This window comes from Cydia amplana, chromosome 16, assembly GCF_948474715.1.
Source record: "Cydia amplana chromosome 16, ilCydAmpl1.1, whole genome shotgun sequence".
Lineage (NCBI taxonomy): Eukaryota > Metazoa > Arthropoda > Insecta > Lepidoptera > Tortricidae > Cydia > Cydia amplana.
Window position 1 is genome coordinate 13,383,643 of NC_086084.1, and position 285,540 is coordinate 13,669,182.

General features: G+C 39.4%; 10 protein-coding genes and 2 long non-coding RNA genes across 12 annotated transcripts in view; 6 read left to right on the forward strand and 6 right to left on the reverse strand.

Annotated features, from left to right (window-relative positions):
- The window catches only part of LOC134655090 (uncharacterized), a 6,818-nt gene extending 6,666 nt beyond the window's left edge, over positions 1-152 (reverse strand). The window contains exon 1 of the mRNA XM_063510553.1: positions 1-152. This exon is cut by the window's left edge and continues 108 nt beyond it. The gene's annotated coding sequence lies outside the window, so the exon portion shown is untranslated.
- Positions 153-1,488: 1,336 nt separating this feature from the next.
- Positions 1,489-22,674, forward strand: LOC134655116 (uncharacterized). The gene is made up of 17 exons (XM_063510577.1): positions 1,489-1,773; positions 2,246-2,422; positions 2,820-2,997; positions 3,509-3,688; positions 4,057-4,242; positions 4,961-5,079; positions 5,464-5,605; positions 5,950-6,020; positions 16,597-16,825; positions 17,314-17,514; positions 18,093-18,190; positions 18,532-18,651; positions 18,996-19,154; positions 20,389-20,466; positions 20,661-20,732; positions 21,636-21,812; positions 22,538-22,674. The coding sequence occupies exons 1-17, from the start codon at positions 1,558-1,560 to the stop codon at positions 22,604-22,606; spliced, it is 2,472 nt and encodes an 823-aa protein (XP_063366647.1). The 5' UTR covers positions 1,489-1,557; the 3' UTR covers positions 22,607-22,674.
- An 11,448-nt stretch (positions 22,675-34,122) lies between these two features.
- On the forward strand, positions 34,123-129,534 carry LOC134655052 (zinc finger SWIM domain-containing protein 4-like). The gene is made up of 23 exons (XM_063510510.1): positions 34,123-34,464; positions 106,250-106,343; positions 109,569-109,696; positions 110,284-110,495; positions 111,249-111,329; positions 112,755-113,042; positions 113,410-113,537; positions 113,667-113,744; positions 114,552-114,644; positions 115,433-115,590; positions 116,068-116,177; positions 118,005-118,218; positions 119,586-119,736; positions 120,233-120,374; positions 120,716-120,939; positions 121,205-121,338; positions 121,617-121,795; positions 123,047-123,162; positions 123,856-124,006; positions 125,199-125,420; positions 126,145-126,267; positions 127,396-127,582; positions 129,359-129,534. Exons 1-23 carry the CDS (start codon positions 34,167-34,169, stop codon positions 129,487-129,489), a joined length of 3,642 nt encoding a protein of 1,213 aa, XP_063366580.1. The 5' UTR covers positions 34,123-34,166; the 3' UTR covers positions 129,490-129,534.
- On the reverse strand, positions 80,821-235,399 carry LOC134655134 (uncharacterized). The gene is made up of 3 exons (XR_010097411.1): positions 235,369-235,399; positions 81,318-81,539; positions 80,821-80,835 (listed from the first exon to the last, which is right to left on the reverse strand). It is a non-coding gene; the product is annotated as an uncharacterized LOC134655134 (long non-coding RNA).
- Positions 136,334-147,940, reverse strand: LOC134655130 (Bardet-Biedl syndrome 4 protein homolog). The gene is made up of 10 exons (XM_063510589.1): positions 147,875-147,940; positions 147,192-147,325; positions 146,418-146,530; positions 145,713-145,807; positions 145,260-145,422; positions 142,962-143,123; positions 141,895-142,009; positions 140,548-140,703; positions 137,490-137,699; positions 136,334-136,475 (listed from the first exon to the last, which is right to left on the reverse strand). The coding sequence occupies exons 1-10, from the start codon at positions 147,915-147,917 to the stop codon at positions 136,341-136,343; spliced, it is 1,326 nt and encodes a 441-aa protein (XP_063366659.1). The 5' UTR covers positions 147,918-147,940; the 3' UTR covers positions 136,334-136,340.
- On the forward strand, positions 148,090-148,352 carry LOC134655489 (uncharacterized). The gene is made up of 2 exons (XR_010097433.1): positions 148,090-148,214; positions 148,246-148,352. It is a non-coding gene; the product is annotated as an uncharacterized LOC134655489 (long non-coding RNA).
- LOC134655124 (BOS complex subunit ncln) lies at positions 154,605-172,948 on the forward strand. Its single transcript, XM_063510584.1, has 10 exons — positions 154,605-154,903; positions 156,757-156,944; positions 157,476-157,662; positions 158,619-158,749; positions 160,170-160,382; positions 167,208-167,429; positions 168,181-168,333; positions 169,980-170,073; positions 171,083-171,212; positions 172,807-172,948. Exons 1-10 carry the CDS (start codon positions 154,729-154,731, stop codon positions 172,946-172,948), a joined length of 1,635 nt encoding a protein of 544 aa, XP_063366654.1. The 5' UTR covers positions 154,605-154,728.
- LOC134655119 (hemocyte protein-glutamine gamma-glutamyltransferase-like) lies at positions 183,448-193,045 on the reverse strand. Its single transcript, XM_063510580.1, has 14 exons — positions 192,963-193,045; positions 192,336-192,466; positions 191,965-192,083; positions 191,721-191,853; positions 190,709-190,892; positions 189,748-189,968; positions 189,309-189,494; positions 188,524-188,743; positions 187,948-188,106; positions 187,323-187,443; positions 186,450-186,558; positions 184,598-184,758; positions 183,808-183,999; positions 183,448-183,540 (listed from the first exon to the last, which is right to left on the reverse strand). Exons 1-14 carry the CDS (start codon positions 193,031-193,033, stop codon positions 183,448-183,450), a joined length of 2,100 nt encoding a protein of 699 aa, XP_063366650.1. The 5' UTR covers positions 193,034-193,045.
- LOC134655057 (hemocyte protein-glutamine gamma-glutamyltransferase-like) lies at positions 208,314-227,218 on the reverse strand. The gene is made up of 14 exons (XM_063510516.1): positions 227,146-227,218; positions 226,049-226,179; positions 225,164-225,282; positions 221,987-222,119; positions 216,833-217,016; positions 216,144-216,364; positions 215,331-215,537; positions 214,342-214,561; positions 213,953-214,111; positions 213,455-213,575; positions 212,536-212,644; positions 209,214-209,374; positions 208,850-209,041; positions 208,314-208,481 (listed from the first exon to the last, which is right to left on the reverse strand). The coding sequence occupies exons 1-14, from the start codon at positions 227,214-227,216 to the stop codon at positions 208,389-208,391; spliced, it is 2,121 nt and encodes a 706-aa protein (XP_063366586.1). The 5' UTR covers positions 227,217-227,218; the 3' UTR covers positions 208,314-208,388.
- Positions 217,491-218,850, forward strand: LOC134655088 (uncharacterized). Its single transcript, XM_063510550.1, has 2 exons — positions 217,491-218,289; positions 218,568-218,850. The coding sequence occupies exons 1-2, from the start codon at positions 217,532-217,534 to the stop codon at positions 218,749-218,751; spliced, it is 942 nt and encodes a 313-aa protein (XP_063366620.1). The 5' UTR covers positions 217,491-217,531; the 3' UTR covers positions 218,752-218,850.
- A 9,350-nt stretch (positions 235,400-244,749) lies between the features above and the next one.
- On the forward strand, positions 244,750-256,491 carry LOC134655033 (ionotropic receptor 75a-like). The gene is made up of 12 exons (XM_063510492.1): positions 244,750-244,927; positions 245,575-245,723; positions 246,229-246,382; positions 247,776-248,037; positions 249,659-249,831; positions 250,449-250,675; positions 250,943-251,042; positions 251,409-251,587; positions 252,043-252,150; positions 252,526-252,692; positions 253,326-253,523; positions 256,437-256,491. Exons 1-12 carry the CDS (start codon positions 244,780-244,782, stop codon positions 256,489-256,491), a joined length of 1,920 nt encoding a protein of 639 aa, XP_063366562.1. The 5' UTR covers positions 244,750-244,779.
- Positions 256,492-257,683: 1,192 nt separating this feature from the next.
- On the reverse strand, positions 257,684-276,568 carry LOC134655304 (glutamate receptor ionotropic, kainate 2-like). Its single transcript, XM_063510755.1, has 11 exons — positions 276,421-276,568; positions 270,957-271,102; positions 270,053-270,206; positions 269,201-269,393; positions 268,696-268,865; positions 267,923-268,234; positions 267,017-267,195; positions 266,607-266,711; positions 258,298-258,464; positions 257,891-257,966; positions 257,684-257,809 (listed from the first exon to the last, which is right to left on the reverse strand). The coding sequence occupies exons 1-11, from the start codon at positions 276,566-276,568 to the stop codon at positions 257,684-257,686; spliced, it is 1,776 nt and encodes a 591-aa protein (XP_063366825.1).
- Positions 276,569-285,540: the final 8,972 nt, after the last annotated feature.

Genomic DNA, 285,540 nt, shown 5'->3' on the forward strand with positions numbered 1-285,540 from the left:
AGTCGGGTTGCTGTAGAAACAGCGGTGACCTTGAGTTTCGACACGACCCTGACACATATTAGTGCGCATGCGTGGTGGTTTGAGGGAAATTCAAAGATGTCTGTGCTGAAGCGCGTTGAAAGGCAATTGTGTTATCTTCCTGTACCTACCTATCCTCCTAAGGCTCATACACGAAAAGAAAATAGGTAGAGTCTGTGCGGAAAGAGAAGAGTCGTGGCATGTAAGGAAGCCCATACATTTCACGACTCATCTCTTTCCGCACAGATTCTAGGTAGGTAATACCTATTATGAAATCGAAAGAAATGCAATTCTGTTTCAATTGAAAATGGTTTATATTACATTGGTACTATGGGTAGGATTAGGGCCTTAGTAGGGTACCTATAATAGAAGTCCCTACAGTAAGTACCTTAAATATGTTGCAGCCCGGATTTGTGACATTTGCGGTAGCATATTACAGCGCAGCAGTAATTCTGGTGTAGTTTGAATTCGAACAGTACCTTTAAGGCTGCGTTTTGACCAGAGCTGTGCAAGGATGCCTTACGGGGGATGTGTTTGTTAATAAACAATAGAATCACTTCATTTGTTTTCCTCGCTCAGCGTGCTGTGATTCTATTATTGGTTCTTAAAAACATTCAAGTATATGTGGTTCAAGTGTATGGGTCTACCGTTATAGCAGGTCTATCGTTTAACTCAGGCGGTTGGCAAAAACAAAAAGATATCGTGGTCAGCTACGGAGTTTGGTCGAAATCTTGACTGCCATGAAGCTGATTTGAATGTACTTATGTTAAGTAAGTAAAAATGTAATAGGTATATCTAGGTAGGTGAAAAGTGGAAAGAAGGAGCCAGGTTTTGAAATACCTGTTTGCATTATTTTGGTAGTTTTGGGGCAAATTTTGTAAAATGTTTGGTGGTGTCGGAATACTAATGTAGTGTTCTCATAAAAAAATAAAAGCTAGGACGAAATTCGTTCCCAAATTACCAAAGTAACGCAAATTACTCTTTCAAAACCTCGTTCATGCCACTCTTCCCCTAAACTATGTAATTTCATTCCCAAATCTCAGCTATCTTCTACTAGTAAATTACCGCGCTTCTTCACCAACAGCCTGAGATAAGTGGGAGACCTATAGTATAGTAGGTACCTACTATTTGTAGCCCTATTCCGACTGTCGATGCTCTGATTGAATCAGCTTTAATAACGTACAATTGCGTTATCGTACCCGTTGTGCAACGCCGGAAGGAGCATATTGGGTCGGATTATATTCAGATATCACTGTCCCATGCCGCTGGGCAGTATTTTTGCGACAACCAAAAGATAAAATTCATATTCGGTGCTCAAAATTGCTAAAAAACTTACGGACGAAGTTACGAATGGAACACTTTAGTTACGAGTAAAGAACCAAGACTTTGATGTTGTATTCTAACAATTTAAATCGGATATAATCATACAGAAATTTTTCAACAGCTATCTCCAGGGTAAAAGCGAATGCTTGGGAATTTCGTGTGTTTGATGTTGATGTGTTTTGTGTAGTGACATGTGAGTGAAATGTGAAATGTGCAATGTCTAGTAAACGTAAAGACATTGAGCCCTGTTGTCGAAGACTTTCGATCTTCGCTTGCACTTGTGCTGTTCTCTCGCTTTTCGTACATACGTATAATGTAGGAAAATCTGATTTTGATAGGGATAGTCTTGTGAGTGTCCTAGAAGATGGGTTGGAAAAGAAGATTGAAGCGTATTTGGAGGGCGTACACCGCATGAAGAGGGATGCCATGCTGGTAAGAGTATGTATTATATATTTGTTTCTAAAAGGTAAATAGAAACATTTATGTATTTTAATCGGTTGTACAGTGTACACCACAACCACACTGCCTCTAACATAATAATGTTGGAGGCAATGTTAGAAAGAAAGAAACTGATGATGATAATAAAGTAGACGTTTTAAGATTTTTCTAGAAACAAATTCTAATTAGAATTGCAGTGCGATATTTATAATCATTAAAAGTCATAAATGGTCGCAGAGAATGTATGCTAACAAAATCATAATTTTTCAAACAAAACTTTTAAATACTGAAAATTTCAGTCTCGAGTGTGACACGAACAAGCGGTTTGGGACACCGCTCTATCTACTGAACCATCGAGACATATTGCGAGGGAGGCAACTAGCGACATCTACCATAAAATTGTCATAACCTGCAGAAAAAAACTTATCCCAAATTGAAGTCGACAGTGCCTTTTAATATGTTCTAGAAACCATCGCAAAGCCAAGAAGATAACACAGTGGCGCCCCACGTGGAGTTCTTCAACCCCAAGATGCGAGGGGAGTTGGAAGAAAAAGATGCGGAGCAGATGAGGAGAACGGGAGCCAAGGGTCCAGCACCAGGAGGGGACACGTGGGTGTGGCTCACCAGCTACTCCCGGGTGCCAGTATGTTTTAAAATATCTATTGAGAATGATTCCTAGACATTTTTTTAAAGGCTGTACTTAGCTGTACTGCATTCCAGCAAAAACTTTAGAAGTGCAGTTGCCGTTCGATAGTACTCAATTCAATATAATAAAATATTTAATACAGGACATCGATAAAGACAAACGACCGGATTGTCGCTAAAGGCCGATCCACCTTACAGAAAACCGCATGAAAAATTGACCCTAATTTAAGACTCTAGACTACAGTACAGTGCAGTTAGGCAAATTCATATAATTTGAGAGTATTTACCATTTCCCTTGCCTAATATGTTACCCCTCTCTTCTGCAGTCTTCTGTAACTGTATAAAATAATTTTAAAAGAGACCTCTTTTAAAAACAAAATTTTTCACGTCACCAGTACAAAGTCGTCCAAGGTTTCTGCAAAGCGACACAAGACTACTGCCCTCCTGGAGTCCAGGGCCCCAAAGGCCCCATGGGTCTGCCGGGGCCTAAAGGGGAGAGGGGCGATCCGGGAGCCCCGGGTACAGCGGGGCACGCGGGAAGCAGAGGTCCAGTGGGACCACCGGGGCCTAAAGGCAAGTATAGTATTGAGACAACATTTTTATAACCGTGTTTGTGATGAATTCAAAGCATGAATAAGCGTAAGTAAACACTTTATTAAGTACGGGTAGGATATAATAGGTAGGTACTTTTATTTTAACAATTGAATGAAATTCATTCCAAAATATGCAGCTTCAGTTAGCGGCAAACTTAAGGAAAATCTATCATATCAATGAAAAGTCACAGCGAAAAGCTCTGGGTTTTACCTAAATTACGATGTTGCTGCCACGTCCTTAACTAAAGTGTCATTCAATAGAAATTGCTAACAATGTAAACAAAAGTTACGAGTAAATTGGCATTCAGTGTAAATTTTAGTATGGCGGTTTGTTTACATAGTTAGCAAGTTCTATTGAATGACACTTTACGCGTATTAGGAACCATAAAGAAATATATATACCTACACAAGAATTTACATAAAGTAGAAAATAATCTAATGCTCTATGTACAATAAACTAGAACTCTATTTATAATATCTTTGGTTTTCAGGGGAAAGAGGAATGCCAGGCAGCCCAGGTTTAGATGGTCGGGACGGAGTGCCAGGTGAACCGGGGCTCGATGGTATGTCGGGGAGAAACGGCGCTGATGGAGCGCCGGGGAGGGATGGCAGGGACGGCATACCGGGCAAGGATGGGAGTCCAGGGAAAAACGGGAAGGACGGGAAAGACGGTAAGTATACATTTATACATTAAAGCACTGTAAAGGACTTAAGAATGTTATATGTATAGGGGTCGTGACGTATACCCCATTTTGTTAGTTATTTTATTGACAAATAATAAATAATAGCCATACAAGAAAGATGAGGACAGGAGACACAGGAAACATGAGTCGGCTAAAGTCGCATACCTTTTACTCGTAACTTCACTTAAATGAGAGAAAGGATTTGCAACTTTAGGTGAAGATACCTCAAGTTGTAAATCTTTTAACTCCGTTGGAAGGATTAATGGTAATAAGGAATCAAATTTTGCTAAAGGGAGGAGAGATTTTAATTAAAGAGAGGTCCCAAATGTCTATTAAATGATTGCCTCAAATTACAGGCAAACCTGGCGCTATCGGTCCCCAAGGTCTCCGCGGCTTCAAGGGCGACCGCGGGCCCATTGGGCCCAAGGGTCAGCGCGGGGACAACGGCCGCGACGGCGCCCCGGGGAGGCCGGGCATCTCCATGTACAAGCAGGGGGACCAGAACCCGGAGAAGGAGTTGTTGATACCGCCTACTTTTGCCCGTAGGTGAATTGCATAATGACAATGCTGAATCATTTATTTTTTATCTTGGCCACAGATCATTCTCGGCGTTTATCCAGTGAACAGCGGTAGTATAGATGGATGGTAGTATGGTTGTTCTTAGTCTACTTACTTTGTCCTTGCCAAAGAGGTCTTCTTCTTTATAATCAACTGTGTAAATTTTACTGTGTTAAGTGTGTTAACACTTTAATAAGTAGCTAATAATTAAGGATGATCAAAAACAATGAGCATCAAAAATCTAGGTAATATCAATATTCAGAATGACAACAAAAGAAAGTCGAACTAACAAGTCTAGAAGTTTTAGCAGTGGCGTAGCTAGGCGTGGGCGAATGGGGCCCTCGCCCCCGGCCTTGCACTGGGGACCTCGCAAATCCAACCTTTATATTTCGTTGGGAATACACTTTGAAAAGGGTTTCGGAGATGTGGTTTCGCCTATGGCTGAGTTTTAGCAGGCATGGCTCACTCCGCGATTTCATCGCGTCGCTACAAGTACCTATAAGTAGATGCGGCCCACACCAATTTTGGTGTCTAGCCATAGTAGTTGCCGCGCACCGCTACGGAACGGACGCCTGCTCGCACTTCCGCCTCCTGGCGGTCATATCTGTCGTAATAGACGCGTTTTGTTAGGGAGTGAATCTTATGTACTTAGTAATTATTTATTTTATTCTGCGGTTTTATAAGTTTTCTCTTGTTCAACAGAGGGCCATACACGTGTAATCGTTCGGGAAGGTGAAACCCTCCGCATCAGCTGCAACCCGTCCGGCAAGCCAGAGCCTGGCGTCGAGTGGCGTAAAGCTGATGGATCTGCTATTATACAGGTCACAATACTTAAGACGTGTAGCGATACAAAAAATAGTACCTAGTCGTATAACCTGTAGAAGAATTGGAGTTGGGAGTGGAGACCAGCAGCACAGGTAGACGAATATATGTGAGACGGCATAGGGACAAGTGGGGCTGTCTGGCTGACCGCTGGCTTAAGGATGACTCACGTTAGACCGGGCCGTGTCCGGGCCGGAGCTTCCGGAGCATAATTTTCTATGGAAAGCATCACGTAATCATGGTCATCTGTCATAGAAAAGTATTAGGTTCCCGTATTGGCTTACTGACTAACTTTTGATTGCAACATAGCTATTCCTAATACGTGGAAATCACAGCACTGCCAGCATTTATTACTAGTTATTTTACAATGCATATCTCTGCAGGGTTCTTGGCGCGACGCGTCCGTGAGCGGCCCGCAGTTGAGCATACCGCACGTGTCCCGGTGGCACACGGGTCGCTACGTCTGCCTCGCCAACAACGGCTTACTACCATCTGCTAACCAGACTACTGACGTGGAAGTCTATTGTAAGTCTGTCAGTCAGGGACCCTGTGGGAGCCCGTAGTTGAATATCCTACGTGCCCCGCTAATGAGCCTTGCAAAAATGGGCTGCTGCCAAAGTTTACCGTCGTGGAAGCCTATTGAGAGTACTTATACTCAAATGTGCAGTCTGTCTGGCAAAGACCCTAGAGTGGCCTAGAGTGAAGGGGTAGTAAGTCTGAGGAAGAGGTTCTCCGCCGGTATATTATGATGATTTATGATTTCGAAGAGCGAATAATATCACTTGAATGATGCTTTAACAGTATTAAGTTAATAGGATGATAAGGTAAACATGATAATTTTGGTACAATCCTGTTATTTTTATTTCCAGTCAGTCCTTTCATCCGTGTCCATAACAACATTGCCTACGTGTTCAATAAAACGGCAAAGATTCAGTGTGAGGTGAGTAGTGCACATAAGAATAGTTTTCCAGAAATGTACAGAACAGTCAGTACAAATATACTAGTTTTAATTTCAATATTTATCCTAAATAAAACATTTTGCTGAAGAATATCTGCTTAGCTCGGGTAAAGCTCTTAATCAATTAGGCTACAGTCCAGATTCCAATCATCCGTAGTTCCGTTGCGTCCGCTGCACCGTTCCTAGCAACGAGGAAAATTGATTTCCTGTACGGATATGATGGTCGTTCTTGTCTACGTGACAGCGTGATAAAACGGTGTCCGTCACTTTCTTTCCCACGGTGTTAAACAGTGACAGTTATTTTATCACGTGGATAAAGATGGATAAAGCTATCCATAATAGGCTGGCTGGAGTCAACAGTAAAGGGCCCTCGAGGAAGAGAAATTACCAGTGAAATTTTTATATCGTTGGTTCCTAATTTCGTTCGTATTTAGCATCTTTAATTTAGTTAGGGGAGTTATTTCGCTGCACTTCTACATCTTTCTATTAAGAAGCGAAGAGTTGTTGCAAAAACTCAAAAACAGATAATGTTAAAAATATTTTTTATTAAAAGTTAACCACACACTAAAGGGTAGAAGTGAAAGTGACTATGTATAATTTTCTGGTGTAATTAATGTTTATATTACCTACATTATTCTAAAATAACTGGGAGACCGAGCTTTGCTCGGTAAACATATAAAAACTCAAAAATTAGCGTTTTCCCAGAAATAAGACCTAGCTAGATCGATTTTTTGCCTCCGAAAACCCCCATATACCAAATTTCATCGAAATCGTTACTATCGTTAGAGCCGTTTCCGAGATCGCCGAAATATATGTACATATATACATATAAATAAATAAATATATAAATAAATAATTATATAAATAAATAAATATGCAAGAATTGCTCGTTTAAAGGTATTAGATACACTGAAACAAAAAAAACCATGCCGATTGGCACCTTTTTAACACTAATCTGACTCTGACAGACAAAAAAAGCATTAGTTCATCATCATCAGGGCCCCTATTCGACATGTGCAACTGTCAGATTTCGCGTCATTTGAAATTCAACTGCTGAAGTTCATTTGAAGTTCATCAAGTGCTGAAGTTCATTTGGTACAAACAATAATTTAACAAAAAACAACTTTGTTTTATTATTACTTTAAGGTTTATAATGGTTTGGTTTGGTTGTCACCTAACTGTGGATTGCTAATGTCAAATTTTGACAAGTAATGATTCCAAAGGTAGACTTGGTTCTCTATGACCTTCGGCACCATCTTGGAGTTTTTGACGTGCGAAAGGGTAATTTATAGCAAAGAGTAAAACTTTTTTTTTTCAGTACGTAAGTTTACATGAATTAATGACATCTTGTGAGCGATAGACCAACGAATGCGCTGTAGGCGATGCGGCGGCGAGTAGTGGAACTTACGTGACAATTTCCATCAATCAAAAAGGGACTACATTGCTGATGGTCGATAAAGGCTATTAATAATTGAATTTTAACAGCAAGAATGCCTTATTGACAAGCGATCTTTTTGTTGAACCCACACCTACACGTCAAATAATGCTTGCTCCACACATTCTCCTATAAACGCTCAAAATTGTAAAAAAATGAAACAATTTACTCATCACCTCTCTCAACTCAAGCTGCCTATTTCTAAACCACGTTAATAAACCACAAGTTGTACCTTAAGAGCCTCCTGTTGGAGCTGAGATTTAAATATTTTAGGTAAATATACCCGTCTCGCTAACGGAAGCGGCACCTAAAACTAATGCGATAAGGACAAGGTGAAAAATCCTGCGTAAAAATCTCAAATATCGAGGTCGAGTACGAAACCTCCTGTTTCCTGTTTACTTTTAACTGTTTCCTCCTCCAAAACTTAACCAATCGTAACCAAATTTGGAAATCTAAATGATTATGAAATTATCTGTGTCGGACCGTTTTGCTTTTTTGGCTAATTGATATCAGTTTTGAATACCACGCCTCTCATTGCGGCATAGTCAATTAGGCCATTTTGGCCATTTTTGAAGGGCTCTAGCGCCTTAAAAAACAAAAATATCAAAAAAAGCAAAACGGTCCGACACCGTTATTGACAATATTAATCTGTGTTAAAAAAATCATTGCTCTAGCTTCAAAACCCACGGAGGAAACAGTCGAGTACGTTTGTCCGTATTTTATTACTAAGTGGAACATGAATAGCTTGTATTACTTTTTTGGCATAAAAGTAATCTAAATTAGTCAAAATATTTTGACTAAATATTGCGCTACTGCTACCTACTATATAGGTACCTACTACCTTAGTAACTTGGTAACTTTGTCAGTCACCAACTATTTTGATGCTACCTACAAAGAGCATCAAAATAGTTGGTGACTGACAGGTCAGGCTTCGGTCTTGGTAAGTAATATAGTCAAATACAGTAGGTCATAAGACCTAACATTACTACCAAGACCTAAAAGTACCTATTGTTTAATATGTATCTACTCAGAGATGATTTTTAATTAAAGGAGATTAAATACATATATGTTATTCAACTACAAATAAAAAAATTAGATCTATTTCAGTTTACACATTTTTTTTCGTTTAATTTTAATAAAACATTAAAGTTTTTAAGCATTCAACTTTATTTAATTTTCTTCACTTTATTATTTTCTGATATTTAAGTAGGTATGGTGTTTCAGGTTGGTAACAGGAAATAAGAAAACCACACCTCTCCAAAAACTCTGCTGGTGATTGACATCTGTAAGTTTAAATATGAAACATGATAAAAACACTTAAATTAAAAACTTAATGTCTGGGAGACCGAGTTTTGCTCGGGAAACATATAATAACCCAAAAATGCGCGTTTTCCCAGAGATAAAACCTAGCTAGATCGATTTTGCGCCCCCGTAAACCTCCATATAGCAAATTTCATCTAAATCCGTTTAGAGCCGTTCCCGAGATCCCCGAAATATATATACATATAAATAATTAAATAAATTTACAAGAATTGCTCGTTTAAAGGTATTAAAAACTTATAAATAAATTATTAGCCCTAAATCCTGGTAGTGAGTGTAGTGACCTACCAAGTGCGGTAGGGTGCCCTTCTGCAGGCTGCCCGCTTGCCCCGCTGGATAAGAATGCTGATCCGCATCATCAAAAGCATACAGATATAAAGCGCTTTGACAGCTCCTCATAGAGGCAACGCGCGCTAGGCCGCACGCCATAAATCTAAGCTAAAGTCTTAAATTCGAGATCATGAACATGAAATATTGTTCGCTATAATATTAAAATCATAGGTATTAGACCTATGATTTTACTATTATAGCGAAAAGTTAGCAGGAGACGGCCGTGCCGTGGTCGTGATAGGTACAGCATGCGTGGACCAGACAAGCAAACCCTGAATTATGTCCCTACCTATTTGACTATACCTTTGTTCACCATTATGTTCACCTATGTATATTTACTCTTCTTTCCAAGATAATCATCTTTTTCAAGATGTAACCCGTATAATCGGGCTGTATAATTGCCTCAATTTTTTTTACACAAAGTTGTATGTAATCTTAATTCGATAATTAATGATGTTTTACATATTTATCATATACTATTTTGCAAATTTTTCTTGGATATTTGTACGTTGTTTATTTCGATTGACGATTACTATGACAGCGTTTTTTTTTTCTTTTTTGGCATTTACTACAGTAGCCAGTGTCATGTCGATATAAAAACACTTTAAAAATGGAAAGGTTGAGTCCTCAATACAGTGACATTATAACTCAAACAAGAACCATCCAAAGGGGGGTGGGGGGAAATTTCGTTATCTGCCTCTCTATCACTCTTGCATATACGAGCGAAATTTAATGGTGGCAGATAACGAAATTGGTATCGCGGCAGGCCCTCTTTAAACAAACCGCCTTGATTCATCAATGTTATATTTATTAGGAACAAACGTTGACTGCCGACTGTTCTATATATTATACTACTCTTTGCTGCCCACTTCTAGCGCTGGCGGTACACCGCGAAAATCAGTAAAATGCTGCAAATGGTGTTAAAGGTCTGAAAATCGGTACGATTGATCTTTAGGACATTTGAAACAATTTGACCCGAAGCGCCAACAAATAAAAAAAACGAGAGGAGTTATGACGTCATGTTTTTTTGTATGAAATAAAAAAAAATGTTTAGAAACCTATCGTGTATGGTATTAAACGAAAGGGCTTTCTGAGCCAATGCTAAAAATATATCACATAGTTACATTTCAGTCATTTTGTTTAAATTATAATAAAAATAGTTTTCAAAACATACCAAGTTTGGGCTTCTCCAGATACAATACCATAATTTTTTTTTTGTAAAATATACCTCAAATTATCCCTAATATCCTCATATCTAACCCTAATAAAGCAATTTTGAAATTATTTACATTTAGGTTTTTTTTTTTAATTTTTCAATTTTACAAAGTGTAATAATAGCCCTGCCGAATTACTCAATACGAGTAATAATGTCATTCGGGTAAAATAAGAGTATTGAAACTTGCTTTTTCTACTCCCGTACTTTTATTTGTCATTTAAAGGGTCGTGCACACACCTTTAAACCCCTAACTTATAGTTATCAACACAAGTCTTTAGTCTATTCCCCAAAAAAAATATTTGTGCATACACGCAGTATCTTTTTGGCACTTTTACGATACTTCGTGTAATCACCACTTAAAAAATATTGTATGGAATACATTGTTTCCAATCTAATTTTAATTGTCATTTCTGACAGATGAGTAAACCATATACATGTTTTGGTTAATGGTACGATTATTTTCATCTTTATAGGGCTGTATCTCCTAAACCGTGCGTCGTAGCACAAAAATAATCAAATTTTCGTTCCCCTTTGAAACTCCTAAGTAATATTTAGAAAACACAAAAAACAAAAAAATAAAGATTTTTTTTTTATAGGGTTGTATCTTCTAAACCGTGCGTCGTAGCGCAAAAATATTAAAATGTTCCTTCCTCTGTAAGAAACCCTAATTAATATTTAAAAAAAACACAAAAAAGAGATTAAAAAACACAAAAAAAAAACTTTATAATGCTGTATCTCCTAAACCGTGCGTCGTAGCGCAAAAATAATCAAATTTTCGTTCCCCTTTAAGAAACCCCTAAGTAAGATTTAAAAAACACAAAAAAAGAAAAAAAAAGAAAAAAAAGAAAAAGAGGAAGAAAAATATTTATAGGGCTGTATCTCCTAAACCGTGCGTCGTAGCGCAAAAATAATAAAATTTTCGTTCCCCTTAAGAATCCCACGCACTGAACAACCTATCACATTAGGACATGAAACAATCATCATCATCCATTTTTATTATTATTTCATTGCATTTCAAAGTAAGTGCTTGGTCGTAGAAAAAGTATTGTATGCAACGTTGTTTAACTGAGTCAAAAAATACTAGTGGCGTCTTTATTAACAATTTTCGGTTGTTGTTTGTTGTTTTGTTACTCACGCCACTCGCCTTTTTTGACCTCTCTTAAACAACAGTTGCATAAAATACTATTACATGTTCCTTTGGTAATATCTAAGCTTTAAGTAAGAAAAAGTTCTGATGAGTGGGGGGCGGAGAACTCGGGAAAGGGGGGACGTTAAAGGTGAGTTTTTTCGGTTAATTCTTTCTTAATTATTACATAGACAATTTTTACTACGACTTATAGATTCCGAGATATAAGCGACTTTCTGAAAAAAACCGTTATATATTAATTTTATGCTTTCTTTTTAAATATTTAATTGAGAGATTCATAGATCACACTATGTAAAATTGAAAAATAAAAATAAAACCTAAATGTATATAATTTCAAAATTGCTTTATTAGGGTTAGATATGAGGATATTAGGTATAAGATTAGAGGTATATTTTACAAAAAAAAATTTGCCGTATTGTATCTGGAGAAACCCAAACTTAATTGGTATGTTTTGAAAATTATTTATATTATAATAAAAAAAAAATACTGAAATGTAATGATGTGATATATGTTTGGAATCGGCTCAGAAAGCCCTTTCGTTTAATACCAAACACGATAGGTTTTTAAACAATATTTTTTTTATTCCTTACAAAAAAAGATGACGTCATAACTCCTCTCGTTTTCTTTTTATTTGTTGGTGCTTCGGGTCAAATTGTTTCAAATGTTCTACAGATCAATCGTACCGATTTTCATACCTTTAACATCATTTGCAGCATTTTACTGAATTTCTCGGTGTACCGCCAGCGCTATATAGGTATACTTGGTCAACCAGATCTTGACAGTAGACAAAGGCGGCAATTTTGAAAAATGTAGGCGCGAAGGGATATCGTCCCATGGAAGATTTGAATTTCGTGCCTTTTTTTACTGACAAGATTTGGTTGACCAGCTATATACATATTATACTACTCTTTGCCTACGCCTTTGTTTTAAACTTTTTTTTAACAAGTTTTCACAGACAATTAAAAATTTGACATAGACACATCAAGGCGGTTTGTTTACAAAGGGGCCTATCGGGAAGTGCGAAAATCGAAACTCAGCTATTTGCCTCTTTATCGCTCGAATATGCAAGAGTGATAGAGAGGTTAGATAACAAAATTTCTAATTTCTGACTGTATTTTTCTTTAAATATTTTCAAATATAATTAAGTTGCGTTGTTTTATCACAAAGTTAAAAAGACTTAAAAGACCACTGTCTGTATCATCACCATCAGATCAGCTCGATGGTAACCATAAAAATATTGTATTGTCACCCATATTACATATTATGTACTTATGTAAATTTTCAGCTTCATTGAACACCCGAGAAGTGGGTCAAATCTAGACACGCGGTAGCGTGTCCAGCCAAGTTCAAAGAAAAAGGAACTGGCGACGCAGCAACCGTGTGTAATATTACACGAACCATTTCGAGCTACTTTTGACCCCTTCACAACTTGAAACCTACTTAACCTACACACATGAAATTTGGCACATGTATTCAAGTCCCTTAGCTTGTTCAAAATACACTATTTCATAAACATAGCTCAAACAGTTATTGATAAATTAACCTTTAAAAACCGGCATTTTTGTGACTGACTGACATATAGATCAAAAACCTAACCCACTTCCAGGTGACCTAGAAACTTGAAATTTGGCATCAAGGTAGACTATTAGGTGTATATAGAAGGAAAAATGTGAAAATTGGAAATGATTGATATTTTGATGGAAAAAATAATAATTAATACTTATAGACCAAAAACCTAACCCACTTCTAGATCACTTAGAAACTTGATATTTGGCATCAAAGTCGACTATTAGGTGCATATAGAAGGAAAAATGTGAAAACTGGAAATTATTGATATTTCGATGGAAAAAAAATAATTAATACTTATAGACCAAAAACCTAACCCACTTCTAGATGACTTAGAAACTTGATATTTGGCATCAAGGTAGACTATTAGGTGCATATAGAGGGAAAAATCTGAAAACTGGAAATTATTGATATATCGATGGAAAAAAAAATACTTATAGACCAAAAACCTAGCCCACTTCTAGATTACTTAGAAACTTGATATTTGGAATGAAAGTAGACTATAAGGCGTATACAAAAGAAAAAATGTGAAACTGAAACTTTTTGACAATTAACCGCGCGTTAGCGAGGGTCTCCTTTTCAGCTTAGGCAAACTGCTTTCATGATGAATACTATAGTAATTTCTGTACAAAAAGTAATGATATCCCAACAAAAACATAAATGTGAAATGAGAGCCAAGTTCAATATTGAGAATATGTGTCGTTGTTAACTCGCCGACAAAAGAATTGAGATCTATATGGGTGCCAAGTTCTGTGCTGTGTAGAAAATCCTGAGATTATAAAGGATTTGTCTTGGCTAGTTTTTACGTATAGGCATATAGGTAATATATATTTTTCTGTTAGTTTTTCAAAAACTTGGTTTGTTGTTAAAAACTAGCCAAGACAAATCCTTTATATTTTCAGGATTTTCTACACAGCACAGAACTTGGCACCCATATAGATCTCAATTCTTTTGTCGGCGAGTCAACAACGACACGTATTCTCAATATTGAACTTGGCTCTCATTTCACATTTATGTTTTTGTTGGGATTTAATTTGCATGATTTGATTGGAACCACATTGGAACAGACAGACAACCAACGGGACAGATGAAACTAAGTAAAAGCTTGAAAAAATGTGGCTTTTTCAATTTCTATTGCAACTTCAGATGAAAACGGGGTTTCTATTGTTTCCCAGATAGTTTTAAGCCATAATGTATTGTTTGCTCGAATTTTCGTTAGTCATAATTCATTTGGTTCAGAAACGCGTCACTTTTCAGGATTGCCATAAAACAAATCTAACCTAACCTAACCTATCTATAGGATAACCTAACTAAAATCTTGAAATGTTAACGGTTTCAGTTTTATGAGTTATGATAATATGACAAACAATACATTATGACTTAAAACTTTCGTCCAGGAACATAAAGTTGAATTCCTAAAATGTTGAAATCCTGAAATGTTGAATTTGACTTGAACTTAACTAGGGAGCCCCGCTTCGCGTGGCTCCTATTTCTAGGCGATTTGCCCTTCGGGCATCTGAAGCTACCTAACGAATCTAACCTACCTACCTATTGATTTAGTCTGATATCAGTGATATCCGTGAAAATATTATTCAACATTTTGAGAATCCAACATTTCGATAATTCAACATTATGAGAATTCAACTTTCTGTTCCTGGAGGAAAACTTTATGGGAAACAACGGGACCCCATGAAAACGTCCTTATTGAAGCATAAGGACCCTTAATTTATGGAAAGCCACATATAACAACCAATTCGAGGCTACTAGGTGGCAAAATACGACTCAATACGAGTAGGTAGGTCAAATACACGAGAGTAAGGATTTATATTTGGCCAAATATTCTTGTGACAAAGTTATTCTTCCTCGCGTTATCTCGATTTTGCCACGGATCATGAGAACCTATTGTTCGCTTGACAATTAATCTCAAGGATTGGCGTAGGCACTAGTTTTTCCGAAAGCAACTGCCATCTGACCTTCCAACCCAGAGGGTAAACTAGGCCTTATTGGGATCTGTTAGGCTGTTAAAGTTTAAAGTTACCTACTCGTAAGTCTCGTAACACAACATATAAGTTTCACATAACAAAATTACTTACATATATATATATATATGTATATATATATATATATTATGTACCTAAACATATTACTTTTCTAAAAAAAGGACTGAAATCTAGTGCTGCGAAGAAACGGTATTTTTGTTCGGCTTTTTTGTTGCTATTTTGGCATATGGATACATGGTAGAAGAAGTAAGTATGGAATCCTCCTCCGTTTTGCGTGGTCCGACGCACCTGGCCGGGTTTTCGCGATTTTCCGTCAATGTCTGTCAATACCTTATTTCTTACGAACACCTAAAATAATAAGTTTAAAATTAATCTCAATGTCTCCAGTTTGCTGTTCATTCAAACTGACAAAATCCAAATTTTTGAGGCAATATACAACCGCTGTCTTATATAAGCCATTAAAATTCATCATGAATAACCCCACGTTGCGTTGTTATAAATTTAATTAAAAAAATAATTATTGTATTTAATTTATAACAACTAATTAGGCATAGCGTCCAATTTAGAATATGACACAGGCACTAGTTCTTACGAATTTTACCTTAATTTATTAATCAAAGGACCTGAGGTAAAAGTGAGAAGAGGTTAATAAGCAGATGCACCAGCTAGTCGCCGACGCTCCGCTTCCCCCGGGATTAGCCCTTAAGCCTGCACCTAACAGACTGGCTCATAGGGGGCTATGAGCTTGCTGTTGCGTCAATTTTCATTTTTAGAAAAAAAAACTAGTCTACTAACTACTAACAACACAATAAATGCTTATTTTGCCGCATTCTTCACTATCTCTCCCTATTTCACTGCCATCTAACCCAGAGGACAAAAATATAGCTTATTGTGGCTACTGGCTACTCCGTCTTCCTCATGACTCATGATATTTTACTTCACCATAAAGTAATTGGTGTAATATCAAATGATATTTTTCACACAAGTTACAAGATGTTCATTGCTAAGAGCCGGGGTTAGGACCCACGACGATTGGTTTAAAATTTAAACTTTATATATAATTTGTTACCTAGTAATTATACTAAATCTGTTTTCTTTTTGACATTTAGTGGTATATGTATTGCTGTATGTTTATTGTCAAGTTTTTTTTATTTCTGGACAATTGTCATATATTCGTTTTCATGATAGATCTACACCAACGCAACTGCATGTCATGTTCTTGCGGTTTATTTTTATAACGCCAAGATCGAAATTTGACTGTTAACTCCATCTTGCGTCGAGTAGGGGAATCAAAAAACTATAGAAAATAGAAATGCAGTTTACTCTATGCCATAGAATCCCCTTTTAAATGTCATAAATCCAAACATGGCGGCCATACCAATAGACAACCAAGTCTAGCGATGAAATGATTTGTTTACATGAGATTCACTGACAGGTGACACACTTTACCTATTCGACAACCCATGATTGTTCAGATTCAAATGAACTTCAACATGCGACGTCAAAAGTGGCATGTCGAATAAGGCCCCAGCGCTCTTTCCCAGGTCCAAGCCTGGCCTGAACCCGTCCTTGCCTGGGAGACAGACACAGGCACCATCGAAGGCGCCCGCTACCGCACCGAAGTGGTCCCCACACGTGAACCCTGGCGATGGATCATGAAACTCGAGATACATGGAGTCAAGGAGTACGACCTGAAGCAGTACAGTTGCGTGGCCAAGAACGAAGTGAAGAATCAGACTGCTGATGGAATTAGAGGCAATATACAGCTGCTGTGTGAGTGTTCTTTTTCTCATTCCTCCGCTGTTGGCAAAGTGAGGCCGCGGTTATTGCAGTGATTACAAGGGTCGTCTTCTTCTTCTCTTCCCACAAACTCACAATGGTTAACGTTAAACCGCTTTTAGACAACCTAATGCTTTTTCTCAGGCCTTATCTCCCTCGCTGCTGTACTCCCTAAGTGCCGTAACTGCTTTCACATCGCCCTTTCCGGAAAATAGCGTACTCTACAGCGGGTTTTAGACAGACATATTAAATATATTAGAAACGGGTCACTCACGTATTTTAAGTCAAAAAACGCTCTTAAAATACGTGAGTGACCCGTTTCTAATATATTTAATATGTCTTTGTCTCACGGAAGTTTTGTTTTAGACAGACATTTTAACTTCATCCCCTCCCCGTTGTCTACGAAGTTTGGTACAGGCCGATTTTACCAGTAACCGAATAAGCAATATCACTGTCGACAATGAGCAATCTCCCTGTTCCAGACCCGAACCGCAACATGACGATGCCGCCACAGGAGCACCCCTTGGAGTTCGGGGACCCCCCGCCCCCGCCCACGTCCCTGGACGACCTCTGCCCCGTCAACCAGGGCCACGACTGTCCCACGTGTCCGAGATGTGATCGCAGCAAGATCTTCATCTCGCCTCTTAATTCTACTATGACGAATAGGCCTAGGAGGAATACGAGTAAGCCATTACAAGTCTTAGTGTAAGGCCTGAGTGGACGCTCGAGTTCGGCGTGCAGTGGGGCGGGGCGTGCGGCGTGCATGTTAAACAAATGCAAGCGTATAGGAGCGGCCTTAGTGCACGCTGCTCACATCACTTGTGAGCCTGACGCCACGCTGCACGCCCCCCCGAACGCTCCGCTTCGAGCGTCCACTCAGGCCTTACATTTAAGTACCTACACACATAGCTTAGTTGTAGTAGTAGCTAGTAATCATTTTATTGTTCACATAAAATTATGTACGCATACGCAGATTTGAGATCTCAGACAGGGAAGGATTTACCCGCCAATTTTAAAACAGAATCAGAATACTCCTGGAGAGCTATTTATTAATGTCTATATTTTTGGAAGCTACGTAGGAAAGCAGCGTTTTAATCCACTAAACATTCTCTACCCAAGAAATCCCATAACATTTCTAGTTCATTTACAGTGTAAACATTTTTACGTCAATTAGGTTCAGGTTTAGGTATTAGAGGTTAGAGATTACTTAGGAGTAGGTACCTATTAAGTACTCTCCTATTTACTTACCTCTTATTTGCAGATTGCCAACTCTATGCCATTGGGAAACCAGTCTACCACCGATTTAAAGACGAAATGTTTGGAGCCTGGCTTCGAGACTCAAATTCATCAGAAGCTCAGGTAGGAACTTGCCCCTAGCTATAACCGGACTTTTAAATTGTAAACAGGCGTATAAGTAAGACAAACTTTTCCATTGTGAATTTTCATTAATTGGTACCCTAGCTGGCAGGGTCGCCATGTACGGATGGATGTTTTAAAAAATAAAATAGAATATTGATTACATGTGTTTATTAATCAAACACAACTTACAAACTAACTCGATTACATGATTGATACATAGCTTGTATAATAAGTGCATAAGTAAGTATCTCTACACATACACCATAACTCAATGCCAGTCCATGTAGGTATTTAACATTTATTATTATTTTATTTCTCTTCTAACTTTCGTCCTTTTCCAGAAGGAGAAGCTATGGACGACGCAAGAGAACGACGTAGAACGTTTGAGAGAATACTGGAGTAAGGCGAGATTCAAGAACGACCAAGTTGACCTGCCACATAAACTTCAGAGACCTTTCTTCGTAAGATATTTATTTAAACTTCACTATACAACATTAGGAAATGAAGCGAGATCGTTGAATATTGTTTACCTGTTTTTAAATATTTCGGAATCCCATAACGATTTCTCTGCCACTCTCTTTGTCTCTTGTCTGATAAAATGTGATGCTGAGATGCATTAAAAATAACACACCTACTCGTTTTGACTCTAACTTTTGATTAATTGCCCATATCCACATTATAATGATTTAATCGTCTGGTTAGATTATGTTAGCATACTTTTGTCTTTGGCAGACACGTTATCCTAATATTTGTGTGCATATTTCTTCACGATATTTTGTAACCTTATTAAAACTTGTGTTCCCAGGGAAACGGTCACATCGTGTACAGCGGATCCTTCTTCTACCAAGCCAACGACTCTGGCAAGCCAGGTGACATCATGCGCTACGATCTGACGCAGAGCCGCATCAAGTTCGTGCAGCTGCCGCAGCGTGGTGGCCGTCTGTATACCTCGCAGCACAACCAGGTCAGTCAGATTGTTTTCATTGTAAGAGTCATCATAATCTACAGCTGCCACATCGTGGTGGCCGTCTTTATACATCATAACCAGGTCAGAGTCATTATCATTGTGAAGGCCATCATCAACATCATTGCCATTGCCATATTGGTGAGTTGGTGCAGCGACCGCATCGTGGTGGCCTTCTTTATACCTTGCAACATAACCAGATCAGAGTCATTCATTGTGAGAGTAATCTGTCGTTGTGAGAGTAATCTGTTATTAATGTTATTATGTCTATGTATGTTTCATTGTTATCATTATTGCCAATAATGCCAATATCATTGTCACCAAGATGAACATCATTATCGTCTTCATAATTATTGTTGTCAACACAAACCAACATTGTAAGTATAGATTTTCGGATACATAGCAGAATGTCCAAGTCGCAAAATGTGCAGGCTACGTAAAATGAGCAAATCGCAAAATGTGCAAATCTCATAATGAGAAGATCGCAAAATGTGCAAATCTCATAATGAGAAGATCGCAAAATGTACAGATCTCATAATGAGCAGATCGCAAAATGTGCAGATCTCATAATGAGCAGATCGCAAAATGTGCAGATCTCATAATGAGCAGATCGCAAAATGTGCAAGCAGATCGCATAATGAGCAAGTCGCAAAATGTGTAGATTTTGAAATAGAGCTCAGATTCTACAGGTCCAAAAAGCGTAATCGTTGCCAATAAGGCTTCTGTTGATTACCGAATGTTAAAATATTTTGAAACAAACCTGCTATCTTTTTTATTATTTTGATACCTTATCGTGACCTTGTTTTATGAGCAAATAATTTATGAGGCAGTGCTTTGAAATATGCTCGTTGGACTTTGTACCATGCAGTTTAACTAGGGACGACACACAAAGCAAACGACATTACTATATGCACCTTTCGCGACCTGCACTTTTTACGATTTGCACATTTGGCGACCTGCGCTTTTTATGATTTGCACATTATGCGGCCTGCACTTTTTACGATTTGCACATTTCGCGACCTGCACTTTGTACGATTTGCACATTTTGCGACCTGCTCGTTTTACGATCTGCACGTTTTACTACCTGCACCTTCTGCGATTTGCACTAGTGCTCATTTTGCGACTTGCACATTTTGCTATGTATCCCTTAATTCCCTTGTAACGACACAGTTTTCAGGGACCCTTGTTGTTCTTTTAACTGGTGTTTTGCTTTAACTGATGTATTTTGTTACAGGTTGATTTCAGTGCAGATGATAATGGACTCTGGGCAATTTACTCTTTAGAAGGTTCTAACAATACTGCCGTTGCTAAGGTGAGAGTACTATACCTTCTCTTTTCTGTATTTTGCGACGTCATAACGTTTTATTTTGTTCGTGGGTTCTAAAAACTTAAGCGATTGAAATATTATGTAATAAGTATAATAAGTACTTACGTGTACATACATACGTAGGTACACATTTATCGTATAGTATATGCACTATTATCGATATTTTTTTATGTTTCCAGTTAAGTTTTGATCCCAGCAAGGACGATTTGAACATAGATTATATCTGGAACATCTCTTTGAATCATAAACAAGTAAGTTAATTAAGCTATATTTTCAATTAGCATCTACCAGACCGGGCGCGTAGCCAACGTTCCAATCGTTAACGCCCCGTAGCGTATCGTAATCATCTCTCTGTATCACTCTTCCCCACTAGTATCACAGTGACAGTTGCGTTTCGTTCACTAATGGAGCTTTAACGATTGCACGTTGGCTAGGCGCCCAGATTTACGAACTCCCCAGTCAGTAGGTATAGCATGACTAATTTTAAATTATTTTGAATTGTTGGTCAGCTTGTGTCGTTAGAACCAGTCATCATCAGTGAAACGTAAGATTTCCAAATTCCAGTCCAAAGGAGCAAAGTTTGTTTTTGTTCTGAGTCCTATATAATTTTGAGTCGTATCGAGGGACTCAAAAGCACGAGACTTAAATAGCTTTGATCCCCAATCAGTATTTACTACTACTACTTACTTGGCTGGCGCGATGACCCAAAATGAGTCTTGGACTCCAACACACGAGCACGCCACTTTGCTCGGTCCAGAGCGGTATCACGCCAGCTTTCGCCGATGCCGAGCTCACGGAGATCTGCCTCCACTCTAACGTAATTTAGGATGACCAACAGGACAATCAATCAATCAGTATATATGCAATGTTTTCGTTTTTTGGTTCGAACCCGGTTGGTATGTACGAAATATCATTTGATATTTACCAGTCGCTTTTAGGTGAAGGAAAACATCGTGAGGAAACCGGACTACTTCCAATACGGGCCCAGTTTACCCTCTGGGTTGGAAGGTCAGATGGCAGTCGCTTTCGTAAAAACTAGTGCCCACGCCAATTACCGGGATTAGTTGCCAAGCGGACCCCAAGCTCCCATGAGCCGTGGCAAAAATGCCGGGACAACGCGAGGAAGATGATGAGTATCTATGTAATGTTTTTAGGTAGGCGAAATGTTCATAGTGTGCGGCGTGCTGTATGCCCTCGACTCTGCCACGGAACGCGAGAGCAAAGTCAGTGTAGCCATAGACCTCTACCAAAACAAGCAGTTAGAAGTGTCTCTGCCGTTCACCAACCCATTCCGGAAGACCACACAACTGGGATATGATCATACACACAAGGTAAATCTTCCCTTCTAGAGTCTGTGCGGAAAGAGAAAAGTCGTGGAAGCTTTTACTCACTCGTAACTTGCATTGTATGTACCTATGTATGTTTGTACGGGTCAAATCAAGTTAAATTTGACCCACTTCCCGGTTTCCTGAAAATTTGCATACGTGTGTAAGTCGGGTGACAATGCAATATTATGGTATAGTTTGTAGCTTTCTAATAGACCCCGAAGGCTAATCCTATTGTCTATTGTTCAGTAAAACCGCACGTGCTACTTACCTGCAAAAAAGGGTCCTAATTATTCTATTTGGCACCTGAGCGCGGGCTAGTCCAACGCTCAAAAAACCAGTGTAGGTGCGCTCTCCGATAACGCATCTCGATGACACATTTTAGACTGGTTCTGTAGCGTTCGACTCGCCGGCACTCAGTAACCGAAGTACCGATTTTTTATGCAGGTGGTTGTGGCACGTGGCACGAGCGGTTTTTCTTAACAATAGACAATAGGATTAGCCTTCGGGGTCTATTAGAAAGCTACAAACTATACCGTCGAGCTGATCTGATGATAGGAGGTGGCCATTAGGACTCTGTAATTAAACAACGCAACCTAATTGTGTTTGGGGTTTTTAGAATGGTCTCGATGAGTATTAGAACTGTCGGTGGATAGAAAAGTACAGTCAGCGCTAAAAGCTTGTACCAAAAATGTAATTTTTGCCAAAAACTTTATTTTCCATTGTTACAGGAACTGTATTCTTGGGACCGCGGCAACCAGCTCACGTACCCAGTCAGAGAAAGAGATATAGGACAGTGAAGACTTTAGGAGAATATAAACTTTCAGACAGTTTTGTTTCTGTATTATGGTTTTATACTTTGACATATAAGAATACTGATTGTAATATAAATAATGTTTATTTTATTTAATAATCTCCTCATGCAATTCATTTACAAATAATAGGGAAAGTAGATACACCTCAAACTGATCATCAACATTTGTTCAGCATCTTTTAAAAATAACTTATGTTTTGATTTTTATTACACTTTAAAGTTTATTCTAAGACTCAAACTCAATGTAAGTATAAGTATTGCAAATTTTGTTTAAAACGTAACAAGTAACGTCAAACACACTGATGTCAGCGTACATTAAGGGCAATATTTATTTTGTATGCTGAAAAAGAGGAAGTCTAAAGGATTCATATTTTTTTAAAGTTGTATCAAATGTTGGTCAGTTTGAGGAGTTAGGGCCACCCCACATTTGGCGTCTTTCGGGCGTCGGCGTCTGGTCAGCGCTATGGAAAATGACGTCGCTGCGCAGTTTCGTCGACGTCGCGTCGAGCAAACCCTTAATTTATGTTTTATTTAATTATTTGCTCGTGTTACAGGCAACACCCTGTACCTATAGTAAAATGCCATCTAGCGCTGTATTATGGTACTAACAACACGCGCCACCACACTCACAACAACAGAATCTTGCTTAATGAACAAATTCATTCTCCTCACTAATCTAGATGGCGCTGGTTGTTCCAAAATTCAATGTAAATAAACAATACAACAGCTGATCTAAAATAAAAATATCACTAGTGATTTCTTATAATGTGATTATAAGCACATAATTATATTAATAATGCATTGTTTATCTGTTTATAATATCAAGAATTACTGGGACTTCGATTAGGTAACATGCATCGTCTGGGGTGGGGTAGTATTATTTATGTATTCAATTTAAATAACCATAAGGGATGTAGAAATAATCCTTAACGGAATGAGGCCTTAATGATCCAGGTTAAGTATATGTATCATAAACTACAAGTACTACAACCAAAATCTATTCGGGCACTTAGTCGTGATGTCGTGATTAAGAAAGAAGCAACAAGCCTTTTCAAGTAGAAACAAAAAGGCATAACCGAAAGGGTGAAGAGGGGAGGGGGTGGGCTAATAGTCGTGATCTACAGCTGAAGGGGAAAGGGGAATCCTCAACATAAAACTTTTACAATAGCCTGCAAACCCCTGCCCAATGTACGTTGACCCTTACAACAATCTTGCATTACACTTTCGACCAACAACAAAACTTGTCAACATAACAACAAAGTCTAACATTTATTTGCACGCTGCATTAGTCAGTTAAGGAAGATGGAACCTGAAAATGTATATTAGGTATACAGAAACAACTCGTATATGTATAACCTTTTTTAACGCAAATAAATGAATGATTGTCAACAACAAACACGTGGAATAGAAGCAAAGAGGAAAAGGCATAAGCGACGTAACATATTAAATGACGGCAGATAAAAGGGGTGAAACGGGGGGCTAATAGTCGTGATCTATGAGTATAGCTGTGGAGGGGAAATGTGTAGGTATACTCAACTCAACACAAAAACTTTTCAGTGGTCTGCAAGACCCTGCCCAGTGCACTTTGACCCCCTACAACATTCTTACCCCTACACCAACAACAGTGGCGGATTTCCCATAAGGCACAGTAGGCACGTGCCTAGGGCGGCGAGATATTAGGGGCGGCAAATTGTGACAAAAAAATCGCTGATGATAACAAGAAATAACTTAAAATTAGGCCAGGCAACGAATTCTCAAAAAAAGGTATAGAGGGAAAGGCTTGGAACACAATTTTTGACTTCTTAACTTTGTTTGAACTAGTTAGGATGTGAACATATCAAAAGTCCCCGGCCGTAGCACTTGAGCCGGGGGAAGAAGGAGGTTTGAAGGTCCTATTTTTCGGTTTTTAGCTTATATCTCGGAAACTATGCGTTCTAACGACTGATCATTGTACAATATGAAAGCTGATTAAATTTGCTATAAGTTTTATACAGTCGAGTTTTTCGATAGGTATCTTGTTTAGTTTTTGAGATAGCTGCTCTTGAATGTCTATAATTTTGCATAAAATTTCCAAAACCGAAAAATGAAACCTTCAAATCAAACCCCCTTACCCCCGCTCAAGGGCTACGGCCGGGGACTTTTGATATTTTCACCTCCTAACGAGTCCAAACAAAGTTACTAAGTTAAAAATGTGTCCCAAGCATTTCCCTCTATACCTTTTCGTTGCCTGACCTAAATGTAGTCAATATGATGGGTGCTGATGCTGAAGGGGCGGCTACAGGGTCTGGGCCTAGGGCGGCAAAGACTGCAAATCCGCCACTGACCAACAACAACACATTGAGTAGAAGCAAAGAGGAAGAATCATAATCAACGACGATATTGGACGACGGCAGATAAAAGGGGTGAAGCGAGGGGCCAATAGTCGTGATCTATGGCTGGAGGGGAAACGCCTATACTCTTCACAAAACCTTGTATAAGTCCATGTCCAGTAGAGTCTGAGCGGAAAGAGAAGAGTGTATTGAATCCCATACATTTCACGACTCCTCTCATTCCGCAGAGACTCTATAGTCTAAATGATGAGTTGATGACCCCCTACAACATCTTGTGTTATAATTTTGACAAACAACAAAACTTGTCAATAACAACACATTAGAAACAAGAGGAAGAGGCTCGACGTAAGATATAAGCCGGTAGATAAAAAGGGGTGTAGCGGGGGGCTAATAGTCGTGATCTATGGCTGGAGGGGAAACGCCTATACTCTGCACAAAACATTTATTTTCGTCTGTGAGTCTGTGTCCAGTGTAAATTGGCCTTTTCTAGAGCTTCGCGACATTTTATATAGCAAAGCCCAAGATACACTAGTAAGTTTTACTTACGTAAGTACAGACACAGTTATACCACAGAATGAGAGATGAATATCGTTATCTCTTTCTAAAAATTAGCTTTGTCCCTATACTTAGGAACGTAGGTAAGTAAAACTTACAAATGTATGCCTGCCTACTTCAGCTGCTTCGGCCTAAGGTATGGTATGGTAATCATGTACCTATCAAAAACAAGACGCATTATGTATCTTAAAAGTATTCTCCTTCAGCGTCTGTTAAACTTATGAACAATACTTATGCCACAGTATAAAATTGTCTACGTGTTATAAACGTTTTGTAAATTGCTCTTTTTGCACTTGTGACCGTCGCGTCGAAGCACGTCGAAGCACGGATGGTATTGTTTTGGTTCCCCTGATCAAAATAAAGAACTGATTAAATTCCCTGAAATTCAGTTAAACGGAGAATTTGGGAGACTGATCATACTTAGTATGTTGTATTATTATTTACAGAAAGTATTTAGGTCACCATATGAGCTAGGTACTAAATATAAAATAAAACACAATATGTTTATTTAAAAATTGACCTGTTTTTTAATACGCTAATATTTTAAGCGCTATAACTGTCATTAAGATTATTATTTAGGCTTTTAAAAACTAAATTGCTCAACTTCTTAGCTCTTCAGATGGTTCTTTTACACGACTTGTCTCAAAAAAGAGAGAACCTTAGTCCAATTAAGTAGATTAGAAGATGATTTAAATCAACTACTTAATTTAAATTCCCCCATACACGACGATGTTCTTTTACACGACTTGTCTCAAAAAAGAGAGGTCCTTAGTCCAATTAGATTAGAAGATGATTTAAATCAACTACCTTATTTAAATTTCCCCATAACCGTTACCCCACAAACTCAAACCCTAACTTTAGCATAACTTCAATCTTCGCGAACTCCATACCACCACCACACGTCAAAATGCACCCAAACGCCCAATTTCGGCCAATACGTCCCGTGACTTGGCACTACTCAGCGTTTACCCGATCAATACGTGCGCGTACCGCCATCTAGCCCCATCGCGCAGCCAAATTGCACTTTAATAGTTCATTAGATCGCAAAAATGGCGGGGGCAGTTTAAATTCGGCACGTATCGATTCGCGGGAATATGAAGGCGGAGTTGATATAATTATGGATTTAGCGTTGCTACAGACAGTTACAATATGATTTGGAAAATAGGTGATACTATTATAGCTAGGAATGTAGCTCGAAGCTGGAGGTCCCGGGTTCGAATCCTGGTAAGGGAATTTAAATGTGTGTTTAAGTCATTAACTTGGATATGTGTCACGTTTTATGGTGGATGTTTTCTATGTGTTTAAGTATTTATCTAAAAACGTATATGTATTGGGCATTTTATTGAAAGTTGTAGGTTCACTTTTTTATATTTGGATTTTTTTATTTTGTTTCAACTCAGAACAACGAGTTCTTTTGATCCTAATAGGAGAATTCCGTTACCGTCGTACAAAGTGTATCCATGGAAAATGGTAAGTAGGTAACGTAATGGAAAAGCAATCTTGGAACATTTTTACCCGATAGGTAGATCTGGTGATTTTGAGTGTCAAGTGTAAAAATATGGGTGCACTCATCATACTAAAAAATATGTCCTATAGCTTGTCAGCGAATTGAGAACTATGGGACATATTTTTGAGTAAGTTGTATAAATGCATTTGTATTTGTATTTGTATTATGCACCCATATTTTTACACTTGACTGTAGAAAGACATAAAAAATTTCCAAATTAAAAAAAAATGTGTAAAGAACAACTTTATCTAAAATGGCCCATAATATTTACAAACAAAAGCCTCATTGAGCTTACCATGGGTCTATATAGGTATTAGTTTTGGGAAGGATTGTCCCATAATACTTATTTATTTAACTACTAAGGTAAAAGTATCAGAAGGATTAAACTATCAGTGAAATTACCCCGTAGGCGCCAAGGTGAGTCCCACCCCCACCCCCCACCCCCGGATGAATGAATCATCCCCCCCTCATTTGTCACCCATCTGTCATAGTTATTTTGTAGGCGCGCCGTTCAACGAGGAAACTGCGGTAGGTACATACAGTTATGTTTGTATATGTATGTTTTATGTTTGTAGGTATTTTAGAATGGGTAATCTATCTATCTAATACCTTTAAATGAGCAATTCTTGTTTATTTATTTATTATATAAATATTTTGGGGATCTCCGAAACGGCTCTAACGATTTCGATGAAATTTGCTATATGGGGGTTTTCGAGGTCGAAAAATCGATCTAACTAGGTCTTATCTCTGGAAAAATGCGTTTTTTAAAGTTTTTATATGTTTTCCGAGCAAAGCTCGGTCTCCCAGATATTATTATTTAATCGGTTCAAGTTCAATATTTTTTTTAATGTAGGTACAATTTTATGTGCGCGGTGTAATGTCGTTAAAAGCTTAAAAGGACATTAGTAACCAACTACAATCACAATTATTCATAAATTGTGATTTTTTGGGAAGCAGTGATAAAAATGTTTATTTAACGTAAAAAATACAAACTTAATACTTAACCTAAGTACCTTATAAAATAAAATTACTAAAACTAAACCTAATAAAAAAAATAAAAATCCCTAAAACCTACCTTCTAAACCTAGGCCCCTCGGCAAGGTGCCCATCACGCAGGCAGCATTCCCGCGCTGTATAGCGATGGCAATCCTTTGCGCGAGAAAGCTGCCTGCGCGAGAGTCCCCTGTTGCCTCCCTTAACCGCTTACCAAGCTCCTTAAGGAGCCCACGCGCTCCTCTACCCCACGTTCCGAGTGTCTCGACGCCAAAAGCTACGAACTCGTAGTTGGCGCCGAGACAGCTGTATTTATAAGCCTTTGCTCGCTCTCGGGCGTCCGCCGCTGCCCCGGCATTTCTGCTGGTTGCTTGAATGTAGGACGCTGCCAACGTGTCGGCGCAGGTAGCGACCCACATCCCGTCCGGGCGCTTGCCATCGTCCCGCGCGATCCGGGGCTCCAGAGCTGCGGGGACGCCGGCACTGACAAGAGCCCTTCTAAGGATGTCGTTGAGGGCAGCGTGGCGAGACAGGCGGCCGGCGCCCGGCCCGTGGAGCAGGAAAGGCCGTGGTGGCCAAGCCGGTCCACTTGGGCCCCACAAGAAGCACAAGTGTGATCTGTGCATATCTCGATTCCGAGCCGGAGACCAACGGCTATGCGTAAGGTACCAGGGTCAATTAGAGTACCCGCGTTGGGCGAGGGATAGGCGTGAAGCCAGTGACCCGATTCCGGTTTGGACACGGCTAAGAGCCTCGCGAGGTCTTTACCTGAAGATGTTGCCACGAGAGAGTTCAGGGTGGCATTTAAGAGCATCTCTATTTATCGCAATATTCAACTTGTCGACTAGAATAATTTCATATTTGTGATATGCACCCATTCTTCTTAGATAAAAGATTGTTTTAACTAATTAAATTTATTTTATTTTATTCTACACTAGCGACCCGCCCCGGCTTCGCACGGGTTAACAAATTATACATAAACCTTCATCTTGAATCACTCTATCTATTAAAAAAAGTCGACTACAAGAAGTTCATATTTGTGATATGCACCCCTTCTTCTCAGAATAAAAGATTTGTTTTAAATAATTCAATTTATTTTAATTTATTCTACGTACAGTCACATGTTTTAATTTATGACCCATTTTCGTACCTTGTCACAGTGATAATCAATATGAAAGTCGCTAGAGACCTCATGCTATTGTCACTGTGACAAGGTACAAAAATGGGTCATAAATTAAAACATGTGACTATACATTTCATCGAACATATAACTTCGTTTTTTTAGGTCGGTTGAAACGTAGTGCCTAATAATCTGAGTCACGGCTAAAATGGAACTAATTCTAAACACGCATCTTTTCGTGTCTGAACCTATTTCTACTAATAGAATTCTTGGAAATCATCTGCAAATTCCTAGTATCGTTGTTAGGAGTAAAATGTAGCCATTTCTGGAATTTTATCGGGGAATCCTAGAATCACGATCGCGATACAGAAAAATGTAGAGCCACTTTGTGGATGGATGTGTCTAAAATGTATGTAATCTTTTTTTATGTTTCAGCACAAATATCTTTATGGTTTGCGTAAAATAATATTAGACTTTAGCGACATTCTAAATAAAATAAAAATATTTATGATTTAATTTCAGTTACTCTTATGCGGCACGGTAGCCAATTTATATTAAGCGCGCGCGATACACAGGGTGGCCCATTTAGATAGGTCAGTATGGGAAAGTCTGAAACTATAAGACATACGAAGATCTGTTCTTAGGAACCATGTCATCGATTTTAATAACAAGAAAAACTGCAATCATACATTTAAAAAAAAACCTGTACTCAAAATAATAAAAAGGCGGTGGTCATTTCGAACACTTACTAAAATAAATTAAAGAATATTAAAACAATGCATTTTATTCATTTTAGACATCATGTTTCATAGTAAAATTTACTGCTTAAGACCTACACAATCGATATCTAAATAGAAATAGTTTTAGTTTTATTTTTCAAAACGTCCGGGTTCGATTCCCGAGCTGAGTATAGGTTTTTTTTTAATGAAATGAAAAACTTTATTTGCAGGCCCATAGATAAATACCTTAAAACTAGCATACTATTATTATAAAATATATCTTAAAACTAAACACACAAAATTATGGCTGCGATGCAGTTTGTAACGCCGCAGTGTCAGGGAGCCGGCCTCAGAACCGCCGGAACTTGACACTCTTCGGCCAAAACTCCTTGGTTAAATGAATAAATGTTGTTCTTCTTGTTATTAAAATCGATGACATGGTTCCTAAGAACAGATCTTCGTAGGTATGTCTTATAGTTTCAGACTTTCCCACACTGGCCATCTAAATGGGCCACCCTGTATACCGCGATTACCGCGTGTACAGTCGCCATCAGATATATCGGAGCGGCTAAGGCGCTCACAAATATCTGAACACGACTCTATTGTGAAGGCGTTCTTAGAGTGCTTAAGTTCAGATGTTGTCAACACCGTGGCCGCTCCGATATATGGCCGTGGTGTCGGTTTTTCGCCGGCACAGCCAGCGATGGCGCGTACGCATCTACACGTGGCCCATTCCATAGTGCGTGCTCTCAACCATCGCATGGCCATCGCGCTGGTCAAGCGCTGGGCCATCGTGTAGAGGAGCCATAACAGGTTCCAGTGGTTCTGGAGGCGCCCCTGTCATATTCTGCAATGGTGTTGAGTAGAGTATGGTGTTTGGGCTGCCCCCCAACCTCTTCACTAAGGATGCCACTCTTTTGCGCAAAATAGCGGCAAAGCTGTCCGCGTGTGCATCAGTAAACATCTGTGATGCACTACAAAAAAAGCATGTAATCTTCAATTTATTTTTTATCTCAGATTCCATGAATAAATGTATAAATATAACTCCTCAATGGACCAGCTGATAAAATTAGCTGTACATAATATTATGTTTATTACGTAGCGTTATATATAGGTATATATAGCGACAGACGGGATTTCCTCGCTCGTCCGAGACACAGTTATTCGTGCAACTCAGCGCTTCAAGCGCTGAATATGTAAATTAATTCATCTCGTGGGCATAATTTTGTTTTAATATTGGGTTGTTTTGTAAGCATATTTTAATAAATTTGAGAGTTAAGTAGGAGAGCAGGAAGGAGAGACAGTTCAGTTCAGAAATATATAAACTAATTGCTATCGGTACAGACTACAGTCATGGACGTTTTTAACTGTCGAACCATTTAGGGTTGACTTTACATTGAACATTCCACAGAGTACCGTAAAATGGGGTGAGTAGGGGCAAAACTGACATTCAAACCTCGATAACATTTTATTTTTACATATGCAAACTGAATGGTGTACCTATATAATAAGTGTTACGGACGTTTGTATTTTAGTTTTTATTTTATTTTGGGTAGTTCCATTTCATAACTTTGACGATAAACAGGAAATCCCACCTCACCCCGTAGTCCCCCGTAATTGGGGTGATATGGCATTTCATACAAAGGTGATTTTGGAAGATTGTTGGATCGTTTTTTTTTTATTATGAGTATTTGCTATAGCTCCATTTTAAATTGGAATACATTATTTTTGTAGCAGTAGCCTTAAAATCCCATCTCACCCATTCATCCCTTTTCTCCCCATTCATAACCCAACTCTCCCCGCGAACCCTACTTACTCACCCCATTTTACGGTAACGTTCATTTATATTTGATTTAGTTTCATTTTGTTTGATGTTTTACAATTAGTGTTTTCCTCGCGTTGGTGAAAATTTTTGTTTTTACTCGGCTTATAACCCTCGTGCCTTGAATTGAAACCTTCGCAACGCTCAAGATTCCACTTTTTGAATCGTTTCGCTTCCTCGGGTTTCAATATTAGTTAACTTTGCCGAAACGTAATTTAAAAAACATTCTAAAAATGGATGATAAAGACGTTAGAGACAATAGAGACCGTCTAAGCTCTAATTTTGCGCCGACTTGAACAGAACAAAGTGTGGGAACGTTATAAACGTTATATTTTGATATAAATATACAATGATTAATGATGATTTGCCTCACTTTGTCAAGGAAAAATACATGCAGAGTTATCTTGGTCAGACTCTCGCTAAGGATGGTATTCCACTTGTCCAATTTCTTTGTCCAATATTGCGTCTCATTTTTTCATTAAGCAAACTGGAGACAAAATACACATGGACCAAGATATTGGACAGACGGAATAACTATAGAAGTAAAGAAGAGACATTCTAAGTTAAGTAAGGTCCAAGCGAGAAAAACGAGTGAGAGAGTGAGGGCCCGATTCGGATTTTGAAATAGACATCTATTAGATATCTTTTAGATCTCACCAAGATACGATAACGATATGTTTAAGATCTAACCTGTCAAATTTGACATTTGCGCGATTCTGGAGATACTCTTGAACGATTTCCACAGGATATGACTTAGAGATCCAATTCACATATAATAGATATCTAACTCTATCTAACGTAAAAATGACATTGGTTGCCCGAATTGCGCTGCAAAAGAGAACTAGTAGATATCTAAACTATAACGTATCTAGAATGGATCTATAGTACGTGTCGTCTCTTGTGAATATCTTGAAGTTCGAATACGGCAGTGAGAGTTATACTGTTCCCTCTTGAAGAGATTTCTGGTTCTCACTAAGTGTTAAAATAACGAGACCTGAGTCTCACTCTCGCTTATACAGGTTTCTCGCTTATCCAGGTTTGGGCAGTGATATGAATTTCATGATGTGAAGACACAATAGGTATCGTTAAAGTCTATATGAAAGAATTTCTCTACTAAATCGGAAAACTTTGTTAAGATATTTATTGAACAACAACGTAAGTATAAAATAAACTAACAATAAAAAGTACCTAACCTAAAATTAAAACTACCTATAAAAAGTATAAAACTAAAACGGATACTTAAAAAACTAAAAATCTATATCAGAAGAGGGCCCCTGGGGCATAGCATAGTGCTAAAGATACTGGCAGCATTTCCTCGCTGAATTGCAACGCTTACCTACTTATTCGTTGACCGAGGAATCTGATGCCAGCTCTTTTCTTTCTGTTATAATCAGGTACTTACTAGACTAAGTCGGTAGCTACAGCGTAGCGCTACGAGCGTAGCGTAGCAATTAATGAGTACCTAAAGACTTTTTCAACACGTGTATTTAAGTTAGGTACATAACAAGCTGCCTACGAAGGTGAAAACATAGTTTCCATAGCCACACGTTTCTTTACTCTTCGCATGGCTGATATGATATCCCATACCCCATCCTAACATAACGGAACAGGTAGATCCAAAAATCCAGATCCATAACCGTTCCATATTCAAAAATATAATCCGTAAAAAAAACAATAAACAATAAAGGTCAACGCTCCCTCATCCAGCGGCTCGAGCGCTTTGCGCCGGCAATCTCAGCTGAGCTCCGAGCTTACACCAAACACCAAGCGGCGTAAATGCCTCAGCACAACACAGCACTTACGACCTTCTCGAAACGCGCGCCGCAACATGGCAGCGACACCTGACGTCGTCACTGCTCCCCCTCCGCCCTCCCCGCGCCGACCACCCCGCACCCCCGCCGCCGTCAGCTGTTAATGCAAGCCCCCCCGCGCCCCGCCCGCTTTCCCCTTCGTTTGTGTAATGCGAGGAGACCGGGCTTAAATGGATAAGGAAATGTTTAATTTAATAAGATGGATTGTAATTTGTCGAGTTTTGTTGTGCTGAAATGTAAAAGTTGAGTGTTTCGGTGTGATGGAGTTTCAGAAGTAAATGTAGGTATAAGGCGGGTTTAATCATGAATAATGTAGCCTTCAGCCTTCATATCATTGAGAATATACGACTATGCTGTACAAGCGGTATTTAAATGAGGAGAAGAGTACTTACGAAACGAGTAGTAATAAGATATTTTTTCGCTGTAAATACAATGTAACCGCAATCAAGCCCGCTGAATAAATGATGACCGCCGTTTCCACAAAGCTATCGATTTTATTCGTAGCCTCGGAGAACAACACAAAAATGCCAACTTTTAATAATATATCGCACATTATGCCTGCCAAATGAATAATTTATCGCAGTGTGTCGATTCGGGGCGCGCGTCCCCGGGGGCCGCGGCGCGGGCGGGGCGGCGGGGGTCCGCGCTCGGGCGCGCGTCAGTCCGGCGCGAGCGGCCGAGCGAGCGCCATGTCTGCGTGCGCGCCGCGCGCCTGTTGCAGGCCGCGCGCCCCGGCGACGCTCCTCGACATCACCGCTAAAATAGTGGCCGCGGCGATCCCGTTCCAACGCATCGAGGAACGCTACGAGCGCATCCCGGAGCCCGTGCAACGTCGTGTAGTGTATTGGTCGTTTCCTAGGGACGAGCGGGACATTTGTATGTACTCGTCCCTGGCGCGAGCGCCCCCGGACGACCACCGCAACATCGCCTTCTGCCGCGGGCTGAAGCTGCTGGAAGCCGGTTGTGTGGAGAGTGTGCTACAAGTCGGTGAGTGCCGCTGCCGCGCCTGCGCCTGTTTACTAATATGCGCCTCGCCCACCCGCGCCGTATAAATAAAAACCTCGACGTGTGCGATCGATACCTCCTCCTCTCGGGAATTATTCATGCGTCGGCTCGTAAAAGTTTCAGGAGATTAGGGCTGCGGGTGTTGGCCGATGAAGATCTAGAGGCCCTGGCGATAATTCCGAGCATATTACTCCACTATCAACCCAAGTGAAACCAGAAGTAGCATAAACAGGACGCGGTAGCTTCGAAGAAGTCATTAGCGCCTGCTAACCTCGATGCATCTGAGAGCCTCGGTTTGTTTGCAGCCACGTTCTAATGGTTCTGTGTACATGTCCACAATTCGATACTCGGTAGCATGTATAATCAATTCGCAAGAACACATCAATCACTACGTGCTGAATAGAACTACCGATAATGCGTTCCTGCATAAACCATGAGGAAACCGCGCTGGCAATAAATTCGTACTAAACTCGAAATGTCTATTCATAATGCATGCAAGCGATCAAAATCCAGCGTTTTCTTAGGCCTAATTAAAATCTACTTTCAAAAACGTGAAATTCGGATATTAACATAACTGGACGCTCCGTTACTTGTTACGCAAGCTGAATCTTGGAGTTTGCAGTTCAGGGCTCGTTTGTTACTGTCGCGGCGTAACGGGCGCGTATAAACAATATTAATTGCTGTTTTTATTTTTATTGGTCCGGTCTGACCGTGGGAGGAGCATTACATATTCATTTGGGCTTATCTGCCATCGCCGCGGCGATTACTGCTCGTTTCGGGCGGCATAAGCCACGAGCGTGACGTGCTCCGTTTTGGTTAGTTACAACATTCATGTCCATGGAACTGATGAGACACCGGTTCTGCTTAATACTTGTATCTAATCAGGCCTCTGGTATCTAGCCAGGGAACAGTAAAGCAACAGGGACAATGGGTGACACTACACCAACAAATTCACAAATTGTACAAGTTTTGAGTCGTTTAAAGCCTTAAGGCTATCTGTGCCCGAATGCGGCAAAACCACACGAATAACTCCGCCGGCTGAATCACGCCCGCAGTCCGATTTTAGGCACTGGCGGACATCCAACTTCAGGGTAGAGGAACCTCGGCAAGATGGCCGTGCCGATATGAATCATGTATTTAACGGCGAGATAAACGCTAGGTTCATAAAGTTCCCGGTTCCCACACTCGGCTGAGTCACAATCACGCCCACTTTTACTAAAACACGCTGAAATATTTTCCAAGATTCCTGCTGTAGGCCATCCGTACGCTGGGGATTAATAGGCCAAGCGCCGTCAGCAGATTGGATGCCTTTCAAATATAAATATTGCTCTGGATACATTAATGAAGCCGTATTTAGTGCCGACATTATGCAAATGTATACAAAAGTGGAATCGGATAAATCTCGACAAACGAATACTGGTTCAATGCTGCTTTAAATACCTTTATATCGGAGAGCAGCTTTGGCGGATCGTTAGCCAAACGGCGCATATGCAAAGAGATTCAGATGCAATTGTGTCGTTTTGGATTAACATTAGACTGGTTACCGAAACGAGAAAAGCGAGAAACATGAATAAAAGCACTGCAGTCTGAAGAATAAATCGAACCCTACATTCTTCCAGGCATACATATTTAATTGTCATGCAAAAATAAACGAATGCAACCGGCGCCGCTCTTGTAAATATTTTAATTCAATGTTAATAACTTTATATCGGTTCAAGCGGACCGGTTCGAAACGGAGATCTGATAGGGATGCGATCGAATATCCGATATCGGGCCTTTGTGGGCCATTAGGGACTGAGATTGGGTACCCCGTCGATATCCTGTTATAAAAGAAGTTAATTACAGTGGAGTAAGCTGAAAGAAATCATTGTTGAACCCTTGGTTGGGGTCAGCAGGCGACAAATTCCGTTCTCTCTCTAGAATACAATTCAAAGGAGTGTTTTGCACACTAGGCAACAGAAGCATTTTGAAGACATGTTTACATTTCGACCCACTGTATATTTTGTGAAGAAAATTGACCGCAAGGAGGACATACATACAATCACTGATCCTTTATTTCAAGAACAAAGCTTCGTAAATCCAGCTCGCCTTCAAACGTGTCGGATAATCTCCTACATTGTGGCTAAACCTGACCAAAAAAAATTGAACATGATATTGTCGTTCAGATCACGTTTGCCATAGATGCAGTTCTGGGAAGGTTTGGGGCTTTATAGCCCGTGATTCACTCGTTATGATCTCTGATATGATATCCTTTCATGTTCATAACAAGTTTCTTGAGAACAATACTTATAACTCTTATAAGTGATGCTGATGGCTGTGTGTTCTAAGAATGTTTCGGGTATACATGTTGCAATGTAACAAGTTTGGAGAAAAGAACTTTGAAGAATTTAAGATGCATGTTTGGGAACTTGAAAACGTTTAATCCGGATGTTGAAAAGAGCAAAAATCTATTGAACATGTGTTTTTGTGTAGAAGATTTCTAGCTCAAATGCCAGATCAGAAACAATTCCAAGGCAATAGATATTTTTGAAATGATGATACACGCGATAACACCTTTATTAATGAAAACAAGCCACATTTGACCTCATTTCTCGGTTCTGCCTTGTCTTAGGTTTACATCGACCTTAGTTTACAGTTTTGAGCACGAGCATTGACGTCATGTCAAATCTAAATTGCCTCATTCAATCCTAATAACTCTTTATTCATTGATTGCTTGTCATTCTCAATTTGGAAAGGTCAAATAGCGAGCGAGCAATAGATTGGATGTACCCCCGTCATCAGATATCAATTTCTCACTTTCAAGACTAGGTTATTCTCACGGTTTTACTTGTTGAATGTGAACCATTTCAGGATCATTTTAGCGAAAACTCCTTGCTGTCCAACAAAACTCTGCCACGTTTTTATTTTCACGTATCGTATGCATTTGCAACGCAGTATGTGATTTTTTCAATATTAACATTACTGGGATATACCTGATCGATATTATAGATAACCAAAATTTGCTGACAAAAAAGAGAGAATATATCGTGGCGTCCAAAAACCTTATTAGATCTATAATCCTATATCAAGCTCGATAAAATTACATTTCAGATTAAGTTGTGTAAAAACTTTCTATCTCAAAATTAATATCAGCCGAGCCCCGCCTGGTCATAACATTTTCTGGATCCGTTTCCAAAGCCTGGGTCAAGGGAGCTATAAAGTCGGTGCTACCTGCCCTAACTCTAACAAAAAAGGGTCGCGTGGTCATTTCAGTTTTTTCTGAACAATTATCTGCTTCAGTATTGGATTCTTGGTCAATGGAAGCAAATTAAAAACGGTTGTGTCTTGTTATTGAGGAAGCGGAGAATAATTTATGGAAGATTTGGTAATGCATCGCGAATGTATTTATTTCTTCAAGTTTGAACAAAATTGTTCCGATCAGACTATTCATTATAAAACGAACAACGAATGAAACTATTCTCACCGTACAGAATCACGGTCACTGGTAAAACCAGTAGGTTATATTGTTTTCCTAAACACGGACGTGGCAATAGGACATGACTTAACTGAAAAAGTAGTTCAAAAAACTAACAATAATATCCAGGATCCTAACCAGCCTGTAAAACAATTATTCTCAAGAACCAGATCCAAATCTATGCACGATTATATTCCTTATTACAAGAGACTTACATGAATGAATGGTGTAGGTATTTGTGTGGACTTTAATCGCACTGGATTGGTTAATTTCTCAAACAATGGCACTAATATGCCTAAAGGATATGACCAGCCAGATGTGACCGCAAGCAATTACAGTCACGACACCGATGCTATAATTAGCGACAGGAAGACAGAATTGAGACATTATTGCATTAGTTATTACGACTACATTGTTAACGATACGTTAAGTGTCTCTTAGATGTTGAGGCATTATGCCGCGTTGGGTATCGTCAATATTCAAGTTTAGGAGAACACATGAATCCAATTCTATAATTTCTATAGAATAATCTCATATCTGACTATGCCTATTGCCTATTGTTAGTGACACGTTAAATATCTGTTAGATATGTTGAGGCATGCCGCGTTATGTAGTTGTGTGCGTCACATGATGTTCAATTTTAGACATGCATCTAATTTTGTAATTTCTAAAGATGACTATATTGTCAACAATTCGATAAAAGTATGTAGTTATAAATGTTCATACGTGGTTGAGGCACCTCTCATATCTTTGTAAATTTATCATAATATGATGTTTCCTTTTATTAGAATACATCAATACATACATCTTATTAGGTAAGCTCTACAGAGCTTGTATGATGTTGCAAGAGTTATGGGTACATAAATTATTTGACGTATATGCTGGAATCGCTTTGTGAATGCTTTATTTATTGCAACTACATTGTTAACGAATATTTATTATAGTTCTCATTATATTAGTTATAGTTCTCAAACCCTGTAGACTGTAGTTATATGTACATGTTATATTATATAATTTATATTCTTTGATATTATATTATCCTTATTACACCTGTAAAATTAAATAAGGTTGTTTCCTATACATAAATAACATTGTTTCACCGCAGTCATGAAATAAAATTTATGGAAATACACGGAATAAACAGGACAAACATGTCAGTTTAAAGTTTAACCAACTCAATTATTTTCATGTCAACGAAAATTCATTGAAATCAGGTGAATTTATTCCGACATCACGGAATACTGATTTCATAGTAACAAATCATTTCGACGTTTCAATTTCATAAGGAGTATACATACACTACTCTATAGCAGTGTGAATAGAACAAAATTAATTAATAAATATTGTGATTGAATATTGGTACATGGTTCATTTCACCCGCGCTTCCCCTCAAAATTTATTTCTTAAATTTTATTTTTTGTTTACTATTTTTTTTAAAGAATACTACTGGCTATTTAAATACACGGGACGATTAAATATAAATCTATGAAACTGCTTAATTTATGTCGACAATTTAGCGATGGCCGCGACTGGGATGGTTCCAAAGACTAGTTCCTGAACAAAACTACATTGTGTACCATAATAAATAGTGCTCATTCACTCTAAATTATCACTACTATTTGTACATCTACCTACGCCCACATCTGTCAATACGCACAATCGCAATTCATAGCAACAAAGACTGACAAACATACTGACTGAGACTCTCTGTCCCATAACAGGGTTTCGTAGTGCTGGTACAAGAGTGTTCTGTCCGACCTCACCAATAACCAATATAAATAAACCTTCTGAAACCCTTCTAATCACTTCTGGAACGACTGGTTTAATAAGAAATTCGGGAGGCACGGAAGCTCAGCCAAAACTGGTGTTTTTACAAAGAAGCTTGTGGGCTTGGCAAAGTTTTCCATGCGTTTCAGCAGGACTGTATTAATGAGTCGTAAAGACTATTTTGCGTCGAGGTTGGTGATGGTTATTGCATACAGTGAATCGTTGAAGGCGAGCGAGATTGTGAAGAGCTGAATGCTTGATTTGATGGCGTTAAAGATGGCTGCTTTCAAAGGATGGTCGCGAATAAAAACCGATTGTTAAAGGGGTTTTTGTAAGTTAACTCTTGTTTTGCTGAAAAATGTTATGTTCACACAAATTTTTAATATTTTTATTAAGTATTACATTCTTTAATTCACATAGATTTTTTTTTTAATAGATGTTACGTAAACATACTCCAATAGTATTTTATGCAACCGTTGTTTAAGAGAGGTCAAAAAAGGCGAGTGGCGTGAGTAACAATTTGAGGCGAAGCCGAAAATTGTTAATAAAGACGCCACAAGTATTTTTTGACTCAGTTAAACAACGTTGCATACAATACTTTTTCTACGACCAAACACTTACTTTGAAATAAAATTGTAAATTTAACAAATATTTTTAATTCAAGAAGTAGCAAAAATGGAGGGTACTGGCGGGAAAAGATTTAATGAATTAATGAAATTTAAATAAAAACATGTCTATGGTTCACTTATTTGTCAGAGATGACATTAAAAAAGGTTGGCAACACTGTATTTCATTCAATATTTTTTTATTGGTCATTACACGAAGTATCGTAAAATCGCCAAAAAGATACTGCGTGTATGCACAAATTCTTTTTTGGAGAATAGACTAAAGACTTGTCTTGACAACTATAAAGTAGGGTTTTAAAGGTGTGTGCGCGACCCTTTAAATGACAAATAAAAGTACGGGAGTAGAAAAAATAAATTATATTCTCGACTCTCGAGCATATCTCTGATGTTATGCGTCTGTCGATCGTTATAGACCAATAAGTAATAGTTGTGACACTTTAAAAAAAGAGAAGAGTATTTTTCCCTTGATACAATTTTATCACTGACCAGTTTGATAATGAGACGACTGTTTTGTCCACAGCGATAAACGATATAAATGTAACCATAATAGGCTGCCTAAACTCCTAGCTTCAAAATTAGCAACACAGGTTTTTTTTATATACTTTTATCATCATGCTCACGTATGTATAATTACCAAGTTGCTTTGGAGATCTCATAATCACATACACGGATATGCACTCATGCATGTTTTAACCGGGTCAACTGTTAATGTCACATGTGATTAACTCACCCATGGGAACGTCCATTTTACCACACTCTGCTATTTACACACCAGTTTAAATCTGAGCTCTGATCACGTATATTCATTACAAATGTCTAGCTAGGTCAAGTTAGACAAGTTACCTAGAAAAGTAACGAAATGTATAGGAAGTTCTCGGTCAGGCATCGAATGTGTAACCTACTTGCGAATGACACCTCAGCAATGCTGATACATATTTGACAGGCAATTGTGATTTCATAATGTATTGATGATTAATTGATATAAGTAAGTGATATGCTGATATGTATATTATAAACGGCTGTATAGGTGAGCGGTTTAGGCGTGTGATTGTCAAACTTAGCTTAGGTCGTTGGCTATAATCAGTCTAGTCGAGTCGGTTTTCTTGGATATCGACTAGGTAGTACAATGATATAGACAAGATATTTAGTCACTTCTTGACACCGCTCTCTATAGTGAGCAACAACATACAACAACAACAATAACCTAGGTACCTAGGTGACAGACAACATAGGCATGTATGAATATATAGCCATCTCCAATTTGATTTTGTCCTTGATAACTTACAGTGTAAGTAACTAGGCTTAGCACCACTTGCAGCATCCCACTAACCCGGGGTTAACCTGTTAAACCTGGAGTTACCATGGGTACCAGTGCAATTTGACACTGGGGTAACGGTTTAACGAGTTAACCTCGGGTTAGTGGGATAATGCAAATGGCGCTTAATGTAATACCTATACTTGTTTCAAATACAGGTTACCGAAGCAAGTTCCATTTCCATTGAACCGGTCCCGTGAACGGAAAACAAATGGAACTCTCACATACAATACTATATTTGTAAATAGCTCCCGATACAAACTGCTGGAACTGTTCAAAGGCCTCCCTCTTATTCTTCCACGTATCCCTATCCTCGGAAGTCTCCTACCAGTCTCCGTCAAATGAGTCAAGCTCGTCCCGCCATCTCCGACGAGGTCTACCGTGACGCCTTAATAAAATACTTGATTCTAATTCTGATTCCTTACAATTTGAGGGACCCAACGGGTGGCTCTTTTGGCCCACAGGTCATCCGGCATACGGCAGACGTGTCCTGCCCGTCTTTAGAGCCCGCGCAGACAGAGAGCGGTCTGGAGTTCCGAGTTCAGAGTTCGGCGTTCTTTCAAATGTACGTGAGTCTTTACGATAACGCACACATCAGGCGGTCAGAACTCCGCTTTGACCACTGCGTTCTGTTCTGACCGCCTGCTGTGTGCGTTATGAACGCGGAACTTGGAAGTCCAGACCGCTGTCTGACTGCGCGGGCTCTTAAACCCACGCGAGATACCTATATGTGTTTAACTTTGAATTACTCCACTACACGCCTTCCGAGAACCACTATGTCGATAAAAAACCGATTCCAACGTGTGTTACAAGTATCCATCAAAGCTCCAAATAAAACTGACTGCCAATCTGAAATAGATTTTATTACTATAGATTTAAGGTGCATCGATTGCGCAGGCGTATCGGAACCATTTGTTATTGTCAATTATAATGATAGACCAGACGTATTGTGAGCGGGATGTCTCCAGTGACATGACATGTATAATCATTGTAGTTTGAAAGGTTTTGTAACCATTACATCATTAGAAACTTAATATCAGTTATAACTTATATGCATTATCAAGTTTGACTTAAAAAGAACGGCCGTATGTTACCAGTAAAATCCAGGTCCAGGTTCGAAGTTTTTGGTTGAAGAAATATCACTTTTGACACTGACAGATCAGTATCATATTGGAAACAGATCGAATAAATAAAACATGAATATGCCTGATAAAAGTGATAAAGTATCTAATGACAGTTCTACGACGAAGAACAGTCGCCATCAGATATATCGGAGCGGCTAGGCGCTCACAGAAAAAGATGTAATTATTTTTGAAAAGATGTGTCCCGCCGAGTTTGTTGCCGGTCCCATAATGGGATACCCTCCTCCAATTGAGGGGGGATTTAAATCTTCTCGGGGCAGAGGTGTAGGGTTGGAGCCGGTCTACCTAGCTTATTTGACGTTCATAAGCGCATTGTAATTATGCCTACTTGAATAAACTATCTTTTATCTTATCTTTATCTTTACAAATATCTAAACACGCCTCTATTGTCAGGGCGTTAGAGTGCATGTTCAGACATTTTGAACACCTTGGCCGGCCCGATATATCTGATGGCGACTGTACAAAAGCCGAGTCTGAAGCTGTACTAATAATTGCATTAAGCACGGAGGGGCGAAAGGTGGCCGGCAATTACCCCCAATCAGCGGAATTAAGGTGGCACTGACCCTGCGCAATGCGTGCCATCCGTGCGCCACAGTTCCTGTGGCATTTTTTTTGTTCTATTTTGTACTTGGACTAATAATAATCTAGATAGATCCGGTGGCAACATGGTTCCATTTTTATCGCCTGTCACTTTAGCACTTACATACTTGTTACAGCGTGACAGACTGGCGATAAAAATGCGTCCGTCAACCGTGCTACCGCCGAGACTGTCGCTAGGTGATAGATCATGGTCAGATGCAGAAGGCTGGAATATTGGACACGGCGGTTCCTCTTTCTCTTCGGCCCTGAGACTGCCGAGCTTGGGCATAGACATAAAAAAACAACGGGTTGCACTCAGGGAGTGCCGGCAGAAGTGAAAACTCAATCACTATTGCAAAATGTCTGCAGCACTATGTATAATTCAGGTTAACGCCATCTAGCGTTATTTAGTCGCATTACTTGAAACCCCTAAGCACATCACTGTTAGTACTCGAGTTATATTAATACCAGTTAGAGGGAAACTCACTAGATGGCATTTAAATCAATAAAGAAAAACTCAATGACGGACACGTGACCTGATCGAAAAACTGTTACAAAGTTTTTCGATCAGGTCACGTGTCCGTCTTACGTCTTACTACCTCTCGCGAGTTTAACATTTTTTCCCCATCACAAAAAGTGCACAGCGCCGCTAAAGAAGTTTTCACTACAAGAATATTTACAAATCCACTGGGACGATGCGAGTTGTGGATCTAGAAATTGTTGTTGATTTGGGTTTGATCCTCGAAAAAAAACACCAACATTTAAATTTTGTCGTCAAATGAACGAGTAGTAGAGTAAGTAGTTGAGGTTAAAGCAGGACATAAATAATGCCTATTTATTAGTAATGTTTATTACCGGAATGATCTAATTAATATTTGTGACTATTGCTCCAACAAGGTAAATAAATGAATATTAAGTTTTGGGGAATTCACCGAACAAACTAAACCTATTCGGTAGGTAATGGGTATACCTAGATACCTACTCATCTGAAGCACAGAATATGAAGAATCACAAAACGAATACTTAGTGACCAGGGGCCTCGAAAATACGTTAGGTACCAAAATAATGGATTTTTTCCTTACTTACAAGCCTTTTACATAATCATCTCTTAAGTTGATGATATGGAGGGAAACACTTTGTACTAAAAATTTTTTTAGATTTTCGAGTTTGTATTTGTTGTTATGTTATTTCTTCTCAGAAACACGAGCTCTCTCGATTTTTATTCCTATTAGGCAGTGTCCCAAATTTTTCATATGTCGTTCCTTCCATTCCGTTACCGTCATGTCCGTCATACATACAACGTCTCTTAAAAATGGTAGGTACCGAAATCGACATAAAAACATTGAGGTATATAACAAGAGACGACATCTCGAACAAAATGTTTCCGCACCTCAGAGAAGTGCATGCATGCATGCGAAGCCGAAAATTGTTAATAAGACGCCACGAGTATTTTTTGACTCAGTTAAACAACGTTGCATACTTACAATACTTTTTCTACGACCAAACATTTACTTTGAAAACTAAATAATAGTAAATCAACAGTTATTCCATTGCTTACCGGTGAAATGTTATTCCATCCCTTTTATTATATTTTCTTGTGCTATTGTTGCAACTTTTTAACACGCACGAAGGCATATTTTAATTTTTTTTTTTTAATTTTCTGTACATGTGTGGCATCTCGTCAGTGGTCGGTGACGTACTAAAAGCAAAGAAGCGCATGCACTTCTCTGAGGTGCGGAAACATTTTGTTCGAGATGTCGTCTCTTGTTATATACCTCAATGCATAAAAACGGAATACTTTTTTTCTTCCATTAGAATCGAAAGAACTCGTGGTTCTGAGTAGAAATATCTGAAAAAAAGAGTGTAGTGTTCAACTTTAACACGTTCACTGCGGTAGGGGGTCTGAAGACCTCTTACGAAGTATGGTTAATTTAGCGAAGGTGTTAAATAATATGAATGAAGTTGCAGATGATGTGTAGTATAAAGATAGAACACACAAAACACAAAGGAAAACCCAATTAAACAGAGAACCCGTATAAAACACGTATAATTTGAACGAGCTGTCGCTATTGCATTGCATTTGGCTTCCCTGACCTCCCCTTTCTATTGCTTCTAATGCCTTGTTGTATACTGAGCATTGTTGGTACTGAGCATTGATTATTTTTTTGTGGTTCCATCAAAGAACGTGCAATAAGGACCTTTCTAACAGAATTTGTGTTGGAATTTTTGATAAAAAGAACCTTATTGCACTTGAAGCATAAAAGGATTTCTCTGATGGAAAGCCACATTTATCCAACTTCAGATGAATTTTATACAGAATTGAGGTTTACGTAGAAAATATTATAAACAATGTTTATTTATTATTAAGGGTTATTCCCGCAATGATCTAATATACCTAGCAGCAATATTTTAGTTCATGTCTCTCTTGTGGACAAAGTAAAGTTTGATATTGCCTGCAGCTTTGAATACCCAATACACCATTTCTAGCTATTAAAAAAAGCTGGCGCGGCATTTCTACATTTGTCGTTGTCAAGCTGTGCGTAGTATAATAGTCACGACACGGGATTGTTACACCATTTAGGTTCCTAGCTAAATTGGTTGTTTCATACTTACGGTATGGAATGTCCAATTTAGCTAGAACCCTAAATGGCGTAACAACGGGGCGTGACTATACAGTGGTACAGTTGAGTCGCTTCAGTCGCTTGGGCATTATACTTGGGGTCATTTTTGAGCTCTTCTGGTCAGTCAGATAGTTATTCTAGTTCGTTGAATACCTAACATAAAGCCTGACCAGCGGGCTCAGCACGGTTCCATTTTTATCGACTATCACTATGCCCGTCACTTTCGCACTTACATACTTGTTAGAACGTGACAGGCATGGTGATAAACGATAAAAATGCTACCGTGCTACTAGGGCAGGAATATATGATCACGCGCCATGTTGCGGAATTTCACTAGAACAAATTTTTTCATACTATACTTTACTGTCACCCTATACATGAGAATAACAGCGCCCCAGAGCGCCCTCTTAATAATCATATATTACCGGTCAGGCCATATAAGTTTTCAGTGGTATGTCTAGCGATTCTCATCAGTCTCATGGGCCACTAGATATTTAGCTTATCATTATTGGGTCAACTGTCGGACTAGTTCAGTATCTCTCCGATACGGTTGGATTTGAAGGGCCGATACGATAAGGTTGCGTAAGGCTTGCCCAACCTTTAATTCCCAGTTTGGGGTAGGCTACATAGATACCCTACTACCCATCATACATAGTTAGGTATACAAGCCTAGTCTGTAGTGACGCTGGAGATGGATTAGCAATGTGCCAAAGAGATTTCCAAAAATTACAAAGTTCCCATGCAATGTTTTCGGTATTATTCTTTGCGCGTTTAATGCCACCTTTTTTACAGTTTGGGTCACCATTTCTATGATGAAATAGACGCCTGAGGGGCTACCGCGAAAACCGAAATCTTTCACTTTTACTCCAATGAAGCCGTAATTAGGGTGACAGTGAAAAACGTCCGCTATTTGCGAACTTCGATTTTCGCGGTTATACTCCTGAAATTGCGGAAATCTTGACAATGTTCTGCAACTTGCACATTGCTAGGAGGTCTCGGGTCGAATACCTACCCGAAAAGGCATTGATTGGTGTGTGTAATAAGATATTTCTTTCCGAGTTATGGATGTTTTCTATGAAGGTATTTATGTATTCCACAAAAAAAAAATGTATTCCACATCATTTGCCTTATTGGGCACAGATGCTGTGGGGCTAGGTCGATTTGTGTAGGTACTATTGTCGTATAATACTTATTTATACAATAGTGCTACATACCTAGTAGTTAATATAAAGCTAACAACAAACAAACACAAACTATACCTCTACGTCAAAAGTTTCACCACAACCCATAGACAACGCCAAATAAGACACTATGACCCTAACTGTCGTTCTTTAGTTTAGACCTCCACGTTAGGGGGCGTGAATAGCTTGTGGTTTACGATGCAAGGCTATTCTCCCATTCAAAACAGACTATCTTTAATACAAATACTATGGCGGTTAAGGCTATTTGCATTTGGGTAGGTTACGGACTTAATGGGTGCATACTTTGTCGTTTATTGGCGAGTTTACGATCTCGCCATCTTGTTTTGCTGAAGTTACAATACTTGTCTATATTGTAAGATGTTATAGGCTTCGTAGATTATAGCGAGGAATGCAACTTTGTGAATAAAGGGATGTAATACAGGGTGGTTGTAGGTATAGCTCTAATTTTGTGAGATAGATGCGTCGTTCTCTGGTCAGCGGCGAAGAGGAACAAAAAGTGTTTTTTAATTGTTTGGGGAACTTTTGATCAACATTTAACATTAATAAGGAAATAAAATTTAATACTATACTCTGAGTTATGAAATTTAGACATAATCCTGTCGTAGATATAGTTTTGTACATATAGGTTAGAAAAAATGTATATAGTCAAATTACCCAAGCGGCCGAGCGGGTAAGGTGTTGAAACTTGAAATTGATCTACAGGCGCTCTTATTCTCTTAGCAATAAAGTCGTGTGCCATTCATGTTGAACAATTAGAACACCTTACCCGCTTAGCAACTTTTGATGCTAATTTAACCTAAGTATTCTCATTTCACTTAAAAGGGCTATAAGAAAAGGAATGCATTTTAGCAGCAACTTGCATGAAAATGTGCAGCTTGTAGTTTCTTACCATACTACTTAGTTTTAACGGGGAGTACTAGGTAGTGACCTACTTGTGACGCCTACGAAGCAGGCAGTCCCGGCTTCGAGTCCCGGTAAAAGCATTTATTTGTGAGTTTATCAGTCACTAATGTTCGTTCCTGAGTTATAAATGCTAAGTATTTGTAAGTACATATGAAGTTATCTATATATAAGTATGTATGACGTCACCTAGTGTCCATCGTACAGTCGCCATCAGATATATCGGAGCGGCCAAGGTGTTCAATATCTGAACAGCACGCCCTGACAATAGAGGCGTGTTCAGATATTTGTAAGTGCCTTAGCCGCTTCGATATATATGATGCCGACTGTAGGTACAAGTTTTGCTTAGTTTTTTCTATGTAAGACTGTCCCCAAATATTAAAAAAATTTAAAAAAAAGTTACGGCTACGATACAGGCTATAAGATCGTTCCCGAGTGAATGTTCTGAACAACTTTTCTATTTTTTCAATAACTGTTTCTAAACGCAGCAATTTGTCAGATTATTGATGGACATATTGGTCCAAATTACACATGATTGGGCGTTATTTAAGGCTCGAAGAATATAGGCTTTGTTTTCGGGCCATTATATTTGATTACTGTTGTTCGAAGCACCGCGAATGCGGACAAACATTGGCCGAATACAAATAACCAAAGCGGGCTTTTGATTTGATTGACTTCAAAAAATCATCATCATAACAGCGGAAGGATTAGGTACTGGACTCAAAGGATCTTGACAATGACCAGACCTTTGGTATTTGATAGCCTGGGGGCCTAGCTAAGATGAGAATCGTTGCTGGGCCCCATCGAAACTTTTAAGTATGGAAATAGTCAAGTGACTTTTCGTGGCATACCCACCGATACACTTTTTTTTTCGTTTGGCGTTTGTCAATATACGATTGTTATCTCGAGTACCTAGGCCCTCTGAGCAGATCGACGCGCATCTTGTTGGGGGACTTTATTGCGGTCTCCGAAGAAAATATGTCCCTGTTCTTCCGTCAACCAGTAATCGTGGGTAAATATAACACACACACACACACACACACATTACATGGGTAACATTTTTAATGCCCGTCTAACTCAAATATTTGACCGAATAACTAAGATAGTTGTCACTGTACGCATGCACACATACGCGTTCAACAATCTCCCATCTTGATTATCTTGAAAAACAAAACAGCATCGTCAGCGCCTGCGATATCGCGTGTGGGTCAAAAACAAACCCGTTTTTCTGAAATCGGCCAAAGAACTAGCGGGTGGCCCGACAAAAACGGACGAGAAAATGGCGCCCAAACAATGACTAGAACCTGTTCCATTGGTCTCTGGGATCAGCCCACAGAGAAATAGACCTTAGGCACACGTGATAAAGAGTTATTTTACCGTGCGGTGCATGCGCATATTAACGTGGTAGGAAAAGAGCAGACTCAATTTGTATTGTATAAGGATAGACTAATAAAAATGGATACTTTTAGGACGGGGTACTCAATTTCGTATCTTGAAAACAGCATTTTGGTTTTTGCAAAGCCACCGGTAATTTAGTGTCTCGTACTTGTACATTGAAAACAATCGCTCATATTATGATCCTGACAGAATAGTGTCTTTAAACTTTACTCAAAAATACCAGCACATTTTCACGACGAAGCTGATCCGAAATTACTTCCAAGTTTAGTTTAGAAAAACTCCCCAACACTAGCCACACTTTTTTAACAATGATCGCTTGGATGCGAGCCCTTTAAGCCAAACTACTCTTCATCAGGCGTTTTTCATTCGTCAACCGCCGCGTTTGAAAGCAATGACAAAAGCCCCCCAAACTTGCGTAAGACTCCACAGCACGAGAATGCAAGTGCATCTGGGCGCATTAATACGAAGTTTTTATCCAGACCGCAGGTACGAGACGAACAAAAAAAACAAAAAAAAAACACTACAAAAGCTTTCTCCCGGGGGGTAGGGCAAGTTTAAACGAAGTACTCTGTCAAAGGAAAATATTCTTTAGTCACTGCTATTAAGGATTGTGAAGAGTGCTCGTTTTAAAGTGGTTTTAGGATCTGGCAACGCAGGGGTCTAATGACACGCGAAGCTTTTTGTACATGTTTTTTAGGTTTCAGTTAATTAGAGTTATTGGTTTTTTCTCTAATTCTGATTTAATGTGCGGGGGTAACTTAGTGGCGCCTAAAACTATTAACTTTGTTCTATGAGGGATTTAGAAATTTGAAGAATGTTTTTAACTCAAATAGTTGCGACTATTTTTAGTGAACATTATTCCCGCGGTTTTTAATCTTTAGGATTCGGGATTGAGATGTATTTATGTACTTGAAAATGTGCCATGTGCAAAGAGTAAAGTAAGTACCTATCTATGCCATGTGCCATCCCCACCCTAATCTATACTTCGTTTTTTTTTAGCATTAGAAATTTGGTAAACAATCTTGATGTGTCTTTTAATTGAAAAACACATTTTAAAAATAAGTTACGGTAAATATGTAACAATTATGAATCTAATACGATCTTTTATAGTCTTCTGCTTTCATAAGTAATAGTTATTGATATTAAAAAAGTGTTTTTCAACAAAAGACATGTCAAAATCGCTTATCTTCTTTCAAGTTCTTTCTAATGCTAAAAAACGAACTATAGCAATGCCAGTCATTTCAATTAGGTGCGTTTATATTATTAGTTTAGCTGCAAAACTTACTGACCAATGAATGATTTTATACGTCAAATTAGTCAAAAATCCAAAATCTTCGTTGTGCCTAGATATATGAACACTACCCTCTCAAATATATCTTGGACAATCGCCTCAGGTCATTCTTGGGCCAATCTTCAGCCGGTCGATGGCACTTGGCAACAGCTTCCACGGCAGCTGCCAACTGCCATGCCCTGCCGGATTTGGCAGGACCACCTTGGCTGAGAAATGTGCTTGCTGGGGTTATGGAGCTGCCAAGGATAATAAACCTAAGTACAGTCGGCTACTAATAGATTGTGATGGCAAACGGGCCATATAATATGAGTTAGACACGTTGGCCATCGCTGTCTATTTGAAGCAGACTGTACTCGTATATAAGAGAATTGATTGGTACTACAGTACTACGATCAGAAATATTACTAGATTATGTATATGTGAGGCAGCTGAAAGTAAGAATCTTGCTGTTCCCCTCTCTAGGATTGTCAAATGGCCGGGTTTGGCAAATACATATCAAAGGTTTTTTATAGATGGCGACAGCATTGATTTCCCCTGTTGCTAGTGTTGTTTAATGGGACTTGGCTTAAAGGGGGTAGCATCCGGGTCATAGAATTCCAACTAAGAATAAGAATTTGACACTATTGGTAGAGTTGACAGGGAGACCTTTACTAGTCTAGGACTCTAGACCTACATCTGTAAAAATCTTAGACCTGCCAAAGCCATTTCCGCGTCATATTATTATGCATATGCACTTATAACCCTAATTCACCGCCACCTCCAGAGAGTAGATATAGTGACCCCTAGCATTTAAACCTTCTTATGTCTTATCTCATGTCCCGATGTTTCGACAATCAATCAATTATCAATAAAATTTCAAGCAAGCAAAAGAAGAAGAAGAAAAAGAAATACATTTATTCCATAAAGCACACATACACAGGACAATAAGATGAAAGAAATAAGATAAACAGAAAATAATTAGAACAGCAGAACAAAGACAAAGACAAAGAAATTATGTACACATTAAAAAACCAAACAGAGAAAAAATACACATTTGGGTCCAGCAATGTGTACCGCAGACAAAAGGATTTTTTTGAAAGCGTAAACTACACCGAGCACCTACCCTTTAAGCATTTGCATTCCAATTCCATCTCCGCAAAATTAGTAACATTTATATTAGAGCACATCAAAAATGTACCGTAAAATGGGGTGAGTAGGGTTCGCGGGGAGAGTTGGGTTATGAATTGGGAGAGAAGGGATGAAAGGGGGGTGAGATGGATTTTTAAGGCTACTACACAAAAATAATGTATTCCAATTAAAAATGGAGCTATAGTAATTCTCATAATAAAAAAAATCGATCCAACAACCTTCCAAAATCACCTTTGTATGAAAACCCAACTCACCCCAAATACCAGGGACTACGGGGTGAGGAGGGATTTCCTGTTTATCATCAAAGTTATAAAATGGAACTACACAAAATAAAATAAAAACCAAAATACAAACGTCCGGAATATTTATTATATACACCATTCAGTTTGCATATGTAAAAATAAAATGTTATCGAGGTTTGAATGTCAGTTTTGCCCCTACTCACCCCATTTTACGGTAATTAATATTCAAATACTAATACGATATTTTTTTTACAGGTAAGTTGCTGATCTATCACGATGGTGAATTTAACATGATACTGTAAGTAAAAAGTAACTTATACTACTACTAGTATGAAAATTGCCATAAGTGACATTAAGTAAGTAGGTACCTATGTATTTACCTAGAATATCTAGACATCATAGACATGTGTGATGTTGTAGCATTTTATGTGTAACTTTGACAAAGTACAGTCAGCAGCAGGAGTTGCTAAGCGGGCGAGGTGTTCAAAATTACCTTGACACGCTCTTACTCTCTTAATAATAAAGTCGCGTCACAGAATAAATAATAGTACTAAGTACAGAAGACTCACTCTCTAACAAAACGCATCTGTTACGATCAGCACAGATATGGCCGCTAGGTGGCGACAGCGCCACGCGCGGCTTATGGCTTTCCCCAAAATTGGGGCCGAACGGATGTACTTTTAGCTACCTGTAGCAAAGCGACGAAATCGCGGAGTGAGACACGCCTGGTCGCGTCAAGATCATTTTAAACACCTCGCGCGCTAAGCAACTTCTGCTGCTGACTGTACTCACTCAAGTTTATAAATGTCAAATTTAGCGATCATTGTCATCTGTCGAAAGCTAAGAATAATAAGAATACATTACAAAAACTACAATATCTCGAAAAGGCGTTCAAACTCCGTACAAAAAGAGTAATTCGAGACTAAATACTTTACACAATATAAAATAACCCTTAAAAATAATCATTCAAACAACCACCTTTATGTTCTAAGAGAGAAGGTTCCAAATTGAAAGTAGCTTTGCTCTTTGGTTCGTTTTGGTGAGACCAATTGCTTGGCCGTTTTTGAAACAATGGATCTCAGGTCAGCCATTAAGTCCTGCGGAAGTGGGTTGTTAAATCGTTTCTTATGATTCTGGTATTGTTTGAGGCTAAAGATCTACAGGTTCTATAGTGGTTACAGAGCGTATCGTTGAGAGGAAGCCAATATAAGTTCAAGGAGGTAGGTTCAGATAATTCATAGTGATATTGAATAACGTGGGACCTAGCACGCTGCCTTGGGGTATTCCTACTTCTGTATTGAAACTCTTTGAGTACCAATTAGGCTCCTATCGCAAGTTTCAAAGTTTTTGTACATGTCCCACTGTCCATTATGAGTCTCACGTAGCATTCGGGGACATTTAGCTTCTAAGGGCTTGCCTTAAAAATAATTTCGGTACGCGATCAAACGCTTGTGTAGTATTTTTTTTAATTAAAACTCTTTCTTTCTTTAAAGAAAACTCTTTCAATATTAGTAGTATAATAATTTCATTTCAACCGAGTCCCATCGAACTAGCGCTCTATAATTCCAAACGGAATGACGCCAACAAATTTTTACGATCCGCGGCCCTATCTCACCAAACAAGTCGTGTGGGGATGCTTATCTGCCAAGCACATGTGAGCCCCAGGGCCTTCGCTAATGCCACTATAAACTGCCCCCTCCACCCCCCTTCGAGCCTCATAAACCGCAACAACCAGGGAAGAGGGTGTATAAAACGATGGGTCAGCGTAAACTGGTCTGTTAAAAGCTTTTGCCCGATTACTCGCTCGCCCGCTCTTCTATTCGTTCTATTTTCAAACGTGATAACCGTTCGATGTTTGAAGTTTACTTTGTGTGGAGTTTTTGTGGTATGCGACAGTTGGACAAACTGTTTGGCGGTTTGTTTTAGTTGTCTGTGGTAGTTGTAGATATTTTAAAGTCGGACAAGATTTATTTATTTAGAGTTTATTGCACAAAGAAAAATGTGCAAATGACGAACTTAATGCCAAAATGGGACTACCAAGTACCAGTCAACCATTGGGTCAAATCAATAATGTGCAATTGTCATGTATATTCAAATAAATATTGTATGTACCGGTTATGTCAATTAAAGTCTGTGCGGAAAGAGAAGAGTCGTGAAATGTATTGGGCCCAACCCAATACATTCCACGACTCTTCTCTTTCCGAACAGAATCTACTAATTTTAAAACATTGTTTATTGGATGCAATTTTTTTTTGCACGAGGACGAAACTGTACTGTACAGAAACTGTTTTGCAGAAAATTTTATGTAAATCTTAAGTGTAAAAACAGTTTTTGCTATGGGCCACCATTTACAAGTAAAATTTAACCCTATTATGGCAATATATCGATTTAAAAATAATGTTGGCAATATAATCTTTAATAGAAAAAAACCGACTTTTCTAACTACTAGCCTGGACCCACTTAACGGCGCTTATACTTTATTTGGTAATATGTATACATTTTATGGTAATCATAGTGGTATATTTAGTTTAGGTACCATAGTGATTTTCCGGGTCAAGGTCCGGGTCCGTGTCCGGATCCGAGTCCGAGTCCGAGTACTGGTCCGAGTCCGGAGTCCGGGGCCCAGTCCAAGTCAAAATCGAAGTTCAAAATCACAAAACGTGTACTATGCGTCGTTGAAGAGTTCTGTGATCATCATCAGCAGTTCCACTTCATCAAATGCCACAGTTTGTAATGTAAATGCTTGATGTTCTGATGAAAATATATAAAATTCTATACGTATGCCTTTAAGATTTTAGAAGTTCCCTCTATTCCTCATGGATCCCATGTTCAGGACTTGAGATTGACATAAATGTGCCTAAAAACCTAACTTGCTTACCAAACATAACGAAAAGGACAAATCGCCAAATGCGAGCTATGCGTCGTTGAAGAGTTCCTTTATGATCATCATCAGCAGTTCCACTTCATCAAATGCGACAGTTTTTAATGAAAATGCTCGATTTTCTGATGAAAATACAAAAATCTCTAAATGCATGCCTTTAAGATTTGAGGAGTTCCCTCGATTCCTCATGGATTCCATCATCAGAACTCGAGCTTGACAAAAATGTGGCTTAAAAACTTAACTTGCTTAACAAACATAACGAAGAGGACAAATCGTCAAACGTGTACTATGCGTCGTTGAAGAGTTCCGTTCTGATCATCATCAGTAGTTCCACTTCATCAAATGTCACTTTTTTGAATGTATGTGCTTGATTTGTTGATAAAAATACAAAAATCACTATATGTATATGCCTTTAAGATTTGAGGAGTTCCCTCGATTCCTCATGGATCCCATCATCAGAACTGGGCTTTGACAAAAACGGGACCAATCTGTAAGCATATACATGCAATCAAAAAAAAAATTTCAAAATCGGTCCAGCAATGACGGAGATATGGAGTAACAAACATAAAAAAAAAAAAAAAAAAAAAAAAAAAAAAAAAACATACAACCGAATTGATAACCTCCTCCTTTTAGATTTGGAAGTCGGTTAAAAATTGTTCTTATTAGAGCAAATTAAGACACACTACAGTAGTACAACAGCTTCATGTGAGATAAATCAGAGCCTACGCTTACATTACGCTAGTTTATGGCGAGCCTCCACATCTCCCATTATGCCTGAAACATTCGTTGGCTTACCACCAAACTTGAACCTTGCATTTATACGTATACCTACTTTAATACATGTAATACACGTGTTAGTATACGTACTGTGAGTTAGTATGATAGTATATTAGTGGCTCTGTAAGCTGTCGACCTGACTATACCCATGACTCCACGACTTTTAATAAATAGGGTATTTTCCTACTAGTCAAATCAGTTTCTTTTTTAGAACTGTCAAAACGATTTTTTTATATGGAATTTACTTATATGAAACATTACATCGTGACGTCACGGCCAGGGATCGGAACCGGTTTTTTGCAAAAACTTAGAAATAATCATATTTTTCGAATTATTTTATACTCGAAATGTAGGACTCGGTTGTGTTTTTAGGTTACGACTTCGTATTATTAGATTGCTCAATTAGAAATGAAGTAATTAGCAAAGAACGAAAAAATACCGTTTCCGTTCCCATACAAAAATACCGGTATCCGATCCCTGGTCACGGCCAACTCACCTACTTTTTATATTTCTATCCGATTTATTAAATAACTGCTATCTAAGTTTTTCTAATAATTATCTGGTGCTTTATTTCATGCATGGTGTGAAATAATTTATTTAAAAAAAGTCCTGTATTTGTTAAATACAGGAAAATACCCTATTCCAAAATCGACAAAAAAAATCTAGCCTACTATTTATCGAATCTGCCGAATATTTTTTTTCGCAAATACATTTAACATTGATCTTAATTTTACAGTTCATATGGTAAATGGTGCTGCTTTCCCGAGCTAGTGCGGAAAAGAGGACTTTCCGTGCGTATGTCGAAAGTTCAATGTGCCATATGTACTGGAATACGAGATACTCTGGGATTTAGGAGGTTCAGAAAGCATAACAAAATCTAGCCAAAGTGGCCCGATACTAATGCTCTTGAGTGTAGTACAAAAATCACATCTTAATACATGTCTTATCACTCGGATACATGTCATACATGCAAGCTGAACAATGAACCCATTAGGCAACTTACATTTTAAAATCAACTGAACCCCAAAGCAATACAGTTCAAAATCAATCAACAACAAACCTCCATATATCCAAGCCCTAATTCAGGCGATACGTTCCAAGACACAAGACTAGGACTAAACCAAAGATCGATATCTTTAATGTGACCACTGACCACAGCCATTGTAAGGCGGTCTACATATTGGATGCACTACGGCGCTCCGGTATCCGAGCGGGACATCGCTATACCGGGTGTCTCTCTCTACCTACCTATCAGCCACGGAAGGCGGATACGGCCTCTTATAGCTCCCTTCAGGGATGTATCGAATAATATCCATTTGCTAAAACAAGAGTTCGAATAATATCCATCATTATGCATTTTATAAATATGTGGTAGTTTATATATATTTTATTTATTTTTGTAGTTTATAAGTATAGTTTGCTTTTTTTGAATTCACTCAATATATTTCTCTCTCTGCACCAATTGTAATTGTATCTCTGTTAGGCTCTATGGTTGACTGGTAGAGAATGCCATTTGGCATTAAGTCCGCCATTTGTACATTGTTGTATATATTTTGTGCAATAAAGTTTAAATAAATAATCCAGTCAGTCGCCACCGGGAGCGATCTCTAGCACACTGCAGCGACGCATACGATCACAGACTTTAATTGTTGATCTATCTAAGGTTCAAGCTAATTTTGCTGTCAATACTAACGGTACGAAATGTCCAATGTAAAATAAACCCTATACGGCTCAACTATTAGAGTCATCAATCATCCGTCGATCTAGTTTGTTGACACTGCGCTTACCCATCCGTCCGTCTCCAGCAGCGCGAGCAAATAATTAAAACCTAGATTGAAATCATAAACTGAAATAGATGTCATATATTAAAGAAAAAGTGCTGGTGGCCTAGCGGTAAGAGCGTGCGACTTGCAATCGGAGGTCGCGGGTTCGAACCCCGGCTCGTACCAATGAGTTTTTCGGAACTTATGTACGAAATATCATTTGATATTTACCAGTCGCTTTTCGGTGAAGGAAAACAACGTGAAGAAACCGGACTAATCCCAATACGGGCCTAGTTTACCCTCTGGGTTGGAAGGTCAGATAGCAGTCGCTTTCGTAAAAACTAGTGCCCACGCCAATTACTGGGATTAGTTGCCAAGCGGACCCCAGTCTCCCATGAGCCGTGGCAAAAATGCCGGGACAACGCGGGGAAGATGAAGATGATGATATTAAAGAAAAAGTGACGAAGCCCTCCAGTGGTCGAACCGGCATCTTTAGCAATCCGGGCTGACGCCTTGAACCCCTTGGCTTAAAACACACAAATCAAAATATTTAATAAAATAATTTGATTTGTTCCCAAGGTTGTGTCTAGATTGAAATCCTCAAACGGAAGTTACCAAGAGTATAGAAGTTTTTAAGCCTTTGGATCAAGTAAGTAAGGGGTCAAGTAAGACTGCTTTTTCACTGGGAGATATTAAGTGGTGCAGAACATGCGGGAACGGAAGTCAACCAACCAAAGATAATTTCAGCGATATCAGCTGTCGGACCGACATTATCGGATAGGATCCTTACATCTGCGGAAAGCCCCGATATCGGATTGGACCATGTGAAACGCCCTAACCCGTGGTTAAAGTTTAAAAGCCTTTGGAGGGTTGAGGTCAAGTAAGGGTGGTTAACAGCAGGGTACCTTTTAGGAGTCGTGAGGCGAGATCGTGACGAGGCTGTTCGACTATTAAATTATGGTTTTTAATTAAAAATGTTGGGCGTTACTGGAAAATAGATCATAGAGAAGCATAATATACACATGCATATATATAGTGTATTTTAATATTATGTACATTTATTATGTGTTATAGATATGTATGTGGTTATGTAACTATGTCTACTAGGAATTCTACACCTACACCTGGCAGATATGTTTAAAAAGGAGGATGAAAGGGTTTGGTCATACGTCATACTTAACCTCCTAAGGTCCAAGGTCCTACCTATAGTACTTCTTCAGTTCGATAAAATTTAAACCATATTCAATTGGAACAGAGTTGCACTTCTTTTGTTTCGTTAAATTTTTTAAACAAATATAATTCAACTCTATTCCCAGCACTATAGGTTCAAATTTCAGTGGCAAATTTTAGAGTTTAGCATTTCGGTGTAAAGAGCAAATAATTGCTGCAATGCAAAATACTGGTCGACAGTGCCTAATGCCTAATTGCCTATGTATGGGAGCGCCATAATTAAATAACTTAGCCTGAAAAAATATATGGTTGCCTGTAAAGTCAATTTACGGACAATAATTTTTAAACGTCATGTGACAAGAAAACATTGATGAAAAATTGCATACTTTTTATACGTTACCATGAAGATCTGTACATAACGTTACCATGGAGACCTGTCCAGAACGTGACACTTTTTCGTGCATGCTACCGGTGTTCATCGATTTATAAGACTTTATCACGTCAAAAAAGACAGAAAAAGAAGAAAAATATCGATGTCGATAAAACTTTCTAGTCGCCGGACAACCCTTTCTAGTCAAGTGCCAGACTCTTGAACGGAAGCACACCACTTAAGACCCGTTCGATTATTTACGGATGTCTATGGATCGGGGCTTACTCTGAATATTGCATCCTCTGGGGCACGTCACTATTCGTTGGGTTGTGGCTGTTTGCATTATAAATACTACTTAACTATGATTTAGCATTTAGAAATTTAATATTCTATTGTCTAGGTGCCACTCATCTATCGCGTACCTAATATCTATCTAGACAATTCACCGACAATCTTTAGAAGAAGAGCCAGACGAAGAATAAATTACCAGTTTTTGGAATCTCAATGAGCCGCAAATAATGTTTTTGAATGTGTAAGGAAATCTGGTAACAAAAAAGGAATGTTTCTTAGAAACTTATTGGGACATTCTGGGAAATGTGGTGGAAGTTGTTCAGCTTCATGTACTTTACCAGCATACCAATTTTTATAGAAATCTAAGATGTGATCGAAATGTACAAACTTTTTGAGAATTGCTCTTTTCATGATCTAAGAACAACTAAGGGTGTGAGTTTTATTCTTTTTTTAAGGTTCCGTACCTCAAAAGGAAACAACGGAACCCTTATAAGATCACTCGTGCGTCTTTCTGTATGTCTGTCCGACCAACCCCCCCCCCCCCCCACTCTTCTTTATCTCCGAAACTACTAGGTCTAATTTTTTTATAACAGCTCTTTACCTATTATTATAGATGACAGGAAAACCTATTAAAATTCATTACACAATGGTACCGAGGCATGCGGCTTGGTCGCCGAGGTTTCCCGACCCCTGCTGTAGGTCTTCAGTAGTCGTAAGCCTTTTCAATAAATATATTAAAACGGGTTACTCACGTATTTTAAGATTATTAAGTCGAAAACGCAGTCTGCGCCGGTCCGTTACCGGTGACGCTCCTTGGTAACGGAGTAAAACATGTCGAGCGTTTTCGACATAAAATACGTTAGTGACCCGTTTTTAATATATTTAATATGTCTGTGTCTCACGGAAGTTTTGCTTTTAAATAAAGTACAATTTTTAAATTGATTCAGAAATGACGAAGTCTGCGAAGTCAGACTTAAGTAACAAACGGTAACAGCATCCGACAATCTTCCTTCCGATTCTCATCTGCCTTCCCATCACGCATAAGGCTTCACCGTCCTAAATGTCAAGACTCAAGCCTTAATAATTCAATCTGTAGATCGGGGCCCAAATCTCCCCTGAGGCCGTAATGCTGGGCTTACAGTGATGTTTGCGACTTGCGACGGTTTTGAGTTCCAGGGGTAAGATTAGTTTAAGTTAGGATCGATTTAGGAAGAACTTGTCTTCCTAGCACTAATCATTACAACTCAACGAGTTTTTTCACAACTACAATCATTTAACACGTCGTTTTGCCTCTACTAAGCATTTTCGCTACATACCGGGAAACCCATGTTATCGGCTACGACGTAGCGCTACGACCGTAGCTCAGCGGTAAATGTGTTAAAACAAAACGTACCTATTATCTTCAAAATATACTCTTTTAGCTATGATACACAAACGCAAACGTGTGCAAAAATATCAATACATTTTTGGGTGGCCTGTAATATTAAATTACAGGACTATTGCACTAGCTAAGATTGATTGTTGTTATTAGATATAATGATTTTGATATAAAGCTTGGTTGGTTAGTATAGGTATACGGGGCATTATCTATGAAAAGGGGCCTTATTGTCGATGGCGCTTACGTCGCACAACGTCGCGCGGCATTGTATTTATATCGGAGCATCGTTCATAATGGCGTAAGCGCCATCGACAATAAGGTCCCTTTTCATAGATAAGTTGCTAAGTTGCTCAGCTTTGCTGACGACATGAAAATTTTTGCTAAAATTGCCTCACCGGCTGATGCATACGCGCTACAATCTGATCTAAGAAGACTGGATACCTATTGTATCACAAATAAATTAGATTTAAACCCCTCTAAATGTTTTACAGTAACCTTCTCTCGTAAATCAAATAATATTTGTACCCCATATTCACTAAAAAGTAACATTCTTCAGCGAGTAGCAAGCATGAGAGATTTAGGTATTATTCATGACTCCAAACTTATGTTTAGTGAGCATATTGATAGTATAGTAGGTAAAGCTTCCAGGTCACTTGGTTTTTTAATGCGTAATTCAGTTTGTTTTACCCGTCCCAAAACTCTCAAAATTTTATATTGCGCTTACGTGAGAAGCAAACTAGAATACGCATCTCAGATATGGAATCCCCAATATCAAATTTATGTTGATAGGGTTGAGAGATTGCAGTTAAAATTCGTCAAATTTCTTTGTTACAAAATGCGAATTAATTATAGTTCTACCAACTACTTCAAGCTGTGTAAGAAACATCATTTGATCCCACTTGTTAAGCGCCGTGAAATTGCAGATATAGTGTACTTAGTAAATATTATAAAAGGTAATGTAGATTGTCCAAATTTGCTTAATAAGATATTTTTTAATGTTCCGTCAAGGAGGCTTAGGCATTTTCGTCCCATTAGTAGTAATTACCAAGCTGCTACTAGATATAGAAAAAACAGTTTCATATGCAGGGCAGGCATGAGTTTAAATAAAGTTCTTATAAATTGTGATATTGACATATATAGTGATAGCATACCAGTAATAAAAAATAAATTAACTAGATACTTCATGGGTGACAATAATTCTGGCGCAGGTCAGGGCTCGGTGCATTATTGAATGTGTATTACTCGCAAAAGGTTTTTTTCTTTTTTCTTCTCTTTACTTATTTTTGTAAACATAGATCATATACATATAGATAATCTGTTCTTATGCTTTGTGAACTTGTATGTGTAACTAAGTTGGGCAAAAACTTTTTATAATTTATTGTATTTCTATAAGTGAGAACCTATAATTGGCTCTGTGATTCTATTGTAATTTCTGGATATATGTAGCGCTGTTGGTTTTCCATGTACTAAAATAAAATAAAATAAAATAAAATAAAATAACGTCACATATTACCTACCTACTAATACAAGCACATCTCTGCTTCTCTATCTAAAAATTCTGTAGCAAGAATGTTGTTGGCAAGAATTGGACACTAACCTGACACTGACATATTCGCTAGAGTGTGCGTTACTTATACTTTCTATGCATCTCGCTCGTACTCGCATATTAGTAAGTTACGCAGACGTAAGCGAATAATTATATCAGTGTCAAACTCGTGGTAAGGCTACAGTTCGAATCTTTAGCGTCTCTACTCTAACCTAATCCTACATCACGTAAACATAACATACACAGTTACATACACGTAGCTTAATTAAAGCACATCGCTATGGAGCCCTAAGTCCGCACGTCCCGTAATCTCCTAATCTGACCTCCAAGGGCTGGGGTCTAATTTCATTTGGGGGCTGTGATTGGTATGTTCCTTATACGATTATAAGCTTCGTGTAAACTATGTTTTGTATGATACAATCGATATTTTGAATCTTCAAATTGTTTTATTAATCCAATACTTCGATACATTTTCAATATTTCACTTTAGGTACGCTATGATACATAGGTTATTAGGTATTTACCTTATAAATACTTAATATTAAAACCGTTTGGGATCTCATAAATCTCATAATCGTATTATTGTCACTGTGGCAAGGTAGGAAATAGCTTAGAAATTAAATTCCTTCATCATATCTTCACCTATATACCTACCTTATATTTTTGTTACCAGATTTCCTTACACATTTGGTAACAAAAAACGAATGTTTCTTAGATATTTTCTGGGACATTTTGGGAAATGTGGTGGAAGTGAACACAGCTTCATGTACTTTACCAGCATAAGTACCAATTTTTATAGAAATCTAAGATGTGATCGAAATGTACAAACTTTTTGAGAATTGCTGAGATAAAGGATGATTTTTCAACTTGACATACCCACCTCTTTCCTCACCTAACTGCAGTGTCTATATAGGATTATTTTTTAATATTTAAAAGGTGAATATGTAAAGAAAACCTCAACGGTTTCAATATCAGGCGGAATACAAGAAAAAGTGACGTGGACATTAACCCAGCGTGATAGGGACAGATTGAACGCTTTTGAAATGTGGACATGGAGAAGAATGGAAGGTATAAGCTGGAAAGAGAGGAAAACAAATACGGAAGTATTGGATTTGGTAGGGGAAAAGAGATCCTTGCTGAAAACGATTGAGAACAGAAGGGGAAGCATGTTGGGGCACCTGATACGGCACGATACTTACATAAAGACTATAATTTAAGGAAGAATAGAAAAAAAGAGAGGCAGAGGAAGGCCGCGACGTGCGTTTTTGGACCAAGCCAAAGAGAAGATCAACGTAGTGACGTATCAGGAGCTCAAAACAGTGGCAGAGAGAAGAACAGAATGGCGATTACTCCACCGACAAGAGCCAGGCTCTTAAAATTGTGATGATGATGATGACAAGAAAAAGGCAATTTTTATTCACGGCTGGGCCCATTAACCAGTGTGACCTATATTTTCAAGCCTAGCCTAGTTTCTTTGCCCTGCATAGTATAAAACAAAGTCGCTTCCCGCTGTCTGTCTGTCCCTATGTATGCGTAGATCTTTAAAACTAGGCAACGGATATAGATGCGGTTTTTTTAAATAGTTAGAGTCATTCAAGAGGAAGGTTTATGTATAATTTGTTAACCCGTGCGAAGCCGGGGCGAGTCGCTAGTAATTCTTATAAAAGAATCGCAGTACAAATCCAAAGCTTTTAACTCTGTCTGAACCACTGAGCCTCGCAGACGTGATCAGACATACAACTCGAGCCCTAACCCATTCCGACGATCTTTGCATTTGAAAGCCGACGCCGGGTTTCGATTCCCACCCAAATAAATAAACCACCCAAAACCAAGAACGCTATAAATCACATTTCCCTCCAATGCAATTTCAACCCAAACAGAGCACGTTAAAGTCTAAATTAGCGTATCCAAATCTGCATGAACGTCGTGTTCGAATTAGGTTAGTACGAATTATCGCCGCTCAAGCATGGCGAGTCATCTGAATCGAATCTGCCCTTCCCTTTCTTGTAGTAGGTGTTGGGAAGGGACGGAAAGTGTGTTATAGGGTTTAAGTGGCTGCGCTAGTCCACCCTCGTGATTTGGTTCTGACGTTTGTTGATATAATGCGTTCTGTTGGTACCTTTTTAATTTTGTTGTGTCATGGCAATTCGTGTGGATGCTGCGCGATGGCGGGTCTGTCAACCCAATTTTGAGTTCATTTTACACAATTTAATAAGTCGGAGATTCGTAGTCTGATTCTGATTCCTGTGTTATGTGATTTATAATGAGAAGAAACGCTACCTAATGATGTAGGTAGTGCATTAATTATTTTCCATCGTATTTTCACGGAAACGTACGAACGTGTCTACGAACGAACTATTTCAACCAGTTTTGGTACAAATACGAACGTTTCCGTGAAAATACTTCTTCTTCTTCTTCTTCCTCGCGTTATCCCGGCATTTTTGCCACGGCTCATGGGAGCCTGGGGTCCGCTTGACAACTAATCCCATGATTTGACGTAGGCACTAGTTTTTACGGAAGCGACTGCCATCTGACCTTCCAACCCAGAGGGGAAACTAGGCCTTATTGGGATTAGTCCGGTTTCCTCACGATGTTTTCCTTCACCGAAAAGCGACTGGTAATAAATATCAAATATTTTGTACGTACATAAGTTCCGAAAAACTCACCGTTTCCGTGAAAATACGATGGAAAACCATTACATATGCACTAAAGCTGGTCAACCAAACCTTGTCAGTAAAAAAAGGCGTGAAATTCAAATTTTCTATGGAACGATATCCCTTCGCGCTTACATTATTCAAATTTGCAGCCTTTTTCTACTGTCAAGATCTGGTTGACCAAGTATACATCTGTACATAAGTCCTTTAAAATCCAATAGTTCGATTGGCTGGTCAACTTCGTTAAGTAACTAGCGTTGATTAAAATGTAATTTTCAATTCACATTAACAACCCATAAAGTTTATCGTGACATTTAATGTCCTACGCAACAGATAGAATAATAAACCGATTATAATTGTCGTATTCTGTAGCCGATGGCATAAATAATCGGTAATCGTGCGTGCAATCACGTCCTAATTGTGCTTATTCCAGTATTTACTTACAATCGGTTAAGTAAACTATACTCTAAGGGCCACCCACACTAGCGTCTTCCGAGCGTTGGCGTGTTGTCAACTCTATGGCCGCTGCTCGACGCAACGTTGTCTGGGGTGGCCCTAAAGAAATAGGCTCAGTGTCCATAGATAAAATGATTTTACAACTTTTACAGTTATTATGAAATGGGAGAAATAGAGAAGAGGAGTGACTTGTGAAAAAATGATTCTTTTGCCAAAAACTTATTTCAGTTATAAAAATATGTTCGACCAAAAGCTGTAAAAATGTGTATGTATACTGTAAGACCGCTGCCCTGCCTTGATTTGCATAAAACGCGACTCATTGTGTAGATTATTTATACAAATGTTGCTAAATGTATTTACTACTTACATAATTCTTTTGTTTAATGTTCTGTTTTATTTTCCAGGTAAGTTCAAGGCGCGGCGAATTATCTAGAATTATCTAGACAAACAGTGAGCCTTATTATTTATCACAAACTTGAACCTCAAGTGGTAAACAAAATTAAAATACTTGGAACGTAGGTACGTAATTAGCAGAGATCGGCGGGGGTGAGCTATTTACCTTATAATTTGACATGTCTTACGTCATATTATAAATAACATTTTTGGATTCAGGAAATTTTCACGTATGAATGGGGGTTTAAGAAGCAAGCTCGGCCAAATTTCACCTTCCCATACAAACGGAGATTCGTTCTCATTTTAAAACTACGTGTTGGATTGTAATGAAACTTTGCACATACAAATGAGGTATATCTATGCATGTATGTAATTAACACTGATTTAAACTTTCACGATTTTTACACATTATTAAATTGTACACCGGGACTTAATCGCGTATCTAAGTTTTAAGATTTACCTCCGACGTTTCGAGGACGGCGTTGTCCCCGTGGTCTCGCAGAAGACCAAGCGATTACAAGCGATACAATTTAATAATATTTATGTAATTCGTTTATATAACTGCAGTTTATGAAACAAACGAATGGAGCAAAAACAAGTTTTGTATGAAACACTTCAATTGGCTGTATTTTTTTAACTATGGTATCTAAAGCTACCTATATACATGAACTAATTACAGGACTAGATATACTACCTTATCCTATTGTAGGTACAAAGTTTCAGAGCAATCTGGCTAGTCGTTTTAAAATGATAGCGTATGGAGAACCGAGCTTGCTGGGGACTTTTAACCATGAAATCATATACAAAGTGCGTACATTCACAATCTCCGATCCGTAATTCGTAGACCTTATTGCAATAAAATGAGGTTCATATTAGCAATTCTCAGTAAATATTACTGTAAGTTTATCATCAGGTACCCCACTAACCACTGTATATTGTCACTACGCTTCAACGCCGAAATGTTATCACAGAATCGCCCTCGCCAATAAAAACAATTTTAAAAATACAAAACGGTTGTAACCTCAACTAACACGACCACCGCAACCCTCGTTTGTCGGAGTGGGGTGACCACGAACCTATATAGAACACGGACTGAGTATTCGACAAAGAAGTGAGACATACCGCTACCACGAGCTTATCATTGACCTGACACTGACATTCACTAACGTCTTCGTAACTTACTTTCTGATACATATATCTCGCTCGCACTAATATACAAGTACGACCGAGATGTATAGAAAGTAAGTTACGCACACTCTTGCGAATATGTCAATGTCATGTCAGCGACGTGGTAAAGCTTATCAAAGATAAGTCAAACTAGATTACACTGCAGCTGCATTGCTGTTGCGAATGTTGCGACGTCGTTTTTGCTGCCGCCGTTTTCTGTTTGACCAGCTGTTGCTATCTCTATTGCACGCACATAATTATATTGCTGTTCCGCCCAGGGATGTTGCGAACATCCGCATCCGCAACCGCGGAACTTCCGCATTATTTTCAACATCCGCATCTGCATCCGCATCCGCATAAAATCGATGCGGAGCTTATGCGGATGCGGATGTCGAACAAGTCGGTACAGGAACGTCTTAGCGGCGGCGTAAGTGCTAGGTAATTTCGTCATTACCTATAACGAAATCGTCTAGATCCAGAAAAGTCTGCCAAGTTACTGTTTATTAAGTATAACGCACCTATATTCTTGCTCAAATATTAAACCTTTCGTTTTTTTATAACAAAATACTAAAAATGTAATATTTGACGTTTTCTAAGTACCTAATCTTGACATCCGCATCCGCATCCGCGGATGTGAGCCTTTAAATATCCGCATCCGCGTCCGCGGATGTCAAAAAATCTGCATCCGCAACATCCCTGGTTCCGCCCATGATGCCGGTTGTCAATAGATAGCAACATGCGGGTCAGTGTATAAAAATCTATATGGAAAAGCGTCTCTTCTTTATGATGACCTTATCTCTCGGTAATAATGGTCAATTTTATTTAGCAAATAAATAACAGTACCATCCAGGTTCTATATAAATCCGTGGTTGGACGAGGGTGACCACGCTCAAAGGATTGCCGAGGTAATCCCTCAATTTCGCGCCTTTTATGTCGTCAAGGCGGGTTTAATTTGATTTCCGACTTTTCCGAGTCTTTGTTTCGTATTCTTTTCCTGAAAAATGCTGCCTGGCCGCCTGAAATTGTTTTTTTTTAATTGCAAGCAAATCTAATATTTCTACTTTGGACTTAATGTACGGAACCCTTGGAACGCGAGTCCGACTCGCACTTGGCCGGTTTTTATTTATTTTATGTTAAGGACAATAATCTGAAAACCTCGTATAAAACTTTTCCAATGTTATAACAAACAACTTGGATTTAAAAGCCATTGTTAAGGCGGACGGACACACACTCTCAGTAATTAACTTTAACCACGTCAAAGCGTTTAAACACCTTAAGGCCCTGGAGACCCGTTAGGTTATTAAGTTTCTTTTTAATTGATGGAGACAAAAGGCCTTTTGTACTACGTTGTAAGAAAAATGTGTGTCCAATTAAAGTACGTTTACAAGTTCAACTTATTGAGAAAATAAAAATATATGCGCTAAAAGAGTCCAAGAGAAGTCTGCAACGATTATGATAGCACACGCAGTGCCCCCCTAACCTAAAATCATCCAAAAATCATGCTTCGAATCAGGGATGTTGCGAATATCCGCATCCGCAACCGCGGAACTTCCGCATTATTTTCAACATCCGCATCCGCATAAAATCGATGCGGATTTAATGCGGATGCGGATGTGGAACAGGTCGGTACAGGAACGTCTTAGCATCGGCGTAAGTGCTAGACTGCTAGGTTATTTAGTCATTAGCAAAAAAAACCTATTAGAAATTAGCAGTCAAGCGTGAGTGGGACTTAATGTACGGAACCCTTGGAACGCGAGTTCGACTCGCACTTGGCCGGTTTTTTGAAATAAAAATTACTAAAATATACTATTTCACGTTTTTATGTACCTATCTTGACATCCGCATTCGCGGATGTGAGCCTTTAAAAATCCGCATCCGCATCCGCGGATGTCAAAAAATCGGCATCCGCAACATCCCTGCTTCAAATGACCCCGTTTCCTCCTACGTCATGCTACTATACCATCATCCGCTGTCCAGACCCCCCCCCCCCCCCTTTTGTAATGACATAATTTATGAATAGGCCCTTTGCGATTATGCAAGTTTGACACTGATAAGTCTACTATTATCCCCAATTATAGATGATCAACCAAATCTTGTCAGTAGAAAAAGGCGGCAAATTTGAAAAATGTAGGCGCGAAGGGATATCGTCCTATAGAAGATTTGAATTTCGCGCCTTTTTTTACTGACAAGGTTTGGTTGACCAAGTATAAATAGTTTTGGCGGTCCAAACTCAGCAAAGCTGGTAGAGTCTGTGCGGAAAGAGAAGAGTCGTGGATTGTATGGGGCAATACACAGGGCTTTTAATGAGTACTAGTTGTTTCGAAACATTCTGCTTATGGCAAGATTGCCAAGCAAAGTCAGTAATATGCGCTAATAAAACACCAAAACGGTTATCAATAAATCTCCTGTTTATCTTGGTTTAATATCGCGTGGGATCCTCGAGAAACGTTTAGGAAATCAATAGTTCTGTACACAATCTGTTTTGGGGCAGAGCATTACCTAATACTGTATTGCAGGTAGCAGGGTCACTACAGGGTGCGTAGCCAACATGCTCCGTAGCGAACGAAACGTCACTGTCGCACTAAGGGCCCTTACGCACTAGCGGCTGGCCGCTTAGGCGGTTCGTTTGAGCGGCCAGCCGCCTGACGCGGTTGATATAGCGGCTGGCCGCCATAGGCGCCAGAGGCGATGAAACCGCGATGCAACCGCGTTAAGCGGCTGGACCGCTCGGCATCTTGGGTCCATTAACAAAAATATATACTATTTCTTCCCATTGTTTTCCTTTTAAAACTCTATCCTTATATACTGCTCCTTCACAATTCGAAATAGCTTCTCGTTGTTGAATTTCAAAAATGAATTTCTCTGTTTCGAAGTTCATGGCTGTGCAACTCAAAAGTACAAACTTTTTGGTAATGGTTTGTCGGGGTATCCTTTTTGGCGGACATGGACATCCCCACTGTCTCCCGCTAACGGTACGATGAGTTTCTCACGCAACTAAAACTACGCTAAAGTACACAACAATTAAATAAACAATAATCCTTTTACGCTAGACAGAGATGAACACTAATAAAGTAATACAAAGGTTACAGGAACTTTAAAACAATAGTCGACCGTAGCGGTCGCAGCTTGTGCATTAAACATAGTGCAACTTTATGGCTAGGCAATCGGGTCCGAGTTACTAGGCAATAACTATTATTTTCTTGCTTTACTATAAAAAATAATCTACGTAATATATTTTGAATTATTAATAAATTATTCTATATCTACATGCTAAATAATATTGTAATTTGTAGTGGACGGATACGTCGGCTACAAACTCATCGGCGGATCGCCGCACCCTGAACCGCCAGTGTGTATAGACAAGTTGGCGGCCAGCCGCGAAGCGGGCCGCAGCTCTTCATTCAACCGCCGCGGTTGAAATTTTGTGGCGGTTAAGTGCGTACGATCACAAGCGGTTGCATATTAAATTGGAAAAGCGGCTGGCCGCGCGGCCAGCCGCCCCCGCGGTTAACCGCTAGTGCGTAAGGGGCCTAATATGCTGGAACAGTGATAGAGTTACGTAGACCAAGATATTAATTAAGTTTGCGACGATTTTGATAGCACACGCAGTGCAATTGTTATTTTAAACGGCAAACTTCTATGAAATTTTTGTTTCTCTTTTTATCTGTTTATTTATGTTTCTATCTGCCTCTATCACTTGCATATCGGAGCAATAGAGAGGCAAATAGGCGAACGAAGGAAAGATGGTTCGCGGTAATATTCCCTCAGTTCCTTAAGCACAAGCAAATAACATCTGATCATCCATGGACCTTATACCTTTGCAATAAAGTTAATTTTAAGTTAACATTGTTGTATTGTTGACAATGGCACTCCAATAAGTTGCTGGCCCATCACTTCGCCCACGACATGGTGCAATGTAAATCAGTTGGACCATATTGGACCTTAAGTTTAATGGTGTAAGGTGAAATTTCTAATGGTATGTGTTATGTTAGCTTTGCTATTTGCACACCTGTAGCTGTATTTGTTTTCACTTATAAAAAGTCACACTGTAGTAAGAAAGAGTACTTATACTTTATTCGAATTACTGTATAATTTCTCTATCTGATATTCGTACCAACACTAATAAAGAAAGAATAAATTAATTAAAAATTAAAAAACACGACTGCAGTTTAAAAGCGAACTGATAAGCTAGAAATATTTTTTAGTTAAGTTAGGTACTCAACTTAATGAATGTAAAATAGTAGTTTATGCAACAGTGATATAATAAGGGTTCTTAAAATTCAAGGGTCGAAGTTACAAAACGAGACGTAGTCGAGTTTTGTAAAAAAAGACCCGAGAATTTTAAGAACCAATTATCAGTTCGCTTTTAAACTGCAGTCGTGTTTTTTAATTTTTAATTAATTTATTTTATTTTATACATTTTAGTGACCATACAAAGCAACCACATTTTTAATATGATTTAAGGCACTTAAGTTGCTTCAAGGAGCTTTCATCATGTTGATGTTTGATATGCTAGCATAAAACGTGCTTAAAAACCTAAATAGGTCGGACCCAAAAACCAGGCGTATTGAAAAGTGCTATGGCTTTAATATCTCTGCAACTACATAATTATTTACCATTAGTTGGCTTTCGGCCTTCGCAATTAAGATACTTGAGGAAGCTGCAGAAAGCGTGCACCTTTCTTACGCTCTGGGCCTTCGGTCCTACACGAAGCTCGGCCTTCGGCCTTTGCAATTAAGAATTTTGGGGAAGCTACAGAAAGCGTGCACCTTTCTTACGCTCTGGGCCTTCGGCCGTACGCGAAGGTCGGCCTTCGCAATTAAGAAACTTGGAAAAGCTGCATAAAGCGTGCACCTTTCTTACGCATCGGGCCTTCGGCCCTACGCGAAGCTCGGCCTCGGCCTGAGTAATTAAGGTACTTCGAGCTGCAAGAAACCGTGCACCTTTCTTACGCTCCGGGCCTTCGGCCCTACGCGAAGCTCGGCCTTCGGCCTTCGCAATTAAGATTCTTGGGGAAGCTGCAGAAAGCATGCATCTCTCTTACGCTCCGGGCCTTCGGCCCTACGCGGAGCTCGGCCTTCGGCCTTCGCAATTATTGAGATACTTGGGGAATTTACAGGAAGCGTGTAGGCTCATCTGAGTCAGCCTTGTAGAACGCGCAGACAAGGATTCCTCTTGTCGTCTTTGTGACATTTGTGAGCGATTTGTAGCTAAACTTGCTTCTTTTTGGTTGTCTGTTTCACGCCTTACTAGGGAATACCTATTTTGGGCAGATTTTTTGGAAATACTCTGCTTTGGTTCGTTAGACAGTTGAGAATAATGTTTAGACATGCTTTCTTTCACACTGTCTAGCCTATTTTTGCGAGAACGCGGCGATTCCTTCATACGCTTATCGAAAGCTTTACGTGCCCTACTTGTTTTTTTCGAAAGAGCCATTTTCCATAGAAAACTGTTACATTCTATTCAAAGTCTCAAGTTAAATCTTATAATAAACAGCACAATATGTTTATTCAGAGTATGTACCTAGTCAATCGTTCAAACCGTTCCTTTCGTATTTGACACTTTCACAATTGAAAATAACGTAAGCGCCACGTATGACGTTGTCGTATATAGCTGCAAAGAGAAATGTCATTAGCGCGATGTAGAACATTTCGTATTTTCTCTCCAACGATACAATTAAATATATAACTTATATATATTCGTATGATCGCCTTAAAAAATCCTTTCTTTTAATATCCCATTCAATAGATTTAGACAATTCATTTATCTCTGCGTTATACTTATATTTTGTAAAACCTTGTTCTACCAAATGAATAGTTTAAACCATATTTTGTGTTCAGTTTTAGAATCGTCTTTCAAAATCCTTTATTTTAATACCCAACTCGATAGGTTTATAAGTTTTATTTTTGTTTCGGCTGCACAATTTGCAGTGCATAATCCGCCATATTGGTTTTGTGATGACGTCACATAGCCTATGTTACTCGGGATGACGTAAGGATTCCAATGATATCTCAAACACCTAAATCGGTTCAGGCACTTAGTTGTTACGGTGTAACAAAGAAACTTACATACCCACATACAAACATGAACCCTGAAAACAATACACTCTTTTTTTGGGGCAGTCGTGTAAAAAGCGGCCAAGTGCGTCGGACTCGCCCATGAAGGGTTCCGTATTTAGGCGATTTATGACGTATAAAAAAAACTACTTACTAGATCTCGTTCAAACCAATTTTCGGTGGAAGTTTACATGGTAATGTACATCATATATTTTTTTTAGTTTTATCATTCTCTTATTTTAGAAGTTACAGGGGGGGGGACACACATTTTACCACTTTGGAAGTGTCTCTCGCGCAAACTATTCAGTTTAGAAAAAAAATGATATTAGAAACCTCAATATCATTTTTGAAGACCTATCCGAAGACCACACGTATGGGTTTGATGAAAAAAAAATTTTTGAGTTTCAGTTCGAAGTATGGGGAACCCCAAAAATGTATTGTTTTTTTTTCTATTTTTGTGTGAAAATCTTAATGCGGTTCACAGAACATCTACATCTACTTACCAAGTTTCAACAGTATAGTTCTTATAGTTTCGGAGAAAAGTGGCTGTGACATACGGACGGACAGACAGACGGACAGACAGACCGACATGACGAATCTATAAGGGTTCCGTTTTTTGCCATTTGGCTACGGAACCCTAAAAAGGTGGGATAAATAAAGAAAACTAGAGTAGAACATGAGTACCTACTGTAAATAATGGAAGTAATTAAAGATAAAACGATTACCTATACAGCCTGTACTAGAGAGGCTACCGTCAAAATCTAAATACGAAGAAACTCGATTTCAGTTCCTATCACATAGACAATTCTCCAATTTCGATGTGCGCGTGTCCTCCAAATTATAGGTAAAAGTAAAACGAATACATGTAGGATAATTTCCATTTTCCAAACTTTACTTTCATCACGTGCGGTGCCTTACACTCATTTTATTTCGACATTAAATCGAGTTATATTATAATAGTACCACCATGCAGGTACAGCAGGTAGAATCCTAAATAAATATTTTTAGACCGTTGCAAAAAGCTTTTATTTCCTAGGGTGAAAACAGACGGACTGCATTAATTGCGACTGCATATTAACTGCGTTCGTCTGTTTGAATCCTTATTGCTATGACAACTTACAATATTTATTCAAGATATCATGACCTCCAAACGCCTAGTGTAAATTTGCATTCGATAGCATGACAAGCGTTGCGTTATGTCTAGTTTTGTATCATACAATCCCATACAAATTGTATGGGATTTTGAACAGCGCGCCAAGCGGGACGTTTTGGAAACTCAAAATCCCATACAAAATGACACTTAACGCGTACGTCACGTCTCGCTATCGAATGACACTAGGGGTATAGAGGTCATGATATGTTGGTTTAAGAACTAGCACTGAATAGAATTACATGGCGGTCGTGCCGCGGCATAAACGCCGAGCGGGCTAATCCTGGTTCGGTTCCCGGTTGAGGCACGTACGGTCGTTATAATGTTTACTGTTTTAGAAGAATGGAGATTTGTGTTTACTAGTTGAGGCCGTCTAAGCTTACTTGACAAGTTGACACTGACTTGAACAGAACAAAGTGTGGGATGTCATTATAATAAATGTCATATTTTCTTAGAATTAATGATGACGTAGCCGCTCTTTATAATTATCATTGCAAATGTCAGGCAGGTTGGTTCGACTCTATCGATCCTGTGGTGGCAGCATGGTTCCATTTTTATCGCCTGTCACTATGCCTGCCACTTTCGCACTTACATACTTGTTAGAACGTGACAGGTATGGTGACAGACAGGTGATAAAAATGCGACCGTGCTAACGGCCGCTGAGTGAAGAATTTAGGTTTTTAATTTTTATTTGGACAAATAATATAATTTGGTTCCCGCCATTCCCGGTTGACAACACGGTCGTTATGAGGTTCACTTTTGGGTGAAGAGTGGGGATTGTTGGTTAGTTATCGATCGGAGATGAGTGATGAGACTGATGAGCTTAATTATGAGTTTAATTTGTTATTTAATCATGATGAATCATTAATTCAAACTCAATACTTACTCTAACATTTAGTCAACAAGTTTCTTTACAAGGAATAAAAATTAAATCATAAAATTCCATACTTAAAGTAATTCCTAAAGTTTGCTAGTGGCTATTAACATTGACATAACAACATTTTGTTCTACACGCCATCGCCATTCGGCATCAGAGATCGTCAACCTTTCTTCCACTTCCCATACTCCCAACCCTATCGGGCATCAAACTATGACAGTTGCAAATTTCCAGCGCATCCCCTCCAGCCCATTGTTATCCAATTACCGACTCCCGCGCGATTCAAATTAGGAAGGTCGGCGACCCCTGATCAATCGGGGGGCGCCATTTTGAATTTTTGCTTGAAAGTGGAATAGTTCGGGAGGATTTTTGTAGCATATGTAGGTAGCTTATGGATTTTGTGATAGTTTTCTGATAAATATTATTTTTATTTGTTTGTTTGATTTGCGATAACTATAAGACACAAGTAAGGAAATCTATATTGAATTGATCGAAAAATCGTAAAAAAACGGTATTTTCATTTCATTTCATTTATTCATGCTAAACAACATAAGTATACACAAATACACGTCATATTATGAAACCGTGATTTTTACAAATTGTATATGACTTAATTTTAGCTCGATACTCAAAATAATAGAACTACATACCTATATAAGTATATCGATTCGGGCAAGGTTTTATCAAGGCGAATGGTGGAGGTTTTACGACCAAATTCTAAAAAACTAGTTAATCCTGTATAATCATTTACCTACTTATGCCTTACCTTAATTTCTGCAAAACCTACGAAACCTAAAACGTAAGTAGCCTAATCTTTTAAAACCTGTACACTCCTTGAAAAACTCCATATTAAGTCTGTCTAAGAAATCTGCAACAACGGAACATAAAATGTCATTGTCACGCATCCAGCGCGCGTGCGCGCTGCTAACATCGTTAGTTCGGCCGTAAAGAGGGGGAGACACTGAAATTCTATTACGCTTTATACCAGGGCGCGCCGTAATACCAGCGTTATGTTGTAAACCATCACCAGCTTACACAGACCCGCTATTTTCAAGAAACATTACCATAACGCGGGGCAGCTTATACTGGCTATTATAATGTGTTGTAAAACACTCCCATCATAATTCGACCTGTCGACCCTTGAAGCCATTACACCCTCACGGGTCAAGTATATCTGGCTATCACGACCAGCCTAACGTACTCGACAGGCCAAAGCGCTATAAAAGATACGCGGCTCTTCTTAAATGGGCATAACAGTGTATATGACCAGCTATCTTGACCTGTCACGGCAATGGAGTTTAATAACTAGAGAGGCCGGGTTATATTGGTAATAATCGCCAAATATAACCTGAGCTGTTATTTCAAAGCGCTGTAATAAAAACGTGAATCTGTTTATGTTGGGTGTGTATTCAGGATAGGGAGAGCTCTCAGTTTTTACTGGCAATAAACATTTGGGGGTCTTATTAAAGTGGTGGGGTAGAATAAGGGTAAGTTCGTTGGCGATTCGATCCGCGCAGTTTATTTTAAATTATCACAGTTATTGGAGGGGTGGTTTTTAATCTGGTGGGGATATGTTAATCTCGCTTTATATCTGGAGCTATTTTATTCCCTGCCGTAACGAAAAGTCGTAATATTACAATGTTGCAAGTTTACTGCGAAATATTATGGTAATATCAGGAGATGTAGATCCTGATTGAATGCTATTAGGCCAAATCTTAGAGGATATAACCAAACGGAGTATAGCCATTAACAGGCGTTTTCCGCGTTCGCCTCTATCGAAAATAGGCGGCCAATGGTCATACACAATGTATGGACTGACGTTTATCTGACATGGCTATTTTTACTTTACGTATACATTTGACGTGCCCCTCCCCCGCAAAAATCAGCAGACTGTTTTGTACAGAAAATTACAGACAAGGCGTCTCCGTTTGGTTATATCCTCCAAGGGCCAATACGGGTTTTAGTTATTCGATGTGTTTCCGATATTATTACTGATCTGTCAGTGTCAAAAGTGACGTTTTTGTTTGAATAAATGTCACTTTTGACACTAACAGATCAGTATCATATACCTAAACATAGATATCATCACTACATAGTATAAAACAAAGTCGCTTCCCGCTGTCTGTCCCTATGTATGCTTAGATCTTTAAAAGTACGCAACGAATTTTGATGCGGTTTTTTAAATAGAGTGATTCAAGAGGAAGGTTTATGTATAATTTGTTAACCCGTGCGAAGCCGGAGCGGGTCGCTAGTTTTAAATAAATCAGTTTACTTAATGTCAAGTGTCAAAACTGAACCAGGCAGTCCCGTTTGGTCGTTTTGTTGATCATGGCTGTCAGTTTCGTACTACCCCTAGAATGCGCTAAGCAATTTCACAAAATCCACCCCTTGGGACATTGGCTTGGTGATGCTGCCCTGATAAGTTTCAAATCTGACAGACGCACGTTTCTAGCCACCAGTTCGATCGAGGGGTACAGAAATCGCCGTTTAAGTACGAGGCAATTTTGACTCTTCTATATAGTTTCTCAAAAAAGATCTACTTAGGACATGTTAATAATTATATGCGTCTTTTGGACATACATACAGGGTGCTTCCTGTAACAGGAGCAATAAATTAAACTGTAGGCTGTACTCCTCAAACTGACCAAGATTTGTTCAGCAACTTTTGAAAATAACTCATGTTTTGATTTTTATTACACTTTAAAGTTTATTCTAAGACGCAATGTATTGCAAATTTTGTTATGTTTAAAGCGTGACAAGCAACGTCAAACTCACTAATGTCAGCGTACATTGAAGGCAATATTTATTTTGTAAGAAAAAGAGGAAGTCTAAAGGATTCATAATTTTTAAAAGTTGCTGAACAAATGTTGGTCTGTTTGAGGAGTACAGCCTTTAGTTTAATTTAATGCTCCTGTTACAGGAAGCACCCTGTATATACTACAAATTTCAAATTCTTATACAGATTTTTATTGATACTAGCTTATACCTAAATAGGTTGCCGACCCCTGCCCTAATTGCCTTACGACACCCGCGGGAAGGGGTAGCCGTTCAGTTAAAAATCGACCTTATTGTCTTAAGCTAGCAGCAATGAATTATATTCAGAAGCGTTCGGTGACTTAAGGCACATTTTTGATTAAACGGATGTGGCATACAAGTGCGCCACATGGCGAAATTTTAGTTTTAAGTGCTAAAATGTGCAGTGAAGAGTGAGAGCCGAGACACTTGAGATGTACCACTAGGTAGTGCACTTCAAAAATCTTGTTGATCACTTCCGGTCCTTCCGGGCTTAGGTATTAGCTGCTACGCGGATTATTTTTACAGTCGCCATCAGATATATCGGAACGGCCAAGGTGCTCACAAATATCTGAACACGCCTCTATTATCAAGGCGCAAGAGTGCGTGTTCAGATATTTTGAGCACCTTGGCCGCTCCGATATATCTGAATGGCGTCTGTACTTCTCTAGAAAAAAAGGAACACGTTTTCTTTGAACTGAAGTAGATACTATTATATACCGACTTTACATATGTAATCCTCTGAGCCCGCTTGACTGATCGGTGTAATCCATAAACTGTCAGACGACGCCAAATATATCGATATCTAGCTGGTATTTTGGAAGATACGTATCAGATATCAAATATTTGTATGGTAGACAGTATTATCACGTTTGGTGATAACATAGGTGATTGCCGACTGGTCTGGCCTAGTGGGTAGTGACCCTGCCTGTGAGGCCGCGGTCCTGGGTTCGAATCCCGGTAACGGCATTTATCTGTGTGATGAGCACAGATATTTGCACATAATCAGAACGGCCAAGAAACAAAAATATCTGAACATGCACTTACACGTCATAATAGAGGCTTTCTTCAGATATTTGTGAACACTGGCCGCTCCGATACATCTGATGATGACCCGATATCGTCTTCAATCGAACCTCATTACAGCATACAACTTGACCGCAAGAATTAAACATGACCGAAATAAGACCTAAACGTTTACGTAAGAAGGTTGACAATGGCATAGCAAACTTGACCGCATATAACGGCACCGCAGATTCCCACACTAGCAGGATGTGACATAATATTACTAGTTTTTTTACCGGTTGACCGACGCGTATTGCAGCTTGTTCTCGTTGCGAGGCGAGGCGAGGCGAACGATGCGACCACAAGTCACCTGGGAGAGGCAAAGAGGGTCTCTATTGTTTCCCAAATAGTTTTAAGCCATAATGCATTGTTTGCCCGAATTTTCGTTAGTCATAATTGATTTGGTTCAGAAACGCGTCACTTTTCAGGATTGCCATAAAACAAACCTAACCTAACCTAACCTATCTATAGGATAACCTAACGAAAATCCTGAAATGTTAACGGTTTCAGTTTTATGACTAATGATAATATGAAAAACAATACATTATGACTTAAAACTATATGGGAAACAACGGGACCCCGAGGCGAAGATGATCAATCGTACATCAACAAACGAAAAGAAAAAATATATCGGGATGACAGATGCTATGAAAGTCACGAGACTAATTCCATTAGTAGGTACATTACGATACAAGTGCGAAAAGTAGGAACGCCCTTCGATCGTGTTTTAATTTATCGCCACTCGTTGGGAATTACCTTTTATTGTACAATGTTTTACTGGTCCTTAAAATTTTCCACATACGCATGTGTATAGTGCTAGTTACCGCACTATGTAAACCCCATCTAAATCGGTTTATTCGTTTAAGAGCTACGGTGCCGCAGACCTACCCACATATAGTAGTCGAACTTATAACCCCCTCTTTTTCGTCGGGGGTAAAAAAATGTACATTTAATTTATAAATACGTTACGTTACGGCCAAGATCCTCTTTGGGTCGCTGAGCCGTAATAGTTGACAGTTACGTTACGTTACGTATACGGTAGGTGTTTGCGGTCGACGGTCTCCAGAAAATTCGGACGTTACTTATCCTTTTGAACTCTCAATTATTTTTCGCAAGAGAATCGCAGCTACACTCTGCACGCAAGTGGAACACCAGAAGCCTATATAAACATGCTAGGCTCGCTCTGTCTGTCCCCTGTGGGCACGAATACTACTTAAGTAGGCTTACGCTACGGCTTACGTAGGCGGACAACGCGCGAACGCGGCGCGGCGCGGCGCGGCGCGGCGGGGCGGCGGCGCGGCGGAGGAGCGGCGCGACGCGGCGGCGGCGCGGCGCGGCGCGGCGCGGCGAGGATGAAACAAACCATTGATACGTATAGGTATGTCCTACTCGTACATGAGCGATTTAGACGCGAAGCGGCGCGGCGGCCGCGCGGCGTTCGCGCGTGTTGTTCGCCTACGTAAGACGTAGCGTTAGTAATTTCTTCATGTTCACATGTGAACTGACAATGTAAGAGGTGTGGGCACTGTCATTTGGGTATAGGCTGGGCATTTACCATAAAATATAATAAAACGGAAAGACTGCATGCTGCTGGTCCGGTATATAGGTAGTATCCTACAATAAGCTGCCAGTCTCCATCACAGAAGCGGCAACCCTTAGTTCCTTCAAAACAAAGCTAGTCAGGCAAAGTTTTTATAGTTTTAAAGAGTTTTTAGATTATAAAGAATTAGTGTAAATAATAGATTTAAGATGTATAGAATAGGTTGTAAAATTGTGACCTGTAAATCCTGTAATACCTAATTACGAATAAATTATGTCTATGTCTGTGAATGTCATCTCGCTTTTGTGTGGTATTAGGGCACAGCACAGCGGATGTCATTCCAGATCTAGAGCAGAGCCCAACTAGAGAAGTATTAACTCCTACTTACAAAAGCGGCCAAGTACGAGTCGGACTCGCCCATGAAGGGTTCCGTATTTAGGGGATTTATGACGTATTCAAAAAAAAACTACTTACTAGATCTCGTTCAAACCAATTTTCGGTGGAAGTTTGCATGGTAATGTACATCATATATTTTTTTTAGTTTTATCATTCTCTTATTTTAGAAGTTACAGGACACACATTTTACCACTTTGGAAATGTCTCTCATGCAAACTATTCAGTTTAGAAAAAAATGATATTAGAAACTCCAATATAATTTTTGAAGACCTAGCCATAGATACCCCACACGATTTGTTAGCTGTACGTCCAATACGCAGTTCGTCCAAAGTTTCAACAGTATAGTTCTTATAATTTCGGAAAAAAGTGGCTGTGACATACGGACGGACAGACAGACAGACATGACGAATCCATAAGGGTTCCGTTTTTTGCCATTTGGCTACGGAACCCTAAAAAACCGCAGCCAATAACACAAGACCCTACTCATAGTGTTGTGTTCCTGCCGGTGAGTAAGGTTGCAAGAGCTCAACGAGGGTGCGGTGTGTTAGGGTCGACAACGCGCATGTAACACCTCTGGAGTTGCAAGCGTCCATAGGCTATGGAGACTGCTTGCCATCAGGCGGGCCGTATGCTTTTTTGCCATCGACGTAGTATAAAACAAAAGAATCAACTTTGTAGGTATATGTATCTGCATATAGGTATGCATTTATTTATTTTATTTTATTTTATTTATTCAATTACAATTATAAGCTTACAGTAGTACCAAAGCGCCTATAATGCTAACAACAGTATTTGGCAATACAATAATGTAACAGTACATCGATCGCATATTTACATTTTAAATGAATTCATTACATAATGAGCGTATTTTATGAATCAAAGTGTGCCAGTCATCGGCGAACACGTCGGCATCCTGGCTTAAAACGAGTTGGTTGAGCATGAGCAGCGCTGGCGCACGAGCGCCGGGCGCGTTGCCGTCGGCGCCACGAACAGCGGCCGGCGGCGGCGTCCCGCTCGTCCGTATTGCTCGGGCACAAAGAGACGGATACCTTCCAACGCCACAGGGTTGTCTATTTTCCCTCTTATCAGAAGGCTGTAGTGAACGGCAAGATGCAGCTTGCGTCTAAAACTGAGGGTCTCGTGTCCGACCATACCTCCTACAAAAAGTGACCGGAAGCATTGCTTTTTATATCCGACCGAGGTTTCGGTACTTAAATATATTTCGGTCGATGTTTCGGTGTCGGCCAAAACAACGAACCTTTCGGCCTACCAAGGTGTCGGCATAAAAAAACATGTTTAACTGGACTACTAGAGCAAGTCCGAACCAGCAAGTTTGGTTTCAGAAATAAAACCGGTTTCGGTCGGATATTGGTGTTTGTAATTTGTATGCTGCTACGTCGTAGCAGCTACGGGTAACATGCTGAAAAACTTCCTTGACAAGGTCCAAGCCGTCCAAGGTAATACTAATAACAGACTTGACAGACTATTAATCACTGATTAATCCTCTTATTTCCTTCTCAACACGTATAAAAATTCCAACAACAAAAAAAGAGCATTCCATTTTCAAATGATCCTCCCTTGAACCCTGATTGGCCGTTGGCCCGCAGTGGCATTGCGAATTTGTACATAATTGTTGTTATTTTCACGGTTTGTTTCACACGGATCCGTTTGCTTTGTTCCAGGTACGTAAATTGCTGGCCAGTTACGATCGGTGAAAAAAGTTGATAGATATAATAATGTGTATATTATGGTAAGCTTATTCAACGTGGTATGTATGTATAATAAATATAGCTGGTCAAGCAAATCTTGTCAGTAAAAAAAGGCGCGAAATTCAAATTTTCTATGGGATGATATCCCTTCGCGCCTACATTTTTCAAATTTGCCTTCTTTCTCTACTGACAAGATCTGCTTGACCAAGTTTATGTATTAGGTAGGTAGTGATTATTTGTAAGTTTAATTTAAGTAACTACATATGAAATTTTTCGTTGTTCGCAATAGACCCTCTGGTTTTCCGATTTTGTATTTTAGAACGTAGTCTCTAAACATTTATGGGACAAATTACAATCTTTCTGTCCAGTGTCTACGAAATAGGAACTGAAATATGTATTATTCATCACATTTTCTTATTAGCGTGAAATGTTAAAAAGTGGATCAAATAAGTAAGGTGCAGGGGGGGCATTTAGACTGCGGGTTAATTTAAACTAATCGAAATATCTTCCATGTTTTACATAAGTGCCATAATCATAAATTTAGACTGGGGGCATTTAGACTGCGGGTTAATTTAAACTAATCGAAATATCTTCCATGTTTTACATAAGTGCCATAATCATTTATTTGCACATAAAAAGGGTTTGCACATATATGTCCAGATAGCAAAAAAGATGTGTTGTGTGTGACTCTAGTTAATAATGTAAAACATGGAAGATATTTCTATTAGTTTAAATTACCCCGCACTCTAAATTCCCCCCCTGCACCTTACTTGCGTTTCAAATTACCTCACATGATTAGACAGTTAAAGCGTAAAAACTTTCAATAACATACTTTTACATAACTATTACATATGTATATGAATACTTTTTCATTATGAATGCGCTATTTACGCAGAAAGGCAATGAACCCGCGCGTAAATACGGCGTAGGTTGTACCTACCTGTACTCTGTACCAGGGATGTTACGGAGCTCCGTTTCCGTTTCCGTTAAGTCGGAACTTCCGTTTGGTATTACACATCCGTTTCTGTTCCGGTTCCGTTACTTTTGAAACGGAAGTTATATCGGATGTCAATGCTTAGCGCGGCTGCGGGACATGAGCGGTGTACATCAAAAACAAACAGGTTTATACCAGTCATTCGCTCATAGCCCCGCTTGCCACGTGCTGCAGTAATTAGATGTTCTGGTATATCCGTGTTTTTGAATTTAAAGTACCTATTCGTATGTGTTGTGTAATGTATACCTACTGATAGTACTGACTCAGGCTCCGGTTCTGGTTCCGGTTCCGTTTTCGGTTCCGATTCCGTTTCTGGTTCCGATAAACTAAATTTAAAAACATCTGGTTCCGCTTTCGGTTCCGATAAAACCACATCCGTTACATCCCTGCTCTGTACTATGTTTACTTTATATTTCAATGGCTAACATACTGAGTAAACGTACGATTTGCTGTAGCCTCTTGTTTGGAACAGTAAACAGTAAGGTCAATAACATGCTTTAATCGTTAATTTATTAGTAAGAAGAAATTAACATCTTGTCTGTGTGTGATAAGTATCGTAATTCGTAAGCGAATATTTTTGAATATTTATCACGAACGATTCTGTTCTTGATAAATATTAAAAAAAAAATCTCTATACCGGCCGAGATTTGAACCCACGATTTTTGAATACCACATACATAAAGCGTAAAGTTTTTACTTTTAATAGAATTACTGCTATAGATTACATAGAAGGTATTAAAAATAATAAAAAGCTACAAGGAAAATCAACTTCTTTTTTCTAACTGGCAAAACGATTAGCCGCTTTATAGTAATCAGACGTCACAGTCTAGTTGCCTGCTCTTTAAAATAGTTAATTTTGAATGATTATTTTTAATTTGTGTCATAAAATAACTGGGATCTTATCAAATATTTTTCTAGTGCTTTACTTTATGCGTGATGTGAAATATTTTTTTTAATACAGTCGACGTCACGACACTCGACGTCCTTATTCAATTCCTTTTACAAACACCAAAGGCAAAGAAGGAGGCTTATAAATTTATCTTTGTACCAACAATATCAATAATACGACATCATAAGAAATAGGACCAACAGATAGCAGTTAAATTAGCAAAAAACTTTAAGTTTAAAACATGTCACCGCGACATTTCACACCATCATGGCGACATTCTCTCACAACCAGCGCAAGTCCTGATTAACCTCAAAACGCATTATTTATGTGTCATTAAATAAGTAATATTGAGACTGAGCGTTGATTTAACACACCGTTGTGACATTTAAAAATCGTGCCGCCTTAAAATATCAAGAACAAGTCCGTTTGCACCGCCATCTTGGATTGACATTTCACTTACGATGATCGATTTACGTATCCGTTTTGCGTATGATTAAACAGCTTTTTTGGCAGGTTTTCCTATAGGCAAAGCCTTAACATACTTTTGTAAGTACTTATTATTTATACTCGTTAATAGGTAATATTACTGATTAATAACTGATAGGTATTATAGTTGGTCAAACCAAATTGTCAGTAAATAAGAACAAAAAAAATATACTCATCCTTTTCTTTTGGGTGCTAGTACTAGTGTAAGACAAAGATAGTATGATTCTCTCTGTCTACTTATGTTTGAAATGAGACAGACCTTTACCAAACTATATCAAACTTATTCGTTTTCCAAACTCATTAGTCATTACCATTTTTTAATTACATTAGGCAATCAAGGCGCCTTATTTTCAGAGTCTTGTAAAAAAATCTTTGTCAACAAAAGTGGCCCTTCCGATTACATTACAATTATTATTGTTAGCTATTATAGCTAAGCCTAAGCTACAAAAAATTGAAGGCCCATATTATACATCATTACATAAACTGGCGCCCACTTGCCATAATTACTCTTATCTCTCACTTCCTTATCTGCCAACTGCCACGACATTCATTCCAAAACGATGTATGCCCCATTTAAATTACAATGCTATACGACGTTTTAAAATTTCCGTTCAGCCAACGGACGTTGTCCGTTCCGAAACCAAACATCTGGCCCGCATACAGTTTTTCCTGGACTTGAACTCATAAATTTGTCCACATGTAACATGCTAATGCGTTTTACATTTGTTTTTGCGGACGTAATATTCGTAATAACGACTTACAGTGACAGCTGTCAGGCGGGACCTTCTACTTTGAAGTGCCTTGATTACTGGCTTTGTTTTATGGAAATGCTAGTTAAAGTATTCAAAGAAGTCGTTAATTTGAAAAGGCGTTTTAACTTATATTTGTAACTTTAAACTGTTTTTTTTTACAATATTTTTGGCAAACAAGCGTATAAATTATAGAAATAGGTTGAGAATTTATAACGCAAGTAATCAACGAGGTCACAAAAGGAAAATTCCAAAATCATCTCGTCAAAAATTTAAATTTGGAATCCAGTTCCGTTACAAATTTGGCAACTTTTGGTAACAGGACCGAGGCGATTGCGATAAAGCTATGTCCACATAAAACGGAAGATTGGGGCCATATTATATTTGTAAGTATACCTTATCTGTATTGTAAAAGTAAATTCCAATATATTCTGGTATAAAAATACAATAGGTAAATGAGTAATTTAAATAAGAAACCATAAAAACACATACCTACACAATAATGGCAACCTATTGAGTTGTTTCTAGTACGTCATAAAATTACAAAATCATAAATGTAGTGAACACTGTAGCACTTTGTATAGACTTGTAGAGGCATAATTAAGTAACAAAGTAGAGCAAAGAGTGATAAAAATGAAACGGGTTCGGATAATTAGGTGAAATACAGTTTAGGTAAGATTATGTCTGCCTATGCACCACTGACAAGCGACTCTTGCAACTATAGATAAAGTAAGGACCCTAGGCATGAAAAAAATCGTAAATTGACTTGCCGTTTCTTATATCTGTCGCACGCACTGATTATATTATTGTTCCAGGACTGCAACATAATTACGCGTGCGATAGAGATAGGAGATAGGAAATAGGGTCAGTGTAGAAAATACAAGCTCGGCCGAATTTCACTTTCCCATACAAACGGAGTTTCGTTCTCATTTTAAAACTACGTGTTGGATTGTAATATTTGTAATTAAACTTTGCACATACAATGACTTGAGGTATATCTATGACTGTAATTGGTTTACAAACGAAATGGAGCAAAAACAAGTTTTGTATGAAAAACTTAAATTCGCCGTATTTTTTTAACTATGGTATCTGAAGCTACATAAACTAATTACAGGGCTATATACCTTATCTTATTGTAGGTACAAAGTTTCAGAGCATCTAGCTAGTCGTTTTAAAATGATAGCGTAACTACAGTCAACAGCAATAGTTGCTAAGCGGGCGAGGTGTTCAAAATTACCTTGACGCGCTCTTATTCTCTGAACAATAAAGTCGTGTTAAGATCATTTTGAACACCTCGCCCGCTTAGCAACTATTGCTGCTGACTGTATATACGTTTGTATGGAGAACCGAGCTTTCTGGGGACTTTTAACACGTCGGTGTAGATGCAGCTTAAGAAAGGGCCGAGGCCGAACAAAGGGTGCATTAATAGATATCCGGCACCGGCACCTGTGCGGCAGGTGCGCCATATTGGTTTTCTTCCAGATTGTCTCTGGCTATTGAACTTTTTTATTGTTATTGTTTTAATTGGAGTCAAATTACATTTGTCGCTTGGTTCTTTGGGGCCTAGGTATTAGTTTTTATAATATTTTTACAGTTGCAATACATTGCACTGCATAATTAGACGACTGACACTACAGTCGTCTAATTATGCAGTGCAATGTATTTGGAAATACATACATACATACCAACATAAACTTCGTATTTTTGTAGATAATTGGTTGAAAATTCTACTATGTAAATTTTCGTAATTCGCCGTAGGTCCTCAGACATAAAAAAAAAAATCCTTTCCAATATATGTTTAACCAAAGATTATTTTATAACAGTTTTTCTCTCATTACCCAGCACTTACTTAATATATAAAGTATATAAACAAATAGAGTCAGACCAAGACAAGTCTGCAAAGATTTTGATAGCACACGCAGTGCAAGTGTTATTTAAACGTCAAATTTCTATGAAATTACCATCATAAAATACTGGCAATGGCATTTAGAAACTCGTTCGATAAAATATTCCAAATTCAAATTTGTAAAAACATAAGGTTTGCTCCACTTTCGCCCGTGAGCGTTCGCCCTAACTACATTGCGGAGTAATAATTCCGTGTTGATTACACACTGTGACAAGAAACCGCCAACAGATGTCGGGGCCCATTAACGGTGTGGAGTAGATCAATCTATAATTTACACGGTTTGGGATCATTTTCTTGAATTACGTGTTTTTTGTTCAAAGTATTATTGATGGGTATTAGGTATATACCTAATGGTCGTTGCCTTGTTGGTCTTCGATAAAGTGCATTGGGGTACCTAAGTGCGAATTGTACTTCTAATGTACTTTGAAAATATGTATTAATTAAATGAAACAAATGAAGGTAGGTAGATAATCTTACAAAAAAATACCCTATATATAGATGGTCAACCAAATCTTGTCAGTAGAAAAAGGCGCGAGATTCAAATTTTCTATGGGACGATATCCCTTCGCGCCTACATTTTTCTAATTTGCCGCCTTTTTCTACTGACAAGATCTGCTTGACCATCTATAGTTTTGTAGCACTTAACCTTAAATTTATTATTTAAGTTACTGATTAATGTTTAATAACAATAAGCTCAACAAGGACTAAGTATTGTCGTACCAATAGGTAAAAAAATCTGAATGATAGTTTAAGCATGTAAAAATGTTATAGGTACTATAAGTACATACATTTTTCCATTTTTAGTTACCTTAACCTGTTTGCGAATTCCGCGACCTCCGTTCGAGGCGAGACAGTAAAAAGTAATAAAAACCAAGTTTTTGTAACCATTTTTAAGAACACAAAAACATCCAACTTGCGCCCAAAAGCCGGGGTGGATGCCTAATAAATAAAACACACACACAAACGAAACTGCAATCTGCAACACATTTCTCTTATTGCGTTTCAAATCCAACACACAATAGCCTCATCTTTACACCCAAAGAAGACCTATATAACCCTTAAACCAAACGCTCAAAGTCTAAAATCGTGCTGAATTTAAATAACCAACTGCAAACATATTTTGGTTTCAGTAATCCTTATTTGCCGTCAAAAAACTTCCCTTTGCATCTTATTTATAACGTCACAAGGTCTAAAATCGATTTGTGAAAGTGTAGTTGTAAGTTGTTATAGCAAATGCTTCCCCCAGGAGCCGTGATCGCAGATGTTCACCGACACTTGTTACTCGCCTAAAATAACATGCAACTTGCATAAATCTTGCGCGACATGTAAAGGTTTATATTATTAACCAAACTGACGACCAGGGCATGTTATCTCTTTCACTCTTGCTGCAATGATGCAAGTTAGAATGAGAAGTTTCACGACTCGCAGTTATTTGGTTTACGGTTTAGTGCAAGTTTATGCAACTTTTTATGAGTGAAGTTATTGCGTAAGCTATCGAGTTATTACGAAAAGCAATAAGATACATATCCTAGTGTTGGATGGCTTAATTCCTATGGTATGGTTGACTGTCTGGGTTGCGTATCATAAAGGTATTTAATCTATTTGCCTTGCGACTGCCGAATGCCTAATGCGAAAATCGAAATATCGTTATCTGCCTCTCTATCGCTCAAATATGCAAGAATGACAGAGAGGCAGATAACGAAATTTCATTACCCGCCTGTCTGTCATGCGAAAATGCAAAAAAAACAAGGAATATAGAGTCGGATGACGCTAACCTGCGCAGAGTGTAGAGTTAATTAACGATACAGATCGTTTAATACAACATAAACACACACACACACACACACACACACACACACACACACACACACACACCCGCACACTCACGAACCCTTATATAGCATTTTATATAGTTACCAACTTATTCTTTATTCGTGACAGTTACGGTCTTAACTCTTTATAGGTGCACCTTTTTCTACATTTCTTATTAGTCAAATGTCAAGTGATTTTTACAACATGATTTTCCATCCTGAGGGGCTACCGCGAAAACTGAATTTCGCAAATTGCGGGCATTTTTCTCTGTCACTCTAATTACGCCTTTATTGGAGAAGAATAAGAGTAAAAGAGAAAGATCCCCGCAGACTAATTAGCTTGATCTTAATGTACTTGGATCCAAATCCATACAATTCACTTCACAATTTACTTCTACAATAAAACACTAAGCTTAGGTGCGAATATAAATTGTCTAATATGAATGTAATATGAATATTCATAAAAGCCTGGTGCAGTAGCGGTTGCGACTGCAATCTAATTGCACCTGGCTACCTGCATAATACTTATCAGACAAAGTTATCAGATTGTGAACTAGCAAATAGCAATAGAAGCGATATCAATTCCGTATTAACTAAGTCAGCGGTTCTCAATCTTTTTTTTGACGGAACCCTTTTGGAAAGCGAAATACTTGATTGAACCCTACAATACGGTGGCGGCAAATTTTTCGAGGCGACTAAAGCATAGTGTTATTTCTTAGAATTTTGATTCTTGCGGAACCCCTGCAGGGGTGTCTCGGAACCCCAGGGTTCCGCGGAACACACTTAGAGTATGGCTGAACTGAGTAATCAATGTTTTTAGTTTTTTAGCTCATAGTTTATCTAAGATGTATTAATACATTTATTACAGTATGTTTCCGATTTATACCTACTTATCCAACCTATGAGGCAAAAATATTCTCATTTGCCACTATCGGGAATAATAACATAATAGTTTGATCTCCACGTATAATAGGGATGATGACACATGTTGAATTTTATAACAAAATCTAGTAAAATAAATAGCAAACGAGCAATTTATCACAATAATGTGGATATTAAAATAAAATATTGAAAAATTACAAAGATACAGGACCTGAAAGTTTCAAAATTTAAGTTTTTTTTTAACTTCCAAAAACGATAAAAGTAAGGGTACCATTCGATTCCTTACATTTCATCCAAAAAAATATTATATAGCAACTATATACATAAACGCAATATTTCACCGACAAAAACGCAATTTTCTTGTTTTGTCCATACTACAAGATGGGCTCCCAGAGACCTTGACGTCACGTTCCCTTGCCGTTTTGTATAGAGCGTTTCGCGAGTGAAGTGCGACTGTCGGCCTTTGACTACAATTTCTTACTTTTGTGTTACTTTAATGCAATGGGTCCCATATAGACATTTGATCCTAAAAACAAACCCGATCGATTGATATCATAAATTGGCATAAATGAAGATTAGTCATGTAGCCTATTGCCTGGAATTGGTTTCATAGATTGTTTAACTTATTGATATGATATAAGTTAAACAATCTATGAAACCAATTCCAGGCAATTATATGTGGAGCTCAAACAATTATGTATGTTATTATTCCCGATAGTGGCAAATGAGAATATTTTTGCCTCATAGGTTGGATAGGTAGGTATAAATCGGAAACATACTGTAATAAATGTAATAGATTTTCTAAATGCTGGCAGCTGGAATTATCCCGAAGCCCCAGAAATTGTCGATAACATTGCGAAGAGAAGAAATATAAAGTGGTACAGTACAGACGCTTTATATCATGCCATAAGTAGATAACATAATCTTAAATCGACATCTTAAGAAGGCAAAGCAGGATAAGACATAATTACGTAAACCTAAGTACGAGTTACGCCGGTTAAGGTCACAAAAATGTAACATTGACTCACTACACGCACACTGGCGCGGCCGTGACGAGCCGTGACGTCACGACACGCGAACACACCCACACGCGCGTGACGACACCCACTACACAGGCGCAGATGTAAACAATGTGACGTAAAGTATTCGTTGCTACTTACGGAAACTCCTATCTTAAACGACTATTCAAACTGAATTGAACTTTACTTTGTACTGCATAAAGTTTATATTTCTATGCTATGGGGTTAGTGTTTAAACAGTTTTTGAAGTAGCTATGCCTACTTTCAAAAGCTCATATCAAACTAAATTGTTTTACTTCAAAATATACCTTATCGCATACGAAATAAAGCTCAATTTTAATGTAACATTAATGAAAGATGAGGCATCTGTGATGATAATGACGTAGTCAATAGAATACAATGAATGTTCCACGCACACGTGCAAAGCTCGTAATGTAAACAAACCGGTCGGACGATCGCCTCACGCACACTAGCGCAATTGCACGATTCCGTTTGCGACCGGTGTTTTCGTGATTTGACATTAGCGTTTGTAGGTTATTCGTTTATTTACGTTCTAAATTTAGATTCCGACAGTTGATTGAGCTGGAATTCATTGATTAGAAATGTAGACATTTTGTTTTTAGTTGTTACCGTGTTTAAAATATCTAAATAGGTAAATATGGTGATTAAATGATCAATTGGGAATACACTGGACTTTTATTCTTGTCATTAAGTACAAAAGACCTAGATGATAAAATATTTCTAAATCAGAACATACAATATTTATTTTATAGGGTCGAAAGTAGAACGGACCTAGAATGGCCCAAAATGGCGGCAAATGAATCAAAATCATAATAATTTTATGGTTTTTATAAGAGTGGCGTGGAGTGGCGCTCCTTTATGTTTCCGCGTTGGAGAAATTTGGGTTGCGGCCTAATGTTATTATAATTCTAACTATATAATAGTGGCTCGCGGCTTCGGAGGCTTTTGTTAAGTATACACAGAAATATTTTCATGCCCCGGTATTGAAGTTTACCTTTGTGAGTTAATATTGCAGTAAATTCAGACAATAATTTAGTTTTAAATAAAAACATACACCCGACTTGAGAATCTTCGTCTTTTGAAATATTGAAGTCGGTTAAAAAGGTGGAAGTTCTCAGTGTGATAGATTTTTGTGTAAGTTACCCAAAATTAATACATATAAAGTCTATTTTTTTATTCGGTAGACTAAAATGACTTTTCATAGTATGAACATAAAATGTCATTTCATACTATGAAATGTCATTTTAGTGTACCGAATAAAAAAATGACTTTAAGAAGTTTGAATACCTAATTACCTATAGAGCAGTGGTTCCTAACCTTTTCAGTCCGGTCACCCCTATGACTAACTAGGGAACCTGATTTTACCCCTCCTTCCAATGGTAATAAAAAAAATAAAACGTGTACGTTTGTTGTATTGTTATATTAGGTTAGCTTATTACCCCCGTAAAATACCAGTTTTACCCCCACGGGGGTAATTAGTTTACCCCCAGGTTAGCAACCACTGCTATAGAGTCAACTAGTATACAGATTAATCAAGACAATTCTTTACAAATATACGGATTGCTAATACGAACATTACCAACCCTACCCAGATTTTAAGTATTTCTTACATTTTTAAAATTTCTTAAATTAGGTACCTACCTATTTCAAGGGACCTCTTATTAGATTCATTATTTAGAAATAGTCAATGTGGTAGATTTCATCAATTTTATTTAACAATAGATAAATGTAAAGTTCTCTACATAAAAATATTCATGTAAATCGACCGTTATTATTAACAAAAGGCAGTAAAACTGTGATAAAAAAATAAAATACAGTCACCCGCAAAAGTTACAGCCGTCTGAATGTGAAACAAGTACAGTCGTAAATAAAAGCGAATAGCGCTCCGCTGTTATTACTTGAATTTATGGCGTTTACCCAAAAAATTACTGGTTGTATAAGCGGGCTGGGGGCCGATTCGAGTTTTACAATTTGATTTACGGTTTTAATTTTGTTTTGATACGACCTTGCGTCGTCTGGACATTACTAAGGTTGGTATTCCATCTGTCCAATATTTTGGTCCCATTTATAGAGTCTGTGCGGAAAGAAAATAGTCGTGGAATATACGGCTTCCTTGCAGTCCACGACTCTTTTCCCACAGACTCTATATTTGCGTCTTACATTTTGCTTAATGAGAGAGTGAAACGCAATGGCGCAATGCACATTGGACACATGAAATATACATCGACAAACGCTCAACGAAAAGCAAAAATGTATCGGGATGACAGATGCTACGAAAAGGCATGTGTGGTGTGACAATTTTCATGCATTACGACCGGTCTGGCCTAGTGGGTAGTGACCCTGCCTGTGAAGCCGATGGTCCCGGGTTCGAATCCTGGTAAGGGCATTTATTTGTATGATGATACAGATATTTGTTCCTGAGTCATGGTTGTTTTCTATGTATATAAGTATTTATATATATTATATATATCGTTGTCTGAGTACCCACAATACAAGCCTTCTTGAGCTTACCGTGGGGCTTAGTCAATTTGTGTAAGAATGTCCTTATAATATTTATTTATTTATTTATTATTACATGGACCAATTTTTTATTTTTTTATTTTATTTTTTGTCCAATTTTCGGCCCGAAATCGGCCCATTTAAGTTTCGATTGGCGTTTTCTTTCTTGTTCCCTTATTGATGGACACGACTTAAAGTCGTGTCAAAACAAAATGAAAACCTTATCAAATCATTATAGCAGAATCGGCCCCTGGATCCGGATCGCGGGTGGATAGTTATTTTGAATGTATAAAATTAACTATGTTTTTTTAAATAACTGTTTTTCCGGGCTTCAATCTATCAAATTGAGAAAGCGACTTTTTTAATGGCTTATCTTTAAAAAAAAATGTTGTATGTAGGTAGGTATATATGTAATTGGTTTTTGTGGTTTAATGATCAGACATAATAATATTTCAATCTAATTTGAGGTATTTGCGTAGTCCGAAACGTGACATAACTAAATGAAAGTCTGATAATAGTGAATAAATAAATAAATTAAATTAAATACATAAATTAATATTATAGGGCCTTTTTATGGCTTGTGTTGTATGTTGTTGGTACTAGACAGCGATATAATTATAAAATGTATAGTTATCCAAATACTTACACAAAACATTCATAACTCAGGGACAAATATTTGTGATAAACGCACAAATAAATGCCCTTACCAGGATTCGAACCCGGGACCTCCTGGCCGTTAAAACCTTTAAATATAAGATGGAGCTCTGAATAGGTAGGTACCTATATCTAGGAAAACCTTGTAATATGTAAATAATAATGTTTTATATTTTAAGTATGTAATAATTTGGACTAACTCATATTTCCAGTTCTGCTGGTAATGGGCAACCAACTTTCTAGGCAATAAAATACAATTTATTTACCAGTCCATAATGTTCATAATATGTCATTTTAAATGCCTACTTAAAACAACACAGGTATCATTAAATATTTATTTAATCAATACCTATAGAACTAGGTATATATAGAATAAGGATTATCTAATACCTTTAAACTATCGCGTTTTATGAGATACAGACGGACAGACGGACAGCCTGGTGACAGACGGACGGACGGACGGACAGCGAAGTCTTAAGGGGTCCACAGATTAACAGTCCGCCGGACGATATCGGCCTGTCAGTTAGAACAAAAAGTTGACAGTTCCGAACAAGTGACAGGCCGATATCGTCCGGCGGACTGTTAATCTGTGGGCTCCTTTAGTAATAGGGTCCCGTTTTTTACCCTTTGGGTACGGAACCCAAAACCAAAACTAAGTTTTACCTTCACAGTCTTCTCTTCTCACGAATGCCAGTTCTTATTTCCTTTTAATAATAAATAAATATTTTAAAATATGCTAATGTTCCAAATAAGGATAGCTTTCACTTGACATAAAATACCTATAAATAACTAAACGAAACGAAGCACTAAACAAGTTCATAGTTTACTGATTATAGTTGGCGAACGGGTTTCGACAATAAATAACTATAAAACTATAAGGTTCTTATGATTCAACTCATTTTAAGTTTTTACCTAGTATTTATTAACATTTAATTCAACGAAGGAAAAAGAGACAAATGTTTACAGATAAAAAAAAGTAGTTGATCACTTTACCCCAACTTACCCAAAATTGATAGTTAGAAACTAGAGTTTTTTTAAGGAAAATTAAACATAGGACCATTTCAGAAATAGCGAACTTTGCTCATTATTTCATTTCTAATTGGGCAATCTAATAATACGAAGTCGTTACCTAAAAACACAACTGAGTCCTACATTTCGAGTACAAAATAATTTGTTTTTGCAAAAACAAGTTTTTGCAACTACATACCTATCTAAATGTTTAATTTATTATTATTTAAAACTTATAGGATGCTTTTAAATAAGTACCTACATAAGTTCTTAGTTACAAGGCACAGACAGTGAACATATTGTTGTACGCCTATAAAACAATGTGAATAATTTTACTGAATTAACCTTCCATTTAAAAAGTCTCCTTAAACTAAGATAATGTATGGTATATGCGCCATTTTGCTTTAACATAGCAACACTGAGAACTAACAGATCATTGTGAGTATACATAATAGAAATATAATAATGGCGGTTTAATGGCTATTGTCGAAGCTTCCCAATGTTAATCGGTCATTTGTCGCGTTTAATTTAGAATAGAATATAATAGAAATGCATTAAAACCTACTACATAGTCCAACGTAGGCTCTACCTTTGATTTTACAAGTTTTTTTTTAACTTGCAGTGTCCGTCTATGCCAATAATTGCGTTTAGTTTAATAATAGCTCAATCCGAATCCAGGAATTGAGTCAAATTTCGCAAGTCAAATTTGACTCAATTCCTGGATTCGGATTGAGCTATTATTAAACTAAATGTTCTAACAAAGTAGGTACTCCATACCTACTACTAGCATACCGTCTACTGATGTGACAATGGTACTCGTATTGTACGGTACAAACCTAAACTGATAGTGGAAACTGAAGATGGCCAAATATACTCTGTCATAAGTTTAAATTTGTACGCGTTTGCCTGCAGTGATATTGAGCTCATATCAAGGAACTTTTTTCACACCTCCAGCGAAGCCGAAATGTTCACCTGATAATGCAGTTCTACTATATGAAACTTATTACATTGTACCACTTAATAATCAAATTGTTAAATTGTAGAGATTAATCATATGTAACTATCATAACCGGGCATCATTGCTCAGCGACGAAGGCCTTTTTTTTCCTAAAGTTTGACTTAAAAAAAATTATTCGTACGATCAGTATCTACAAGTACCTATATGCTATAGGGACTTCACAAATGCGTGTATGAATAGCTTTACATACGAGTTGCGTGCCCATCGAATCTTTCCGTGCGTGCTCCCAATTTGGTAAAGAGTAATCATGGGAATTAAAAAAGTTTTAACCTCTCCTCCTCACGAACGCCTATGGCTTTGTACGAGCTGTTGGTTGCTATGAATTATATTACTACATGGAGTTAGGTAGGTATGTAATGCGATTAATTGATTTTTAAACCATATACAAGTGTTCAAAGGCTACCACACGGATGACACGACTTCGAAATCAAAATTTGCGTATCTTTATTTCTGTCACTCTAATAGACCCCATTTCCTGTGAATATGAATATCAATAACTTGTTTTAATAGTGATTACTTTTTACGTTGACCAAGATAGTTTTCCTGCAATACAATAGGTATAGATTTTACAAATACAAAATCAATAGTGAAACCTATTGGCTGATAGGTAGGTATCAAAAATGTGTGAAGACTGAAGATGGAAAAGGTTATGAACCACTGATTTTTCCGAGGGATATAAATTATACGTTACGAAGTTTGTACTTTATCGCCTATACTCTGGCACCATTATATGTAAACCTATTTCACACAACCGAGTGCAAATATAAGATTACACGCGATATTTCATAGTGTACCTTGTATTTCACATCACATCCGATAACAAATCGCGCAAAAAGCAAAGCAGCTGTTCAGACGACGCCATTTTTTCTTTTTTTCTTTTCTAACCTCTTTTCTCGAGTGCCAGTTTCCATGCCCCCAACCTAAGAAAAACATTCATTCTAAATAAAACCTTGTTCACAAGACGGTTTGGTTCGAATTCGCAAGTCACCCGCGGTCCCTTTTGAGTTTTTTTATTCAATGAGGTTTGCAATTTCACCGTTTGATCGGTTCAGTGCAATCGAATTCATTGATTTATTTCACACAAAATAAGACGAGGCCGTTTTTATGACTTTAAACGATAATTGGTTTCGTTTTTGTTGTATTTAATGAGTTTCTTCGAAAGGTTTTTTGGAGTGAAAGTCAATTAAATTTCGTTTTGAAAAATTTAGTTCATACAGCGATTCTTATTTACCTTGCATTGTTGAGATGCAAAATATAGTTTTACTAAGAGTTGTTCTTTTATTTACCCACCGTAAAATATCGAATTTTATACCCACTAGGGAACTACTAAAAGTACCTAAGTTAAAGCTTGTAATCCTGCAAGGTAAACGTACTGGAGCTCGACGCGGTAAACGTAAACTTAGTAATTATCAATAGAGGTGACAGCAGGGTGTCATCAATTGGCCATTGCATTAGCATTAGCCGCACTAGTAGAGTCTGTGCGGAAAGAGTCGTGTAATGTATTGGGCCCCATACATTCCACGACTCTTCTCTTTCCGCACAGACTCTACGGTAGTACGTATACCTTACCTATTTATATATTAGAATAGAATAGAATAGAAATCATTTATTCAGACAACACACATTATTTATTTATTTAAACTTTATTGCACAAAATACAAATAAAATGTACAAATGGCGGACTTCATACCTAAAGGCTCATAAAGAATGGAATAAACAGAGTTATTACGTAACAATTAGGTAATATTTTATTCTATATGGCAAACTTTTCGCAGTGGGTGGCAACGCAATAAAAAATGAACAATTCGCTATGGTTTTCTTTAAAGCCGGCATTGTTTCAAACACGGGACCCTAAAGCCGTTGCGTCACCGTTCGAATTTCAAACCCTGACGAATCGCAGTAGATTGCCTCTGTACGCTCGAGTTCAGTTTCTGAACGTGCCCATAATCGTTTAGTAATTGATTCTCGTTTGGGAACTGTGTTGTTTTCATTTTCTCGCGTGTACTGAGATTGAGATGCAACTGGCCGCATGCTACCTTAAGAATAAAATTCATTTTAAAATATTTAATTACCTATTAAGACTATTAGAGTTAGACCAAGAAAAGTCTGACACGATTTTCATAGTATACGCAGTGCAAGTGTTAATTACGTCATAATTTCATAGAAGTTTGACTGTGTGCTATCAAAATCGTTGTAGACTTTTCTTTGTCTAACTCTAACCCATTAGCGCCCATTGTTCAGATATTGTGAACACCTTGGCCGCTCCGATATATCTGATGGCGACTGTATACCTGGGTTACGGTGTTACGATTTTCTACTGTACCCTAACCTAACAGTTAAGTAATTGGGTACTTTCTACTAGTCAAATCAGCTTCTTTTTTATTTAGAATTGTCAAAACGATTTGCCAATATGGAATTTATATGAAACGAGTATAGTGACGCCACGATCAACTCGCCTACTTTTATACGTATCTACATACGTACATACCTACATATATACTGAAAGTTTCTGGATGAGACGACTTATATCTTATTTTTTCTAAGTGGCCAGTCCAAGAATTTTCAGTATGCCCTAAGTATTTCTATCCGATTTATTAAATAGAAATTGTGTTTAAAAACGGCTATCTATGTTTTTCTAATAATTATCTGGTGCCTAATTTCGTGCACGGGATGATATAATTTATTTTTTGTAGAGGAAAGTACCCGATTAAAAAAATGGTGGGTTTCAAAAAAGTCGGTGTGGGCTTCCATTCATATCAAATTAATATGGTGACGGTTCACTGTTCAGTAGTGTAAAAAAAATTGTTCCAATGAAATTCCGCAACATGGCGCGTGATTATATATTACATGGATAGGCTTTATAATAGCATTTGGTCCGCACTCCGAATATGTCCTTTGATCAACTGTGTCCAATAATAGCAAGCCGTAAGCAACAGGATATTGTTGCGGCTCGTCACAGCCCATAAACCGCGTGCTAATATTTTCAAACGCGCCTGCGACCAATCGGTTATTTGGTAAATATTGACTTACAGTCGTTAAATGGACCGGAATAGTGCTTCGGTAATGTTTTTCGTTTTGGGCATTGGCAGTTTCGTAAAGTTAGAAATACGTCTACCTACTTACTTTTTACTGGATCCCTTTGATTCCCATATTTCCCATAAACATGTTTATTCGAATTTAAAAAGTCGAATTGTTTCCCATATCGCTTGATAAATCTACCTTTTTTGGAGTAGATATAATTTCATAATACACAAAAATTGCTCGTTTAAAGGTATAAGATATATTACAGTAGGTAGGTATAATTAAATCATAATATCTGGGTGACCGAGCTTCGCTCGGAAAACATAAAATAACTCGAAAATGCGCGTTTTCCCAGAGATAAGACCTAGCTAGTTCGATTTTTCGCCCCCAAAAACCCCCATGTAGCAAATTTCATCGAAATCGTTAGAGCCGTTTCCGAGATCCCCGAAATATATATATATATATATATAAACAAGAATTGCTCGTTTAAAGGTATTAGATAGATTAGATAGATACGTAGGTATTGGCTCGCCTTTCCTCTAAAAAAGCAAGACAATGAAGCCGAGAGGGTTTTGCAGGTGCTGGGCATCCCTGAGTGTCCTTAATTCCGTCCCAGGCGGTGTAATGTCTTACACCACAAATCGTCTGCAATAGACGCTAAGGCCAATGATATGATGATAAATCATTAAGAAAAAACATAACATCTATAAAAGAATATCTACAATTTTGAAGAACTACTAATAGTAGGTCCTAAGACCTAAAGTCTATTTTTTTATTTGGTAGACTAAAATGACATTTCATAGTATGAACATAAAATGTCATTTCATACTATGAAATGTCATTTTAGTCTACCGAATAAAAAAATAGACTTTAGCTAAGATTACAATCGTTGACAGAATATAGTCTTACTGGTTATGAAGCTTTTTTGCCCGAAAGCTGCATTTTGAGAGGAAAGCAAGCCGCTTTGCACGATGATAGTGGAGGCTCAATAAAACGATTTTTTTCGAAGAACCGGTAATTTCGTCCCTTAGGAGCCGAGGTGAAGCGAGGTCTGTTATAAACAGAAAAAAAAACCTACAAATTTTACAGATCATCCGATTTCGTTAAATTTGGTATCAATTGTAAGAAAATGACTTTCTTTATCGTAAAAAAAATTAAAACAAAATATGTCAATACAAAAATAATGTATAAAAAATTGAAAACTTATTTTTTCCTTTTACACTTTATTTTTGCAAATAGTGTGTTTCGTATAGAAAAAAGTCTACAAAAAGCACTAAATGATAAAATCAAACATATTCCTTATCGTATATTGAAAACCGCATCAAAATCTGTTAAGCCGTTTATGAGATTCAAGTTTTAAAATTTGGCTAAGTTTTATTTACATGGCGATTTTTAGTACTGTCATATTCTTGAGTTGGAACTATTATTGCGCTTCTGTTAATGACCAAGTTTATGCGCTGTAGGTTGTTAGGATAAGCAAGGATACACATGTTGAAGTGTTTGTGTTTTGATGCCAGTGGAAGATGGCCCTTCGTGGACCAGAAGGTCTTCCAGGCGTTTTCGATGCGTCGATCGATTTCCTTGGACTGCATATTATCGAATGATTCTATCTGGCCCATGCAGGTGTATTCGTCAACAAAATTGTATATCCTGCCCATCTACCGTGACCCTACGTTTCACTCCATTGACCATTAACTGGGTTTTTGTCCTGTTCATTTCGAATCCGACTTCAAGACTTGCTGGTCTAAGGTCTAACATTTTCTCTAAATGAGGTGCAGTGTGGGAAAACAAAACTATGCCGTCGGAAGAACGCAGGTTTTTCAACCTTATTTCGCCGACGTCAATGCCCATTGTTTCCCATTTAGCCACCAGCTTCTGGACGATTTCCTGTAGGCAAGAGGTAAACAGCTTTGGAGATAGCGGGTCGATCATCCTGTTCGACTCCTTTTTGGATGCAGAATTAGGGCCGGGAACTTGCAGTACTTTTGCGGTAGATGGTTCCGATGAGCTTGTGCCTATAACGCTGCTCGCGTTGCTTCGCTGTGTGGCTAACGACGTGTCTTACACTAAATATGCGCCGGACCTGGGGTCGCCCCTTTTTCACGTAGGCATCATTGTCCTAACTTATTGATAGTTTTTTTTCCTCAGCACACTAAGAGCCGCTTGTCTCTACGGCTACTGGTACCTATGTACAAATTCGTAGGCAGGCTCCAAATTAGAATTATTAGAATATTTCGCTCGTTTAAGTTTTGCTGTATTTTCGGCGGCTGCTCCGACGCGCCCTGTGGTAGGTGTGAAGGGGCAAGTGTGCTTACACACGTCGCATCCCAAACGGGGCTGCGTTTTCAGCAGTGTCAAACAATCTGGCCTTTTTCCGTCAGCCCTATTTAGGCCCTGAGACTCCAACACGTCCAGCGTCCAGTAGCATTCTGAAGTACCGCCTGCCTTTATACCTAAGTAAGCTTATTTGGTTCCCTAGAAACCATTTTATTAAATTGTATTATGCACATGCAGAGCACAGAACGGTTTTTTACAGTACTTAAAGAACAAACTTGTAACTAAACTTCCCTCAACTCAAGCTGCACTTCACAAACATACGTTTCGTGCAGCGTACCATGTGAGCTAAGTACGAATGAAGGCGAATAGACCTTTTCAGGGTTCCGTACTCAAAGGGTAAAAACGGGACCCTATTACTAAGACTCCGCTGTCCGTCTGTCCAAACGGAACATAACTGGTAAACATCCGACTGTATCTCATGAACCGTGATGGCAGTTGAAATTTTCACAGATGATGTATTTCTGTTGCCGCTATAACAACAACTACTAAAAATAGAATAAAATAAATATTTAAGTGGGGGCTCCCATACAACAAACGTACATTTTTTGCCGTTTTTTGCGTAATGGTACGGAACCTATCGTGCGCGAGTCCGACTCGCACTTGTCCAGTTTTTTGTGAATATATACACATATTTTTAAAATAGATAAAGTAAATACCCACAAAATACTTAAAATTTGCTATGATTTACATGCTTTTTGGTCTATAAAATAAATAAATAAAACTAAGCCAACTTCTGAAACATGGATCTCATAAACTGCTTAACCGATTTTGATGCGGTTTTCAGTATATGATGAAAAATGTGTTTAATTTTATGGTACAGTACTTTTTTCTAAACATTATTCAATGTGGAAGACACTGTTTGCACAAATAAACCGTAAAAGTAAAAAATAGGTTTTCAATCTTTTCACACTATTTTTCTTTAATAATATTTTGTTATTATTTTTTGTATAATTAAGAACGTAATTTTATTTCAATTGGCACCAAAGGGTATAGCCGGGTAAGCATGGCCAAACTGCCCTTAGCGAAAAAAACAATTTCCTTTTAATGGATTATTAACCTATGTATATGTAGTGCTTTCACCAAATATTAAGCCTGAAATGCTTCAGATTTAAAAAAAAAATGCAAAAAAAGAAAAATCATTTTTATTTTATTACAGCCAAAGTACTAATCCGATTTCTTTGTAATTTGGGTATGTTGTATATACAATTAAGGTCGCTTTCTGAAAAAAATAATATTGAATTATCTCTTAAAATAATAGTAAAAAATTGAGATGAAAATTTTCAGAAATATAAAAAAATACGTGCGAGATAGCGACAGTTACTAAATTTACATATTTTATGTAGAATTTAATAATGTTTAACATATATTTTTTTCAAAAATTAAAATCGGGATTAACAGTGTGAAAAACTCGAATTTGTAACATCCCATAATACTCTCTCTTCATACAAGCAAAGCTAAGTAGTCATAAACGAATGAAGTATATTGTGAACGCAGTCTTTACGAATTTGAATTTAGAATGTGACGTATTTTATTCATCAAAGGAACAGACATTTTTCAATCGTTAACGCTCTGTATAAAATTCGTGCCTATTTTCCTGTTCCCGCGCTTTTTTTAGGGTTCCGTAGCCAAATGACAAAAAACGGAACCCTTATAGATTCGTCATGTCTGTCTGTCTGTCCGTCTGTCCGTCTGTCTCTCCGTCCATATGTCACAGCCACTTTTCTCCGAAACTATAAGAACTATACTGTTGAAACTTGGTAAGTAGATGTATTCTGTGAAACGCATTAAGATTTTCACACAAAAAAAAAAAAAAAAACAATAAATTTTTGGGGTTCCCCATACTTCGAACTGAAACTCAAAAATTTTTTTTTCATCAAACCGTATGGGTTTTGTGTGGGGTATCTATGGATAGGTCTTCAAAAATGATATTGAGGTTTCTAATATCATTTTTTTCTAAACTGAATAGTTTGCGCGAGAGACACTTCCAAAGTGGTAAAATGTGTGTGTCCCCCCCCTGTAACTTCTAAAATAAGAGAATGATAAAACTAAAAAAAATATATGATGTACATTACCATGTAAACTTCCACCGAAAATTGGTTTGAACGAGATCTAGTAAGTAGTTTTTTTTTATACGTCATAAATCGCCTAAATACGGAACCCTTCATGGGCGAGTCCGACTCGCACTTGGCCGCTTTTTAAATCTCTGAATGCCGTTCGCCCTAGCCGCATACAGCCACGGAGTTTAAGGTCCGCGCTCAGCGAAATAAGTCGCGTTCTAAATTCAAATTGCGTTGGGAATATAACTTTCTAGTATAACGTACAGGTTATTTTGTATGAAGAGAAGGTATTATGGGATGTTACAAATTCGAGTTTTTAACACTGTTAATCCCGATTTTAATTTTTGAAAAAAATATATGCTAAACATTATTAAATTCTACATGAAATATGTAAATTTGATAACTGTCGCTATCTCGCATGTATTTTTTTTATTTTTCTGAAAATTTTCATCTAAATTTTTTACTATTATTTTAAGAGATAATTCAATATTATTTTTTTCAGAAAGCGACCTTAATTGTATATAGTACATACCCAAATTACAAAGAAATCGGATTAGTACTTTGGCTGTAATAAAATAAAAATGATTTTTCTTTTTTTGCATTTTTTTTTTAAATCTGAAGCATTTGAGGCTTAATATTTGGTGAAAGCACTACATATACATAGGTTAATAATCCAGTAAAAGGAAATTGTTTTTTTCGCTAAGGGCAGTTTGGCCATGCTTACCCGGCTATACCCTTTAACGAAATTGGATGATCCGTGAAACTTGTAGGATTTTTTTTCTGTTTTTAACAGACCTCGCTTCACCTTGGCCTCTAAGGGACGAAATTACGGGTTCCTCGAAAAAAAAATGTTTTAATGGGCCTACACTATCATCGTGCAAAGCGGCTTGCTTTCCTCCAAAAGTGCAGCTTTTTTTTCATAACAAGCATACGCCAAGGTATGGAAATAGTCACGTGTCTTTTCGTAGCATCTGTCATCTCGATACATTTTTTTTTCCGTTTGAATGGTTTGACGTTTGTCGATGTACGATTGTCATATTGGCTTGGCCCCATTGACATAGATATCTAGGGACTGGCTTTACGGGAAATAATAATGAGGCATGACAGGGGCCAGTACAGCGGTGTGAAATCGCTACAACGCGATTGGTTGATGAGTTCGCATCACGCGCGCGATTGGTTGACGAGTTCGCATTACGCGCGCTATTGGTCGCAACTAGTCGCGTTAGACTGCACGATTGGCTGGAATTCGTGGGTAGCACCGCTGAACTAGTACGATGTTTAGTGCCCCATTAGCCCGTCCTTAGATATTATACGTCAATCCTTGGCCCCCTGTATGTACCTGTATCACTTGAGATCGAGTAAATAGTAAACACAGAGTAGAGTAATAGTAATAACAGAAAATTTATAGTATACAATAGTGGATATTTGAAGCGTGAAGCGCTGTTGAAGCGTATCGTTGCGACAGAACAGTCGGTGCGGTTGCGCTGCGATTTACTGCACGACTTGCTAAATTGGGCTAGGTCAATAGGTTTCTAATTCTAAGGGTGACCTAGTTTTAATGGTCCTTTTATGGTAATACTAGCGACCCGCCCCGGCTTCGCACGGGTAAACCTTAGCATATCATACCTACACCTATAAACCTTCCTCAAGAATCACTCTATTCATAGAGTGATTGTACAAAGTTGTATCCTCCTAACGCCCAGCCATATACAAATAAAAGATCTAAAATTTGCCACTGAATTTATTATTATTATTATTATTATTATTTCGTTTTAGACAGGCAGCTGATGCTGGTGCGTCTAAATCATAGTTCACTTAGCACGATTTCACTGTTTTGATAGTTTGTGGAGTCTATTTTTAAATTGATTCACACTTGTAGAGTTCACAACTTCAGAGGGTAATTTGTTCCAAGCATTTACTATACGATTTGCAATAAAGTTTTTCCCGATATTTGTTTTATGCTTTGTTGTTACTAGTTTAAGGTAGTGTCCTCTTGTAGGTACCTAAAATGTAGGAAATAGAGTTGATTTTGCGTTTTTTGAAAATTGAACGAAACAAAGCAAAAGCGACTCTGTTCCAATTGAAAAATATTTAAATTTCACCGAACTGAAGAAGTAGGTACTATAGGTAGGACCTTGGGCCTTATGACTCTTATGAGGGTATCTGACGTGTACTTGTATTGTACCAATAAAGATTATATTATCTTATCTTAGGTGAAAATCGCATGAAAATCCGTTCAGTCGTTTTTGAGTTGCAGTATAATTTTAATTGATGTGTGCTATTAATAACATATATACTTATTGGTGGTATTTGTTACCAGGTTTCCACTTGAGCGGCGTGGTGCGAGCCCCGGCGGCGGTCCCGCCATGTTCGGAGCCCGAACGACTATACAGGGTCACTGTCTCCTTCGACCGGTAAGCTTATTTCTGACTTTTATGGACATCATATTTAGATTTACTCTAAAAACAAGCAAGCGTAGGGATGGACGTGTGGCCACGCGTTGGGTGGACAGAATAACATCAGACTAATCACTAATGCCTCATTACAGAGGGCCTACCGTGAACCAAGTTCGACGTGTTGCCTCCCTGTCACACTTACGTACGAATTTACAAGTGCGACAGAGAGGCAACACAGCCGGCAGAGGTTTGAAGCCGTTTAGGGTTTCGTTTCACCAATTATCGTAACATATATAAATCAGTGTTGTTCATATTTAGACAGGTATCTTAAGGATTTCAAAAGCCTTGAAAGTTTTAAATAAGATATCAGTACACAATTCACAACTACTATAAAAGTAGGACCAAAAAGACCCCAATTACTTTCCTAAAACCAAAAATCCTCTCAAGCGTAAAGTGCTAAACGTAAAACAAAGAATACAAAATAAGGGGGTCAGAAGCGCCGAGCCATTGTTGAATAAAGGCTTTTTTACTAAAGGCAGTCGTCAATGCCTTTACAATACGAAACTTTGGCTACATAATAGATGTTCTTTGTTAGCGTTTATGGCGGACGCGAGATTTGAAAAATTTTGATGCATTTATGAAATTATTATTGCTTTTTGTTTTTGCGTGTCTAAAGTTAGTACGCGGGTAAGGGAGTAGTCTTTGAAGCATGTTACGATAGTACACAGAAGGATAGGGCACAGAAGTATATACGCTGGTCAAAAACGTTCAAGAAAACCGGCGTCTTTTGTCGACATTATAAAATTTAACGAAAATAGTTATTTGTACAACAAGAGATCAAAGTTTGATATTTCTTGGAGTGCTTATTTTGAGTCCCGTGCAAGCGAAAGATCCTATACTAGATTCACGAGCGTAGCGAGTGAATCTAATTTAGAATCTTGAGCGTAGTAAGGGACTCAAAAGCGCACGAGATGTAAATAACTTTGATCTCGTGTAGTTCACAAAACTTTTCACCTCAGCAGTGAGAACATATTAGAGAACCCGAAACATGTAGGGTGCATTGGGGTAATTCCGAAGACGGGGTAATTTTGAAAATGGCAAATATCTACTAAACTAGAAACACTTCATACTTTAGCAACACTTCTACCACTGCAACGCTTACATGGCATCTTGCGTACTGTTGCTACACAGTAGAAAGCTTTTCTAGTTTAGTAGATATTTGCCATTTTCAACATTACCCCGTCTTCGGATTTACCCCAATGCACCCTATTCCTTCTTCATCACTTACCTATTCACTCATGTTTTCTTAAGACATACCAACAATTAAGCTTTCACCTCAGCAGCTCGAACAAGGGTACTTTGCTACTAAAAAGTTTTTGGCCCAAGCATGTTGTTCTAAATCAGGCACTTTGCGGTAAATTTAATACATAGGTAGGTACAGAACGTGCACGTGCAAGTAACATAAGAAAATAAAGTTGTTACTTCCACAAAAAATATTATTTGGGAAGTTTCATCGTTAATTCCTGAGTTACCTACGTTAGGCGTGATTCGTGAAGGGAGTGCTCAGATAATGCCTTTTGCAATCAGGTTGAAAGTGATGGTAATATCAATTTGGTTTAATATGCATGGTGTCACTCCGAAGGTGAGAAACGTGACGCGAAAGATCGAGACAAAAATACGATGTATCTATCTAATACCTTTAAACGAGCAATTCTTGTTTATTTATTTATTTATATACAGGGTGTCCCAAGAAGTAGTGATATACTGAAGCTGGGAGGTAGAGGACCTAGAGGGCTATCTGAATCACCCCCATGTATGTTCCGCGATTTTTCGTATTTTCGGAGTTATGATTTTTTTTAATTTTTCACCTATCGCCGAGTACGATGAGATTTTTATTTATGGTGACGTGAATTATTGCGGTAGATGCTTGATTTTTTTTGTGTGCTAAGCTGATAGATAGGCCAATTCAGTATGGTAACATTTACTATCGTTAGATCTCTGAATGGAATTAAAAAAAATTTAATGCCAAGAAAGATAAAATTACCCAGTATGTTTTATTTTTCTAAGCGCCTTGAAGTTGTGAACATACTGGGTAATTTTATCTTTTTTGGCATAAATTTTTTTTTAATTCCATTCAAAGATCTAACGATAGTAAATGTTACCATACTGAATTGGCCTATCTATCAGCTTAGCACACAAAAAAAATCAAGCATCTACCGCAATAATTCACGTCACCATAAATAAAAATCTCATCGTACTCGGCGATAGGTGAAAAATTAAAAAAAATCATAACTCCGAAAATACGAAAAATCGCGGAACATACATGGGGGTGATTCAGATAGCCCTCTAGGTCCTCTACCTCCCAGCTTCAGTATATCACTACTTCTTGGGACACCCTGTATATATTTCGGCGATCTCGGAAACGGCTCTAACGATTTCGATGAAATTTGGTATATGGGGGTTTTCGGGGGCGAAAAATCGATTTAGCTAGGTCTTATCTCTGGGAAAACGTTGGTTTTTGAGTTTTTATATGTTTTCCGAGCAAAGCTCGGTCTCCCAGATATTCTATTATAAACATAGAGTCCTTTACTATGGTATGGTGTACCGTTATCTTTCAACTTACCTACTGTGTGCGCGTTACTGGGCCCACCTGATGCCTACGAGTTTCTTAGAATTTTTAGTTGTTTGCTGACAGTAGACAAATATCAGACAAATAGGAATAAAAATTAAAAACTACGAAAGGTCATCCACCACCACCAAGGTCACCACGTCTAATCGCGATCATTACCTACTTTTAAGGTACCGTTCGGATTCGAATTGCAGCAGACATTATTGCCGACTGCATTGCTGCCGCAAATGTAAAACTCAGCAGATTTGGTACCTTTCGAAAATTGTCTCATCAATGCAGTTTAATTTTTTCTCTCAACTGAACTGCTGAATGGTTGACTGGAAATGATCCCTAAATAGGGAAAAGATAATCTTTGTATATTGTGTCTTAACTTGCCTTTTGTACAACTAGCGACCCGCTCCGGCTTCACACGGGTTAACAAATTATACACAAACCTTCCTCAAGGATCACTCTATCGATAGGTGAAAACCGCATGAAAATCCGTTCAGTAGTTTTTGAGTTTACCACGAACATACAACCACACAAACAGACAGACGCGGCGGGGGACTTTGTTTTATAAAGTGTAGTGATGAAGTGTTTACAGCAGCAGCTAATTTCTGTGCATATTTCCTCAGGTGCAAGATCACCGGCGTGACATGCAGCTGCGAGGCGCGGGACATCTTCTGGTGCCAACATGTTGTGGCGCTGGCGCTGTACCGCATCAGGAACGCAGACTCCGTCCGACTGCGAGTGCCCATATCAGGTAACATACAAGATACAAACAAACTAGAAGACATCTTCTGCTACCAGTATGGTGCTGGTGTACCGTATCAGGAACGCAGCAACAGACGAGTGCCCCCATCAGGTATCATACAAGACCACCGGTATGACATTCTAAATAGGAGACATCTTCTGCTAGCAGTATGGTGTACCGCATCAGGAACATAACATGCCACTAGATCACCGGCGTAACAAAGGAAACCTCTTCTGTTATTGCATCAGGAACGCAGACTTCGTCCGACTGCGAGTTCCCTTATCAGGTTAACACCGTGATATCCAATCAAAAGGGTCTACGTATTGCCTAAGTTTTAAGGACGACGAAAGCATTGAATGTCAAGGAGTTGAATGACGATCACTAAATTTTCCTGCTCATCTTAATGAATATACTTTTTACAATCTGATATTCATCTGACATGGATTAGAATCCACTACACCGTCCTACTCGTATGTATTCTTCGTCATGCTCAAGTCATTAGCAAAAATATGCATTCCATACATATTTAACCCTGTTTTATCCTGTAAACATCATTTGAACATTAAAATATATTTTCCATTTTCCCTTCTTTTCAGAAACCCTCCTCCAAATGGACAGGCAGCAGCTTCAAAAGTTCGTCCAGTACCTAATCGCCGAGCACCACACGGAGGTGCTGCCGACGGCACAGCGGTTAGCTGACGAGGTCCTTCAGGCCCGGTCGGCTATTAACAGGATCTGTGGTGCTCCAGACCCTACGGCTGGACCGCCGCCGGATGCCCATCATGCCTGGCATTTGGATGAGCAACAGGTACTTAACCATGTAATAAACTCTCTCTTTCTCTCTCTCTCTGTGGTCGTTCCCTCATGTCTGAGGATCGTGGTCATCGGTGGATGTGGATGCTCCACACCTGGTTTTTATGATCTGCCTGTTCTGTGCGGTGTATACTATAAACTATGTAGTACTATAATGAATCAATTGGGTGGACGATATCCGGAAGATTGCGGGTCACTTCTGGATGAGATTAGCTCAGGACAGGGACAAGTGGCATACTAGAAGAGAGGTCTATGCTCAGCAGTGGGCGATACAGGAGTGAGATGATGATGATAATTAACAAAGCTATAGGCCCAATACGCCACCAGACGCCCATCTAGCTTGGCATTTGGATGGGAAACATGTACTTATTTAGCCGTGTAGTACCCACCATTGTAGATGAGTCCCTACGGTTTATTACGTACTCCTAGTATTATATGATCTGTGCCTACTCTTTCTTTTACTTGTATTGCAGCAACTTCAATTATTTTTCTTGTGAACACTACTAAGAAAGGAATTAATAAACTTTTTCCTTGTTCTCGCGACATTTTAACTATTAAAAATAATCCGTCATCATCATCTTCCTCGTGTTGTCCTGGCATTTTGCCACGGCTCATGGGAGCTTGCGGTCCGCTTGGTAACTAATCCCAAGAATTGGCGTAGGCACTAGTTTTTACGAAAGCGACTGCCATCTCACCGTCCAACCCAGAGGGTAATCCGTCCGTTATAATTCGTATTTGTGTTTTACAGGTGTGCGAGCAAGTAAGGGCGTACTTACTACAAGGGACGTATTACAATGCAAATAAGCAACTGAATTCATTATTTTCTAAGGTAACTATCAACTAAGAACTTCCTTCTTGACTAAGTGGTTGTGATAATGACACAATACTATTACGGTCACTGCTTTTCTGACCCTACCCTGTAAGGGTGTTGTTTACGTTCTTTTGTACGTTTTCACTTTCAATCACGTGATGGCAAAAAGTGACGATTACCAATTGGGTCTCTATTGTTTCCCAAATAGTTCCAAGCCATAATGTATTGTTTGCCCGCATTTTCGTTAGTCATATTTTAATTCATTTGGCTCAGAAACGCGTCACTTTTCAGGATTTCCATAATAAAAACCTAACCTAACCTATCTATAGTATAGGATAACCTAACGAAAATCCTGAAATGTTAACGGTTTCAGTTTTATGACTAATGATAATATCACAAACAATACGTTATGACTTAAAACTTTATGGGAAACAACGGGACCCCTTACCAATTCTATCGCATGGGTGGCTGCAGAATAACAAATTCTCTCCTCACTGATCGTATTGGCCGAGGAATATTACTAAGGGATTGATGTCATATGGGATGACACTTTTGACAATATAACGATAAACTGTACCTATAAACACAAAGAACTGCCTAACGCCATCACTATGACACATAAGACAGGTATTTTATCTAGGGACAATTGACACAGATGTGATGGGAAAAACTATTAAGAACCACAAGGAATTTAGTAAAGTTATTTCGTACAAGTGTCTCTCGTGCGGCATCTGATAAGGCTTACTACATAATTATATGAATGTAATAGCTGTCACGAGGTAATGGCAACATTAACTTTAACCATCGATGAACCTTACGTGTTTGTAATAAGGTTGAGGATTGGTTGTTGTGTTAACGGGGCATTACAGTTGGATTTAGTACTTTTAGTCATTTACTTACACGTTCTAGCTTTATTATTAACATTTAATGGATTAGTCACAAACTTGAAAGTCTTGAAACTAAAGAGTTACTTATAGTAGATATGTAAACTTTTAGAATAAAATAGTTTAACAGCTGAAGTAGTTGGCGTTGTACAGTAAAGTGTAAAATATGGGAGCACTCATCATACTCAAAAAAATGTCCCATAGCTCTTATGTCAGCGAATAAGAATTATGGGACATATTTTTGAGTAAGTTGTATGCACCCATATTTTTACACTTGACTATACGGTGACATGTTTTGTGGCACAGTGTCATGTACAGTCATTACAGCCATTAAGCTTGGAACACCTGCATACATACATATTTGTGTAAGCTAATAACTTTGTTGACTGTATACGTTAGCTGTCACATTCCAAGCACAAATCTGTCTAAGACTTTAATATGTTAACAATCAAGCAATCTTTGTTTGAAACTAAAAGGAAACTAACCCGTCTATAAGGCATGGTCATATTTTCACCAAATGGACTTTCTTTTCACCAGAATTATTCCTCATCACTTTCAGGTACGAGAAATGCTCCGAGCCCAAGACTCCAACGGCCCTCGGATGCTAATGCTCATGACTGAGCAGTTCCTCTCCGACCCTCGCCTCCTCCTCTGGAGGAACCAGAACACCCCCATGACAGAAAAGTGCCGACAACTTTGGGAGCAGCTAGGAGCGCTCTGGGTCAGCATAGTACTGGACCCGGGCAGCAACAAGCACCACAGGATACAGTGGAGGCATCTGTTGGAGAAATGGAGCGCGGTGGAGGTGTGCCCTACTGAGGATCCGGATTACAGATCGTTTCCACTGGTGAGTTATTTTCAATAACGTAGGGCCGAAAACACTACCTTGCGGGACGCCAAAGTACACATGTGACCTGTCTCTTATAATGAATGATTTTTTTACAATGTGGTGTCTGTTAGTGAGCTAATTAGAAAAAAATATCGTGAGCCGGACCTTGAACTTCTACACCATCGTATTTAATAAGAAGATTTTAAATTGAGACGGTATCAAAGGCTTAACTAGGTCCGTGAATACATCTACACCGCGCATCAAAATAGTTAGAGATCTTATTTACGAAAGCAAGCTCATAAAAGCAATATTCATAAGTAAGCTTATTTTGTGAAACGATTGAATAGAGGAATCACTGAACCAATGAGTTAATTTACCATTTCAGTACGCGAGAGAAAGGGAAAGAAACGAGAGAGATCGTGACAGAGACCACAGAGACAGGGACAGAGAAAGACATCGCGACAGGGAAGAAAGGGACAGGGAGAGGTTACGAGAGCGCGAGGAGAGGGACAGGTAATTGAATTTATTTATCTCATTCATCTAAACTCTTAATTTTATACGAATGACCGAGTGGAGGATTTGATTCTTTAAATTAAATTAAACAGGTAACAGGATGAACTAAACATGTTATATTTGTTGCAGAGAAAGACATAGAGAGAGACAAAGGAGAGAAATGCATTCCCATTCGGAGAGTTCCGATGAAGAACCTAGACCTAATAAGTAAGTACCTACATTTTACTTATTAGGGTTCCGTACCCAAAGCGTAAAAACGGGACCCTATTACTAAGACTTCGCTGTCCGTCCGTCCGTCCGTCCGTCCGTCTGTCACCAGGCTGTATCTCACGAACCGTGATAGCTAGACAGTTGAAATTTTCACAGATGATGTATTTCTGTTGCCGCTATAACAACAAATACTAAAAACAGAATAAAATAAAGATTTAAGTGGGGCTCCCATACAACAAACGTGATTTTTGACCGAAGTTAAGCAACGTCGGGCGGGGTCAGTACTTGGATGGGTGACCGTTGTTTGCTTGTTTTGCTCTATTTTTTGTTGATGGTGCGGAACTCTCTGTGCGCGAGTCCGACTCGTACTTGGCCGGTTTTTTTTTATCATAGTTTCAAGTTAGTGTCATTCACAGAATGTAAAAAAGATGAGAGATAAGATAATACTTATTCATTTAAAACTTATGCTAATTTGATTGATACAATGGTAATTATTCATTTTATGCTTAAATACTAGTACATTCATAGATTCAACTTAAAATGAGTAAAGTTTAGGTCATGTTAAGAATGCGTATTTTCTGTCGCTAATGGAAATTTGATAACATTACCTAAAGTCCTAAACTAAGTAAACATTTACTTGTATCTTAGGTATGCACTTTTTGTAGGTCAATGTGTAAGTGGGGAAGTACTTACCAACAAAATCACTCTCAATATTTCACATCCTGAGACATCAAGCTTATTTTCGAGGTCCTAATTTACGTATCTACTCCATATTGTACGATAACAATAATGCATTTGTTTCAGTTATGAACGAGAATACAGGAGAGCAAGCAAGAGATTAAGACTTAACAACCAAAGGCCGGCGCCATCGCTCACGCCTCGAACAGTTTTCCACAAGTAAATATTATCAGATACCATTTGTATAACTCCAGCGAATAATACGTCTGAAATAGGTTAGTAATTAATAACCTAATAGCATACTACTACAGAGGCCGGGAAACAAGGCATTGCCAACCGAATGTTGCGAGGTCGTTTAGTAAAACAAGACTGGCAATACCTGTTTCGGCCGAGTGTGTGGGTACTTATGGTGTGTTTTTCATAAAAAATGTTCAATGCTTGGCAATATCAGTTTGGCAAAGTACCTAATTTGAGAATTTCATTTCGTTCCCGTAACGTGGTGTTTGGGCTGCCAAGATAAATCTACAAAAAGATAGAGTCGGACCGAGAAAAGTCTGCAGCGATTTTGATAGCCCACGCAGTGCAAGTGTCATTTTAAACGTCAAACTTCTATGAATTTATGACGTGTAAAAAACACTTGCACTGCGTGGGCTATCAAAATCGCTGCAGACTTTTCTTAGTCTAACTCTAAAAGATATACTTAAAAGACTAAATGCGCCAAATACAAGATAAATAAGAGCATAAAATAGCCCATTGTATTTGAGGCAATTTACCGGTTTGTAACAAAATTTCTTTAAGATATACCCCTGATATAGAGGTAACGAGGGAATTCGCGAACATGTATGTACCTTGAATAATTTTACGGTTTAGTCTCACTTGTTTTAAGTCACTCGCGCGACATGTTTCGGAGAGCCTAGGTGTAATTATTCAATGTTAGCATGTCTCACAACAGTTTAAATTCGATTATGTATGTACCTATATCTAAGCTAACGATTTTGTTTCCACAGAGCGCTGGACGCAGTAGACATATCCTGGGAGAATGAGCATCTAAAGAACATCCTCGGTAGCGATGAGTACGCGGATTGCGAGAAGGGCAAGCCGGGAGGATCCACCACCAAGCAGCCTTACCCTAAGTTCAACGACCTCGGACAACCTTTGTGGCACGGTGAGAAAACTTTTCTTTACAAGTGAAATTATAGAAAACGCCAGTCAATACTTAAATAATTGATGACGCTTCCCGATATATTTCTACTTTTGGACTGATGTTTGTCGATAAACGATTGTCACTTGGCTACGGTTTCTGGCCCCATAGACAATGTTGTCTATGCAACGAAACGCAACTGGCACTGTCACACTAATATGGAAGAGTGATATAGAGACAAAGCGATTCGATGCCGAAGCGCAAGCAATTGTCACCTTCGCTAGGCCGCCTGTACCATCGTAGAATAAGCAGTAGTCCAGAAGATTCGAAATAAGATTGTACGATGACGTGGGGTGTCCTGACAAGTCTCTAAAAATGATATTGAAAGACGAGAAGTAGATTAGATAAAATTGTGATAAAGTAAGTGGTAATGTAAGAATTTTAAGGAGATCGGGACACTTTCAGGCGTAATTTGAAGTAAAACGATGTATTTGTCCACAGAGCACTTACCCGTGGTGGGAGCGCGGATAGAAGCGCTTCGGGCACACGGGCGTGCGCCGGCGGCGCTGCGGTTAGCTGTCAGCGCTGCGAGAGCCATGCGGCATCGACAGGTCAGTTACAACCGCTTCTTAGGGTATTCCACCTGTTCAATGTGTGTTTTGTCTCACATTTTGCTTGAAAGAGAGTGAGACGCCATGAGATTGGACAAAAATTCGACAGATGGAATACCACCCTTAGTACATTCTTATGGCTAATTGCATAACCCACAATTCATGCATTGATCAACGACAATCAGTAGTACCCACTGACAATCCAACCTCTTAGGCCAATTCTTTCATGAAACCGATGCTGCCAAAAACACGGGGGTGCGGGGGGACGAGGTGAGCGAATCCCGTGCCGTGATTGGTCCGTTCAAAGACACGGACCAATCACGGCACGGGATTGACTCGAAAATGGAGTATCGCTACCGTATGTGTGGCAGAGGGGGTAGCGCGACTATGCTATGTCTAGAGGTTTGATTGTCTGTGGTAGTACCTAAACTATGAAATTTCCCACATAACACAATTCTGAAACTTTTAACAGTGAAGGATGACTCACGTTAGACCGGTCCGGGTCCGGGCCGGAGCTTCTTTTTCTATGGGTGACCGGTATGTATCATAGAAAAGTAAGCGCCGGAAGCTCCAGCCCGGGCGCGGCCCGGTCTAACGTGAGTTATCCTTTATAGACGGTTTGTTGCAACCGACCCTTTGTGTGTACGGTTACCATCAGTTTGTCACTGACATAAACGCCGTCGAGAACGTAATTTACTTTCTATACATCTCGCTCGCACTCGCATATATATTGGTGTAAACGGGATGTATAGAAAGTAAATTACGTTCTCGACGGCGTTTATGTCAGTGACAAACTGATGGTAACCGTACTGTGGGGCTTTCCACAACCAAAACCTGGGCCAAAACCTTATGAAAATCGTGTGACCACACAGATACATAGTGTTACAGTATACTGGATGTCCAGAAATTAATGGATAACCTTCAAACCACCGATACTGTTACTGGACACCCAGTATAAGGGTCATTATATCATTTGACACACAATATATCCGACATCATAGCAAGCAGTTGTTTGTCTTAATTTCGACGTCACATGGCGACCCTACCGTCATAGCGTCATATAAAGGCTGATGATAATATGAGAATGCTAATGGCACCATGCCAAAGGGGTCCAATTTCTTAGATTTATTTTAATTTTATTTAGTATTCGTTTTTAGTTTTAATTTGTGACGTTATATATGGACCTTATTGTCGATGGCGCTTACGCCATTATTAATGATGCTCCAATATAAACCATGCCGCGCGAGACTGTGGCGTAAGCGCCATCGACAATAAGGTCCCTTTTCATAGATAATGCCCCATTTAGTTTTATTTTATAGATAAGTAAGTTAGTTTATTTTTTTTAATGTACATTTAATTCTAACCTATGTATTCGCAAATATTTCAATAATAGTTATTTGTACAACAAGAGATCAAAGTTTGATATTTCTTCGAGTGCTTATTTTGAGTCCCGTGCAAGCGAAAGATTCTATACTAGATTCACGAGCGTAGCGAGTGAATCTAATTTAGAATCTTGAGCGTAGTAAGGAACTCGAAAGCGCACGAGATGTAAATAACTTTGATCTCGTGTAGTTCACAAAACTTTTCACCTCAGCAGTGAGAACCCGAAAAATGTATTCCTTCTTCATCACTTACCTCTATTCACTCATGTTTTCTTAAGATATACCAACAATTAAGTTTTCACCTCAGCGGCTCGAACAAGGGTACTTTGCTACTTAAAAACAGTGAGCAAAATCGCATTTTGCTCACTGTTTTTAAGTAGCAAAGTACCCTTGTTCGAGCTGCTGACGTGAAAATGACATTTTAACTGACAAACCTCGTCGGCAGGAGGTCGCCCAGCAGCGATGGCAGGAGGTGGGCGCCGGCGAGGCGTCCTCTAGCGGCGGCGCCACGCCCTCGTGCCCCGGGCCGGACGCGTGCCCCGGCACGTGCGGGGAGCGCGTCAAGCTGTCGCAGGTGTGCGCGCACATGGACCCCGGCGCGTGTCTGCCGGGCGGCCCGACGTGCGCGCTGTCGCACAACCACCGGTGTATAGGGAGAGGTGAGCGAACGTGACAGTGCCTTCAGTAACTGATACGGACAAGAACGGGTCCAGCTATACCAAATCTATGGACCCGGGCGCGTGTCTGCCGGGCGGCCCGACGTGCGCGCTGTCGCACTCGCACCGGTGTATAAGAAGAGGTGAGCGAACGTGACAGTGCCTTCAGTAACTGATACGGACAAGAACGGGTCCAGCTATACCAAATCTATGGACCCGGGCGCGAGTCTGCCGGGCGGCCCGACGTGCGCGCTGTCGCACTCGCACCGGTGTATAGGGAGAGATGAGTGAACGTGACAGTGCCTTCAGTAACTGATACGGACAAGAACGGGTCCAGCTATACCAAATCTATGGACCCGGGCGCGAGTCTGCCGGGCGGCCCGACGTGCGCGCTGTCGCACTCGCACCGGTGTATAAGAAGAGGTGAGCGAACGTGACAGTGCCTTCAGTAACTGATACGGACAAGAACGGGTCCAGCTATACCAAATCTATGGACCCGGGCGCGAGTCTGCCGGGCGGCCCGACGTGCGCGCTGTCGCACTCGCACCGGTGTATAGGAAGAGGTGAGCGACCGAGACAGTACCTTCAGTAACTGATGTGGAGAAGAACGGGTCAAGCTATAACAAGTCTATGGACCTGGGCGCGTGTCTGCCGGGCGGCCCGACGTGCGCGCTGTCGCACTCGCACCGGTGTATAGGGAGAGATGAGTGAACGTGACAGTGCCTTCAGTAACTGATGTGGAGAAGAACGGGTCAAGCTATACCAAGTGTATGGACCCAGGCGGCCCCACGTGCGCGCTGTCGCACTCGCACCGGTGTATAAGAAGAGGTGAGCGAACGTGACAGTGCCTTCAGTACCTGATGTGGTGAAGAACGGGAAAGCTATGGACCCAGGCGGCCCCACGTGCGCGCTGTCGCACTCGCACCGGTGTATAGGGAGAGATGAGTGAACGTGACAGTCGCGGGGAATGGGTCAAACTGTACTATGTAATTTTTGGTTGATGCATAGTTAGGACTCATTTTGGGACATCGCGCCAGCCAAGTAAGTAAGTAAATATAGTTAGGAGCTGTACCAAAAGGGTTGACATTTCTTTCACAACTGAATAATCTAAAGTACCCTAAAGAGCCACTACGTATTTGAAAAAGCCACTCGCATTATTTCAGTAGTTTCGATAGTTTCAGAGCAAGTATTGTATAAATCAAACATTATTAGACTCATGAAAAACTTGATCTGAAACTTCCGAATACAAATAGCTCTTTCAAAACCAAACCACCCCCTACCCCAACCCGTTTTAGAATTGTTGATTCTCATAATGCCTTTGAAATATTGAACTTTATTCCACCCCCATTAAATTCCAATTTCCCTTGCAGACAGCTTATGCTGGACGGGCTGGACGCTGGAGGCGATCTGGTGCGTGTACGAGTGCCTCGCGGACGCGTGCCTCGCGCCCGACGACCAGCGCGCCTCGCCTCGCCTCCACACGTACTTGGACGAGGAGCCGAATACCGGTCTGCCTCCTAGGTAATTGATGATGAATGAGTGAAATGATTATTTGATACACACTAGAAAATTTGACAGTGAAATTTGAATTAATGGTGGAAGCTTCGCGTCAGTAACTGCTTGGAAGTTGCGCAGGATTGGGACAAGTAGCACGCTCTTGTTTCGGAGGCCAAGATTCAAAGAGTAGTATAATATGCCAAGATTTTCTTTGGATCGCTGAGCCAAAAAATAGTTAGATTGGTATTGGAAAATAGAATTGTATTTGTTACGTTTTAAAATCAAATAAAACAAAACAAAAGCAACTCTGTTCCATTTAATAATGATGGAGTATATAAGAAAACCTTTCCAATGGTATGTCGCTTATTATTATTGGTTCATAGGCCAGTGTCTATACAAATCTGCCCATCCTCCTTTAATTGGAGGTAATGTGTATTACTACATTAGGACTTTTAATCCCAAGAGGTTAAAACAGGGTTAAAAATATTCATCTCTCTGACGGTTACCTTTATTTTAACAGATACCAGCACGTACCGGTAGCAGGCAGTAAGAATCCCGAGGAAACGTACTTGGCACTCGCTCTAGAAGCAGCCCTTCTAGGGCTGGGCTTACAGCGGATGTTACCGAGCGGTCTCTACGCGCAGGAACGGTACTGCAAACAGGTATAATATGAATAACGCTTTAGAACTATTACTAGTAGCGTGGATACCAGACAAAAAAGTTTGCATTTACTATCGATTTTTTTTTTAAATTATATGAACCTAAAATGCCTTTTGAATGTCTATAAACTATTCGGAGTGGCGTTGTTAAAGATCTAAACTCGATAAAATACCTATATATATCTGATTTTGTAACTAGGAGTATCTAACAAGGTCACGCCAATGCCACGCCGATAGCGCAGCGTAGGCGGCGGCGGCGCGAAAATTTTGTCGGCGGCGGCGGCGCGCCGACGCCGCGCTCATATCTAACCCGAACTTTACAAAGTGAACTCTTTCTTTCCCAGGAGGAGCGACTAATAGGGCAGCTGCAGCGCGTGGAAGGCGAGGCGGCGGCGGCGGTGGGCGCGCGCGTGGCGGGGGCGCTGCTGGCGGGCGGCCCGTCCTCGTGCCTCGGCGCGCGCGTGCACCCGCGCTCCGCGCCCGCGCACACCTTCGCGCGCTTCCTGTTCCTGGCGCTGCTGCCCGCCGAGCCGGAGCTGGCGTATAGAGTGGGCCTGAGGGCCATGAGGTTAGTCCTTATTACATTACGCGCGGCGTTGGCGGCTAAGGCGACAACCATAGGTTGGAGCGAGACACAGCGATTGGACCTTTCGTTCCCACCTATGGTTGTCGCCTTAGCCGAAACCAGTCGCGGAATGTCGTGCCAAGGCCGTATTGGGTGTACTCGCGACGGCTTTGCTCGACGGCGGCCCGTATTGGCGCGCGCGATCATCCCCGTTCATTTGTTTTCTCTATATAAGTTCTATAATTGATGTTTATTTGTTTATTCACAGATTACCAATGGTAGAAGAGGCGTACGCGTTGGACAGCGCCGGCGGGACCGGCGCGGCGGGCGGCGGTGCTGGTGCGTGGCACACGTTACAGCACGCCGAACAGCAGCAAGCGGCTCTCGCCAGCGCGCTCTTAGGTTTGTTTGCCGATCACGCCGACTTTTTAACAAACACGCCGATTGTATAAAATGAAGTTTTTTTACTGGAAACGTTTTGTTATAAGATCGAATTCCTGTAAGAGCATTTATTTGTGTGTAGTGTAGTGTAGGTAGTTCCGGATTAGCTGATATGTAGCTTAGTAGCGTAGTACCTATAGTACATACCTTACCTTGCTAAAGTTGGGGCTAAGTAAGATTGTCCTCAATATTTTTTTAATTAAGTATCTCATTAATTATAATATATTTATTAATACCAGGCGCAGCAAGAGGCAACCCAGGCCGTCTCCGGGCCGCGCTCGCCGCCGCACAACGCCACGTGCGCTCAGCCGCACAACTGTTCCGACTAGCGCAGGACGCGCTGCGACACGCCGCGCCGCCCGACGCGCCGCACCACCACCGCGACCTGCTGCACGCCGCCTTCGAGCTGGGACTGCAGGTACATCACTATTAACTACATGGTTTACATTAGGGTGGTATTCCACATGTCCAATGTCTTGCGTCTCAGTCTCTCCTTGAGCAAAATGTCAGACAAAATACACATTGGACAGATCATAGAGAAAAAAATACATAGAGTGCTCACTCTATACATCAGTTTTAGTACCAAAAAGACTATTAGCATCTAGCATCGAGTAGCGGAACTACCAGTACTGCTACTTGACAATAGATGTAGCACCGATAGGAAAGTCTTATGCTGTTGAGATAAGACTTTCCGGTCGGTGCTACATCTATTGTCAAGTAGCAGTACTGATAGTTCCGCTACTCGATGCTAGATGTAGACACTGAAATTAATAGTCAGAACTGATGTATGGAGTGAGCACTCTTGTCTTATTATATTTCTCTATGGACAGATGGAATACCACCTTTACTGAGCTTCGTCGAGCGAGTCTCAAAGAGAAATGATTCGGTGCGGAAAGATAACAATGGATGTCGATTTGCGGAGAAACGCCCAGAATAACGAATTACCTGAAAGCTCTTTAGCGTTTGATCTATATTGCAGATTCCAAAACTTTACACACTACTTACAGGCTTATCACTAAGCGCCACTTGCACCATCCCACTAACCCGGGGTTAATCTGTTAAACCGTTAACCCAGTGTCAAATTGTACTGGTAACCATGGTAACTTCAGATGTAACCGGATAACCCAGGGTTAGTGGAATAGTGCAAGTGGCCCTAAGACACAACTTCATCATCCTACCGACTGCGCCAATAATACGATTCATTAATGACCTCTCTCCACATTTTCGTAATTATTATTATTTCACGGTGTATAATTCGTTCTCACAACACAAGCCATATGCTTACTGTGGGACTAGTATGGCTACCACCAGTTTGGCACTGACATAAACGCCATCGAGGACGTAATTTAATTTCTATGCATATCGCTCGTACTCGCATATTAGCGCGAGCGAGATGTAGGTATAAGTAAATTATAGCTGGTCAAGCAGATCTTGACAGTAGAAAAAGGCGGCAAATTTGAAAAATGTAGGCGCGAAGGGATATCGTCCCATAGAAAATTTGAATTTCGCGCCTTTTTCTACTGTCAAGATCTGGTTGACCAAGTATACGTTCTCGATAGCGTACGAGTATAATATATCAGTTTTGACACTGTCAGTTACTCATGGTACGGGCTCGTCGATTAGTGTAAGATTATGCCATAATATTTAATATTTATTTATTTATATCCAGGTGCTACGTATGACATTATCGTCGGTGAACTGGCGGAGACGAGAGATGGTCCGCTGGCTGGTCACGTGCGCCACGGAACTCGGGCTCGACGCGCTACTCTCTATCATGCAGAACTGGTACTTACTCGCATTCTATAGGGTATTCCACCTGTCCAATGTCATTGCGTCTCGTTCCCGCATTAAGCAGAATATGAGACGCAAATACACATTGGATAAAGAAATTGGATAGGTGGAATAACCCTTAGTCATTGAAGTTCTCGAACTTTTATTGACGTTCACTGCAAAGCAAGTGTCTTATCTCTTCCCACGGATGTAAGGTTCGTTGATGAGGTAATGAGGTAAGATCGAAAGGGTTTTTGATGAAGGCTAAGGGCGACTTGTCATCTTACCCCTCATGAAAAACCCTTTAATTCAATCTTACCCCATCGCACCTTATATCTAAAACAGACTGAAGACTCTTTAAGAATAACTTTTTTTGCTTACAAAATTTAACCTCCTGAGGTTCACAGTCTTCTAATACTAGTGCAAGTTACCAACAATGAAATTTGAATCATTATTATACTTGGTCAAGCAGATCTTGTTAGTTGAAAAAGGCGACAAATTTGAAAAATGTAGGCGCGAAGGGATATCGTCCCATAGAAAATTTGACTTTAGCGCCTTTTTTAACTGACAAGATTTGCTTGACCAAGTATAATTTCCAGTCGCTTTTTATGTTACGCGTGTAGGTAAACAATTTAGAGACTAATTATACGATAATGGTTGCTTCCATGGATGGCAACCATTGTAAATAGCATGTTTTTTTTCCTGTAGGTACGAGCTATTCACGCCAACGGAGGCGACGGGGCCGGTGGCGGCAGCTGCCATGTCCCACGCCACGGCGCTCCGTTTAGGGCTCAGCTTCGAGCAGCAGGAAAAGCTTAGCGCCTGCGCAAGGACGCTAGCCTTACAGTGCGCCGCCAAGGTGGGTAGAGGGTGGTCGAATACTGTCACGAGCATTGACATATATCTCAGGACTTACGGGCAATAAGAATGGGGCATGAATGTGGCCAGTACAGCGATGTGACACCGCGATTGGTTGAGTTCGCATTACGCGCGCCATTGGTCGCAACTAGTTAGACTGCACGATTGGCTCGAATTCGTGAGTGACACCGCCTAACTGGTACCATTTTTAGTGGCCCGTAAGGCCCGTCCTGAGACATACGTCAATGGTGAAGAGTAGTTAAGTTCGCCTGTTCCACCTATCCCTACCGTTTCCGTTTCCGTAGAGTTTCACTATCCACCCTCTAGCTATCATCAGGTAGATGAAAACGGCAGCTCACAATCATCCCGCAACACATACGACTCGGATCCGTTTCGAAGGATAACTGGTTTCCTATCAAGATGATAGGAATCGCCTCTATTTGAATGTTTATTTAACACATTCATTGCCACCCAGCCAAACGAGACATCCGCGCCGGGCCACAAAAATTTCGTCATATAAAGCTGTAGTACCACGATCCCGACTATCGGGTCGTCCGGCCTGGGAACGAAATCATAAAATACTTCTACGATACGAGAGAAGAGTCGTGAAATGTATGGGATCCAATACATTCTACGACCCCTCTCTTTCCGCACAGACTCTAGTCGGGTTTTCGGCACTGAATGTGTTAAGAGCCAACAGGAGTGGTCATTTCTCCATACAAACGTACTCGACTGTTTCCTCCGTGGGTTTTGAAGCTAGAGCAATGATTTTTTCAACACAGATTAATATTGTTAATATCTGTGTCGGACCGTTTTGATTTTTTTTATATTTTTGTTTTTTAAGGCGCTAGAACTCTTCAAAAATTGCCAAAATGGCCTAATTGACTATGCCGCAATGAGAGGCGTGCTATTCAAAACTGACATCAATTAGTCAAAAAAGCAAAACGGTCCGACACAGATAATGTCATAATCATTTAGATTTCCAAATTTGGTTACGATTGGTTAAGTTTTGGAGGAGGAAACAGTCGAGTACGAAACCTAGATTTTTGATATTTTTACGCAGGATTTTTCGCCTTGTCCTTATCGCACTAGTTTTAGGAGCCGATTCCGTTAGGGAGACGGGTATATTTACCTAAAATATTTAAATCTTAGCTCCTGTTGGCTCTTAATGTTTCCCGGGTTTTTCTCCCTAGGACCCCCCGGGCTGCGCGCTGAGCGCGCTCTCCGTGTGCGAGGGCTCGGCGGGCGCGTTCGAGGCGGCGTGCGCGGCCGTGGGCGGCGCGGCGGCGCGCGGCGCACTCGCCTCCAGCCAGCTATTTGCCGTGGCTAGGTACATGGAGCAGCGCGGCCAGCCCGCCCGGGCCATGCGGCTGGCCACGCTGGCCATGAGGAATCTTCACCTCCATTATAATCAGGTAAGAAACAACCGTGTTCTTTACCAGTAAAATATCTCGGCACTCCCAGACTGTGATGGTCTAGAGGATAGTTTTAAGCGGTGGGCTCGCTTCAATCTGCACCACCATTACGGCCAGGCCCCGTAGACGACATGCCGAACGCTAACGCTCCGTAGACGCGACTGTCACTATCACACTAATTTGGAAGAGTGATAGAGACACGAAGCGATTCGATGGCGAAGCGATAGCGATTGTCACCTCGGCTAGGCCGCCAGGTAAAGGATTTTTCTACCCGCGAAATCTTTATTCTAGCATATACAGCCGGCGAGTACTGAGAGGTTTGCACGTTCATTATAATCAAATTACAAAGAAACCGTTATCTTAAAAGGCTAACCAGAAGGAGCGTTCGAGGCGGCGGCGTTGTTGTTACAACAAAAGCACAGAATAAATTATAATAGTACTAAGTACAGAAGATTCACTCCCTAACAAAAAGCGTCTTATATTACGACAGATATGGCCGCTAGGTGGCGCAAGCGCGAGCAAGCGTTCGTTCCGTAGCGGTGCGCGGCAACTACTATGGCTTCACACCAATATTGGTGTGGGCCGCATGTACTTGTAGCAACACGATGAAATCGAGGAGTGAACCACGCCTGCCAAAAGTGAAATCTCGCCAACGAAATACATACATATCGCTCGTGCTAGCTTGAGTATCATTAACTAACGAAGTTATGTTTTGTCTTTACAGGACAGTCATCCAGCAATAGCAGACATCCACTGGGCCGTAGCGTTAGCACATTCGCTGGGTCGTGCAGAGCTGCAAGCCATGTTGCCTCTACTCGTCAAGAACGTCCAATGCGCTCCAGTATTGGTAAGTAACAGTCTAGTGACTTTTGATACGAGTTTGATAATTTCTTAGAACAAAATTGACAATGTAATTTCTGATGATATCTTGCGCCGTGCCACGGTTTACAACTACTAGTGGTCATTAACTTTTGCATTTGATTAAGGTAGTCATGTTGTTTACGTAGTAGACGGTTCAAATTTATCTCAACTCGAGTAAAAAGTTTATTTTCAATATTTTTTTTCTTATTTAAGCGTTTATTCCAGTTGCGTCCCTTGCTGTTATTCGCGTTCTTTGTCTTCATCTTGTATGGTTATCCTCTATGTTTTTAGCGCGCATGTTTGGCCACGTCAATCGAAAATAAAATATGCAAATAGTCATGCGACTTCTTGTGTCTTTGTACAGTCACCTGCAATAATATGTTACTCTTTGATGGTTGCAAAAATATGTAACACGCTCTTATGACTCTGCAAATAAGATCGTGTCAGATATTTTTGCGGCCTTCGTTGTGTAACATATTATTGCAGGTGACTGTAGCGGTTGTCGTCCAGATATTTCATTTATTTGGCGTTTGTCGAGATACGATTCCCATTTTGGCCCTTACCCCCAGCAGCTCGTTTCTCAAAACACAAGCGGATGTCACTTTTTGACAGCTTTTGTTAGAAAGGGACTTCCACTTGTATTACAAGATACAAGCTTTAGAGAAATACGGGCCTCAGGGCTCTTTTTTAGGGATCCGTACCCAAAGGGTAAAAACGGGACCCTATTACTAAGACTCCGCTGTCCGTCCGTCCGTCCGTCCATCCGTCCGTCCGTCCGTCCGTCCGTCCGTCTGTCACCAGGCTGTATCTCACGAACCGTGATAGCTAGACAGTTGAAATTTTTACAGATGATGCATTTCTGTTGCCGCTATAACAACAAATACTAAAAACAGAATAAAATAAAGATGTAAGTGGAGCTCCCATACAACAAACGTGATTTTTGACCGAAGTTGAGCAACGTCGGGCGGGGTCAGTACTTGGATTGGTGACCGTTTTTTTGCTTGTTTTGCTCTATTTTTTGTTGATGGTGCGGAACCCTCCGTGCGCGAGTCCGACTCGCACTTGGCCGGTTTTTTAATAGTGACTCGTCCAATAAGCAGCGTGTTTATTCCAGTCGGACGTGCTGCGTCGGTGCTGCGTGGCGGCGGCGGGCTGCTCGCGCGCGCGGCCGCCGCCGCCGCGGCCGCCGACTCCGCTGCGGCCGCTGCTGGAGGCCGCGCTGCGCGCCTACGCCTCCACCACGCACGCCAGGCTCGCGCACATCTCCCCCCGACATTATGCCGACTTCGTCGAGTTCCTAGGTCAGTCCGCCCCTGTATTATTATTAACTTACTCATAAAAATATCGTATAGGGTAGTATTCCACCTGTCAAATATGTTTTCAACTCAGCAGCTCGAACAAGGGTACTTTGCTACTTAAAAACAGTGAGCAAAATGCGACTTTGCTCACTGTTTTTAAATAGCAAAGTACCCTTGTTCGAGCTGCTGAGGTGAAACTTAATTGTTGGTATATCTTAAGAAAACATGAGTGAATAGAGGTAAGTGATGAAAGAAGGAATACATTTTTCGGGTTCTCTAATATGTTCTCACTGTTGAGGTGAAAAGTTTTGTGAACTACACGAGATCAAAGTTATTTACATCTCGTGCGCTTTTGAGTCCCTTACTACGCTCAAGATTCTAAATTAGATTCACGAGCGTAGCGAGATTATAGAATCTTTCGCTTGCACGGGACTCAAAATAAGCACTCGAAGAAATATCAAACTTTGATATCTTGTTGTACAAATAACTATTGTCCAATCTCATGGCGTCTCACTCTTCATGCGACTCTCTCAAGAGCCAGCGACTTCTAGTTTCGCTACTGACAACCTACTCCTTTCCGACCCCGGAACCTGATTTTCTTGAATATAACATAAATGCTAATTTAAGACTATTTATAGCCTGACCTTTCTTTAACGGTTGGATACGTCGGTCCGATAACCTTCATACCCATACCGTAAACGTGTCAAATAGTAGTTTGTGTTACAAGGGATCAAAACGATATATTTCCGTCAAGGGCGTACATTGAATCCTGAATGAAACTATGGATTCTAGAATAGAATATCGAACGTAGTGAGGGATTCTAAAGCAGAATCCTGAGCGTAATGAGGGATTCAAGTGTTAACGCTCAAGACGAAATAATTTTGATACCGTGTGACACATACTGCTTTTCACATCAACTAATATGATGAAATTAAAAAGCGGCCAAGTGCGAGTCGGACTCGCCCATGAAGGGTTCCGTATTTAGGCGATTTATGACGTATAAAAAAAAAACTACTTACTAGATCTCGTTCAAACCAATTTTCGGTGGAAGTTTGCATGGTAATGTACATCATATATTTTTTTTAGTTTTATCATTCTCTTATTTTAGAAGTTACAGGGGGGGGGACACACATTTTACCACTTTGGAAGTGTCTCTCGCGCAAACTATTCAGTTTAGAAAAAAATGATATTAGAAACCTCAATATCATTTTTGAAGACCTATCCATAGATACCTCACACGTATGGGTTTGATGAAAAAAAAATTTTTGAGTTTCAGTTCGAAGTATGGGGAACCCCAAAAATTTATTGTTTTTTTTCTATTTTTGTGTGAAAATCTTAATGCGGTTCACAGAATACATCTACTTACCAAGTTTCAACAGTATAGTTCTTATAGTTTCGGAGAAAAGTGGCTGTGACATACGGACGGACAGACAGACGGACAGACGGACAGACAGACAGACATGACGAATCTATAAGGGTTCCGTTTTTTGCCATTTGGCTACGGAACCCTAAAAACAAATCTTAGTGTTGACACATTCTGATCTGATGCTTAAACAGATTATTTAAACTAAAAAAATAATGTGCAGAAAAATTTAAAAATAGTGTGCTTGAACAGAAAAGTGTTACTTTCATCCCTCCTAGCAGGGAGGAAAAGTGCCACTTTGATCCCTCCTAGCAGGGAAGAAAAAGCTCTTCTTCCGAATAGGAGGTGTGAAAAATATTGTTTCAAAGTCTGGCACCGCTAATCACTATATTCACTACAACCCGTTCCTTTTGCAGGTAAAGCTAGAGACACATTCGCGCTCGCACACGACGGCCCGCATCAGTTCGCGGCTCTGTTACAGGAAATCAAACTCAAGTACAAGGGCAAGAAGAAATTAATGTTCCTCGTCAAAGAGCGCTTCGGCTGAACGTTGACGCCATATACATAATGGTTATTTTTGTATGATCACCACCGATTTTCACTTAGAAAAAAATAAAAAAAAACATACAACCGAATTGATAACCTCCTTCTTTGAGATTTGGAAGTCGGTTAAAAAACGGGTTTAAAGTAGCCAATATTCTCTTACATAATACCTGAATTGGTTCGTCCAAATCGAAATCTTTCAAAAAAGCTGGATGGCATTTCTTAATCTAGCACATTGATTGATTTTCGAAATATTGTTACCAAAATTTGCGTAATTGACATAAATCTCTCAATTTAACTTGTCAACAAAACTAGGTTCGTCCGTCCATGAACCTTTGAAGTATTGAGGGTGCGGTACGTATTCCAAATGTCAGTTTGGGAAACTCGAATATTCAAAAATGGATAGTAAATGCAGTTGTTAATAATATTTCCAAAATTATTCCAGTCCGTTAGATTAGTAATATGGACTTTAATGACCCAACAATTGCTGTATTTCTTCAATGATATCAGATCTCAAATTCAGAATGGCTGAGAGTTACATTTCGTTTATAATAGGCTAAATTTTTATTACAGCAGGGCGAAGAAGCGGCTTTAATAGGTAGCCTTAATTATTATACAGTTTCTAATCATGACATTTTAATGTTCCGTCTTGTTCGCTCTGCTATTTTTTTTGTTACAAATACATATAAAAGTGATGTTCTAGCCAGTATTCCAACGCTGTTTTGTTTTAAAAGTGCAATCAGTTTATGTTTGTTTTTTTTTTTGTTAAATTCGTGCAATATGGCGCCGTTCTTTACTGTTGTCTTTGTCTATGGCCATAGACGAAATCATACTTTTACCGGTAGGGTAAACATCAATACCTCATACATGGTAACACTGAGTACCAAACCAGTCTAACGTAAAGTATTATTTTTTATTTAATGCATAGATAATAGACCTCAGAAATGTCATTTTAATGTAAGTAAATATTGTAATGATCTCAATGATTCCATTTTGTGTAAATAGACTTAATTGTTGTAAATATAGATAAGCTTAGGGATCGGAGGTATGTACGTATAGTTCTTTTCGGTTTGTGCGAACGGTTTATTTTTCTGATCCGCAAATGTAAATGAATCAAGGATACTCTGAACAGTATTTCTTATATATCAATATATGTTAGGGTGTTTGCACAGACCTAGGATAGTATAGTTCGCCGTCGTGTAGCGTCCGTTATGGAATCAATCAATAAATATGACACAACACCAAAGAAATATTAAGATAAGTCCAAAAGTGTGAGATAACCATGCCGTTCTCTCTTTAAATGAGCGTCCACTCTCTTCTCTCTGGTGTCTTTTTTTCAACCGCCTTGTTCCATTTTTAAATAACTTGATATTATTTGTTCCTAGCCAGACCATTGAGGTATATACAAGAGACGACATCTCGAACAAAATGTTTCCGCACCTCAGAGAAGTGCATGCATGCATGCGAAGCCGAAAATTGTTAATAAAGACGCCACGAGTATTTTTAGCCTCAGTTAAACAACGTTGCATACAATACTTTTTCTACGACCAAATATTTACTTTGAAAACTAAATAATAGTAAATCAACAGTTATTCCATTGCTTACCGGTGAAATGTTATTCCATCCCTTTTATTATATTTTCTTGTGCTATTGTTGCAACTTTTTAACACGCACGAAGGCATTTTTTTTTTCTGTTCATGTGTGGCATCTCGTCAGTGGTCGGTGACGTACTAAAAGCAAAGAAGTGCATGCACTTCTCTGAGGTGCGGAAACATTTTGTTCGAGATGTCGTCTCTCGTATATACCTCAATGAGCCAGACTGAAAATTTCTGGATCTATATTTGAACCACCTATTTCCGCCTTTTTGTTTGAAGCTCTCAAGTTCACTTGTTTATGTTAGTTTTAAATTGTTTTTTTTTTCTACGATCTTACGTTTGGCTAGATGGCAATTGGTTAATAAAGTTGAGGCTAATATTTATTAGTTTTTACTTCATTATCCAATTGACAAGTATGTTTCGCATATTATACTTTTACTTCGGCGTCTTAGACTCTGGTGTTTTTTATGAACTCGTAACTTTCACTCTAACGTAGCGTAGATAAACTAACAAGAAGTGCATTTATAAAGATAGATGTTTAATGTTTAAATAGACATTCGGATAGTGTTCAAATATTAGTATGAATTGGAAATAGTTATTAAGGATGAAAACGGGGAATTTTGTACTTTTTGTGGTGTTGTGGGTTGGGCAACCAGTTTTAAAAATACTTAAATTTTACGGAACTTGCCAACCCTATTATAATGTGTCAAATAAAAAAAATAGAGTCACACCACACATGACTGTCTCTAAACTGTTTCGTTTTATAATTATTGTATATAAATATTATTGGTAAAGTATTTAGTTACAGCGCTGAGTGTTCAAATACTTGGATGTTATATTCGATCTGGGATTGGCACAATTTTACAATCAGAATAATAATCGGCTTTAGTTCCCTTTATAAACCGAAAGAGCTTGTTCACACATTAAAATGAAATCAACCAATTCGCTCATCAAGAACCATTAAAACAAAATTGGACTGTCTTGAATAAACCTACATAGGGTAGTTCGCCACTCGCCAGTAACTGGCCACTGTTAGTAATTGGCCACCAAATGAATTCTATTCACCTATAACAGAATTCATTTTAGTATAAGGTTTCAATAACTGGCCAGCTTTCAATAACTAGCCGCCTTATACTAAAATGAATTCTGTTTATAGGTGATTAGAATTCATTTTTAGTTTAGGGCGGCCAGTTACTGGTGAATTACCCTAAATGAGATAATAACATAAAACTGCAGCGTATTCAGAATATGTGTATCGGCCCAGAAGTGAATGTATAAAAGGGAACAAAGCTACAATCAGAAAAAGCAGATTATTAGTTTCGAATCTGGACTAAGATGACACGTCTTTAACACATTCAGTGCCGAAAACCCGGCTATCGGGCATTTTATGATTTCGTTCCCAGGCCGGACGACCCGATAGTCGGGATCGTGGTACTACAGCTTTATATGACGAAATTTTTGTGGCATGGCGCGGATGTCTTGTTTGGCTGGGTGGCAATGAATGTGTTAAGAGTAGACAAAAATATGGCTACCGGAGTTTCCAGGTCGTCTAAGTCTGCATTTTCAGCGCCATGTAAAAAAAAATGTAATTCGGACTGATAAGCAAAAGATTAATATCAATGCAACATTCTAAAACTTAAATACATTCAGTTGAATTTCGCTGACTGTTCGTACAGTCAAGTGTAAAAATATGAGTGCACATATCATACTCAAAAATATGTCCCATAGCTCTTATGTCAACGAATTAAGAACTATGGGACATAATTAACTTTGAGTAGGTAAGTTGTATTCACCCATATTTTTACACTTGACTGTACATTAATACATTTATTTTGGTTACCCAGTCTGAACCATGGTACAAATTGTACATTTTGTACTTATTCATAAGTCGACTGTGTAAATTTAGAAGCAATAATTTCGCCTTAGCCGGCCTGTGTTTCAAATGTTTACTGAAATTGTATAATTCAAGCCAGTTGTTTACTGTAATCTCGCCCAAAATATTGGTGAATACAAAATATTCAACATCAACCTTTCAACATTCCCCGTAGACTCGGCGAAGACTGGGTAAAGTTGATAATCAACATCTTCGAACCGCGCGAGTTTTTCAAACTACCCGCACTTGTACGGCTGCCATCAGTTTGTCACTGACATAAACGCCGTCGAGAACGTAATTTACTTTCTATACATCTCGCTCGTAGTCGCATATTAGTGCAAACGAGATGTATAGAAAGTAAATTACGTTCTCAACGGCGTTTATGTCAGTGCCAAACTGATGGTAGCCGTACTAGTCTTGTTTATTAACTTCAACGTTTTGCGCACTAGGGATGTCACCTCGACACACAACTCACGATGTTCGATATTTGTTTTCGCTTACATTCATCCTTGTGAATAATAATGAGTAAAAACCGATATATTTGTTATGGAAACTAGTAGGTAGCAAAAGAGCGAGATCTTTCGCAAATGGTTCGTGAAAAAGTTGTATGAACACCAATATCTTGGGCATAATTTATTTAATTATTTATTAATGTTTGTCACCATTTCAAAATCATTTCCATTATTATCGCTTGTTGGTTAAAAATATTGGTCATAATTTACATGTATTAATTGCTATCGTAAATTAAGTATTTTCTTTTAGAAAGTACCTTAGACTGACAAGGAGATATTAAAAATACATGTCACTTAATTTCAACCATGCTACCAACTTCATAATATTCTTTACATTTTACAAAAATAATGTGATTTATTTTTTATCTCACTCTGTAGTATGTTTAGGTATGTAAACAGAAGGATGATAGCAAATCAATCAAGGTACGTGCTACATCAGCCTATGTGGAATTTCCTAAAGAACTAAGTCACTTTTTTGTTCAATAAGAAATTCATACAATAGTCGACTTGCCAAATTGTAACGCCAAACCTCAAGTGCCTTCAGGCGAGTCCATTGCGCCAGGCCGGCTGTTCGATTCCCAACCTTATTTGTACGTACTCAGTGTCGATTATATTTTGTAATTGTGTTGTACGTATAACGTGGACACCCTTCAGTGCTGGTATGACGAAGGTGATACTTTCAATATAAATAATTGAAAACTATTTTGTGTTTTATTTTATTTCAAATTACACTCTAATTGTGAGAATAAATTGTGACGTTATCAACCAACAGGTAGCACATTGTCGGTTGTCGATAAGGTTGATTTAAAATCGCCTTATTGACAACCGCAAATAAGTACCTTTTTGAGTGAGAATACCACATAACTACTAGTAATCAAGTAGGGCACTTAATGACGAACTAAATAGTACAGATCTAATGTAGTACATAATTGTTTTCCATCGTATTTTCTCGGAAACATTCGTATTTGTCATACTTAAGTCAACCTCGGTAACTACTTTTTGTACCGAGCCAGAATGAAATAGCAAGACACGTAGGTACGATAGTAAATAACTATGCACTACATCTGTACCAGCAAACATGGACGCATAATTTGAACCTATTCACACGTATAGAAGCAAGTTTAACACATTCAGTGCCGAAAACCCGACTATCAGGTATTTTATGATTTCGTTCCCAGGCCGGACGACCCGATAGTCGGGATCGTGGTACTACAGCTGTATATGACGAAATTTTTGTAGCCTGGCGCGGATGTTTTGTTTGGCGGGGTGGCAATGAATGTGTTAAGATGCCTTCGACGCAGATACCATTCACAAAAAAAATCTAGCTATAATACCAGTCGGGTTGTCCCATCACTGGGTTGGACCTATCGACAATACTTTGCCTTCTTGTACCGTCCATCGAAGGCGTCGCCCCTAACATACTAAGCTGCAAAAGTTGCGCCAAGTTATTAGCCATTTCCAATTTGTCTGTGTCATCCATCTGTGACATTTTCGCAGCCACGTCGCTTAGCAACGCAACGTTACCGTTTTTCCGATTTCTCGGTTGAAGACTTTTGCGTAGACGTCTCATTCTGCTATTGACAGTTTCGTTTCGTCCATCATTTATATCGTTCGGTATGTTTCCATCGTTTATATCGTTGTTCAGTGTAGTTTCACCATCCGTATCGTCGTTGTCGACTAAATCTTCGTAGCCGAGGACCAGAGGTGGTAGTATTATTAATTCTGCCTCTAATTCTCTGTCGTTCGTAGTATCCGTAGTCGTATTAATCGTAGTCGTTTGGTTTTGTGCGGCAGTCTAGAGACAAGTGAAATTGAGGATTAAAACTGGTAAAATGATGCCGGTTTGAACCCAGCGTATAATGCCTTATCGGACGATTCATACAACCAAAAATATGACACCTTACATTCTTCGCCGTCTGAAAAAAAAATACCTTGCAGAGCTTTTTTTTATCTGATTTTTATTGAGGCTTTGGACACTCTAGGTGAACATGTCAGACTCATTTGCAGAGATGGTAAACAAATATTAGGATAGATGTGATGTGGAAGGTAATGTATATCAGAAGATTGTCGACAAGCTCGGTTTGCTCCTTTTTAGGGTTTCGTACCCAAAGGGTAAAAACGGGACCCTATTACTAAGACTCCACTGTCCGTCTGTCTGTCACCAGGCTGTATCTCATGAACCGTGATAGACAGTTGAAATTTTCACAGATGATGTATTTCTGTTGCCGCTATAACAAATACTAAAAAGTACGGAACCCTCGGTGGGCGAGTCCGACTCGCACTTGTTCATTTACTTCCACTCACGTTTTACAATTTCGACAGTCATTTAGAATTAGTTACCTAACATTTCAAACCTATTTTTGGACATAGATAACAGTCCTAATTAAACCCAATCTAGCTAATGCTCTATAAGGGTTTCAAACTACCTATGTAAATTCATATTATATAAAAATAAAAATACTCGCCCCATTATAATATAATGCTAGAACGAAAAGGACGAAATATTTCATGATCACTTGGCTTAACACTGACTTTATAGTCTATATAAAATAAATTTATATTGAACGTATTGAAATGAAATCTAAAATAAGTAAGTAGGTACATGATGAAATTGGTAGTAAAGCAAAGGTAATAAAAAATATTACTGGTTATAATAGCTTCGAACGTGCACCAATATTTTTTATTTTATTTGTTAGGAAAACTTACAGCTAGAGTAACAAGTTAGGTAATTAATAACATAAACAGTGAGCCAATTTTGAAAATACGATTTTTCTTTGCTAAAAGTTCTAAAAGTTGACTCACCCTATTACCAGAAAAAATCGTAGAGCCATATGTAGAGCATACTTACAGTCAATTTAATCTAAGTTTTCAACGGTTAAACTTCGTCAGCTGTCATGTCATCTGGCAAGTCATCGGGCGTGTCAGCGCGTGGCAGGTGGTCTGGCAAATCTGACAGCTGAACGCCAGCGTCTCGGAGTAAAGCCAGCAGAGTTGCCAGGGAACTGCTTAACTGCGTACAAAAACATACCAATTTAGACTCCATTCTAGACTTGTCTAGCAAGTGATATTAAGACCAGTATAAATGATCTGATAGCTTAAGGCTAACACAGACACATCTGAATTCAGTACCGGATTATCTGCAGTCATGGATAATTAACTATCACTTTTATCACACAGATTTTTGTATTTTATACAATCCAGCTCTATTTAAATTCACAGAATTGTCTATGATGGCTTTAAACGCTGGCTAAGAGTATTTAGTATAGAAGCGGATCTATATTTTTTAGCAATGGCGCCACTTTTTGATATTTAACAAATTTAACACATATCAGTGAAAGAATAAGGATCAAAGTCAAATGGCGTTCTAAAAGGTTTAATCGTGTGTCAATCCGCTTCTATACTAAATTCTCTTTGACGCTAGCGTACACTAGCCAGTATTTGGGAAAAAAGATTTCGAGTGTGACAGTTAAGGAAAGGAGCTGCAATTTAGATGCACCGGTGCGTTCACCGGAGCTTCGGGAGCAGCATGGTTACATTTTTATCGCCTGTCACGTTCGCACTTACATAGTTAGAACGTGACAGGCGATAAAAATTGTATTGCATTGCAATCATAACGTGACTTTTTGTGTTTAGTTTATATTTTTATAATATGTATGCTATAGCTGGTCAACCAAATCTTGTCAGTAAAAAAGGCGCGAAATTCAAATTTTCCATGGGAATTAAGATATCCCTTCGCGCCTACATTGTTCAAATTTTCCGCTTTTTCCTACTGACAAGATCTGCTTGACCAAGTAAAGTCTATTTTTTTATTCGGTAGACTGAAATGACAGTTAATAGTATGAAATGACATTTCATGTTCATACATTTCAGTCTACGGAATAAAAAAATAGACTTTATAAGTTTATAGTTTTAAGGTTGTATGTATGGGCCACTAGTTGCCTGAAATAGAGATTTCATTCGTTCATTCATTTCGTTCAAAAATGCGTCCGTGGTCAGCCCTGCGGGCATCCCCCCCCCCCCTAACCTGTGCGTCCGGTTTCTCCTCTCCCTGCAGTATCTCCGCGACGGCGCGCGCCTCTTCAACAGCTCCCCTCGCGTCCCCTGCGCGCGCGCGGCGCCCGGCGCGGTGCAGGCGCACCAGCGCGTCGCGCGGCGCCAGGGCCGCGGCGCGCGCGTACGCCGCGTCGGCGCGCGCGTCGCCGAGACGTTCTAAAGCTATGCCTATTAAAAGGACCTAGGGAACAAAAAGTAAATTTAAAAGTGGAAAAATTACTGTCTTAGGTGAGACCGTGAGTCCAGAGGCCGTGAGTTCAAGTCTCACCCGAGACAGTAATTTTTAGGGTTCCGTACCCAAAGGGTAAAAACGGACGGACGGACAGCGGAGTCTTAGTAGACTCCGCTGTCCGTCCGTCCGTCTGTCACCAGGCTGTATCTCACGAACCGTGATAGCTAGTAAGTTGAAATTTTGAAATGATGTATTTCTGTTGCCGCTATAACAACGAATACTAAAAACAGAATAAAATAAAGATTTAAGTGGGGCTCCCATACAACAAACGTGATTTTTGACCGAAGTTAAGCAACGTCGGGCGGGGTCAGTACTTGGATGGGTGACCGTTTTTTTTTTTTGCTTGTTTTGCTCTATTTTTTGTTGATGGTGCGGAACCCTCCGTGCGCGATTCCGACTCGCACTTGGCCGGTTTTTAGTACAAGCTTTTATCGCTGACTGTACTTTTTTTCCACAGACGACTAATACTCATCGAGACAATTCTAAAAACCCCAAACACAATTAGGTTCCGTTGTTTTATCACAGAGTTCCTATGACTACCTCCCGTCATTGTCCCTACTGTTATCACCCGACTTACGTGTGTATGCAAAATTTCAGCTCGATCGGAAACCGGGAAGTGGATCAAATTTAACTTGCAAGATTTTGTTACAGACAGACAACGGTCAGGTGAAAGTAAATAAAAGCTTGTAAAAATTGCTGTCTTGGATGAGACCGTGAGTCCGGAGGCCGTGAGTTCAAATCTCACCCGAGACAGTAATTTTTCCACTTTGAAATTTATTCTGAGCTTATTAATTACTCTTAATAGCGTCGGTCGCAGACGTTTCTGCTTAAAAATTGAACATAAAATAATCCAATTAAGTAAGGCATATTTGTAATTTGAGAGAAACATTTTGTGTAAGTAATGAGACAAAAGTAGAATGAATATTTAGGATAGGAAATGAGGATTTAGAAATAAAATTTAGGCTCGCGTGCGATAAAAAATTAGATGAGAGTGAATGAAGTTGACGTGCCTACCGGCTGCCACATAGGCATTAAGTCCGCATTTTGTACTTTTTGTTATGTGCAATAAAGTTAAAAAGTTAATAAATAAAACCTAATAAGTACAACATGACATTTTTTGAGTGGGGCATTAGTAGCTACTTACCTGATTCCTGTCCAAAGGAAGACTTCACTGACAAGTTCTTTGAAATAATTTACTTACCTAGTCCAATAGACCTAGTAAATAATGTAGTTTCAAACTTACAGATACTTATTATCACTGATATTGAGGAACACAGCATAGATTAATCGCGAGCTACCTAGACGGACGTACTCAATGCGTAAAAATAGATAACATCATAAGTTCCGATTTAGAAAACACTCCTTTTGGCTTGCCCCAAGGCAGCGTTTTGGCCTCGACCCTATTTTTGATTTATATTAATGACCTATGCAACCTAAAAATAGATAGCGGCAAAATCATTTCCTACGCAGATGACACTGCCCTACTTTTTTCCGCAAAGTCAACAAACGAGGCCTACGAGTACGCTCAACGCGGATTTCATATTGTAACTAACTGGCTAAAACAGCATCTACTAACACTGAACTCCGACAAAACGAATTTTATAAGATTTTCCATGCGGAAATCAGATCCGGTCGCACATAACCTCAAACTTTACGCACATAACTGTAAGGAAAACTCGAATAATCTCTGCTCATGTCAATCTCTAGCTATTACTGACAAAATCAAGTATTTGGGAGTCATGATAGACGAAACCCTCTCTTTTAAATATCACATTGAAGCATTGTGCAACAGAGTTCGAAAGTTAATGTTTATATTTAAAAAACTTCGTTCAATCGCTGATCCAAATTTAATCAAACAAGTATACTTTGCGCTATGTCAATCGATACTAACTTACTGCATCTCGTCTTGGGGTGGCACAGCAAAAACTACACTACTAACCCTAGAAAGAGCTCAAAGAGCCTTATTAAAGGTAGCCACTTCCCGCCCATTCCTATATCCTACTGACCTCCTTTATAAATCATGTGAAGTACTAACTGTTCGTCAATTATATATATTAAGCACAGTACTAAAGCAGCACGCCAGAACTCCTTTCAACACTGATTATAGAAATAAAAGGCGCAAAGATATTATATGCATGCAAACCGTACAAAGAAAATACGTATTTTCATCTAGATTCTTTGTCTTTTTGGGCCCATTTTTGTACAACAGGTTAAATGCAACACTAGACTTATACCCACTTAGCTATGCTTGTTGCAAGAATACTCTACGACGCGCCTTTCAAAAAATGACGTACGATGATACAGAGAACTTACTAATAGTCGTAAAATGATTACCTACTGCCTACTGTATTCTGATATTTAATACTTAAGAACCTACTTTTTTGTTTAGGTAATAAGACTTATATTGTGTACTACTTATAGTTTATAATTAAGTGAATAATTAATAAATAGTTAATATTGTCCTTCGCTGCCTGAAACACAGGGAATCCTAGTTCAGGCATTTGTAAATCACTTGTCTTTATAAATTCTTAGTCTTTAAGAGCAACCACTGTACTATACTTTTCTCAATAAATTATTTGTATTTGTATTTGTATTGTGAATCGTTTTTATTTAACCACTTATCCCTATCAAACAATTATCATTTTCAAGTAGCTGTACACGAGTTTACCGTCTTTGTCACCGCTTTAAATTAATACATTAAAGATTTCCTTCCATTATTTATATAAAGCAGGACTGTATATAGTGTTAATTCAACAGAAAATAATAATATACACACACACAAACATGTTCAACGTACCGTGTAAGGCTGCCTTGGCTGCAATGCCGCCGCTGTGGCCAGCCTGCAAAACGCCGAGGCCGGTCGTCTGCATAACAATAGCGCGAGGCCTAAGTTGTGCGCAGCTCGAGCGCTGAGCGGGGCCGACCACACCGCTCGTTGGAGACATGTCAGAGCCTGGAGAGTAATAATTCATAATTCATAGTTCATAATTCATAATTTATTGCATAATAATCATGTGGTACGAGTACAGGACAGATATTACATCAGGGTAAGTTCACACATGAACCCTGTTAGGGCACAGCAAATGTTTCTTAAAACTAAACTATAACTAGGAGGTGCAGTGCAGGCACATGTGTAGGTACATAATTTAAAATAAACGCATTTTGATACTTATGTTCAAGGCATAAGATTAAAAGCTAATATTTATTATTTTATACTTATGTTATTACATTAATTACTTATCTGGGTATGATTTTTGATAGGTACTATTGATTTATTATTATTAATTTGTTTCTAAATACACTTCCATAGTATCATTAATAAATTAGCATTAAGAATATTTAATTCAATTCATCATTCATTAATAAATTAGCATTAAGAATATTTATTCAATTTATCATTCATTAACAAATTAGCATTAAATATATTCAATTCATCGATTTATTATTCATTCATTATATAATATTATAGGTAGGTATATTTAATTTAAATTATCATTATAAGTTTATTATTATGTAATTGTTTATTTAATTTAATTTATTATTATTTTATTTTATTTAGGCAATGATTCAGTAAGATTTCAAGTATTCAATGTCAAATATCTACGGAGATCTTTAACTCTCTGAACGCCAAGCAGCGCCGGCCCGAGTACTGGATTGATCAGGGTAGAGCGAGATTAAGTTTTGGCGCTCCATGCTCAGTATTAGTGTAAGGCCTGAGTGGACGCTCGAGTTGGGCGTGCAGCGGGGCGGGGCGTGCGGCGTGCATGTTAAACAAATGCAAGCGTATAGGAGCGGCCTTAGTGCACGCTGCTCACATCACGCGTGAGCCCACAGCCACGCTGCACGCCCCGCCGAACGCTCCGCTTCGAGCGTCCACTCAGGCCTTACACTTAGGTTCCGTAGTTACCCGTCGGTTTTTTCAAGATGTTTGTTTTCACTGTATTTGCCATTTTGGCGCCCCCATATCATTTGGCGCCTAGAGCGGCCGCTCCACTCGCTCTACCCTAGATCCGGCCCTGACGCCAAGACTAGGGTATAATGTGCGGCGTGTCATACCTTGTCGGAATACACGAAGATGCAACCGTACACGTCTTTAACGGTCAAAAGGTTAAATCTGTATCGACTTCTCTTAGCTGTTACTTACAGCAACATACTTCTTTTTCGCAAGTAGAGCCAACCCCAAGTTACTGTGGGCAGCTACGCAGGTCGGGTGGGCAGAGAGAGCCGCTTTAAGTCTGGCTAGCGACGCATCCAGATCTCTAAAATAAAGATTAACATAAATTCAATGTTTTTGGAAAAAAAATCATTTTTGGTACACAAGCTTTTATCGTTGACTGTACTTTTCTTTCCATAGGCAACTAATACTCTAATTAACAAATATAGGTACATTGCAAGTTAAATAGAAGCTTGTAATAATAATACTACATAGTCTTCCAAAACAAATTGCCAATAGGAAATTACGCGAAATTTTACATGTGTATGGAAAAATCGACCCTTCGCGCTCTAGGTACAGTCACGCTCCGTGATTGTTACGCCATTTAGGGGTCTAGCTAAATTTGACATTCCATGGCGTAAGTATATGAAACAACCAATTTAGCTAGGACCCTAGATGGCGTAACAATCCCGTGTGGTGACTGTACCTATTGCCTAACCTACCGGTGTTGCAGCATCATAGCAGCAAGTGCCAGGGCAGCAGCGTGCTGCGAGGGCTGCTGCGCTAGGGCTGCCCCCAGGAGTTGGAAGGCCTCGCGCGGCGCGCCGGCGCGGAGGCGCAGCGTGCCCGCTGCCGCAAGGGTATCTGCGCCGCAAGCGTGCGTCCTGAAAATGTTACGGTATACTACCGGTGTTGCAGCATCATAGCAGCAAGTGCCAGGGCAGCAGCGTGCTGCGAGGGCTGCTGCGCTAGAGCTGCCCCCAGGAGTTGGAAGGCCTCGAGCGGCGCGCCGGCGCGGAGGCGCAGCGTGCCCGCTGCCGCAAGGGTATCTGCGCCGCAAGCGTGCGTCCTGAAAATGTTAAGGTATACTACCGGTGTTGCAGCATCATAGCAGCAAGTGCCAGAGCAGCAGCGTGCTGCGAGGGCTGCTGCGCTAGCGCTGCCCCCAGGAGTTGGAAGGCCTCGAGCGGCGCGCCGGCGCGGAGGCGCAGCGCGCCCGCTGCCGCAAGGGTATCTGCGCCGCAAGCGTGCGTCCTGAAAATGTTAAGGTATACTACCGGTGTTGCAGCATCATAGCAGCAAGTGCCAGAGCAGCAGCGTGCTGCGAGGGCTGCTGCGCTAGCGCTGCCCCCAGGAGTTGGAAGGCCTCGCGCGGCGCGCCGGCGCGGAGACGTAACGCTCCCGCAGCGGCAAGTGTATCTGCGCCGCAAGCGTGCGTCCTAGGAATAAGAAATTTTGACTTATTCACAGTGTTTGTGTTGGTACTTAAGCCGGATTTACATTACGAAATTAGTGGCGTGTACCAACAGTTTCACGTGTAGGTAATTTAATATTTTCGCAATGCATGCATTATTTTATGAAAGCAAATCAATTTCGTGTCCTGCGCGGTTTTTACAACTAATTTCTAAGTGTAAATGCGACGTGAAAACTTAGTGTCGCGAAAGCGCCTGCGATGTGCGGACGACTAGCTTCGATGCTGATAGGGCCACGATCAATGCTATACTGTGAATTTCACGACACTAATTTTACGAAATTACTTTCGGATATATCGAAGTGAAGCTGATTAAAACATGCATGACACTTATTTCGCATTGTAAATCCCGCTTTAATTGCTATAACTATTACAATATTATTAGCTATCTATACGTATAACGGTTTAGACCGGACCGGATTGATCCCATATATGTAAGTGCTCCGTGGAATTTTTTTGTACGTAGAACTAAAACTAGTAGTATGTACTATTCCTAAGATATATAATTAACACCATGTATTTTTATGCATCACTGTACTGTACATGTATACAATAAATAAATAATTGACCGAAGCGTAGCGAAGGTCTACGTTTTGACTCGGGCATTTTGCTTTTGTATGTCCGGATGTTCTCCTCTACAGGTCGCAATTCTTAACCGATTTTCTTTAAATTTTGTGACCGAATTCTATGACTAAATAAAAAAAAATTGTCAATCCGGTTTTTGGAAATTTTTCAAAATGGCGGAGTCGTGATAGCTCCCGCTAAACAAATAGTCGTATCGGTATCATAAGAGTTTTTTCTTTTTGAGATATGTTTATAGATTAAATGGCCAAAAATTCAGAAAATTTGTATCGCTGGTTTTGGCGGTATTTAGATATTTAGTTTTTACTTAAGAATGAGTAGCTAAATTTCGTCAGCGTTAGTAAGAACTATAATGGCGTATTTTGCAAACGTTCGCTTTTTTTGTTTGCATTGGCAGGTCCCTGGTTCCATCCCCAGTAATTGTATACTGCTACATAACTTTTTGTATTTTTTTTATACTTAAATTTCGTATAGTTGTTTTTTATTTAATTTTTTTATTTTGAAAAAAATTTAAATTTCGTATTTTTTATTTATCAAGCGCGGGTTAAGCGTATTCGTTTAATTTTTGTTTGTAGCTTTTAATTTTTTGTTTATATTACATGTACTATACCTATATTTTTGCCATACATTTATTCAGTTTTAAGCTCTGCTCGCGAGGTCTACAGCTCACAGAGCCACTAGTAATAATAATAATAAAAGGTTTTAAAACTGCCAATATCCTAATCTATCAGACTGTATTGTAGCTCAGTTCTATTAGACACATTTTCGTCGTGTCATTTGCAAAAAAGGCGTCTCCTAACGCGAGTAGCACACAATTCATTATTTATTTATTACTCAAATAAGTGTCACAGCATTACAGTAAAACCAATGCACTGTGAAACTACAAAACAAGAAAACAATAAAAACAAATTAAATGTTAGATTTGGGCGACGACATAACAGCGTGGCTCCGTTGCGTGGTCTGACAATGCAGTGCTCCCACCTCCCATGCACCCTGTTACACACCAGGGGCCCGTTTCTCAAAAGCTTGTAACTTGTAATACTAGTCTCTTTCTAACAAAAGCTGTCAAAAAGTGACATTCGCGTGTATTACAAGTTACAAGCTTTTGAGAAACGGGCCCCAGCACGCCAACTTACGCAATAGCCTGGTCGTACGCCGCTGAAGCACCCACGGCGTCTCCTGTCGCCAGCAGCAGGCGCGCCAGCAACGCCCCTGCACGCTCGCCCCCGCCAGCTTGCACGGCCGCTCGCGCCCATTCCACTCCCCGCTCTATCTGGCCTAGATTACTTGCACATTCCGCTATAAACGAGCCCCAGCACGCCAACTTACGCAATAGCCTGGTCGTACGCCGCTGAAGCGCCCACGGTGTCTCCTGACGCCAGCAGCAGGCGCGCCAGTAACGCCCCTGCACGCTCGCCCCCGCCTGCTTGCACGGCCGCTCGCGCCCATTCCACTCCCCGCTCTATCTGGCCTAGATTACTTGCACATTCCGCTATAAACGAGCCCCAGCACGCCAACTTACGCAATAGCCTGGTCGTACGCCGCTGAAGCGCCCACGGCGTCTCCTGACGCCAGCAGCAGGCGCGCCAGCAACGCCCCTGCACGCTCGCCCCCGCCTGCTTGCACGGCCGCTCGCGCCCATTCCACTCCCCGCTCTATCTGGCCTAGATTACTTGCACATTCCGCTATAAACATATTAATCATTAAGAATACCATCATAATAAGCTAAACGACTTCCACACATAATAAGTGAACGTAGGAAAAATATGGATGAACTAATAGGTACTTAATTTCGTAATGAGGTTGAAATAATCGAAACGATTTAAGCAATAAGTAGCCTTTTGTTCTTACCGTGGCAGGGTCGCCATGAAAAGGTAGATGCCAAAACCAGCACCCATAAACATGATAAACACGCAATATAATTGATAAATTAACATATATAAGCAAATAAAAAATGTTTTAAATACAAGATTACCTAGAGCGCAGTAGATGTCGCTGTCCGGATGTTTGGTCAGCTTATCTGCCTCCAAGTAAGCTTCGAGAGAGAGTTGATAGCGTCCCTGGCAAGACCTTTAGAAATTGAAAAAAAAAATCTCCTTACCTATAAGATTTCAGGGGTCATTTAATCGTAAGTGCGCGCGGCTACTATATTACGATATCAACAGCATGTTCGTGCATTCTGACAAGGTTCACGACAACGAGTAAAGTATGATATAGGTGTGGCTAAAGGCAATCAACAACAAAATATATACGAACGTAACTTACAACAACAACAACAGTTGCAAATATGCCAACTTTTTCGGGACAACATTTTACATGTGTCAACTGCAAGTCCTATGACCGCCAGCGTCTTGCACGGAGCAAAATTAAAAGCATATAAGACTCACAGAACTGATCGGATCAGAAACACGGAACTACGCTCCAGAACTAGAGTTGTAGATGTAGGCGTCAAGACCGCTAAGCTTAAGTGGGACTGGGCTGGACATGTCTGTCCACGGAACACAATAGACGATGCAGGCCGGAGTTCAGGCAGACCGAAAAGGAGATGGCGGGACGACTTGGACGCATTCTACCCCAAATGGTGGGAAAATGCCGATGACAGGGTCGAGTGGAAAAAACGAGGGGAGGCCTTTGCCCAGCAGTGGGACACCAAAATAGGCTAGAGAGAAAAAAGACTCACAGACTTTTGGCGACTTGTTTCAAAGGCTCAGGGTCTGAAGGCTGGAGCCGGATGCAGCTGTGGAACCGCTCCAGGGCCTCCTGGTGCCGTCCAGCATCCGCGTACACCAGGCCCTGCAACAGTCAGTACTGTCATAGAGAAAAAAATAAATAGAGTGCTCACTCCATACATCAGTTTTAGTACCAAAAAGACTATTAGCATCTTATCTCAACAGCATAAGACTTTCCGGTCGGTGCTACATCTATTGTCAAGTAGCAGTACTGATAGTTCCGCTACTCGATGCTAGATGTAGACACTGAAATTAATAGTCTGAGCTGATGTATGGAGTGAGCACTCTTGTCTTACTTATTTCTCTATGGTACTGTAGATCCCCGTAACATACAGGAGCCTTCATACGACCAGAAAACCTATACAATATGGGGTTCTTAAAAAAGGAATGTATACCGGTTTTGAAAGGGTCGCGGCAACGGGCATGTGACAGCCCGAGTTGCAGGCGTCTAAGCAGGGTGACTGCTTACCATCAGGTGAGCCTTATGCTTGTTTGCCACCGACGTGGTATAAAAAAAATACAAATAGAGTATTAGGAGCTCCCGTTTCTCTCATACAACCGGGAATATAGGTACCTACCTGGGGTCCATTTCTCGAACGGTATTAGACTAATATTATTAGTAGGTACACGAACTGTCAAATCATAAGGATTACCATGGCAACACACTAATAATATTTAGTTTAATACTAATCAAGAAATGGACCCCTGCTCAGGTCACGTCTTACCTTGACATAATGTGCGTATCTATGCGTGTTGTCAGCGTTCTTCTGCAGGTCGTCTGCGAGATCCAGACACACGGCGTGTTCGCCGCGCACGTAGCGCGCGTGAAGCAGCCAATTCCGGGAGCCATACCGGAATTCTGAAGTAATAGACGATATATCAGAATTTATTCATGACTCGCATGCGAGTCATTGGCCCTGCGGAACTGTTTGAGCGTGACCCATATGCTGAGTCGCTGCCCCTGAATGGGTTAACATGGCGTCAAATCAGACATCTCAAACCACAATCTTACACCTTTTATTATTGTATATACATATATATATATATATATATCTTCGAAACGGGTCTAACGTTTCTCTGGGAAAACGCGCATTTTTGAGTCTTTATGTTTTCCGAGCAAAGCTCGATCTCCCAGATATTCTTATTAAGGATTAAGGCTTGGTAAATACGCTGCGTTTCCACCAGAGATGTGCGAGTATGTGTAGTAAGGGGTGTGTTTGTTAAGAACCAGTAAAATCACTTCATTTGAGTACAGTCAGCTGCGGAAAAAAGGTACCACCCCTGCATAGTAGTTTGTACCTATCCTCACTCAGCGCAGCTGTTATTATTGGTCTGACAGCATAAATATTTAGTTCCCAAGATATTTAGCGATGTGACAAATCAAATCAATGGTTTGAGATTTACATACCTTTCTCTGGATCTTTTGCGACAAAAACTGAAGGTCTTCGCATGTCGATCTTTGTTTACATAAAAATTACCATAGCAACGATTTCTGGCGCAATCAGTAGCAATCGCAACACTAGGTGGTGCTATTCGGTCTTATTCAGAGCGTAATAATGTGAGTAAATAACGATAACGTGTACTAAAAGTGGTATGGCAGGTGTCCGACATCTTTGCAATAACCCAGTCTCATTGTCCAACCAAACTCCAATCCATAGACCGGTATATGTATTGTTCACTTTTTCTACAATAGTCCCAATGCCTGCCGAGACCGGTTCATGGGTGTTTATTGTTGCACCTGTGAACGGGTCTCAGCTGGCGTTCTACATGACATTAAAGCTCTCCAAAGGGCCTCTACGTGTTGGATCTATATCCCCACGCAAGCCTATCAAAAGACCGGGATTTATAGGCCCGTGAAGTCCAAAGCGAGTAAATAATAATATAATCATTATCTGATTAAAAATAATAATTAATGGAATTAAAGACATTTCTTCTATAACCTCTATAATAGCAGCCCACCATACATTTGTTTTAAAATCAAACGGAACAAAGCAAAAGCAACTCTGTTCCATTTAATAAGGATTCAAATTTCATTGGAGGTTTGTAGGGTTGACTACAAAGAAATGTATCCACTTTTTCACTTTATTACAATGCAATAAGGTGAAAAAGTGGATACATCTCTTTGTACTAGCTAGTATTAGGGCCATTTTATTTAAATTTGTCCCCTACACTTTTTTTTAATTTGTTAATTTCTATGTTATTTCTACTCAGAATCACGAGCTCTTTCTATCCTAATAGGATAAATAACATAAAAAATCCCTAATTTGTAAAAAAAAGTGTAGGGGACAACTTTAAATAAAATGGCCCATTTTAGGACATTGAACCCTCAAGAGGATAAGCAGTTTGCATTAGAACAAGATTTTGTCTGCCAGCATAAAATAAAAATGCAAATAAAGTGAAAAATATTACCTACCTATATTTTACTGATATTTTATCATTTAGATTTGTGGCAAAGATAATGGTATAGTTATAAAGAAGCAAAGTTGTGCTAACAATTCTAATTTCTAACCATAGATTTTTCTTTATAGATAGTTTTGATGTTGAGTAGGTACACATACTTGTCAGGCTAATCTGGGCTAAGAGACGCAGTTCTATGTTAGAGGGAGCATGCAATATTGCTATCTCATTTCATTGTATAACTGCATCCCTTAGCTTAGATTAATCTATGTTGGGTGGGCCAAATGTGTACATGATATCAGTCTATCATTTGGACTTAGTTGAATATAGAGACGGAAATATTAAAAATAGAAATTTAATACATAATTAATAATAACTTATTTTAATATAATTGTCTTTATGGCATCCCTTCTATGAAATAGAATGACGTATATTAATCCTCATTTTCTTGTTCTTTTACCTTCAGTTCACCTTTGGTGTTCATTGCTGGGTTAACTATCATCATAGCGCTTACTAATTCAAATATTTGGTTCTTGGTTGCAAATTCTAGAAGACCTTTCCAATCTCCTGAGTTACAGTTCAGAGCCAGCTTAGATATGCATTCTGCCTTAAGGTCATCTATTAAGTAATATGATGCTAGTAAGAGTAAAGACTTAAGTCCATCGCCATCCGGAAGAATGCGAAGGTACATAAACTTCTTAAAGTGTTCAATAGTCTTTAGAGAGACCCCTTCAATCTGAATGCGACCTTCGTTTGTCTCCTTCCATTCTCGGGTAAGCATTGCTTGGAAGACATCGCTATGGGCTGCCAGGTGTGCCCGGTGGACTGCCACACTCCCATCACCGGCAGTCAAGTGGAAGTCAGCAAAATCAACATCATTATAAAGTTTCATGAGATAGGACTCTTCAACCATGCTTGCAGATATGTTAATATTAAACATACATGTATTCACATTATCTAAAGATATGTCACAACTACACTTACAACCAATTTGTACCCAAAGATCTATACCGATCCATTCGTCATAAAATGGTTCATCCAGGTCTTGACATGATACTTTGACTTTGACTTTGCCACTTTTGGCGCTCGCTTGTATTTTACAAACAAGAGGTCCAGGTCCGGAGTCTTTGATGTATAACCGCACAATTGCCAAGTGATTAACAACATAATCATTACTAAAGAATTCCTGAGGTTCTCTTCCAGAAAAACTAAGCAAGCATCCAAGTTTCAAGATGTCTCCTAGTTGCTGGTCTGTGACTTTTCTGAAAAGAAAAAAAAATATGCAAAGAATGCATTTTTTTAAACGTCAAATATGTTTCAGGTAGGTATAAAAAATTGGAATTCTTTTAAACAGTCACTTGCAATAATATGTTACCTACACAACGACGGCCGCAAAAATATCTGACACTATCTTATTTGTAGAGCCATAAAGTGTGTCACATATTTTGTGGCCTTTAAACAGTAACATATTACTGCAGGGGCCCGTTTCTCAAAAGTTTGTAACTTTTAATACAAGCGGATGTCACTTTTTGACGGCTTTTGTTAGAAGGGACTTCCACTTGTATTAAAAGTTACAATCTTTTGAGAAACGGGCCCCAGGAGTGCAGGTGACTGAACATGAGCGTTTTTTTTTTATGAACACTGCAAGCTACAGCTATAAAACAGCAAGAACAAGGACACTATTTTAAAATCGTTAATTTGGTTAATGGTTTTACAACTTTTACAGATGTTCTTAATCGATAATGTTCTTGACGCAACATGACACCCTGTAATAAGAGTGTTAAAGTTTGACTTAGCGTTTACTTATTATATAAGATTGATGAATTGTATACATATATTGTTACTTACACTTTCAAGGGCATGATTAAAAATATTGATTATAAGTAGTTGGGCATCGAAATTATAACTCCAACAGAACTTTACTCTCGGCAATTCAACCATAAAAAAGTAAAAAAAATAACGCAAGCAGCTCCAGGGTTTCTACCAACCAAACCAAATAATATATTAGATGTTAGCAAAGAGAATAATTAAATAAATTAATAAAGTAACATAAGATAAAGATCCTACTATTTATACTATTATATAGGATTTTATGCCGTTGGCGTTTAAACAAAGTCAAAACCATAGACAACCATTTTAAAACATTAGTCAAAATAAAAAATATGACATGAGCATTACCAACTTGGAATTCAACAAAATGTAAAAGCCGTAATAGACTACCGCACCCATAGATGGTAGATTTAGGATCCTAAGAACTGTGACAAGGACCAACGATAATAGCGCTTTCGCTGCTACTCCTACTGAAAGATACATAAGACTATCCCGTTTGGTCACTACCCCCCCTTATGACTGGTCCAGTTATACTAGATTCATGACCACACCGAACGTCTTTCTCTGTCACTCTAATTACGCCTTCATTGGAGTAAAAGAGAAAGATCCCCGCAATTTGCGAATTTCGGTTTTCTTAGCATTTGATATATATACTGGGTCAACCAAATCTTGTCAGTAAATAGGAACAAAAAAACTATACTCATCCTTTTCTTTTGGGTGCTAGTACTAGTGTTAGACAAAGATAGTATGATTCTCTCTGTCTGTTTGAAATCAAACGACTTTTGACACACTATAGTCTGTCAAGCCATTTCCGTCAGTAGCAGTAGAAAAAGGCGCGAAATTTATATTTTCTATGGAATGTCAACTACTCGCGCCTAAATTTTTTTTAATTTGCCACCTTTTTCTACTGACAAAGTCGCTGTGCCAGAGTAAAGCTTTCTATAAGATCGGTTTTCCTAGGATAGCGGCGCCGTCATATAGCGGCCGTCTCCATACTAAATAATACGGCTAAATATGGATGTCGTAGTATTTGTATGGAGACGGCCGCTATATGACGGCACCGCTTTCGGAGGAAACCAAAGCAATAGCGGCCGTCTCTATACAAATACTACGACATCCATATTTAGCCGTATTATTTAGTATGGAGACGGCCGCTATATGACGGCACCGCTATCCTAGAAAAACCGATCTATGTAAATGTAAAGATGGTCAAGCAAATACTGTCAGTAGAAAAAGGCGCGAAATTCAAATTTTCTATGGGACGATATCCCTCCGCGCCTAAATTTTTCAAATTTGCCGCCTTTTTCTACTGACAAGATCTGCTTGACCATCTATATCTGACATATTTCCTCAATATTTCCTTTTCAACTTTATAACTTGACATATTATAAAGTTCAAAAGAAAAATAACAAATAGGAATATGAATGATTATTTATTTTACTTTGACTAAAATAAAAAAATTAAACTTATGTAGAACAGTTACCAATTAACATGTGTCAATAAAACTTATGTAGAACAGTTACCAATTAACACGTGTCAATTACTCCTCGTATTCTTGTTTTTTAGCACTACTAGCATGATCGCCCTTACTAACTCAAATATTTGGTTCTTCACAGCAAACTCTAGAAGGCCATTCCATTCCTCAGACTTACAGTTCAGAGCCAGCTTAGATATGCATTCTGCCTTAAGATCATCCATTAAGTAATATGATGCAAACAACAATAATGCCTTAAGTCCCTCACCGGGAAGAGTCCGAAGGTACATATAGTCCTTGAAATGTTGCAGGGTCTGTAATGTGACCCCTTCCATCAGGATATTTCCCTCAGTTTTCTCTGTCCACTCCCGGGTGAGCATTGCTCGGAACACATCACTCTGGATAGCAAGAAGTGCTCTATGGACAGGCACAGTGCCTCCCCCTGCACACAAATTGAAGTCAGTAAAATCAACATCATCATAAAGCTTAGCAAGGGGTGAATCTTCCACCTGGCTAGCAGATATATTTATATCAAGCATGTTCGTCAAGACATCATCTAATGATACATCACAATAATGCTTTTTACCAATTTCCTTCCATTCATTCATACATATCCATTCTGAATAAAATGCTTTATCCATGTCTTGACATGACACTTTCACTTTGACTTTGCCACTTATAGCTCGTGTAAGAATTTTGCATTCAAGAGGTACTCTAAGTTTGTCTCTAAAATGTAAACGTACAATAGCCAGGTCACAAACATTGAAATCTGTACTGGTGAATTCCTCCCACGCTGTACCTGAGGAGTTTATCATGCATCTGAGCTTCAGGGTTGTGCCCAGCCGTTGTTCTTTGATTCTTCTAAAACAAATAAATAATTTTATCTACTTATACAAGGGTATTATTCCTTGAGGTTAGATACACACCACAGTTCTATATTCAAATATTACAAATTAATTTTAAATCAGAAATGAAAACATTTATAGGTATAATTACAATTAAATTTATTAACATGATTACATTTATACTTAAACAGGTAGGTGCATTGCATTGATTATAGTTAATCTACAGGCTGTTTGGTACATCGTTTGCCAAATTAAAATGGCAGATAGGTTGAATAATTTGCTATCTTCTCGTGCCTAGAAAAAAAAGAGAATATAGCAAATGACTCAACCTATCTGTCGTTTTAATTTGGCAATCGATGTATCAAACATCCTGTATTAAAGCGCTTGTCTCAATAATAGGTACTTACACTTGAATCGGCATGATTTAGGGTGCTGTAATATTCCCTGGAATGTACCGTAATATTATACTAAAAACACGAACACAATTAACACCACCACCTTATATCGGTAGAATATGATTAATGATTATCATTCAACTGTTTAATCTAATAAGTATAATATAAGATTATAAGTTTCAACCTCAACAAAGAGTAACAATAACATACAATGAAATGAAGTATAAAGTTTTGTTACACTCGGTTTAGACTCTCGCGCGAGCCACGAGACGAGCCGCGCCACGAGACGCGAGTCCACCGTTTACACTCGCGTTCGGCTTGTCATTCGGTTATAAACCTTATGCCGTGCCGTTAGTGTTTAAATTATATTAGCTCGACGAACTTGCGAGCAACGAGACGAGCCGCGAGCCCACCGCTTACAATCGCGTCTCGTGGCTCGCAAGCTCGTCGAGCTAATGTAATTTAAACACTAACGGCACGGCATAAGGTTTATAACCGAATGACAAGCCGAACGCGAGTGTAAGCGGTGGACCCGCGTCTCGTGGCGCGGCTCGCGGCTCGTCTCGTGGCTCGCGCGAGAGTCTAATCTGCGTATAAAACCTAAAACCTAAAAATTACCTTACTTACTCTCCAGCAGTGTTACCAACTCTGAAAATTCTGAAATCTTTGCTTTTGCCATGAATCTAGTATTAAACTGGATTGGGCATGAGTGGTAGGGATAACTGACAGAAGGGGATAGTCTTATGTATCTTTCAGTAGGAGTAGCAGCGAAAGCGCTATTATTGTTTGTCCTTGTCACAGTCTCACATTTTTTTTATTCCCCACCATAAATTAGTATGGATTATGATGGGCAATAAATAAATTCGACCAATCAATCATAGCGTCGCATTGCGTATGTTTTGTCCCTCACGGAGGCATGCGTCAGACCACTTCTATAGGATGCTACCTTCTATGGCTTTTGTATAGAAAATATTGCGGGCTAGTCCTCATACAAAATTATATATTTGGTCAAGCAGATCATGTCAGTAGAAAAAGGCGGCAAATTTGAAAAATGTAGGCGCGAAGGGATATCGTCCCATAGAAATTTGAATTTCGCGCCTTTTTTACTGACATGATCTGCTTGACCAGCTATAGAATCGGAACGCACGGCCATAGACAATCTGATTCTGCTGTCACAAATGTCACAATGTCATGACTGTCATGTCATGTCATTGTCATTGACCGACTTATCACACGTAGGGTTTCTAATACGATTAGTATCTAATTATTGTTCAATATTTCACGTTAATATCATTACGAGGGACATAAATTAGTCGCCAAAATGTGGCTAGACGAAGCTGACGGCCTGACGGAGATATTTAAAGGCTATTTGCCTTACTATTTGCTTGTGGCTCTCCCTATTTTTATTATCATGTCCCCAGTGAACCCGGTGGCTGCATCTCACGAATTTTCGGTGTACAGGATGCAGCAATACGACTTGCATACGATTCCCCACGGTAAGTACAGCGTGGAAGTGCATGTTTAATTTATAAAAGCAAAAATCGATGACATTTTTAGGTTATAATTTCGGCTGCTTGGTCTTATACAAATAGTTAAGACGATTGGTATCTTATCATTGTGCGAGATGTTGCCTTAGATAATAGACAGTGATTTTATTGAGCTATTTAGAACAGTTCTCTTATGTTGACCTAGTTACATCTGTAAATTTATATTGTAGATGTTGTGATAAGTAATAGAAATCATACTGTTCATTCACTTGTTAAAATTGGAAATAGCGTTAACTCTAATACAACAATAGAAACAGAATTTACTATTTTAAATTTCTAATGTAGTTTTTAACAACAAAATACTGGCTAGAACTTTTGTATAACACTGATTTAAACTTTCACAATTTTTACACATTATTAAATTGTACACCGGGACTTAATCGCGTATCTAAGTCCCGATTAAGTCCCGGTGTACAATTTAATAATAGAACTTTTGTCTTACATATTTACCTTCACTTTCAGATATAATAAAGTTACTTATTTAGTTAATTATTCTCCAGTATCTTTACCAGATGTTGCAATCAACTCTCTACAACATTCAGCCTGGTCCTACCCGATGCTGCAACAATCGTCTGCAATGAACAACATGCCACATTACTTACCACATTGATTGCATATAACAGAAACATAATTTATTTTAAAACATAACATAAACATAATTGTAACTTACACAGTTAACATAATTTATAATTTATGAACCTCCAGGTCTTTTTAGGGTTCCGTACCCAAAGGGTAAAAACGGGACCCTATTACTAAGACTCCGCTGTCCGTCCGTCCGTCCGTCTGTCACCAGGCTGTATCTCACGAACCGTGATAGCTAGACAGTTGAAATTTTCACAGATGATGTATTTCTGTTGCCGCTATAACAACAAATACTAAAAACAGAATAAAATAAAGATTTAAGTGGGGCTCCCATACAACAAACGTGATTTTTGACCGAAGTTAAGCAACGTCGGGTGGGGTCAGTACTTGGATGGGTGACCGTTTTTTTGCTTGTTTTGCTCTGTTTTTTGTTGATGGTGCGGAACCCTCTGTGCGCGGGTCCGACTCGCACTTGGCCGGTTTTTTATTGTATCTTTTGTTGCAGTACATCTTTTGTATTTTATTTTTGATATGTTTATATGACTGTTTGGTTTTCTAAATAAAAACAAAAAAAACGTATTACATATTACTATATGTAGGCAGCTTAAAGCTGATACATGCACATGAATGTCCACTTGTGTTTTGTCCTCTTTGAAATTGTTGATTGAGTTTGTTTTTAAAAGAGTTTATTGAACGTGCACTGATCACTGACTCAGGCAAACTGTTCCACACTTTCACTACGCGGTATAAGTGACGTTATCTATGAAAAGGTTAGGTTATTATTCAGGTTATATTTATATGAGCATCGTTAATAATGGCGTAAGCGCCATCGACAATAAGGTCCCTTTTCATAGATAATGCCTCATATATGGTCCTTGCGCTAGTTTCCGTCCATGCTCTAATTTTCGTCCACTTGGCGGATTAGCAAATAAAATGTCTCATTTGTAATTTTCTACTTGCGAAATATCATTTTTATGTAGATAGATATATTGTTTAGACATTAAGGATTGCAATAAGTCCAAATTTGTACAGCAATATAAGATAAAGATAAAAGATTTTTATTCGTGACGTTCACAAAACATGTACGAACATGTACAGACAACAACAGCAAGAGAACAATAATAGGTTTTTACTCATATTTCGTCAAGTGGACGAAAACTAGCGCAGTGACCATAAGTTTACATGGTTATGGGGGATATAGCAAATATGTTTTGTTTCAGGGTGCCGGAGCGCCAGCTTCAACTTAGAAGGCCGCTCGCTGACATCATGGAGCACGTCCCGCCACTGTGTGGTGGCTCGCATCCAAGACGTCAGCATTGAGCAGTTCCTGGAGATCAGGAACAAGGCTGGTGCACTTCTGCTGGTGCTGCCTAAGAATGATACTCTGATAAGTGCAGAGGAAAAAGAGGTACTAGTCTAGTTCTGAGCAACTCTTAAGTGGATTCAGTTTTATTTTTAACTAAGAGACTTTTAAGAAAAGCTTTTTAAGTTAAACCCTAGAGTTGGACCAAGCTAACTCCGCATTGGCATTTGTAATGACAAAGTGTAACTAAGACGTTAACATTAATGTCTAATTTCAATGGAAAATGACGTTTATAATGACAACTCCTCACTTTCTTCCGTTTCAATCCGTGCAAAGTTAGTTTAGACAAACTTAGAGATGTGCCGTTCTCAAGTACATTCTTCTTTTACGGGAAATATTATTGATCGAGAACAACCGCCTTAAAGAACGGGAGAATTTCCCAAGAATGGCACAACTCTAGACGGACTCTAGGTGGCACTGTGAATTATTTTAGAGATTGAGTAATTTTAACTTTCTGTCCGTTAATAAATTTTAAATAGACATTCCTACAGTGGCAGTTAGCCAGTCAAAGCGTTATAATACTTAGTAAATTAAGAAACCAACAAACAAAACATTGTTTCTTTTTCTTGTCAACAGCACATCCAGCTCCTAGAAATGGCGATGGTGCAGGACGAGATCAGCGCGCCGGTCTACTTCGCTGAATGGTCTCCGGCGTTCGAGGACATCCTGCGAGACCTGCAGCACAGCTTCATAACCGATGACAAGTCCGGCACAGCGCTCGAGGCCATGCTGAACACTGTGTCGTCTAATGGCTACCAGATTGGTAAGATTTGTTTGTTGTCACCAGCACATCCAGCTCCTAGACGAGATCAGCGCGCCCGTCTACTTCGCTGCATGGTCTCCAACGTTCGAGGACATCCTGCGAGACCTGCAGCACAGCTTCATAACCGATGACAAGTCCGGCACGGCGCTCGAGGCCATGCTGAACACTGTGTCGTCTAACGGGTACCAGATTGGTAAGATTTGTTTGTTACCGACAGCACATCCAGCGCCTAGAAATGGCGATACGTTATTTCTAAATATTGTTAGCTGTCAGCTTAATACAATATTAATTCTGATTCTATTTGAGCTAGATGACAGCTAATTGAGCTATGAAGTGATTTTTATATCCCAAGTACACATTAAAATCATAGTTTGTTCAATAATCATTCTCTATTTGTACCAATTTTGTACTAAAATTACAGGTTGGTTAGATACGGGGTAGCTGTCAATTTATCAAGTCAAGGGTACCTTTAATTTAGAGGGTAGGTGTCGACCAGTAATCACAAGACTAAAAACTGTTGGGGCGACATATTCGTTCACTCGAAAAAGCACCTTATAAGAAAGAAAAAAAAAGACTAAAAACTGTAAAAGATCGTGTCAACAGATCTCTAAATAAAACTGTAAGTGTTGATAAAACCAAGTTCTTTCAAAATGTTGAAACATGTCGATATTTAATCCTAATACCATTCCAATTAGCTGACCAAGCGTTTAAATTCAGCAAGCTGTACCCGCACCTTTTTCATTACTTACACTCCATATACCTAAGATGGACTAATTACCTACCTAACCCATATATTATACCTTAGAACTCATGTAAAAAGTAATGAAATCAATGCATTTGTATTTGTATTTTTTGTATTTTGTATTTTATATATAAATCTCTTTCAAAACCAGTTACATAGTCATGGTATTTTTGTATTTAAACTCGTACTATTAACAAGAGGTTTGTTTCCCCAGTGGTGTCAGCCCCGGTACCGGCAAAGCTGGACTCCAAACCGGTGACTCTTCACGGGAAGCTGGTTGGACGCTCCGGGTCCGCACAGACCATCATCATTTCAGCACACTATGATTCCTCAGGATTGGTGCCCGTAAGTTTTTTTTTTTAATTTATTTAGAAAACAAACAGCCTTTTACAAATAAGTCTTACAAAAATGACTAAAAATAGGCCTAAAGTTTTATACGTTACTAAGTTGACTATTACAATGAAAAGTAAATAGGTTACTTAATTATAAATTACCCGTAGGTATAGTTGTGAGTACAACACACCAATAAAGTAAGAAAACAATGCAAAGTATTTACTTGAAACAATTTTTCAATTACTAGTAAACAAAATATGCCGAACTTTGTTCTTGAAAACGGACAAACTATGAACAAAAATGTCTATATCATTAAGCGATTCATTATACATATTACAAGTACGCCTAAAGAAAGAATTTTTAGCATACTGTGTGCCACAGGAAGAAATAGAAAAGGTAGGTTTAGAACGTGAGTGGAACCGAGAAATTTTGAAAGAAATGTTTTCTAATAGTGGGTTAGAATCTATGTGATTTCTAATAATTTTAAACAAGAATAAAATATCTAGATATCCTCTTCTTTTTTCCAAAGGAGGAAGGAAGTTATAAATACTCTCATTTATTCTAACTAGGTATATCACCAGACATAGGAATCCGCGGGGCAAATTTTCTTGACATGTAGGGACTTCCTATATCGATAAACTCAATTATCGATGCTCGTTCTATATACTAGTGATCGCCCCCAACATTGTGTGTTTTTGTAAGTATTGTTTTGAAGACAAGTATGAAATTCACACATAGCATATTTTCAAATAATCGCTAGGTTATATAAAGGTAGGGCGTAATACTTATTGCACTGTGAAATAGTCACTATTATCTCAACCTCTTTATTGATTGATTATCAATCAAAGCGAATTGAGTTATTATTTTATTTGATTTTTACACTTTTAATAAAAACATATTTTTACAAGCAAAACTTTGAGTGATCACTAGTATATAGAACTAGCATCGATAATTGAGTTTATCGATATAGGAAGTCCCTACCTGTCAAGAAAATTTGCCCCACGGATTCCTATGTCTGTATATCACACATGGGATTTATGAGATTTTTTAAAAGTATAATTCAATTTTATGTACTTTTAAAAAGTTTGTCATTATATATATATCCGTCCCAGTATGTGTCCAGACCTGGATATTTCTGCACCAACGTCGCTTACGTACGAAATTTTTAATACTTTTGAAACTACTAGGAATCAGGAGTCCGATTTTTTTATTTGGGGTTATTCCGTAGTGTGATTAAAAAAGGAGGGTAAAATCAAAATCCGACATAATATTCTCAGAAATAAAGAAAGGTATCCAAAATCCAAAACAAAAAGCTCATGTCCCAAGGATTTTATGGACAATTTTTTATATAAATCTTTACGTGATCAGTCTTACGATCTATTTTCACTTTGACTATATTCTACCACCCTCTTGACACAGTTATCTATTCTAGGAGCTGTCCGTAGGGGCTGATTCCAACGCCTCAGGTGCCGTAGCGGTACTAGAACTGGCACGCATATTCTCTCGACTGTACGCGTCGCCGGCCGTACGCGGCGCGCCATCTTTGCTCTTCGTACTGTCTTCAGCCGGACATGCGCTGAACTATGTGGCTACCAAGAAGTGGTTGGAAGAACAGCTGGACTCTACAGACGCTTCGCTGCTTCAGGTATGTAAACCTTATTACCCTTACAATAAAGTACAGAATGTGTTGTAAGTATATTCTCTCGACTGTACGCGTCGCCGGCCGTACGCGGCGCGCCATCTTTGCTTTTCGTACTGTCTTCAGCCGGACATGCACTGAACTATGTGGCTACCAAGAAGTGGTTGGAAGAACAGTTGGATTCTACTGATGCTTCGCTGCTACAGGTATGTAAACCTTATTACCCTTACAATAAAGTACAGAATGTAAGTATATTCTCTCGACTGTACGCGTCGCCGGCCGTACGCGGCGCGCCATCTTTGCTCTTCGTTTTGTCTTCAGCCGGACATGCACTGAACTATGTGGCTACCAAGAAGTGGTTGGAAGAACAGTTGGATTCTACAGACGCTTCGCTGCTACAGGTATGTAAACCTTATTACCCTTACAATAAAGTACAGAATGTAAGTATATTCTCTCGACTGTACGCGTCGCCGGCCGTACGCGGCGCGCCATCTTTGCTCTTCGTTCTGTCTTCAGCCGGACATGCACTGAACTATGTGGCTACCAAGAAGTGGTTGGAAGAACAGCTGGACTCTACTAACGCTTCGCTGCTACAGGTATGTAAACCTTATTACCCTTACAATAAAGTACAGAATGTAAGCATATTCTCCCGACTACGCGTCGCCGGCCGTATGCGGTGCGCCATCTTTGCTCTTCGTTCTGTCTTCAGCCGGACATGCACTGAACTATGTGGCTACCAAGAAGTGGTTGGAAGAACAGTTGGATTCTACTGACGCTTCGCTGCTACAGGTATGTAAACCTTATTACCCTTACAATAAAGCACAGAATGTGATGTAAGTATATTCTCCAGACTGTACGCGTCGCCGGCCGTACGCGGTGCGCCATCTTTGCTCTTCGTTCTGTCTTCAGCCGGACATGCACTGAACTATGTGGCTACCAAGAAGTGGTTGGAAGAACAGTTGGACTCTACAGACGCTTCGCTGCTACAGGTATGTAAACCTTATTACCCTTACAATAAAGTACAGAATGTGATGTAAGTATATTCTCTCGACTGTACGCGTCGCCGGCCGTACGCGGCGCGCCATCTTTGCTCTTCGTACTGTCTTCAGCGGGACATGCACTGAACTATGTGGCTACCAAGAAGTGGTTGGAAGAACAGCTGGACTCTACAGACGCTTCGCTGCTACAGGTATGTAAACCTTATTACCCTTACAATAAAGTACAGAATGTGTTGTAAGTATATTCTCCCGACTGTACGCGTCGCCGGCCGTACGCGGTGCGCCATCTTTGCTCTTCGTACTGTCTTCAGCAGGACATGCACTGAACTATGTGGCTACTAAGAAGTGGTTGGAAGAACAGCTGGACTCTACAGACGCTTCGCTGCTACAGGTATGTAAACCTTATTACCCTTACAATAAAGTACAGAATGTAAGTATATTCTCTCGACTGTACGCGGCGCGCCATCTTTGCTCTTCGTTCTGTCTTCAGCGGGACATGCACTGAACTATGTGGCTACCAAGAAGTGGTTGGAAGAACAGTTGGACTCTACTGACGCTTCGCTGCTACAGGTATGTAAACCTTATTACCCTTACAATAAAGCACAGAATGTGATGTAAGTATATTCTCCCGACTGTACGCGTCGCCGGCCGTACGCGGCGCGCCATCTTTGCTCTTCGTTCTGTCTTCAGCGGGACATGCACTGAACTATGTCGCTACCAAGAAGTGGTTGGAAGAACAGTTGGACTCTACTAGGGTTTGCTCCCGGGAAATACCGGTACCGAAAGTACCGGGAATTCCCGGGATTTACAGCCAAGCAAAGAACCGGGATTTCAAAATTAAAATCCCGGTACTCCCGGGATTTTCGGGACTAAAATTTCCGGTATAATATTTGACTGCTTTCTGTTACTTAGCATGAAATATCATGTTTTATAAAGAAAATAAATATATTTTATCCTTCTAAGGCTGATGGTAATACTTTTACGGCTGACCACTACATTAAAATAAATTAAAAAAAAAAGTCAATGGGTTTGACAACGCCGACAATATAAAATTGCGTAATTTGATACTTTAAGTTAAGGGCATAAATGTTTGTACAATAAATAATTTTATACGAAGAATTAGTTATTTCATATTTGTGTACCAACTAAAAGCAAAAATAGAGACAATTTTGTAATTAATAAAATACTACTTTTAATTCAAATTCAAACACGGTATAAGAAAATCACATATGATAATGATATTTTAAAATTTAAATGAATTAATAATTCTGGCTGAATAATTTCTTGATTTGTCGTATTGATAGTTATGTTATTATATGTTCGAAGGTTCACAGCCCATTTTGAACGCATGAGAAAATTATCAATTTTTTTCATCCTTTTTCACAAAACGTCTTACATATTTAAAAAAAATGATGATATTACTGAGCCACAATTCAGTTTTTGCCAATCAACAAAGATAGTAAAATATCATGTAGTTTAGGGAAAAAAAAACAAATTATATTAATGATTGTGTGACTTAAAGACACGTTTATGGTACAAAAGAAGTGTGTGCCTTCACTATGCTACTTTTTTATTGTTTTAAGAAAGAGTCGTGGTCGTTTTACGCTTTTTTTTAATGAAAATTGATGTGAAAACTGATTTTTGAAGGCAGTCCCGAAAGTACCGAAAATACCGGGAAATCCCGGTTCCATTTTTGCCCGGTACCGAAAATCCCGGTTCTTTTAAACAGTACCGGTTCTGCAATCCCTAGACTCTACTGACGCTTCGCTGCTACAGGTATGTAAACCTTATTACCCTTACAATAAAGCACAGAATGTGATGTAAGTATATTCTCCCGACTGTACGCGTCGCCGGCCGTACGCGGTGCGCCATCTTTGCTCTTCGTTCTGTCTTTTGCGGGACATGCACTGAACTATGTGGCTACCAAGAAGTGGTTGGAAGAACAGTTGGACTCTACTGACGCTTCGCTGCTACAGGTATGTAAACCTTATTCCCCTTACACTAAAGTACAGAATGTAAGTATATTCTCCCGACTGTACGCGTCGCCGGCCGTACGCGGCGCGCCATCTTTGCTCTTCGTTCTGTCTTCAGCCGGACATGCACTGAACTATGTGGCTACCAAGAAGTGGTTGGAAGAACAGTTGGATTCTACTGACGCTTCGCTGCTACAGGTATGTAAACCTTATTACCCTTACAATAAAGTACAGAATGTGTTGTAAGTATATTCTCCCGACTGTACGCGTCGCCGGCCGTACGCGGTGCGCCATCTTTGCCCTTCGTACTGTCTTCAGCGGGACATGCACTGAACTATGTGGCTACCAAGAAGTGGTTGGAAGAACAGTTGGACTCTACTGACGCTTCGCTGCTACAGGTATGTAAACCTTATTACCCTTACAATAAAGCACAGAATGTGATGTAAGTATATTCTCCCGACTGTAGGCGTCGCCGGCCGTACGCGGCGCGCCATCTTTGCTCTTCGTTCTGTCTTCAGCCGGACATGCACTGAACTATGTGGCTACCAAGAAGTGGTTGGAAGAACAGTTGGACTCTACTGACGCTTCGCTGCTACAGGTATATAAACCTTATTACCCTTACAATAAAGTACATAATGTAAGTATATTCTCTCGACTGTACGCGTCGCCGGCCGTACGCGGTGCGCCATCTTTGCTCTTCGTACTGTCTTCAGCCGGACATGAACTGAACTATGTGGCTACCAAGAAGTGGTTGGAAGAACAGTTGGACTCTACTGACGCTTCGCTGCTACAGGTATGTAAACCTTATTCCCCTTACAATTAAGTACAGAATGTTTTGTTTATGTCACTACTAAGGGGTCATCCATTAATTACGTCACACGTTTAGGGGGAGGGAGGGGGTCAAGAAAATGTGACATGTTGTGACATGGTGGAGGGGGGAGTCACAAACATTGTGATGTCACTTTAACTTCATCAGTAACCGAAAATTAATTTATATTTTCTTATTCGCTGTACAGTTAAGTAATGAGATTTTGGATGTAACTTTCGTTGTGTTATAAAATTACTAATATTTATATATCAAAAATATTTTTTTATTAAAAAAATAATGCCGAGTTAAAATTATCGATTTCGTTGAAAACAAAATTGCCTAAAATGTGACGTCACACCAGGGGGGTAGGGGTTTGCAAAATGTGACCAAGTGTGACAAGGAGGGGGGGGGAGGGGTAAAAAAACCTAGAAATTCGTGTGACGTAATTAATGCATGATCCCTAAGAAGTGGTTGGAAGAACTAACTACTAACTAGGGAATGTGAACCGGTTTTGATTGGTTTGAAATTTCGGTTAATAACCGTTTATGAACCGGTTTTCCATACAATTATAACCGGTTTACACTCCCTAATTCTAATTGAGACTTCGCTGCTACAGGTAGGTATAAAATGAAATGAAATGAAATTGTTTTATTCCTGAAATCGCTTCCATAAAATTACAATAAAATAAAATAAAAATTAAACTATTAGACTGTACAATAAAATTAAATTATTCACTAAAGTCTACAGATAAATACAAGTTAAAACTTAATATTAACTAGACTTAGGGGCGTGTCGCCCCGACCCCATGGTGACAGGTTTGTGGTAGGTCCTCCAACGCTCATGACATCAAACATCAAACATCAACATTTATTCAGCAAATAGGCCACAAGGGCACTTTTACACGTCAACATGGAATTTACATACAGCAAAAAAAAAACACATCTACAATTATAAAATACAACTTTCTAAGCCGCAAATATAAAATCAAACTAAAGTATTACATAGAGATGTATAAAGTCTCTAAATGTCGAATTACAAAAAAAAAACGCTATAACAATAGTATTGAAAAAAAAAGAACACAAAGATACAAAACTATAATCTAAAATTATTTAGAGATGTAAATGTCTCTAAGTGTCATCATAACTAAAAGATTACAATATATAGTAGTTAATCAAATTATCCTTAGAGATGTATAGGGTCTCCAAGAGTCAAAATCCTGTATACCTAATTAAAACATTCATTAAGTAAGAAAATGACAATAAAAATAAAATAGCATACGAGAACCGGGCATGAAGCGGGCTTATTATACTACACGCGCATGTCTCCCACTGCTGCACAGGTGTAATCCGACCACAACTCCACTGTGTAGACGCAAGTACAAAAACTCAGGAATAGCTGCCGTTTCACGTCGTCGCTGCATTTGGCGAATCTTCTGGCTAGCATGTTCGCTCGTACTGCAATAGCTCGTCTTTGCCTTTCAACCAGGGATGTTGCGAACATCCGCATCCGCATCCGCAACCGCGGAACTTCCGCATTATTTTCAACATCCGCATCCGCATCCGCATAAAATCGATGCGGAGCTTATGCGGATGCGGATGTCGAACAAGTCGGTACAGGAACGTCTTAGCGGCGGCGTAAGTGCTAGGTAATTTCATAATTACCTATAACGAAATCGTCTAGATCCAGAAAAGTCAGCCAAGTTACTGTTTATTAAATATAACGCAACTATATTCTTGTTCAAATACTAAACGTTTCGTTTTTTTTTAAATAAAAAAATACTAAAAATGTAATATTTGACGTTTTCTAAGTACCTAATCTTGACATCCGCATCCGCATCCGCGGATGTGAGCCTTTAAAAATCCGCATCCGCATCCGCGGATGTCAAAAAATCGGCATCCGCAACATCAACGTCCCTGTGGTCTTTCAAACTAGACAGCAGAATGTGGCCTAGGTATTTAACCTGGTAGACTCTCCGCAGTTGAACTCCATCAAGTACCAGTGGCGGTACGGCCGACGGCATATTTGCCGCTTCCATGACCATAAATTCCGACTTGTCTGGATTATACTTCATGTTATTATTTATTATTATTATTGGGGTGGTATCGGGCCTTTGAGTGTCACGTCGACCAAGTATTGATCTATTGTGACGGCCCTTTAAAGTTCATTACTAATGCCCGTTGCATCCAGAAAATTACAGATGCTTTGGGCCGTAACGTTCTGTACCTCATAGGGTTGCAATACATGCCGCCCTAAGTAGGTACTTCTTTTTGACATTAGTGGTCCACAGGAGCAGAGAATGTGCATTGCAGTCTCCTCTGACTCCTGGCAGAACCTGCATGTCGCATCTTGTTTCTTGCCAATTTGAAACATGTGTTTGTTCAACTTACAGTGTCCAGTCAGTATTCTAGTCACCGCGCAAGTTTTGTGCCTTTTGAGCCCCAGAAGCTCCTTAGCGATTTTGCTGTTGAACCCTTTGATTAGAGCTTTCGAGTGTACTTGTCCTTTAGCGAACTTCCACCAATCGATTGCTCTCTTTTTTTCTAAGTAGCTGAGCAGAGAATATGCATCCCGTTTTGTGATTCCACAGAACGGTTCTGGGCCGACCAGGGGTGTGTCTGCGCCCTTTCTTGCAAGTTCGTCTGCTTCTTCGTTTCCGTTAATGTCGGAGTGCCCTGGTACCCATCTAAGTGTGACTTTGTTGGAGTTAGCCAGTGCATTTAGGTTTGTTTTACAGTTCTGGACTAGTTTGATACTTCATGTTGTGCCGGCTGGCGTATTTTCCGCATTCCGCAAGTAAGTCTCGCATAGCGGCTACTGATGGAGCAAGCAGGACCATATCATCAGCATACGCTAGGTGGTTTGCCATTGTGCCGTTGATGGATCCGACCCCGGTTTTAGTCAAGGCCTGTGAAAGCCCATCCATGAAGACATGCTGCCCCCCTGCCTCCTAACCTAATCGCAATGAGATAAGGCTGAGAATGTATTACTATAGTTTTTTTTTGTTCTCATTTACTGACAAATTAGTTTGATCAACTTCCTTCTTATTCCCCAGGACGTATCTTTCGCCATGTGCCTGGATTCCATCTCGTCATCTCCAAGCCTTACTATGCACGTGTCGAAACCCCCGAAGGCCGGCGCGGCGCACTCCCTGCAGACCAAGCTCGGAGCCCCGGTCACTCATAAGAAGATCAATCTGGCTGATGAGCTGTTGGCGTGGCCACACGAGAGATTCAGTATCAGGAGGATGACCGCTTTCACATTAAGCAGCTTACAGGTTTGTTTAAACTACTCATCTAAACTAAAAACCGGCCAAGTGCGAGTCGGACTCGCGCACGGAGGGTTCCGCGCCATCAACAAAAAATAGAGCAAAAAAAACGGTCACCCATCCAAGTACTGACCCCGCCCGACGTTGCTTAACTTCGGTCATCACGTTTGTTGTATGGGAGCCCCGCTTAAATCTTTATTTTATTCTGTTTTTTAGTATTTGTTGTTATAGCGGCAACAGAAATACATCATCTGTGAAAATTTCAACTGTCTAGCTATCACGGTTCGTGAGATACAGCCCGGTGACAGACGGTCGGACGGACGGACGGACAGCGGAGTCTTAGTAATAGGGTCCCATTTTTACCCTTTGGGTACGGAACCCTAAAAACTAAAATAGATGTCATATATTAATGAAAAAGTGACGAAGCCCTCCAGTGGTGAAGGCCGGATTCACCACTTAAGGGCTTCGTCACTTTTTCATTAATATATGACATCTATTTCAGTTTATAAATTATATATACGAAACATGTATTTATTTTAGACAACCGCTCTATAATCCGGCGTTCAGCTGTGTCACTGCCGGATTAAGGAGCGGGCAATCTAAGACGAAAACGGCCGGATTACTGGACGTGCCATAAAAATATTTAATAAAATAATTTGATTTGTCCCCAAAGTTGTGCAAGCAAATCTTGTCAGTAGAAAAACGTGACATCAATTTCAGTTTACAAGATTTGCTTGACCAAGCATATATTTGTCATCAGAGCCACAAAGAGCCAGCGCGCAGCACAGTACTGGACACACCCTCGCAACCGGCCCTGCACAACCTGGTGTCTAACATCGCGGCGACTGCCCGCGCGCTCGCATCGCACGTCTACAACCTCACCGGGGACGCCGCGCTGTATGACGACGCCCTGGTCAGTGCTTTATATACTATAACTATAGTGAGCAGTAACTCGACACACCCTCGCAACCGGCCCTGCACAACCTGGTGTCCAACATCGCGGCGACTGCCCGCGCGCTCGCATCGCACGTCTACAACCTCACCGGGGACGCCGCGCTGTATGACGACGCCCTGGTCAGTGCTTTATATACTGTAACTATAGTGAGCAGTAACTCGACACACCCTCGCAACCGGCCCTGCACAACCTGGTGTCTAACATCGCGGCGACTGCCCGCGCGCTCGCATCGCACGTCTACAACCTCACCGGGGACGCCGCGCTGTATGACGACGCCCTAGTCAGTGCTTTATATACTATAACTATAGTGAGCAGTAACTCGACACACCCTCGCAACCGGCCCTGCACAACCTGGTGTCTAACATCGCGGCGACTGCCCGCGCGCTCGCATCGCACGTCTACAACCTCACCGGGGACGCCGCGCTGTATGACGACGCCCTGGTCAGTGCTTTATATACTGTAACTATAGTGAGCAGTAACTCGACACACCCTCGCAACCGGCCCTGCACAACCTGGTGTCTAACATCGCGGCGACTGCCCGCGCGCTCGCATCGCACGTCTACAACCTCACCGGGGACGCCGCGCTGTATGACGACGCCCTGGTCAGTGCTTTATATACTATAACTATAGTGAGCAGTAACTCGACACACCCTCGCAACCGGCCCTGCACAACCTGGTGTCCAACATCGCGGCGACTGCCCGCGCGCTCGCATCGCACGTCTACAACCTCACCGGGGACGCCGCGCTGTATGACGACGCCCTGGTCAGTGCTTTATATACTGTAACTATAGTGAGCAGTAACTCGACACACCCTCGCAACCGGCCCTGCACAACCTGGTGTCTAACATCGCGGCGACTGCCCGCGCGCTCGCATCGCACGTCTACAACCTCACCGGGGACGCCGCGCTGTATGACGACGCCCTAGTCAGTGCTTTATATACTATAACTATAGTGAGCAGTAACTCGACACACCCTCGCAACCGGCCCTGCACAACCTGGTGTCTAACATCGCGGCGACTGCCCGCGCGCTCGCATCGCACGTCTACAACCTCACCGGGGACGCCGCGCTGTATGACGACGCCCTGGTCAGTGCTTTATATACTATAACTATAGTGAGCAGTAACTCGACACACCCTCGCAACCGGCCCTGCACAACCTGGTGTCCAACATCGCGGCGCCCTGGTCAGTGCTTTATATACAGAGTGTAACAAAAATAGTACGGATCCGTTAAAGGGCATATTCGGTATCGTGTTCTGGTTAGGAAAAGGTAGAAAAAAAATTGTTTGACGCGAATTTTTTTTGGCCTTTATATGGATATGGAAGGTTGGCTGACTTGGACAGCCTACCCCATAGAAAGAAAAAAAAAATCTTCTACTTTTCCTAATCAGTACACGATACCGTATATACCACGTGTGGGGTGGACACTAGCGTCTTCTGAGCATCGGAGTCTGGTCAACTGTATGGAAAATGGCGTCGCTGCGCAGTTGTGCCAACGCTGCAGCAGCTATAGAGTTGACTGGACGCCGACGCTCGGGAGACGCTAGTGTGGGGTGGCCCTTAAAATGCTAAGATGAAAAGGATTGATGTATGTTTTTTTTTTTCAGAATGTAGACGAAGCGTCGGTGAGACATTGGTACAAGTATCTGTCGTCGCAATCGAGAGCACCGCAGATAATCACCACTTCGGCTCCTAGCGCAGGTCGGATACTAAGTATAATATCTGGGAGACCGAGTAAAACTCAAAACGGCTCGTTTTCCCAGAGATAAGACCTAGCTAGATCGATGTTTCGCCCCCGAAAACCTCTATGTAGCAAATTTCAACGAACTCTTTACAGCTGTTTCCGCTGATATATATATGCATATATACAACAATTGCTTGTTTAAAGGTATCTATAAGATTTCCCTATTATATTCGCTAATTAATGAAAATCGGAAATTCAAGAAAACCGCTAAAATATTGTAAAGGAACATGAAAAGCTCTCGAAATTTCACTGTTATTTACCCCTAGTGTAATTTTCATTCGATAGCGTTCTTATGGAACTTAAAATAGTAGGAAAGACACGCTATTATCGTTTATTCTTGTCTTAATTTTATTTTCACCTTTGCCTACTTCTAAAAACTCCTAAGTAGAGTGTGCGGAAATTATGTCAAAACGGTACACGTCTTTAATTGGCGTTTTGGTACGTTGTCAGTAGGTAATGCGAACTGGTTTTTATTTGTATGAAAATTCGGTTAATAACCGGTTTTTTATACAATTAAAAACCGGTTTGCATTCCCCAGTTGTCAGCAATGTTAAAATGTGTTTTTAATTGTCGCATTGCATATGTTCTGTCCCTCACGAACGCATGCGTGTGACAACTTTTAGGTTATAACCATGAATCTAGTATAACTGGATCAGGCATGAGGGGTGGGGGGAAATTACCGAGCGGGATAGTCTTATCTATCTTTCAGTAGGAGTAGCAGCGAAAACGCTATATTATTGTTTGTCCTTGTCGCAGTCTCCAATTATAATTTTTTCCCTACCGTAAATTTGTATGGACATTGGGCCACAAATAAATTCGACCAATCATAGTGTCGCATTGCGTATGTTTGTCCTCATGGACGCACGCATATACCACATCTATAGGATCCTACCATCTATGGTTATGACGGTTATGACCCTCGTTCCCTCGTATAACTCGTATTTTAACGGCATACTATATTGACAGGTGTGACAGGCGCATTAGAACGCGCGTTATCACGGTACTTGGACGTGACAGTAAGCGTGCACGCGGTGGACAAGCGTGAACCGGAGTACACGCTATACTCGCCCACACGAGCGGTGCTCTACGTGTACAGGTATGTTGACAGTTGTGACAGTCACGGTTCACGGGCGTGACAGTAAGCGTGCATGCGTTGGACATGCGTGAACCGGAGTACACGCTATACTCGCCCACACGAGCGGTGCTCTACGTGTACAGGTATGTTGACAGTTGTGACAGTCACGGTGCACAGGCGTGACAGTAAGCGTGCACGTAGTGGACAAGCGTGAACCGGAGGACACGCTATACTCGCCTAACCGAGCGGTGCTCTATGTGTACAGGTATGTAGACAGGCGTGACAGTCATTGTGCACGGGCGTGACAGTAAGCGTGCACGTGGTAGACAAGCGTGAACCGGAGTACACCCTATACTCGCCCACACGAGCGGTGCTCTACGTGTACAGGTATGTTGACAGTTGTGACAGTCACGGTGCACAGGCGTGACCGTAAGCGTGCACGTAGTGGACAAGCGTGAACCGGAGTACACGCTATACTCGCCCACACGAGCGGTGCTCTACGTGTACAGGTATGTTGACAGTTGTGACAGTCACGGTGCACAGGCGTGACAGTAAGCGTGCACGTAGTGGACAAGCGTGAACCGGAGTACACGCTATACTCGCCCACACGAGCGGTGCTCTACGTGTACAGGTATGTTGACAGTTGTGACAGTCACGGTGCACGGGCGTGACAGTAAGCGTGCATGCGTTGGACAAGCGTGAACCGGAGTACACGCTATACTCGCTCACACGAGCGGTGCTCTACGTGTACAGGTATGTTGACAGTTGTGACAGTCACGGTGCACAGGCGTGACAGTAAGCGTGCACGTAGTGGACAAGCGTGAACCGGAGTACACGCTATACTCGCCCACACGAGCGGTGCTCTACGTGTACAGGTATGTTGACAGTTGTGACAGTCACGGTGCACAGGCGTGACAGTAAGCGTGCACGTAGTGGACAAGCGTGAACCGGAGTACACGCTATACTCGCCCACACGAGCGGTGCTCTACGTGTACAGGTATGTTGACAGGCGTGACAGTCACGCTTATTTCAAATACTTTGGTGTCTTAGTTAGAATATAAAACTATAAATATCTCGTAAAAATTATACCCAGAATTCCTACAATTGTAATTTTTTTTAAGTATCTACGTAGCTTGTAGCTGTCGAAAAAATTCGCTTGGAGTGCGTGCGTGAGCGCGTGTGGCAACCTACTGGCTGGCTTTTGTACCGCCGGCGGGACGAGATTCGTAGGCATAAATCCAAGCTCGCGCGGAGAGTTCCATAAGCCTGGTGACACTAATTCTGCATAGAGATATCACCGGCCGCATATCTGACGACCGGTCTGGCCTAGTGGGTAGTGACCCTGCCTGTGAAGCCGCGGTCCTGGGTTCGAATCCCAGTAAGGGCATTTATTTGTGTGCACAGATATTTGTTCCTGAGTCATGGTTGTTTTCTATGTATTTAAGTATTTGTATATTATATATATCGTTGTCTGAGTACCCACAACACAAGCTTTCTTGAGCTTACCGTGGGGCTTAGTCAATTTGTGTAATAATGTCCTATAATTTTTTTTTTTTTTTTTTTTTTTTTTTTTTTTTTTTTTTTTTTTTTTTGTTCAATGTCACGTTTGTTCTAGTGTGAAACCAGCGGTGTTCGACCTGATCCTGACCCTGGCCATCATCGCGTACCTGGCTGCGGTCTACTTCGCCATCCAGCTGTTTCCGAGCTTCTACGAGGAATACGCCAAGATCGTCACCGGAAAAGCCAAAGTACATTAGGGCATAGAGGAATATAGTAAGACAAGAGCATAGACTAGGAATCCTCTAGACTGAGTTTGGAGCAATTATTTCATGAAACCGATGCTGCCAAAAATACGGGGGTGCGGGGGGACGAGGTGAGCGAATCCCGTGCTGTGATTGGTCCGTTCAAAGACACGGACCAATCACGGCACGGGATTCTGACACTTGAATCGAAGATGGAGTAAAACTACCGTATATAGTGGCAGAGGGGGTAGCGTTACTATGCTCAGTCTAGAGGATGTCTTGTCTGTGGACAAGAGTGCTCACTCCATACATCAGTTGTGATACCAAAAAGACTTAATTTGAGTGTCTACATCTAGCGTCGAGTAGCGAAACTATCAGTACTGCTACTTGACAATAGATGTAGCACCGACCGGAAAGTCGTATGTTGTTGAGCTTAAGACTTTCCGGTCGGTGCTACATCTATTGTCAAGTAACAGTACTGATAGTTCCGCTACTCGATGCTAGATGTAGACACTGAAATTAATAGTCTTTTTGGTATCCTGATGTGTGGAATGTGCTATCTATGTATATGATTAGGGTAAGATAATAACTGTAGCAAAGATTTATTGATTGTATGGTGCATCACACTGTAATTATCAGAAATTCACTACTGAAGTAAGGTCACCAGAGTATAGGGTATTTGACTACTAGTCAAATCAGTTTCTTTTTTGGAACTGTCAAAACGATTTTTCTACTATGGAATTTATATGAAACACTAGCATGTGACGTCACAATCAAATTACCCACTCTTTATAGTTTTATACGGGTTTTAAAAATTTCGTCTAAATATAACTGCTGTCTACGTTTCTCTAGTAATCCTCTGGTGCTTTATTTCATGCATGGTGTAAAATAATTTATTTTAAATACAGTCAAATACCCTATTCCACCTGTCTCATAGACTAGGAATCCTCTAGACGGAGTTTAGAGCAATTATTTCATGAAACCGATGCTGCCAAAAATACGGGGGTGCGGGGGACGAGGTGAGCGAATCCCGTGCCGTGATTGGTCCGTTCAAAGACACGGACGTCACACAAAGACACTTTGACTCGAAAATGGAGTAAAACTACTGTATATTTGTGGCAGAGGGGGTAGCGCTACTATGCTCAGTCTAGAGGATGTCTTGTCTGTCACCTGTCTAATATCTTGGTCCAATGTGCATTGCGACTCACTCTCTCACTAAGCAAAATGTGAGACGAAAAATACACATTGGACAAAGAAATTGGACAGGTGGAATACCACCCTAAGCGGTTTCACACAGGACGAGCCGCCTCGCGAGGCAGTTTTCTCGCGAGGCAAACGTCCGTCATCGAAAATTTTTGCCTCGCAGGGAAATAGCGAACCAATTTGCTCGCCAAGATGGCGTCACTCGAGGTAGCTCTATGTGGACCCGCCTAATCACTATATTCACGGAATAAATTCAGATATTGTCTATTTCATCCATCTGTGCGCCCTAGTACAGAATAAATAATAGTACTAAGTACAGAAGACTCTAACAAAACGCGTCTGTTACGATCAGCACAGATATGGCTGCTAGGTGGCGACAGCGCCACGCGCGGCTTATGGCTTTCCCCAAAATTGGGGCCGAACGGATGTACTTTTAGCTACCAGCAAAGCGACGAAATCGCGGAGTGAGACACGCCTGGCCCTAGACAAAATACATGAATATGAATAATAAATATGAATTTATTTAATTACCATAGAGATTCCGGTACTGAATTTCTGATTCAGCCCATGTGTGGTGTGTATCAGTGTAAAGTCTAAGGCAAATTCGTGCTTCCAATTTGACAGTAGATGGCGCTGTAAGGCTTCGTACATTATGTGGTAACTCTGGTTGTCTTAAGATGACGTTTGAGAATGCAGATTTTACAAATCTTAACGCGGACGGATGCATTCGTTTAAAAAACATGTCGAAAATAATTTACGTGAAATCCATAGAAACGGAAGTGTGATGTATACCTCACTACTATAGGGGCCGTGCGCGTTGGAGGGTCTGCCATCTTTTGGCCTGAATTGGAAACGTAAACATGTACATTGACACTTCACTCCAAAGCAAGTGCTGCCATCTACCCTACTCGTACGTTTTCTTGTGGATACGTAGTAGGTTCTGCCATCTTTTGGGCTACATCGGAAGCATAAACTTCATATTTACGCCTCGCGCCAAAAATCTGACAGCTCCTGTGCTGCCCCCTACAGTTCATGCACGCTCCCTAACAGAGGGCCTACCGCGAACCACGTTCGACGTGTTGCCTCTCTGTCGCACTTGTAAATTTGTACCTAAGTGTGACAGGGAGGCAGCACGTCGAACGTATTTCGTAGTAGGCCCTTTGAGATTCCTGACTGTTGGAATTCAGTTGGGTACCGGTTTAAAAGACAATGCACTGTACAGCGCCATCTATTTTCGGTTGTCATACTATAGTTAGTTTTTTTAGCATTAGAAATAAGGTAAACAATCTTGATGTGTCTTATAATTGAAAAACACATTTTATAAATAAGTTACGGTAAATATGTAACAATTATGAATCTAATACGATCTTTTATAGTCTTCTGCTTTCATAAGTAATAGTTATTGATTTTTTTTAAAGTGTTTTTCAATTAAAAGACATGTCAAAATCGCTTCCCTTCTTTCAAGTTCTTTCTAATGCTAAAAAAACGAACTATAGAAGGCACGGGTTTTCTTACACTTTTTTCATACAATCTTTGTTTGTAGAGAGAGCAATAATTATGCCTTTTGAATTACACAGTCGCCATTAATGTCAGTATATAAAGATGATAAACTGTAAATAAGAACAAATAAATAATTATTGTTTTACTAAAACCTAGTCTTACGGATCTACAGTCTTGTAAAAGCAGGATGCAGCTATCTGTTAGAGTAAGAAAATAATATAAATAGGTGTTACCATAATACTCTAGCGAATAGCTGCCGATTGTGGTAGTCAAAAGGTACAGTCAGCAGCAGAAGTTGCTAAGCGGGCGAGGTGTTCAAAATTACCTTGACACGCTCTTATTCTCTTAACAATAAAGTCGCGTCAAGATCGTTTTGAACACCTCGCCCGCTTAGCAACTTCTGCTGCTGACTCTACAGAGTAGAGACATAATAGAAACGTATTTTATGTGATCAGATTCAGATTAAGTACAACAATTTTTGTTTCAATTGGTGTGGGAACTATACTTCGATTTTTAGCATTAGAAAAAGGGTAACTCTTGACGTGTCGTTTTATTGAACAACGGTTTAAAAAATTGTAAATATTACTTATGAAAACAAAAATAATGTGATCATATGTGGTATATAATTGTTACATATTTGCTGTGACTTATTTAACCTTTTAACCGCCAGCAATTTTTGATCGAGCGTGGTCGTGTCGCCACCGACAGTAATTGTACCACGCAGAGTAAGGTTGGCATAGTTACGGGAGTTATAAATGTGCTGTAAAAACCAAATCAGACCTTTGTCTTATATATCAGACTCTGGCGGTTAAAGGGTTAAAGACACCTCAAGATTGTTTACCATGTTTTGACGTGATAACGTCTTATAAATCGATGAACACCGATAGCATGCACGAAAAAGTGTCACGTTGTGGACAGTCCATGGTAACGTTGTGGACAAATCTCCATGGTAACGTTACGGCCACGATAATAATTGAATAATAATTCAATTCAATTTTTGAATAAAAGTATGCAATTTTTCATAAATGTTTTCTTATGACGTCATCACGCAAAATTATCGTCCGTAAACCGACTTTACAGACAACCATATTTTTTATAAAAACGAAGTATATATGTAATGTCATATACGCGGTGGGTACTGGGTACTACTTTAGATTATACTCGTATTGTCAAATAATACCTAAATAATGTATTTATCAGGTTATTATAGCCAACTAGTTCTGCCTGCGATTTTGCCCGCCTAAAAATCTTTTAAAACTTTAACTTTCATCCCTTTAGGGGTGGAATTTCCTAAAAACAATCTTCCATAGTTCAATTCTGGTTTACATTTTTATTTTGATGTTTCAATTTTATTCTATTTTAGGATCTATGTAACGCGATGTTTATGGATCTATGAGTTCTATGACATCTATGTAATATTTTATATATTTAGATATACGCTTTTCTTGTGTCTCTGCTCTAAAAGTTGAATAAGTACAGGATTTATTTATTAACAACGATATTAGACATTAGCAAACGCATTAACTTATAATGCAACTTTTTACAAACTTTGGTTAATCTCTAGGGAGTTTATTAGAAGTCACACTCGAGAGAAATTAAAGGATACGATAACTATTACAAAAAAATACACTGAAGTAATGTAACTCAGAGAAATTTCTAAACTGTGAACTTTTATATTGAATTCCATTTTTTAAAAAGACAGATAAATATTGATTAGTTTACAACAGTGATGCAAGCGATGTGTAAAGTAAAGAAGAAAAAATCTTGCTAAGAGTTTGACAGCTAGCTGATGTAGATGGCGCTTCGACAATTCAGTGACTACAAAATATAACGCCAGAGCGGCATCGTACGATTATTAGAAGAAGCGATTTTTATAAAATTTTTTCAAATTTTTCGGTTAATTTTGGATAAAATTTATCTGGATATAAATGCTCATTCTAAGCGGAATCAACGCGAAATCTTTTTTTCCGAAAAAAAAATAATATAACTTTCCGTTGAGTTACGAAAACTTCCTCAAAGTTACGAAGACTTATCGTAACTTAGAGGAAGTTTTTTAAGGACATGGTAAAATTGCCCTTATAACATATTGTACAGAATAGGGAACTCTATCCATCCAATTTTATCGAAATCTGACAAAAAAAATCCACAACAATAAAAATCAGCCTAGAACGTAGATGGTATAAACGCGTCATTACACTACAGTGTTCCATTGCATAATGGTCCCTCCGAATATTATGAAACAACAAAATAGTCACTATTTTATGAATCGTTGATAATTACCGACATTTTATTTATCATCGTTATGTACAGTTTGACTCGTTTTTAACCAAATACACTGCGTCATACTTAAGGTCTTTTTTGTCTACTGTATGAGGATTTGTATAGCCCTAAGTATTATGTAATGTAACTACGCCTTTAACCCTTTTCTTGTCACAAAACGTATTTGTATCCCCATTTGCGACTAAAGCCCGTCCCGTAAGTCACTGACAGTGTCAAAACTGACATTTGCGCTATCGAGAACGTAATTTACTTTCTATACATCTCGTTTGCACTAATATGCGAGTACAAGCGAGATGTATAGAAAGTAAATTACGTTCTCGACGGCGTTTATGTCAGTGCCAAACTGATGGTAGCCATACGGCTACCTATACAGTGGCGGCGGGTACCTATACAGGTACAAACAACAACACTCTTAACTGTCCATCGGTGGACCTTATGCCTTTTGTAATAAGTTTTACGAACTGCCAGTTAACAGTGTGGGCGATAGTACTAAAGATATTTGCAAACAATTAAAAAATACTTGTATCTTTTATAAACTCAAGCCGCACGTCAAAACGACAAGGCAAATTCAATTTTGTTTGTTCAAAAGAAGAATTCCATTTATAATGAAATGAGTGACCTTTTTATAGATCTCTGGGCAGGCGGGTGGCAAGAAGTTAGGTAGGATATGTATCCTACAGCAATAAAAAAAACTCAATAAAAAAATAATAAAAAATCGTGAATCTTTTGAGTTTGTTTCGCATTGTATTGTTTGTCATTTATTTGTAAAGTCATGTCTCACTGTACTTATTCCTTTTCCTAAACATACTGCTTCAAATAATAGAGCTATACCTGCCGCTTTTCAAACATGCTACTTACGTTATTTTTTATCAAAAGGTACCATTCATATTGCCTTTGTAATGTTCTCTTATAATCTCGTTTCTTCTACGTTTCTAAAAAGTAAAATAAATACCTATGTATTTTAGACTTCTTGGGTAGTATAGTATCTACTCAAAATACCTTCTGGTTTTTTTTTTTTTTTTGTCATATTATCATTAGTCATAAAACTGAAACCGTTAACTTTTCAGGATTTTCGTAAGGTTATCCTATAGATAGGTTAGGTTAGGTTTGTTTTATGACAATCCTGAAAACTGACGCGTTTCGGAACCAAATGAATTATGACTAACGAAAATGCGGGCAAACAAATACATTATGACTTAAAAGTTTTTGGGAAACAATAGAGACCCCTTTTGAGATCATTGCCAAGAAAAGGATTAAGGTTATAATTCAAAGTATATTTAAGCTAAGTAATATATTTTTTGTTAAGTCCACTGTTGCATTTTAATTTATCCAAACTTGTGTCAGAGTAAAGAAATGGCGAGGCTCGGTTTTTAAAATAATAATTAATAATTTATATATAAAGAACAAAAATTCAATTTCAGATATTTATTTAATATCTAGATAGTCCTCTTTTTTACCGACTTCCAAATCTAAACGGAGGAGGTTATCAATTTAGTTGTATGTTTTTTTTATCTTGTATAAGTACCTGGATATGTCAAGAGTAAATCTATCCGCTCATTTTTTTTAATCCAGGGGTTCGGAACTTTTTTTTGGATGAAATAACTAATAAAGTCATTCTGTGTATAGTTTCATGGCAAAATGACCGAGATTGAATTATTGTTAAGGCATGCTGCCTGATTTGCTGTCTCGCCAACGTTGGCAAAATCTGATCTAATGGTTTTCTTTCTCATATTCATAATATTGATCTTACAGAAGGCTCTACCAAATTACAGTTATTTTCTAATAACCGAGGCGCCTCATTTCTAGAAAGCCTGTTGTTGATTTCTTACAAAACAAATTTGCGCCTTATTGTGAAATTGTGGTTTAGAATTTATGTACAAAATTTGGCTGGAATAGGACATGGTAATGTATTTCGAATAAATAAAGATTTGAATGTGTATTTAGAACCCAAAATTATGTGTAAATCAATTTTCATGCATACAAACTTTTTATCTTATATTTTTTTGAATATTCTAATCTAAATTATCTAATTTGAGAGTATTACTATAACTAATATGATCACAATTTACTTTTAAATTGACTATTTATTCATTTCTTTTTTGGTTTTTGGTATTTTGTTTAAACGGTGTGTGTTGGAAAGTTGTTGTTTTGTCTATAAATATTATGCCAATATAATGTCCCGAAAATCCATTGAAAAGATATTAAAATCAAATTTTGAATTTTCTTATTACCATAACGGTCTTAGAAATAAGGTAAAAATGGAAGAATTCACTGAACTTGTGGTATATTGGCTGTGCGTTAGTATCTTTTTAATTGTACCCCTACCACGAGTTACTAACAGTGTCAAAACTGACATATACGCTAACGGCTATGTAACTTACTTTCTATCCGTCTCGCTCGTACTGACATATTAGTGCAAGCGAGATGAGACGAGTGAAAGTAAATTACGCAGAAGTTAGCGTACTTATATGTCAATGTTGACACTGTCAGTGACTCGTGGTAAGGGTACTGGGGCTATTATGTAATTTATAACAGACCAAAGTTCGCCTATATATACCTGTTCAATGGATTTTTCTGCGACAATTTATATTTATGAATTATGTTGACCGTCCTTACAGTTCCTTATGAAGTCACATTAAACATGATATTATGTAGGTTTACATATATAATATGTGTCGAAGTCTTGTCAAAGGTCCCACTCTGTCACTTACCGTAAGGACGAGTTTTGCTTGTATCTTTATACGAATAGCCTGTCAAAACGTCCTTAATGGCGAGCGAAAAAGTGGTACTTTTTGCTTTGAAACGACACATTAATTCAGAAATAGTTTTGCTTTAAAGTTATTTATTAATACCAAGATCATTTACAGGTAATTGTACATAAAAAAACTAACTTATCTAAATAAAACTAAATTAAAACGAAAAACTAATACTAAATAAAATTAAAATAAATCTAAAAAATTGGACCCCTTTGGCATGGTACCGAGGACGCTGGCAGCATTTCCCCGCTGTATTGCGAGGCTAATACGCTGCGCGAGAAAGCTGCCAGCTCTTCGGTACACAATTTCTGTCTTTTGACAAAAATGCCAAATATGGTAAAACATGTGAAAAGTTGTCATTCAGTATTTTGTCTTTTACTTAAAGCAAAATTATCCAATTTGTCTCAATTATTGTAACAACCTACCTAATCTGTAAGTAACTGATCATTCCTTGTCTATTTTGGTTCAAGGTATTTAAGTGTGATGGTTATATTATGTATTGTATATCCGGAGATAATGGACCAAAATAACTCTAGTACATTATTTTCGTTTAATGAAAGCTGCAAAGATAAAATAGGGTAAATACGGGTAAGTTTGGCATACGGTATGGTCGGCCTTCACATTTAGCGTCGGCGTCTAGTCAACTCTATGGGTTCTGCTTGACGCAACGTTGGCGCAACTGCGCAGCGACGCCATTTTCCATACAGTTGACTAGACGCTAACGCTCGGAGATGCTAGTGTAGGGTGGCATGTTTACACATTGATTAGTGTTCATCAATGTGTAAACAGGCCACAGGCCTTAAGACGAAACAGGAGCTGAGATTTAAATATTTTAGGTAAATATACCCGTCTCGCTAACGGAAGCGGCTCCTAAAACTAGTGCGATAAGGACAAGGCGAAAAATCCTGCGTAAAAATCTCTAAAATCGAGGTTTCTACTCGACTGTTTCCTCCTCCAAAACTTAACCAATCGTAACCAAATTTGGAAATCTAAATGATTATGAAATTATCTGTGTCGGACCGTTTTGCTTTTATGGCTAATTGATATCAGTTTTGAATACTACGCCTCTCATTGCGGCATAGTCAATTAGGCCATTTTGGCCATTTTTGGCCTCTAGCGCCTTAAAAAACAAAAATATCAAAAAAAGCAAAACGGTCCGACACAGATATTGACAATATTAATCTGTGTTGAAAAAATCATTGCTCTAGCTTCAAAACCCACGGAGGAAACAGTCGAGTACGTTTGTATGGAGAAATGACCACTCCTGTTGCCTCTTAATGTGACCGCCAGCTACACTTGTCCCGCAGCCACATTTATCAATAGATATACCTTATGCAAAGTAACCCGTAGTGTTTACCTTAACCTCCTAAGGCCCAGCCATACAAATAAAAAATCCAAAATTTGCCACTGAAATTGGCCACTGGCAATGCAAAAGCGACTCTGTTCCAATTGAATATGATTTAAATTTCATCGACCTGAAGAAGTATTATAGGTAGGATCTTACGAGGTTTAAATAAAAGTTAGAAATATTGAGAGATCTAGATGTGATTTTGGTCCGTGGTGGATCAAGAACATTATGTTATTACTTTTTATTTCCTTTAGCTTAAGAATGGGCTTGTATGAAACTAATTGAGCGATTGTAGACCAGCCGGCTTAGCCAAGGTGACAATCGCTATCGCTTCGATAACGAAACGCTTTGGGTCTCTCTATCACTCTTCTGTATTAGTGTGACAGTGACAGTTGCGTTTCGATCGCTACGGAGCGTTAGCGATTGGCACGTTGGCTACGCGGCCTGTTCTTAGATCGACTAACATTTTACATTAATTATGGTTTAAAGTTATTATTGGAGTTGTCCCTATATTATGTACTGTCAGCTGCAGGGATAACTGACAGGGGGGTTAACTATCTCTGCAGTTGACTATAAATGCCGTAAGAGCCACCAATTTGATCCCGCATGAAAGTTAAGGGAAAATTAAACTTTTTAATATTATTCTTACAGGTTTGAGTATTTTTTGCACTGTATTCTTTAGACACTAAGGTCTATTTTCGCTCAATAGGTTCGAGAACAAAATAGTCAACTTGTGTCTTGTGTAAGTAAAAGTGGATGTACGGGAATTGAGAATAAACATTTGTTTTTATATTTAGTATTGTTTTATTTTTTATATTAAACTACAACAAAACTCTTAGAGTTAGACCAAGATAAGTCTGCAACGATTTTGATGGCGCACGCAGTGCAAGTGTTATTTTAACGTCAAACTTCTATGAAATTATGACGTATAAATAACACTTTCACTGCGTGTGCTATCAAAATCGTTGCAGACTTGTCTTGGACTAACTCTGACTGACCTTCGGTCCTTATTTTTTACAATAATTAACCCACACTTGGTTAGTTGAGTCAAGCCCAAAACTGCATACATCGCCACCCGAGCTGCATACATCGCCATCTGTTAGTAGCTCGGTACTACTTACAGGGCTAGCGTGGCTTATTTGAAATGTTTTAATTGTTGGGCAGATGTGTAAAATTTACGCAAAAAACATAGGCGTCGGTCCTCTGTTACTTTTTACACTGTGGCAAAGTCTCTTTCCATGACTTATGTGGAATATTATGGACAGGAACTGTACATATTTGGGGCATTATCTATAAAAAGGGACCTTATTGTCGATGGAGCTTACGCCGCACAGCGTCGCGCGGCATTGTATTTATATCGGAGCATCGTTATTAATGGCGTAAGCGCCATCGACAATAAGGCCCCTTTTCATAGATAACGTCATATTTTAGCCCTCGAGTACATTGACGGTGGCGGCCCCGCTGATCTCCTTCAGCTCGTTCGACGTGAATGTCGTCACTACGTGGATCTTGCCAAGTGTCTGAAACAGAAAATCATAAATAAGAGTTGATTAACTAACTCTTCAATTTGTACGAACTAGATGGAGTCTAGAGTCTGGCATCTACCCGACTAGTTGCCTTACAGTCTCCGACGAGACCTGGGGACATAGCTAAGATGACCATCACTGATAGAAAACGCCAATATATCGAAATAGTCACGTGACTTTTCGTCGCCGAAAGCAATAATAGGGAGGACTATATAGTATTATATTCTTCTATGAGAGTATTTTGTATTGTATTGTACTCACATTAGGTGTAACTTGGAGGCTAGCGACCACCCGCTTTTTGGCCGGGATTTCTTCAGCCGGGACCCGCACGGTCCGGCCGGTGAGGCCGGGCGAGGTGACACGGAACTCACAGCCGGTCAATGTCTGGTCCAGGGGGTTCAAGAAGGACAGGAACGCTTCGCTTGGTTGGTCCATTACTAGATCTTCGTTGAACTGGAAGACAAAAAAAAATCAGCAGGTCAAACACAAAAAGGTGTAAAAAAATAGTGGCGATCCTTTTAAAGGCATATTCGGAATGTTCTGATTAGGAAACAGTAGAAGACTTTTTTAAGACGATATACAAGCCTTATAGTTTCACTGTGAGAATGGGACCTTGTGTATAAGGTTCCCCGTGATACGTAGTGCCAGTTGCAACATCCGCACATGACAGACTGATCAACGTCAGCCGGCGCGGCCCGGCGCTTTACTATGAAACTTTCGATACAATAAAATTTAACGAACTCTTTAACGATCGATGACTAAAGTTTGGCGCAACCGACTTTTAATCCAGTAACTTTCATGAATAAGAACGTCAAGAAACACAATAAGTCATTACTTAGGTACAATTTTAGGTAATTTATAGTTGATTTGTTGGAAATTTATAGATAAGGAGTGCCTGGCGTCCGGTGGCTCGTTGGGTGCACGACATTCGGAAGATTGCGGGTCACTTCTGGATGAGATTGGCTCATGACCGGGACAAGTGGCGTACTGGAAGAGAGGCCTATGCTCTGCAGTGGGCGATAAAAGGCTGATATGATGAGGTAAGTTTTACCTTGATGTTAATGACTGGTTTCTTTACTCGGAAATCGTCGTCGTTCGCCCAGCACTGCTTCGTCTCATCAACCAAGGCCATGGCGGATATCTTCATGTTGCAGTACTCCACCAACTTCGGCAGATAATCTTCGGCTGTCACGTCGATGACGATTTCTTCGTCTGGAGGAAGTTGAAAATGATGGTAAGTTGCGATATTGTGATAGAATGTCGGGAACGTGACGTTATTTTATTTATCCTCTTAAGGGCCACCCCACATCTAGCGTCTTTCGAGCGTCGGCGTCTACAACTCTATGGCCGCTGCTCGACGCAACGACGACGCGACGTCATTTTCCATAGCGCTGACCAGACGCCGACGCTCGAAAGACGCTAGAGTCAGACCAAGAAAAGTCTGCAGCGGATTTGATAGCTCACGCAGTGCAAGTGTTATTTTAAACGTCAAACTTCTATGAAATTATGACGTATGAACAACACTTGCACTACGTGGGCTATCAAATCCGCTGCAGACTTTTTTTGGTCCGACTCTAGATGTGGGGTTGCCCTAAGGCCCAGCCATACAAATGAAACATCCAAAATTTGCCACTGAAATTTGAACCTAAATAGTAGTATATAGAGTTGATTTTGCGTTGTTTGAAAATTGAACGAAACAAAGCAAAAGCGACTCTGTTTCAATTGAACATGGTTTAAATTACATCGAACTGAGTAGGTACTATAGGTAGGACCTTGGGCCTTAGGAGGTTAACACTTCTGATTAAGCTTAGAAGCCGGTATTTGGCATGATAATAACGTTTGATATCTTATCTTTAAATTCAACGGTACATCAATAACAAGATTTCTGGAATAACAGTTTTGAATGATTCACGGTTAGTTTTATATCGACCCGAACATCCACCCGCCCCCGCCCGCTTCCTTCAGTTACAGCTTGGCAAAAAAGAGTAGAAATTAAAAAGTGGCAACATTGTAGCGTCCCTTTCAAACCAATTTATATAAAAAAACGGGACGACACTACAGTGTTGTCACTTTTTAATTTCTACTCTTTTTAGGGTTCCGTACCCAAAGGGTAAAAACGGGACCCTATTACTAAGACTCCGCTGTCCGTCCGTCCGTCCGTCCGTCCGTCTGTCACCAGGCTGTATCTCACGAACCGTGATAGCTAGACAGTTGAAATTTTCACAGATGATGTATTTCTGTTGCCGCTATAACAACAAATACTAAAAACAGAATAAAATAAAGATTTAAGTGGGGCTCCCATACAACAGACGTGATTTTTGACCGAAGTTAAGCAACGTCGGGCGGGGTCAGTACTTGGATGGGTGACCGTTTTTTCTGCTTGTTTTTTTGCTTGTTTTGCTCTATTTTTTGTTGGTGGTGCGGAACCCTCCGTGCGCGAGTCCGACTCGCACTTGGCCGGTTTTTTTTCCAAGCTGTACCCGTGAACAAGATGCAGGTAACTATGTCGAAATATCGGGAGCTCGAAAACAATACAAAAGGTAATCACGGTTCATATCCCGGTCGATATCAGTCTAAGATTTCTGAAAGTTATTAAGGTACGCGTCACATTCCCGACAAAGTAGACATTTTGTGGCCTGCCAGGGAAGAGTTAGCTTGACTTAGGTCGTAGTTGTAGTTGGTCGTAGAAAGTAGGACGACTTCACTACATAGTATAAAACAAAGTCACTTCCCGCTGTCTGTCCCTATGTATGCTTAGATCTTTAAAACTACGAAACGGATTTTGATGCGGTTTTTTTTAAATAGATAAAGTGATTCAAGAGGAAGGTTTGTGTATAATTTGTTAACCCGTGCAAAGCCGGGGCGGGTCGCTAGTTATACTTTTAAAGGAACTTAGAACTTACGTTGCTTAGGTCCGACAAATATCTTTTTTTGCACCGTCCTAATCAGGTCCGCTCGAACTCCGTTGTAGAACACGCTGTTCACTGTCAGTACGGTCTTGATGTTTCGCGGCTAAAACCAATGCCTTGATTTTATCTGCTCAGTTGAGTCTCAAGGGCAAGACCTAACAGCAAATTGTATGCTGTAGGAATACGATATAAGTGACGTTATCTATGAAAAGGGACCTTATTGTCGATGGCGGTTACGCCATTATTAACGATGCTCCGATATAAATATAATGCCCCGCGACGCTGTGCGGCGTAAGCGCCATCGACAATAAGGTCCCTTTTCATAGATAATGCCCCATATTGTCAGTGGCGTAGCGGCGTGGCGTGGCCTCGTACTTAGGGGGGCCTCGCAAAGCCAACCTTTTTATTACCTTGGGGAAACACATTGAAAAGAGCCTCGCAGATGTGGTTTTCGCCCACGGCTAGATTAGTTCACGCTACGCCATGTATATTGTCGACTAATTTCACTAAGTAACTGCAAAATTCATTCGACGGAGAAGGTATAAATCGAAGCGCTGGTGGCCTAGCGGTAAGAGCGTGCGACTTTCAATCCGGAGGTCGCGGGTTCAAACCCCGGCTCGTACCAATGAGTTTTTCGGAACTTATGTACGAAATATAATTTGATATTTACCAGTTGCTTTTCGGTGAAAGAAAACATCGTGAGGAAACCGGACTAATCTATGTCTAGTTTCCCCTCTGGGTTGGAAGGTCAGATAGCAGTCGCTTACGTAAAAACTAGAGCCTACGTCAATTCCTGGGATTAGTTGTCAAGCGGACAATATTGAGATCTGTGGAGTGGATTTCTGCTTCAAGCAAAGGAGGGCTTACCTCGTCGGACTTGTTATCAATGTCCACAACGATGCGGAAGTCGTTTCCAATAGCAACGGCGTCGATATCACGCAGCTTGAACGACATGTCGCTCTTGACTTTACTCGCTAACTCGTAACATCTGAAACAAAGTATAGTAAAAACAAAGTATTTATTTAGAAAACATAATACACTTAAATACACACACTTAACACTTAAATGAAATACGTATAAATAAAACATTTGGCCTAAATCGTAGTCGCTCGGTAGGCTCAGTGCCCAGAAGGCTGGCCGCATTGCCCCGCTGGATGGCAATGCTGATCTGCTGGGCAAAATATTGGCCAGCCCTCGTCTGGTCACCAGAAACCTCTATAAGGCGATTTGACAACTCTTTATAGAGGTTACGCGCGCTAGGTCCTCACGCTCCCAGGGTTTCGACCCCAAACGCTGCAAATATGTTGCTACTACCTAGTGTCGCATATTTGCGACGTTTGAGGCTTTCCTTTGTATAGTTGAATTATGACTTAGCAAGGGCCTCCTACTTAGGGCCAATAAAAGTATAAGGAAAAACCTCTTCTATCTTTAGGAAAGAATTTGGTTCTGTGTCAATTATTACAGCTACAGTAGTAAAGTAAACTTCACCTACATCTTAGCCCTCTCAGACCGGGATACACCATTCATAAGTGCTACGCGCTCGGCGGTGGAGCCCTCGCAATACTTGTACTGGTCCGTGATGTCCTCGCAGTCCTCGTCTCCCAGAGGATCAAAGACCAAGGGCTTTTTCGTAAGCACCATTTGCCCGACGCTGTTGAAAAAGTAGATTTAATGAGTGGTGTCTATCAGGAACGTTTTTACCAATGAAGAGGAGCCTCCAGAGGGGTATTCAATAGCGTTCGGAACGAAACTATTTGTCTGGAGAGCTGTGCGTTGAGTCGTTGTGACAGGAAAAAGTGATAGGCAATTAATAGTCATATTACAGTGGAGTTATAACCAGATAGGATTTTACCACCAATGAGCCCAGGCTAAATATGATTTCAATATGTCAAACTTTATCAAAATAAGATCCACAGTATATATAGCAGTTTAAAGAAAAAAGAAGATCTCATATTGGCGGGGGCACGGCCGTGCCAGATATGTATGACCAGAGACCCGATTTTCGTGGCACATTTGAATTGTCATAGTGACTTCTCATTAATCGTCGCTAGATATATGACGGACTTACAGATCTTTTTCAGTTTCGACTACTGAATATCCCAGCTCTGAATCCGGGTCTTCTCGCCAGCGTAACACGTCAGCGTTGACTGAAGCCAGGACGAAGGGTACATCGTAATTCATCCCCAACTCGCCCTGCTTGATGGCTTCGAGCGACGCCGGACCGCACTGCCACTTCCCTTCTGACTCCTCCTGAGGAGTTGCGTCGATGGCCTGCCAGCCGCCGTAGCCTACGAGTTAAAACAGAAGGTCATATTATTAAACGCCGATATGGTCGACGGACTGTAGTAGAAAAGCGACTCCATACAATCTCATACATGTTGGTCCCCCGCTGTGTCGTCATGATAAATCCTGTGTCCCTGATTAAAGTGCAAAAGCGGTTCTAAAGTGTCAAATGAAAAAGATCATGGCAAAGAGATCTAAAGGTAAAATAACTGACAACAAAACAGCCGGCCCAGCCAAGGTGAAAATCGCTATCGCACTGATTTAAACTTTCACGATTTTTACACATTATTAAATTGTACACTGGGACCACGGGGACAACGCCGTCCTTGAAACGTCGGAGGTAAATCTTAAAACTTAGATACGCGATTAAGTCCCGGTGTACAATTTAATATTCGCTATCGCTTCGACAGCGAAACGCTTTGTGTCTCTCTATGACTCTTCCATATCAGTGCGACAGTGACATTTGCGTTTCGATTGCTACGGAGCGTTAGCGATTGGCAGGTTGGCTACGCGGCCTGCATGTTCTATGGATAAAACTCTAGCTACCTCACCTATTATTTTATGACTTACCTGAAGGAAGATCAGGCCTTGCCATCCACACGTCATTCCAGACATGGAAGTTCCAGATGGAGTCATCTCCTGAGGTGTCATCCATGGCCTCGTTGTAGTACTTGTCTATAGAAAGTGAGCCGTCCGTGTCGTGGGCTGACACCACATTGGTGACTACGCGGGAGGGAATACCGAGGGCACGACATACTGGAATAAAAAAGAATGGTACAATGTGTTTTTATTGTTGTTGTTGAAGGGAGAGTTGAAGCAAAGAGGAAGAAAGGGAGACCAAGGAGATGGATCAAGTATCTAAAGGAAAAAACTAAATTTCGTGCCGTATTAGGCTGTCGAAGAGAAGGCACACATGGAAATCGCTCCACCGACATGCGTTGAACTCTTAAATATATCACGATGAATAGGATTGTGTCGGCTTCTTATGCAGCTTATGCTCAGCCCTTACCCGTGGTAGTAACGCAAGCAAACACCCAGCACTGCCCATATGCCACACTGTTCTTCGTCCTGAGATATTCCTCCATAATATCAACGGAGCCCGTCCAATTAAAAGGCGCCGTGCCGTCTTCATAATCCCCACTCCAGTTTCCTATTAATACGCCGCCGTCCCCGTCCTCGTCATTAACCATTCTGGAGATGGTGCGGCAAAGACGGATTGGATCGCCGAATCTAAAAAAAAATACGTTTTTACTTACGACCTTACGAGTAATTACGGCGTTATTGATAAACGTCTGCTAAGTTAATCAGCTGATGATCGTCGTTTGTCCCTCTCTATGGCATGACGACAGATAGGGACAAACGACGATCATCAACTGATTAAGTTAGCAGCCATTTATGAATAACGCCGTTAGTTTATAGAGGGAAAAGACCTGGACGTGGACGCAGTCATTCATTCATTCATTTCTTTATTTGCATTCAATATACTATACATTGGTCCAATACGATTGGTCTGACCAGATCCGCACCGCTCTCGACTCCACAGTTCACATGGCTCTCCACACCGCCAAAGACAGAAAGAGTTGAAGAAAGATCATAAAAGAGAAAGTGATACAATAATACCCTCAATATTGAGGAATACGACGCAAGGAGGAGGAGGACAATTAATTTCGTTACAATTAATTCCTATAATTTTATTATGTGGTCCTTGGTCGTCAGACACCAAAAAACTAGTAAAAGAAATTTCTACCAAGCTAGTCTGGGTGTCTGGCGACCTACGAGCTGGCGCATTTTTTACACAAAAACTCAGCCTCACTGAGCAGAGGGGGAACGCGGCCAGTGTCCTCGGAACAATGCCTCAGGCTAATTTAGGGCTAGATTTATAATTTATTTATCTATTTTGTTATTTAATCTCTGTTTTATTAATAAATAAGTCTTACAAAGTCACTAGTAATATGTGGAAATGGTCTTACTGTTTGAATGGCATTTTAGAACGTTGAAGCATATACATGACTGCACGCAGCACATCAGTATCGAATTGACCGAAGACCCACGGCTTGCCACGCTCGGTTCTGACGGGGCCCATCCATACCTTGCCCACGTCGTTGAGGACATACTCTTGGAGTAAGGCGCTGTCTTCCATGTAGGTTTGATCATCTGTGGCATAAAGAGAAAAAAAATACATAGATTGCTCACTCCATACATCAGTTTTGGTACCAAAAAGACTATTATTTTCAGTGTCGATATCTAGCATCGAGTAGCGGAATTATCAGTACTGCTACTTGACAATAGATGTAGCAGTACCTACTGATAATTCCGCTACTCGACAGCCATTATTTAAAGTGAAGGTGAAATTTTACAACGAAGATTAAAATGTTGTGGACAGATTTGTGTCGATCAAGAAGTTGATGAGTCTATAGAAAAAGGTGCGAAATTAAAAATAATGTGTTCGCGAAAAATTTGTCCTAAAACTTCATACGTTCTGTTAAAGGTTAAGATTTCTTTGAGGTCCGACACTGACAATCCAACCTCTAGACTGAGCTTAGCCCAATTCTTTCATGAAACCGATGCTGCCAAAAATACGGGGGTGCCGGGGGACGAGGTGAGCGAATCCCGTGCCGTGATTGGTCCGTTCAAAGACACGGACCAAACACGGCACGGGATTGACTCGAAGATGGAGTAACGCTACCGTATGTGTGGCAGAGGGGGTAGCGCGACTATGCTATGTCTAGAGGTTGGATTGTCTGTGAGGTCCGATTAATTAAGTGTAATTGTTTGATCCTGCTGAATTGTGATTGATTCTTACTAGTAAGCGCCACTTGCACCGTCCCACTAACCCGGGGCTAACTGGTTAAACCATTAACCCAGTGTCAAGTTGTACTGGTAACCATGGTAACTCCAGGTTTAACCGGTTAACCCCGGGTTAGTGAATGGTCCAAGTGGCCCTAAGAGGTGAAAACATACACTTTTCTATAGGCCACTTACCATGGTTCCATGGGTTGAAGAGGATGTAGAACTCCTGATTGCAGTTGTGGATCTCCCTCGCAGAAGAGTTCTTGATGCGCGTGACCACCTGCAGCGCCCAGCATCCAACTGGTACGTCCACTGGAGTTGATATCTGAAACATGGCGTATGTTTGTTGGCTCGTAAATATAGGTATATTTCGTAAATACTGAAACTTTTGGACTGCGATTTGTGTCATTGTCTAAATAATCTTATAGCAGCCTACCTCGATATACAGCGTGTCATTCTGCACGTCGGTGAGTTGTGCACTCCAGGCGTGCTTCTCGACGACCGCGTCGCGTTTCAGATACATGGAGCCCGTCGTCTCCATCGAGTGTGAGTCGCCTGCAAAAATACAAGAGGCTTAGTGCCAGTTGCACCATCCGCACTTGACAGACTGATTAACGTCACCTGGCGCGCCGCGGCGCGGCGGTTTACTATGAAACTTTCCATGGAATAAAATTTAGCGAACCCTTTAACGATGACAAGTAGTTTGGTGCAACCGACTTGATTTGACGTACCTTCGGACCGTCAAACATTATTTACTGTGCATCAAAGATATCTGAACAAGCTAGGTAGGTACACAAGCATACATACCGAAAGTAAAGACCAGCTGCACAAGATCGGACTCCTCATCGTAGGGCCTGGTGAACTGGACCTCGCCTTTGAACAGCTGACCGCGCCGCAAGATGGCCGCCTTCGAGTCCTCCGCGTTCACCAGCTCATACCTGCAAGAAAACGTGACATGTTGTGACAGGGGCGAGGGGGAGTCATAAACTTTGTGACGTCACTTATTTAAATTATTTAATTCGCTGTACAGTTAAATAACACGTTTTTAGAACGAAAATCATTTTTATGGAGATGCCCCGACCACCCCCGAAGGTTTAGATGTATAATTTTATAATTTGTAATGGTTTTGTGTAACCCGTGCGCGCAGACAAGACATCCTCTAGACAGCATAGTAACGCTACCCCCTCACCACTCACCACCACCCCACTCATACGGTAGTTTTACTCCATCTTCGAGTCAATCCCGTGCCGTGATTGGTCCGTGTCTTTGAACGGACCAATCACGGCACGGGATTCGCTCACTCGTCCCCCCGCACCACCGTATTTTTGGCAGCATCGGTTTCATGAAATAATTGCTCTAAACTCAATCTAGACCGTGCGTAACCGCCGTAGCCGGGGCGGGTCGCTAGTATAAAAATATTGTAACATGTCTTACTTGTCAGTATGATGCAGCTTCGCGTTCTCTCGAGGGTAGAAATTAACTTCGTTGACCACCAGGGGCTCCATGATGCAGTTATATCTGCACAAAAGGCAACAAATTTTTTTTTACATTTTGAACGGCAAGGACACCTACTTTTTAACAAGCTTTTATTAGGTCGACCTGTATGTAACTATGTAATGGAATCTTGCAAGTTTTTGATCCACTTCCCGGTTTCCGATTGAGCTGAAAATTTGCATACCTGTAGACATGTAAGTCGGGTGACAATGCAATATTATGGTACCATCGAGCTGATCTGATGATGGAGACAGGAGGTGGCCATAGGAAGTCTGTGATGAAACAACGCAACCTAATTGTGTTAGGGGTTTTTAGAATCGTCTCGATTAGTTGTCTGTCGTAAGAAAAGTCCAGTCAGCGATAAAAGCTTGTACCAAAAATGAAATTTTTGCCAAAAACTTATTTAGGGTTCCGTACCTCAAAAGGAAAAAACGGACCCAATAGGATCACTCGTGCGTCTGTCTGTCTGTCTGTCCGTCCGTCTGTCACAGACTATTTTCTCCGAAACTACTGGACCAATTAAGTTGAAATTTGGCACATATATGTAAATTTGTGACCCAAAGATGGACGTGTAACGTAAAGAAATTAATCTTAAATATGGAGGCCATTTTGGGGGGGGTAAATGAGAAAATTAAAAAATAAAGTTTTTCAAACTATACTTATATCGTGTTACATATCAAATGAAAGAGCTCATTGTAAGAATCTCAAATATATATATTTTTTTAATTTTAGAATAAATAGTTTAGCAGTTATTCAAGAAAATAGGCAAAAAATGCCTCCCCCCCCCTTATCTTCGAAACTACATGGTCTAAAATTTTGAAAAAAAAATACAAAAAATAGTTCTTTACCTATAGATGACAGGAAAACCTATTAGAAATGTGCAGTCAAGCGTGAGTCGGACTTAATGTACATTAATGGGACATGGGTATGCAAATTTTCAGCTCAATCGGAAACCGGGAAGTGGATCAAATTTAACTTGCAAGATTCCATTACATAGTTAGTTACATACAGGTCGACCTAATAAAAGCTTGTTAAAAAGTAGGTATAATGAGGTAATTTTACCGGTAGTTTTTCCGTTTACCGCAACAGTTAAATATTAAAGGTATTTGTGGCAATAATGTTTTTATGTAGGTAACGGAAATAATTATCTTTAATTAAATTATGGAAGTACGTAATATGTTGTCAGTTTATTTAATATTAAAATAATAGGTAATAATAATCAATCCATATACCTACCGGTATGGTATACTGTAGACATGCGCGAAACAGTGCTTCAAAAAGTAATTCTATATATCAGTACCTATCTACACATACTATTAAAGAAAAACATCAAAAACAAGTACTTATCTCTAGGTACAATAGTACATTATGATACAAGTGCGAAAAGTAGAAAATTCGTAACGAGTGGCGATAAATTGAAACACGACCGTAGGGAGTGTTTTAAATCGACACGAGTTGCGAATCCTTTTCGCACTTAGGTACTTACCTACTGTTATGTGGCGTGGAGTAAAACACAGTTTGACGTTTCAAACTAGACTGATTTAATTTGGGACGTAGTACTGCTTATAAGGGAGACAATAAATCTCATTAGGATATTAGGGTAAACATGAGAACCTGTAAATACATTTTGGTCTCAGGACCATTTAAGATAACTTAACACTAATTACAAATAACACATTAAGACATGAGGATGTTTACAATTATAGATGGGAAGTGTAAATAAAGTAACTAACAAACTAATTAGGATCTCAAAGTACAAAGCTATTGGGAAAGGTAAATAAACTTGTGAGCAGGGCCGGATTAAGCATGTCGGGGGCGTCGGGGCCCCTAGGCAGTGCAATGCTCGGGGCCCCCTTACAGTAAATTCTGCATACATAATGTTCAGTTGTTCACAGGGAAGTAAGTTTGCGGTTTTAATTTCAACCTTCAGGTGTCGGTTGAGCCAATCCTAACATGCCGAGCGATGTCTTTACCGCTCTTATTGCGTGGATATAAAGCTTTTTTTCTATCAGTTTTTGCCGATTCCTTTTTGCGTCAAGTGTGGGTGTGGGGAGAGCCCTTTTTTTCTCAATAGGTAGTTACATATTTTACGGCCCTTAAGTGGGATTTTCTTCCCGCTACGCGAGAAGAAAATCTCACTTCCTGGCCAAGGCAAGACGTAAAACTTTACACAAACCTTTACACTCACCTTCGGTTCGGGTCACAAACACCTGCGATCTGGAGCATTTACGAATTCATCTCCCTAGGTATATAATGTACTATTGCGAGACTGAAAAGCGATTGTCTGATCATACGACCATACGCTGAGCCACATGATTAAAATTAACCTAATAATAAAGATTTTCCATGAGGTTTAAATGACTAATTCATTGACCAGTTAAGTTACCATGTAGGTACAGGGTCAACCAGCAAATAATGCGAGCGCAGCGAGCGCGAAATTTTTTATGTAAAAATTGTAAAAGCGTGTTAAACAGGCCGTGCCGGGCCTAAAAATCCGAAGTTCACCAGTGAGGCGAGCTTTCATGCGAGGTCAAAGCCGTGCTTCAGGATAAGCTCAGCTAGAGCACAGACGCCAACCAATGTCCATTGTATTAAAAAGCGAGACCGAAGGTACAGTTGTAAGAAAGCAGCGCTCTGACACGAACTAATCGTCAAATGTTACTCAACAATAATATGTGCCATATGTACAAGAGTTACTCGGAGGACCAAGTTCCATTGATGAGGTTTTAGGCCTGCATGCATTTCGAGCTCGACATTATTGACTTTAAAAGCTATAATAGTATTTTATGCAACCGTTGTTTAAGAGAGGTCAAAAAAGTCGAGTGGCGTGAGTAACAATTTGAGGCGAAGCCGAAAATTGTTAATAAAGACGCCACGAGTATTTTTTGACTCACTTAAACAACGTTGCATGTATGAAAAAGTATTGTAATACTTTTTCTACGACCAAGCACTTACTTTGAAATAAAATTGTAGATTAACAAATATTTTGAATTCAAGAAGTAGCAAAAATGGAGGGTACGGGCGGGAAAAGAATGAATGAATGAATGAAATTTAAAAAAAATCATGTCTATGGTTCACTTATTTGTCAGAGATGACATTTAAAATAAGGTTGGCAACACTGTATTTCATTCAATATTTTTTAAGTGGTCATTACACGAAGTATTGTAAAATCGCCAAAAAGATACTGCGTGTATGCACAAATTATTTTTTGGGGAATAGACTAAAGACTTGTCTTGACAACTATAAGGTAGGGTTTTAAAGGTGTGTGCACGAACCTTTAAATGACAAATAAAAGTACGGGAGTAGAAAAAATAACATAATTAACATTAATCATCTAATGATGGACTGATGTTGACATTAGTTAAAGTCTATTTTTTTATTCGGTAGACTGAAATGACAGTTAATAGTATGAAATGACATTTCATGTTCATACTATTAACTGTCATTTCAGTCTACGGAATAAAAAAATAGACTTTAAGTATAAGTAGGTACCATATTTGTTTTTTTTTTTTTTTAAATTTGGCCAATATGAAATAAATATTTTTTTTGGCTCGCGCGGGGCCGCCGGGGCCCATAGGCAGTTGCCTACTCTGCCTTAGGGTTAATCCGGCCCTGCTTGTGAGTAACAACTTAATAACTAAAACTAGGTATATAGATCATATTATATAATTATTAATTATAGATCATATTATATAAAGTATTATTATATTAACTGCTGGTGGATAGTTAGACTTGGCGTAGTATAGTTGGTATTACCAACTAGGTACCTAATATCGGTTTTATTTATATACAAATATATTTATATTTTATTTTATTTATTTATGACATTGGATAGCAGTATTAATAGTAATGTATCTTCTGATAATTTTTCTTCTTGTACATCGGATAACGACACTGACAGCTTTTATAGTCTCCCTCCTCCTCTTCGTGATGTTCTCATCAGTCAACTAAAAGATGTCCCTAAAAATTTTAATATTATACATATAAATGCACAGAGCGTTCCAGCCCATTACACCGACCTTTTAACTTCTTTTGATTTATCCGAAATCCATGCTCTTCTTATATCGGAATCCTGGTTTAAACCATGCCTTCCTTCGACTTCCTATTCTCTACCAGGATTTCACTTGCTTCGTAATGATCGTATAGGAAGAGGAGGCGGAGGGGTAGCCATTTATGGGTATGCCTACTCCATTATTACTTCGTCAGTTTCCTCTACCAATGCCGCCGAGTACCTCTTCCTTGAGCTAAAGATTTCTAACTCTAAAATTCTTCTCGGAGTTTTCTACTCTCCTTCTATTCACATTGACTATTTCTCTTCCTTCGAAAAGGTACTCGAAAACCTTATGCCTTCTTATAATCACCATATAATTATGGGCGATTTTAACACTTGTCTCTTAAAAAATGATTTCCGGTCTAGATCTCTTAAGTCCCTGGTTGAGGCGAGTAATCTTTCTATCTTACCCTCTGGTGCTACTCATCATTTTCCCAACTGTTCACCCTCTCTTCTTGACATCACCCTGGTCTCCTCTCCTTCGCTAGTTGGGAAATATAGTCAACACTCTGCCGATGCATTCTCTTATCATGACTTGCTCTGTTTATCATATAAAATTCGTCCCCCTAAAGCAAAACCCAAAATTATTATGCAGCGCAATTTTAGTAGGTTGAAGGTGGCGGAACTTCGCGAAGACGCCTATAATATTGATTGGAGTGTGATCACAGATGCTGGCACCGTAGAAGACAAAGTCGCTCTTTTCAATTCTCTACTGATTCAACTTTACGATGTTCACGCTCCGATCCGCCCAATCAAATTAAGGCATCTCCCTGCTCCCTGGTTGACTGACGAGATCAGGGCGTTAATAGAAAAAAAGAATCGAGCTAAATGTAAATTTAAATTGAACGCTTCTGACAGGAACAAATCCAAATATCACGCGCTGAGAAATCATTGCAGCACTGTGTGTCGTGATGCTCAGCGGCGCCACATTCATAAGTCGGTGGTAGACGGTCAACCAGCCAAAATTTGGAAATGTCTAAAATCTTATGGAGTTGGAAAGCCTGTAAATAGTCCGTTACCCAACGGCCTTAACATAAATGACCTTAACCAACATTTCTCTTCCTCCACTGTTTTTAGTGGTCCAATTAAGTCTAAAACTCTCAACTATCTTTCTTCCTTGCCAACTCAAGATTTTTCTCCCTTTTCTTTCACCGAATTCTCTGAGAGTGACGTCGAGAAGAGCGTTTTATCCATAACATCTAATGCTATTGGCGTCGACTGTGTGGGCCGGAACATGATACTCCCTCTACTTGACCTCCTTCTTCCCATCATCACCAATATCTTTAATAATTCAATTTCTTCATGCAGTTTCCCTAATTCCTGGAAAGACGCCGACATTATTCCCCTTCCAAAAAAGTCTAACCCGTCCTCCTTCTCTGATTTTAGGCCTATATCCATTCTCCCATTCCTCTCAAAAGTTTTAGAGCGTCTTGTGCAGTTGCAATTAACTTCTTTTCTAAATAAAAACTCTCTCCTAAATCCTCTCCAGTCAGGGTTTCGTTCCGGCCACAGCACGGTCACCGCACTAGTAAAAATTTCCGACGATATCCGATCTGGCATGGATAACCGAAACCTAACGGTGTTGACGTTGCTAGATTTTAGCAACGCCTTCAACACCGTTGATTTCGACATCTTGTTGGGGATTTTGCGCTCTCTCAATGTGTCCCCTGCAGCAGTGGCGTGGTTTCATAGCTACTTGGATGGTCGTCGGCAACGGATTAAAGCTGATAATTCTTCATTTTCATCTTGGTGCAGTACGCTGGCTGGCGTTCCGCAGGGTGGCGTGCTGTCCCCTTTACTTTTTTCTATTTTCATAAATTCTATTACTTCAAACCTCCTTTCTTATTATCATCTTTATGCCGACGACCTCCAAATCTACTCTCAAGGCCCGGTAGACCGTTTACCCCAACTTATCAATTCCACTAACACCGACTTAGTACGCTTATCTGAATGGAGCTCTTGCTATGGTTTAAAGGTTAATCCGTCCAAAACTCAAGTAATTATTATTGGCAGCCCGAGAAGCATAGCAAGGGTCGACTTCGAAAATTTACCTGGTGTTTTTCTCGATGGGGTACTTATTCCTTTTTCTAACCAGGTTAAAAATCTGGGCGTGATCATAGATCGAACTCTTTCTTGGATTCCGCAGATCAGTGAGGTGAGTAGGAAGATCTTTGCTACGGTTGGTTCCCTACGTCGAATTCGTAACTTCTTGCCTCTCGCCACTAAAATTGCGCTGGCTCAATCTCTCCTCCTGCCCATTTTGGACTATGCGGATATTTGTTATTTAGACCTTACTGAAGAGCAATTGAATAAACTCGAGCGACTTCAAAATGTGTGCATTAGGTTTATTTTCGGGTTGCGCAAATTCGATCATATATCAAGCTTTCGTTCGCAGCTTAAGTGGTTGCCTATCCGTTTCCGTCGCAACATGCATATTCTCTCCCTCCTGTATGCCACACTGTTTCATCCCAATACTCCCTGTTATCTCAAAACCCGGTTTAAATATCTTTCCTCCATTAGAGGCTCTCAAAATCTGCTACTTGTTCCTCCTCCTTCTTCGTCAAAATTTTACATTAACTCTTTCAGTTTTCGCTCTGTCCGGCTGTGGAATGCTCTGCCTGTTGATATCAAACGTGCTAAATCACTATCTATTTTTAAAAGCCTATTAAAAAATCATTATTTATCTCTTTCATAATTTTTTCAAAAGTTTTCTTATAACTCCTCGCCGTTGTCCTTTAGCCTCCTTTGTCATTTACATATTTATTTGTTATTTATATAATGTTTATATAGTAATAAATGTAGTATATTTTTATATCTTATATTTGTAGTGTATGTATTTTATTTTATTTTTATTATTTGTTTTATTTTCGCGCCACCCGTTAACTTGAATCTGTTTCGCCGTCTCACTATCTGAAGGTTGTCTGGAAGAGATCGCTATTTAGCGATAAGACCGCCTGTTGTTACCTACATTTTTGTACCTGTTCATACTTTTGTACTATTTCTTTTGTAGTGTGCAATAAAGCATTTTATTATTATTATTCTCTTCATTTATTTATCATCTTAAGTTAGGTTAATTTATAATATGGATATAAAAATAAAATACAAAAACACTTACAAAAACAATACAAAATACTTATAAACATATTATAAAAAAAACCTCCCCCCTTAGAATAAAGATTGGGCGTTAGCGCCTGACATAGACTAGTGGCGCCTGATCTTTTAGATGTCGCAGAAATAGTAGAAGCGGGTGATATTGGTTGACAACGTGGTTCGAAGTCTTCATCTTCATCTTCTGTGACGCAGCTAGTTGAAATTGTAGTCATGGGGATTGCGACATGGGTTCTCTGTTGTCGGGATGAATTTGCGAAGCAGTTATTAAATATCTGGATGCATTCGTTGGAATCTCGGTTTGGAGAATTTGGTGCTCGACGGCGTAGGAGAAGTCCACTGGGACAGCGTTTGCATATTTTGTATACGATATAGGCTAACATCATTATTCCAAGTGTAAAGTAAATCCAAGAGAAGGTGGATGTGTTTCTTTGAGTAAAGGTTGTGGATTTGATTTTCTTTATTTCATCTCCATATTTGTCTATATGGGTTTTTATCTGTCTTAAGGAATCTGTTATATAGGTATATTAGAGGGTAGACTAAGATATGTCATGTGTCAAGGGCAGTTGCAAATATATGTGTTAAGCCAGCCTCATGGTGTTTCATTTAATCAGACAAATTAATGGCGACGAATGGATAAAAGTTACAAATAACTACTTTAATACGCGTAAATAACTTAGTGACTGTGTAGTTATCAAGGAAAGTGTTAAACAATGTCGATTGGCAAGATTAAAGAATTCGACGTGATTAACGGTAACTGGCTATCGTATTGTGATCGAGTGAAAATGTACCTTACGGCAAATGACATAAAGACCGAACGTCATCTACCAACTTTAATTTCACTAGTGGGTGATCGAACATACGAACTCATGGTGAACCTTACTAGTCCTAAGAGCGTTTCGGATTATAATAAATAAATAAATAAATAAATAAATAAATATTATAGTACATTATTACACAAATTGACTAAGCCCCACGGTAAGCTCAAGAAAGCTTGTGTTGTGGGTACTCAGACAACGATATATATAATATACAAATACTTAAATACATAGAAAACAACCATGACTCAGTTATATAGTTTTAGTTAGTAGTCAGTATTATAGTTTTGATCAAGTGGTGAAAATTGTAGGGAATCATTTACAGCCTACACCGTCTGTAATGGCGGAACGGTATCGGTTCCGGCAGCGGCGCCAGCAGGCTGGCGAGAATGTGGCACAATACGTGGCGGAGCTTAAGCGGTTGTCCAGATACTGTGAATTTGCGGCGGCACTGGATGATAACATGCGCGACCAGCTAGTGTGTGGAATCACGAGTGAGGTTATTCGGCAAAGGCTCTTCGCGGAGCAGAAACTTACCTATGCGACGGCGGTTACACTCGCGACCGCTTTAGAAACCGCGGAGAAAGATGCTGCGTTGGTTGACGGCAGCGGGAACCGTGGCCAGCTACAATCGCAAGAAGGGCTGAATGCCGTATACGCGAGCAACTCGCGGGGCGCGGAGCGGTGCACGGCATGTGGCGGTTATGATCATATTGCTAAGGTCTGCAAGTTTACGACATACCAGTGCAGTGGGTGCAAGGCTATTGGGCATTTACGAAGAGTATGTCCTCGTCTGCAGCCGTCCCGGGAAGTGGGGCCTGCGAGGAGTTTCGGCAGCCGCAGCCGCGGCCGTGCTGGATCGCGGGGGCAGGGGCGCAAAGGACAAGCGACTCATTTTGTCACAGAATCGTCTGCTGAGGCTGAGGAGGAAGAGGACGTGTCTTCCGAGGAGGAGCCAATGTACCAGATGTCTTTAAAGAATTATCCTGCGGTGAGCGTTCTTATCACTATACATAACAAAGTAGTACCCATGGAGGTGGACACAGGGAGTGCGTGTTCATGCATAAGCGGGGACACTTACAAAGAACTTTTTAGTAGTGTACCTTTGCAATCGTGTCCAATCTCACTTAGATTTTATAATAAAAGTGTAATTAAACCTTTAGGTATTTTGCGTACAAATGTTGCGTATCACAACATAAATAAAATACTAGATTTGTATGTAATAAACAATGGTACAACTCCAATAATCGGACGTCAATGGCTTGCCGAATTGTCAATTAAAACGCCTGCGATCAAAAAGTGTAGCGTAAATGTAATGCAGTCTGTATCGGAGGTCAAGCAAACGGAAATTGATTTAGATGTATGTACGCTTGTTGACAGATATTGTAAATTGTTCGACGGAGCGCTGGGCCGGTACACGGGCGGCCGGGCGACGCTGCACGTGCGCGAGGGCGCCGTGCCCGTGTACTGCCGTGCGCGTCCGTTGCCTTATTCACTGCGCGGCCAGGTGGATGCTGAACTGGACGCTATGCTGCAATCTGGTATTATTGAACCCGTTGAATTTTCAGAATGGGCCACGCCATTAGTGCCCGTTGCTAAACCAAACGGTAAAATAAGGGTGTGTGCTGATTTTAAGATTACTCTTAACCCTGTTTTATTGGTAGATAGGTACCCATTGCCAAAGGTTGACGATTTATTTGCGGGGCTCAGTGGGGGTGAACATTTTACAAAAATTGATCTGTCGTCCGCTTACAACCAAATCGAACTTGACGAGAGTTCAAAATTGTTCACAGTGGTTAATACTCATCGTGGTCTTTTCCGCTACAATCGTTTGGTATTTGGTCTATCGTCTAGCCCGGGGATTTTTCAAAGGGTTATGATAAATTTAATGAGGGATATACCCAATGTGTCGGTATTTTGTGACGACTTGTTAATAACGGGGAAGGACAGAAAATCTCATTTGGAGTCCCTAGCTGCAGTGTTTAAAACCTTAGATGCTAACGGATTAAAACTAAACAAAGACAAGTGTGTTTTTTTTGCTGATTCAGTGTCGTACTTGGGTCACATTGTTGACAAAGGTGGAATTCGGACAGACCCAGAAAAGATAAGGGCAATACAAGAAATACCAGAACCAAACAATGTAACGGAATTACGATCCTTTATAGGGCTAGTTAATTTTTATGGAAGGTTTGTGCGGAATTTGAGTACTATTTTATCGCCTTTGCACAATTTATTAAAAAAAGAAACGCCATGGGAATGGTCACGTAGATGTAAAACGGCGTTTAAATATGTTAAAGATTTGCTAACAGGGGCGGAGGTATTGAGGCACTACGATCAGGATAATCAGCTGATTCTAACTTGTGATGCGTCATCAGTAGGTATCGGCTGTGTGCTATCGCAACCCCAGCGCGGCGGCGGCGGCGGCGAGGGGCGCGCGGGTGGGGAGCGCCCGGTCGCATACGCATCCCGTGCGCTGTCCCCGGCCGAACGCCAATATAGCCAGATACAGCGAAAAGCACTTGCTATCATTTTTGCGGTTAAAAAATTCCACCAATATCTATATGGTAGGCGCTTCTTGCTGCGTACTGATCACAAACCCTTAGTGTCTATTTTTGGCCCAAAGGTGGGCATTCCGCCTATGGCGGCAAGTAGGTTGCAAAGATGGGCCGTAATTTTATCAGCGTATAATTATGATATCGAATACGTGCGTACGAATGACAACGGAGCGGACGGGCTGTCGCGGTTACCGTTACCTTTTAACAAGAAGCTAGATCCTGAACAAACTTACCTGCATTTTGCTCGCGACGCGTTTTTATTAGATTATAACATTCTTAAAAGCGAAACCGGTAAAGATGCAATATTGAGCAGAGTAATAAGTTTTGTTCGAGATGGTTGGCCGGTTGAAAATGAAATGCGGCTACTGCAACCGTATTTCAATAGGCGAGCTGAGATTTATCTTGAATTAGGGTGTCTAATGTGGGGGCATCGGGTGATTGTTCCCGAAAAATGCAGAGATCGCGTGTTGAAGGAGCTGCACGAAACGCATATGGGCATGGTTAAAATGAAGAGCTTAGCGCGTAGTTATGTATGGTGGGCCGGCATCGACGAGGCTATAGAGAGTCTGTGTCGCACGTGCGAGACGTGCGCCGCGCATGCCACTGCGCCGCCGGCGCACGCCCCACGCCCGTGGCCTTTTTGTGTTCGACCGTGGTCTCGGCTACATGCAGATTTTTTGGGGCCGTTTGCGGGTATGAAGTTTTTCATTATTGTCGACTCCACTTCGAAATGGATAGAAATATTTAAAATGAAAACCACGACAGCGTCCGACGTAATTGGCAAATGTCGACGTCTTTTCTCACAATTTGGATTACCCACCCAATTTGTTTCTGACAACGGGCCACCTTTTACGAGTGAATCGTTTAAGTCGTTTCTAAGGTCCAATCACATTGAACAATGCTTGACAGCGCCTTACCACCCATCCTCTAATGGTGCCGCAGAAGTTGCAGTTCGTATTTGTAAAAATGTAATTAAAAAGGCGTTGAGCGACGGTGTTGATGTTGAAACGGCTCTCGATAGGTTTTTGTTGTTGTATAGAACTACGGAACATACCACTACCGGGGAGAGCCCCGCTATGGTCTTACAAAATAGGTCGTTACGGACGCGTCTCGATGCTATTAAACCTGATAGGTCAAAAAGAGTGGAACAAAAACAGCAATTGCAAGTAGAGACAGCGGGAGGTAGTTGTCGAGAGTTTAGTTCGGGGGAAGAGGTATACATTAAAGACTTTAGTCGTACTCGTAATGGTGTAGGGGACTGGACGCCGGGTCAAATTGTTCAGCGTGTTGGGTCAACCAACTATAGAGTTAGAGACAGTCTTGGTAATGAGGGTCACCGACACATTGACCAATTAAAACGGCGGTCTAGAGTATCCTTGGCAATGGGAGGTGGTGATACAACGGGTCCAATAGATACGGGTAATCAAATCGATACTAGTGACAACAAAAGAACAACCCCAAGCAAGGTGTATAGTAAGAGACCAGAACCAGTTACAGCATCCACCAGCTCAGCAATAACTGAGCCTTCAGTTCAAAACGAATCTCCGGTTCGAGCTGAACCCTCAGCTCCCGTTGGCGAAGGTCTTGCTAGAAATTCTCCTCAGCAAGAACCAAGCCCTGAACCACCTTTATTATGTAAGAATAGACCCAAACGTGACAGGCCTACGGTTAGACGTTATGGGTTTGAATTTGATTAGTTTATAATATGTAATTACTTAATTAGTTATCGGACTTGGTAGTTAGGTACTTGGTGAACTTGTAATGTTATAAATTTAACTTTAAACATGTATGGTTAACTTACTAGTTGTCTACTTAAATAGTTGTAATTAATATATTAGCGCGCGCTGACTTAGTAGTAAGATGTATTAGCATAAGTTGTTATGTACTTATTATGTTAGTGAGACCTAAATTAAGTGGTGAGGTGTTATATAGGTATATTAGAGGGTAGACTAAGATATGTCATGTGTCAAGGGCAGTTGCAAATATATGTGCTAAGCCAGCCTCATGGTGTTTCATTTAATCAGACAAATTAGAATCCAAAGGCAATTCACTAATTTTGATAGGCATGAGGTCGGGTTTCTCTATGTTTTTAGGGTTCCGTACTCAAAGGGTAATAACGGGACCCTATTACTAAGGCTCCGCTGTCCGTCCGTCCGTCTGTCACCAGGCTGTATCTCACGAACCGTGATAGCTAGACAGTTGAAATTTTCACAGATGATTCACAGAATACATCTACTTACCAAGTTTCAACAGTATAGTTCTTATAGTTTCGGAGAAAAGTGACTGTGACATACGGACGGACAGACGGACAGACATACAGACAGACAGACAGACAGACATGACGAATCTATAAGGGTTCCGTTTTTTGCCATTTGGCTACGGAACCCTAAAAATTGGCCAAGCCCGAGTCATAGCTCGTGGCACTTTTCTCCGAAACTATAAGAACTATACTGTTGAAACTTGGTAAGTAGATGTATTCTGTGAACCGCATTAAGATTTTCACACAAAAATAGAAAAAAAAAACAATAAATTTTGGGGGTTCCCCATACTTAGAACTGAAACTCAAAAATTTTTTTTCATCAAACCCAGCATACGTGTGGAGTGGAGCATGGATAGGTCTTCAAAAATGATATTGAGGTTTCTAATATCATTTTTTTCTAAACTGATTAGTTTGCGCGAGAGACACCTCCAAAGTGGTAAAATGTGTCCCCCCCCCTGTAACTTCTAAAATAAGAGAATGATAAAACTAAAAAAAATGTATGATGTACATTACCATGCAAACTTCCACCGAAAATTGGTCTGAACGAGATCTAGTAAGTAGTTTTTTTTAATACGTCATAAATCGCCTAAATACGGAACCCTTCATGGGCGAGTCCGACTCGCACTTGGCCGCTTTTTTAGGGTTCCGTACCCAAAGGGTAAAAACGGGACCCTATTACTAAGACTCCGCTGTCCGTCCGTCCGTCCGTCCGTCCGTCCGTCTGTCACCAGGCTGTATCTCACGAACCGTGATAGCTAGACAGTTGAAATTTTCACAGATGATGTATTTCTGTTGCCGCTATAACAACAAATACTAAAAATAGAATAAAATAAAGATTTAAGTGGGGCTCCCATACAACAAACGTGATTTTTGACCAAAGTTAAGCAACGTCGGGCGGGGTCAGTACTTGGATGGGTGACCGTTTTTTTGCTTGTTTTGCTCTATTTTTTGTTGATGGTGCGGAACCCTCCGTTTACCCTTTACCGCATACGATGCCATATATAACGGACTATAACTAAATAATCATATTGATGTCAGTGTACAGTCACCTGCAATAATATGTTACTCTTCGAAGGCCGCAAAAATATGTGACACGCTCTTATGGCTCAACAAATAAGATCGTGCCAGATATTTTTGCGGCCTTCGTTGTGTAACATACTTATAATTGCAGGTGAATGTACATTCGCATCGGCCTGTTTGGCTTTTGCGGAAGGTAGGTAAATAAATAAAAGAATAAAAGTGAGAGTTAAAGAACTATAAAATAAACTCCATTTTTTTGTAATATTTCTTTATTTTATATACAAAACCGTATAAAAATGATTTAAGTACATACAACAAAGATAGGTAAGAAACATTTTAAATTTTACCACATAATATATTACACTGATTTAAACTTTCACGATTTTTACACATTATTAAATTATACAACGGGACTTAATCGCGTATCTAAGTTTTAAGATTTACCTCCGACGTTTCGAGGACGGCGTTGTCCCCGTGGTCTCCGAGACCGTGGTCACTTAGATACGCGATTAAGTCCCGTTGTATAATTTAATAATACATAATATATTATACTCGTGGTGTTCTACTAAAGTAATACCTATTACAATTTAGATCCACAATAGTTTAATAGATAACCTCTAGCCTCCCAGAGACCTATAAAAAGGTCTCATGTTCCATTCTAATTTGAATCTTATTTTTGACAAGTCAAAGTTGAATTTTTATTGGTTAGCTTTGACGTCTGGGTGGCTAGAGAATAATATTGCTTATTTTAAAAATAATTACGTATTTATGGCACTTAAAATTATCCTTTAGGTACTTAATTTAATTTACAGTCGCCATGATATGATATACGATAGGTATATCAGAGCGGCCGAATGTGTCTTGCAGATCTGGGTGCCTAGCCAAGGTGACTAGCCCTTGTGCTACGATAACGGAACGCTTTGTGTCTCTCTATCACTCTTCTATAATAGTGCGACAGTGACAGCTGCGTTTCCTTCGCTACGGAGCGTAACCGATTGGCATGTTGGCTACGCACCCCGAGTTTATCGCCAGTCAAAAAGCTAAAGTACCTACGTGCTTTGCAATAGATCCGCAGTTGCAATCAATATGCGTCACTTGAAAATGTATCTTATTGCTAACACTAGAGAGTTGATATCAGCTCAGCTCTCGTTACTACGTCAGTTGAATAGTTGCTGGCAACTTAGTGTGTAAATACGTCACTTGAAAATGTATCTTATTGCTTACACGACAGAGTTGATATCGGCTCAGCCCTCGTTACTACGTCAGTTGAATACTTGCTGGCAACGTAGTGTGTTTTAAATACTTTACTTGAAAATGTATCTTATTGCTAACACGACAGAGTTGATATCGGCTCAGCCCTCGTTACTACGTCAGTTGAATAGTTGCTGGCAACTTAGTATGTACGTCACTTGAAAATGTATCTTATTGCTAACACGACAGAATTGATATCGGCTCAGCCCTCGTTACTACGTCAGTTGAATAGTTGCTGGCAACTTAGTGTGTACGTCACTTCAAAATGTATCTTATTGCTAACAACACAGAGTTGATATCGGCTTAGCCCTCGAACACGTCGACGCTGGCGGCGCCGGTGATGTCCCGCAGCTCGGCGGACTTGAATGTTGCCACTATGTTGATCTTGCCGAGTTTCTGGAATAGGAATATAATTAAATAAATATAAAGTTCAAAAATAAGGCTGAAAATTATCTAGGCAACTAAGTACATATATACTAGAAACTGGAGAAAAATCCCAGCTAAAATTAGTTTCTATCGAGGACTTACGGAAAACTAGTTATAACGCGTTTTCACTGTGGCGATACAGAAAAGCAGTTTAAACTAGGGAAAACGTGTTTTCATTAAAAACGGGTTTTTACGGTTACATAATACTTACATAAGGTAACACGCCGGCCGAGGCCGGGCGACGTCACGTCATGCGGAACTCGCAGCCAGCCACTGTCCGGTTCAGGGGGTTCACGAAGGAGAGGAATACCTCCGTTGGCTTGGTTGATAATACTCACATTAGGTAACACAGGGAGACTGGCCACCACGCGTCCTTTAGCCGGGGTGTCCGGGGCCGGGACCCGCACGGTCCGGCCGGCGAGGCCGGGCGAGGTCACGCGGAACTCGCAGCCGGTCAGTATCCGGTCCAGGGGGTTCACGAAGGAGAGGGATGCTTCCGTCGCCGTGTTGATTACTAGGTCGTCGTTGAACTGGGGATAAAATTCATATTCATTGCTTGAATATGTAGTTATTTCTTTTCTAAAATAAAGGAATGAAATTGCTATTTCTTTTGAGTGCTATTTAACTTTCCTTCCAGGTGGCACTAAAAATTCCACACTGGATAGTAGGTATGTGAATTCTGCCATTTTTGCATAAAGTTACCTTGATGGTGATAGTAGGTTTCAGCACTTGGAAGTCATCATCATCCGCCCACGACTGCTTGGTCTCGTCGACGATCACCATGGCCGATATCTTCATGTTGCAGTACTCCACCAGCTTCGGCAGGTAGTCGTCTGCCTTCACGTCGATGCTTATCTCTTCATCTGGAAGATGATAATACGGTTAGGGGTAGCAGGCGCGGATCCACCGTTGTGGGCACGATGGGCATGCCCACAACCCTAAATAGTATGTCCTATCGATTCTCCGACTAAAACTACGCCGATTTTTCGCAGACGCTTTGGCAGAGGAACCTTTCACTGAATTTCATTACGTAGTTGGCATAATACTTATTGATATGCGAATTAACTTTACAAGAGTGATCGTTTGGTACTTATTAACTGTCACAATTACCCGAGTAACCATTGGTTGAAACACAGTAGGTATTGTGATCTATTGGTACCTATGAATTAGAAATTCTCGTAAGTTAATGTTAGCTGACAACAGAGTCCTAATTATTTGCAAGCATAAAGATTTTTTACTAACAGGGGCAATTATTTTTAGCTTATGGGGTGTTAGAAATCTTAAAAATTCACAAATATGAGTACAATTTCCTAAATTAATAACGCCAGCTTTTAATTTACAGGTGTACTTATTTAATCAATCAATCAATAATTTTATTTCGTCATCATAGGTGTAAATACATTAGTACAGGTGTTAGGGTGTTTTTTCAATGCAGCAGCTATGATGTACCTTTCCCTTTCCCCCTTTGCCTTTAGGAGTTATTTTTCCGCGTAGTTAGCGTTGCATTTATTTTTATATTTATCTATGTATGAAATGGTTATATGAATCAATGTTGTAAGTAACGCAATTGCTAAATCACTAATTTACCTGTAACTTTAGTACTTTTAGTAGTCTAGTCTACAAGCTCAAAATGATGAAAAATAGAGATACTGCACCCAAAAATACGTGTGATACCCACTGTGATACCTGATTCGATTCGGAATAATGTCTAGAAAATGTATTCGAAGCGCACATCAAAAATTGCTAATAATTATAAACATGAAAAAATACATAGGTAAGTTACTTTATCCATTCAGTTACATGGGTGTCCATTTGGAAATGTCCCCTTGTTTTCAAAAATATTTATTATTGTTTATTTAATGTTTAAAAGCTAAAATATTTAATTTTTTTTGACAATTATCACATGTTTTGTTAATTCTAATGTGTTTAATAAACCTAAAAATAAGGTACGATTTTGGGGCACCTCGTAACCAAACCACCTGAAGTTCCCTTTTATGAAAAATGTTTGTTCTTAATCGGTCAATGATGATTGTTTTTAGTTTGTTTATTAACAGTTCTAAGCTTTGAACATAAAAACATTTGCTTCAAGTATGTCCTTTATTTACTACATCAAAAACCATTTGTAACCAAACGGACCACAAAAAACCTCTCTCATCCTATTAAATATTAATTTTAACTGCTTTATCCTAAAAATATGACGATTCTCTTTAGTGTTTGGTAAACTAGAATATATTTACTCATAGAATTACATGAAAAAGTACCAAATAATCCAAAATATATTTTCAACTCGTCAATTGAGTCATGGTACAACTTTAAATAGAAATGTCAGGTATGGTAGGTATTTCATTTTTGGCCAGTACATTCTCATAAACTAATTTAAGATATGAAGACAAAAGAGGAGGAAATCCCCATTAAAAAAAAATTAGCTCTAGGTTAGGTACTTACTCTTTATAGTTTTCATTTAACACTAATAATAGCCCTCCGCGCGTCATTTTCAGGATGCGCACGCGGCGTGATAAGGTAAAATGTTTTTTAAGGGATTAAATATTCATTTAAAAATTTGGAAAAAATAATGGTATATGGTGTATTTTAAACATGTCAATGCAGGTTACTATTAGAAATTTCTAGACATTGTTCCGAATTCAATGAGGCATCACACGTATCTCTAGGAGTAGTATCTCTACTTTCCACCACCCTGAACTTGTCGAATAGACTATCTACTTTACGAAATCTTGAAAAAAACCGGCCAAGTGCGAATCGCACTCGCGCACGAAGAGTTCCGTACCATTACACGAGAAACGAAAAAAAAAATCACGACTAAAAGTTCCATAAACGAGAAGATTACTCTGCCAAATGAAGTTCTTACAATAATTGTTCTGCTAATAAACTCAAAAGCGAATTGAACGGTATGTGAACTAAAACTAGAAAATGTCGTCTAAAAGTTAGACGTTCGGCGAAATGTAGTCTGTGAATCGATAATCTGCGAAAAATTGCTCGGACAATCATTAGTCACATTGTTTAAGGCGTTTTGCACTTCCCTCTACACCTGCAATCTGTGGGCGCAGTATACGCGACGGGCATATAGGGCCCTTAGGGTCCAGTACAATAATGCGTTCCGGGTGCTGATGGGGCTGCCTCGTTTTTGTAGCGCATCAGGGATGTTGGCGACGGCGCGCGTGGATTGTTTCTATACTACCATGCGTGCGCGCGCAGCATCCCTGGTGCGCCGTGTGCGTGGCAGTCCCAACACCATCCTACGAATGATAGCGGACAGGGTTGACTGTCCCTACTTGTCGCACTGTGAGGGATTGCATTCCCCCATCAGTGTTGTGTTGTTTTAAATGTTTGTACCTACTAACCCCCTAGCTTGTAAGCTCTATTAATAAAAATGTGTCCATGTGTTACACGAAATAAAAATATATATATTCATTCATTCATTAGGTATCCCCCTAATAGACTTGTGACGTCATCACGGTCTATTGAGATCGGGATGGTCGTTCAAGTCATGATACTCATGATTGTTCATGAGCGAGTTCGACACCTAATACTCTGACTTGTAGGTACTTGAAGATTTTTGGGTTGCTGTGACCACAACCTTTTTTGAGGGCTGGATCCGCGCCTGAGGGGTAGGGTAGGGCAGGCACCTGCCGCGATAGCAGAGGACGCTGGTTCGATTCCAGTCTGGGGCACTGGAGGCCTTGATCACGTTTTCTTAGTATATGACATTTATTTCAGTTGATAATAGGGTTATTCACACACTGATAAACGGTAGAGGCACCAAGTTTCAGAGGCATACAGGAGATTGGGCAGAACTATTGCCATATACACGGAGAGCTTGGTTTGACGCTTAATGTCATGTGAACGTGTGAAAGAATTTAAGCAATGGATATGACAAACTCTTTCGCGTCTAAAAGTTATATTATATTCTTCTTCTTCTCATAAATGGTCTTGGACATTTTGAAGGTCCGGAGCCGTCCAAAGGAAAATAGATAAGGTTGTGTCCTGTTTAAATAAGCGAACTTACGTTTCTTAGGTCCGACAAAGATCTTCCCTTCCACCTTCTTAACCAGGTCCGCTCGCACTCCGTTGTAGAACACGCTGGTCGCTGTCAGCACGGCCTTGATGTTTCGTGGCTGAAACAAATGTCATGATTTAATAGCTGCTTACAAATAGTTCGCTTATTTTAACAACATGACCCAACAACTGCTTAACTGAAGAAAATTTATCCATCTCTCTCATTCTCTCGCTTTTAGACTCATGTCAGCATATTCAGCTACTGCTACGGAACCCAGGTTCCGATTTCCGACTTTTTGACGTGAAACGTAAGGTGATCGCGGTGGAACAATAGCGGTGGTCCACACTATGTTTCACGTAAACCTTTGCGGCTGTGTCCCTGATCCAGCCTGCCACCATTTTCTCCTCCTATTTGCATATTCTATCGCGGTCGGATACTACTTTTTATTCCCTAAAACGTCAACTGACACGCGCGCCCACAGCCCAATACCAAGCTCTGTTCGGTCTAGCATAAGTTGTGTTCTCGCGCGTGAATCCATACTTGAAGTCGCGCTTGATGTATGGAGTCGCGCGCAAGAACGCAACTCATGCTAGACTGTCTGTGCATTTCAACAAAGTTACAACGTCGCACCACACACGATAGGCATGGCATTCAGAGGGTTAAAGCATCAGCTTTTGTAAGCACGTCATCTCTCGCAACATTCAGCCATTTTTCTTGGAGTTTTTCTTGGTACTAACAACACGAAAACCTAGGGCCTTGCCATGATGTCTTATTGTGATTCTGTTTAGGACCTAAACTGAATTGCTAAGGGACGGAGTTATGCGACTTATGTATCTCCGTCCTTTAGCAATTCAGTTTAGGTCCTAAACAGAATCGCAATAAGACATCATGGTAAGGCATCTAGGAATGTGTACGTCAGGAGCCTTACCTCGTCAGAGTTGTTGTCTATGTCCACGATGATCCGGAAGTCGTTTCCGATGGCCACCGTGTCGATATCTCGCAGTTTGAACGACACGTCGCTTGTGAGGTTGCTCGCTATCGCGTAGTATCTGAAACGTTATAAGGCTCAGGATTAGGGGAAGGAAAGATAGAAAACCCAACACCAACATGAAAATTTGGAGATCACAGAATTCACAGATCTTCATCTTAATCGGTGCACAAAATATAATAACATATATTGGAGTGACAAGAATTCACAAGTGGCCAACTGGACGCCGAGCGTTCTCACCGGGATCAGGGCTAGCAGACAGAGCTAGCTCCGAAATGTTACAGCGTACGATAATGAGAGCAACAAGACTAGCTGCTCTAAATAGTTTACTATACTATTCTAATTACTAGATGCGGCGTCTGGCAGCAGGTCATAAGCACATACCAGATAGAGGGCTCCATCTCGGTGTTAGAGAGAAAGAAAATAAACTTCACTAACCTCTTAGCCCTCTCAGAGCGGCGTACGCCATTCATAAGTGCCAGCCGCTCTGACGCAGAACCCTCACAGTGCTTGTACTGCTCCGTGATGTCCTCGCGATCTTCGTCACCCAGGGGGTCGAAGACGAAAGGCTTCTTCGTCAGTATCATGCGCCCGATGCTGTTGGATAAATATTTTATTAGTAATAGAAATACATGAACTACTGTATATTACGGCGTAGGTATATACCTACTAGTTGTGCCCGATGGGATTAAGACGTGTATCTTATTTAATCCTAGCCGGGTACCCATTGGTATATTTTCAAAAATAATGTCTCCAGGCTAACGGTTCTAACGGTTTCTATTATGCTTTCAATAGTATAGGCGTGAAAAGACAAAAGACAAACTTACTGATAGTTGTTGGTGTCGACCATAGAGTACCCCATCTCGGCTTCCGGGTCCTTGCGCCAGCGCATCAGGTCCGCGTTGACTGACGACAGCATGAAGTCCACATCGTAGTTCAAGCCCAGCACGCCCTGCTTGATAGCTTCTAGTGGCGCTGGCCCGCACTGGTACTGCCCTCCGGACAGCTCCTGGGGTGTGGCGTCGATGGCCTGCCAGCCGCCGTACCCTGGAGGAGGAAACTTGAATAAGTAATCATCGCAGCCAAGGGTGTCACCAGGGGGTGAAAGAGGGAGGCAGCTGCCCTGAGCCTGCCTGCCTGAACAAGATTTCACATAAGTGACGCCATATGTCCAGTGTCCTGGACAGTGAGTCCAAATTCAGGCAAAATTTTATTTTTTTAACAAGCAGAAAAGTCTGCGAACGATGCTATAAAGCATAGAATAAAAAACCGGCTAAGTGCGAGTCGGGCTCGCGCACGGAGGGCAAAAATAGAGCAAAACAAGCAAAAAAACGGTCACCCATCCAAGTACTGACCCCGCCCGACGTTGCTTAACTTCGGTCAAAAATCACGTTTGTTGTATGGGAGCCCCACTCAAATCTTTATTTTATTCTGTTTTTAGTATTTGTTGTTATAGCGGCAACAGAAATACATCATCTGTGAAAATTTCAACTGTCTAGCTATCACGGTTCGTGAGATACAGCCTGGTGACAGACGGACGGACGGACGGACGGACAGCGGAGTCTTAGTAATAGGGTCCCGTTTTTATCCTTTGGGTACGGAACCCTAAAAATTACTGTCTTGGGTGAGACTTGAACTCACCGCCTCTGGATCGATATTCGAGCGCTCTGCCATCTGAACCACCAAGACCTCAGCCATAGCCAGCAAATCTTTCCACCATATAGCTCAAGGGGCCATAAGGGGGTTTCAAAAGACCGTTCTAGTTATCCTAAATGTTCCAGTTATCTACGCTTATTTGTGTTTAAGTGCTGCTCACCTGCAGGCAGATCAGGCCTCGCCATCCACACATCGTTCCACACATGGTAGTTCCAGATGGAGTCAGCACCCGAGGGGTTGTTGGGGTCGTAGCCCAGGTCGTCCATGGTCTCGGTGTAGTACTTGTCGACGGTCAGCGAGCTGTTGGCGTCGTGAGCTGACACCAGGTTGGAGACCACGCGGGAGGGGATGCCGAGGGCGCGACACACTGGAATGAAGACGAATGGGTATAAATACGGGTAGCATGGGCTTATGTTGTAAGCTATTGAGCTAATTGGTGAACCAAACACGAGGCGGATAAGCAACGGTCTTAAAATTTCTTGGTAAAGTGTGTCAAAGCGATCGTAATGAGATAAATTCTCTTCTTCTGATAAAACATTATTATAGTCTGTGTCTTATCTTAGCTGATGATATTTAATGTAGATTTTGTCAGTTAATAGTTACGGTGCAAAGTTTTCCCTGCCATTTTAACGCCACGGCCTAGCCAAGATGACAAAGCCCGGCCAAGTGCAAGTCGGACTCGCGTTCCAAGGGTTCCGTACATTAAGTCCCACTCACGCTTAACTGCTGCTGCTTAATAGGTTTCTTTTTTCCAAAATTTTAGACTCAGTAGTTTCGGAGATAAAGGGGGGGAGGGGGGAGACAGACAGACAGACGCAGGAGTGATCCTATAAGGGTTCCGTTTTTTCCTTTCGAATTACGGAACCCTAAAAAGACTACTGCGCAACTATTATTATCATTCGTCTGAGGCATATAAATAGTAGACCTATAAAGTGTCTTGTAGTTTTTCCGAGACCTCGTACTCAGCCCTTACCCGTGGTAACAACGCCAGCGAACACCCAGCACTGCCCATACGGCACTTCCTGCTGCGTCTGAAGGTACTGCTGCAGGATCTCAACGGAGCCCGTCCAATCAGAAGGCGCAGTGCCATCCTCGTAGTTGCCAGTCCAGCTGCCTATCAACACGCCGCCATCGTCGTCGTTCGAGTTGACCATTTTGGAGATGATGCGGCAGAGACGGACTGGGTCACCGCGCCTGGAACATTAGAATTTTTAGTATTAAGAGCCCCAACTAGCAGAAACGGTAGCGTTGAACAGTTTTCCATGATTTAGTCCATAACACCGTATCGTCTCTATAAGACGAAGTAATTCCACCCCGATTTTTGCAAGAAATAATCGCAATAGTTGTGTCTTCATGGTTTTCGGCAAGCATTTTAGCTTTGGGGAGGAGACCTGCGTGGGCCATGTGCAACGTGTGAAAATCATTGACGTATATCTCAGGACTGGCCTTACGGGCAATAAGAATGGAGCGTGAGACCGCTACAACGCGATTGGTTGATGAGTTCGTATCACGCGCGCGATTGGTCGCAACTAGTTGCGTTAGTCTGCACGATTGGCTCGAATTCGTGAGTGACACCGCTGAACTAGTACCATTTTTAGTGCCCGTAAGGCCTGTCCTGAGATATACGTCAATGTTGAAAATACTTAAGGAAGTGCAACTTACTGGTTGAACGGCAAGTTAGCACGGTCAAGCATGAACATGACAGCCGGCAGCACGTCGATATCGAACTGGCCGTAGACCCACGGCTTGCCGCGTGTGGTCTTGATGGGGCCCACCCACACCTTGCCAACGTCGGTGAGGACGTACTCTTGGAGTAGCGCGCAGTCTTCCATGTAGGTTTGGTCATCTGTGGAGGTGAATTTCTAGGTGAAATTTAGTGCTTTTTTATAAAGATTTAAATCCTTTACCGCATACGAAGCCATATATGGCTATGATATTGAACTTTATTGACAGCTATTAAAGTTCAAATTTCAACAAATATTGTTTATTACATGCAGTAAGGGGTTAACAGCGAGTCGTGGCACAAAAATGCGCTATGTTAAAATACCTACCATGACAGTGTAGAGATAAGGGTTCCGATTTTTTTGTTAAAGGAGTTTTTATACTATCTGTTATAGGTATTCAAACTATTTACGTGTGACTTGCATCTTACTAAACTCGAAAAGAAAGATATATGTCATGTATTGATTATGTCAATGTCGTATGTGAAAATAAAATAACGTATTCGATATGTGCTATATTTTAATTAATCTTCTAGTAAAGTGATCATTCTTCAAAACCGTGTCCCAAGGCGGACACCATTGCGGCTCTGCTTACACGCATGTGTTAAACAACATCAGGTTATCGGTCCCACCTACGGAAATGGAGAATATCGCTAAAATTCAAATTGGGTTGTTGGAAGGGAAATCAAATTGGGATACTTGGAAATATAAAGCCATCAGTCTACTACGAACCGTCCCGCACGCGCTGGAAGTAGTGGAAGGCTCGTTCAAAAAACCCACAGAACCCGAAAGTCCGACAGAAGCAGGTGCAGTGTCCACGTACAAGACAGAACTAGACCGTTTTGTAAAAGCTGACGCGACTGCTCTGCTGATCGTAACTACCAATATGAAAGAAGAGACACTTCGAAAGGTCATGAGGTACACGAATGCAAGAGACGTATGGCTTGAGCTACATAGACTATTCGACGGCACGGACGACGACAAGTCCTACAATCTATGTATGAGCTTTTTTGGCTTTAGAAAAGATCCGGCAGATGACATAGCTACACACATGTCAAAATTGAAAAATATTTGGACGCAGCTTAATCAGGAAATAAGTAAGGACAAAACCAGTAAGCTTCCAGAACTGCTACTCCTTTGCAAGATTCTCGATACGCTTGACGAAACCTACTTTTCCTTCAGAAGCAGCTGGCTGTTACTGCCTAAATCTGAACGAACTATAGAAAGCCTTACAAGTCATTTATGTGCATTTGAACGAGCTCTTCAGAGTAACAACGTACTTCAACAGGAAGCTCTCGTTTCAAATTCCGGCACTACGTCTACTGCAGAGAAGAAGGACAGAAAGTTGAAATGCAACTACTGCCAAGCTATCGGCCATCGAGTGAGAAACTGTCAGAAGTGGATCAAAGACGGCAAGCCTCCGAAAAGCAGTAATTCGCAAGCAACACCTTCTTCCTGCAAATCTACGAACATGATCCTGTCTATCGATAGCACAGAAGTATTTTCAATCGTTCCCGACATCGAACACTGGTACGTGGATAACGGCGCCACGAGCCACGTGACTAACCGGGCTGATTTGTTCCAAACCTTCAAATGCTTTGAAAACGCCCATACTGTAACAACGGCTGATGGCAAAGCGATTAGTGCTAAAGGCAAAGGTTCAGTAATGATCGAAGCAAATGTAAGAGGGAAGCTACAACGAGCAACCATTCAAGATGTTTGGTACGTTCCAGCCATTTCGAAGAATTTATTCTCAGTACTAGCACTCCACGACAGAATTCCGAACAGCAAATTCGTATCAACGACAAAAGAATGCACCGTCTATGTCAACGGAGAAGCGTGCTTATTAGGAAGACGTGAGAAAGAAGGTGGATTGTACAAATTAGACGTAAAAGTTGTACATCCTGAGAACCCCGCTGAAGTCTTTGCAACGTCCAATACTATGCAACTATACCACGAGAGGTTTGCACACCAAAACAAGAGGCACGTGAAAGCTACAGTTAAACGCGAACTGGACATAGATCTTCCTCTTGATAAGGAGTTGTGCGAAGGCTGCATATATGGGAAAGCTCACAGACTTAAATTCGGTACGAGAACCCGAGCTACCGCGCCAGGAGAACTCGTACATACCGACGTTTGCGGACCATTTCAACCAAGCTTTTCAAAATTCCAGTACTACGTGTTGTTCAAAGATGACTATACAGGCTATCGTATGGTATACTTCCTAAGATACAAGTCAGAGGTTAAGGATAAGCTCGCCTTAATGCTAGCTCAGACGAAGAATGAAGGACATGCCGTAAAATGCCTGCTCAGCGACAACGGTGGCGAATTTGACAACAAGTCCATTCGAGATATACTAGACTCCCATGGAATACGACAACGACTGGTAATGCCTTACACACCAGAGCAGAACGGTGTAAGCGAACGTGAAAATCGCACCTTGGTTGAAACAGCGAGATCCATGATGTACGCGCACGAACCTATGCCACAAGAACTTTGGGCAGAATTAATAAATACGGCCGCGTACATACTCAACAGAACAGGTCCGACAAATAACAAAGACAAGTCTCCGTACGAACTTTGGACTGGAAGAAAACCGACGCTCAAACATCTGCGAATCATCGGATGCAATGCGTATGTCCACGTTCCGAAGCAGAAGCGAAAAAAGACAAATAAAAAAGCCATAAAAGGACGACTCGTAGGCTACGAGGATGATGGCTATAGGGTGTGGATTACTGACGGAAAAATTAGCAAGCTAGTCCGTTCACGTGATGTCACTTTCGACGAAAGACCGCTTCCTAACAATGATGTTCACCCAGCTTGTGTAAACAACGACACAAATACGAGGGAGTATATAATACGACTGCCGATGGGTAACTCCAACATCAACGACGAACCGGTTCCACTTTCCGAAGAGCATCATAATCCATTACCAGACGAACCCGAGGGAGACTTCGAAGATGCTGAAGATACTGTCTCTAGAGATCATGAACTTGGCCTTGAGGGAGAAAATTTGGAACCCGAACCAGTCCAAGAAGACCAAGTACATGAACCCGAGCTCGAACCGCATAACGATGATCCTGAAGCAATCGACTATGACGCCGAACCGCCGCGTTACGATTTGCGCAATCGCAACGAAATACGACGACCTGAAAGACATAATGACTACGTATGTATTACAGAAACGTACCCGTCGAATTTTGCTGATGCCATGGATCGTAATGACAGTGAGGAATGGCGAAAAGCGATGCACAGTGAAATGCAGTCACTGAAGGACCTCAACGTGTGGACGGCATGTGATCTACCGAAAGGGAGAAAAGCGCTTCCTTGCAAATGGGTCCTGCGAACAAAAAGGAACCCAGACGGCTCTATCGACAAATACAAAGCACGGCTAGTAGTGAAGGGCTTCAGGCAAAGAAAAGGAATCGACTACGATCAGACCTTCAGTCCTGTCACACGCCTCGCGACTGTCAGAGCATTATTGAGTGTCAGCGCTCAAGAGAACATGCATTTAGTACAATTTGATGTTGCTACTGCGTTCCTCAACGGAAAACTTGAAGAGGAAATATATATGCAACAACCCGAAGGCTTTGGCGATGGAACGCCTAAGGTCTGGAAACTTAACCGAAGCTTATACGGCTTAAAGCAAGCTCCAAGATGTTGGAACTCGTGTTTTGAAAGCATTTTACTTGATATGGGCTTTAAGCAATGCGAGGCTGACTGTTGTCTATACAGTAAAGAAACAGATGGCAAGAAGCTATTGATCACGTTGTACGTTGATGACGGATTAGTGGCCGCAAGTGATGAAGACTTAGCGCAATCGTTTCTAAATGATTTACGGAAACGTTTGAAGATCACGACGAAGCCCGCATCGTATTACCTGGGGCTACAAATCGAAAGAGATAAGAATGGCTCTGTCTTCGTCAATCAAGAAGCCTATGCTAAGAAAATACTGGAGCGTTTTGGGATGACAGAATGCAACCCTGTCACAACACCCATCGAGAAGGAAGCTACGACTGTTCAATCAGGGAAAGTCGAATCCGAAACCATGAAGTATCCGTACCGAGAAGCCGTCGGTGCTCTAGCATATTTAATGGTCGGAACACGTCCTGACATTGCATTTGCAGTGGGTGTTGCCTCCCGAAAATTAGAATCCCCCTCCAAGGAAGACTGGCTTGGTGTAAAAAGGATTTTGCGTTACATCAAAGGAACGTCTGCCTATGGAATTAGGTATGGACAGCATAAACCAGGAATACTCGAAGCATTCAGCGATGCTGACCATGGAGGCGATCGAGAGACCAGCCGATCTACTACAGGTGTGGCTTGTCGCTATGCAGGAGGTGTCATATCTTGGCTCAGTCAACGACAAGCGTCGGTTGCTATCTCTACTACCGAAGCCGAACTGGTAGCAGCCAGTGAAGCAGCCAGGGAGCTGGTTTGGCTGACCAGAGTAATGCAGGAGTTAACTGAACTCAAACATATTCCTGCACTATATGTTGACAACGAAGCAGCAGTTCGCTTGGCACATAACCCAGAGTTTCACAAGCGAACAAAGCACATTCGTATTCGACACTTCTACGTTCGAGAGCAAGTTGCTGAAGGTGCGATGGAAGTCAAGAGAATTGGCACTGCAGATCAACCAGCTGATATTTTAACCAAAGGACTACCGCGGCCAAGATTCTCTTTCCTTTGCCATGCCCTTGGAATAGTATTGAATAAGGGAAAGTGTTAAAGGAGTTTTTATACTATCTGTTATAGGTATTCAAACTATTTACGTGTGACTTGCATCTTACTAAACTCGAAAAGAAAGATATATGTCATGTATTGATTATGTCAATGTCGTATGTGAAAATAAAATAACGTATTCGATATGTGCTATATTTTAATTAATCTTCTAGTAAAGTGATCATTCTTCAAAACCGTGTCCCAAGGCGGACACCATTGCGGCTCTGCTTACACGCATGTGTTAAACAACATCATTTTTAATAATACCCTTGTGTTGAAATGTTATTGGTAAAACAAGGTTTTACTGTAGTAAATTAAATGGAATTTAGGTTAAAACAAAACCAAAGAACAAATCTTTATGCGGACGTACCAGGGTTCCATGGGTTGAAGAGGATGTACAAGTCTTGATCGTAGTCATAGATTTCCCTCGCGGGCGAGTTCTTGACGCGCGTGACCACGCGCAGCGCCCAGCACCCCACTGGCACGTCCACGGGAGTCGATATCTGAAAAAAGACACTAATGTATGTCTATCGTAAAACCACTCAACTATAATAGTCCAGGGTCCCGTTTCTCAAAAGTTTGTAACTTGTAATACAAGCGTATGTCACTTTTTGACAACTTTTGTTAGAAAGGGACTTCCACTTGTATTACAAGTTACAAGCTTTTGAGAAACGGGCCCCTGTACTACAACTATGGTCCACAAGTTCAATTCGTACTTAAGTAAAATTACCAATGTTTTGTTTGGTTTTGTCTGAGGTTTTTCTTCAATTTACAAACATACTAGCCCGCGACTTCGTCTGCGTGGAATTATGATGATGATTGATAAAACTACCCTATGTCCTTTCTCGGGGTCCAAACTATCTCCATACCAAATTGTGTCTAAATCGGTTCAGCGGTTTAAGCGTGAAGAGGTAACAAACAGACAACAGACAGACACACTTTACGAAGGCCAATAGGACTTAAGAGCTACCGATTTTATCTCTATGTATGTTCAGCAAAAATTAATAGGTATTTTCGGATGAATTAACACAACAATAGCACAAAAATACCTACAATAAAAAATATAATTTATAAACGCACGCACAAGCTAACCCAAAAGCAAGGCAGAGAGAGGAACGCAACGCTAAATAATATTTATTTGAAGTGTCAAAACTGGTTAGACGCTATTAAAATAATTGACATAAAAATAGGTGTTTTAGATATGAAAAGATAAGGACCATTAAATAAACAACATATTTTACGATCGAGAAAAACAATAACTATTAACAACTTCGTCACATTTAGCCGTAAAACTTTGCATAATATGAATAAATTTATCTTATTTAGTAGCTAATAGGTATATACTTAAAATACTTATACAAAGATGCGTAATTTAATGGCCAAGTCGTGGCCAAACTATTTATCTTGGACTGGTTTGGTGTTAGAGGTCGGCATGTTGAATGTGTACAAATGTTGTTAAGTGCCTACTTAAAGATCTATAAAGCAATAGCTTTGTATGCAGTTTGTATGTGTAAGTACTTAGAATTGCATATTGCAAATAGTACAAGTACCTAGTTACAATTATGGTCACATCCATAAAAAAACTCTGAGTGCGCTTATAAGGAAAATTGCATGTCTAAAATTTTATTTTATTTTTATTACATAGGTACATGGCAACCAACTGCTATAAACATTTCTACCTATCTATTGATTTACAGAGCCAATTACAAGTTCTCACTTATAAAACCCCAAAACGTGCTATTTTAGAGGATAACAGAATGACAAAGTTCCGGCTTGTTCTAGAAAAATTAAAGCACGGTTGCACGAAAAGAAAGTAAAAATTAAACAGCTGAAAAAAATAAACTTACCTAGGTAAGTTACATAGGTACTCGTATTTTATAATAAGGCTTTATTGTTATTAAATACAATGTTGGTAAGTACACAGAGAGATTCTTAAAAAAAATGCAAACTTCATTAAGTATACCCACACCGTCGGTTTTATTACCATATTTATTGTTAAAAGTACCTATAGTAGGTAGTGTCTGTGCGGAAAGAGAAGAGTCGTAAGTAGAATGTATTGGGTCTCATACATTTCACGACTCTTTTCTTTCCGCACAGACTCTACATGTCTTATTATAATTTAGTTAGGAACATAATTAAGAGACATGGACATAAAAGGCTATAGTTATAAAAAAACATTAAATTTCCATTCATATTCATTGAGTACCTATCTTACTAGCCATTTAGGTTATACGTCTCAATTATGTTTTTTGTGTTATATCATCTCATATCTTGCCATTTCGTATCAAGTGTATGCCACGTGTATACTTAAGGGGAACTTAAATAACGATAAATATAAAACCTGTCTCTATTTTTTTGGTAATTATCTTGGTTAGACAATAATTAATCTATTCGTATCGAGAGTCGAGACAGGAAAAAAAACTACACCAGTTTTTCGAGACAGAGACAGCTTTATCATTTTTTTAATACGAAAAAAAGGTGAGTACCTATATTTATACGTCGACAACCAAGCCTTCATTACAATAATTGATGGAGTCCATCAGCTAACTTTGCACTGATTTTAATGGAATAAAAAATGAGAGTTTCATAATAAACGTCATATTATCATAGAAATTTGATAGTCTGTTCGAAAGAGTCTTCTCTTTCCGCACAGACTCTATTAATGATGATAATGACACGCTTTGTCATTGCAAATGCCATGCAGAGTTAGCTTGGTCCGACTCTAGTACCCGTACCACGAGTCACTGACAGTGTCAAGACATATACGCTAACGTCTAAGTAATTAGAGTTGGTATATGTCAGTTTTGACACTGTCAGTGACTTGACTCGTGACTCGTGGTAAGGGTATACTCGTAAGAGTACTTAGGTAAGATGGTGAGTAAGCTGCCTAGTGGGACGTAGTGTAAGGACCTATATATATATATAGCTATCCTATATCCTTTCAAACAAGACAAGAATGTCTCAAATACACTCAGCAGTCTTTGAGAAATTGGGGAACATACAGAAAGAAAATCCCGACATAGAACCTTGATAACAAAAAGAATTAAAAACTTACTGCTTTGAAACTTTTGAGTTAGTTAATAAATCGTTTTCTTGCTGTGACAGGGTTCCAAGTTCTAAGAATACAAGCCAAAATGGTGACTACTTCAACACAATGTCACATTATATTTCCCATTTACATAAACCGTAATTTAAATGCGAGATTCGTAAGTTAGCTCCTAAAACAGAATGTTTATACGGTTTTTAGTAGATCAATATTATTAATTTGAACACGTACCTACTAACGTACCTACTTGAATTGTTTTAGTATTTTTGGCCATTTAATCACCATATTTGTTTGGACATCTATTCGCAGTTGCTAATCCATGAATAGGTTAGTCAGCACGTGTATTCGACACAAAAGTTTAGTGTATAAGTAAGTACATGCGCTGTATATGTATTCAAGTGAAAAAAATCATTCATTCATTCATTCTTTCATTCACAATTTGGACCGAATGGGAACCAGTGCGAAGCCGGGGCGGGGCGCTAGTAAGTAATATGTACGAACCTCGAAGGAGAGTGTGTCATTCTGTACGTCCGTGAGTCTCGCGCTCCAGGCGTGCTTGTCGGCGACGGCATCACGCTTCAGAAATATGGACCCCATCGTTTCCATCGCGGGTTTATCTCCTGCAAGCACATAATTTATAAATAAAACTTCGTCAACTTGAATTGTTGAATTCCATGCAATAAACCGAGCGTCATCTCATCTACGTTTTTACTGGTCTTCAACACATTGACTATGCCTATTTTGCTTTGAGGACCGATAGTTTTCTGGTCAGGAATATACCATGTTCACAGGAAGCGAAACGTATGTGCTGTACTAAACCAACGATGTACTATACCTCGCTATCTGTCAACTAATTATGCTGATGATGTGCTTATTTTGCACTGAATGGGACTGATCAGATTACGTATTTCACTAAGTTTTTCGGCGAAAGCGATCCCGCAGTAAAAATGCAGATATCTTTGGAGTGTCACCCTACGCTCAGAATCATTTGCCTCGGGTCACATTAGTGATTGTTACTAGACAAGTGTGAGTACGCAAGCACACATACTCAGTGTTAATACCAGCTGTACTCCAGCTGTAGTCTTCCTGGTGTGAATGTGAAGTATGTGAACTACATACCGAGTGTGAAGACCAGGCGTACAAGGTCCGACTCCTCATCATAGGGTCTGGTGAATCGGACCACACTACCATCAAACAACTACTTCGCGAGGCCAGTTAACTCTCAAAGTCTCCCTGTTGTAAGGAACTACATACCGAGTGTGAAGACCAGTTGGACAAGATCTGACTCCTCATCGTAGGGTCTGGTGAATCAGACCACACCACCATCGAACAACTACTTCGCGAGGCCAGTTAACTCTCGTCTCCCTGGTGTAAGAAACTACATACCAAGTGTGAAGACCAGTTGGACAAGATCTGACTCCTCATCGTAGGGTCTGGTGAATCGGACCACGCCGTTGAAGGGCTGGCCTCGTCGCACGATGGCCACTGTTGGGTCTTCTTCGTTAACCACCTCATACCTATGCGAACAGTATCACCGATTAAAAAAAGAATAGTAAAGAAAAATAATTGAATTTCATACTTCATCCGGACTGGTAATTTACTATCGAGGATGCAGATAAAATTCAAATGGTACAGTCAAGTGTAAAAATATGGGTGTATATGTCACCGTAAAATTGTAAACACTCGTCATATTATAATCTCGCTAGTTACATTATAAACTGACGGTAGGGAGATTATAATCTAACCTAACCTAACCTACGTTAGATTATAAACTAACGGGTTCACAATCTTACGGTGTCATATATAACTTGCTCAAAAATGGCCAAGGGTTGAATAATAGTTATTGTGTAAAATATGTAATTTACAGATTTTTCAGTATCGAGAAACAAATCAATCTTTTTATGACCTTTTCATGCAAATTTAAGTACTGCTAATAATAGGTAATCGGCTTAGTTTTTGCAACACTTATGTAAACATGATTTCCATTAGTTATTACCTACTTTGTAACGATTAATAGAATAGGTACCTACCTAAGATGACGGTAGTGGAGATGAGTACCTAGATGAATATAATTATCTAAGTAGTACATTATAAAACTATTACGGATGTAATAGGTAATAAAATTTAATATGTAATGTACACTCTAACAAAATTTTACACAATTCCGTTCTGATCTCAGATCATAGATGGCACCTACGAAGTATTTAAGTACTTACATAGGTACCTACCTATCAGATTGTTGTGAATTGTGAACATGCAGTAGCCTTACCACGAGGTTGACACTGAAAAATTTGCTAACGTGTGCGTATCTTACTTTTTGTACATATCACTCGTATAATTATATACTTATACTAATATGCCAGTACGAGCGAGATGCACAGGAAGTAAGTTACGCAGACGCTAGCGAGTGTCATAGTCAAACTCGTGGTAAGGCTACCATTCACTCACAACCAACCAATGGGTACAGTGGGGGCTTAGCTTACTTGACAGTGTTGTGCGGCTGGGCGTTCTCTCGAGGGTAGAAATGCACTACGTCGACTAGTAGGGGTTCCATGGTTTAACTGCAAACAAGGTTACATTTTTAACCCTTTGAACACTTTACTCAAAACGTGACGTCAAGGTCTTGAGCGCCAGGGAGCTAATGTAAACCTAACGCCCTTGCTACACGGTCGCCGACAAGCCTTCTAACCGTCTGACCTTGGTCTGTCCTTGGTCAGTTTTGGTCAAATTTTGTTGGAAACAACTATCTACACGGTCCGGGACGGACCAAGGCCACGCGGTCTGAAGGCTTGTCGGCGACCGTGTAGAAAGGTTTTTACGTTAAAGATTGAAGGTTAGAAGCGTGCGCCATAATACCGTCAAACGGGCTGAATAGGGACGGCTTTAAATGTGATTTACCTGGCAATTTCTTAAAATATACCCTACACAAATTATATAATTCGATTGAAAATAATAGTAGGTTTTGTATAATTTGTAAAGGAATTTTCTAAGAAATTATCAGGTAAATCACATTTCAAGTTTATTCCCTATTCACCCCAGCCGTCCCTATGTCTCCGGTTGACGGTACCTATAGTTGTCCTGGAAACGAGCTATTAAAATCTAATTTTTAAAAATGTAAAAATACCTAGATGTTTACCCGAATCTAAACATTATTTACTGACAGATTCATAAGTTTTCACTCCTGGCATCCGGCCATATATAAATCATATTTCAAGCTGCAATATACTTAAGTACCAAAAGTATTCTTGGACGCGGTTTGCTACGACTTTTACCTATTATTACTCGTTTTTAGGGTTCCGTATTATGACGGACAGTGGAGTCTTAGCAATAAGGTCCCGTTTTTACCCTTTGGGTACAGAACCCTGAAAAAGATTAAGGTACGCGATATTTTTTGAATAAGGGGATAATAAATAATAAATAATTAATACGTATTCTGACAGGTGACATACAATCATAAATTAGGTGGTAGTCAAAAGTTGAGGCGCCACATAGCGCCTTCTATTTCAGCTGCCAAATCGGGACACGATTTCTTTCGTACACTACATCTCGTCTACAATCTGGCATCTTGAACCTAAAAACAGCCATTACGTTTACCGCGCGCGTAGGCAATCTAGGCATGCCAATTCGTGAAATAACAGCAATATTGCAACTTTTATGGATTGCGAGCTTTATGTCATTGTTATAAGGTTTACAGTATAATATGGATTATGGACGATGGTATAATATGATTAACAAGTAGGTGCATAATGCATATTATACGTATTGACTGTTACGCTTAGAAAGCTAATTTCGTCTATGATTTACGGATCACGACTAATTTAAGATTGTAAGTGAATCTAGATTCAACAATGTACAGTTAGCTGCATACAAACCTCTATAAATAAAATAAAATAAATAACTATTAGGGGATATCTTAATACACAGATCAACCTAGCCCCAAACTGAGCAAAGCTCGTACTATAGGTGCCAGGCGACGATATACTACTTATGTAGATAAATACATACTTAAATAGCTACATGATAGAAAACACCTATGCCTCAGGAATTTGTTCCTCATCACACAAATAAATGCCCTTACCGGGATTCGAACCCAGGACCATCGGCTTCACAAGCAGGGACCGGTCTATGCAGAGTGGAAAGGGGGTAGTAGGGTCACATATCTCTGCAGGTGTCTGTATGTATGTTTATATGCGAGATACGAGTAGGTATGTTTATATTTTATAGTTTACGGTGCAGTTACTATTATTAATTACAGTTACTAATTGGCCACTCTTATCACTACATAGTATTAAAACAAAGTCGCTTCCCGCTGTCTGTCTGTATGTCTGTCCGTATGTATGCTTAGATCTTTAAAACTACGCAACGGGTTTTTTTTAATAGATAGAGTGATTCAAGAGGAAGGTTTATGTATAATTTGTTAACCTGTGCGAAGCCGGGGCGGGTCGCTAGTTAATAATAAGACTTCTTTTTGCTTGTTTCTTTCTGATTTGTTAGGAAAAGCCAATTACTATATACTTAGTGGCAAATAACTATGTATGTATAGCAAGAAAATTTAAAGACTGTTTATTATACTTAAATGATAACTCCCGTGAGTTAAACCATCCTATAGGTACGAACCATTAATAATTTGAATTTTAATTCGTTTCCAAACCGGGTTACCGCATCTAAACTAAGTACCGTCGTAAAACGGGGTGAGTAGGTTTCGCGGGGAGAGGTGGGTTATGAATGGGGAGAGAAGTATGTAACTTTTTTCTTAAAATAAAAATAAAACACGCCAATAAACATACCTTTTAAAATCTATTCACTTCACTTCTCCACAACACTTTCGCACCGTTATTCTCGGCCAGCGCGTTTAATTCGAATACCGATCGTCGCGCGTGCGCGGTCCAAAACAACTGAAGCGCGGCGGCGCCGGCGCAGCCGTATTATAGTAACATCTTCGAATACGTCATCTTACGTATGGGCTGTGTCAACATGTCAAATTAGTCGTAGACTCGTAACACTCATGAGGCTTATTCTGATTTTAATAACAGCTAGGTTATGAGGTTGATTTGAATTTGTTATGGATTTTGACGTTACTGGTTGAAAAAATTCATTTTCGACACTGACAGAACATGTCAATAAGAAAACCAAATCATATTCATAACCTGTTATTATAATAAGAATAAGCCTCATGTCATGTAGGTACCTATGCACTTATGTTTACCTACCGCATGCCAGTATTGCCAATAGACTTTGCGACAAGACTATTGAAATTTTATGTAAACAAACCGGTATACATAATTTTCTTGAAAGTCAAATTATAATCACTGATACATTACTACGAGGGGAAAGCTGAATAGCCGGATAGCTGAAATATTCGCGGTTTAGGCTAGAAAAAAAAAACTATGCTACTTTTCCCCCCGCCCCGACTCTTTGGCAGTTTAAATATTGTCGCCATTACTAACGAATATTAACGATTAATAATTAACATTTACTTTACACTCTCTTTTATTTTCTAAGGCCGCGAACTTTTCAGTTGCTCCTCGTACTTTTAAGAGCCAACAGGAGTGGTAATTTCTCCATACAAAACGTACTCGACTGTTTCCTCCGTGGGTTTTGAAGCTAGAGCAATGTTTTTTTCAACACAGATTAATATTATCAATATCTGTGTCGGACCGTTTTGCTTTTTATGAAATTTTGTTTTTTAAGGCGCTAGAGCCCTTCAAAAATGGCCAAAATGGCCTAATTGACTATGCCGTAATGAGAGGCGTGGTATTCAAAACTGATATCAATTAGCCAAAAAAGCAAAACGGTCCAACACAGATAATTTTATAATCATTTAGATTTCCAAATTTGGTTACGATTAGTTAAGTTTTGGAGGAGGAAACAGTCGAGTACGAAACCTCGATTTTTGAGATTTTTACGCAGGATTTTTCGCCTTGTCCTTATCGCACTAGTTTTAGGAGCCGCTTCCGTTAGCGAGACGGGTATATTCACCTAAAATATTTAAATTAGAGCTCCTGTTTCGTCTTAAAGAGTTCTGCGCGTACGCACTAACATTGACTCAGTTGATATACTTCACAATAACTTGGTGACGTTTTCTGGATTTACATGTTAGTTTAGTGTTAGTTAGCTTTGGATCTTGGAAATTAACATAGACAATTTCGAAGAACACGCATGCAATTAATAATTATACAATTATCCCTGATTTCATATTTAAGTTGTATTAGTTAGTTATGTTTAAGGACAAACTTATGGTTTTTGAGGCTTGTAGCCTTGAGGGTGTAGCAGATTATGATAGCTCTCTGACACTGTAAATCCTGTACAGAGTTAGGTTGGTCCGACTCTACAGAAGGGACAGGGAAGAAATTAAATAAGTAAAATGGAACTAAACAATTTCCATACAAAATTGTTGCCATTTTTAAGCATTTTACGTCAAAAAAGTGACAGATACGACATACGAAGAAAGTGGCGCTCTCATTTATTTTCTACTACCTATTTTAACAAGCTTTTATTAGGTCGACCTGTATGTAACTATGTAATGGAATCTTGCAAGTTAAATTTGATCCACTTCCCGGTTTCCGATTGAGCTGAAATTTTGCATACACATGTAAGTCGGGTGACAATGCAATATTATGGTACCATCGAGCTGATCTGATGATGGAGACAGGAGGTGGCCATAGGAACTTTGTGATGAAACAACGCAACCTAATTGTGTTAGGGGTTTTTAGAATTGTCTCGATGAGTATTTAGTTGTCTGTCGTAAGAAAAGTACAGTCAGCGATAAAAGCTTGTACCAAAAATGAAATTTTTGCCAAAAACTTATTATGTCGTACTGTACCTATACCTATTTCTGATCTACATAATAGAATATGATGAAACCGATGAGGTATGGCCATGATAAAGTCCGCCCTCGGACAAAGTCCCGCGTCGGTGACGTGTGGCCACGACCTTAGGGAAACACGGCTGAGTCTATGAATAGCTGTCGACCAACGTGCGGTACGGTGACCAAACGTTACGTCATCCGAATAAGATTAGCTAACATTAACATAACAATCATAAATAAATAAATATCATAGGACATACACAGATTGACTAAGTCCCACAGTAAGCTCAAGAAGGCTTGTGTTGTATACACTCACACAACGAAATAATAAGGGGTCATCCATTAATTACGTCACACGAATTTCTAGGTTTTTTGACCCCTCCCCCCCTCCTTGTCACACTTGGTCACATTTGGCAAACCCCTCCCCCCTAGTGTGACGTCAAATTTTTTCTACGAAATCGCCAAATCGAATTAAGTAAGTACCTAAGTATTATTAATATTTTATCATAATATTTTTGACGATATAAATATTAGTAATTTTATAACCCAAAACTGCTTAGGAAAGAAAATTAAACGAATAAAAACGATTATCGTTTTAAAAACTTGTTATTTAAATGTACAGCGAATAAAATAATTTAAATAAATTTGTGTCTCCCCCCTCCACAATATGTCACATTTTTTACCCCCTCCCTCCCCCTAAACGTGTGATGTAATTAATGGATGACCCCTAATACTGTGCTCATCACACAACTAAATGCCCTTACCGGGATTCGAACCCAGGACCGCGGCTTCTCAGCCAGGGTCACTACCCATTAGGCCAGACCAGTCGTCAATCATAATATTCATAATATCTGGGACATTTGCTCGGAAAACATAAAAACTCAAAGCTGTGCGTTTCCCCAGAGATAAGACCAAGATCCCAGAGATAGATCAATTTTTCGCCCCCGAAAAACCCCATACAGCAAATTTCATCGAAGTGGTTAGAGTAGATTCCGAGATCCCCGAAATATATAAATATACAAGAATTGTTTATTTAAAAAGGTATACAAGAATTAATACAGTTAGACCAAGATAAGTCTGCAACGATTTTGATAGCACACGCAGTGCAAGTGTTATATACCTACGTCATAATTTCATAGAAGTTTGTTTTTATGCACTAACATTTATAATGTTTTTTAGGGCTATAATCCCAAGACAGTTCTAATAAGTAGTTTACCTATTTTCCGCTTCATAATTTACCTCATCACAAACCGTCGAATCAGAGTAGGGTTGCCAACCGTACTATATTATATAGTATTGTACTATATTTTGGCTCTCTGTACTATATATTTTTGGAAAAATATATAGTACGCTAAAATACTATATTTCCGATTAAACGTATTTGGTGTCTCTGACCATAGGGCTTTAAATCCAGGGCTTGATTTTACTCGCTAAACTGAGCTACTTTTACTGTGGGACAAACCCTAAAATCGGGGAATTTTTTTTGCCTTTTCCATAGAAAACGTCGACATCTGATCAGCTAAACTGTATGAAAAAGTAAAAATTTTTTTTAGAGATTTCGGGGTTGGTGCCATAATAAAAGTAGCTCAGTTTAGCGGGTAGAATCAAGCCCTGGATTTAAAGCCCCATGGTCAGAGACCCCCTGTATTACACTGATGTATAGTATTTTATCTAAAAGTACTATATTTTTTTGAAATGTACTATATTTTTGATGCCTTATTCTGGAAAATACTATATTCCACCAAAAAATAGTTGGCAACCCTAAATCAGAGGGTCTACCGCGAACCACGTTCGACGTGTTGCCTCTCTGTGGCACTTGTAAATTCGTACGTAAGTGTGACAGGGAGGCAACACGCTCAGGGGTCGTTGCCTCATTATCACCAAAGTTCATTGACCTTTGACCTTCACAATTATTTATAACAACGTTGTGTTATTTAATTATGTAAGTACCTACGCGGTTATTTACTTCCTAGTTGCCAGTTCAATTTATTTACATAGAGATGAATTAATGCTCACATGGGGTCTCCGTTGCTCAAAAATTTGACCCAGTGTGTAAGTGCTGTAAGACGTGAAAAAGTCTAATGTTACCCCGGCTGTAGCACGGTCGCATTTATATCGCTTGTTACCATGCCTGTCACGTTCTAACACTTCTAACAAGTATGTAAGTGCGAAAGAGACGGGCATAGTGACAGGCGATAAAAATGGAACCATGCTACGCCCGAAGCTTGATTCATTTGTGATAAAAAAAATGCAAATTCAAATAGAAAACTTGATATACCTACCACGATGTAGGTATATCGAAATCAATCGGCATGACCCCATTATACCCTAGAGTAGGTACAGTCAGCATTAAATAAATTGGTGACGGCCAAAGTGGCCAAACGTACGTAACAAAGGCGTGTTACGATAAATTTGGCCACTTTGACTGTCACTATTTATTTTAATTGAGACAGACTGTACCTATTTACTCCTACAGCCTAGCAACGCTTAAAATATGAGCTGGACGTTGATTGTTTCTATTTTAGACCGACAAAATAAATGTGCAGTTGCTAAAAAACACATTATTGGTCCATAAATTAAGACTTGGCAAGAACCCAATTTTAGGTGCGAGATCCACTCCGGGCTATAACTATAGCATAAAGATATAGCATAGTATGTGGCCACCGAGCCCTAACTTTGAAAAGTATATGAACATACGAAAACATGAAAAATAAGTAGGTACCTAATAATAGTGTCTTATTGTTAGAGTTGTTAGTGCTTGTACAAAGCACCAAAGAGCGGTTGCACACCAGGGACCAATAAAGGATGACACGTTAGACCGGGCCGTGTCCGGGCCGGAGCTTCCGGGGCATCGTTTTCTATGGAAAGCATCACCTGATCACGTCAACTGTCATAGAAAAGTATGCGCCGGAAGCTCCTGCCCGGTCTTATGTGAGTCATCATTAAAAGATTGCGATATTTGTAGCGATATGACCGTCTGTTTTTATACCTAGTTGTAAATTGTTCTTTTTCTGTATTCTCTTTTTAATTTATTACGTGGTGCACAATAAATAATATATTAGTAGTAGCTTCGCATTATCAATGGATTCGAGCATTAGACATTAAATTTGTGCTATAATAGTAGTTTATGCAACAGTGATATAATAAGGGTTCTTAAAATTCAAGGGTCGAAGTTACAAAACGAGACGTAGTCGAGTTTTGTAAAAAAAGACCCGAGAATTTTAAGAACCAATTATGAGCTGTTGCATACATTACTTTTTCTATGACAGCTGCAGCAAAAAAAAAAAAAAAAAGAGTTATTATTAAAAAAAAAGAGTTATTATTTAAAAAAAAATGAGTTATTATTGAAAAAAAAAAGAGTTATTATTGTAAATGAAAACATACCTCTTTCAATCAAGATGATCGGAACTTGTATCTTTAAAAAAAATAAAGCAGTTGTATTATACTCATAAGATGACTGCTAGCAGTCATCTTATGAGCCTATAGACAAAGCATTCAAATGACATTGCTTTAGATATCACTGTCAGTCATTTAATTGACACATTTAAGTGCTGGAGTAGAAAAATATTTTATTACCTGTCTGTTTTCACATGATTGGAGCAGGTTTTATATTATCAAAACATGACAATATAATAAAAATACAATATGATGTTAGATGTGCACTGATCATTATTGTAATTACTTTTCTGAAATGCCTATAGGTAAGTAAATCTGACACAACAGAAGTAATACCTAACTCTAAAGAAACGGACAAGTGCAAGTCGGACTCGCCCACCGAGGGTTCCGTACTTTTTAGTATTTGTTGTTACAGATGCAACAGAAATACATCATCTGTGAAAATTTCAACTGTCTAATAAGCTATCACGGTTCATGAGATACAGCCTGGTGACAGACAGACAGACAGACGGACAGTGGAGTCTTAGTAATAGGGTTTTTACCCTTTGTGTACGGAACCCTAAAAATACGAGATTAAAATAAAGAACTTTTGATTTAGCTAAACAGCCATGTTTATTAGTATTACTTATTAATACTTAGTACAGTGGCCATCAGATATATTGGAGCGACCAAGGTGCTCACAAATATCTGAGCACGCCTCTATTTTCAAGGCGTTAGAGTGCTTCTTCAGATATTGACGACTGGTCTGGCCTAGTGGGTAGTGACCCTGCCTGTGAAGCCGCGGTCCTGGGTTCGAATCCCAGTAAGGGCATTTATTTGTGTGATGAGCACATATATTTGTTCCTGAGTCTTGGTTGTTTTCTATGTATTTATGTATTTGTATATCATATATATCGTTGTCTGAGTACCCACAACACAAGCCTTCTTGAGCTTACTGTGGGACTTAGTCAATCTGTGTAAGAATGTCCTATAATATTTATTTATTTATTTATTATTATTATTATTGTGAACACCTTGGGCGCTCCCATATATCTGATGGTGACTGTACCTTCCTATAGTTCCTATTCAAGAAAAATAATTGAACATAATAATATATGTACCTACACTCCTAATTGAACCACAATCATTAATGATTAATGATGGAATTATGATGAATGTGATGATGAATTGATGACTGATGTGATGATTTTCCCGATACATACGTATTCTTTCCATAAATCCTTCTAGTATTTTACATATTTACTATATAGCCAGTGAAGTGTGGCCACGCGAGTGTGGCCAGGAGGCGGAGGGGGGGTGGAAAATACGCTTGAAAACTTCCTGATTGTACTAACAGGAGCTCATCAAGCGTTTGAAAAACTTCAACTTTATAGTTTTTTGTAAAAAGAAAAACTCAATGTATTTCAAAGCGGTTAAAAGAAGCTTATTTATAATATATATTACCCATAAGTCGCTAATAAAAACGAATCGATTGGCATCTCTAAAACATAACTAGCTTAACATTGAACAATATTACGGTTTAGACTCACTTGTTTTATTTTAAGTCACTCGCGCGCGCGCGAGACCAAACCGTAAAATTATTCAATGTTAGTATATCTCACAACAGTTTAAATTCGATAACTAGCTTAAATCTAAATAAAATAGGCCCTTGTGGCATACCTATTGTAGTTACTAAAGAAGCTGGCGTAATTTCCGCGTTGTATCGCTATTATGCTGATACGTTGTGCGAAGAGGCCGCCAGCTCTTCGATCAAACAACAAACAAACGTATAGAATACGTACTTATAATTTGATTATTTTATTATTTAAAATCATCCATAAGTTATATGATTGGCATCCGATGATTAAGGCACTCTTAACGCTTAAGAAATCGGCCAAGGGCACTCCAAATTGGAAGTCGAGGTGATGACGAATCGTTAAACCAGCCATACGGGTCCGAGAACTGAGAACACAAAAATGCAGGTACTGTGTGTAAGTAGGTAATATTATAGTATCATTGACTTATATCTCAGGACGGGCCTTACGTGCACTAAAAATGGTACTATAGTTCAGTGGTGTCACTCACGAATTCGAGCCAATCGTGTAGTCTAGTTGCGACCAATCGCGCGGCCGCGCGCGCGTGATGCGAACTCATCGACCAACTGCGTTGCAGCGTTTTCACAGCGCTGTACTGGCCCCATTCTTATTGCCCGTAAGGCTAGTCCTGAGGTATATATATGTCAATGTATAGTATAGTATTTGCATTTGATTACTTTGCCTCACATGTGAATAAAATGCAACTTTGCTATCAGTTTTTGAAGTGCAAAGTAAGCCTTTCCGAGCTGGTGTGGTGAAAATAGTTTTGCCCGTACTTCCGTTAGTAAAACTTACAAGTGTATCTCAGGCCTAATGTCTAGAGGTCGGTAACTTAACTTTAACTCCTTTAAAATAGATGACATATGTTTAAATAGCGACCCGAATAGCTGTCAACGTAAGCGGTAATCGGTCTGTTTATTGCCAATTCGTAATATATTAACATACAGTTATGTCGCGATGTCCATCGTTAAAGAACTGGTCTTTGAGTTGGTTGCGCTCAATGAGTGTTCTCGATTTGATAACTCTCATTTTGAGAGCCTTTATGTACATTTAAAAAATTAAGCAATATGTATTTTAGTAATAAGCAATAAGAAACACCGAGCTTTGCTCGAAAAACATGAAAACTCAAAAGTGCGAGTTTTCCCAGAGATAAGACCTACCTAGATCGATTCGCCCCCGAAAACCCCCATTATAGCAAATTTCATCGAAATCGTTAGAGCCGTTTCCGAGATCCCCGAAATATATAAAACTTACAAGAATTGCTCGTTTGAAGGTATTCGATTAAAATTTTAATTTATTTTATACCTTTAAACGAGCAATTTAAAATCGATATTTAATAACGATACGTAGGTATATTATCGAATGTGAACGTGAGATTAATTTTCTCTCTGTGCGCAGTTTTCTATCCCTAGTTTTGAGCAGATAGAAGAAAAATATGTATAGTATGAATTATCCCAGATGATTTTTTCGGGCTCGAGCACTAATCTGTTAAACAAAAGCCTTTGTTTCTTTCAAGGGCGGTCTTCAGCACGTGCCAAAGTAACCATGTCGTTTAAAAAGCAACTATCGTGATAGTATTAAGGTTCAAATTTATGTGACAGCTCATTCTAAGAACAATCAGGGTGGTCTTTTCTTTGGAAATAACAAAACGTGTTATCTCAAAATTGCTTTTTAAACGGGTTTGTTCCCGTTACTTAAGTAGGGTCTATTAGCAGTAAACAGGTGTAAGCACTGCATAAAGGAAACAATAGCTTTTGTTTAATAGACTGGGGCCCGAGCCCGAAAAAAACATCTCAGATAATTCATACTATAAGTACCTATCCATTGTGTTCACTAAATCATTGCATATCTACTCGAAAGGCGAAAGTATGAGTAAATTGGAGTCAAAGGTGCCTTATCGGCCCGAGACCAACGGGATCAACCTCCGATAGCCAAAACTTCATCTTCGTACGAAAGTATCTCCTTGACTTTTGCACTGCTTCAATTAAAACCTTATCTTAAAGTCGATAGGTTCCATTTATGCATGCAGAGCTTTACTTAAGTATGTATACCTACAGTTGAATTGACTATATAAGGTAGGTACGTTAAGACCTGTAAATAACCTGTTCGAATTTTGGAGACTTAATTTAAGCAATTAACAGGTCATAAGTATTTTAAGTATTTTAGCGATATTAATCTGTATTAAAAAATGCTTACACGTGCCTTCTATTTTGTCTGTTCTACTCGTACCATCCAACCCGGAATTAAATATTGTAGGGTGACTGGTATTATTGGCCACTAAATAGTAATTGGCCACTCTTAACAACAAGGCTTCATCAATCAAGGCTTTACTTATCAAACTGATACCTACCTAAATGAACACAAATTTAACTCATAAGTTTGCCGTTATGTAATTTATTTAAGTTTTTTTTTTTCGACTTGAGATACAGGATTTTCCTAGTTCAGGTAGAAGTCACTAAAAAGCCTTACTTTATAAGATATTATTAACCTAATGTTAAATGTATGACTATGTTTTTCAGAATAAAGCTTTTTATTTATTTATATATTTTTTTACTTTGTTTCTTTCTGCCGGCCTAGCCAAGGTGACAATCGCTATCGCTTCAACGACGAAACGCTTTGTGTCTCTCTGTCACTCTTCCATATTAGTGCCGTTAGTGCGACAGTGACAGTTGCGTTTCGATCGAAACGGAGCGTAAGCGATTGGCACGACGGCTACGTGGCCTGGCGGCCTAGCCAAGGTGACTATCGCTATCGCTTCGCCATCGAATCGCTTTGTGTCTCTCTATCACTCTTCTATATTAGTGTGATAGTAACAGTTGCGTTTCGTTCGCTACGTAGCGTAAGCGATGGGCACGTTGGCTATGTGGCCTGATTTGTTAGGAGTGGCCAATTACTAGATGTAGTGGCCAATACGTAAACGTAACTGCCCTAGCTCATCTCGTCTAAAATATAGTAGAATGATGTGTCGGACGCTAATTTTAACACAATAATCTGTTTATAATTAGCGGATGTTATTATAATTTGCGGTTTGGCCTATGTTAGTCATTCTAGTCATCAGTATGTTAGTCAGTCAATAAACGATTCACTACCTTAGGTAGTACAGTCGCCATCAGATATATCGGAGCGGCCAAGGTGCTCACAAATATCTGAGCACGCCTCTATTGTCAAGGCGTTAGAATGCTTGTTCCGATATTGTAAACACCTTGGCCGCTCCGATTTATCTGATGGCGAATGTACCTATATAGGTATAAAGCAAAAGAGTAACAGTCAACAAAACTATTAGCTTATTAACAGTGCATACATAATTACTAACCTAATAGTTTTGGTGACAGGCCCTTGACAAATATACCTAAATGCCCTAGGATTCGAACCACCAGCCTCGCAGAAAGGTCACTCTACGACAACTCTACTCGAGCTACTGAACCGATTTCGATGAAATGTAACTAGAAATAGAAACCTTCATCTTTGAATCAACATTATATTAAGAGCTTGAAAGGAACGGAACGGCATTTTATTTGGCGTTCTTCTCATAATTTTCAAAACACTAATTTGTACGAATGATTACTATAACTATCCACACCGAGTTTAACAAATTTACATGGTAAGATATTAAGATAAGATAAAGATAGTTTATGATTCAAGTAGGCATAGTACAATGCGCTTGTGAACGTCAAATAAAGCTACACCGGCTCCAAACCTACACCACTGCCTCAAGAAGATTTAAACCCCCCCTCAATTCGAGGAGGGTATCCCAAATATGGGACCGGCAACAAACTCGGCGGGACACATCTTTTTAAAACATTACTTACATCTTGTAGTCTTTAGTCAATTAATACACATCACTTCAAAGCTCTTGAGTTCTTTGATCTCATAGTATTGGGATGACTAAGTGACTATGTGAGATGACAGAGCAACTCGCGGATGTCACGGAGTTGCGCGTACGCAAGTAATGACTAACCGTACGATTCTGTGTACATCAGTGTGTTTGCCAAGTTTGGGAGAAAAACGTGAAAAGTCGAGGAAAAAATTATGAGTGTCCATTTTTCCCTTTGCTTTTATGGTTGTTCCATATTCTTGTAACTTGCTATCCAGGATATAGGGTAATTCGCCATTAACTGGCCACCTGTTAGTAATTAGCCACCCTAAACTAAAAAAATAAGATTCTATTCACATATAAACAGAATTCATTTTAGTATAAGTAGCCTTCAAGAACTAGCCAACTTATACTAAAATCAAAAATGAATTCTGTTTATAGGTGAATAGAATCATTTTTAGTTTAGGGTGACCAGTTACTAACAGGTAGCCAGTTACTGGCGAATTACGCTATTAGGCTAATTTAACTCGTTTACTACGTAAATATTTTTAAATTAAATGGTCTATGGAACAGTGTGGCAATTTATTGTCTCTTAGCGCCACTTGCACCATTCTACTAGCCACTGGTTAAACCTGGAGTTACCATTAACAGTACAATTTGGCACTGGGTTAACGGTTTAACTGCTTAACCCCGGGTTAGTGAGATGGTGCAACTGGTGCAAGTGGGCCTTAAATGTTGTAAAATTACACCACTTTAATCAATTCTTTATCATTTCATCGAAAACATTCAAATTATAAACTAATTCCAACTCGGCCCTTTTTGCACCTATTGTTTTCTTGGGGTTACTTAAATATTTACATATATTATGATTATGAACTTGCTAATTTACATAAAGGAACTATGTAAGTATGTGGGAGATGCATGCTCCTGATTGTGGGCGAGAGTGCGAATACGAAGTGCATTCATTTAATATGCGGATAATATTATATGATATAATATAATATGTATATAATCTAGCTTTTGCCTGAGACTACCGGTCTGATTCTAATTTTAAGTTACGTCAAAAATTAGATCTAGATCCGATCCATATCGTATCCAGAAATTCCAGAACAAGTTTTGATATATTAAAATTAGAATCAGGCTGTAAATCCTCACAGAACACAGTAATCGCACGAATATAAGAAATGAAAGACCCATATTATAATAATATGTATATGAAATAACCCGATTCATTCCGATTTTAGGAGTTTATAAAAATAAAATCGTTCTCAGAATGTATTATGTTTGTAATTAGTGAAGTTTTTATAAATGACATGTCTTAATGTAATAAATTGGCAAAGTTTGATGAAAAATTTGCCTAGTTTTCATTAATTATAAAAATTATAAATTAAATTATATTATTTAATTAACTAGCGACCCGCCCCGGCGTCGCACGGCTTAACAAATTATTTACTATTTTAAAAAAATCGCATTAAAATCCGTTGCGTAGTTTCAAAGATCTAAGCAAACATACAGATAGACAGCGGGAAGCGACTTTGTTTTGTACTATGTAGTGATTATAGTATGTCGTAGACAAAAACACTTACTTTAAAGAAGTTGGGCTATAGAGGACATTAAATTATGAAATGGGTTAATCAACTTTTTCTTGTCACACGTTACTATGGTTACGGTCTCCTGAGTCACTCTTGAAATTCTAGGTTTTTCGTATTTAAATGAACCAAACTTGCATTTTATGGTAGTTATAAGACCTTTCCATAATGGGACATCTACTGAGCATGTTAGTAGAACATGGTACACCAGTTCTTCTAAGTTCTAACAATCTATGCTACTACTGTCTCCTCGCTGATGGGACAGAATAACAACAAGAAATACCTAGTTGATTGACCCAATTACATTGGTCATTTTAACTTATGACCTAATAGTAACCGTACTGGGAATAAAAGCTACGTCAAAACTCATTTAGCTTCTCAGAACTGCAAATCTGCAGTCTACAGCCCATTTATTGTACAAGACATACATTACAATAAAGACCTTATTAATATGAACATAAAGTTGAAAGTATTAATCTCGATCCACGCAAAGCTATTTAACTTTTTCCCTTTGAAAAGTGTGTCAAGAACTACAGGATACATCAGGGCATTTCACTGCAAAAATGTACCTTTTTGTTATGTAGTAAGACTTAAATTGACTCGTGCTTGGTAGATAACTTCTTATAGCTGTGAGGAATGATCGCTAATAAGTCATTTCACTGTATGATTACAGGGTTTCATTCAATTCTTAGAAATTATGGATTAACGCATGATAAACTTATTGCAGTTAGCTTTTAGAAATCCAATTCGAGATTTCGTTCCTATTCACCCAGTCTTAAGAGTACAGTCAGCAGCAGAAGTTACTAAGCGGGCGAGATGTTCAAAACGATATTGACGCGACTTTATTGTTAAGAGAATAAGAGCGTGTCAAGGTAGTTTTGAATATATCGCTCTTTTCAAGACTTTAGCTCATGTTTAGATATTTTTGAGCACTTTGGCCGCTCCGATATATTTGATGGCGACTGTCAATGTTTTCTATAGCTTACCTGACGTTAACTCAACTTTGAATAAATACCTAATCCGAATGACATAAAAATACTCTAAACGATTTCAAACGTAAATAAATAAACATACTCCAGTATAGAATATAAGCAGTATATTGACTTGCACTTATTAAGCTCAAAGTGGATTCGACAGAATTTATTGGCTGGATGTTTATAGCATAGGTAGGGGAAATTAGTCCAAAACCGTGACATGGGGTAAAACTAGGACACGGCAGTTATGGCTACTTATCTAGTTTCAGATTGACGAACGCTTAGGTTACTGCTATCTACCATCTTGGTAAGTTTGTCAACAAAAGTAGAATGACACACGCGTCCGAAAAAAAACATTCTCGATAAAAATGTCAAAGTATCATTTTTGAGAAAAATAAATTAGCCATACACAGACGAGACGCTAATCCTCAGTCGTGTTGCTCAGCAGTGTTGGCCGAAACGTTAATGCAATTAACCAATATTTACCATTAACCATTACAAATTGAACCTCCGTTACTGTAACCGTCCATCAGGGCTCGGAACCGGTTTTTTTGAAAAACCCAAAATAGCCCAATATTTTTAATTATTTTATGCTGTTTACGTAGGACTGAATCATGTACGAGTTAGGTATATGTAGTTTGTAGCTTTCTAGTAGACCCCGAAGGCGTATCCTATTGTCTATTGTTCAGTAAAACCGCACGTGCTACTTACCTGCAAAAAAGGGTCCTAATATTCTATTTGGCACCTGAGCGCGGGCTAGTCCAACGCTCAAAAAACCAGTGTAGGTGCGCTCTCCTATAACGCGCCTTTGTTACGCATCTCGATGACACATTTTAGACTGGTTCTGTAGCGTTCGACTCGCCGGCACTCAGTAACCGAAGTACCGATTTTTTATGCAGGTGGTTGTGGCACGTGGCACGAGCGGTTTTTCTTAACAATAGACAATAGGATTAGCCTTCGGGGTCTATTAGAAAGCTACAAACTATAACAACTTCGTATTATTAGATTGTCCCATTAAAAATGAAATAATAAACCAAAGAACGTAATACTTAATACCGGTATTTTTTGTATGAAGAAAACAAAACCGGTTCCGAGCCTTGCCGTCCATTACGGTTAACGGTTCATGCAAGTTATTATGCTGCATCTATGGGTACTGTTAAATTATGATGTCATTAAATAAATAAAGTAGCAAAGTGGCGTTTGTCATGCGTTCTCATTAAAATTCGAAGCATTAGCTAGCTAATGATATGCCGACTGTCCGTAATATGGCTTAAAGAGAATATTTACTAACATCCAGTACTACCGTGAACATTTAGTTTTACGAGAGAAACTATTTGGGATTTAATTAAATAATTTTAATAATTACGACCTCTATTTTAATGCAAGACATTACCAATACGGATATTGTAGGTAATTATGATCTGGCAGAAGAGATACTATTATACCAGCCATTCTCTAAGTGTGCTCCGGGGAGCCCACTTAGAAAAAATTATCAAAATCCAGCTCTTCTATAGGTATAGCTGGTCTAGTCCACAGTTCAATGGTGTTGAACGATATTTTTCAAAATTTGACAAAAAAACTTATTTGTGTTATTGCGTGTATTTTCTGGGTAAAAAATTGGTGTCATAATTTTATGACCAACTAAAAAGAACAAAGAATCTAAAATTAAATACTAAACAGCTTTTTCACATAATATTACCTGTACCTACAGCCTACACACTTAAACCAAAAGAAAGCATCAGGAATAGGTAATGCTCATTATAATTTCATAGTTCCTCCAAAGAAACAACTCTTTGTTGGAGTTTTCACTCAAAGCGATATTTGTAAGAACAGTGGCGTTGCGTGTACAAAAATGAACTTTTTAATACGAATATTTTCGAATTTTCTCACAAACTTATAGTACAACAAATATTAAAATTAAAATTGCTTTTAGTTTTTTGAGTAGATTAATAATTTGTAAAGATGAAGATATTGTTTTTGTTCATTATTGTCTTATTTTTGAGTTTAGGAAAGGCTTTTGATGATAATGACATTAATATGATAGTATCTTTCGTCACGCTCGATGATAGGGCCACAGCTGTATTGACACCTTATGTATGTTGGAGTGCATGTAAGTTTCACTACTTAATAAATATGTGTAAAAAATACTCGAAGAGACGCCTATGCGCAGGAGAGGGCGATAAAAGTTTGATATGATGATGACGATGTGTATAAATATATGGTGCCAGAAAAAAAAATCGGCAAAACAAATTACGTAGGTAGGTACGCCAATCATCATAGAGTGAATAGAGTCCATCTAAGCTGGCTCTGCACTTTTCACCGACTTCGTCGAGACAATGTGTGAAAGTGTCATTAACATCGAGGGCTATCATGCCTATCATTGTTATCAATGTATGAAGTCAAAATTTCGATTATTTCTTAAAAACTATTAAATTTCGCTTAATATACATATATATGCGTGTACACGCGGGTCAAATAGTTAGGTACAAATGTATTGCATACTTAATGGTTTTCCATCGTTCTTTTTCGGAAAAGTTTGTAGGTATTTGTCATTCTACTTCAGTCAATCTCAGCTAGTACATTTTGTCGCGAGACTGACTGAAATAGCCAGACATGTTCGCACGTTTCCGTGGAAATACGATGGAAAATAATTATGCACTACAACCCAACCGCAGCTCTTAACGTTTTTTATCATTAACCTTCATTTGATCTATACCGAATCCGAAACCCTTAATACTTTACCTATTCTTTATTCAGATGAACTGACATCTCTAGCGAAGACTCTGCACGATACTGGTATCAGCATGGCGGCGTCACTGCAGCCGAACAGACCTGAACTATTTCTGCAGAACCTCGTCATAGTGGTCGACTTGAGGTGCAGAGGAACTGATGACTTCTTGATCAAGGTATACCTATTATAATAGTAACTATTTATTCAGAGGCCAGGCGGCCTAGCCAAGGTGACAATCGCTTGCGCTTCGCCATTCGAATCGCTTTGTGTCTCTCTACCACTCTTCCATGTTAGTGTGACAGTGACACTCCCGTACACTCCTTTTTAGAAGAACCCCATACTGTAGACCCTCGGGAAAACTTCGGAAGGGAGCTCATTCCACAGCCGTAGCGTCCGCGGGAGGAAATTCCTCTTAAACTGCACAATACGCGGCCATTTAGGTTCTAGGGTGTGAGATTTGCTTGACGAGGCTAAGGCCTACCGTTGGCTGATGATTCACCATCATCTGAGGTTAATGACACGCTTCATTCAGATGAACTGACATATCTAGCGAAGAGTCTGCACGATACATCTGCCACGCTCTAAAGAATAAAATTTGTAACTAAATGTATACGGGGAGGGTATACAACCCCTTGGATATTGACTATATCAACTGGAAAAATGTAATTTTATTCTTTCAGGCCAGTGACGAAGGTTTCTTTAAGTCTCCATACCGGTGGCTGCTAATAAGCCATGACCAAACCGAGCTGAACGTCTTGGATCATTTGGCTATGCTGGTAGATAGTGACGTCATTGTAGCGCAAAGGAGAGGAGAGGATTATCAATACGTCGAAGGTAAGAAAATAGGTGAAAAAAGTAGAAGGAATGAGACAGACATTTGTTTGGTAGCTATCAAAAGACACAAATAAACAAACTTATTATTTTCTATTAGGAAGTAATATCATATTACTGCTCTGTAGCATCCATGAAATAACACTTTTTATTTATTACTAAATTTGATTCAGGCAACATGGCCCATATTACATTACATATAGGTATCTTTAGACTAACATACATATACCTACATTTCATAAACTTGAAAAAACTAAACACTATTTTGGCGACAGAACGGCGTGGCTCCGCGCGTTGAACATGCTTTTATGACCATGTTTCATGAAAACAGAAATACTATAGGTACCTACACTTATGTCTGAACTTAAATTATTGAAGCTAATCTAATCGAAGCGAATCTAATAGGCACTGTTTGGAGAGTGGTAATAGCGTATACCCAATCAACCAATAAAATCATATTAATTGTTTGACTTTACCAAACGTTGTCAAACATTGCAATTTAATGCGCGTGCGACCTTGCTTGACATAACTTTGTCTGGCTTGTAGGACGTTTTGAGGACAGGTGCGACCAGGCAGAACGAATGACAACGCATTTATTAATCAAAATCTTGATTAGAGTCTAATTAAATCATATTGAAATGCGAATCGACCAACCTTTTCGCTAAGTTGTACTGTTGTTGGGTGTTGTACCCTACATTTAAAAATTTAAGCAAATTATCTGTCAACGTAGTAGAGTGAGATATGTTTATCGTGCTAATGCTTAATCGTGGCCTGTCATTTAGGTGCGAGCTGAATATTAATTAAGTAGGTACTCAGTAAATAAAGATTTATAAACGTCGTTGTCTTGACGGATATGTTATCGTATCTGGTTTTTTTAAACGGAATTAAAAGTGTATGAAATTTAAAAAAACGGAATTATAAGGTACCTACCGTACCGTCGCAAAAATGTCTCTGATTTTGTTAAAAAAATACTTTGGTGACATTTGCTTACTTACATAGCTCCTGACGTGGTCTCAGATTACCAAAACAGTGAATATTTTATCACAACCTGTATAATTGGGCCACTTTATTTAAAGTTGTCCCTTGTCACTAATTTGCTAATTTCTATGTTATTTCTACTCAGAATCACGGGCTCTTTCTATCCTAATAGGAGAAAAAAAGAGTCCCAAGGTTTTTTTCCCATTCCGTTACCATTTTTCATAGACTTTGTATGGCGGTCACGGAATGGAAAGATCTAAAAATGTATGAATATTTTGGGACACTTTTTTTCTCCTATTAGGATCAAAAGAGCTCATGATTCTGAGTAGAAATAACATATAAAATCCCAATTTTGAAAAAAAAGTGTAGGGACAACTTTAAATAAAATGGCCCAATTACTATACCTATTTTGTTCCAGTTTACAAAATAATAGAGAACTCTCAACTGATGTACAGCACCAGAGCTCTATGGCGACCCATAGACAAGAATCGCAACAACACTGCAATAATAACTTACTATAACAAATCGAAAGCTGTAGCTAACAAATATGGAATAGTAGAAGACTATAGAAAGAGCAAGATCCTGTCTATTAAGAGAATGGATATAAGGAAGCATACGTTGACGATGGTTAATGTTATAACGGACAGCAATGATACTAGGAAACATATGGATGACAGATTGTAAGTTATTTATAATGCCCTGCGCGTCCAGTACAACAATGGGTTCAGGATGCTGTTGGGACTGCCTCGTTTTTGCAGCGCGTCAGGTAACATGTTCGCGGAGGCGCGCACTGACTGCTTCGATGCAATCATACGCAATAGAACGGCCTCCCTGATGCGTCGCGTGCGTGACAGTTCCAACAGCCTCTTGCGCCGTGCTAGAATCGCCTGCTTGCTCCTTCTGGAAACACTGGGACGATGTACATATGGGGTCCAGAGACGTAGTTTATAATTTATTATAGGTAATTTTGTATAGGTCTCACTAAAAGATTAAGGGAATGTACACTAACACTATGGACATGGTCCGAAATAAAATATATTGAATTGAATTGAATTGAATATATCCTTTCATATAAAAATATGGCTAAAAATTCGGTCAGTATCGTATTAAACACAGAAGAGGGTGATTTAATGAAATTTTAATAATGATGGTAAGTAAACAAAATTCTACTCAAATAGGAATTAGATACTAATATGGAGCTATTCTATGGTTTTACTATCCCTTTCGGCTATTTAGGGTTGTCAAAATTCAAGTTATTATCTTATCTGATCTGTGATCGTGCACGTGAAGGGACGGACGTCAAGTTGTGCCAACCCTAATAATTGCTCGGAGTAATGCTGAGCCGAACCATAGAGAAAAAAATACATAGAGTGCTCACTCCATACATCAGTTTTAGTACCAAAAAGACTATTAGCATCTAGCATCGAGTAGCGGAACTATCAGTACTGCTACTTGACAATAGATGTAGCACCGACCGGAAAGTCTTATCTCAACAGCATAAGACTTTCCGGTCGCTGCTACATCTATTGTCAAGTAGCAGTACTGATAGTTCCGCTACTCGATGCTAGATGTAGATACTGAAATTAATAGTCTGAACTGATGTATGGAGTGAGCACTCTTGTCTTACTATATTTCTCTATGGCCGAACGGAGCTGACAATGCCTGAAAGGAGGAGTTTTGCACCCCTGGTAAGGGCCCAAATAATCACCTCGGTAAATTCATACTATATGTATGAACCAGCTACTTACCGTGTATGTTCAAATTTACTTGGATAGCATGTAGGTAATAAATAAATAATAGCATTTAAATGTAGAGGTACCTGTACCTACCTAATTTAAATTTACATAATAATACAATCACTTCGACACGTAATTGATACTTTGCATGTGGCGCTGCGGGTAATATGACTAATATGGCGATTTGTAAACCAATAATCAAATGATACCTAAACTAATATGATGAAGAATTCTCAAATTATGCTCAGTTAGGCGCCTAGCTATTACGTCATAACTACTCGTACCTTATTAAATTATACAACGGGACTTAATCGCGTATAGTTTTAAGATTTACCTCCGACGTTTCGAGGACGGCGTTGTCCCCTTGGTCTCGGAGAAGACTGGCTAAAGTTGACATCAACATCTACTAGCCGCGCGAGTTTTTCGAACTACCCGCACTTGGTCTTGTTTATCAGCTTGAACGTTTTGCGCACTAGGGATGTTACTGTCGCGACAGTGGCGACACACAGCACTAACGATAAGTATTCGATTTCACATCACTGCAGTACCTATTATTTTTCTCCAGAAACTTACACCAAGACTCCATAACAAAGATGTCATACATGGTGGTGAAGATCTGCTTCGAGATGATGAACTCCACGGAGAAGCTGATATTCACCAACACCTGGGGCTACGTGGACAAGAACGGCTCCTGGAACGGCATTATAGAGAGGCTCATCAAGAAAGAAGGGGATATTGGTGAGACCACAGTTTCACTGGCTCAGAAATAAAAGATCTTGGCCTCTGACACAAGAGACCGCCAGTCTGTCCTATTCTGCGCCACTTCACGCCAAGACAAAGACATTCTGTGCCAAGACCAGGATCATGTCTGCCTCGTTATCCATTTGTTTCAGAAATTTCTGCAAATTAAACTACTTTATAGAGAATCTCCTGCAGAAATAGACAGCAATTTCAACTTTGCTTCATTCAGGCTCATACCTTGTTTCGTGCCTTAATTAAATTACTAAGTTTGATGGGAAATCTAGTTTGAAAAAGAGAATGAAAACATTGTAAGAAACCGGCTTAAACCCAATAACATCCAGTTTTCTTTCTTAAAAAGTAGAAGACTAGATGGATTGAACTGTTACTTTGAAAACTAATATGTAGGTACAGTTCACGCTCGATGATTGTTACGCCATTTAGGGTTCTAGCTAAATTGGACATTCCATAGCGGAAGTATGGAACAATCAATTTCGCTAGGACCCTAAATGGCGTAACAATCCCATGTCGACAACGTCTAACAAATTTCGCAAACCGTTTTCCGTGACAAAAAAGTATGTGCAATACGCTAGAAAGATTCAACCACCTTGTTTCAGGGACCTTGACAATCTTCACCCAAGAGCGCATGAAGAGCATCGACTACATCGCAATGGTGGGCACCACGGCAGTCCGTTTCGTGTTTCGCGAGCCTCCTCTCGCTTATGTCTCCAACATCTTTGCTCTCCCTTTCACTGGCGCGGTGTGGCTGGCCGTGTTCGTCTGTGTGCTGGCTTGTGCCTTGTTCATGTATATCACGTCCAAGTGGGAAGCCACTATGGGCATGGTAAGTTAATCAGGCAGTTTTTCTAACATTTTCCCTAGTGCATGCACTAGAAACGCAACAACCCAACGCGGCAACCCGCGGCGCGGTGCTCTCTGACATACGATCGTGGCTCCTCAAGTGACCAAAAGAATCACATTCAGTTGTTTAAAGACTCTCCTTACTTGTAGAACTGACCTTTCGTGAGTTTAGTTTAGACCTATCAACGACCAATGGTTGCAATAACTTACAGTACTTAAACTTGACTTATGTTATGACTTATGTATGCAGCATCCAATGCAGCTTGACGGATCGTGGGCGGATGTGTTGATTTTGATAATTGGTGCTGTGCTGCAGCAAGGTTGTACTCTGGAACCCAGGCGTGCAGCAGGTGCTTATCTTTTAACATCCTCTCAAATAAATCATCCTATATAAATCCGATGTTTTTGCTTATTGGACAACTTATAAAGATCTCTGTCTCTCTTCTAGCACTAATTTGTTTTGTAACAAAGTTTTGTACGGAACACTAATTAGTTTAATTACCTATTTAGCTTATTTAAATTCTAGTGTTCTGACCCCTTCTTCTTCTCCACACGACCCTGTCATTTTTTCAGCTCAATTACTATTTTGTCCTTACACTTAAACGTTTTTAGCTTAGCTATTTTTTTGTCTATAATTATTAATTACCTAGGTATGTTAATTTTTTTTAATCTAATCATAATCATACAAGTTTAACTAACTTTCCATCCACTTCCAGGGAGGATAGTGACTCTGTTACTCTTCGTCGCACTAACAATATTGTACGCCGCATACTCTGCCAACATCGTCGTGCTGCTGCGAGCCCCAAGTTCTTCAGTCAGGAGTCTACAGGACATATTGAACTCCCCTATCAAGCTGGGCGCGAGTGATTTCGCCTACAATAGGTATTTTTTCAAGGTAAAGGTTTCTTTTTGTTTTCAATAGACCGAGGCGGTCGCAAGATCCAAGAATTTTATTTAAACTACAGAGGTCAAACGAAGCAGTACAAGAATGTATTAGGGCGTTTTTTTTTTGTTGTCCCCTACACTTTTTTTTCAAATTTGGGATTTTTTATGTTATTTCTACTCAGAATCACAAGCTCTTTCTATCCTAATAGGAGAAAAAAAGTGTCCCACAATTTCCATACATTTTTCGATCTTTCCATTCCGCGACCGCCATACAAAGTCTATGAAAAATGGTGACGTAATGGAAATAAAAACCTTAGGACACTTTTTTTCTCCTATTAGGATAGAAAGAGCTCGTGATTCTGAGTAGAAATAACATAAAAAATCCCAAATTTGAAAAAAAAGTGTAGGTGACAACAAAAAAAAACGCCCATTAAAGAGTTTTTAATAATCTGTAACGTATTTCAGAAATTGAATGAACCTCTTCGCAAAGAGATCTACAACAAGAAGATCGCACCGAAAGGAAAGAAAGCTAACTTTTACACAATGAAGGAAGGAATTGAGAAGATTAGAAAGGTTTAACACTTCTATTTCTTATTATTCAAAGAAATCCATATTAAAAAACGAATATGAATTATTTTTTAAGCGTTGTTGTTGTGGCAGTTAAGCGACGGTCAATTCCGATATCGCGAGCTCGAAACTCGGCAAGCACCAATGGAATTTCTCGAAACTTATGTACGAAATATCCTTCGATATTTACCAGCCACTTTTCGGTGTAGGAAAACATCGTGAACAAACCGAACCTAATTCCAAACGATGAGTTACATGGCCAGATGATAGTTCAATTCGTAAAAATTAGTGCCTACATTAATTCTTGGCTGCGCTATCCCCAGTTCCCAGCTATCACCAGGAAAATTACTGACTTAATATTCTGTTTATGACCATTTACAGGGTCTTTTCGCTTTCCACATGGAACTGAACCCTGGCTACCGTCTTATCCAAGAGACCTACCAGGAGGACGAGAAGTGTGACCTTGTAGAAATAGACTACATCAATGAGATAGACCCTTGGGTGCCTGGACAGAAGCGATCGCCGTACAAAGACCTGTTTAAGATCAAGTAAGTAAACTGCCATAAAGATACTGTACTTCTATGCTCTTACTATTCCTATTTCATCAACTTAACAATTGTTTATACGACAACGGTTTCACTCACTTGAATTTTTAGTCGCTAACTTAACAATTGTCCCCTGACAGCAACGCTCTAAAATTTCATCAACTTGACAATTGCCCCCTGACAGCAACACTCTTAACTGTCCATCGGTGAAATGTTTTGTAATAAGGTTTAAGAATTTTAATAACAAAACTCCCGTAAGACACAGACATATTAAATAGGTTTAAGAATTGTCAGTTAAACAGTGTTGGCAATGGTACATACCTATGCTCGGTAATAAGTGAATATGAACGCTCTATTACTCATGGCCACAGACTAGCCGAGGCGAAGACGTGGCCTACGATGGAGCGAGCCAGCCCAGAAGGTGCCTGTTCACCCTTGATTTGAAGGTTGCTGGGTTATATGAGCTCGTAAATATAGACGCCGGCAAGTAATTCCATTCCTTGGCAGTGCGCATAAGAAAAGAGGGAGCAAAGCGCTTCGTGCGAATTGGTGGAATATCTATCCCGGCCGTGCGTCTAAAAATCTGATGGTAGAATGGTCCAACGTATACATATTTCACCTTTTTTTCTTCACCAGCTTCATAAAGATCCGTGAATCCGGCATCCAACACTGCATCCACCAGCGCCTCCACGTGGGCAAGCCGCGGTGCCTCGGCGCCGTCAACACCTTCAGCAGCGTGGGCATCATGGACATGTACTCGGCCATGCTGGCTACCATGTACGGCATGTTCATGGCACCAGCGGTGTTGTTACTAGAGATTGCCTATAACCGCCTGTAAGTTTGAGTTTTAGCAGGCGTGGCTCACTCCGCGATTTCGTCGCTTTGCTTTGTAGCTAAAAGTACATCCGTTCCACACCAATGATTTATAACTCAAGATAGGTTATAGGCTTTCCAAAATTGAAGCGCTTACCTTGTGACAAATTGGACAAGTTACCTTTAGTCGCGGCTGGACAAGCGAAAAATGTACACGTGCTAACGAGCTCCCGCACACCGAAATAGAAAGAGACGACCTTATGTTTAACAACGAGTGTGACAAAGATGGATTGAATGATAAAACTAATCAAAAATAACAGATTTCTTCGTAGGCACAGAAATAAATATGGAAGTATTTTTTGTGCTCCTCAAGTATGAGAATAACCTATCTGTTATATAACATCATTGTTCCACACCAATTTTGGTGGCTAGCCATAATCGCTGGCGCTGGCTAGCGTGGCGCTGTCGCCACCTAGCGGCCATAATCTGTGCTGATCGTAACAGACGCGTTTTGTTAGAGAGTGAGTCTTCTGTACCTGTAGTACTATTATTTATTCTGTGGTTTTAGTAGTAAGTAGTAAAACACTTTATTGTACAAAAAGAAACATAAAACATGAAAAAACCCACATCATTTGTACAAAAGCGAACTTATCCCTTTCAGGGATCTCTTCCAGTTAACCAGTATTAACTGTTAGCGTAAGCATCAGGGACGTTGGGGAATAGAAAAATCAGCTGCAGTGATAGTTGACCCCCTGCAAATAAATCTCTATGCAGGGGGGTCAGTTATGTCTGTAGCTGACTGTACATGTCATCATGGACATGTACTCCGCCATGCAGGCAACAAAACTCTGTTTTGAGACGCTGTATAAATACTTTTGACAACCAGAGTGCAGAGTTACCACATAATATAAGAAGTACATACAGCGTACAGCGCACTTTGAGTATATAGCCTAAGGAGATGTGATAACGTAAACTCTTCGAACAAATTTTTTCACTACTTTAAGCGGGGGGCGAGGTAAACACCTACAGCACACCACCAAAAGATAAGTAACTCAACAGACACAGTTTTTGCTGTTGCGACAAACGCACACTACAAAAAAAATCAAAACATCAAAAATTACACGCACACGGACAGAGTTTTCACATAACTATGCAGCATACATACGAACATGATAGTGATGGGTCACATCTGAAGAACGAGTCAAATCAGTTTGATGAATGAACTGAATTGTCTTATACTATTTATTATAAAATTGTAAAAGTGAAAATTCTGTACATTGAAGATATTAGGTAGCCAATAAAATGATTGTTTGTATGTATGGCTGTCTGTATTTATGTGTCTTTGTGTCTTAGCCCGCACGCACCGCTAAACTGTGGAATGAGCTGTCGCCCGCGGGTTTTCCGGGTTTATAGAAAATTTGAATTTCGCGCCTTTTTTTACTGACATTATTTGCTTGATTAGCTATATTAAACAAACTGCAGTGATTGAATGAATGAATGATTCATTCAATCATTCAAATGTTGAGTCGCTTTTTTGACTTTGCACATCCCTTAAGAGACAGTTAAGACCGATTCCACTGTATTCATGTTTACATTTTTCTGTCGTTTATGTATCGCAACGGTTTTTTCTTTAAATGGAGATTGTACTTCAATATACATTTAATAGTTAGTATAAATACTTATTTATGATAGGAAACGCGATCTTGTTGCGAATTTGAGCTATCAGATCGCCTTTTACACGATAATACTGCACAAGTCACAATTTTTTAAGAGAAACGTCTCGCGACACGGAACGATGCAAAATGGCAGTGAAGCGACTTCAAGTAGTTTTATATAACGTGTTTGAACAGTTACCAATGTACTTTGCCGGAGGGGGTCGCCCGTGTATCACATCTCCTTAGACTATATACTCAAAGACAGCGCAGCGCCATCCACATCAGGCGGCCTAGCCAAGGTGACAATCGTTATCGCTTCGCCATCGAATCGCTTTGTGTCTCTCTATCACTCTTCCATATAAGTGTGACAGTGACAGTTGCGTTTCGATCGCTACGGAGCGTAAGCGATTGGCGTGTTGGCTACGCGGCCAGCTGTCTACTTAATTAGAAGCACGATTTTTCCTTAGATATTAGAAAAAAGAAGAAGATTACTACACTTTTAACTTTTATTAACACTTATAAAACTCACATTGGTTAAATTAAATCGAGATCAGAACAGAAACCTTAACTACATATTATTTCAATTTAATATATTATATGTCATAAAATAAATTCCCTATTTAAAAAAATGCGTGTAAGAAGAAGATTTTAGAGTTTATCACGGATTGCATTACACTTACGACAGATACAACTTGACATATTTTCTAAAATTAAATATGTAACTTGCGGTATTACTATCAAATATCTGGGTGACCGAGCTTCGCTCGGAAAACATACAAAAACTCGAAAATGCGCGTTTTCCCAGAGATTTTTATTTTTTTATTTTAGTTATTTATTACACAAAAGTTACAACTTTTTTGTTAAGGACAAAGCTCCACAAAGCTACATTTGTTTGACTGTGGAGTCGCATTATTCTATACTTAAATAAATTTATGTTATAAGTAATAGGCTTACATTGGGAGTTATAATACTAGGTAATGTCATGAATACTCTATAGGGCAACACATTCCCCTATAGTGTATTCAAGAGATACATTTTAAGACTCTTTTTTAATCTACTTTTTTTGGGTTCTTTTACTATAAGACCTAGCTAGATCGATTTTTCGCCCCCGAAAACCCCAATATAGCAAATTTCATCGAAATCGTTAGAGCCGTTTCCGAGGTCCCCGAAATATATATATAAATAAATAAAGAAGAATTGCTCGTTTAAAGGTATTAGATTAGATTTACGAATAAGACGTAGTGTATTAGGTATTCAACAAGTATTTTTCTATTCACAGGATGGTGGCTCGAGAAAAAAGAATGCAGCACAATAATGCACACTTAGTCTACTAATAAGTACTTATCGACCACACGACTAAAATCTCTAGAAATCCTTGTAACGTCTGTGAATAAATTAAGAGGCACTACTACTACAATCGTATATCATTTGAGAATCGGAATTCACAACCGATAATTAATTTGTGAACCAAACCTGTAATTATCGATAGGCTTGGCTCTGATGTTTTGTAGTCACGATTTAATGTTTTGATGGCAATAAATAATGATAAAAAACGTTAATTGAAAACTAGGTGTACCTACTTATATTATTATCTATGTTATTATGTAATTACCTGTGTAAACAAAGCATAACTAAGCCTTTATTAGAATTACGAATCGATGTAACGATAAGCAATCTCAGAATTATTTCTTAGAATTACTAAATTGTAAAGTATTTGACTATTAAGTAATGTATCATCATAATATATCTACAAGATAGCCTGCCATTTATCAACAAGATAGTTGCCACACGCAAAATGCTGGAAAAATATTCACATAGCAACCAAATAAAATAGCAGGCGCTTTTTTCATTTTTAACCGATGTAACACTTGATAGGAGGAGTTTCTAAAATTGATAAAATTCAAACTATTATACGGTAGGTACCTACAGGTATTATACGTAATCTTAAAGTAGCTTATCGTTGGCGCAAACGATAGAGGTTTCTGAAATATAGAAAAACTATTAATTAAAATTTCAAGGCAGCGGTTTTTTCGTACCCATTGGCACTTGGTAAAGAATTACTCACGTTACCGGGCCGAGTCCGGGCCGGAGCTTCCGGCGCTCACTTTTCTATGACAGGTGACCACGTGATGCTTTCCATAGAAAACGAAGCTTCGGAAGCTCCGGCCCGGACACGGCCCGGTCTAACGTGAGTCTTCCTTAAATTGCAAGCACTCTGAAGTGGTCCGCGAATTTACAAAGAACATCACCTTTTGTTGACTTTATTCGTCATAAGGTTCTTGGCAAAAAAACTCGAGTGGTACTTTATCCCCGAAAGGTTTTTTAAGTAGAACCACCATTCAAACTTCAAAGCAAAGTTGGCCGATTTAAAGAAACTGGTACAAGAGATGGAGCAGGAGGCATAAACCATTTTTAACGGATCGGAGTTTTGGGGAGGGGCGCAAAGTTTAGAAATTTGTCTTTAAGTAAACATGGATCTGGGTTCCTACGCATGGAAATGGGTTCCTACGCATACAAAACGGGTTCTTACGCATGGAACACGAGCAGCTCTGCCGCGGTGACGGCTACGCTCAGCGCTACGCCGTACGCCATGAATATCAACACGGGACGCATCTCCGTTATGCCCACGCTGCTAAACATGGCGACCGATTCCTGAAAACGAAGTTATAGTGTTATCATATACAATTTTCCGTGGCTAAGTAACTCGTGAAGAAAAACGGATTAGTTGAATACCTTGCATGATGGCCTGCGCGCTTCATAGCGGAAATTGACTGCGGATTTGATGCCCACCTCTCGCAATCGTTTGAAACTGTCAAAATAAAGAGCTTGTTAATAAGGAGCGTCCACACAGAACACACACACACACACACACACACACACACACACACACACACACACACACACACACACACACACACACACACACTGCAGCCTCGATGAAGCAAGCAAAACAAGCGAGGTCTCGACCATGCGAATCAGCATGAATACCTAATTTGTCTGTAGAAAAAGGATAAAATTCAAAGTGCGACAGGACCCTACTTTATTTTTCTTCCCGACTATTTGGCCATAACCAGGGGAATGAGATTCCAGTGGAATGAGAGTATAATAACCCTGTAAATTTTAGCACACTAAACACTAACGTGACTCTCAGCAGCTCTAGATACGGTGATTTCTTGCTGCCAGGCACGTGGAAAGCAGCGTATCCAATGTAGTCAAGTTCCATCAGGTCGCATTTCTCTTTCTCTTGGAAGGTCCTGTCGATCTGACGATACACAGGCTCTACTACACTGTGGAAGGCGAATAGACCCTGCAATGTCACAGGAAAATCAACAGTCTGTGACTAACATGCCACATATTGATAATAGGGATGATGACACATGTTGAATTTTATAACAAAATCTAGTAAAATAGATAGCAAACGAGCAATTTATCACAATAATGTGGATATTAAAATAAAAGATTTGAAAAATTACAAAAATACAGGACCTGAAAATTTCAAAATTTAAGTTTTTTTTAACTTCCAAAAACGATAAAAGTAAGGATACCATTCGATTCCTTACATTTCATCCAAAATAATATTGTACAGCAACTATATACATAAACGCAATATTTCACCGACAAAAACGCAATTTTCTTGTTTTGTCCATAATAGTCCCTGGTGCAGACTTAATTATACGGCAAATGATGATGATGGAATTTCCTTTTGCAGAGTTGCTCCTTTTGACTCACAGATTGATTTAGGAAGGGGAGCCAATCGAATTTTTGATGCAAAAATTTTGACTTCAGGGGGGGTGCCCCCCGAAATTTGTAAAAAATAGAGTTTTGCTATTTGATCAAGTTTGGTATCATTTTCGTGTAACTCAAGGATGCTCAATTCATTTCTGATATTTAATTTATATGATTTCATATAAATAATTTGAAAAATATGAAAATTAAAAATTTGCTATTTTATTTTTTTCGGAATAAATGCCAAAATTTTCCTTATTTTAATATATACACAAAAAATAAAAATTTCATGAAATAGCCCTACTATTCCTCGTTTTAAAAAGTATACACATGGAATATTTATTTCTAAAAAATGTGAAGAAAAAAAATAAAATGTAGACCTACTTTCGACCACAAGCTCACCGAATAGTATACAACGATGTATGTTACAGCTATTAGAATTACGGCGTTTGATGACGATGAGATTCCTTTTAGCATAATGAGTCCTTGGAAGCCTTAGATCATTTTAGGAAGGAGAGCCACCTTGATTTTTGGTACGGTCGGGATGAAAAGGTTTGGGTGATTTGTCCCATACAATCATAAATTTATGCAAGCACCTGCTTAGGCTTCTGCAATAAGTTTGGTGACATTCTTGAGTAAATCAAAAGGAAGAAATCATTTAGGTGATTAAATCTTCAAAATACAAAATAATGTAAATATTGACTAATATTTACATTTATTTCCTCCGTATAGGCCGTATAGCTACGTCCCTTAAATCTGATTAGGTTGTGCACCGAGCATAAGCAATGTTAAAGAGTGTAAACAAATATATAGGTAGTAAAATCTTTTATTGTTTATTGTTTGTTTATTTTTTTGTTTTGTTTATTATTTTATTTTTTGTGTATATATTGAAATAAGGAAAATTTTGGCATTTATTCCGAAAAAAATAACATAGCAAATTTTTATATTTCATTTTTTTTTTCAAATTATTTATATGAAACCATATAAATTAAATATCAGAAATGAATTTAGCATCCTTGCGTTACACGAAAATGATACCAAACTTGACCAAATAGCAAAACTTTATTTTTAACAAATCTCGGGGGGCACCCCCCTCGAAGTCAAAATTTTGCATCAAAAATTCGATTGGCTTCCCTTCCTAAATCCATCTGTGAGTCAAAAGGAGCAACTCTGCAAAAGGAAATTCCATCATCATCATTTGCCGTAAATCGCACTTTTTTGTCGTGTGCGCCAGGGACTAATACTACAAGATGGGCTCCCAGAGACCTTGACGTCACGGCCTCTGGCCGTTTTGTATAGGGCGTTTCGCGAGTGAGGTGCGACTGCCTTTGACTACAATTTCTGACCTTTGTGTTACTTTAATCCAATGGGTCCCATATAGACATTTGATCCTAAAACAAACCCGATCGATTGATACCATAAATGAAAATTAGTCATGTAGCCGTTATCGTAGTTCGTTTAAACTTTAAATCGACTAGGGCCACTTGCACCATCCTACTTATCCGGGGTTAAACGGTTAAACCTGGTTACCATGGTTACCAGTACGATTTGACACTGGGTTAGCGGTTTAACCGGTTAACCCCGGGTTAGTGGGATGGTGCAAGTGGCGCTAATGGGCGTTCGGTCCATTTCCCATTTTATAGACAGTCACGATAAAGAAACTTTCATATTACGCTCAAGCTACAGCGGTTTAGTAAATATATAATAGGATCAGATGTAGTGCATAGTGCATAATTATTTTCCATCGTATTTCCACGGAAACGTACGAACGTGTCTTGCTATTTCAGTCAGTCACGGTACAAAAAGTGTTGGTATGTAGAGGGTGTATATGCAATCGACACTGGCTTGACACATTTAATTTGAATACAGAAGCTCAAGTTTGAATGATGTTTAATTCAAACTTGAGAATGTCAATTACTCTACTTCCAAACGCCGTCATGTAATGTTGTGTTTATAAAGTTTATAAATTAAATAATAAATAATGTATTGACAAACTAAAGTGCCTTCCAGTATTTATAATAAACCTCCAAAGACCTCCTGCAACCAATTAAGAGGTTATGGAGCCCACAAGATAAAGTAAAATAAGTGATTTTAGTGTTTCAGATAAAACGATTCAGCTTTCGTACACAAATATTTCAGAAGATAAGCCTAGCAACGGAGTTGTTTACAAAATAAGGCTAGCAACCAGACTGACGTTTCAGTAAACCGTACGTAATTTTAAATGATGGAGAATTCGGACTGCCTAAATAAATTGAATTTTAATTCCTCCTATCCTACGTGGCGTAAATTAGCAAAATTATTTCTGGACGCCAAAGGAGTTGGAGAAGTCAGCGAAGATAAAGGTAAAGCCGCAAAGGCTAAATATTTTATTTTAAAATCAATAGATGAGAATATCTTACATTATGTTATTAATTGCTCAACTACAAAGGATATCTTCGATAAGTTAGATGTTGTCTTTAATTACAAAGTGGAAAAAGACAGCCACCTAAAGGTAATTGAATTCTACAACTATAAATTCAGCGGAGATATACTTCAGGATATTAGCAAACTTCAAAATATGTGTTTCGAACTACAGTCTACCACAAATAAAATAAATGATGACATGCTTATACAAAAGATTTTAACAATCTTACCAGCTAATTTAAATTTCTTTAGAACTGTATGGGAGGTAACTCCAAAATCTGATCAAACCATACATACTCTCATTGAACGTATTCAAAAAGAACTTAAGCTATTTGATAGTAGTCCTTCAGAAATACTTCCACAAACAGAAGAGGCCATGAAAAGTAATGAAAAGAAGTGCTTTAACTGTAATCAACCAGGTCATATTGCGAGATTCTGCTTTAATAAAAAGTGCACCATTTGCAATAAAAGTGGACACACTTCCAGTGAATGTTTTTCTACAAAAATATGCAGGAAATGTAATAGGAAGGGACACATTGAAAGGTTTTGCCGTACGTTCAGCCTGGTGAGTGAACAAATAAAACACACGACTAGTACTAGAGCTATAATTGATTCAGGTGCTTCTTCCCACATGTTTTACAATAATGATATCATAAATTCCACAGAAAATATAAATGTAGATATAAGATGTGCCAATGCAGAGAACCTCGTCGCTCAAGCAATAGGTACAGTCAACACAAATGGTTTTGAACTGGAAGATGTACTATATGTTCCTGCAATTTCTAGAAACCTGATATCTGTAAGTTCAATCACTGATCACGGTGCATCTGTACTCTTCGCTGGAAATAAGGTATCTGTAAAGAAACATAATAATATTATTCTTACTGGTTATAAAACTAGAAACGGTCTCTATGAAACAGAATTTTCTGCAAATATCGTTCGAGAGGTATTGTTCTCCGAGAATGTCGATATCTGGCATCGCCGGCTCGGTCACGTATCGGATGTGCCGCGTCTAGCTAAATTGGTAAACGGTATTAAAATTGGGGGGGCAAATCAAGAACATTTTTGCGAAATATGTGTCAAAGCGAAAATGACTAGAAAACCTTTCAAAAACAATAGAATTCAAGCTAAATTCCCTTTGGAAATAATTCATACGGATGTTTGCGGTCCAATAGAAACTCCCACTTGGGATAACAAAAAATATTTTATTACTTTCCTAGATGACTTTACACATTTTTGTGTCGTTTATTTAATTACTTTTAAAAGTGAAGCCTTTGACAAAATAAAACAGTTTGTGACTTTAGCGGAAAATCATTTCAATTCAAAAGTGAAAAAAATAAGATGCGATAATGGACGCGAATACTCGAACAATAATCTAATGTCTTGGTGCAACTCTAAAGGAATAATTCTAGATCTAACAATACCCTACACGCCGCAACTGAATGGAAAAGCGGAGAGACTGAATAGAACCCTGTTAGAAAGAACTAGAGCATTAATATTCGATGGCCGTGTTCCAAACTATCTATGGGGCGAAGCACTTACAACTGCCAGCTTCCTAATAAATAGAAGCCCCACCGAAGGTAAAGACAAAACTCCAGCTGAGATGTGGTTTGGCTTCAAACCAAATGTATCGCATATAAGAAGATTTGGTTCAACAGCCTATTATAAAATAAACTCAGGTGTACGAAAGTTAGAAGTTAGATGTAATAAAGGAATTCTGATTGGCTATATCAGAAATGGTTACAAAATATGGGTGGATGAAACGAAAACAATTGTAAGAGCCAGGGATGTAAGAATAAATGAAGACGAGCAAGGTATATATCTAAATGAAGAAAATGATGAAAGCATTAGAGGTCTTTGGAAGATATTCGAAGAGAATGAAGAGACGGTTAGGGAAGGCACAACACGAAATAAAGAAGTTAATAGACAGGAAGAAAATCAAGGTGGTAGAGTCAACAATAATGAAGGTCGAGAAGGTGAAATGTTAAGAAAAAGAATGAGTAGTAGAAATATGGAGAGTGTTCGAGAAGGCGATATTCATTTGAGAAGATTGAGTAGTGAAACAAGTGAAGACGAAACAAATGAAGACGAAACAAATGAAGGTGAAACAATTGAAGGTGAAACAATTGAAGGTGGAACAATTGAAGGTGGAACAAATGAAGATGAAACAAATGAAGTAGAAACAAATGAATTCGAAACAAATGGCAATGAAACAAATAACAATGAAACAAATGAAGTTGAAATAAATGAAAGTGAAACAAACCGAGAAGTAGAAGAAGAAGAAAGTAATGAAGAATACTATGATGGAAATGAAGAACCTGTTGATACTGAACTAGTTGAAAATCGAGTTGAAAGTAATCGTAATCGAAATAATGATAGTGATAATAATGAAAATAGAAGAGTTCAGCCTGCCAGAGAACGTAGACTACCCGATAGATATAAAGATTATTTAATGAATTATGACACTGAAGCATCGATGTTGACCTACGAGGAGGCAATAGAATCAAAAGAAAAGGACAAATGGAAACAAGCTATAGAAGAAGAAATTAAATCACTTGAAGAAAATAAGACGTGGTCATTTGTGGATGAACAAGAAGCAAAAGGAAGGAAATTAGTTACTAGCAAGTGGATTTTTACTGTCAAGTCTGATGGTAGGTATAAAGCCGAACTAGTTGCAAGGGGCTTTCAACAAAAGTACAAAATAGATTATGATGAGACATATAGTCCGGTAGTCAATACTACTTCTTTAAGAATTCTATTATCAATTGCGGCAGCGAAAGGTCTAAAGATGAAGCAGTTTGATGTGAAAACGGCCTTTTTACATGGAGACTTGAAGGAATGTATATATATGAAGGTGCCTAAAGGCTACAATGACAAAGAAGGCAAAGTATGCAAACTAAACAAGAGCTTGTATGGTTTAAAACAAGCTCCACTAATGTGGAATATTAAGTTTACAGAGTTCTTAACAAAGATGGGTTTTAAACAAATGAAACTTGATCAATGCATCTTTGTCATGGAAGGTGAAAGGAAAATTATCCTTGCAGTATATGTCGATGACGGATTAGTACTCGGAGAAAGAGAAGAAGATCTATTGCATATAATAGATACAATTCAAAAATCCTTCGAACTAAGAATTTTAGATGAAGTAACTAATTATATAGGTTTGGATATAAAGCAAGATAAGAAGGGGATTAAAATTTTTCAGAAGACATATAGTGAGAAAATCATTAAAAAAATTAATCTTGAAAATGCAAAAGAATGTAAATGCCCAACAATTATGATAGAAGAACATCCATCTGTTAAAGTTGATACAAAGTCTCATGAGCTTTACCGCGAGATGATAGGGTCATTGTTATATCTCTCGAATAAAACGCGACCAGACATTAGTTTTCACGTAGGTTATTGTTCGAGGCATCAAAATTCTCCAAATTTAAATGATTTAAACAATGCTAAAACAATTTTGCGATTCCTTAAAGGTTCAGCAGAAAAAGGGATTCACTTTAGTAAAGATGATAAAGTTCTCAGGGGTTATTGTGATTCGGATTTTGCGGGAGATCCAGACACTAGACGCAGCACTTCTGGTTTTGTGATTTGGCTGAATGGTGGACCAGTGGCATGGAGCTCAAGAAAACAATCAGTAGTCGCATTAAGCAGTACAGAAGCAGAATTTATAGCAGCAGCAGAATGTTGTAAGGAACTACTGTTCGTAAGGGATCTGATCTATGAGATAACCAAAGAAAAACTCGAAGTTGAGATGAGAGTGGATAATCAGTCTGCGATTTGGCTTATGAAGAAAGGAATCATGGGAAAAAGAAGCAAACATATAGACGTAAAATACTATTATCTAAAGGAGAAAATCGACGAGAATCAGATTACAGTAAAATACTGTCCAACTGGATCACAGCTGGCTGATATACTAACGAAAAGTTTACCAGCTGTAAAATTTGAAAAATGTCAACGAAGATTAGTGTTTTAGTGATAATGTGAGCTATTGAGTGTAGACAATGTAGTATAAGTGCGGGCTAAAGTGAACGTTAATAATTATTTCGAATAAATGTCGGGGTTTTTCTTTTATATTATATCGTAGTATGTAAGTTTTTTATAGGGTGTGTAAACTTTTATATTATAATACAGAAATATATACTTATTGAAAGAAAACTTGAGGATCAAGGATTCTAGAAACAAAGTGTATTCAAAATTGAGGGGGTGCTTAATAATGATTCACTTAAGGGGGTGTAAGTGTAGAAAGTGTAACTGAATCATTATTTAACCTCATCCACCAAAAAAGAAGAAGAGTAACATTCCCTTTAATAGGTACATTTTACATCGTTTCTGATAAATATCCTTGAGTTTTTTGTTTCTAAGTCTGTATTTTAATATTTTATAATTGGTATTAGAATTGTTATTAGGTATAGATTATTAGTGATGTTGAAGAGTTGAGTCGGTGAATAAAGGTTTTATTTTATATAATATGATTAGTATGGAAGAATCGAGTGGGAGTATAAAGGAAATATAGAAGAGGATTATTGTTGATGAGTCGAGCAGGAGAATAAAGGATTTATTAAAGAGGGGAAGAATAAAACGTTTATTATAGATAATTTGTGGTAACGTATCGAGTGGAGGAATATTTGAGTACTTATCTTGTTGAATGAGAATTTACTGTAATGTATTTGTTGAATGGGGATTACATGTATGTAATATGTGGGAAATATACAGGGTGATGTAATATGTTGGAAATATACAGGGTGATGTAATATGTGGGAAATATACAGGGTGATGTAATATGTTGGAAATATACAGGGTGATGTAATATGAGGGAAATATACAGGATGTGTTATGTTTTTTCTGGTTATTGTACTTATATGAAATTATTTATTGGAATATTGTCTTAACTAAAGAATAGCGCTGTAAATTAATGCTTCAAGCAGAGTCGATTGAGGGGGTGTGTTGGTATGTAGAGGGTGTATATGCAATCGACACTGGCTTGACACATTTAATTTGAATACAGAAGCTCAAGTTTGAATGATGTTTAATTCAAACTTGAGAATGTCAATTACTCTACTTCCAAACGCCGTCATGTAATGTTGTGTTTATAAAGTTTATAAATTAAATAATAAATAATGTATTGACAAACTAAAGTGCCTTCCAGTATTTATAATAAACCTCCAAAGACCTCCTGCAACCAATTAAGAAAAAGTATTGAGCTTGACTGAAGTAGCATGACAAATACATTCGTTTCCGAGAAAATACGATGGAAAACAATTATGCACTACATCTGTAGGTAGTAAGTATTTTCCATTTTCATTTTCCACCTACCCACCTTTCGAATTTTTTCGACGCCTTCAGTCAATCCGTAGAATGCTTTGGGTCCTTTATCTGAGTTAACTCTCTTTGCTATATCGTTGCGTACCGGGTCCGAAGAAGCCTGTTTAAAATAAACATACCTGCATAAAACAAAGCCGAGTGACAATGCTAAGCTTTTGACTCATCCAGACCTTATATTCTTAAAGGATGACTCACGCTTGACCGGCCGGGGCCGGGCCAAGGCGACACGTCATTTTCCATGACGGCTGATCGGTGATCACGTTGTACTTTCCATAGAAAACGAAGCTCCGGAAGCTCCGTCCGTAGACCAGTCGTGAGTCATCCTCAATTGTGATAGGTCTACTAGAAGTACCTTAGAATTCTCATGCTCATGATCGTGAGTGTGTCCGTAAAGACAGAACTTACTCTAAAAAGGAAGTGGTTATAGTTGACATCGGCAGCGCCCAGCGCCAGCTTAGACTTGGCGAGGGTCGCGAGGCTGTTGACTGAAGTCGAGGGGGCCTGCAGTAACACCACGATGTTGGCGCCGTACGCCGCGAACAGCGCCATCATTGATGTGAAGACCACCCACAGGACGATGCGAGCTGGTGGACACAATAGTTACTCGTACCATTTAGTAACCAATATTAGGGTTCCCCCACATATGTCGACGCGAAATCGGCAAAATCCGATAAATAAAAGTCGATTGTCTATCGGCTCGGCTCGCATCGGCCGTCGCCTGCCGACGCGCCGACGCCTCAGTCACTCTTATTGCGCAGACATAAAGGTTTTTTCTATCGGATTTTGCCGATTCCGCGTCGAAATATGTGGGGACAGTTAGACAGGGGAGACCTTAATGAGGACAGTGTGGATAACTAATAAATTTGACCCATTTCCCGATTTCCGATCGAGCTCAAATTGTGCATACATGTGTAAATCGGATGACAATGCAATATTATGATGACATGGAGCTGATCTAATGTTGGAGACAGGAGGTCACCATGGGAACTCTGTGATAAAACAACGCAAACTAATTGTGTTTGGGGTTGTTCGAATTGTCTCGTTGATATTCGTTGCCTGTGGAAAGAAAAGTACAGTCAGCGATAAAAGCTTGTACCTAAAATGAAATTCTTGCCAAAAACTTATTTCTCATTGACAGAATGATACGGATGTATGCAGCCCGCAAAGCTGGAAATGCCTGGCAGACTATGAGTGTACAATAAATTAATAATGAGTTCGTTACACTTCCCAACCTTACCTATGTTGTTGTGTCTATAGGTATATATGTTGTTACATACCTATGTTGAACAAATAAATCTTTGAATCTTTTACCTGACACATGTCTCGGCTGAACTTCACATCCCTGCTGACTGAGCGCACTCATAGTCAGCAGATACGCGTCCCTCACCGTCCCCTGCTCGGCTCTCGTCTTTACCAGCCTCGTGCTCAAATAGTACGCCACACCAGCGACGAATGAAGATATACCAGTAGCCATCCACACGCCAGGGGAGAAAGGGAGAGAGAAGATGTTAGCGGTGAGAGAGAGCGCGGGCTGGCGGAAGACGAAGCGGGCTCGGCCGTTGTCCAGAGGATCAAGGAACATCACTTGTTTGAGACGAGATTGACTCATTCCGACATTTGTCCCTGAAAATTGTGATATCAATGTATTATTGAGTCTACTTATCGTCTATTGAAGACAATTTATGGTGTGGAGAGACAGATTATAATTTCAATAGACCAATGCGAATGCCACACGGTGTACGAACTAGAAAAGGGAAGTTTGCGGCAAATGTTGCTGATGCATTGACATAGTTTTTGTATCTTATTATCAGGGACTGCCGCGGACTAAGTCTTAAATCGCATATCTCTGCTTTCATATAGGTACAGTGCCTATATCTAATTGAACTGTCATTTTGGTACAAAACCAGATACCTAAGTTGGGAATAGATTAGGAAAAAGAACGGTCAGTATTTGGGATATACACCGAGTGGGTAACCTTTTGACCAGTGTTAGTAGTCCTATCGGCGGCTACCTAAAATGGCATACTGGGAATATTGTGATAAGATTCGTTTTAAATAAATAGGTACTTAAACGATAACAATTACCAATGTCAGCGTTATATTCGAACAACTCTCTGATGAGCCCGGTCCACTGTCCGTTTTGCAAGTAGCCGAAGCTGTTTGTGAACGTGGCCACGGGGGTTGCGTTCAGCGTGAGGAACGCCACTTTTGCGAGGGTATACGAGTTCTTGCTGATGAGATCATGCTCTAGTTCCCTAAAAGTAAAAGTGTAGTTGTAGGGAACGTACACATACTACGTGACCAGGAGCCAAGGTGACGATTGCTATCGCTTCGCCATCGAATCGATTTGTGTCTCTCTATCTCTTCCTTATTAGTGTGACAGTGACAGTTGCGTTTTGTTCGCTACGTAGCGTTAGCGATTGGCATGTTGCCTACGGGGCCAGTTCAGTGGGGATACGAGATGGGTCATCATCATCAAAATACCATGCTTAGTCACGGGGGGGAGGGATTGACATAGCACTTGGCAAGCGTCCGTCTAGGACTGCAAATTTTATTAAAAAATATTGCCAATTCAATAAAACTTGCTTACAGCGAGTCCTCTTGCAGCAAATGATATATCGATGAGTTGCTTTCCTGAATAGTATTCGTTATGGTCAACGGAGCGCCCATGAGGTCCCGACGACGGCGGAAGAGTTCCCGATGGGGCCGGGTGTCTCTCAGGACTTGTTGGAACGTGCCACGGGGTGTCAGGATGGCAGGGCTGGTAGGAGATGGCTTGTAGACTAGAATAAGAGAATTTTAATGTAAAAATAATAGTTTAGATCCGAACCAAGGTAGAAAACAAACATTTACTTACTTTGAAAGACGAAAATTAGGTAAGTGGATGGATAAGATTATTCAGCCAACATTGCCAACAAGTATAATCGAACCTCCCCCCACTTGTGTGCTAAACCTCCCCCCACTTGTGTGCTGAACCTCCCCCCACTTGTGTACTGAACCTCCCCCCACTTGTGTGCTGAACCTCCCCCCACTTGTGTGCCCCATTCGCGCTCCAAGTAAATCTATAAGTACCTACCTATGTAAAGTGTCATTCTATGGAACTTGCCTTGCCTTGCTTGCTTGCTTCTAAAGTCACTAGTAAATTCATATTTTTTTACAGTTTCAAAATGGCGGTTTGTTTACTAGTTAGCAAGTTCCATATAGAATGACACTTTAAGTCCTATACAGTCCATTCTCCTGTACTTGATGGGTGATTGCATGGTCGACATAACTAAGTAGGTAAATATACTTCATTAATCTTAATTTATCCGATGATAGAACTTTCCACCGACTCTACAGATCCAGTTAAGCAACATTTGAGTGTTTTCAAAAGGGCTTGTTTCTCTATGAAAACCATACAATAATAAGCCCTTTTGAAAATAAACTCCTCATTTATGCTTACCCTCAGTCATTGTGTAGCCTGCCCCGTCAACAGTAGCGAGCACCAGCTCGCTGTCTACCAGAAACAGGTCCCAGAGCGAGGCTTGCAGCAGTGGGGGCGCGTCCGATAACACCAGCCAGCGGTACGGCAGCCGGTGCAGTTCCCGTTCAGTTGCCTGTGCGATAGAGATCCTATTTGTATCCATGTACAGTTCTGTGCTCGCGGTTGTAGGTACCTAGGTATATGTATAAATATAGTCTGTCAAGCCGGATATGTCAGTAGCAATGTAAAGCAAACTAAAGCATGGTATCCCTAGGAAACGAACAAAAAGCAGCAACGTACATCGAACAACGATGAAATGTAAACAAAACAGTTTCACAGATAAGATATAAATGCCACACGATTTTTGAATAATTCAAACGTAGTGTTGCTAACCCGCGATTTTTCAAATTTGCCGCCTTTTTCTACTGACAAGATTTGGTTGACCCAATATAATTTTATTGCGCCGAAAAATGATCCCAGCATCTCCACCATTTTAGCCGCGCCATAATAAGCGGCAATTCGGCGAGTGCCGACTGCCTAGCCGCCTATTTTATAACTACATTTAAAAAAAAACTTTTTTTTCTTAAATAAAAGCACGATAAAAGTGAGTCCCGCCATGTCTGGCCGCGCCGATTCAGGCAAATGTGTCGAATACGGGGGTGTTTTTAACTATTAGCTAAATTTTGCGATTTGAATATGTATACTCGTAGGTTATAGATACCTATACTGAGCAACTTTACTGACCTGAATTAAAATTGGCTGATTTCAAAAAGTCACTCTCATAATAAAAGTTGCGCAGTATGACCCACATATATGTACTCACCTTGCAAAATATCTAAGGGTTGAAAAAACTGTAGATAGCGATATGTATAAGGGAACTTACATTCATAATCAACTCGTCAGTTCCCGGGCAGTTCAGGTCGGCGAGCAACAACACGGTGTGGTCTATGAAGGAAGTTCTCTTTGACATGGAGTCAGAGCCCCGAATACCAGCTTTGGACAGCTCTTTCATCACATGGAGTTTGACGGCTTGAAACGATAATGAATTCGATATATTATGTACTTTTAGGGGCTATTAAATCTATCTTTCTTCAGGGACACTTTTTGACGACACTTTTTTTCAGGGTACAAGACTTTCGCTTTCACTACAAGATAGCATAAATATTACTTTTCGGATCAAGCTATCAATAATAATAATAATATATATATATATATATAGTGTGACTGGTCGTATGCCTATTACATACCTAGTATTAACCTAATTTGTTCATTACAAAACACACAAACTAGAAAGAAATACCTTGAATACTAAAATCCCTTTCAGTCGCGTATTTCATGCATGATTCCAATGAATAATGTCACAATTACAACTTTTTTTCGTATTTCACCACTTGTGGTTTCATTAAATATATAACCCACTATAAATTTTTTGCTATTTAGATTAATAACTTGCGTAAAATAACCGTTACAAGTTGAAACTAACCCAAATATGTGAACTTTTGGCATTAGAATGACAGTGACATTGACAGCGTGACGTTCGGTCGTATTGAAGTCTGAACTCCTAGTACAGAGTTAATACAAACAGTCCAAAACGCCTAAGATTTTAAACTTCCCGCTATGTTTTGAGTATGTTTGCTACTAATAAACGTAAAATACTTCCACACAGGAGTGTTTTTCGGAAAGAAACTAAAAGTATCTCAAAGTAAAATAATACTTGCAGGTTCGTGCGTGTAGAGGGGCCATAAAGCGTTCCCTTTTATTATAATTTAGTCTACTCAAACTGACTACCCGATTATTGCCTGTGAATGTGTGCGTAGACGTCATTGAGAATATCTCCGTCTTTCTCTAAGACGCAAGCGTGAAAGGGATAGATCTTGGTAGCATCGAACTTTACGACTTTTGACCTCTTCCTCGGTTATGGTAGCCTGGTACTTTTGGTAAACATTTGTCTTAATAAATCACTGGTCGTCGGTTGCATATCGCTAATAGGTACGGGGCAAATGACCTCTTCCTCAGTCATGGTATCCTGGTACTTTCTGATTAATGTTTGTCTCGTTATGTCGCCATTATGTCGCCAGTATGTCGCCATTATGTCGCCATTATGTCGCCGTTATGTCGCCAGTATGTCGCCATTATGTCGTCAGTATGTCGCCGTTATGTCGCCATTGTGTCGCCATTATGTCGCCAGTATGTCGCCGTTATGTCGCCGTTATGTCGCCATTATGTCGCCGTTATGTCGCCAGTATGTCGCCAGTATGTCGCCAGTCGCCATTATGTCGCCATTATGTCGCCAGTATGTCGCCATTGTGTCGCCAGTATGTCGCCATTGTGTCGCCATTATGTCGCCGTTGTGTCGCCGTTATGTCGCCGTTATGTCGCCAGTATGTCGCCATTATGTCGCCATTGTGTCGCCATTATGTCGCCGTTATGTCGCCATTATGTCGCCAGTATGTCGCCGTTATGTCGCCATTGTGTCGCCGTTATGTCGCCATTATGTCGCCAGTATGTCGCCAGTCGCCATTATGTCGCCAGTATGTCGCCAGTCGCCATTATGTCGCCAGTATGTCGCCATTGTGTCGCCAGTATGTCGCCGTTATGTCGCCAGTATGTCGCCGTTATGTCGCCAGTATGTCGCCAGTATGTCGCCATTGTGTCGCCATTGTGTCGCCAGTATGTCGCCATTGTGTCGCCATTATGTCGCCAGTATGTCGCCAGTCGCCATTATGTCGCCAGTATGTCGCCATTGTGTCGCCATTGTGTCGCCAGTATGTCGCCATTGTGTCGCCATTATGTCGCCATTATGTCGCCGTTGTGTCGCCGTTATGTCGCCGTTATGTAGCCATTATGTCGCCAGTATGTCGCCGTTATGTCGCCGTTGTGTCGCCATTGTGTCGCCATTATGTCGCCATTATGTCGCCAGTATGTCGCCATTATGTCGCCGTTATGTCGCCAGTATGTCGCCGTTGTGTCGCCGTTATGTCGCCATTATGTCGCCAGTATGTCGCCAGTCGCCATTATGTCGCCAGTATGTCGCCAGTCGCCATTATGTCGCCAGTATGTCGCCGTTATGTCGCCATTGTGTCGCCAGTATGTCGCCATTATGTCGCCATTATTTCGCCGTTATGTCGCCATTATGTCGCCAGTATGTCGCCGTTATGTCGCCAGTATGTCGCCATTATGTCGCCAGTATGTCGCCAGTAAAAGAGTATAAAAGGCAGGAGCGGACCGCCGGTATTCATTCATTCTTCAACCATCGGCTAGCAGTGACTCTGGTTCTCGGGCGTTTAAATATTCGGTGAGCAAAGTTCCTCTACTACTGTTACTATGTTTGTTTTTGCCGGGAATTATCCTGGTGAATTTAAACGTGGAAATGGTGTCTGTGTTTGGTTTTACGGGGACAATATCGTCGTAAAGCTGATCTTAGACTTTTGTGGAGATTCTTTGTTACCGTGTACGGGATTTAAATATAGTGAAGTTTCCTACGCAGTGATTTTCTAAGTGCCGCCACGTTATGCAGGGACAATATCGTTGCATAGCAGGGACTTGGAAAGCGTGTCTGTGTTTAGTTTTACGGGGACAATATCGTCGTAAAACTGAACTCAGGCTATTGCGGGGATTCTTTGCTGCTGTGTGTTGTTATAGTGAAGTTTTCTACACTGTGTTTTCTAAGTGCCGTCACGTTATGCAGGGACAATATCGTTGCATAACAGGGGCTTGGAAAGTGTGTCTGTGTTTGGTTTTGTGGGGACAATATCGTCATAAAACTGAACTTAGATAGCGGTGTTTAAGGGAATTTCACTTCTGTGTTTAGTTAGTTTGATTTTGTGAGTAGTTTGGTTCGTAAAAATTGAACCTAGTTATTTTTAGTGTTTTACTATGGGGTCTTTTGCTATATAGTTTAAAACCAGATCATTGTTTGGACTGACTGTTTGTCCGACTGGACCGCTCACCCCTTGCGGTGTTAAATGTGAGCTGTCTAGGAGTCTTTTTGCTCCAAGATGAGGGTTATCTTGGCACCTTCTCTTTACCAACATAGAAGGTGAAAAACGTCTCCCTCCTTAGCTCTCCAATGTCCAGCTGTTAGATGAATAATGGGGATGTCACGTGCGCATCATCCGGAGTAATCTGGGCCCATTTGAAATCTACAGTATTTGGAGGCTTCGTATATTAAATATATTTATTTATACCACTTATATACATAATAGGGCCCTGTCTTACCCATGTTGCCACCCTGCCTTTGTGCAACCCGCCATGGGGGGAGACAAGTCCACGAGCTGTTAGGTTGCATTCTCGGAATCGCTCGCCGAACTCTTACAGCTTTTTAGTAGGGATACACTTGCGTATATTCCAAAGTACCAGGTCGATGGTAAGTACGAACTGTGCTTTGGTTATACTAGAGTAGGGACAAGGGTAGGTTTAGGGTAAAATCACACACTAATTATTCGGAATTTAGGGTTCGTTTTAGTCTTGGTCTGTAAAACTGATATATTTCTTCTTTTTAAGGGACTTCAACTACGGTTTCACTATACTAAAATTGTGCGTTAATAGGTAAAGGGTTTCAACTGCTAAAATCTTCCAATATTTTCATTTATTTGGGGAAAATAATTAATGTAAAATCTTATCTCCATTTTTATTTATGAAATTCTGGTTTTCTGGTGTAAAGACGAGGTACTGAGTATTACAATCATGTTTCTAAGGTATTTACACAATTAAATCTTAAATATCAAGTTGGGATTAGGAACACAGTCTATTCGGAGATAGAAAATCGACGTCTAGCTGTTTTAGGGAACCTTTGGCAGGCAAGAGTAATCCAAAGGATAATTTGAGTGAAATAATGCTCATCTTGATATTTCAGTCTCGTAAAATATAATATATTTTTAACAAATAAACTTAGTACTTCGTTCATACTTCTAAAAAACTAGAAATACAGTTTATATTTTAGTTCTGGGGAATGGAAATGGGATTCGCATCCCTAGTTTTTGAAATAAAAAAGAATAGTAATTTTGATGACTGATGGATACTTTGACACTTCTTTCCATAGCCATCTAGGTACGCATAGGTTCCGAAGTGTTGGTCATAGCCCGTCTGGCTAAAAGGTAGGGTAGGAGTTCCAATTGACCTTGCTGATTGGACTAGGAGCCCCCAATCCTGCATCGAGCGTATGGGTAGCATATTTCGTATAGAAGCTGATAGTTAATAATATTAACTTGAAATGCTAGATGTAAATGGGCTTACCCCAGGAGTGCTACTCATATGTTATCCCGGAGGCTTAATAGATTGTGGCAGGCTTTTACCAACCCCATTTTTAAACTCATTTTACCAAATATATTTCTTTTATATCAGTATCATCATATATGCTGCATTTACCTAAATAATATCATTTCAAGTAAAATATAACTCCATTTACATTACACTAATAAATTCTGGTAACTTTCAGTACTATTTCTGTATTTTAATAAATTTTTCTAGTAGTTATTAGTTAACATCATAATAAACGTGCTTCCAATATCATAATATACTTTTCCTAAAGTCTAGGTAATTGTAAATAAAATCAGAGTCCAAAATTTAGCTGATACTCATTAAAGAACTTAGGGTACCGCGGTTCACTTCGAGGGGTCCTAACGCTAGACTAGACGATCACGACTAAATCACATGGCCATATTCTAAGGGTAAATCAAAAGGGGGTGTTTATATTATGGTAAGTAAGTAAGTGGGTAGTGGGAGGTGACAATAGGTACCTATGTTAAATTAACTGCACGTCTGTTCAGCTTTTAACTGCCGAATTTCATCAAAACTTAGTGTACCTAGTACACTAAGTTTTGATGAAATTCGGCTTCTAGAATTTCGGTATCGTCTTGGGTCGTCCCATTCGTTTTCCGTCAAGTTCTTAAATTAGTCCTATTCTGCTTTCGTCACCCATTCTACATTCGTCACAATCGTCGGTGGCTTTTAATGTAGAATGGGTGACGAAAGCAGAATAGGACTAATTTAAGAACTTGACGAAAAACGAATGGGACGACCCAAGACGATACCAGAAATTCTGGGTCGTCGTGGAACGTTTTCAAAACGGCGAAATATCCACATGGAAACTCTGTAACTTCGTTTAGGTAGGGAACCTCGTAAGGAAATCGAAGTATTGCATTTCAAATTTTTTTTTATTGAAAAAAGTCCGAAATTTCTGAGACATTTTCCAACTTCTCGGAAACTTTCCGCAACTTGCAGATCATGGACACAGGTTAGGTTAGGTTAGGTTAGGTAAATCACATATTTTATCCCACACAGACAGAGCCACGGGCACACCTAGTTAATAATAATGTTTATTATTTTGTCTGCAATATAATACTTACGATCATTCCAACAAATCCCATGAAACACCACCATCGTAGGTTTCCTCTCATTGTCCACGAAGCTTGTTAAAAACCTACCAATCCCAATCCGACCTTCGACATGCGGTTTGAAAAGCCATACTACTGCTACGAGTCTCCAGATATCCATGGTTATCCTACTTGTCCTATAGCTATTTGTTTTACAAGGGGGCAAAGCTGTTGTTTAACACCTCGTGCTAATGTTTATCAAGACACCTCGCGGGCACCTCGTTATCAAGGCATGGGGGTAAACAAATTTTGCTGCCAAGTGAAACACAAAAAAAATTCACAACCCAACGCGAGGAAAAAATACGAACTGTGAAACATTAAAAATCAAATACTAAATCCTTCAAAATCAACACTTAAAAGTCACTTATATATAAGTGGCTATAGCCAACATGAGGATATAACTCAAAATTTGCCTCAATTTATGTAGGTAGGTACGTTGCAACTCTTGTCGAAATTCAAGCAAGTTTCTCATCAGTTTTTGAAGAAAAAAAAAAAAAAAAGTCATTTATTTAAGAAAAAAGAGAGCATCAACGAGCTGGTGTGGTGAAAAGTTCTTTTCACACCACCTATTCGGAAAAGAGCTTATTCTTCCCTGCTAGGAGGGATCAAAGTGGCACTTGTCCTCCCTGCTAGGAGGGATCAAGGCAAGATCAAAGTAACACTTTTCTGTTCAGCACACTATTTTCACCTTTTTTTGCTGCATTATTTTTTTAGCTTAAATAATCTGTTTAAGCATCAGATTGTGTCAACACTAAGATTTTTTTTTTTTTCCTCATAGTTGATGTGAAAAGCAGTATGTGTCACACGGTATCAAAATTATTTCGTCTTGGGCACACTTGAATCCCTCATTACGCTCAGGATTCAATGTACGCCCATGACGGAAATATATCATTTTGATCCCTTATTGTAACACAAACTACTATAATACAGCACATATGGTGCTACTTTCCCGAACTACTGCGGGAAAGAGCACTTTCCGTGCGTATGTCGAAAGTTTAAAGTGCCATATGTACTGTAAAACGCTGTACGATACACGTGCGAATAAGGTAACTCGCAAATCCCTTAGGTCGTGGTTTAATTTATCGCCACTCGTTTCGAATTTCCTCTTTTCCGCACTTGTATTCAAACAAAACAAAATGTACTCGATGTCGCTAAAAACTGCTACTATAGATTGAAAGTACTATATCAGGTTCGTCAATATCTCAGTGTCGACCTTAGAATAAAATTATGCGACACTTTAATATTATCCAAACTCAACTATGTCGACACTGTGATTAATGGTTGCTTACTGGCGCGTTCGAAGGCACTCCTTCAACGCATCCAGAATGCTTGTGCCCGTTTCTGTTTCCCCATCCCTCCACGTACTCATGTCACCCCTTATCTTAACAGTGGTAAGATGTTGAAAATGGAAGCACGTCGTTCGTTGCATTTTGCGACCCTACTTTTCGGTGTAGTAAAATTCCAACAGCCCCAATACCTTTTTAACAAGTTGTCGTTCTCCTCCCGCCCAATGAGAGATGCCATTCGACTTCTCTGTCCGAGACGCGGCGGTTGCGCAGCGTTTCGTGGCAGTTTTCGCTATTCTGCCACGAAATGCTGGAACAACATACCCCCTCCAATACGTAACTTAAAAACATTACATACTTTTAAACTTAAATTTAAACAATATCTTTTCAGCTTGCAACTGCCGTGTTCTTAGCGTTCCATGCAGCTTAGCTATATAATTTATTGGTAGGTATATTTTACTTACTTCCGGCGTAATACGGTGCATAAAAGATTTTTTTTTTTTTTCTTTTGTTGGTTAAAGCCGTCAATCGTTGCCTTTTCTGTAAACCTATTTACAACTACCAACTCACCTATTTTATATTATAATTCTTTATTTATTCGAGTTCCCTTTTTTATGTATATATGCTCCACTATATTTAATATTATACTAAATACATGCTTTGCCTGACTATATATATTTACATATTCCCAACCCACTCACTTCCATATCAAATTTCACTTTGTTTCTTTTTCTTTGTCTTCATGTATAAGTTTGTAATTTGTGTTAAATATTAATTAGGTACTGAATCACATTTTGACACTGCCTTTACTGTTCTGAGCTATCTTCTTGCCCTGGGCTCCACGGAAGACCAGCGCTATAGCATATATATTATGTTACAGCATATGCTGAGTGGTGTCCATTTGTAGCCTCTATAGCAGCATCAATACTACGATTATTATTGCATGTTAGTTTAAGCTACTAATAGTTTTAACTGTTTAGTGTATAAGATCTTCTTTCTTAAATGTATATGTGTGGTGCTGTATGTAGATGGTTTTTGCAATAAACGTTTTTCTATTCTATTCTATTCTATTGTAATAGTTATTTTCGATACAAGTGCGAAAAAGAGGAAATTCGAAACGAGTGGCGATAAATTAAAACACGACCGAAGGGAGTGTTTTAAATCGACACGAGTTGCGAATTACCTATTCGCACGTATATCGAACAACGTTTTACAGTACATATGGCACTTTAAAGTTTCGGCATACGCACGAAAAGTGCTATTTTACGCACTAGTGCGGAAAAGTAGCCCCATATGTACTGTAAATAACTATTGTATCCAGTCCCTCCTGTACTTTAATATAATTAGAAATACAACAACACTAATAAAATGAAGTGCAGCGAATTTATAGGACAGTTAATAACAGGTGGCGAAATATAATGTTGTTTTGTAATTTACTGCACTTAATAATAGGCCAAGTAAATAATAGCCCAAAGCTCATTTAAGACTTATTTGCTACCATGGAACAGAAAACTGTGGAGCTACCGCAACATTAAATTGAAATTAATAAATGTTACAATTAGATAACCCCGTGAAAAAGTAGGTATGACGTCATTATCTATTGAGTTAGAAGTGTTAGGTTAGAACCTATCTAAAAAACTATGGCTGGTGGGTACCTACCAGGGATGTTGCGGATGCCGATTTTTTGACTTCCGCGGATGCGGATGCGGATGTCAAGATAGGTATATAAAAAACGTCAAATTAATCATTCATTCAGTCATTTTAGTAATTTTTATTTCAAAAAACCGGCCAAGTGCGAGTCGGACTCGCGTTCCAAGGGTTCCGTACATTAAGTCCCACTCACGCTTGACTGCTAATTTCTAATAGGTTTTTTTGGCTAATGACTAAATTACCTAGCAGTCTAGCACTTACGCCGATACTAAGACGTTCCTGTACCTACCTGTTCCACATCCGCATCCGCATTAAATCCGCATCGATTTTATGCGGATGCGGATGTTGAAAATAATGCGGAAGTTCCGCGGTTGCGGATGCGGATGCGGATATTCGCAACATCCCTGGTACCTACGTAACTTTTGCCGAAAACTACAACCAAATTATGAAGCCATTTTATAGGTTACAGTCAAGCATTGATATAATATAAATAACTGGATACCCAATCAGCCGCCAAAAATGGCCCCACAAAAGTAATGTCAAAACAGATCATGCATCACTTTTTCGTTTAGTCTTGTTTGAAACGCTCAAATGTGAAGTTGTCAACAATTACGAAATGTGCCGTTAAAATATGTAAAAATAACAATGATAAAACAAGGAAAAAGGATGGAATGTATTTCTTTCGGTTAGTTCTTTGGATAGCATTACATAATTTATGTAATCTGGTGGTAATTATATGGTTTTGAATAAATTAATTTGTTAGTATCAAACAAGGGATGTCAAGGAACAAAAATCTAATGAGTCAATGTGAGGTCAATATTTTTTTATATTTTTATATGGAATTCATAAGGAATAATATTATGTTTAAATTCAAGATTTCCAAGAAAACCTATGCCACGTGCAAAGTGGACTGCTATTTAATTATAGCAAGAGATAGGGGTGATGCAGTTTTAAACAAGGCAAAACGGCACTTGTGTGTTCGGCCCATTTCCCTGTTTCCGACATATACACCACCAATAAGGGCTTATATCGACTAACTGTAAATGCTAAACCTGTCTGAACACAGTGACAACCACAGGATTTTTTTTTGTAAAGTATAGGTACGAGGGGCGTTCAAAATATTCTCGGTATTGATATCTTACAACCTCTTCTAAAATTTCTTTCGTTACTGGCCGCTAAGGTTTATTCATTGACATTAAAAAAAAGTATAATTCGAACCGAGATGTTCTTTTGTTTTTCTGCAATTGCTGAACAAACATGAACATCATGTGGGAATTGACAATGTTAACTAAATTAGAACATCGATGCGTGATAAAATTCTTGACAAAACAGGGTAAAAATCAAAAAACCATAAAAGAGGAAATGGATTGTGTTTACCGTGAGTCTGCTCCTTCTTTATCTACCATTCAAAAGTGGTCAAGCGAGTTTAAACGTGGAAGGGAGAGTGTTGAAGACGACCCTAGACCTGGCCGGCCTGTAGTAGCTACTTCACAAGAAAATATTGATAAAGTGGAAAAACTTATATTGGAAGATGGTCGAGTGAAGGTAAAATCTATAGCACAAGTAACCAATCTCTCTATTGGTACCGTACATGATATTATCCATGACCATCTTAATATGTCAAAAGTAAGTGCAAGATGGGTTCCGCGAATGCTGACTCGGCTTCAAAAAGACATGCGTGTAGCTTGTTGTTCCGATTTTATTGACCTGTGCGGTGAAAATCCTGATGAGGTGCTGCAAAGAATAGTTACTGGAGATGAAACCTGGGTTCATCATTATGACCCAGAGAGTAAACAAGAGTCCATGCAGTGGCACATTAAGGGTTCAGCTCATCCCAAGAAGTTCAAGGTCATCCCTTCAGCTGGCAAGGTCATGGCCACGATATTTTGGGATTGTGAAGGAGTATTACTGATCGATTATAAAGAAAAAGGTGTAAATATCACAGGACAGTACTACGCTAACATTCTACGTCAATTAAAGGATGCAATCAAAGAAAAGAGGCGAGGAAAGTTAACCAAAGGTGTTATGCTTCTGCATGACAACGCCCCCGTCCATACTGCTCATATTGCCAAGGCAGCTATTGTTGAATGTGGGTTTGAAACTGTTACTCACCCACCGTATAGTCCGGACTTAGCCCCCAGCGACTTCTTTTTGTTCCCCAATCTTAAAAAGGATCTGCGTGGAAATAAATTTTCCGATGATGAAGCATTGAAGGCGGCAGTGGAGGAGCATTTTTACACCAAAGATAAAAAATATTTTTATGCAGGATTAAAAAAAATAATTGATCGATCTTTTAAGTGTATGAACATAGGGGGGGAGTATATTGAAAAATAAAAATATCAAACTTTTCGTACTTGTTTGTTTTCATTCTCATACCGAGAATATTTTGAACACCCCTCGTAGACTTTATAAAAAAAATCCAATCAGTACCTAAATGTCCCCGTGCACCCGTGCTATGAGTAAATCTTAAATACACAGTTATTTAATAAGTAGAATTTATTTCAAGGAAATTAGTATTTAAGAACGTATACCTACTTACGAATTAAAAAATTAATTTGTTTGAATTTGAACCACGAATTAATTTTATTTGAGCTCTCGATTAAATTAAATTTGTTTTATTTATTACTTCAATTGGTTTTCCTGTAATAGATACATATTAAAGTGTACCAAAGTGACTCCATTCGTTCATTATTCTCGTTTGACGTTGTTTGACGTAAATACGTTACGTTTAGTGCCATCGGACTAAATTTTTTAACAGTGTTGGTACTTATGTTTGCAAATTTGACACTTAATGCTTACGACATTAAGCTCTTTTCTGTACGAAACATTTATCTTGACTCAAAATTTACGTAAGCGTTTTTATCATCAATGCAAATGGTGCGAAACGTCATTGGGATCCACATTTGTTGACGTTTTTGTTCTGCTTTGTGTGTCTATTTCTTTTATATTAAGTCAGTGCAGTCAAGTGTATAAATATGGGTGCATATAATATTATAACCAGTATTATAACTTACTCAACAATATGTACCATAGTTCTTAATTCGCTGACATAAGAGCTATGGGACATATTATTGTATGATGTAGGTATGCACCCATATTTTTACACTTATCAAACCGCTACCTTCACGCTTAAACCGCTGAACCGATTTAGATGTAATTTGATAGGTACGGAAATAGTTTAACGCACGAGAAAAGACACAGGATTGTTTTCATCAATCTTCATCACGCAGACGAATTGATTGTTAAACTAAGAAAATCACTTTCCTTTCGTAAAATCGGTTAAAGACTCATTCGTCATTGTTCGTTTATTAAACTTTTTCACGACAATTGCCAAATTCCTTCAATGACACAATAAGCTATCAAAACATCCAGTCAATGACGGGCCAAATTACATATGTAAGCTGTTAAAAATTCACAGTATACATTTCAATAAATTTAAATCGACAAAAACATAAGCATGCAACGCAACAACGTCTTGTCGCTTGACGCAATGCAGAAAATCATCAATTCGTTCAGGCAGGTCGAGCGGAAGATAGACAGGCTGCAAGACGACTTTCATACCCAAAACAAAGCGTTGAACGACCTGCGCATCATGGTAGGAAACCTCTCTGGTCAACACAAGGAAGACGAAGATGTAAGAAACAAAATCGAAAAGGGAAACTTGAGTCACACATCACTCAAGCGAAAACGGCAACGCTCGCCTAAAGTAACTAAAGCCAAGAGCTACGAGCCAGTTATTGCGAAAGGTACTTTCAGTACGAAACGGTCGGTTAAGAAGAAACCTGAAGGCCTTAAGAAGTCTGCTGGGCGCGGACGGAGCGCAATGAAGTCACTTATTGGCAAAGATTCCCCGATACGTGATAGGACCTTCAAAACTGATCTTTCAAAACGTTTTTAACTATCTTAAGCATCAGGTATCTTAGGTACCTAAATAATTTTGCTCGGCCCTATGGAAATAAAGCCTGCTATTGAGCGACACCTTTACTATGTGCCACATTGCGGCTATAAAAGCGGCAGGCGCCTTTTATTCATACCTGAATTGCAGCCGTGTGCCGTGTGGTGTAAATCTGTTAGTTTATAATCTACTGCCTTTTATATTATTTAATGAGAAATAAAGTTTGATCAACAACATAATAAGTCCTTTTCAGTCATACTCAAGTCAAGTTAACACATTCAGTGCCGAAACCCGGAATATCGGGTATTTTATGATTTCGTTCCCAGGCCGTGGCAGGATCGTGGTAATTAAGTACTACAGTTTTAAGTATATGACGAAATTTTCGTGGCCTGGCGCAGATGTCTTGTTTGGCTGGGTGGCAATGAATGTGTTAAATGTGATATTCAAGTACAAGTATAGTCGGTCCGATTTTCTAAGACGAGTACGCCATATTAGTATGGCGTACCTAAGTACTTGATCTTAAAAAATGGACAGGTTTCACGGTGTATTTCCATTTGTCCCCGCTGAGCACCGATGGTATGTGTATTCATACAAATCATTCCCATTTGGGGACAAATGTGGCGGTCCCGTGGGCGTCATGTCAAAAAAAAACGCGGCTGCGGGCTGGTAGATGCGCGTACGCAAACAGACTATATAATGTAATATATAAGTGAGTAGCTGACTTGCAAAAACGAGGAGGGTCTGGGTCTATAAAAAATACCAAAATATTTAATAATTGGGTCAATTTTTAATTAAAAAGCTTTATTTAAAATATCGGCATCAAATTGATAGTGACAGCCTAAGTGGCCAAATATGTTGAAACACATCTTTATTACTATACGAATAAGGATCTTGTTATATTTGGCCACTGTGGCTGTCACCCTGTGTCTAATGCCTATCTTACTTGTAATACTTATTAATTAAAATATAATTAAGATTTAACAGGAACATAATCAGAGTATCTCCTTACTCTTATAAAACAACACAATAACATGGCCTATAATCAACATGTATAGTCAACAGCAGAAGTTGCTAAGCGGGCGAGGTGTTCAAAATTACCTTGACACGCTCTTATTCTCTTAACAATAAAGTCGCGTCAAGATCATTTTGAACACCTCGCCTCACTTAGCAACTAATGCTGCTGACTGTACAAAAAACTAATTATCAATTTTTTCCCTTAGGAAACATCTTTGACCTAAACGTACCTACTTATCTGATTAGATTTTTAATCAATCAATCTTATTAAGAGTATTAAGATTAAATTTAAACTGGTCGTGTCAATAAAATTAAAGATAAACAAAACTTAAATAGATTTATACTTTGGCAAGCCAACTTTGTCAGTAGAAAAAGGCGCGGAGTTCAAAATTTGTATGGGATATAAACATAAACTGTCAAGATTTTTTTTGTATTTTGGATTTTATGTACTACTACTACTGATAAAGCTGACATGCCAGAGTACCTATGGTTCCACAATAAGCACCTATTTTCACAAATATAGTCCGTCAACCAAATCTTGTCAGTAGCAATGTAAAGCAAACTAAAGTAGGGCAACACTCAAAGAGCAGTATTGCGCTAAGAAAAGCAGCAATGTACATCGAACCAACAGATTTTTTTTTCCGCTGAGCGCGCCCTGCGTACGTCAATTCAAATTGTCACTCGCGGTTTATTGAAAAAAATTGAAACATGGACGGACAATTTAAAAGCGATGTTAAAACAATGTTAATCAAAATGATGAACAAATTTGAAGATATCAAAAACAACTGCTTATATTCTCTTTGTTCCCTATCTATGTCTTCTAAGTTTACTAAAATAAAATCATATCAAAATGCAGATAATTAGATAGTGCATATATTTGTTATTTACAATATAATATGCCACTTGTTAATGTAAATTAGTGTACTGTTCTGGATGAATATGACATACCTGTGTAATTTTTTTGATTGGTATATATTGTACAATATACATATTAAAAATAAAACAACTGATATTTGGGTGTTTATTTAATTTAAAGGTAAATAAGATAAGGGTCACTTTTCGACTTGGTTGCGTTGTACACGTACATAAACCGCCATAGGTAAGTATTGTCTGAAAAGATACTACCTACTACGAACGCCTTATATTGGGCAAGATTTAATCCTGCAACAAACATGTATGGATTAGGTAGATATTGCGAAAGAACGGCGATATAATCAAGGCTCTTAATACTGTTTAAAAGGTTTACCT

Excerpts from the sequence above, each read along its gene's own strand:
- LOC134655116 (XM_063510577.1), top strand. The coding sequence starts at position 1,558 with ATGTCTAGTAAACGTAAAGACATTGAGCCCTGTTGTCGAAGACTTTCG. Across the intron at positions 5,080-5,463 it reads ATGGATCTGCTATTATACAG|GGTTCTTGGCGCGACGCGTC; the intron begins GTCACAATACTT and ends ATATCTCTGCAG. Across the intron at positions 20,733-21,635 it reads TCTCTTTGAATCATAAACAA|GTAGGCGAAATGTTCATAGT; the intron begins GTAAGTTAATTA and ends TAATGTTTTTAG.
- LOC134655052 (XM_063510510.1), top strand. The coding sequence starts at position 34,167 with ATGTCTGCGTGCGCGCCGCGCGCCTGTTGCAGGCCGCGCGCCCCGGCG. Across the intron at positions 113,043-113,409 it reads ATTACAGATCGTTTCCACTG|TACGCGAGAGAAAGGGAAAG; the intron begins GTGAGTTATTTT and ends TTACCATTTCAG. Across the intron at positions 114,645-115,432 it reads CCTCGAACAGTTTTCCACAA|AGCGCTGGACGCAGTAGACA; the intron begins GTAAATATTATC and ends TTGTTTCCACAG.
- LOC134655130 (XM_063510589.1), bottom strand. The coding sequence starts at position 147,917 with ATGCGAAGACCTTCAGTTTTTGTCGCAAAAGATCCAGAGAAAG. Across the intron at positions 146,531-147,191 it reads GATACGCACATTATGTCAAG|GGCCTGGTGTACGCGGATGC; the intron begins GTAAGACGTGAC and ends TGACTGTTGCAG. Across the intron at positions 145,808-146,417 it reads AAACAAGTCGCCAAAAGTCT|GTCTTGCCAGGGACGCTATC; the intron begins GTGAGTCTTTTT and ends CAATTTCTAAAG.
- LOC134655124 (XM_063510584.1), top strand. The coding sequence starts at position 154,729 with ATGTGGCTAGACGAAGCTGACGGCCTGACGGAGATATTTAAAGGCTAT. Across the intron at positions 157,663-158,618 it reads GTCTAATGGCTACCAGATTG|TGGTGTCAGCCCCGGTACCG; the intron begins GTAAGATTTGTT and ends TTGTTTCCCCAG. Across the intron at positions 171,213-172,806 it reads GCGGTGCTCTACGTGTACAG|TGTGAAACCAGCGGTGTTCG; the intron begins GTATGTTGACAG and ends CGTTTGTTCTAG.
- LOC134655119 (XM_063510580.1), bottom strand. The coding sequence starts at position 193,033 with ATGGAGCCCCTGGTGGTCAACGAAGTTAATTTCTACCCTCGAGAGAAC. Across the intron at positions 190,893-191,720 it reads CTTCAACCCATGGAACCATG|ATGATCAAACCTACATGGAA; the intron begins GTAAGTGGCCTA and ends TTTATGCCACAG. Across the intron at positions 189,495-189,747 it reads TGCTTGCGTTACTACCACGG|TATGTCGTGCCCTCGGTATT; the intron begins GTAAGGGCTGAG and ends TTTTTATTCCAG.
- LOC134655088 (XM_063510550.1), top strand. The coding sequence starts at position 217,532 with ATGGAGAATATCGCTAAAATTCAAATTGGGTTGTTGGAAGGGAAATCA. Across the intron at positions 218,290-218,567 it reads CGAGTGAGAAACTGTCAGAA|CAAATGTAAGAGGGAAGCTA; the intron begins GTGGATCAAAGA and ends TAATGATCGAAG.
- LOC134655057 (XM_063510516.1), bottom strand. The coding sequence starts at position 227,216 with ATGGAACCCCTACTAGTCGACGTAGTGCATTTCTACCCTCGAGAGAAC. Across the intron at positions 226,180-227,145 it reads CAGCCGCACAACACTGTCAA|GTATGAGGTGGTTAACGAAG; the intron begins GTAAGCTAAGCC and ends CTGTTCGCATAG. Across the intron at positions 215,538-216,143 it reads CGCTGGCGTTGTTACCACGG|TGTGTCGCGCCCTCGGCATC; the intron begins GTAAGGGCTGAG and ends TCTTCATTCCAG.
- LOC134655033 (XM_063510492.1), top strand. The coding sequence starts at position 244,780 with ATGAAGATATTGTTTTTGTTCATTATTGTCTTATTTTTGAGTTTAGGA. Across the intron at positions 248,038-249,658 it reads AAACATATGGATGACAGATT|AAACTTACACCAAGACTCCA; the intron begins GTAAGTTATTTA and ends ATTTTTCTCCAG. Across the intron at positions 251,588-252,042 it reads ACAATAGGTATTTTTTCAAG|AAATTGAATGAACCTCTTCG; the intron begins GTAAAGGTTTCT and ends AACGTATTTCAG.
- LOC134655304 (XM_063510755.1), bottom strand. The coding sequence starts at position 276,568 with ATGGATATCTGGAGACTCGTAGCAGTAGTATGGCTTTTCAAACCGCAT. Across the intron at positions 268,235-268,695 it reads CGAATATAACGCTGACATTG|GGACAAATGTCGGAATGAGT; the intron begins GTAATTGTTATC and ends CACAATTTTCAG. Across the intron at positions 257,967-258,297 it reads CTAGAGCTGCTGAGAGTCAC|TTTCAAACGATTGCGAGAGG; the intron begins GTTAGTGTTTAG and ends TTATTTTGACAG.